The 288,358-nt window shown below is 38.2% G+C and overlaps 4 protein-coding genes across 4 annotated transcripts; 2 read left to right on the top strand and 2 right to left on the bottom strand.

Moving 5' to 3' along the window:
- Positions 1-21,196: 21,196 nt before the first annotated feature.
- Positions 21,197-44,169, top strand: CLUL1 (clusterin like 1). The gene is made up of 7 exons (XM_036752037.1): positions 21,197-21,302; positions 22,650-22,798; positions 26,499-26,666; positions 30,201-30,633; positions 38,725-38,862; positions 41,516-41,730; positions 43,990-44,169. Exons 1-7 carry the CDS (start codon positions 21,197-21,199, stop codon positions 44,167-44,169), a joined length of 1,389 nt encoding a protein of 462 aa, XP_036607932.1.
- Positions 44,170-56,539: 12,370 nt separating this feature from the next.
- TYMS (thymidylate synthetase) lies at positions 56,540-71,822 on the top strand. Its single transcript, XM_036753402.1, has 7 exons — positions 56,540-57,022; positions 60,648-60,721; positions 64,602-64,776; positions 66,077-66,178; positions 67,259-67,434; positions 68,297-68,368; positions 69,195-71,822. The coding sequence occupies exons 1-7, from the start codon at positions 56,770-56,772 to the stop codon at positions 69,330-69,332; spliced, it is 990 nt and encodes a 329-aa protein (XP_036609297.1). The 5' UTR covers positions 56,540-56,769; the 3' UTR covers positions 69,333-71,822.
- A 366-nt stretch (positions 71,823-72,188) lies between these two features.
- On the bottom strand, positions 72,189-127,384 carry ENOSF1 (enolase superfamily member 1). The gene is made up of 16 exons (XM_036753391.1): positions 127,157-127,384; positions 113,980-114,088; positions 101,094-101,209; positions 98,299-98,385; positions 97,817-97,843; positions 96,104-96,176; positions 95,958-95,996; positions 94,724-94,806; positions 93,782-93,816; positions 86,253-86,340; positions 83,583-83,717; positions 79,175-79,216; positions 78,074-78,203; positions 77,442-77,541; positions 74,678-74,759; positions 72,189-72,563 (listed from the first exon to the last, which is right to left on the bottom strand). Exons 1-16 carry the CDS (start codon positions 127,238-127,240, stop codon positions 72,462-72,464), a joined length of 1,332 nt encoding a protein of 443 aa, XP_036609286.1. The 5' UTR covers positions 127,241-127,384; the 3' UTR covers positions 72,189-72,461.
- Positions 127,385-145,552: 18,168 nt separating this feature from the next.
- On the bottom strand, positions 145,553-255,865 carry YES1 (YES proto-oncogene 1, Src family tyrosine kinase). Its single transcript, XM_036758884.1, has 12 exons — positions 255,569-255,865; positions 197,018-197,290; positions 189,984-190,083; positions 187,674-187,772; positions 185,438-185,541; positions 185,186-185,335; positions 182,488-182,643; positions 180,920-181,099; positions 174,963-175,039; positions 172,526-172,679; positions 155,035-155,166; positions 145,553-148,256 (listed from the first exon to the last, which is right to left on the bottom strand). The coding sequence occupies exons 2-12, from the start codon at positions 197,280-197,282 to the stop codon at positions 148,048-148,050; spliced, it is 1,626 nt and encodes a 541-aa protein (XP_036614779.1). The 5' UTR covers positions 197,283-197,290; positions 255,569-255,865; the 3' UTR covers positions 145,553-148,047.
- Positions 255,866-288,358: the final 32,493 nt, after the last annotated feature.

The raw sequence follows: 288,358 nt of genomic DNA, 5'->3' as shown, positions 1-288,358 counted from the left end.
CACTACCTCCATCCAATGCCTTTCTTCCCATACATGTGCTGCTGAACAAAGGTGGAGAAAATCACAAAACTATTCTGACTGGGTACACTATAAATTGATGTTAAATAACCTCAGTTGGCCCTCACTGCTTCCAGGCGATCCTTCAACACATCCCTAATTAATTCACCATACCTTTGACCTCTTCTCAAACATCCCTCGTCTCCCCTTTCCCCATCTGCTAGCTGGTAATTTTGCCTCATTTTATTGAAAAAATTTGAGGACATTTGCTAAGATATCCCTCTTCTCCCTTCCTCCTCATCTCATATTGCCCATAATCTCATCCTTCAACCCTGTCTCACGTGATGAGGTAGCTTTTCTCCTTGCCAAGTCTAACCCTTTCACATGTACAAGTGACCTCATTCCATCCCATCTTCTCCAGCAGATTGCTCTTTCTATCACCTCTACTCTCACTTATCTCCAGTCTCTATTTGCTGCTTCTCCACACTGCCTACAAACACTCCCATGTCACCCCTATCCTCAGAAAACCCTCAATTGAACCTTCCGCTCCTACTAACCACCATCCCTTATATCTTTTCCCTTTTGTGGCTGTACTCCCTGGAAAGGCCATCTACGATCAATGCTTCCACTTCCTTTCCTCTCAGCCTTTTCTTAACTATTTACTGTTTGACTCCCAGCCTTATCATTCAACTGGAACTGCCCCCATCAAATTTATTAAGGATCTCTTAATTGCCAACTGTAATGGCCTTTTCTTGATCCTCATCCTTCTTGACCTCTCTGCAGCCGTTGATGCTATCAATCACTCCTCTGTTCCTTCATAGGAAGGAATCTCTGGGTTCCCATGACATTACTCTCTCCTGGTTCTCTTAAATATATGACTGCCCCTTCTCAGTCTCCCTTTCTGGATCGTCATCCAGGTCATACCCACTAACCATTCATGTCCCGCCAGGGCTCTGTCCTGAGCCCTCTTCTTTTCTTTCTCTATACTATTCCACTTGGTGATCTCATCATCTCCAGTGAACCCAATTATCATCCTGTGCTGATGATTCTCAAATACACTTATCCAAACCTAACCTCCCTGCTGACCTCTAGTCTCATATCTTCAATTGATTATTGAATATCTAGAATTGGATGTTCTGTAGACATCTTAAATTCAACGGGTCCAAAACTGAACTCATTCATTTTCCTTCTAAACCTTCCCTTTTCCTGAACTTCACTGTTATTGTTGAGGGGACAACATCTTCCCAGTCACCCAGGTTCTCAGTCTGGGTGTTGCCCTCAATTCCTCACCGTCCCACCTCACATAGCCAATCTGTTTTTGTTTACCCTTGTAACATCTCTCAGATACTCCCCATTCTCTCCTCTGACACTGCCACCACTCTGGTGCAGGCCTTCATTACCTCAATTGCAATATCTGGATATTTGGTACCCCTTCCAGAAGTATTTCTCCCCCCAATCCATCTTCCACACCAGGATTTGTTCTGTAAAACTTGGACTCAGTCAAAAGGCCACACCCACCGACCTAGAAGGCCACATGTGACCTCAAGACTTCAGGCTCCCCACCCCTGCTCCACACCTACCTGTCAAAGTGATCTTCCTAAAGTGCTATGTCTCCCCAACCCCCTACTTAATAAACTCTAATGGGTCCCCATTTCCACTAGGATCAAATACAAACTCTTCTGTTTGACATTCAAAGCTCTTTATAACTTTGCCAAACCCCCCCCCCCCCATACAACCTTCCCTATCTTTTTAAACCCCACCAACATACTCTCTGATCTGTTGGCAGTGGTCTCCTTGTTGTTCCTTGAACAACAAATTCCCTCCCCTAACTCTGGGTGTGTTCACTGGCCATCTCTTATTCCTATATTCTCTCTTCATTTCTGCCCCTTAGCTTTTCTACAGAAAGTCTTTCCTGAACCCACTTAATTCTAGTGCCTTCCCTTTGTTGAATATTTCCAACTAACCCTGTATATAGCTCATTTGTACATAGTTGTTTGTATTTTGCTTCACATTATACTAGGAGATCCTTGAGAGCAAGGACTGTCTTTGGTCTTTTTTGTATTCCCAGAATTCAGCAAGGTGCCTGGCCCATAGTTGTTGTTTAGTCAGTCACATCTGACTCTTCATGACGCCATTTGGGGTTTTCTTTCTCCAGTTCGTTTTACAGATAAGGAAACTGAGGCAAACAGGGTGAAGCAACTTGCCCAGAGTCACACAACTAGTAAGTGTCTGACGTCAGATTCGAACTCACAAAGTAGGCTCTTAATAAGTGTTTATTGACTACCTCTCTCCCCTCCCATCCCACTCCCACAACTGGGGGGAAAAGGCAGGGGAAGGCAGAGAGAGCCCTTGGAATAGGAATGAATGGTCATAAAAATTATATCTCTTCATTTTAAACAGTAGATGGATGGGATTCCAGCCATGACCAGAGTTAAAAGTGAAAGGGGGAAACAATTTTACTTTCTCTTCAATAACTTGTGTTTATGTAGTGTCTTATAAAGTTCTTCCCTCACAACAACTTTGAGACCAAAGAAATGCAGTTTTTATGCCCATTTTACAGATAAAGAAACTAAGGCTCAGAGGGTATAAGTGGTTTGCCCATAATGCCACAGCAAAGAATTATTAAAGGTATCATGACTTCAGATCTAGCGTGCTTTTCCATATACCACATTTTTTTCTTTCTTTCCCTCTGTTACTCCCCCCATCATCTCAAGCTGTGCATCAAAATAAGTATCTGTGTTTTTCAAACCTTGTGAGTTCTTCCTAGGATATTGAGTCTAACACTCAAAACAACATAATCTGTTTTTTTGTATCTGAGAGGAGTGTTTCTTTATTTCTGGGGTTCATAGGATGAGAAGTTATGTAGTCCTTGGCTGGACATTTATGTCTGTTTCCAGGCTTGCCAAAAGGGCCCATACTGAGTCACACGATTTGATTTTATATTCCTATTCAGGGACCACCGGGATTGTAAAACCTCCTGCTGCCGAGTCCATTTCTTGTAAATGACTCCACATATTTAAGAACACATATTTCAGCTGCTCCCCACCCCCACTCCACCAGAGTTGTTGTCCTCAAACTGAAGAAACATCAAGCATTTGCATGTTTTCTTTCTTCTGAATCAGTTGGGAAATGGGCAGCAATAGATGAAAAATAACTAAAATGAAAAGGGCACTCTCTGATGGGCCAACTCAACTCAGGCCTGGCACCTGGAATTCACCGAAGGCAACTTAAATTTTAAAATACTTGGGAACGTCACCTCTCTCGTGCTTTAGAAGTCAAATGGGAAATCAAACCTGAAAAATCAGTGAGCTGCACAGACCCCAGAGTGAGAATTGGGAAATTCCAGCATCATTTTTTCTCCCCAGCTGTCATGGTTCTCCAGTCTGACTTAAACATAATCTACATAAAAGGCTATGTATCAGCTATTATGAGCATTATTATCATGATTGACAAGAATAATAATACTTATTCCACCCTCCGTACACCGTCTCTCTTTTCAGCTAAATGTGTGTATATATGTCTATATGTATGTATTATATAGATATATATGTATACATACATTGAAATTACTATAAAGGTACTAAAACTGTTCCTCTTCCCAGCTTTCAACCCTAGCCATAACTGGAACTCCATCTATTTACTGTTTGGAATGAAGGGATTGAGGTGTACAAAGGGAATACAAAAAGAAAGGGGCTTTTCCAACCAGTTCAGATACCTGCACAGTATTTAGACAAACATGGCAGGTGCTTAACAAATTTAAAATAACAAAATGTCCATTTCCCAAGACATAACTAAGGCTGGGTAACCAGCTCTGCCCCCAAATTTAGAGACTGTTGACAATACTTCCACCCCCTCGGCTGGTAAAACAGCTGAGCTTAGCACCTAGTTAGCCAGAATGATTAGCTATAATAGGAAGCTAAGACGCCTTCTTCCATGCTTAATTCCTCTCCACACCCCCACCCCAGCTCTCTCTGCAGGAGGGGAAGCAGGCTGCCAACCTCTCTTCCACCCCGCTGTCTCTGGAATAAGCACTCAACCATCTTCTCTCACAGTCACAATTTTCTGCTAAGAAACCTCAGAGTAACGAATGTAAGTCTTGATTGGACACATCTGGACTCTTAAGACAGTTGTTTTGCTTTGAATCCTACCTTGTCCAAATGCAGCTTTGTATAAGGCAGTGTCCATTTTCCCTAACACAACTTATGCTGGCTTATATTGGGGCAAAGAGTAGGAGGTCTATGCTATTAGTGGGGGGGAGGGCCTTCTACAAGTGGCAATCCCTTGGAGATACTTCTCAGTTCCCAGCTGGCGTCCCATAACCCAATTGTCTTCTGCCTCTTACTGCCAAAATTATTTTTTCCATCTTCAATTCCTCTCCAGACATCCTCCCCCCTCCCCGTCTCTCTCTTCTACCCAGCTGTTTCTGGAATAAGCATAAACCCCCCTTTAGGTGTCATAAAGGGTTTTAATGCTAGCAACTATAGAGAAAGCATAGGAGTTTCAAATAGTAAATAATCAATAAGCATTTATTGTGTACCTATTACATACTAGGAACTAGGGATACAAATATAAAAGGGAAAAGATGGCCATAAGAAATCATCGTGGCACGTAGAATTAAGCAGCATAAGTCTTCATTGAAAATATAAATGGAGCTAATCCTTTATCCTTCTTTGCTCCCCTCTACTGACTAATTTATCACAGTTTTATTCTTCTTTACCATTCTTCAGGTTCTTATCTTAGAGTCACCTGGCCCCAATTATATTCAGCTTGGACAATAAATCATGGGATCTTAGATTTAGAATTGGAAAGGACCCATGAAGCCATCTAGTCAAACGCCCTTATTCTATAAATATTAAAACATGGACCCAGGGAGACCAACAGACCTCTCAAGATCACACAGAAATTAAACATAAGAGGTAGCATTTGAACCCAGGTCCTTTGCCTCCAAAGCCTGACCATTTTCCAGTAGAAATTCTTAAGCTCCTAGTCCATGGTAGAATGGTAGTTGATAAGACTGTTGGTCTTCTCAGCCGTTCACTATCCTACTGCCTAGTCTTACCAGAGGTGTGGGGCATCTACCTTAGGAAACCACACCCTGGTTTTACTTTTTCCATTTTCTCTAGGATTATGGTTACCTCCTTTATCCAATCTGGAGATGATACATCTTGTCCTTTGGAAGTCACCTTGCCCTTAGCCTGTTTCTCTCTATTCTCATCAATTTGAAGGAAGTTGAGAGTTAGTGAAACTAAGGGGATCTGGATTCAAATCCCACCTCTGACACTACCTGGGTGACTATGGACCTCGTTCAAAATCTCCCCTCATCTTGATTTCCTCATCTGTAAAATGAAAGGGTTAGACTAAATGACCTCTGATGTCCCTTTCAGCTTTTAATCTATTATTCTTTAAGTTAATTGGCTGGTTGTTAAGGCTGTTTCTACCTTCGTAGCAAAGCTCAATTCCTTTAATTAATATTTTAGGTTGAATTCTCCCTCTAGAGAAGATGTGGAGGTAAACCATTATTCTCTGGAGCCTCTATCCCATGACCTTTCTCTCCATAGATCTGCCGAAGATTTCCTATTATTCCTGTTCCAAAGAAAACCCAGTTCCCTTAAGACCTCCCACCAAGTTCCTAATTCTGATCTTAGAAATGTTTATAATTGTCCTATCTCGAGTTACAAGTTTCATATACTCCCTGAGGTCCCTTTTGAAGGCTCATCATTCTGGTGCCTTCTTCCCCATGTCACACACACCTCTTGCTGACTTTTCTAGGATCTTGTCTCCATAGATTTACTATATTAAAAACGGGTGTCAGCATACTTATGCACACACACACACACACACACACACACACACACACACACACACACAATAAAACATTAAGTAATAATTGAGACAATTTTCACCAGCAACGTCTTGTGACTATCAATGGGAGGTGAACAGGGTTTGTGAATTGTGAAGGACAATGAGTTCATAGGAAGCAAGGAGAAGGGTGTTTGATTTAGAGGAAGGTTGAAGACTTGAGGCAAGTAAGTATATATGTCAGGGGAAAGCGAGGGTAAGAGTATTCAGCCCACATAAACTGCTGCTCTTGCCCATCTGAAACATGAACTAAAGATTGACAACCAAAATTACATCTCACCATCTCCACTCATCCAAAATCAAGGCCTCTGGATGGGAAGAAGTCTGGCAATGCCATTTTTTCCTAGGAGGACATCAAGTTTCATAAAGATTCTTTCATACATTCATGGTCAGATGATCTGTTATTCTGGTTAAGAGAGATGGCTTGCATAGCATAGTCAGATGACACATTTTTAAAGCACTGACATGCAATTATAAACAGTAATCACAAAAAGCCACCTAAACACAACTGAAGCTTTCTTTGGTGATGTAAAAGGTACTTCAGAGATCCCTAATGCCTCCATTTTATCTTTGGGACATTGCACACAGAACGTAGAGTAATAAATAGTCACTGACATGAATTTGTTGAATTATCATTGTGCTATATGTAGGTGTGAAGTGATCTTTTTTGAAATTGTATGTAAAAAATAAACAAAATTTTTAAAAATTGTATGTATTAATTTATTTTTAGATTGCCCAGGCTGGAAGTTCAGTGGCTGCTCATGAGCCCAATCCCACTGCTGATTGGCATGGAAGTTCTGACCCCATTCTTGAGAACTCATCATATTGGTTTCAGACAGTGCAGAAATCCACTTGGCTCTAACCCTCCTGAAACAGAGAATTCTCAAACTAAATTGTTCCACTAGCCTCAACTTCTATAGTACATCGAAGGGGCAAGCCACCACACTCGGCTGGAAGTGATAATTTAATCAAGTGTTTGACAGGATGAATCCATTTTAGCTGTTTGTGGAAATGTTAGGCAATGAACTGGGGCAGAATCTTTGACAATAGTCCCATTCTTTCACTCCATCAAAGGCTTTCGCTTGTCTTGGGGAGTTGCACGAATCTCAGCGCTCAATACCCTTTGATCCAGTGATGCCACTACTAGGTCCATACCCCAAAAAGAGCAAAGAAACTGGAAAAGGACCCATTTGAGCAAAAGTATTTATAGCAGCTCTTTTTTGTAGCAAAGAATTAGAAACTGAGGGGGTGCCCATCAATTGGGGAATGGATGAACAGATTATGGTATATGATTACTATTATGCTATTAGAAATTATGCAGGGAATGGGAAAATCTGCAGACATTTTAAAAACTGGTGCAAAGTGAAGTGAGCAGAACCAGGAGAACAGCTTAAACAATGTCAATATCATAAAGACGAAAAAAGTTAAAAGAACTCTGATCAACACAATGACCAGCCATAATTCCAGAGGTCTCATGACGAAACATGCCACTCACCTCCCGACAGAAGATGGTGAACTCATGGTTCATTCAGATTGAGACAAATTTTTGTTTTGGAAAGGGCCAATGTGGGGATTTGTTTCGCTTGACTATATATCTTTAGAATAGAGGCTTTGTTTTTCTTGCTTTCCCATTAGAGGGGGGAGAGGAAGCAGAGTGACAGAAGACAGATTTTTCTTTGGAAAAGATTTTTAATTTAAAAAACAAACAAACCTCAAATCTTCCTGTAGGCGCTCTTCAAAATCTACCACCTAAGCACAGCCACTGAAGTGTATATTCTACAACATGCCTCGTATGTGGTGAAAATGAAAAATAATGGATTTCAAGATTTAGAAAGGTATTAGGATACATGGTTTATTTGGAATGTCAGAGGAAAAAAAAAGAACTGAACATATGGACTTGAAAACATTCTTTGAATGTGACAACACTGAACATATTCCACAGAAACCCTGGACAGGGAGAAAGTTAAATGTTAAATGTTATATGTGCAAAAGTCGTTGCTCTATTTTTGTAATAAACTTTATAGATATCCAGTTCAATTCAAGCTGTTTTTCTGTCTGTGCAATGTTGAGCTCATGCTATATGGCTTTTAATATTTTTCTTCCTTTTCCTTTCCTTCCCCTCCCTACATCTGTTTCCAAGTGATTAAAACGAATTCAGATTATTCTGACTTTATCATCATACTTGGAAGCGTTGCAGACTATGAAAGCTGAGATACCTTAACAGCGATCTCCATTTTCCTAAATGTTTTTCAGATGCACGATGAAAAGGAATTTTAGATAGAGACTTTTCAAGCCCAATGGATTTGCAGTTTGGGTCTCATTATTATCAATTTAAAAAAAAAACAAAGTTCATCTTACTTAAAAAACAAAAGAAAACAAAAATACACTAGTAAATCACTAACAAAGGAAAGCATTACTACTTAGAGAAAATGTCTCCACCTTGTGTTTTGTTATATCTCTTGCTTGATAAATTTGCAACTTGTGGTATGACTAAAAGAATAGCAAAAGGACAGGTATTTTAACAGACATATAATTTGCATGACCCCTTGAGTTCCGGTCTCTTCTAAATAGTTCCCCCTGGTGGTCTATTACAAAAGTTCTTGAAATGACTGGAGTCCATGGAACATTATATTTCATATGTAGAATCTTAGCAAAAAAAAAAGTGCTCTTTGAAATCAAGTCTATTTGGGGGATTTCTAAGCCAGGTCTGGTGTAGTGTTATATATTGGTTGATATTTTATAGATATAAAGCAGAAGGGAGAAAGAAAGACAGGGCTTAGATTTTCCCAATATCTAATATGGAACAACTAGGTGACAGAGTAGATAGAGTCATCTTCTGAGTTCAAATCTGGTCTCATACACTTAATAGCTGTGTGACCCTGAGCAAGTCACTTAACCCTGTTTGCCTCAGTTTCCTCATGTATAAAATGGCAAAGTACTCCAGTATCTTTGCCAAGAAAACCCCAAATGGGGTCATAAAGAGTCAGACACAACTGAAACAATTCAACAACAGATTTTCCTTTCTGAAGACAAGAGACTTTGCCTAACTCAGACTGGGACCTTTGGGAGTCATATTTTTAAAGCATTAGGATAAAGTGAAAAGGATCAATAGTGAACTAAATGCTTTAAACCTGGCTATGGATCCAGAATCCAGATACCTCTAGAAATGAAATGGCAAACTGGGAAGCACCCCAGGCTGTAAGGGAAGAAAAGCATCAGTATTTTCGTTACTTTCCCTTTCCCAGGTATCTTGCCGTTTGGCACATTGGGGTTGAACAGGAAGGCCACCACCCTATGAAGAGAGGTGAGAAGTGATTTGCTTGGAAAGGGAAAGTCATGGCCCTAAAGTGAGCTGCTAGGAAAATGGAATACATGAAAGGAGACAATGCAAATTATTAGAGCATGTTCAGAGAGGTCTTCTGACTTAGTAGATGATTGACAGCTCAGCCTACCTAGCTCCCTATTGCCATCTCCTGCTTACAGATGTACTCTATCATTGAAATTAAATTTAGCACTATGGGTATGAAATGCTACAGGTGTCAGACTTTTTTGATGTATTGATTATGTAAGGTACACCCCCTTTCAGGTTTGGACAATTTAATTTTTGGAAAAGGGCAGAAATAAAGAACTTAGAGTTTGTATCTCCATCCACGGCCACACTGATTAGATGAAAAACTTTGCTGCTGCGAGCTTATTGTAGGAATAGCATTACCACTGGGAGCTAATTGGAGATAGGAGAGTCTTTCCTTCTTAACAGAACTGGTTGGTGACAAAACAGGCTTGTCTGTCTTGCCTGAATCCAGGCCCTGGGTCCTATACACTGTATCACCTAGCTTTCCCACACTAGCATTACCCTTAGAGCCCTGAGAAAATGAGTTATAGTAGCATGACCATTGCCTCTAGGAACCAGCCAGGGGTTTGCTGGAGCCAGCTTGAATCAACCCACAAGAGACGACAGTTAAATTTTCAGTGTTAGCATTTACACTTCAGAAATTAGCAAAGTGCTACACATCTCGCCACCCCCAGCAGAAATCAAAATCTCTCTGGGAGAAGTGTGGGTAGAAAAGATTCTAGAGATATCTACTATCTGCCACATCTAGGCAGACCCATGTGGTCACACATAACATACTCCTAAGAAAGGATCCCACCGTGGGTTCATCACTGTTCTGAATCATCAAAGACAGAAGTCCCCTTTCCCACTGCTACAAACAAGATGCCTCCCTGGTATTAACTGTCTCATTTATTGATACAACCAAAAAGAAGATAAAGGCAGGGAGGAAGCCAGGTAACCTTTGAGCCGGAGGCAACACAATCTAACGTAGACTCTAGAGAGTCTGTCCAAGGCAAGACACCCAGTAGAGAAAGTGTCAGCCCTGTTCATTCAAAAGGAAGATATCTCAACATGCTTTTTGAGGTCTTCTTGATTCCAAGTCCAACATTCTATCTATTATGCCACCCGTCTGCCTCATACCACCTAGCTGCCCCACAAGGGATTGGAGATGAAGACTATGAAGTATAAGGAGTTCTTCAAGAGAAACCTTTCATGAGGTCTAAAGTTGTGAGGAGCTATTTACAAAACAAGGCTTACAATTATAAGAGGAGTGTTTTTGAGCTGTGTAAACACTTATAGGCTTTCATCATCTAGAACAGTTCTAGATCATAGGATTATTGATCTAGTTCTTAGAAGGTACCTCAGAGGTCATAAGGTCCAGTCCCTTAATTTTACAGATGAGGAAACTGAGGCCCAGGAAAGTTGAGCGATTTACCCAACATCACATATTAAGTACCAAAGGTGAAATTTAAACATGGTCCTCTGACTTGACTTAGAACAGTACAAGTTCCCTTGTACTGATATACGCTGCCTCCCAATAGCTGTGAGTTGGCTAGTGCTCTGGGAAGTAACAAGTATTCTATGCTGGGGGCTAAGAAGAAGGGTATTATTTCAACCAATCTACTAAACCCAACATAAAAATATAATGATAGCCCCTTTAATTTCATTTGCTGTTTATGCTTCTGAGCAGAACATTAGTTAACTGGCACTAATGGAATAAAGATGCTGTATAGAGTATTTATAGGACGAGATTAGACTGATTAGTCTGACTTAGCCTACTTTTTTCTAAGTAGTATAAAGCTGAAGATCTTGCAGAAGAAGAAGACTCATGATCAAACATGTACCTGGAGTCAGAGCACAGACAGATGTAGTCTTTCTGGTCAGCGCAGTGCTATATTTAATTTCTTTTGCTTGACTACAACATGCTTGTAATAGGGGGTTTGGTTTTCTTTCTTTCTTAATGTGGAAGGGAGGAGGTAAAAGGTGGATAGAGAGAAAATAGATTTTCATTGAAAAAGATTTTACTAAAAAATCTTATGGGAGAAAATGACAATTCTGCCCATGTTCATTTCTCTTTACCTGGGACGTCACTTTGGTGTCTGTGAATGAAAAACCTAGTCTGAGTTTTTAGAACTATGTTTAAAGTTTCATTCAAATGAAAAATAAATTTCTAGCTGCCTTCCCAGAACTGTTGATGTCCTCTAGTTAGTGACAGTAACAAGCTAAAAATGACCTTCCAGAAATATGAGGTAGTACAAATTACAGGGAGGCAATTATATGTTGTTACCTAATAAAAATGCAATAAATATAGTGAGTGATGAAATTACACAGGAAATGATTTGATAGAAAAGTCCAAGTTGGAATGTGGGATAATAAAAATCACTTAAACTTTGAATGACCTTTAAGAACTTAGGGGATATGGCATTGGAGTGTTTTTCTAGGCCCCTCAAAAAAGCATGCTGAGATATCTTCCTATCTAGTGAACACAGCTGACACTTTCTCTACTGTGTGTCTTGCCTTGAACGGACTCTCCATACATTAGACTGTGTTGCCTCCTGCGCAAAGGTTACCTGGCTCCTCCCCCCAACACACACCAACTCTTATCTTCCTTTTGGTTGTATCAGTAAATGAGACAATTAATACCAAGGAGTCATCTTTTTATAGCAGTGGGGAATGGGGGCTTCTGTCTTTGATGATTCAGAACAGTGGTGAGCCCAGGGTGGGCTCACCCTGGGGTTATGTGTCTTAACCTAAAAAAGTGACTGTGGTACTGAGTTCCTATACAATTCTCTACAGATGTTCTCAATTTTCTATGGATTCACCTTTAAATTAAAAGAATCTCTGCACTCCAAAGTATTTGAAAACAAAGACATGTGCATGAATTTAAGCTCCATTCATCTGCCCTAACAAGAAATGAGTTACATTGGGTTTTTTGGCTTTAAAAATGGTTTTCATTTTGAAATACCATATATGTAAAATTATTCCCAATTGGTTTTCTAAATGTATTTTCATTGTTTTGTTTGGCTCAATCAATAAGTATATACGAATTTTTTAGAAATATATTGGTTAATTAACAAAATTAGCAATTAAGTCATAAATGAATGTAGTTTATTATATTAAAAACACCCCAGAGATGTCTGCTCACCTACAATGTTCTCCAGCATCATATAAAGACTCTCTGCATAGTCCAAACAAAAGAAGATCCCCCATTGATGGTAAATTTCTCCAGGTGATCCTTTTTACAGATGGCGTTGCATTAATTGCATTGAATTCTGTACTACCACAAAGTCTCTTCAATGAAATCTGTAGAAATATGAAAAGAACTGATCTACACTAAAGAAAAAACAAGTTGCTGAAAAATCTATATTGATCAGATTAAGGCAGCTAAGTGAGTGGAGTGTTGGAGTTGACTTCAGGAAGACCTAAGTTTGAATCCTGATTCAGACCCTATTAACTGTGTGACCCTAAGCAAGTCACTTACCCACTGTCTATCGTTTCTCAACTGTAAAATGACAGCAGTGATTGCGCCTACATCCTAGGATTGTTGTCAGGATCAAATGAGATATTTGTAAAGTGCTTAGCATATAGCAGACACTTAATAAATGCTTGTTTCTTTCCTATCTTAGTTTTTTCATATGTAAAATAGTGATAACAATATAGTATCTATACCTCAGGATTGTTGGTAGAATCCAGTAACAATTCTATATCTGTAAAATGTTTTTCAAACTTTAAAGTTTTATATAGATATTAGTTATTATTGTATATAGAATATATTAATAAAATATGTTTTGTTATATTGTATACATTTATTGTTATATATTATATATTTTATTATATCATATAAATGTATTTTTAAATATATTATATATTTATATATTAGATGATGATGATGACAATGATAACATAAAATTAGAAGGAAAGCTCGTTGCATTAACCCATTGACAAGATTGTGAAGAAAAACAATGAGCTAGATACAGTATCGAGCAGGAGAGACAATTTGGGCCAGATCATACTTAGTGCTTTTAACATTATTAGGTTCTATTGTATTTTTATTTTGTTAAAGTTTTTCAATTACATTTTAATCTGGTTTCGGTTCTAGGGGAGTTTTGCAGGCAGCAAAAGTCTAGGGTGGGGGCAGGGGGCACTGTGTGTCTGATGCCTCTGTTGTAGATCACAGAAACATAGGTCTAAAGCTGGAAGGGACCTTTGAGGTCATCCAGTCCAACCACCTTACTTGAAAGTTAAAGATACTAAAACCTAGAACGGTCAAGTGATTTTTCCAAGGTTATATAGTAAGCAACAAAGCTGGGATTTGAACCCAGTTCCTCTGAATCCAAATCCAATATTCTTTCTACTGCGCACAGTGCCTGGGAACAGCGAGGAGGCAAATTTCAGTGGTATGTAAAATGCTCGAGGGGCAATAACATGTAATTGTCTTGGAACAATAAGTCAGAGCCAGACTATGGAGAGTTTCAATGCCAAGCTAAGCAGTTTGTATTTTATCCTAGAAGCAATACAGAACTACGGAATCTTTCTGAGAAGAGAGTGGCCTGATCATATTTATGCTTTAGGAAAAATCAATTTAGTATCGGGGTGAGGAAGAGGTTGGAGAGGAAAGAATGATGCAGGGAGACCACATAAGAAACCAGTGCTGCATTTCAGTCTAGAAATGATGTGTTCAGTATAGCAAAACATTGGTTATGGTAAGTGATAAGAAGGAACAAGTGTAGGTGCAAGGGATGTTGTGAGATAGAATTGACAAGACGAGCAACTCATTGGAAATGGGAAATGAATGAGAGTGAAAGTAAAGGGTAAGAGAGGTGAAGGACCAAGAGGAGTGGAGGGATGGTGACTTAGTTAGACTAAGGTTACTTAGTTCTAGTTTGGCTATATTATCTTTGAGATGCCTATGGGTCATCAGGGTGGAAATATCCAGCAGACCGTTGGAGATAGAAGATTAGAGTTCAGGAGAGAGATGAGGACTGGATATGTAAACTTGGAGGTCATCTGCAAAGAGATGATAGTTGAACCTATGAGAAATGATGAGGTCAACAAGAATAAAGAGAGAGATGAAAAGAGGGTCTAAGACAGAGCCTTGGGTCCACCTACCCATAGAGGTGGGAAGTGGATGATCCTGCAAAGGAGACTGAGAAGGATCAGTAAGACAGGTAGGAAGAGAACTAGGAGAGGATCATGTCAGAAAATCCAGGAAAGAGAGTACATGGGCAGTGGGGAGGGGGAGACAGTGGGGGTCAAATTCTGTAGAGAGATCAAGAAGGCTAAGTACAAGGAAAAAGTCATTGCTTTAATAAAATCTTCTGCTTATTGCTTAGAGAAAACAGCCTTGAGTGGTGAGATCAGAAGCCAAATTGCCAGGGGTTGAGAAGCAAGAGGTGAGAAAGTGGAGGTGAAAATTTAGATAGTTATTTGCAGGAGTTTGGCTATAGAATTATTAAATTCTTACCTATCTTGTAAAGCCTAATTCAAAAGCTATCTCTACCTGGACTCTTTTCCTGGTCTCTCATAGTCCCCCCGATTGTTAATGAGCCTTCCACTTAAGGACTTTTTGCTTTTCTTTGATCACCAGCACTTAATAAAGTGTCTGACACATAGCGGGTGCTTAATAAATGCTTATTGACTTATTGCAACATTTTATTTTTCCCAATGCCTTGCATGGTGCTATGTACCCAGTAGGAAATTGATATGTGGTGAATAAATGAATGGATGGCTGAACAACAAAATTATTCATTGCTTCCTACAGAGATTGCCTACATGAAGTTGACAGTTTCATAATAAAACTGTTAAAACATTATAACCAAAACCCTACTTCAATGTTAAGAAACCTGTAATAAGTTTGTAGTTACTCTAGCAATTGGAGACCAATCCAGCTCTTTCCACCCTTTTCTCCACTCTGCTCAGCTCTGTTCTTCACTAGTAGCAGCACCTAAACCTGTAACCTAGAAGTCATGCTAATACTTAAAAAACTGTTCTTATAGGCAGTTAAGTGGTGCAATGAATAGAGTGAGACAGCAATATGTTTAAAGTGCTTTGCAAGCCTTAAAATTCTATGTAAGTGCTAGCTATATAGCAAATAATGTGCTAAGTTTGGGGCAAATACAAAGGGAAAAAATAGACTGTGTCCTTAAGTAGTTTACATTGTAATAGGAAAGACAATACACAAATTGGGAGTGGGGGAAGACAGTGGAACAAGATGGTTATCACAACCAGTAGAGATGGCTATAAGTGAAGCATTTCAGGAAAAGGAATTTCCTGAAATTGTGGGCCGGGAAAAAACAACCATTAAGTAGGACCACACAGTCCCAAGGCAGAAGTTCTGATGATGAAAGAGTTGAAACCTTCAAGCCTTGGTCTCTGGTTCATCTCTCCCAGTGTCATGGATATAGTGGCTATCTTCGATGAATTTAGTTAACAAATACTTGTTAAATAGAAGAAGGCAAACAAAGTCTCAAAGTCTTCAAGAAAAGGAGTGAGATGGGTATGCCAAGTTGGGGGATCCAGCCAAAAGTTGTAGGACATAATTCTTGGGAAATCCAAAGAGGGAAAAATGGTATTCTGATCTAATGAGCCAGGGATAAAGATAGAACTGGCTGGGGGTAGAAAAGGCTCATTTGTGTGGACTCTACTAGTTCAGAGGGAATCTGTCAAAGCAAAGGGATTTTACACCAAAAGACCAAGCTTGGAGAAGGGCACTCTGCAATCCCAGGCACCTGTAGCTTTTCCAAAGTTCCCCACACCTTAACAAGGCAGTCTAAGAGCAACTGATAGGACTTTGCAAATCCTGACTCCCATATATGTTTCTCTGTTGTGCAGGGTGATTTTTTTTTAATTTTGCATGCTGTTGTCATGGAGTAGGGGAAAGACCCTTCTCCTCTTCTGGCAGTGATCCAAGATTTAGAAAAGAAAATTGGAGTCATCAAGGATCCAGACTGGAGTGCCAGTGAGCCATGTTTTCAAGTAGACACACAAAGAGTAATGGGTGGGCTTAAGGCGCCACATGTACTAATTATGACTAAATGAATGATTTCCTTTGCTTTCTTTTTTTTAAGCCTTTGTCTTCTTTCTAATGTGTGTGTGTGTGTACTTCTTTTTGCTGTGCCTTTCCATTGTCCTTCTTAAAAAAGATGTCTTTTCCTCTGGGTCTCTGGAGTGGCTAAACATCTATCCATAATATTTAAAACCTCAACAAAAACACTTATATTTTGGACATAATAATGTGTCATAACATTAGAAGTACCAGGACCTAAGTGAAGTATTGCCTAGTCTTAAGGACAAAAAGACAGCTAGAAAAACAGATGAGGTAATTAAAGAAGGAAACTTGGGGAAGCATCAGAATAATTTACCAGTCATTACTACTAATTTGCAGTCAAATCCTGTTCTCAGAAATTACACTTAAAGAAGGAACATGGACTAAGGAAAAAATATCTACAATGATGTAGGGAGCCAGCTGAACTTCTGAAAGCTGTTTCCATTTTGCAACCAAATGTCAGTTTGGAATTATTGCCTTGTCTAGTACAGTGTAAGCACAAAAGTAGGCACCATTTTGAGGATGAACAAACTGATGCATACAGGCAGGGTCAGATTCCTGGACAGGCAAATTCCCATAATTCCCAGCTGCTAGGTCATCTTTCTGAGAGCAGCAAGCTACAGCTGCCCTTCATTTTTCTGAGAAATGTACCAAAAGTATTGGATATTCCATTGGCTGCTGGGCAAATAGCCAACCACTCTCTAGGGTAATCCAAACCTGTGTGTAGGGAAGGATAGTAACTTCTCAAACCAGATGGTTCCAAGAATGTCTTAGCCAAATATTTGGTTTGACTCAACTTGCTTTGTCATGGAGTTGAAAGATTCTCAGCCAAAACAGTTAATTCATGAATAATAAATACAATAAAATAACTCAACAAAATCAAGAAGAATTTAAGAAACTATTATGTGCCAGACACCACAAAGCATGCAAATACAAAGAAAGGCAAAAAGTAGTCCTTGCTGTCAAGGAGCTCACAGTCTAATGGAAAGCATATTCCAGTAGCATATAAACAGCTATATAAAAATAACATATAGACAGAATAAATTGAGCTAATCTCAAAGAGAAGGAACTAAGACAAAGAAGAACTGGAAAAACCTTCTTGTAGAAGGTAGGACTTCACCTGAGCCTTGAAGAAAGCCAAGAGGTGGAGATGAGAAGGGAAAAATTCCAGGCATGGGGAACAGCCAGTGAAAATGACTGGAGTTAGGAAATGAAACGTCTTATGTAAAAAACAGCAAGGACGCCAGTGTTGCTGAACCTCAGAGGAGGCAGAATGGGAATAGTGTGTAAGATGACTGGAAAAGTAGGAAGGGGCCAAGTGATAAATAGGAGTTGATATTTGCTCCCAGAGGTGCTACACACACACACACATGAACACACACTATCCTATGTTTTTTATTTGTAATCCTATGTATTATTTTATGCATTTAAAAGCGTTATTCTGAAAAGGGTTCTATAGGCTTCAGCAGGCTGCCAAAGAGGTCCACAACATAAAAATAATTAAGAATTCCTGATCTAGAGTTTAAGGCCTTTTAGTAGCAGGATAAGACAACAACACAGATGTCAAAACCACACAATATTACATGAAAAGTTCACTAGAAAGGTACAAAGCAAATTCCTAAGAATTTCTGTGTTTCTCTACTGCTATTCTTCTTCGTATGTTATAGCTACTGTCTACAGCATTTAGGTCAATGAATATGCTTTCCATTGTGTACGGATAAGCTAATCTCTGTCAAATGACCATGGATCTCACTGAAGAAGAGTTGTAGTTTCCTGGGGTTCATAATGTACTCACACTCAAGCATCTAGAGACCCTTTGTACTGCTAGAGAACCAGTCAATCTGATAAATCAGATAATCTGATTAAATGCTTACTGTGTACGTAACAGCTATATTGTAATGATGATCAAGACAATTCCAAAAGACTCTTGATGAAAAAAAATCTACTTCCAGAAAGAAAACATGAACTCTGACTACAGATTGAAGCACACTTTTTTGGTCAGCTGGGAAAGCCTATTCATTCCCCTCACTTGTTTTCATCCAAGATACCCTTGATTTGTATGCATTGACCATCCTCATAAATATATGAGATGAGAAAATGGATATTGGTTTGGACATTGCCAATGTTTTCTTGGTTGCCTTCTGGGGGGTACAATCTTTTCCACTCTCTTTGAATTTTCACCTTTTAGATAGCTCTAGAAATCAATCTTTATTACCTTTAAATTTATATTACTTCTGGCATAGATTTTTTTTCTACTTAGTCACATCTGGCAGCTCTTTCTTGCTTTGGATCCTTAAGGATCCCTACCACTAACTCATAGAACACAAGATAGTAAGATAGAACAGCCCAAATATGATGGTTCCACTGTCCATGTTGATAAAAATAGAGTACCATGAGAGTACCCATACATCTGTCCCATTTAACATCTGTTTTTTTTTTTCTCTCCAAGTTTCATCTATGAGTGTCTCTAGGATGACCTAGTTTGACTAGATCTCATCCCAAAGTCTCTACAGGCACATTATCTTCTCCATGGCTCTTCACTGTTTAGTGAGGTGATACTTCTCCATCTTTCATCCTCCTCTTCCCCCTCCATAATGTTTTTCAAGTCAGCTTGTACTGCAGCCCTTACGTGTTATTTCTTTCACCATTCTTGTGGTGAATGTTTTGCATCACTTCAGAATTAGGGTGATTGAGTCAATATCATTTTGTTAAGTTCTAGATTTTTCGTAGTTAACAGTGTGTTCACACAGGTAGGGTTGAAACTGCTATAAACCACAAATATCTATCATCTTTAATCTTCTAAATTAGCATTGGTTTTGCTTTATCCAATCAATTATCTGTCCATAGTCAGAAGTGACCAGTTATTTCCTACTCATTCAGATGCGCAATGTTCATGCAAATAATTAATAACCATTATTTTCTATTTGCATTAGCAATGGTGAGAGACAAGTAGACAGCACGCATATTCCATTAGTATCCATGTTATTACAAAAGAACATAAGAAAGGCCCCCCAGCACATTGGTGGACTCCATTATGGTGAGTTTACAGGAAAGCATGGACAAGAATCACACAAGACAAGTAGACACTAGTGGTTTGCATTCGTATCGTTGAACAGAGCATCCTCATCGATGATATCATAAATCCATTGGGATATTGGAGTCAACTTAATGTTTCGCAATGTCATTTGTTTACCCAACCTAGTATCTTTATTCTCTTCATGAAAAAAAAAGAATTATATACAAACATAAAATGTCTGAAGATTCTACAAACCATTTACCTTTTTAACTCTGATCCTGAGCTATATATTCCAAAAACATTTTTGTCTTCCTCCCTTGTGTCTGCCTTCTCATGTAAGTTATGAAGTATGAGTATATAAGGAGCTAATTTTTTTTAGATTCCTCATAAAATTTCTTTTAACTGTGGGCCACATGCCAGAGATTTTTTAAAAATACACAAACCTTTAAGACCTTAAATTAATCTTATCAACATGTATTTTCTCAAAATATAGAATTGGCTCAAAATGGTTTATAGAAAAAAGAAATATGTCTGAAGTGTGAAATGACAAATGTCTTTGGTCCCAACAGTTTGCACAACACTCCCCCTAGTGTTTACTTTTAAGACCAGGAAGGTTTTTAGTACATAGACCAACAGCAAGCCTTCCTTCTATCTAAGAGCAAAACATTTCATTAATGAGATTAGGGACCTTGTCATCAGATAAAGAGAACAAGGCTAAATCCTTGACACAGATGAAAATTAGATCAGAGCAAAGTGAGGTTCTTTCCTGCCACTGAGAAGCAACTTTACAAGGGAAAAATTTCAAAATTACTGGTAAATATAAGATATAATATCATACAAATATAAGATATAATACATATATGTCTATATTTTAAATTTACTTTAGTAGCTGCTCCTAATTTATTATGAAATTAATTGAATATGTATTCTTAGTGGAAAAATAAGTTACATATTTTACATATATACATATATTACACATAATTATTTGTATGATCTTGTAACCTGATTCAATATTGTTTAAGTATACAATCAAAAAAAAAATCAAGATCTCATAACCTGAGTTTATTCTCTCAAATATAGCTTCAAAGGCTTTGTAGAGGGGCTTATGATATTCCACTTTCCCCCTTGGGATTCTACCTGTAAAGTATTACCTCAAATTCCGTAGAGAAGGATTAAACTTCAGTGGATCTACTTATTAATAATTATGTATAAATGTGTGTATACATGTCTATATTATCAAGCAAGGAATATTGATTCATCTGCATTCATCAGAGTGAGAAAGGAAAGCCTATGCGTTTGCAAAATTCTAAGAACCATATTCTTGCACATATAATATGAAGGAGGCATAGAAACTACAGAGAACAGACATAAGGGAACAGCTTAGGGGTAGTTTAAGCTTTGTTGGCCCTGCTATATATGGTATTATCAACGCTTAAGGTGGTTTGTTGTGGTTACTGTTGTTTTTAAAGATGGAAAATTATAAATAGCTTTTTCTGCTTTCATAACAAGTAAATTAGAGAAATTTCTGTATAAAACCAATTTGAAAAACTCATATTTTGGAAAAGCATTTTTATGGCTGCGTTTCCACTTTTCTTAGGGATCATTGCATTTAATAAAGTTAGTTTAAAAATAAGGTTTTGAATCTATGAGGTTATGAGGCCTTATATTGGCTGGTGATTCTTGGGATAGTGTCCTCCTATAGCCATCAGCATGAATACAAATACAATCATTTTTACCTTTTCGTATTAATTTTAGGCTTTTCAATACCCCCAAATAGAAGCATTAAAATAAGTATATGTGGTCTCAGCTCATAAAGTGAAAGTGGTTGACTTTCAACAGAAACATGTTTTAGAGTAACATATGTTTCCATTTGATACTGAATTGAAAATAACAACCTAACGGCTAGCACTTAATTTAGGTTTATTTTTCTTTTTCAGTAATGGGGAACATGAAGCCTCCAATCCTGATGTTTACTATGCATCTGTTATGGTTGAAAGGCTGTCAGTGTGCACCTACTTGGAAAGACACAACTGATCTCGGTGAAAACCTAAAGAGTAGGTTTGCTTTCTTTATCTCCCTTGTCCTGTCTCTATGCACTGCTGGCATTTACGAGGGCTCACAGTTAAGAGATAACAGCTTTCATTACAGCCCTCCAGTTTCATGTTGTTGTAAAACTTTCTCTAGGGCTGATTGATATTAAACATAGAGGCTGTGGAGACTTGATGCCAAACATCTGGACAAAAATGGAAAAATTTAGCAAATTATCTGAATACTTCTCCATAGCCAGCTGGTTGGTATTGTAGAGATAAAACTGACCATTTCTTGACAGGATTTCCAGTATCATCCAGATGTTTGGTGTCACATACATACAGAGTAATGAACAATGAAATGATATTCCAGCTTTTAGAAAAAAATAAGCAATGAAGATAATCTTTGCGGTTATCTTTTTACTGTGGAAGATTAAATTACAAATATATTGCATCTACCCGTTCTGTGATCATTAATTGAGTTCTCATTTTATGAATTAAATGTGGCCTTTCCTTGATAATGGGTATTTCACATATATTGACAATTAAATTTGCTGAAATGGAACAAGTTAGAAATAGCTTTGAAAGTTTATAATTACTCTTTAAAAATCAGATTTACTCTTGTAAAGAAGAGGGAATACCAAACAATGAATTCTAGTCCTATTAAATCAATTCATCATAAATGAGGAAACAGTGTATTCAAAGAAAAAGATTAAAGAATCTCATTACGGGGGAAAGATCATGCCAATGAATCAATTATGTTTGTTCAGAACTGTAAATAAAGTGGAGTGACTGGGGCTTTGCTTTAGGCTACTAAATTTAAAGGATGTTTGGGAAAGCACTGACAATACTCTACCCCATGGTGGTGTACTAGAGTACTACACCCCAGATGAATTTACTTCTCTCCTTCCAAACCACCCAACTTGGCCCAGGTGCAGAAATTTCCAGGCATAGCTCTTTGTTTGATGGTTCCATGGAGGTTATTTAAACAAAGGTGGAGCTACAGATTGTCTTTAGCTTCCTGGTTGTATACAATCGATTTATGCTTTTTTATTTTTTTTAAATGGCAAAACTTTGACTCTCAAACTAAAGAATATATTAAATAAATAAAAATAGGTCACTGATGAAAGTGACAAGAATGAGGTCCAATTAACTACAGCACACTGAGACTCTCACAACACATGAACAGAAGGTATTGTCGGGGTGGCAGCTTACTGCTGATTCATTATGAAAGGCTTCCAGAGTCAGATGCTATAAAAGAGCAATTAGGCCTCTATTTAAGGGAATGAAGAATTGGTGAACTGGTTTTGCAATGTAGTTGTGTAATCAAAGCAAAAACAAAAAAACCAAAAACAGATCCTGTGATTTTCTTAGGCTTGTCTGTGGTTGGAGAGCAATACGTAGATGAAGAGGTGAAGAAAGCTTTGATTGGGATTAAGCGGATGAAAATCATGATGGAAAGAAATGAAGTAAAACATAAAGAGCTAATGAAAACCCTGAAGAAAAGCAGTAAAGAAAAACAGGTGATTGAAAACGGTCTTGGTCCCTAAACATGCCAAGAAAATAGACTGTGATGGTTCGCCCAATTGGGCAATCGTTTCTTCTAGGTTCACAAGATGACAATCATTTTGGTTACATCAAGAATCAGCTTCCCAAATAGGCTTTTATTGTATTTGTTATGCAGAGATGACATCACCCTACCAGGAGGAAGGATTCCAAATGCATTTTTTTTCTCCAAATCCGTTCTTCCTGGGACAATGCTGTTTTTTCAATAGCCACACCATATCTGACCAAAGCAGCAACCTAACAAATTCTCTCTTCTCTGAAACCTTATTTTCACGTTAGGTGTGGGACGGTGGGTGTGAATTATCACCCCCATGTTCTCTACTAAATAGGAGAAAACCTCGTCTCTTCCTCCCAAGCACTCCCCACAAGAAATCAATTGAACATTTATCCAAAACTTCCAGACATGTTCATCTCAAAGATGAATAAATATCTTAGTGGATCTCCAAAGTAGATGCTGACCCCATACTTCCCTCCCTTACTACAGGTTCCTGAAGATTTCTAGACGGGATCCATCTCCTCACCCTGACAGTGATAAAATTTGGGTAAATCATGCAGTAGGGAATCAGGTACTAGAGATGGATTCAGGCAGACCTAGTTTTAAAATTCACCTCCAACCTTTACTATGCATATGTCTTATGACCAGGGGCAAGTCATTCTCCAAATCTCAGTTTCTTTATCTTTAAAATGGGCGTTAACCTCGTGGAGTTGATGTGAGGCTCAAATGAATTAATTTGTATAAACATTCAAGTGATATATAAATATCCAAATATCCACGATTATTCTCTAGTGGTCTTCTTAGTCTGTAATCTGGTAATAACGTAGCTAATAAATGCCCTGAACCTAAACACTAGAATTAATGCTATGCAAAGACAACCAAAAGAATAGAGAGAACTTTGTCTCTATGACTCAGTGGTTCTACGAAATTTTTGCTTTGAGAAAAAAAAAGAAAGAAAAGAGTTTCTCAAACTTTAGGTTGACTTTGATCCCTGGCAATACTCTGGGACACATTTTTAATGGATTTTGTGCCAGCTTACAGAAAGGGAAGCAGTGATGTAGCACGGGTTCATTAAGAACAAGACATGTCAGACTATGACTCATTTCCTTTTATAACAACTAGCATTTATAGAACACGTTAAGGTTCGCAGAGGGCTATATATGGTATCTCATTTGATCCTTACAGCCACCCTAGGAAGCAAATGCTATGGTTTCCCCCATTTTACAGATGAGGAAACTGAGGCCAAGAAAGGTTAAGGGACTTGCCCAGGGTCACACAACTAATAAGTGTCTGAGGCCAGATTTGAATTCAGGAAGATGAGTCTTCCCCACTCCAGGCCTGGGGCTCTCCACTGTACCACCTAGCTGCCCCAAAATACAGATTTCTGAAGCCAAATTTGAACTCAGACTTTCCTGCCTCTAAGTCCAGTGCTCTTACCCACTGTGTCACCTAGATGTCCCTTTTTTGACTGGTTTACAACATCGTTCCAGGGATGTGTTGGAGCCAGCTGGCTCCAAACAAGCCACTTGTCAAATGGCACCCCCTCCCCCATCTGAGAGAGTAAGAACCAAGCAGGAAAAACATTTGAGAAGGATCCTGAGGTCTAAGCAGCAGGAGGAGAGGAGCCTTTATTACAATAGCTGCCATGCTTTAGGGGAAGCCCTGATGAAACTTAAACAACCACTAGAGGATTTTTCCAAGTGCAAGCCCCAAGGACGCTTCTATACTCAGGTTAGCAATATTGGACTCCTTCCAAATAAAAATAAGAAACAAAAATGAATAATTTCATAAAAAGAAATACTTAATAAACATAAAATAAAAAAGAATAATTATCATTGACATTTTTATGTTAGTCAATCAATTAGCATTTATTAAGTGCCTACTATGTGCCAGGCACTGTACTAAATGTTCTATGTAGAACTACACATACATATTTTAGCACATTTGATCCTCCTAATAGCCCAGTGAGGTAAGTGCAGTTATTGTCTTCATTTTACAAATGAGGAAACTGAGGCTGAGAAACATTAAGTACCCCAACCAGAGACAGGTTTGGAGCTGACTAATAAACGCCTGAGTCAGGATTTGAACTCAGGTTTATCCTGACTGTAAGTTTGGAATTCTAGCCAATATTCGACCTAGTTGCCCCAAAGAAAATGATAGAAAACAAATTAGGTGACTCTGAAACCAAGACAATGGGCAAATTGGATTTATAAAAATTTAATTTACTTAGCAGAACACATTTTGTGTTATTAATCAGGGGAGGAATTGGGATGTATTCTGCAAAGGCTTATGACTCACATTTTTCCCATCCTGGGATCCTGCATTTCAGGATTCTGTACGTTATTTCAGAGTTGTAAAAGTTACAAAATTCTTTATTAAGAATAATAATGCTCTTTAATCTTTACCTAGGGCTTCTTGCTGAGTATTCTAGAGGGCTTTACCTGGTGTCTCTTATAATCATCTTCTGTTAGCATAAGGAAAAGCTGAGGCACAGGAGGGGGAGAGGGCCACACAAAGTTAGAAACAGATCATTCATTCCCTGAGTTACTAGCACAGATTGTAGACCAGGGAAGCTCAGTTGGTGAATTGCTCCACGCTGTCTCTGCTTTCCATACTGTAAGAGGGATGGGAAGATAGGAGGGGAGTTCTTCTTATCACCACCAAAAGGTGCCCACTAGAGGGTGCTCTTTCCCTTTCTATACCACGCCTGTGGCCATCTGTCCCAGCTCTACTCCCGGACAGCCCCTACATCCCTGCCTTTTGATAGACAGTAGTACCCACAGGCATGTGGGTGTCCAGACACCCCTAATGTGGAGGAGTCATCTGACCCCAAACATGTTGCTTAACATGCAGTTGTTAATATATTCATACATTCAGTGCAACTGAATCTCACGGTTTTATAGACCATAAAAGTTATAATTTACATCTTCACCTTGAAGTGGACTTCTAGGAAGTACAATGGATATGAGGGATTTGGAGTCAGAAAGACCTGAGTTTGAATCCTGCCTCAGACACTTACTAGCTGTGTGATTCTGGGCAAATTAACTTCTATCTGCCTAAGTTTCCTTATCTGTAAAATGGAGGTAGTAATGGAACCTACTTCGCAGTATTGTTTGTAGAATTAAAGGAGTTAATATATGCAAAACACTTTGTAAACCTTAAAGAACTATATAAATGTAATTTATTGTTTTAGATTTTTAGAACCTCTAGGTTTTTATTTTTCCTATAATAACAGTTAACATTTCTATATCACTTTAAGGCTTGCAATGTACTTTATAAATATTATTTAATTTGATCCTCACAACAACCTTGGGAAATAGATGCAATTATTATCCCCAATTTACAGATAAGGAAACTGAGGTTGAGAGGAATCAAATGACTTGTCCAGAGTCACACAGATGATGACTGAAGCAGAAATTGATCAGTGGTCTTCCTAAATCCACTGTGCCCACTTAGTCACCCTTATATTGTCTACAGAGAATTGCTTGACCAGTCACTACTACTGTCTTATCCAAATAGATGACAGGAGCTTCTCTGTCAGCTGCTGAGAGGTGAGAGGAAAATGGTTTGGAAAAAATAGCTTAGAAACACTCATTTTAAAAACAGCAAGTACTGAGGCACTTAACATTGAAATGGCATGTTATTTTCTCCCCCTCAATTAGGAGGCCCTCCAACTTATGAATGAAGTCAAAGAAAGACTGGAGGTGGAGGAAAGACGATGCCAGGTGTCTTTGACAGGTTTATGGGATGAATGCAAGTCTTGTCTGGAAAGTAGCTGCATGAGATTTTATACAACCTGCCAACCAGGTTGGTCCACTGTGATAAACAAGGTAAGGGGGAAAAATAGGTCTCAAGATTTCAAAATTCATAGAATTCAACTAAGTTCCCTTCCAAATTGAGGGGGGTGGAGAGGGTGGAAGGGAGCAGGGAGGAGAAGACAAAGGGAAGAGTTAACAAAAGGGGATATAGAAGGGAAATAGGATGATTTCCACAAAAGAGGGGGTACAGAAAGTGATAGGTGGGCTAGCCATATGTGAAGGTGGAGGAGACAAGATAGACTACCCAAGGTTTGCTGTGATATCAACACAACATTAAAAGAGCCAGATGGAGACCCCCAGCATGTTGCCTAAATCCCCACTAGAAGATTGAGAGAATGACCTGACAGGCAAGAATCACACTGGGTAAGAGTACATGAATGCCTTGTACCAGTGGAGACACTACCTATGCCACGGAGATCCAAATCCATTGAATTATCTTAGAACAGAGGACAGAGGTGCCCAATTTGATGTCACCATTCGGGAATCTGTAACTGAGCAAGCATGTTGTCAATTTTTTTTGTGCTAGTGGTTCAATGTATTTATTTTTAAAATAGTTTACAATTCTTCATAATCTATATATGTTAGTTATATAATGCTATAATACTATTGCTAGTATAATTACTATTAATAGTGTTACTATTAATTAATATATATTACATATATATATTACAATATATATTATATATATTACAATGCCAAGGGGAGTCAGAACAGCTTCTTGCTTGTCAATGCCATACCCAATTAAATAGAAAGCAATCCCTGGGATAAATAAGAAGCGAAGTTTACTTGACTCTCCCCTTAAATGGATCTGTTGGACTTTTGTGATTGCCTCCAATCTCTAATCCATCCATAGTGTGCTGTGAAGAGATCTTTCTGTTACTAAACAGCAGTGTGAGCCAGGGCAAATCACTTAAACTCTCAACTTGAGTTTCCCCTCTGCAAAATGTGTGGGTTGGATGAGATGATTCCTTCAGTCACTTCCAAATCCAACATTCTTTGATTCTATAAAACACTATAAGAGTTTATCAACATAATTAAAGATAGTCCAGTTAAGTGTTGGTGCAAATCATTATATTATTATATATTATATAATATTATATATCATAATATTATTGGTGCAAAAGATTATAAGACAAAGTATAGGGTTTTTCTTTTCATTTTAAATAACTGCTCTCAGCATACAGACAAAAATATTTTTACATGCAAAGTTGTAATTTGTTGAGTCTGACAAATGATCAATGGTAATTGTGTTTACTCGTTTCTTCCTAAGACTAATTTTATTTGTTACTTGGTATTTTATTATTCCTAGACTCTTCCTTTGTTATTCCAAGAACCGTTTTTTGCCAAAGCTTTTAATAATTAAAATATAATATAATAACATAAATAAAACAAATATTATAATGAAGAAATATTGTATAAATTTTCATTATGATAAAATAAATACTATGAATAAAAATAATATAAGAATTAAAAGGACATAAAACATAACTTCCTTATGACAGGAACTGAAGGAAGATCCCTGCAGACAGTCTGAGCTCCCCAATATTTGACAGTTTGCTCTGCCCTGCCCTCAATCTTTTTTATAATTCAAACCTTTAATGAAAAGAACAACCATCTCTTTAATAAACCTATCTATGCCTACTCTAGTGGAATAGCAACATGGGCATGGTCTTCTTATCTGCTGAAAGGACATTAGCCAGTGGACTCATTTTAACATGGAATTCCTAGAATTCATTCCCTCCACAACTCTGCTTCTTAGAAACCCTAGCTTTCTTCAAAGATGAACTCAAGGGCCACCTCATATTGTGAAGTCTCTCTTGATTATCCCTCCCCGCCCAGCCCTCTCCCCCCCCCCCCCATCCCCCCCCCCCCCCCCGCTGCTAATTCCTGCCTCCAAAATTCTTTTATATCTACCTTACATATATTCTTACATTTACTTATATGTGTACATGTTGTTTCCCCCCACTAGAATGTAAGCTTCTTGAGGACAGGAACTTTATTTCATTTTGGTCATTTTATCCCTAACCCCTAGCACAGTGCCTTATATGTAGCAGACTTTTAAAAAATGCTGGTTAAAGGGAAATGAATAATTTGAATATTTGCTTAAATTCCCTATTTTGCTTTGCTGTTGGCAATACCTAACCAAGAATGAAGGTAACCATGGTTTTCTATTTTTAGACAATTACTTCTTGGAAAACAAAGATTAGGATAAAATATATCCTTCAGGCCAAAGTCGGTTTTCAGTATAAATTATTCTTCTTTGGTGTAGAGGTCTAGCATAAATTTATTTTTATTGCTTGTTCCTTGGTTTCTTGTTGTTGTTGTTGTTTTTAAATAAACTCATAGAGTTTCTCTATAGATAAGGTGGGAACTAGAATGTGAAGAGGCAGATGAAAGGTTGGCAGATATGATAGAGAGGTGTTGCAATGCAACGGAAAGGTTAGTGGGTGGCCAAGGCAGACTCTGTTGCATAGTCCCAATTCAGCCAATGTTCTGGCTTGGGTATAGGGATGTCTATATATGGAGGCAAAATAGGCAGGTGTGTGTGTGGTCCACTTGCAGAGGCACCCAGGAAGACCCCTTTGCCTCCTAAAATACCTCCCTTGCTAACTTGTTGATATCTAAAATCCAGCAATTAGAGTTTGGCTTAAACTAAACATTGGCTTTGATTTTTGAAAAATGTAAATACTCTTGGTAGAAGCAACATACTAAGCCCTCCATATTATATACATCTCAGAGTGAATACTTTACCTGATCCTTTCCCAAAGGCTCATTTTTATAGGTTAAGGCAGAGGAGAAAGTATTCAGAAAGGGCTGAGGGCTGAGAGCATTCTACTAAGAGAAGAAGCTAAAGAAAAAGACTTTAGACAATCTTGGGCTTATTCATATTTTTTTCTGTAAATCTTCTCCGGATACTACCTTATATGTCTTCTAGTATCCTTTGTGTTCCAAATTGCATTCCTCAGATTGTGGTTCCTTAGTAATGTCATTAAACTTGAGCCAATTTTGCATCACCAAGACTCTCCGGTCAGAATTTTATAGGAATTTAATTCAACTTTTGTTGAATTTTTGTTATTGTTTAGTCATTTTTAGTTGTAGTTAACTCTTTGTGACAGACACCTTTTGGAGTTTTCTCTGCAAAGATACTGGAGTAGTTTGCCATTTCCTTTTCCAGGTCATTTTACAGATGAGGAAACTGAGGCAAACAGGATTAGGGTCACATGGCTAGTAAGTGTCTGAGGCTGGATTTGAACTCAGGTCTTCCTGGCTTTAGGTCCGGCCCTCTATCCACTATGCCACCTAGCTGCTTCGGTAAGCACTTAATAGAACTGAAATGAACAATCAGTATATTACCTAAAAATTCACTGTTTATTCCTAAGGCACCCAAGAATTCAACTCAGCCATCATTTATTAAGTGCCTCCTATATGGCAGCAAGTTGGGAATTAGTTTGAACTCTACCTTGTTAATGTAGGATTTTTAAATTTGCTAATAGAAAGGACCTAAATGCCAGGTAAGAACTTGACTCCATTTCTGTTCCCCTACAGATTGAAAGCTTTTTCAAGAAAATGCCTCAGTTATTTTTTCCTTTTCGTGAGGATGAAGCAAAAGCTCTTCCTGTCACTGAAAAGCCAAATGAGGAGGATGCTCAGCTATCCCAAATGGAGGGCACATTCAGCCAACTTGCCATGGATGTGAACACACTATTTGACAGGAGCACCGATGTCTTCAAACAGATACAGAGAGAATTTGACCAGGCTTTCCAAACGTATTTCACCTCAGACGCAGACTTAACAGAGCCCTACTTCCTTCCGGCCTTATCAGACACAACCCCCCAAAACACAAGTCTTCTGAAAAGCTGGGAGATACCCAATTTCTTTCAGCTGTTTTTTGATTTCAGCAAATCAATTTTGATAGGTATTGGTGAGATGATTACTGAAATGATACAAGGAATGAAGAATTTACCAGAACAAGTGAAAGGCAAGTATTATCAAAATCAATTTGATGCCACCTATCTAATCTTGGGTAGAATAGTAAATGTTAGAGTTTTGAGTAGTTCATGAGATGATAGGATCATAGATTTAGAGCTTAATTGGTCCTTAGAGGTCACTAGTCTAACACCCTAATTTTATTGCTGAAGGAAATGAAGTGATTGTTCCAGGTCACTACTGCCTTACTACAAGGTTACTACAAGGATGTAAGTGGCAGAGCCAGGATTCAAACCCAGATCCTTTGATTCCAAATGTAGCACTATTTCTATTACCTCACTGCCTCCTTATTTATCGTTCCTAAAGTGTCTTTCTGTGGCTAAGCAATGGTTCCGGGATTTTCACATGGAATAATTTTTCCCCCAGTTTATTCATCTGGGTCCACCTTCTGAGTGAAGTGGGTAAATCATAAGTACCCATTCCTTTAGGACAAGACACTTCACCCTGATAGGAAGTGAGCTGAAGGCCTGTGCCCTTGCTTACAGACTGATAAATTCTTCGTGCCATTTGGCGAACAGGTTGTTAGAAATATACTCAGCTGAGAATGAACATGCTGATGAAAGAATGAACTCACACCTTCTATATAAGTTAATTTAATCCACTCTAACCCATTCATTTCACAAACTTCCTGATGACTTCCTTGCCATGGCACGCAGTTTGTCTTCCTTACACATCAACCACCAACCAGTTCTTTGAAATTAAATACCAGTCTAACTCCTCACTTAGAAGAAAATCATCAATGTGGGTAAGAGGGGATGGAAAGAGTTTAGATGGAAGATGGGAGAGATTTTATATTTTTATTTTTATTTATATATATATTTATATTTTATATATATGTGTTTATATTCATATTTATATATTTATTTATATTTTTGTTGTTGTTCAGTCATTTCAGTAGTGTCCAACTCTTCATGACTCCATTTGGGGTTTTCTTGGCAAAGATACTAGAGTGCTTTGCCGTTCCTTCTCCAGTTCATTTTATTGATGAGGAAACTGAGGGAGACAGGGTTAAGTGACTTGACCAAGGTCACACATCTAGTAAGCATCTAATATAGAATCTGAACTCAGGTCTTCCTGATTCTAGGCCATGGCACTCTATCCACTGTGTCATCTAGCTGCCCCAACTAAGGGGGTAATCCAAAGCTAAACTCTGCTATCCTTGTTCATCCTTGGGAAGGTCCCAGAAAGGAATAGCTTAGTAAAGCTTGTAAACTGCTTCAATCCCAGCACTTTACACTAAATTTTTAACTCAGTGTTATTCATGATAATATCAATATAATAGTCCATACTAACCTGAATTACAATATACCTCCACAAATAGAGTCCTTTCTCAGTACTGGTATCTGGTGACTAATCGTGTCCTAATGACTAATGGGTCTTTGTGCATTCAGCATCTCATCTCTTCAATCTATCCTCCACACAGCTGCCCAACCTGATCATCCTAAAATGTCTTCCTGACTCCAGGCTCCAGACTCTATCCATTGTGCCACCTAGCTTCCCACTCTTTGTATTTATATAACCCGTATTTAGTTTCCTGAACCAAAGAACTACATGGAGTCCCTCAGTTCTATTCTTCTGTTTAAAATTATGTCCTTTTTTTGCATCTTATTCGTCTCAGAATATGTCCCTCCCATCCCCATCTCTCACTTGGTGAACCTTTCCTTGTAACAAAGATTGAAAAAGAAAAAAAAATGAATCAAAGATAACCACAATTCCCCACCCCTCCAATTAAGGGAGGGATGTGCATTTCTTCTTCTCTGGAGCCAGGCTTAATAATAATGACCACACTGCATTCAGTTTTGCTTTGTTGTTCTTATCATTTTAATCACTGGGGCCATTGTTAATGGTTCTCCTTTTTCTCCATACTTCACTCACACAATTCTACTCTTTGTGACATTTTCTAGATACTTTTTGGGACTCAGTGCCAAGTTCGAGAAACATTAATCTAGCTTTATATGCAGGTCGATCTCGATGCCCTACCCTATTTTCTCTGAGTCATAATGCAGGAAGGACAGTAAGTCATAGAAGAAAAAGGACTGGATTTGGATCCATAAGTTGAGTTTAAATCCATGCTCTATCATTCACTACCCATGGGACTCTGGGAAAAGAGCATCATCTCTTTAGGTCTCTGTTTTTTCATCTTTAAAATGAAAAGTTTCGTACTCACTGAAATTTAACAAAATGTCAATCCCTGGGACATTGTCAGTGATCTTTGAAAGGTCATTGAGGATGTGAGAAATGTAGAAGGTCTGGGGAAATGGAAGATATCTAAATTTCAAAAAAGGAAAAAATAGAGTCTAAAAGCTATAAGCTTTCATTCCTGGCAAAATTCTAAAATGTATTATCAAAGGGATGGTTAGTGAGCATCTAGAAAAAGAAACAGCGATCACAAAGTGCCATTGTGGGCTAAAACAAGGACAACTCATCTTGGACAAACAGGGTTACTAGACTTCCAGATCAGGGGGATGTTATTCATGGAGTTTCTCAGTGTTTTAGTGAAGTAGTTGACAAAGTTTTCATGTTTTTCTTGTGGACAAGATGGAGAGAAGTAGGTTAGGCAATACTACATTAAGGCAGATTTGGGTCTGGTTGAATGGCTCAAACCAAAGAGTAATGGTAAATGTTTTGAGGTCTGTTTAAAAGGATATCTTTAGTGAAGTGCACCGAGATTTGTCAGTTAACAAGCCATTTACTAATCAATAACTCCTTGCTATGGTCACAAAGAGTCAGACAGAACTAAAACGACTGAACTACAACAACTATGTGCCACATACTGAGCTAAGCACTATTTTAATCAATGATTTGGATCAGGGTATAAATGGCATGCTTATCAAATTTTCAGATGACAAAATGCTAAGAAGACAGAGTTAACAAATTGGATATGTTGCTAATAGAAAGGGCCTAGAATACAAGAGTGAAAATCCAAAAAATGTTTTAACAGGATGAAACCTAATAAAACAAAATTTAATAGCCACAAATAAAGTCTTGCACTTGGATTTTAAAAAGTCAACTTCCCAAATGCAGTATAGGAGAGGTAGGATTAAATATCAGGTTATGTGAAAAAGTTCTATAGGTATTATAGTACCCCATGATGAAAATCAAAAGCTAAAATGAGTGAAGTAATCGTCAAAAAAAGTCTCAATATTAGGCTGACTTAAGAAAGTCATAGTCAGTCTGCAGGACAAGAGAGGTCATCTTTGCTCTGAACTCTATCTCATGAACACCCTATTTGGAATGTTATGTTTAGTCCTGGGCACCATATTTCAGGGAGGAGATTAATAAACTGGAGAACATCTGAAGAGGGCAACCAGAATGGTGAATGGACTTGCAAGTATGCTATGGAAGGAACAGTTGAAGAAACTAAGGCTGTTTAGTCTGGAGAAGAGATTTAGGGGGAACTTGATAGCTGTCTTCAAGTTTTGGAAAGGTTGAAGACTGTCATGTGAAAGATAAATTAGACTTGTTCTTCTTGGTCCTAGAGGACAAAACTAGATGGAATAGTTTGAAGTTGCAGAAAGATAGATTTAAGCTCAATACAAGGAAAAACTCTCCCAAAATTAGAGCTACCTCAAAGTAGAATGGGCTGCCCAAAGAAGTCATGGGGTTCTCTCATCAGAAATCTTCAAGCAAAAGCTGGATGACTCCTTACCACGTAAATTGTAGAAGGGTTCTTATTACAGGTACATGTTGGTCTACACAGGCAGGGGCAGGGAACCTGTGGCCTCTAGGCCACATGTGGCCTTCTAGGACCCCAAGTGCAACCCTTTGACTGAATCCAAACTTCACAGAACAAATCCCCTTAATAAAAGGATTTGTTCTGTAAAACTTGGACTCAGTCAAAAGGCCGCACCCGAGGACCTAGAAGGCCACATAAGGCCTTGAGGCAGCAGGTTCCCCACCCCTGGAGAGGGATGGTTTCTGAGGTCTCTTACAGATCTGAGCCCATTTGACCAAGTGACTGTATGTTCTCTGAGCTCCCTTCTCATTCTAAAATGCTACAATTTTATAATTCTTTAAGCCACGAAAGCTCATGCAAAGAATTGTGGGATAAGATTGTTGTATATGTGTCCCAAATCAAACAGGTCAGAAAAGGGAAAAAGTATTGTTTCCTCAGATAACAGTTACTGCCCCATATTAAAAAACCCCAAAACTTATTTCTTTAAGTCAGGAGATAAGAATTTATTTCAGTTTTATTTTGCACAATTCAGCTTGAAAGAGAGAGAGAAAAACACTTCCTCAGAATTTCTCTGTGGTATTTAGATAGCAAAAAATTTCAGAAACAGGTAACATGGGCAACACCTGGGGTAAGCACCTGTGCGTTCTTGACCTTGTTCCTTGCTGGACTCTTTCCCGGAAGAAAAATGAGAGGAGTGACTTTTTTACTGACTGACGACTAACTGAGACAGTTGTAGCTGCCAAAATGTAAAGGAAGTTCTTGCAGTAGCTAGCTAGGGCTTTGTATGACTGGCATCTCCCTGGGAGTGACTTATTTCATGTAAGAGAAACTTTGTGCTGGATTTCTCTCCTGTACCTTTGCTGTATAGGCAGAAATAAGTTGGCTAGACAAAAATACATACCTGGAAGAGTAGTTAGATTAAATAACCAATGGTTTTTTCTAGTAGGATGGGTCTTTAATCTGGCAATCATTTCTGAACATTCTCCAAATATTCAATAGGAAAGACAGGATCCTAGACAAAATAATTCACTGCCAGTGCTGCCCTGGGATGGGGGTGGGGATGGGGGGAGGGAGAAACTTATTCCAATAATTATACTGGACATCGTTACTTTGATATGTAGATGAATTTAAATGTTTCAAAACATACATCATCCTTGCAATTATGTAATAAGTCGTACTTATAAAGTGCTTTACTATTAGAAAGTAATTTATATATTATATAATTGAGATATATTACTGTATATTTATGTATTTTGGGATTTACATGTATTAATTAATATAATGCATATAAAATAACAAGAGAGAAAAGGTGGCATGGTAGATGGATAGACATCCTCAGAGTCAGGGGAGAGAGAGGGAGAGGGAGAGGGAGAGTGAGAGAAAGAGAGAGAGAGAGAGAGAGAGAGAGAGAGAGAGAGAGAGAGAGAGAGAGAGAGAGAGAGAAAGAAACTGAGGCTCCCCGATGCTAAGGGGGTAGGGAATTAAATCCAGGTGATGGGATCATAAATTTAGGGACAGAAGGGAATGTCAGAGATCCTCTAATCCAGCCCCTTCACTTTACAGAAAAGAAAGGTGAGGCCCACACGTAGGTGGATTTCTAGATACAAGCTAGTATTCTTTCCCGGTTTACATCACCATTTCTCCTAGTGCAAGACAACTTTGTATATTCCAATCCTCTGAAATGAGGAAAAATTTTAATATCTACCCTCTCAGCTTTCCATGGCTCTCTTCCAATTCACCACATTCATTGAAGATCCTACCCTCCATTTTTTCCTTGCCCCAGATGGGCTGGAACTTCAATGTTCAGGGTAAATTCAAGGGGAAAAACTCCCATCAGCCTAAGCTCCTCTCAACCTTTTGACATGCAGGTGGCCCTAGCCAGCAAGCATGTAGATCACTAAATGGCATCCTCATTTCTCACCATAAATCTTATTCTCCCAAGGGAAGTAAAGTGAAGTAGAGCTATTTGGAAGGTTGCTGCAAACCAGATGCCAAGAGTTCTAAGGCTGTCTCAGAGAGCAAACAGGCATTTGTATATGGGTTTGGGATTTGCTGGCACTTTTCCAATGGGGAAAGGGAGCAAGCCATATTGGTCTACTGCCCTTGGGAAATCTACCTAAATAGCCTGGTATTATGAGACTTTGCTAGCCTTTATTTGTAATGGCAATCCAGCTGTAGTGTCTGATGGCTGATAAGGTTTCACTGGGACAAGGAGAGAAGAGAGGCTAGAAAAGATTACTAAAGATACCATCTTTGTTATCAATCAGTCAATAGGTATTTATTAGGTGCCTACCTATGCCAGCTCCTGTGTTAGGTACTGGGGATAAGAATATAATGAATGAAACAATCCTTACTGATGAGGAGCTTAGAGTCCAATGGAGGAGATGACAAGTACTTATATAAGTATATACAGGATATATAAAAAAGAACACAAATAAATACAAAATGGTTCAATGCAAGTAGTTTGGAAGAGAGGATACTGGTAATTAAGAAATCAAGAAATGCTTCATAGGAAAGATGTCACTTGAGCTACATCTTGAAGAAAGAAAGGGACTGAGGCAGAGGTGAGGAGAGTGTGTTCCAAGTATGGAGAAGGATGATGATGATGGTGGTGATGGTGATGATGATGACAATGATAATTATGACAACGATTGGATAATAGTTATTAGAGAGGCAGCTTTGGGACCAGGACAACCTGAATTAAAGTCCCATTTATGACACATTGGTACCGTGACCCTGGCCAAGTCACTTCACCTCTGTTTGCCTGTTTCCTCATTTATACCTCATTTATACTTCCCAAGGTTGTCATAAGGATCTAATCAGATAATATATGCAAATTGCTTAGCACAGTGTCTGACACATAGTAGGCACTATGTAAATGTTAGCTATTATTATGGCTATTGTTATTATTATTTTCAGAGAAGGTATCAACCAGTATCAGTAGAATGAGTTCCCTCAACTCAGAGTTCCCTATGCAAATAAAATCACAAGTCTAATTCCTAACCCTAATATTAGTGTAGGGCATATGTTGCCTATGTGGGTTATGTGTACGCCCATATGGGTAGTCTAAATGCAGATCATGGTGAAGTATGGATATATATCTCTGAAATCACCCACCTTCTCCAAAGGAATTTTATTTTTTCCTGGAGGGGAATAGGAGAAGGGACCATGAAGTTGGAGGGGGTACTGAACTAGAATTATGTCCAGCTCTCCCCCTAAATATTGCTTATCTAAGGGAATTTTTTTTAGTTTCAGGTCATTTGTTTGGGCACCTTCCCTTAAAGAGGAAGAGGTAACCCTCGGCTTATACCCATAGGCCTGTAAATGCTAGTTATACAAAAGACCATCACAAATACTGACTTGTAAGCAAAATCATTTATTCAAGCAGATAGCACACAGAAATCAGAAAAGTTAGATAGATTAGAATATACCAGAAAATACACAGGAAAGGAGCCAGTTGATTATGGGAGCCAGCTGAGATCTCATTTAACCAAGAAAGAGAAAAGCTTCTCCCCCATCCCATTTCATCTGAGGGGAATTTCCCAAAATTCTCTAGGGAGACAAGCAGAGATTTAGAGACATATTGAGGTTCTGGCTCCTTTCTTTGTCTGCTGCTTCCCAAAGTCTTTTATCTCTCTCCACATGTTTTTCTCCAAAGAGTGTCTGGAAGCATACCTCTCTTCCTTGAAACTGGAATAAAAAACGTCTCTTTCCTTTCCAACATTCCCCTACCAACTCCACCTCTCACACAGGCCAACATCAAGAAACCATTCCCTCCACCAATCAAGAATTATGCATAAGCAGCAGCATGTGAAACAGTTAAAATAATTAATAAGCACCTTGTGGACATGACTTTGTACTGGTGTATACATGAAAGATTCTAGGAAAACTATGTCCCTGACCTATGTCCAAATTTGTAATGTGCCAAAATACTCTAATATGTTGTAGGGCTTGACTTATGTAGTTTATTGTTCACATATTTATTTGATCTCCCTTTTGAATGAAAGACAGCTGACACAGCTTTAAATTTCTTTCTCTCTCTCATATATATATACACACACATATCATCACATATATACACAAATATGTGTACGTATATATGCACATGTGTACATATACATATATGCATGCTTATTACATCGTATGAGGAGGTATTGTCTATATTTTTGTGTGTGTTGCATATATATGAGCATGTAATATTAATATATTGTATGCATGTGTATATATTGCATATGTGTACACGTGTGTATATGCTTTATGTCCTCTCTCAGTCTTTGTCTTCTACTCATGTCCTTTGAATAAAATACTTTTTTTCCTTAGAGTGTTAGTTTTAAAAAATCACATCTGCATTCACTGCAACTAAAACAGAAGTGAAATGATCATATCAATAATTTCTCTTTCCCCCAGAGCCAGACAAAGGAGGCATGTTTTCAGAGATTTTTCCTGGACACCACAGAGTACCATGTAAAGAGTTTAGCCAGAATTTGTCTGGATGTTCTGAATTTCATGAAAGATGCCAAAAATGTCAAGAAAATCTCTTGCAGGGTAAGTTAGTGTTTTCTTATTTGTTTCAATGAACATTGATTTAATAAACAGGTTTTTGGGGCTTAGGTTTTGCTGTTGTTCTTAAAGCATATTCAGTGTACAAGGCCCCAGGCTAGCCTGGGTGGGAGAGATATACAAATGAGTAAGAGATAGTCTTTCCCCTCCACTGGCTTCTAATCTTGGAAGGGAGATAAAATTTATATATAGACTATTCTGATGCAAAATACAGTATGGTAAGTATCTAAGAAATGTGCTCTTTTCGGAGGTCCAAAGACTTGCTTTACAAGTCCTTTTAATTCACAAATTGTTTTTCTTCCTATATATTCCCACATTTGACCATTTGAGATACGCTTAATCTACATTTCAAAGCCTGTTACCACCAATTATTTCGGTTTGATTTTCCATTGTCTTCAATTTCTCATATTTCATGATGAAAGACTAAATACAGGCTAGTGTCCCCAATAGAAAACAACACTAATTATGTCTGCTAATTAGGGTAAGTTATTACTGCTTACTAAGAAAAAAGAAATAATGCATCAAAAGCATTGTTTAATAATAAATAAAATTATAATGCAATTGAAAAATAAATAAAGCATTTCTTTCCAATGGATAAATTGTCCAAGTGAAATAAGGCATTGCTGGGGGTGGTGCTATAATTCTTTCAGTCTGGTTGAAATACTATGTTACTGTGGCCTTCAAGAATTCTCTTAGCTTCCAGATATACCCACTTATGCATTGGGAAAATTTGGTTTGGGGGATCATGTGAAGACAGAACTGCACTTTTTAGTTCATTTAATGTAATGATAATGTTTACTTAGCCATTTAATTTTAAAGTAATTGCACTGTTGGTTCAAGTGGCTTTGAAGGGAGCTGAGTGGCTCATTGGAGCAATCCTTCTTGTGTGGAATGGGAAGGGGCCCACTGCACGTGTGTGCTGAGCAGGGATGGGTTTTTCCTTGATCAAATGGCTTGTTCCATGTATCAATGGATTTGGGAGGTATGGAAGAGGAGAGGATACCAGACACATATAGCATCAGCCTAGGTCAGCGACCATACTGCCAGCTTCTCAGAGGTATAAAAAGACCGAGATGGGCAGGGACTGTGGCTGAACAACCAGAAAAGTTTGGGAACCTGCCCACCAAAAGTGATGACTTTGCAGAATAGGATTTGGAGTACCCAGTGCCATGGTAGCAACAGAGGGAAAAAAGCAAGGAGATGCTGCTCCTTCACTGAGTCCACAAGCTCACTGTGACAAAATGCTAAACTGAGCTCTTTGCAGGGAAGTCTAGAAACTTGTGGATAAGAGAGATCTTTCATCTGGGAGCTCTTTCTATTGTTTTTTTTTCCTTTGTTATCCCTGTCTATAATAAGCCTGTCTTTTGTTAAACATTTTGTTGGCTCAAGTGCTTGCAGGAGAGTATGGTATCAAGGAGACATGACTCACAACGTGTGAATTTGGAGTAAGCCAGACTGCAGTGGGTTTAGGAGAGAATGAAAGGAAAGGAAGTAGATGCACTAATTAGAGATGGCTTTCTGAGTTTAGCCACAAAAAGGGAAGATATAGGACAATAGCTATTGGTGACGGTAGGGTCAAGTGAAGAGTTTCAAAACTTTTCAATGTGGGAGAGACATAGATACATTTGTAGGCAGCAGAGAAGCAAGAAAGCAAAAAGGGAAAGACTGAAGGTTAGTGAGTAAGTAGTGATGATAGAAGGCAATCTCCTGGAAAGGACAGAATGAAATGGGATTAAAAGTGCCTGTAGAAGATTTGCCTTGGCCAGGAGACTGGATCAGTTCATATAAATCTATCCATCTTTCTCTGAATGTTTCATATTTGTTGTATCTCACAGGGAAGTAACACTCCATTAATGTATCCCAATTTGTGAAGCTATTTCCCAATCAATGTATACCTACCTTGTTCCCCCTTCTTTGCTACTACAAAAGTACTGCTATGAATATTGTAGTAAACATGAGACTTTTCCTTCTGTCTTTGACATCTTTGGGGTCTGATATCAGATCTCTGGGCCAAAGGGAATATAGAAGTGAAACCTCTTTGATACATGCTAGGTATGCGATAGTGGGAATCGTTTCATGTATGGTTTGGATTAGGTAGAGACTGAGGTCCATTCCAAATCTAAAGTTTGTTGTTGGGTTTTGTTTTGTTTTGTTTTGTTTTTTTCACTATGTAAAGCACTTTTCATTCATCTTGGTATTTCTACCAATGTCTAGAACAGTACTTTTGATGATCCTTCTTGTTTAATTTATGGTTATTGAGTTGATTTATTCTGTCTGGATTATGCCTAAAAATAACTGAAGATTGAAGAGGATAGTTTGATTGAGAATAGGTTCACCTATATTTCAGACAGTTAATGAAAAATAAGTCTTCTTAGGTGACAGACTATCAGATGGGAGTTGGTATTTCATACAGTAATGTCCCTCATAAAATAAAGAGATTCTTTGACTAGTTGTGGTCTTTACCCAGTAATATGGAATTGGGCGGGGGGGGGAGGGGGAGTGCAATGCAGCCTCAGACTCCAGGGCCCTCTGCAACTGGATCAACTATAGACATCTATGGAATCCCTGAATGCTCAAGAAAAGGGAGAATTTGACTATACGGGAATATTTTCCAGCCAAGTTTTTTCTTCTTCCTCAGACTGCCCTGATGTCCCCGAGTTGCACATGAAGTTTGATGAAGCCTTTAAACTGTTTAACATTTCTGAGCAGCAATACACTCAGATTTTCCAGATGACTCAGCATCACATGGAAGACATGATAGCCATGATGGGGAAGATGAGGGAGAAGTTTGGATGGGTGACTGAACTCTCTCACTGGACCAGAGGATCAGAAAATATCTTCAATATTATAAAGGTGATGCCTCGACCTACAAAAAGAATTCATTCCCCTCCCAAGAAATGACAAGTAGATTATATGCATATATTGCCACTGTGCTTGCACCCAGTAAGAGACATTTGATTTGGTGCAATGTGAGGTTTTAAAAAAACAGAAACTTAAAAAAATTAAATAATATCTGTGAAAAATGTTTCCAAAAGGCTATCCGTTTGAATGCAAATCAAAGCATACTATTTTTTACTTTATTTTTTCATAGTTTTTTCTTTTGTTTTCTTTCACAACATGAGTAATATGGAAACATGTTTTACTGATTGCATATATATAACCTATATCAAATTGCTTACCATCTTGGGGCAGGGGAGGGGAAAGAAGGAGGGAGAAAAATTTAGAATTCAAAATCTTATAAAAAATATTAAAAATTATGTTTACATATAATTGGAAAAAATAAAATATTGTTTTAAAAAAAAGAAAAATGCTTGCAAAACTGAGAGATGCTATGCCCATATGAAATATAATTGTCAGGTTTTTTTTTTAATTGATGCAGTACATTATATATTTCACTGATAGGATCAAGCCATTCTTACCTATATCCTTTTAGGATAATAGATAAGTTATTGTCAGCCTTGTCAAAGCCTGGTACAATGGACATAAATAGGTAAAATACCCTTCTTCTCCCTTGTTTTAAGAATTAGGCAAATTCATATATTTATCTTTACATGAAAGATACAGAATGAAATAGTGAATAAAGTACTGGACTTAGAGTTAGGAAGAACAGTGTTCAGATCCTGCCTCAGGCATTTAAGCAGCTGTGTGGGCAAATGACATAACCTCCCTCAGCCTCAATCACCATCTATAAACTGGCAATGATGATAGCGCCTATCAATAGGATTGCTTTTAGAGTCCAATGAGATTGTGTATCTTTGCTTTGGAAAGTCTTAAAGTATATAAATGTTAGGTCTCATTAAAGGTTGTGGGTTTGGTTTTTATATTGGGGTGCGGCGTTGTTAGTATGTTTGTTTTTGGTTCTTCCTTGATCGTTTTATTTAAAAAAAAAAGCTGTAATTTCATTACATACATTTATAGCTCCATACTTGCAGGTACCAACTCAATAGACTTTATCTGGAAAGACATACAAATACCAATAGGTAAAATAAGCAACGCTAACCACACTTTCGTAAATGCAGTTAGCAGAATACTGAGATTTTCATCTAGTCTAGTCTTTTGCTTGACAAATATAAATTTTTATCTGGGAATTTACTGAATAAAGATTCTTTAAAATATTTTCCAAAGTTCAAGTCAAATTATGCATTGGTGCAGTTTATATTTTACTCAAATCAAAATATGTATATATATATATACATATATATGTGTGTATACATATACATATGCAGAGAGAGAAGTAGATAGATAGATAGATAGATAGATAGATAGATAGATAGATAGATAGAAGATAGATAGATAGATAGAAGATAGGTGGTGCAGTAGATAGAGCACTGGGCTTAGAATCAGGAAGACATCTTTCAGTTCAAATCTGATCTCATACCCTTAATAGCTGTGTGAGCCTGGGCAAGTCACTTAACCCTGTTTGCCTCAGTTTCCTCATCTGTAAAATAAGCTGGAGAAGGAAATAGTAAATCACTCCAGTACCTTTACTGAGAAAACCCCAAACGGGGCTGTGAAAAGTCAGACACAACAGACACAACAACAAAATAACATATATACACACACACACATATATATGTATATATGTATGTGTATATATATATATATATATAACATATGTTATAGCATATAATCTATATATGTATGTGTGTGTTGGTGAATTCATTAAGAATCACTGCTCTGCTTTATTAATAGTTGTACTTCCTGAATAAAAATACCACAGAACAAAAACAAATCACCAAAGAATATAGGCTCCTTGAGGTGAGGGATGGTTTCACTTTTGTCTTTGTATCCCCAGTACTTAGCAGTGCATGGCATATGAATATCTCCTTAACCAAAAGGTCTAGAAGTTAAAAAAACCTAGAAGGTGGACACAGTGCTCTTTTTTCAGCCACAAAGCGAAGAAAGTAGAGAGAGCAGAATGGAATTTTTTATTTCAATAATATTTTGCATCAATTGATTTTTCTAGTCAATAATTAATGCTTGATTAATTGAAATACTTATCTTCTCTAGCAAAAATGACTTTTAAAATTGAGACACAAAATTTTTAATTCAACTAAGCCTTAAATATGTACAAAACTCTAGTAATCTTTATTGTTAATACATTTTCTCCAGGTAGCTCCAAGAACTGGTGAAGAAAAGTCTGCCAATCCGAATGACACTCTGCTTGAAGTGAGCATCCTGACTTCCCCTTCTTTCACCATCAAAGTCCCCCAGGATGTCAACATGGATGACTCCAACTTCATTGAATATGTGGTTGGGAAAGCTTTACAGTATTACAAGCAACATTTTTGAGCCTGGTAAGCAAGGCAGCCTCATTGAGTGTACTTTCTTGAAATGTGTTTATCTCTATAGAGAAGTAAGCGAGATAGACCACACCAGTATGCACTGTAGTCTGCATTTTACAATTTAAGCATAAATAGTCCCATCTAGGTAAAGGATTCACATCGTCTCAGTTCCCACAAATTAAAACTAAATACTATACCATCTAAAGGTGATTTCATCAACTTAAGTGACTGGACTGCATTTCTTGCTGTTAGATACAAAATCCTCTTTCAAATAAATTTATGTCTCAATTAGACTTAGATGTCACAGTTCTCTGTTTGGTAATACAATGAATCTTTAGGTAAATGTAAGCATATTTCATTTTTAAGTTTTTTTTAATAAATTAAATTAAATGTGATTGATTTGTGACCAGTCTGGTGTAAGTGAATCCCGTCTGGGAGAACATAGGATTCACCTGTTAATCCTTGCTTTCTATCCAATCTTCCTCAGCAAAAGTGTGGTTACCAGTAGGATATGTCCTTGACCAACACCTGGTTTATGTTTAAAGGAAGACCTGTGGGCCAGCTAGGGATGTTGGGGAAAACAACTCCTTAATGAGTTTTGATGCTAAGAATAACATGAGAAACAATGGGAGTCAGTCCCATGCACAGCTTTATTGGCAGTAATGGGAAAGAGATGGAAGGAGAAAGGTTGAAGGGGACTCAATATACAACTCAGTCACATGCACTAATCTCAGACCCTGAAAATAAATGACCAAAGAGCTACAGAGGTTACATACCAACTGTTCAATTCCGAAAAATAAAATAAAATAAAACCAAAAAGCTCATGGAAGTTATAGGCAAAAAAGCCTATATTTATTCCATTGGAGGTAGGAAACTAGACACAGGTGCCGGGGTCTGCTCTAGGACTATGCAGACCCAAAGCAGCAAGACTAAGCCTTGATACATATATATAGTCATGGCTAGACAAGAGGCAGGCAGTGAGGTGTAGCGATTGCAGTGAGGGAATGACAGCAACAATGAGACAAGTTTGCCTAGTGGAAAAATTCTATTCATAGCAGGGCTTCATGACCAGAATGTGGTTCCTGCAGGCACTTGACCAAGCTCAGGGACTACCTGGGACTGGCTTCAACCAATTCTATGATTTAGCTGCAGCAGAGTTCATTCAGAGGATGAGTGCAAAGGATTGTTGTTATGCCAAGCTCAGGGCACAGCTTGCTTGCTGGGCTTTATCTCTGGAGAACAGGGTGTCTACCAATAGTAAGAAAAGAGAAGAATAAAAAGAGGAGTGGTCTTGGGGTGGAAATCCTGATACTAACATGGAGGAATAACTCACATAAGGACAGTGCTGTGTTGGGGAGCACAGAGACATGGTTCCATTCAGCTGGAAAGGTATGCTCCAAGGTGCCATTCTAAAAGGGATACTTAAACCCTGATTTTGGTAGCCACCTGGAGCTGGCCATTTTTTAGGGTTTGTGGCATATAGGGGTTTGGGGAAGTATATAGCTATAGGGAGAAAACCAAGCTAACTGTAGGAAAAATATTACTTTGGGATACACAGCCAGGTTAACTTTAAAAAATATTATTGCCAGTATTTTTCCATGACAGATTCTATAAACTATAGCCTCCTTTAAGGGGATACTATCATGGAGGTCTCTAGACCACCAGGCCTATTTTATAATAGTGATCACCAGAGTCTAAACGTTGTTTTTTGTGATTGTTAAAAGGGAACTTCAGTAACTTCCATCTTAAACTTCCATCTTTATGATTTATCTTCTTACTGAGGCACCATATTTAAAGGGCTATCTTCAACACATAATTAAACTACACATGCCATCTTTGGATAGTCTCTACCTATGTTTTTCAGTGTATTTTGTCATTTTAGTGACATTGAGAAACTTTTGTTGGGCCTTGTTTGCAATTTAATACAAATGAGAACTATTTGTTAAACTGTCCTATACAACGTAGGCCAGGGAAAGTCTCCCAGAACATGCCACAGCCAGTGACTTCCTAATTACTCAGCACCTACCCTATCATCCAGAGGGAAGCAAGCCTAATAAGGTTGAGTTCCCACTGCGAAGGCCAACTTAACCACAGAAACCACACTTTCTGCATCCTTTAAGTGCCAGGGTCAGACCTGGCTAGCAAAGGGCTGTAACACTGCGACTTCTTGAAGCAGACTCTCTAGCTTCTAGACCCAGACATCCTCCCCTCCAAGCCAAAACTCCTCATGGTTGTATGTGGTTTCCTGGCTTGGCTTACTGAGTCCCTCAGTAAAGGCTACTTACCGTACCTTCCTCAGTCTAATGATCTCACTCACATCCTGATACCTGCCAAAGACATAGTGAAGTCTTCCTATTCCCCCATGGCTCAAAAGCATTTAGGGATTGAGCCATTTCCATTCAACAAACATTGATTCAAGACTTCCTAGGTGCTAGATCCCAGAGATACAAAGTCAAGAACAAATAATATCAGTCCCTCAGAAACTTTCAGAAGTCAAAAAGCCATAGTTAAGGCCTCCTTTTGACAATAGCTATGTGACTAGAGGCAAGTAGCTTAACCTCTCAGAGTCAGGCAATTCCCCTAAAATTGAGGCTGTGATCTATCTCAGGGTAAGGAGTTTCTGAAGCATTAAATAACTGGTTATTAACAAGTATAATAGATTCAACCAATCAATAAGCATTTATTAAGAGCCTGTCTATGCCAATTGGGAAAGTTCTAAACCTTGAGAATACAAAGGGAAAGCAAAAGCAAGTCTTGCCCTCGAAGAGTTTACAAACTAATGGTGAGAAACCTGTAAGATTATGTCCTGGAAGGTAGCCACCCTAAATATCAAGGCACTAGATTCTGGGAGGACCAGGAAAGGCCTCCTTCAGAAGGTGGCTTTGGAGATGAGTCTTGAAGGAACACAAAGGCTCCAAGAGACAGAACTGAGGAGAGAGAGCATCTCCATGCATGGAGGACAGCCAATGCAATGGTGTTGAGACAGGACTTAGGACATCATGTTTGAGGACTAGCAAGTAGACCAGTATGACCACATCATAGGATGAATGGAAAGGACAAATGTTACAAGACTGGAAAGGAAGGGGAAAAAAAACCAGAGCAAAGCCCTATGAATCCTATGTAAGCTCCTCTAGGCAGGAACAGCTTTACTTCATCTTTGTATTCCCAGTACTTAGCAGGGCAGCATGGCACAGAAGTAGCCCCTTACCATTAGAAGGACTAGAATTTAGTCTGGTTGTGAAGAATTTTAAATGCTAAACAAAGGAATGTATATTTGATTCTATGAGGCTTCCCTGTAGGGAAATGCTGGGGATTATTGAATAGGAGAATGGAACATGGTCAGATCTGTGCTCATTTTGGCAGTTTTGTGGCAGATGGATTGGAATGGAGACATGGAGCAACACCTAGCAAAGCTTCTGGTGCATAGTAGATCTGGCACATAGTAGGTTCATAGAAGGCTATGTGATAAGGGCCCAAACTAGGGCAGTGGTTATGTGAGTGGAGAGAAAGGGATGTGATGGGAGATGTTACGGAGGTAGAAACAAGATTTGCTTGGACATATAGGGGGAGGGAAAGTGAGTAGTCAAAGGAAAATGATAGGTCATATACTTGGATGTCTGGGAGAGTGACGTTACTCTCAACAATACTAGGGAAGTTTGGAAGAGGAATAGTAGGGTTTTTTTTCGTTTGTTTGTTTTTTGGAGGTGAGGAAGTCCAGGCAATTGGGGTTAAGTGACTTGCCCAAGGTCACACAGCTAGTAAGTGTGTCAAGTGTCTGAGGTTGAATTTGAACTCAGGTGTGACTGACTCCAGGGCCAGTGCTCTACTCACTGCACCACCTAGCTGCCCCTAGCATAGTAGGTTTTGAGGGAAAAGATAATGAGTTCTGTTTAAAAGAGACGACATGATGAATTTGAAACGCCTGCGTAACATCCAGTTCAAGATGTCCTTTAAAGTCAGTTGATAACATGTGACTGGTACTCAGGAAGAATAGGTATATAGATCTGGGAATCATATATGGAGATGATTGTGAAATCATGGGAGTTGATATGATCACCAAGTGAGGTAGACAAAAAAAAAAAAGGAAGAGGGTCCAAGACAGAGCCTTGGAGGAAACCCCCCACAGGTGCCTACTATGTATTGGGCACCGTGCTAAGGGCTTTACCAAATGCCAACAAAATAATAGGTGCTTAATAAATGCTTCTTTCCCCTTCCCTATTGCCTTGTTTAAAGGAGGGAGGTGTGGCTACCAGGGACTGGATCCTACTAGCAAGGCTTCACAGAATGCCTTCCTGTCTTTCAGTTGTAAAGAGGAAACTGTTCTACAACAATAGTGGGAAATCATGTCAATCTGAGAGCTGTTTCCTACCTAAAATTTCCCAGGTAGTCCAAGTCAAAGTGCCAGCCAGCAACGTAGAATCTAGCACTGGGCCTCTTTGGGAGGTCACTGATTGCTTGTGGCTAGATCTAACTATGTTTGATATTCCCTCTTCGCTGTTCGTAAACATCAAATTGGAATAGATTGTCTCAGTGAGTTTTCTGCAACCGATTGTAAAGCCATTAAGCGGGGTGGGAGGATTTGATTAATCAACTCAGTCACACAGACGAAGATGCACACTGACACACAGACACACATACTCCTTACATGTTGGAAATGTTATCATGGGCTCTAAGTACTATAAAAATGTCTGACTCCCTTATTTTATGGAGAAGGAAACTGAAAACCAGAAACATTGTGTCTTACTCAAGGTCACACAAATGGTCACAGGTCACAAGACCAGGTTCCCCAGACTCCAGATTAATTTTTCTTTCTACTACATCATATTACCTCCCTCTTAGGTGCTGTAAACTACGAGGTGAGCAGTTTGTTCCAAATGAACTTTAATTTTCATAAGGAACAAGAGGCCATTTTGCATTTCCATCCCATCTCACCATCCCTTCTTCACGGAAAAAAAGTGCTTGATTTACTGGGAGAATTGTTCGCTGTAGTGTTCAGTATCTCTTTTATTAGAATGTAAGCTTCTTGAGAGTAAGGACCATCTTGTTTTCTGGATATTGTATACCTAGCACAGGGCCTGGCCCCTACTAAGCACTTAAGAAATATTTATTTGTCTATCTCTCATCCATGTGCTACTTCATGGATAGGGAACTTAGGAATCAGAAAGACCTGTGTTCAAATCCGGTCTCACACATTTAGTAGCTGTGTGATCCTGGGAAAGTCCCAGAACCTCTCTGGGCCTCAGTTCCCTTGTCTGTACAGTGTTTAGATTGGAATCAATGGCTTCTGATGCCCCTTCCCTCTCTAAATCTATGCTTCTATGATATTATCATTTATAATACCTAGAACATTAAGTGCTATTAAGTACCTATCTATTACATGCTAGTTTAATAGATATGTATCCATCATTACCATAAATAATAAATGTTTATTGTTCATCAATTGTGAGCAGGGAAAGCACCAAAAAGCTATTTGGCTTTCCCTCTAGAGAGAAAGGTTCATCTACGATCCAGGAAAACCTCAGGGAGCAGTGAGCATCTAATCAAATAGGAATAAATAGAATTTTACGTGTTCATTTGCTGTTTATTTAATGGCTAATAATATTTAATTGTTTATTTTTCAAGAACTAAAGATACTTATGCTATTTTCTTATACCCTAGGCTGTAATGATAAAAACTATCACCAGAAGCCTCTGTTCTCATATTGCTATCATGACTATTTCTCATACTTTCCCCAAAGGGGCAAAATCTCACCTGAGCCAAATGATGCTAAACACCAGAGGAGTATTTGTAACTTGACAAGGACACTTATCCTTTCTACTAAGTAAAGCAGATAATAAACATACACTGTTTTGATTTTTGATGTGTTCTGCAGCAATGAATATTATTGTCTTTTTTTAAAAGATGAGATGATCCAATACATCTAACTTCTAAGATCTAGACATACCCCTTCATCTGAGGTCTCAGAATTGTGAAATAGACAAGAACAAAGGGATGAAGGCACCAAATATGTAGTTTTATGAAGGTAAAATATTGGTTTTGAATGTCACGAAGCAATGAAAATTGAATAATTTTCCATTGTAATTTAAGAGCTGTTCAAAGCATGCTTTAAGCTTTTTTTAAGGTAAAGCAATTATATAGATGCTCTATATTTTGTGGTTTTTGTTTAAATACTAAACAAATGAAGATCTAGTCCCTGAAATGTCTGTTATACTCATACATTGTTTTCTGAATGAGAAAGGGGGCTTTCTTTCTATTCAGTTTTACATTTATAACATGCATTGACTTTAAAAATTGTAATTGACACTGTAGCATTTTCTTTTAACACAGCAATAAATATTTTAATGAAAAACACATGCTGCTTTTGGTTGACATTTAGTCATTCTTCTTGGACTACCTTTGCAACATCTCATGAATGTAAACACAAGCTCTTTGTTGGTGAAATCTGCAAAAAGAATCCTAGAACCTTAGCGATGGACAGGGAAGGCTTTAGAGCTTATCCAGTCTATAATCTTATAGATCATAAACTCGAAGCACATGAGATAAAGCAACTAGCCCAAGGTCGAAGCAGTATTTCAAAGAAAAAAGTTGATTCTGAGCACTATGAAGGATTTTTTTCAGTTTATAGAATAATTCATTTAAGGAGTTCCTTTTCTAAATAACTCTTTGATGAATATTAGTTTACTCTCCTTGACCAGAGACACAGAGCAGGGAAATTTCAATTGTTTGGGGTCACTGCAAATTGAAGATAATTATTCTTAATGGAAGATAAAAGTCTTTTAAAAATTATAATGGAAGCAAATGGCTAAGTCAGATTCTCTTGATTTTCTAAGTATATATACCCTTTGCATAAAGAATGGAGCTCTCATTCTTCTATGTTGCATCTCAAATGTATAGGGCTAATTCAGCCAGATTTTTCTAGCGTTAAATTACTCCATGGGAGGTACTTGAGTACTTTCATGATGGATCTAATATTTGATATGAAATGGAAAGATTACTGGAAACTGAATGCTTTAATATAGGCCTGGCTCGGCCACTTAGCAACTGAGGGTAAGTCAATTCAATTTAATGGAGAAAACATTTGTTACAGATCTAATGTGAATTAAATTCAGCAAATATTTCTCGTACATACATTCTGAAGAAGATATAAAGGTTAGATGAGACTCAGTCTTTTTTTCTAGGCACTTAGGGCCTGATAAATTAGAAGAGGCCACTGGGAAGTGCTATTTCAAAACCTCATCTAATAACCTTGACATCATGAAAACTTGAGTCTCTGGCTTCCCCTCCCTAGATCATCCATTTCCTCTTTTATGAAATGGTGGATTCCAGGAAATGACCTTTAAGACTGATTCTAGCTCTAAAATTCTATGATCTTTACCACATCCCCTGTCTATGTTTTTTAGGACAAGGTGGAAATAAGTCAAGATGGAAATCTGATCACTTAGATCTAGAAACTTCCTCTGATTGGAACTGGAAGAAGAATTCTTTTGAAATAAAGCTGGAAACAAGTGGGGACAAAAGGCCATATAAAACTTATTTGTGCGTAGCTTTTGCCCTCACCTGCTTATCAAAATATTGAGTTTTGACCTGTGCTTAGCAATGCATTTACCTCTTTCAGGCAACTAGTTCTGAGGTAATCTTAATGTCCATGTCTAAAACTGCCTGTGTAATTGAACACATTTATTTCTTGGCTGTTTACACACACATATACACACACTCCCTCTGATTTAAGAATTCCTTTTCTCCCAATCAGGGTATGCTGGTAAATGTTTTACAAGTGGCTTTCTGGAGGAAAAAAATGTGTGCATGACACACTTTTGAGTTTAATCTGCATTATTTGTGTTTGTTTTTTTGGAGGCAATCGTGGTATGCCCAGGGTCATACAGCTAGTAAGTGTCTGAGGTCGAATTTGAACTCAGGTCCTCCTGACTCCAATAGTATTTAATCTGTATTATTAACATTTATATTATATATTTATATTTTTATTCATATTGTAACATTTTCTCCATCACTTTCTTAAGTTTAGAGAATCAGCAAAATGATGAATCAAGCTCTGATTAGTAGTGCAGTGATTTCTAAGGTATAAGGGGGAGGGAAAAGAAATAAGCATTTATGTATAATATGTAATTATATATAATAATAAATGTGTATAATTGTGCACTCATCAATTTAGAGCTGGAAGGACATCAAGTCCAACTCCTGCATTTTACAGATGAAAAAACTGATTTCTGAGAGTGACTTGTTCAGGGTCACTGCCAATAAGAATCTGAGGCAGGATTTGAATGCAGGTCTTTCAGCCTTTAGGTCCACCTCAGGTCACGTGGTGCCGCCTTCTTGATGGAGACTGTAAGAAAGATGGCAAGAAAAAGAAAGGGGGAGGGGAAGAGGTCATGTAAAAGAAAAAAGGGAAAAGAGTATTTATACTAATTCTCTGCACATACTGGGCATCTCAGAAATGCTAATGAAGGATTGTAAAGGAAAACTGACGTTTTCCTCTCACTGCAACCCTTTTCTCAGCCACCCTCTGAGCCCCTACCTTGCCCATTTTCATCTGGCTTCTGTTCATTGAAGGTGGGTCACAAGATGGGTCTCTTGATGCTAATGAATGTATCCATCCCTGTATGCAGGGCACACAAAATGAATAAAAATGGTGCATCTTTTACAATGTACACAAAACATCCTGAAAATTCTGTAATTAGGAAGCTTTTACAGGAGCATGTGCTCTGTTATTGCAATAAATTATGATCAAGTGGCATTGAATTACCTGTGCTGAGAAAGATGTTATCCAATCTGCTCCAAGATATATTTATTTAAGCATCTATTGGGTGCAAGGTGCTATGACAAGTTCTGAGAAAAAAGAAAGACAAAAGGAAGAAAAATTCCCCATCCCCAAGGAGGATGCATTAACTCAGATCAGTAAATACAAGATGATGGGTTGGAGAGAGCACCACTGGGGTGGGGTAGGGGATGGGAATCAGGAAAAGCTTCCCATAAGTAAATATAAGGTAATGGGGATGGAGAGAGCACCAAGAGATTGTGGGGAGCAGCTGTGGGGGATGGGGAGAATCAGGAAAGGCTTCTCGTACTTGGGCTTTGAAGGAAGCTAGGAATTATGAGAGGTAAAAGCGAGAAGAGAGTGGATTTCAGTGAGATGGAGGGGAAATCAGCATATGTGCCGTTGTTTGGGCACCGGTCAGGAACACTAAGTTTGCGGAGCTAGGGTGTAGAGGGGTTGAAAAATCCAAAGTTAGCCTTATTAAAAGTGAACCTTCAATAACCCTGCCTAGTAGAGACATCACAATCTGAGATGGCAGATGATCCACAAAATCATTTGAATTTAATGTTTAAAATAACAACTCATTTATACAATGCTATAAGGTTTCCAGTGTACTTTCTTCACAACATTCCTGTATGGCAGGTTGTACACATTTTCTATCCATATTGAAAAGGAGGAAATTTACTATGACAAATTAAATAAGTCAGGCCTTCAAAACTTGGGCTTTTGTGGGATGGTCTGACCGAAGGGATCAGGACGTAGTGAAACAACTTCAAGTTCTTTTCTAGGCCTGTATTAAAATTTTATGCCAAAATCTATGAAGATTTCCCATGCACTTGGGGAACTTTTGACTTAACATCAAATATACAACCTGAAAAAGAATGAGTGACCTCAACTAAAGGCCTTTAGCGATGCTCACAGAACTGCTTCTCTGCCTAGTCTTTTAATTTCTTTCTTCTGTTCTGTCAGATCACTGTTCAGTAAGTGTCTTTTAGAAAGTGGTTTATTTGGGAAAAGACTTCCTGCTGGACAAAAGAATATTTTTCTGGTTTTTGCTAATCGAGTTAGGTAGTGCAGCCAGGGCCTGACAGGGGAAAGTGTTTCCAAATTTCTAGAGGATGATCTCCCAGAAGTCAAGAAAACTTCTATCAACAGCAAAAACGTAAGAGTCTGGGAAATTTATGAGAGAGTTCGGAATTTTGCAAATGGAAGAAATTTGGGATTCCTGGACAAAGACATGTATGGTATGCAAAATGGCAGAGCACACTAAAGCTTCTACAGGATACTGACACTTAAAGTGTTATTGCTAAATTGGGAAGTTATGGTTAACTATGAGTTCCTTTGGCCACAGATGTTTACTGAACTACAAAGATCTCATAAATCCTTTAGACGAACTAATTGTTATTCATCCAACTCCTGTTTTAAGGCTATCCCCCTGTTCCTTATTGGAGGCTTGGAGTCAGGAAGACCTGATTTCAAATCCATCCTAATACTGTGTGACCCTGGGCAAGTCACTTAACCCTATTTGCCTCAGTTCCTCATCTGCAAAATAGACTGGAGAAGGAAATGACAAACCACTCCAAGAAAACCCCAAATAAGGTCAGAAATAGTCCGTCATGACTGAAATGACTGACGGACAACAAGAGTAGTTGCAGAGGGGATTCAGGAGTGGTGGGAGATCGAGGCTGGTTAACCTTGAAAGTTCCCTTTCAACTCTATGATCCTACCCCTTCCAGACAATTTAGGAGGTAGAATACCGGGAATTTAGAGCAGTCAGTGGGATCACTTGATAATGTATTCTGATAAGTTTATTTGAGGGGTGTTTCAATAAGTAGTGTGGAACGTTTTATACCATTTTATATCATTTTTAATTTCAACTAGGCCCAGAGCCTGAATTAATGAGTAACTGGATAAAGATCCAGGACCTGGGCTTCTTTGTTCTCTAGAGTTTGCTGAGGAAATACCCTTACCTCGGTCAACAGGGCCGGATTAGACTGACCTAGGGACATTCTTACCCCTGTTAGCCATTAAAGGATGAGACCCTAACCCCAAGAGAGACTACCTTGCTTAATATTAACTGACCTTTGTCAACATTCTTTACAAATAAAATCCTCTTCTTGTATCATGGTTAAACATACATGGGGGTCATAAACGTGAGGTAATACAGGCTTGCTAGGTCTGCTAAAATAACGTATATAAGTTTTCTCATTGCTTTGTTCAGACAGCCAGAGTTTATGCTCGGACTCCTTGTACGTACAAGTAAGCTAGCTTAGCTATGCTTTAAGGGAAAAATAATAAACAATATGGATTTTTCTATCATCTAGCTCTGTTGTTTCCTTCAACCAAATTTTCAGGTTTAACAGTAGCCAAAAAAGCCAGACTTCAGAAATACAGGCATGATTCTCATCTGTAATTATGACCACATTAAAAGTGGATATCTATTGGGAGTAGGTGGGGAATTCCAAATGAGTTCTGGATATATTCATATAGGGACAGGGACCAGACCTGTGATTTCACTGGTATATGAGAAACTGAGCAAACTTCTATGAATGTAGGTTAAACCTTCCGGGCAACATACCAGCTTATGGAGAATTGGCCTAGAGCACTAAGTGAAGTGACACAACCAGTATGTGTCAGGGATTTGTAATTGGGTCTCCCTGGCTTCATGAGCTCTGTATTACTATGACATGCTTCTCAAATGTTTATAACCCAAGCAATATACTGAATCGAAATCCTAAGGCCACAGGCCTGAGAAGCAGACGTCTCCCGAGGAAGAAAAGTTACCAGCATCTCTCTTTCAAGTTGCTTAAATTCAACAAGCATTTTTCTAGTGCCTATGCAAGTCAATTATCCCCCTGCCTTCAAGGAGCTTACTTTATACTGGGGCGAGGACAGTTATTTATGATTTATTAATCAGTCAATTAATGAATATTTATTAAACACCTGTTAGGTGCCTGGCACAAAGCGCTGAGAATTCAGGGACAAAAGTTATAGTCTGAGCTCTCGAGAAGCTTACAATCTACTGGGGTGAGGTTTGTCAGTCAACCAATTAATGCACATTTTTAAAGTACTTACAAAGTGTCAGGCACAGTGCTAAGCGCCGGGGATACAAAAAGAAGCAGAAGGCGTCCCTGCCTTCAGGGTGTTTACAATCTAATGGAGGAAACCAAGCAAAAGAATATATGCAAATCGAGCTATACACAAGATAAATAGGAAATTATCGGTGGAGGGAGGGCACTAGAATTAAGGAGGGCTGGGGAAAGCTTCCAGTAAAAGATGGTAATTTATTCGGGACTTTAAGGAAGCCAGGAGCTCTCAGAGGTCACAGTGAAGGAGAGTATTCCAGGCACGGGGGACCGCTAGAAGGAATGCCCTAAAGCAAGAGTTGGGATATATAGTGAGTGGAAGAGCCGGGAGGCCAGTGTCAGTGGATCCAGGAGGAAGGGTCAGGCAGGAAGGCGTGAAAAGCCAGGAAAGGTGGGAGGGCGCTCAGTGATGAAGGGTATTAAGCAGACAGCTTTGCACACTCTAACAAGGCACACAGAAGTCAATCATCAAGCTGAGCCACCTCCATCAGCCACACGCCAGGACTGCGCAGTGGGAAGCCCTGGGAGAACAGAGGGGGAAGGCTGCGAGTAAATCCTCCCTGTGCGCACCCCCAACACACGCCCCGGCCAGGGCATCCTACTCAGGGTCTCTTGGGAGCGGAAATTCCGCTTCTTTTTTGCCGCAGGAAGAGGAGTTGCCTAAATTAAAATAAAAAAGGCGCCAAGAAGGGGGCTGGGCTAGGCTGCACCGCTCCCCTGCCCGGGTCTGTTTCCCCGCGCTGCAGCCATGCCCGCCGCAGGATCCGAGCTGCAGAGCCATCTGGCCCCGGAGCCGAGAGCCGAGTCCCAGGATGCTGCCGCAGCCGCCGCCGCCAGCCCGGGCTCGGACCCCGGCTCCAGCCAGCAGCCCCGGCAGCACGGGGAGAAGCAGTATCTGGGCCAGATCGAGCACATCCTCCAGCACGGCTGCAAGAAGGAGGACCGCACCGGCACCGGCACCTTGTCGGTGTTCGGCTTGCAAGCCCGCTACAACCTCCGAGGTGGGGGAGAGGGGGAGGCCGGTCGGGACGGGGAGGGGGAGGGGACGGGCGGTGCGGCCTAGAAAGCTGCACGCGATCCGGGGCTGGGCGCCCGGCGCCCACGTGGGCCAGCCCCTCCTCCCCCGTCCCTATCCAGCTGACTTTTATTGAGCGGGATGATGGGGGAGGGGAATCAGCTCCAACTTTGGAGCCTCACTCTTCTGTAGCTTGAGATACCCTCCCCACCCCGGCGTAACCCCGATTACTGGGTGGCGGTGTGAGCAAAGCCCTTTGCAAGCTGTAAAATGCCGTGGGAATTAATGAACGTTAACTTTGAGGTCACTTGGGCTTTTTAAAATGCATTTTTTATTGAAATCTTGTGTTTTCAATCACCTGCCATGACTTAAATCACCCATCCTTGCGCCATCTCTTCCGAGAGACCCATTTCTCAGAATAAAGAAGGAAAACATGTAACCAACGTTGCAAAGGTCTGATAACGCGCGCCCATGGCGAGCGCCTCTGCGGCAGAGGCAGTGGAGGCGACCTCTTCTCTCACTGGAGGCCAAGCTTGGTCGGTGCAATTTCACCACGTTTCGTTTTTATTCCGATCGCCCTCGTTTTTGCAGAAACCGAAGTCTGCAGCGCCTGCGTGACCTGCTCAGTCGTTGTTTAGTGGATTATTCGTTTCTAATTCTTCGTGACTCCATTTGGGGTTTTCTTGGCCAAGGCACTGGAGCGTTTTACCATTTTCTTCAGTAGATAAAGGCAAACAGAGGTTAAGTGACTTGTCAGGGTCACACAGCTAGTAAGTGTCTGAGGCTGGATTTGAACCGAGGTCCGCCTGACTCCGGGGAGGGTGCTCTATCTACTTCCCCACCTAGCTATTTGCTCAATAGGAGCTAAAACTTTGCGGCATTGCAAAACTAACCATTTTAAAACTAAAGCTTTGCAGCATTGCAAAACTAACCATTTTAAAACTAAAGCTTTGCAGCATTGCAAAACTAAACATTTTAAAACTAAAGCTTTGCAGCATTGCAAAACTAAACATTTTAAAACTAAAACTTTGCAGCATTGGGATTCGAACCCCTATCTTAAGGACACCAAATCCAGGACTGTCCAGTGTACTAAAGCCAGCACATAGAGACTGGGGAAAGAACTGAGACTGGGGGAAGAACTGACAGACACCATCACTTTGCACTTGGGACCCAATTATAGGATCCTAGATTTAGAGCAGGAAATAATCTTAGATGTCATCCAGTCCAACACCTTCATTTTATAGATGCGAACCTTAGGCACAGAGAGATGACTGCGTGATTTCCTCAGTGTCATAGTTAATAGTATCTGAGGCAGAATTTGAACTCAGCTCTTCCTGCCTCTGGATCTAGCTCCATCCACTCACTATGCCATCTAGAGATGATGCTTACTTACCTCTGCTGTTTATTACTTGTGTGATCTTGGGCAAGTCGTTTTTAATAATAGCTAGCATTTAGATAGCTTTTTAAGGTTTGCAAAGCTCTTAACAATATTTTCTCATTGGATCCTCACAGTGACCCTGGGAGGTAGGTGCTATTATTATCCCCATTTCACAGATGGGGTAAACTGAATCAGGCAAAGGTTAAGTGACTTGCCCAGGGTCACACAGCTAGTAAGTGTCTGAAGCTAGATTTGAATTTAGCTTTACCTGACTCCATGTCTAGTGTTCGATCCACTGCGCCATCAGGCTGCCTTTAAATTACCTCGGTTTCTTCCTCTCTAAAATGAGAGGGTTGGACCAGATGGTCTTTAAAAGCTCTTCTAGTTCTAGTTCTAAGATTCTCTATGATCCTTTGGTTCCTTCTTTCCTAATGTGTAGCAGGGTCTCTCTGGTAACACATTCATAAGACTTACTCCCACTCCAGCCTCTTTTCTCAACGAGGAGACTGTGAATCTCTAATTATCAAGAAACATTTTTAAGCACCTACTATGTGTTAGGCACTGGAAACAAAAAAATGAAACAGTCCCTGAGATCATAATAATAGCTAGCATTTATATAGGGGCTTAAGGATTACAAAGTTCTGAATATATTATTGATTAATGTGTGTAAAATTCTTTAAGAAAGGACTCCCCCTCCCCTGGTCATAGTTTTGGGATTTGGTGGCCAAAGTAACAGATGCAATAGGAGTATATACCATGTGAGTAAGAAATGTAAAAATTGGAGCTGGAAATTTCATGCAGTACTTAAAGTAGAAGTAGAGAGAAGGCAATAACCAGGAGTATGCGTTTGTCAGGTCCTTTTCCTTTCCACCCGCTGCCCCTCGGTTTCCCAGACTAGTCATCCCTGCCAGTTTCACTCTTACCTATCACTGACACAAAGAGAATGAGAGACCCTCCAAGTGCCCTTTTCATCTCTATTCCACAAAGATACTTCAGTTCCATGAAAAGTCAGCGGTTCAGTCAGTCCCTCCACAATTACTTTGAGGTTATTGTTAACCAGGGAGATGTGTAGCTGTTGATAGAACAAGTTTAAACCCTGCCCTGCTCTGCACCTTTGGAGTCTGACTAACTGAGGCCTGTACCCCAGCACAAGGAAGGCAAGACATCACCCATGATTCCCAAAGGTGCCTAGAAGTCCCAGAGAAAAGTCTTTTGGAATACATGTTCCCCTTAGAAATCTGCTGAGACAAGTAGGAAGGACTGGATTTGGAGTTCAGGACTGCTGCTTAGGACCCTGTGATTTGGGGGAAGTCCGCTGAACTCTGGGCCTTCAATTCCTTATCTTTAAAATAAGGGGACTGAGGGGCAGCTAGGTGGCACAGTGGATAGAGCACAGGTCCCTGAGTCAGGAGGACCTGAGTTTAAATCCAGCCTCAGATACTTAACCCTTACTAGTGTGTGACCCTGAGCAAGTCACTTAACCCCAATCACCTCACAAAAAAAAATAATAAAATTGATAAAATAAGGGGATTGGACTAGATATAGCCTCTAAAGTTCTTTCCAACTATGCTGAGAACATTGACTTAAATAAAAATTATCTAACCCTTGCCAAATGCAAATGATGCTCATCCTCCAGAGATTGTAAAAAGTAGAGCAGACATTTCACGTGCATGGTATAGTTTAGGTTCTGTTCTGTCTAAGCAAATGATCTGAAGACATTTGGTACCCGTGAGCAGAGTTATTTAGATTTTTAATTTTTAATACTTTCGTTTGCCTTTAACCTAATTTCTTTCCAGCCCAGCTGGGCTCAGATTGAGCAAATTATCATTTGCGGGATAAATGGACTATGGAGTAGTGGCCCAGCCCTGAGTCTTTTCTGGTATCCACCATGATTCAGGGGACTTTGTCCTGGAGGGTGTTTTCATGGTGATCCACAATCATTTGAGCTAAAGAGGCAGCTTGTATGACACACCAGAACATGTTTTTGTTTCTGTGCTGGCATCCTAACCTTTCTTAGCAGAACACCCCCTATTGTGTGTGGCAGGTGGTAACAGGCTAGTTGCACTGAATCCACAGTTTCTTAGTTTGGATTTTGACTAATGTAGGTTGCATCAATGCTATGTGTTCCTGGAGGCCAGTGATTCTCTCGCCACACATTTTTGTAGCAGCACAGAATAGCCCTTTCAGGGTGGCCTCACTTTCTAATGTGATTTTTTGTGGATTTTTTTTTTAGATGAGTTTCCTTTGCTGACAACCAAGCGTGTGTTCTGGAAGGGTGTGCTGGAGGAACTGCTGTGGTTTATTAAGGTAAGTTATTTCTAGCTGGATGCCTGAAGTTCTCAGCTAATTTCTCTAAAGAACACAATGTTATTACCACTTTTGTTTTCCCTGATGTTAAACTCTATCTCACCTCAGGTATAGGCAGGAAGCCAGCGTAGTTATCTGCCCAGAAAATAGAAGCCCCAGAGGTGAGGGACTATGGGTGTGGAACATTACATATACTAGAAGACTGATGTGTTAGATTAGTTTTTCTGAGCTGTTTTTTTTTTTTCACAAGAGCTGGCTCCCCAGATAAAGGAGAGGAGAGACATATTTGGAAAAGGAGGCATAAGAAAGATATCAATAACTATTTTTAAGATAAAAAAGAAGAAAAATCTTAATGAGAAAGTATCACTATTCACAAGAACAGAATTAAAAATGGAGAAGATAGTCAGGTATAACTGGTCATGTGCCAAAACCTCTCTGACCTCTGCCTTCATCCTCCTCTTCCTCTCTGTGCTTGTCATATTCTGGCCCCTACCCACAAGCTGGGCAATTCTCACTCCTGGAGGCCATGGATGCTCTATGGAAGATCTAATGTATCTTCTCAGGTGTTGAGCTATTAAACTAACCCTAAAGCCCATTATCAAAAAGATTCAATTTCCTTATCTTTGACTCTAGAACGAAGACTCTAGCACTTGACTCAATAGCACTAAGCCAAAAATCTAGGGCAGCTAGGTGGAGCAGTGGATAGAATGCCAGGCCTGGAGTTGGGAAGACCCGAGATCATACATGGCCTCAGATACTTAACTAGTGTGTGACCCTGGCCAAGTCACTTAACCCTGTTTGCCTTAGTTTCCTAAGGAAATGGCAAACCACTCCAGTATCTTTGCCAAGAAAACCTCAGACAGGGTCACGAAGAGTCAGACATGACTGAACAACCCCTTGATGAGGAAGCTGAGGGAGGGAAAATTGATACTGCTGCCCTGCATCTCCTCCTGTGTCTCTTCCTCCTTAACTGTGGATGTCCTTGGTTCTCTGTTCTCAAGAGTCTTTCTCTGCCTTGGCAATTTTATCTGTTACGATGACTCTAGTTATCTCCTTCATGCAAATGGTCCTCCAGTGTCCTTATAATCTCTCTCCAGGCGCCATTCCTATATTTCCATTTGCCTGCTGGTATAACGCTTGGATATTGTGTAAACATCTCAAAGTCATCTGCTCTGAAACAGAACTCCTCATTCCCTCTCTGTCCCCAATCTGCTTTTCTTCCTATGTTTTTTTTTATGAAATACTCATTTTCTCTTCTTTTTAAAAAATTTTTCTTTCTTTTATTTTTAATTTATGGAATAAAACAAGCATTTCTATAACATAAAAAAAGATTGCATGAGAAACTGCAAATCTATTATGTACAGCTTGCTTTTCCTTTAAAATATATAATAATACTATCATGTAAATTTTTTTTCTTCCTTCCCTCCCATGGCTACCATTAGACACAAATGTGTGTGTGTGCATGGTATGTATGTAAAACTATTCTATACATACTTCTGTTTATCAGTTCTTTCTGTGGATGCAGTTAGCATCTTCCTTATGTCCTTTGCAGTTAGTTAATTTGGGTATTTACAGTAGTCAAAATGCCTTGGTTGCTCAAAGTTGTTGTTAAAACAATATTGCTGTTACTGTATACTACGTTCTCTCGGTTCTGCTCATTCCCTCTACATTATTTTGTGCCAGTCTATCCATTATAATCTATTATATCTTGCAAGTCTTTTTTTAAGATCATCAAGCTTATCATTTTTTATAGCACAGTAGCATTCCATCACAATCATGTACCACAGCTTGTTCAGCCATTCCTCATTTGATGGGCATCCCTGCAATTTCCAGTTCTTTGCCTCCACAAGGAGAGCTGCTATAAATATTTTAGAACATACAGGTTCTTTTCCTTTTTCGCTAATCATCTTTGGAAACAGACCTAGTGGTGATGTCGCTGAGTCAAGGGGTATAGGCAGTTTAATAACTCTCTGGGCATAATTCCAGATGGCTCTCCAAAATGATTTCAAGGCTTGTCCAGCGATGCCAGCCTCCTTGCTGTTTTCATATAGGACATTCTGTGTCTTGATTCTGGGTGTTTTCTCTGGCTATCTCCCATGCTTGGAATTCTTTCCCTCATCTCCCCTCTCCTGGCTTCCTTGATTTCCTTCAATTCCCAGCCAAAACCTTCTTTAAGAATCCTTTTGTGGTCCCCCTTAATCTCAGTGCTTCCTTCTGTTGATTGTCTCTAATTTGTCCTGTACCTGCCCCATTTTCACATAGTTATTTGCATGTTATCTCCCTCATTAGGCTGTGAGTTACTTGAGAGCTAGGACTGTCTTTTGCCTTTCTTTGTATCCCCAGTGAGTGCTCAGCACAGTGCGTAGCACATAGTAGGTGCTTAATGCATATTTAAAGACTAGACTGATTTGAAACCTGACTCTTCCCTCATCCTCCCCATTCCCAGTCCTGTTGATTCTGCATTGGGACTATCTGTCACATTTAGCTCTTTCCATCTCCTTCCCCTCCCCTCCCCCACTAGCACACTAATTTAAGCCCTTATTAACTCTCTTGTTTGCACTATTAAAACAGCCTCCTGACTGGTCTCCCTTTTTCTCCAGTCTCTCCATCACATTGCTGCTAAAAGTTTGTTCATTTTTTCACTCAGAAATCTTCAGTGGCTCCCCACTGCACACCAAACCAAATGCAGACCTCTTTTCGTGGCCTGTAAGGCCCTCCAGAAGGTGGCTCAACCTAGTTTTCAGGCTTAATGGGTACTACTCCTCTGAACACAAGCTACATTCCAGCCAAATTGTTAATGCTTATTCATTCCGTCATTTCATTCTATTCTCCTGTCTCTCTGTAATTTGCACATGTTGTTCCTCGGGCCTGGAAGCCACAGCTGGTGAAATTCTTTTCAAGGTCCACCGCCTTCAGAAAGCCTCTCCTTCCCTCAGCTGGAAGTGATCCCTCCCTCAGAAAGCCTCCCCTCTCCTCAGCTGGAAGTTCTCTCTCTCCTTTAATCTCCTTTTCCACTCTCATCTCTGATATGCATTTAATTATATTCTGATTGTGTAACCTCTTTGATAGCAGGGACCACAATCTTTCGTCACTGTATTTCCAGGGCCTCACAGTACTGGTAACACAGTAGGTGCTTAATAAAACTTGGATAGCTTGAAAGAAAAGATTAGAGAAATGGGAACTTTCAAAACAGGAAACTTTTATGAGAAAAGGATGGAGAATAGACTATTCTGAAGTTACTTGGAAGGTAGAAAAACTGTTGAAAGTGACAGTACTTAGAAGAACTGATGTGAGTCCAGTTTAGAAAAGGTGAGAGGTAAAGTAAGAATTGACTTTAAGAGAGAAGGTAATCTTTAAGCTGAAGGTATGAGTGAGGAGGGGCAAGAAATAGGAACTTGCTGTTGGGGGGAGGGGATATGTGGATATTTATTTCTTCCTTCTCTTTAGTTTACAGTTACGTGGCCCTTTTCACTCAGATAGCATTATCTCCTCTGGAAAATAGGAATAATACTATCTTCTTGACCTACCTCGCAAGGTGGTCTTATACTCTCTAAATATGCGAGTCATTATTTCATTTGATCCTTGTAACAGTCTTGTGGGGGTAGGTACAGTGCAATGCAGGTTTCATCCATATTATCCCCATTTTACAGATAAAGAAGCTTTGGATCAAAGAAATTAAGTGACTTGTCCAAAGTGATGCAGCAAGTGAACCTGCATGTAGCCCACGTCTTGTGTCTCCTAAGTGTGGTCCCACTGCACCATCCTGCCTCTCTCGGGAGCTTGAGAGATAGAGATGCATCTCTTCCCAAAGATGGGTGATGCCATCTTGCCAGGCCCTAGAGTGTTCTGACAGGTGTGTAAAATGACCTGCTTCTCCTAGGGTTCCACAAATGCTAAGGAGCTCTCTGCCAAAGGAGTGAAAATCTGGGATGCCAATGGATCTCGAGACTTTTTGGACAAGCAAGGGTTCACTACCAGGGAGGAAGGAGATTTGGGACCAGTGTATGGCTTCCAGTGGAGACATTTTGGGGCAGAATACAAAGAGATGAACACAGGTGAGGAGATGTGAACAATGAGTCAGATTTTCACATGTGTTGCCAAGGGTGTAGGCGTATTCTTTTATTTCAGACAAAAGTGTGGGGAAATAAGAAATGTATACTGGGGGATCAAAACAAATACTCTCAGTCTGTACCCACATGAGGTCTCCTGGAGAAATGCCTGTTCTAGGTTGTGTGAAGAAATGCCAGGGAAGCAGGGAGTAGCTTCTAAAGCTGAACCCCAAAGCATCTTCCCCAGGGGGTTTCTTTAAGGAGGGTCATAGATTATAGAGTTGGAAGGGGCCTCAGAGGTAATCTAGTCCAACCACCTCATTTTACAGATGAGGAAACTGAGGCCTGAGGTTAAATGAATTGCCTAAGATCACACTGAGCATCAAGGGGCATTTGAACCCAAGACACTGGGCTAACAGGCTCATTCCACAGACTCCTTTTTAAGCTCTGGGACCTTTTTTATTCATGGTTCTTGCCTTTTTCTGTTTCAAAGCTTTGCACACATCCCCACTCCATGAATCTCCCACCAAGTCCTATTTCCCAACAAACACTTTGCAGAGCTGAAACTACTGACCTTCCCTTGGTCCACCTTTCCCATCTTTGCTAGTCCATCTGGGAGCTCTCTCCATTTGCCTGTGTTTATCTCTTTACAGATTTATAATAATCTAAGTGTTTGACACATATAGAAATAATATAGAATTTGTTTTGCATGATTACGTCTAGTTGTAATATTGAGTTTTGTTTTTCTTGCCTTCTCAGTGGGTTGGGGAGGGGGATGGAGGGAATTTGGAACTGAAAATAAAATTGAATTTAAAAATATAAAATAACAATTTCTGTCCACAATAAAGCACTTGTCATCACAGGCTCTCATAAATTCCTGAGACTTGACCTGTCTGATCCTAGCCACTGCTACCAACTGTTCTACTTGGCATCCCTTTGAGGACATATTTTCCTTAATTTATCTCTAACTCTGGTGTCTTAAAAAAAAACCTCATAATCTTTTTTTGAAAAAAGTTTTTACAAATTCAGAGCCAATTAACAGCTGTTGGGTTACAGGGTAACAGGCAGGCATCATGTAGTGGGTAGAATAATACACTTAGAGTCAAGAAGACCTCAGCTTGAATCTTTAGCTCAGTCTAAGAAAGAACCTTCTAGCACTAGAGGAGGCTATTTCACGATTTCAGCAATTTTAAGTGGGAGGTTAAGGTCTGTTCCTTGCAGCTGTAAAATTCTACAGTCTTCTGTGTTCTCTTTTCTGCTGTTGTGCTATTGTTTATAAATATTTCTGGGACTTTCTTTCCTTCAGATTATTCCGGACAGGGAGTGGATCAGCTACAAAAAGTCATTGACACAATCAAAACCAACCCTGATGACAGAAGGATCATTATGTGTGCTTGGAATCCCAAAGGTAGCTACTCCCTAAAATAAGTCATAATCATACACCTGCCACCAGTGCTTGCTGGTTTTTTAAAAACATCAGAATTCATTTGGATTTAAACATTTAGGAAGTATCTAAAAATTAAATGTTGGTATATAGGGGGAGGGCTTTCTTTGAACCTCTGGCCGACCAGTCACCTATACAAAAGCATTTCTTAATAGTTCTGTTCTGGGAAGGCATCTTAACAGAGGGGAAAAAAAATTCAGAAATATTTAGAAACAGTAGGGTGAGAGCGCAAAGAGAATACTTAAGATTGTAGAATTTTAGAGCTGTAGGGAATGAACCTTAATTGTTGTTGCTGGATAGCTGATGTATAGCACACTGGCCTTGGAATCAGGAGGACTCGAGTTCAAATTAGGCCTCAGATACTAACCATGTGACCCTGGGCAAGTCATTTAACCCTGTTTGCCTGAGTTTCCTCATCTGTAAAATGAGCTGGAGAAGGAAATGGCAAACCACTCTAGTATCTTTGCCAAGAAAACCCCAAATGGGGTCAGGAAGAATCAGACTAAAAAATGACTCTACAACAAATTATGCACCAGGTACCAGGGGTACCAAGAGAAAAATAAAAGTCCCTGGTCATAAAGAGTTTATAATCTAGCAGGGTTAATATAGTAACTAGTTATCTTCCTCTTACTGCCACTGCAGCATCTAGGGGGCTCAGTGAATAGAGTTCCAGACTTGGAGTCAGGAAAACCAGAGTTCAAATCCAGCCTCTGACACTTAGCTGTGTGACCTTGGGCAAGCCACTTAATCTCTGCCTGACTCAGTTTCCTCTTTGTAAAATGGGGATAGTAATAGCATCTACCTTTCAGGGTTGCTGCGAGGATTAAATGAAATAATGTTTGCAGAGCACTTTGCAAACCTTAAAATGCTATATAAGTGCCAGCGATTATTATTGTCATGATTATCATCATCATGATAGGTAATTTTGAGACCAGGTTAGATAAGCAGTACAACACGCAGCTGGTGTGTCTTTTAATCCATCCTATCACATTTCATATTTTTAAGAGCTGTGCTGATATACTCTGACCATCTCCCTTTCCTCAGATCTTCCTCTGATGGCACTGCCGCCGTGCCACGCTCTCTGCCAGTTCTATGTCCTGAACGGTGAGCTTTCCTGTCAGCTATACCAGCGATCTGGAGACATGGGCCTCGGGGTGCCATTCAACATTGCCAGTTACTCCCTGCTCACCTACATGATTGCTCACGTCACAGGCCTGAAGGTAGAGAACTCTTCTCTCCTTAAGCACCAAACGAACCGCTGTGTTCTTCAGTGCTACGATAATCATGTATCACGTTTTGGGATCAAGTGGAGAATTTTACAATTTCTTTTAAAACAAAAGAACGAGAATTGTTTCATTCTTTACCTTCCAGTAAAATTGGGGACTAAATCTTTAATTTCCTTGTTGCTGTGTATTACAAGGAAAGACTTTGATGAGAGGCAATATAGTGGAGTGGACAGAATCCTAGATTGGAGTCAGGAAGATCTAGCTTCAAATCCTATCTCAGAGACACTAACCATGTCACTTAACTTTTGTCTGCCTCAGTTTCCTCCTCTTTAAAATGAGGATATTAATTGCACATGGATAACCTATACCTGATTGCTTATTGTCCCAGGGAGTGGGTAGAGGTGGGGGATAGATTTTGAAACACAAAACTTTAAATAAAAAATGTTTGTAAAAACCGGTTACTTCTAAAACTTTCAGAAAAAAAGAAAAATGAACTCAATCTTAAAAGGTTGTCATAAGGTAATATAGAAAATTAGGAGTCAAATATGCTTCTTGACTTGCTTAGTAAATATTAATTGATAAAAAAATAAAATGAGGATGTTGGACTTGACCTCTGAAGGATCTTCTAGTCCAAATCTATGATTCTATGACATTTTAATAGGAAGAACAAGTCTAAAACAAGCATGGTAAGTTCAAGACTTATTAAAGTGCCTGGAATGACTTGTATTTTTTCAAACTGAGTTGTTTAGGACCCTTTGTTTTGGAAAAAGTGGATTTTGTACTCTGTAATGCGTTTTCTTTGTTCTGAGTTTAAATTAACATCATTACTGCTTTGTTTCTTCTCTCTGTATTTTAGCCAGGTGATTTTGTGCACACTCTGGGAGATGCTCATATATACTTGAATCATGTTGAGCCACTGAAAATTCAGGTGAGACAATTTTTCTGAGTGTGTGCATGCATGGGTATATGTATACCTTGTATACGTATATATATATATATGCCAGTAATATTTTTTTTGCGCCAGTCTTGTATACTGTGACCTACTAATGCCCTCTGTGAGTTTTTCTTTCACTCTCTGGGTTACTTGTTATTCCCATTCTTCCAAATATGTAGTTTCTATGATTTGCATCACTAGGGGAATACCATAGTGAAGACATCAGTCCTTGCAATAATGAACAGTTTGGCATCATGGAAAGCTCTACCTTTTCCATTCACTATTACTAGCATCACAATTGTCCAATAATTCTATAATTTATTTCTAAAATACAGACCCTGAAATCAATTTGTGTTTTGGAAATAGGGAATAAAGTTTATAAAAAATGCTCTTAGCCCATCTATGCAGGAAAGCCAGTGGATAGGTACCTACAACAGGTCCTTGCTTATGTAAGAAGGAAAAGAAGTATTTATCAAACACTTAATATGTAGTAGACACTGTGCTAAGTAGGAGCTATCACTGTTCCCATCTTGTAGTTGAGGAAACTGAGGCCGACAAGTAAAGTGACTTGTCCAGGTCATGCAGCTAGTAATTATCTGAGGCTGGATTTAATTAAGCTCAGGTCTTCCTGACTCCAAGCCACTTAGCACTTCTGCCGTGTAGAGACTTAGTTTTTACTATATGTGCTGTATTGCTACCCTGGATGAAATATGGAATCTATGTGATGGTTTCCCTTACTGAGCCACTGAAAATTCAGGTGAGTCATTTTCTGCTGGTATGTAGTGGTAATCTGACTTCTACTTTTTGACTTTACTTTTAGCTTCAGCGAGAGCCAAGACCTTTCCCTAAGCTCAAAATTCTTCGAAAAGTTGAAACCATTGATGATTTCAAGGCTGAGGACTTCCTGATTGAAGACTACAACCCTCACCCAGCTATTAAAATGGAGATGGCCATCTAAAGTAGCCTGATGCCCAGCTGAAAATGTGTTCCATCTTTTCCAGGATACTATGCAGACTGTACATTGTTGCAAAGCCTCTTTGTTTTGGCAAACAGGATGTAATTTATATCACAGAGAAGACATGAAAAAGGGTTAGGAGCGGAGAAAATCTAATTCACACTGTGACATAAACACAGGTCCTCAGAGATCAATTATCTTATACACACACACACACACACACACACACACATATATACACACACATATATATATATATATATACACATATATGTATATGTATATAAAATGATGCGATCTGAAATAAGTCCACAAACTACCTGACAACTTTAGCAGAAGTGAATGCCATCATTCCAAATGTATGGAATGGTTATAAACAAAGCAACAGTTTTTGTCTTATGTAATTATTAAAATAAAGCGGTTCTCGCATTCCGGAGTAGGTTTTCTTATTCTCTAATGCAGTACAGCTGTCTCACTACACACGAATTCTCTAGTCCCTAGGAGATCTCAAACTATCTATCTCCATCAACAGATGCTTTATGGAGCATTTACTAAGTGCAAAGCACTGAAGCAGGCAAGGTACAAGACAACTAAAAAGTCAGTACTTGACTTTTTTTCCCATTTAAAAATTTATTAGCATGTAAAATTTTTGTCACCAAGAAAGATGGGAAATACACACGTTGCTACACAATGAATGCATATAGACGACAAAGCAAATAATCTGTGGAAGTCACTCGTAACATACTTTACGTATAGAATTGTACTTCCTGAAATGTGTCTATGTCACTTTTTACAGATGAGTTTCACTATTGGTTAGCTTTGCTTGTTATAGAGTCTGAACTGAATGAACCATGTGGCCATCAAATTCTACTGGCTTTAGGAAAATATTCCCTTCTATAATAATCCTTTCTGGATTTCAGAAGTTTCCTTTTTTTCCCTAGGGAATGGATGGCATATAGGAAATAAGAGTTTCAGCCAGGTGGAGTCATGAAAGCTGCTGGTTCCAGCAATGTCTTTGGGCCTGGCCTTGCCACACAGAGGCCTGTTCTTATGGTGTATGTACCTAAGGCAGGGCCCAGAAGAGCAGAGTTTTGATGGGAACTTTCTTGGATGGGGGAGAGGGGGACAAGGGAGGGATTTCACATGGCCTAGCCTTGTCCCCACAAACATCCTGCTTTATTTGAACCGTATTTATCTTTTCAAAACAATAATGGGTCACAACGGTACCTGTGTTCTAGAGTGACACAGCCTTGACTCCAGTGGTCTAGTGCTTGGGTATGCTCGAAGCTACTTTATTCTGGGGAAGAGAAGGCCAATAAGGAGCTTTTGGGCATAAGGATGCTGGTGCCCTTTTGGAACATGCTCATTTTCTTTGGTCTCGAATTGCCTGCACAGGAGAATCCCTGCCATCAAAGAGACTCCAAATGCCACTCCTACAAGAAGTCTGCCCTCACCTCCAGACTCGTTATTTGTGCTCACCCCTTTGAAAGTAAATGTTTTGTGCTGACTTCTCTGTGTTTGTGTTGTTTCCTCTCAAAGTATATAAGCACCTGGAGGGCAAGGTTAGGTTTTTGTCTTTGTAGTCTCTCAGCATCCACGGCACACCCAGGGCCTGGCCCAGGACTCAGGCCTGGCAGTACCGTTCTCTCTTCAGGGCCTAGCCTTCCCCACTTCTATTCTTTCTCATCTACTACTGTGGCTGTGTATACTGTGCGGGACAGCAAGTCAGGGCCCGTTCTCATTCTGCCTCCTCCCATCTAGTTCTTTGACTTGGGGCCAGTCACTTCCTACTCTGCCTAGATTTCTTCATCTGTAAAATGAGGGCATTAGCTTGGACCTAGAAGACCTCTACCTCTAAAATTCTCTAATTCTGTATCATTTCATTACCCTTAACCCTACCCCACCCCCCATTATTTGGGGTTACTTGTAGAGTTAGTGTATATTTATGGACTACTGAATAAATGTCATAAGATATACTTGACCTTTATCTGCACAATAAATTTTTAAAATGTTAGCATTTTTCTTAGTATAAAATTCAAGCAAGCAATATTGCAATATGGAACAAAACTATGGAAATTTCCCATAACTTCCCAAGCTCCCTTGCTATGATTTAATTAGGGAATTGTAATGAATCTTTCCATCTAGACCTGCCTGATTTACCCATTCAAATACAGGGTGTTTCCTGAAGTCTGGACACAGCAAAAACGCATATTTTCAAGAAATGAATGAAATTTTCAACAACATTTTATTTAATTGGAATATTAACAAATAACATCTTCAATATGATTTCCATCATTTGTGATGCAAAGGTTGATGCGCTTTGCAAGATTCACATGAACTCGATGCAATAACTCCACATTGCCGTCAGTTTTAGCACATTAACTCTTTCTGTGTTCAGTCAAGTGTGCTGCATCTGTGATTTTCACTGAGTACGCCTGCTCCTTTAGCATACCCCAGAAAAAGAAGTCAAGGGGCTAAGGTCTGTTAACATTCCAAATATTTCAAAATATGTATTTTTGCCTATGTGTCCAGACTTTAGGGACACCCTGTAGAGTTGCCACTTAGGAGATAGTATGACTTTCTTTTAAGTCCCATGACACATTCAATTCTTGGAAGATAAATGTTAAAAGAATGAAAGGGGACCAGCTTTCCTCATTTGCTTTTCCTAATAAACAGTAGATATTTTAAAACAGATTTTCTAATAAACAGAGACCGGGGGCAGCCGCCCCAGAACTCCTTTGCTATCTCTGTGTTCTCATCTTGCTCGTGTTCTATATCAAACACCATACTGGAATTTCAGGGCTCATCTTTTTTTTGTTGTCACACTTGTAGGAACAGCAAAGAATAACAAACATGCCATAACATTTCTTAAAACATAGTTTAACATTTGAGTGCAATACTACATGAAAGCATTTGCATATATGATAGTCTGCTTTTTCTTTAAGAAAATAATCAAAGAATATGGCTCAGATCATTAGGATGATACCTAAGACATTTAACTGAATGGTTAAATCTTGATGGTGATTAGAATAACAGTTATTTTGATATGTCAAATCAGACAAGCTTCCCTCCCCTCTCCCTCATTAAAAATTCATCTGTATGAAGAGAAAAAGCCATAGTAAGGCTGAGAACTTAATTTTGCTGAGCAGCCATGAGTTTCTGCCAAACTTCACCCTCTGGAAACTGGTGCTTCTTTACAGACTCTTCCTTCATTTCCGTGGAATAGCCGGCATCCTTAATAAAAAAAAAATACATAGTTTAATTAAGAAGTGACGTCTCAAGGGAACAGAAATGTCAGCCTTCTTTGCCCAGTGTGATACTGCTACTCTCAGAAACAGAGTTGCTTTGACCTCTTTTTAATGAAAACCCAACTGTAAGGCAATTCAGCTGTTTTAATTATCAGACCCCTGATGCTTTAAATTGAATTTGTCAACTTCCAAGATTTTAAATAAGACTGTATATCATCAAACTGAACTGAGAACAATAAACTTGGAAAAACTTCCTACTTTTCTTGGCCCTTATAGTTATGCCTACAAAGGCATAATTTAATTGAATGATAACAATAGCTAACGCTTATAGTTACAAATATCTTATTTGATCCACACAACAACCCTGGGAGGTAGCTGTTATAATTATCTCCATTTTATAGAAGGGGGAAACAGGTATAGGTTGTGACTTGCCGAGGCTTACACTATAGTGACTAAGGGAGCATTTCAACTGAGGTCTTCCTGATTCCAAGCCTAGCTTCTATATCCTCTGCATCATCTAGTAGCCTATTGGAAACATAAGCACAGGAGAAACCTTATAAAAGAGCACCTGACTTCTATATTCTGGCCCTCAGAAATTATGTTTTTGATACATTTATGAATAAGGAACAATTCAGTCTCTTGGTTATAGAGGTTGAAGATACTTCCGGGGATGGAGTCATGATGCTTTAGTTTTACTATTTTTTTTAACGTATTGAGCAAACCAGAAAAAATAATAAAGCTGAGTACATGCCTGGAAATTGTGTCAAGTGTGACTATCTAAAATTTCACCTGTCACCCGAGCGATGAAATGAAAAGTCCTTAATCCAATTTGAATTATCTAGCTAGCTATCTGTTGGGAGATGATCAGGCATCATCCAAGTCTCTAAAAATCTCCCAACTGGCTCTTTTTCAGTTTTAACTCAGGTAACAAGCAACTTAATTCAGGTAATTCCACACAGGAAAGGAAGCATGGCATAACAGACAAAAGAGCTTATCCCTGATACAGGAAAATCTGAATTCAAGTGCTGCCTCTGATACATTCTGGCTATGACCTGGAGCCAGTCGCTTAACTTCTTAGTATCTGCAGGCAATTCTATAAAAAGACAACTTACAGAACAGTTATGGTTCTGCATTAGTAAAGAGATTCCCTGTATCAAGGAAATCATAGGTTGCCCATCCCCCACTCTCCCAACTTCAAACAACTATACATACAGTGGGGTTTTAGTATATGCCAAGGTCACCTATGCGAGAGATGTCAGGAACTTGCTTTTGAGAGAGGATATTCTGCTCTCCCCTACCAAATGGGTGGGAACAGACTCTTCTGGTTGCATCTTTCAAACTACCAGACTCAGACAGTTTCTTTCTAGCAGCATCCAAGGGGCTGAAGGTCCTGTTCACCCACAGCACAAGCTCCATGAACTGAGCTGGGTGGGATGAAGGGCTATCTTCTCCCCCCTCTCCCTTTTAGGCCCCGTGGCCCAAAGAATCAGGCTTAGAGTTCTGTTGTTTGTCATCTTTTAGGCACAAGTGGTGAAGTCTCCTCTGGTGGCCAGAGAGCTTGCGCCATGGTGACCTTGGAGGCAGAATTCCAGGCCAAATGTTGCTTCTGGCTTATCATGGAAGCTTAGGTACTGGGAATCAAGCCCAAGTCAGGTTTTGGACTTTGAACTTGGTGAGATTGTGCTATATAGGAACTGAGTTAAATCCCATCCCCAGAGACTGAGGTGGTATAGTGGGGAATTATGCTACTCCCCCCATCACCAGGTTTGCAGGGGGGATATTTGTATATTTGTCTTTATTATACCTACGAAGTAAATATTCTTCAGTTAAAACTAATCTAAGTGATTAAATGGAACTGAGATACAGTAGACCCCCAAAAGTTGAGGGAATACAAACAGTGAGGGCTTGAGCTAGACGCCCTCAAGCCCCCTTTAAGGGTACCAGATAACCCTGGGGTACAGGAGAAATATAACACACTTAGTCTTCAGGTGATGGGGGCCAGAGTTGGCACTGTTAAATACATAAGAGAGAGCTAAGAATATCCATTTAGACCACTTGCTACATCTTAGATACACTTTATGGAAACCGTCCTCAGCCTACCTTAGGAGGCATGTAAGAAGCCTTTTTGATTACTACAGGATACTTGAAGTGTTCGTGTAGATGAGCTACATATTCACACATCCTAGGAGAAAAAAGTAAATTGAGATATTAGTGCATAAATTAGGTAAAGCCAATTCTGTTAATTTCCTAAGAGGACAGAACAGCATGCCACACTGCTCAGCATGACGTTGGATGTTCTTTGAACGTGCTTTTAGATGTTTTTCAAAGTATCATCTAACAGGGAGCACTTGAGCACTGTGTGTGTTTCCCAGGAGGCAAAGGACCTGCATCAGAATTTCCAGAGGACCACTGGAGGTTCCTTTCTGGTCCACGGGTTCAGTTTTATCTGGGGCTTGAAAAAGATAGCCATTAGGTTGCTTTAGGGATGGGGGAAGTCTTTCTATACTGGCTCAAAATAGCCCCCTCAAGCAGCAGGATGTCAATATGTATGGGAGCTTATCCCTTCCCCACCTTCAATTCCTGGAAGGAGTTACAGTGAGAGGGATTGAAGCCTAGTGGAAGAGAAATAATTTAGGAAATGTAATGATATTAATGTTTCAGTCAGTGTTTCAAATAGTGGTCTTGTTTCAAACCCACTTAATCAACTCTTAATTGCCCTAACCACCAAGAGCAGCGCTTCAGGTCTCCACTATTAATGGGTGACCAGCTTGAGCATAGCAAGAGAAGGGGTCTAGATTTCTCAGATCTCTAGATCACAATGAGTCCCTTTGAAAAGCAAACTGTTTACGAGAAGTAGTTTGTTAGAATGGAAAGAGCTCGAATTTGAAATCCTGGCTCTGCCACTTAGTTCCTTTTAGGTAGACTCCTTAATTTCTCTGGGCCTTAGTTTGTACATCTGTGAAGTGAGGGTTTTCCAAGGCCCCTTAGAGCTCTTAGTTCTATGATTCAATAAGCATTAATAATAATAACTAGCACTTAATAGAGCACTTTAAGGCTCACAAAGTACTTTTATATATATTATCTCATTTCATCCTCGCAATAACCACATGAAGTAGGGGCTACTATTAACCTGATGAGGAAACTGAGGCTTAAAGTTTCAATGATTTGCCCAGGGTCAGTGTCTAAAGTAGGATTTGAACTCGTTTAACTAACTTGAGTCTGACACTCTAGGTACTAACTATAACACCTCACTACCTTGCTCTCCCCTTTACTCCTGTGCAACCCTGAATAACTTATTTAACCTCTTTACTTCCTCACCTGTAAAATGAAGGGTTTGGCCTATAGGCATATGATCAATGAAGTTACAAACCTACAACATAAACTGGGAGAGATCTCCCCTCACTGATGAAAACCTGGCTGAGCAGAGGCCTGCCTCTGGGGAAGAATTAGATTTATTCAGTTTGGCCCTAAGGGAGCCAAGAGGTAGAAGTTACAGGAGGTTAATTTTGGTTCAATATAAAACAAGAACTTGCTATACGTTATCACTGTACAAAAAGCCAAGCTTGTGCAGCAGCTGGCGATGACAAGGTCTGTCAGAGTTAGCAGTGCTGGGTGCACTTCAACCTGTTTCAGGTACACGGCTTCTGAATGTCTGGCCTGGCTGGGAAGTATGAGCTCTCCATCATTTGTAGGCCTTTAAGAGGATACTTAACCAACCTTTTGCTGGGGATGTTTTAGAAAAGATTCATGCTGCACAAAGGTTTAGTTCTCAAGCCCTTTAACTCTGAGATTCAATAATTTAGAGAGTTGACAAGGTATAGCAGAAAGAGCATTGGTCTTGGGAATTGGGAGACCATGCTCAAATCTTGGTTCTGGTGCTTATTTGTGATCTGACCATGGGCAAGTTCATTTACTATGTCTAATCTTGTTTCCTCATCTATAAAATGAAGATAATGTTTGCACTACCTACCTCACAGTGCTGTGAGGAAAGCACTTTGTTAACCTTAAAAAATATGACACTGTTGTTACTGATTTTGTGAGGAATCAGAGCCAATAGAGCCTTTAACTTAAGACCTACAACCATGGATAGGCAGTTTTGGTCTAAGAGCCTCAGGACTAGCAACAGTCCCCAGACCACAAGTAATAATTTCAGCACAGTCCCTGAAGCCATTATCTAAGGCAGGGCTATCCAACTTTAGGTTTTTATTGAAACAACAGACAATATATTTTGATTTGCCGTTTTGGTGAGAGCTCTCCTTTACTAAAGCATTTATGTAAATTTATACGCTTGTAGGAGGGCTGCATAAATCACACTGTGGGCCATATGCAGCCTGCGGGCCGCATTTTGGACAGTCCTGATCTAAGGGAACAACTGTTGGATGACCAATGAAGACCCAGAAAAAGAAAATTCTCCAAACCAAAGTCCTTCCACTGTTAAATGGTTTGACATTGGAAATGGATATGATTTTATCAATGGAAAGGGATTATCATCTGCTTTGCCAGTGCATCCAGTGGATCACTGAGCTCTTCCACCGGACTTGTAGCAGAAATATATGTGTGTGATCTCTCCTTGTTAGAATATGAGCTCCTATGCAGTAGCTACTGTCTTGCTTTTCTCTCTGTATTCCCAGTGCTTTGCACACGATAAACACTAAATTCTTTTTTCTTTGTTCTTTCATTCATTCATAACTAGACATGGATTAAAAGTTAGCACGGTCACTACAGCTGAATCTAAAAAATCTGGAGAAGAAAATGTGACCTGGTTGGAGATGACACTATGTAAGCAGAAATCAGTCTTAACTGAGATTATTTAAGGTACCTCCCAGAATTAAACTTCTATAATTCTTAGGAGTACATTACTGACCTGTTTTCAAGGCTTCCAGATACTGAAATATAGTCAAATATTATTAAATGCTGTACCAACTCACAAAGGCCAACTCCTCCAGCATGGGGGCAAACAGGAACTGAAAGCAAATCAAATAAATCCAATTTAAGGTTTAGAGTATTAAGTCAGATAAAGTGAAAGGGGTAAACAGTGATAAAATGCTAAAAGTATGGAAATTAGAAGATGGACTTGTAAGTTTTTGAATGGCTGTGGATGTTAGTATTCATTCATTAATATTCATCAGTATTTAGGAAAATGAAACCCCGGGACTAATGAGTCAAATACTTCAGATTAAAGGCTGTGTGGCACCAAAAATCAAAACAGAAAAATACACTCACTTCCATCCTTTTTACTGAGTGGTCCTTTCCCCACTGCAGATGACAACCCCCCTATAATTTAACAGATGGACTTCCAAAGCTGCTGCAGCCAATAAATTCATTACCTATGGCCAAATTAGTCTTCAAACAGCAGATATGTAATCCATTGTAGGGCCAACACTCACATATGAATTAAAAATAAGCATAGTGGAAAGGAATCACAGGGTTATCTACTAACCTTTTCTACTTAGGGAAAAATGATTGGTTGATTTTTAACTTCTCCCAAGCCCTTACTTTGAAATTTTTTGGCCATCAGCAACACAGAGAGATTTTCATTGACACTTCCCAGTCTGCAGCTGTCAATCTGGAGAAACTGTAGGGCGTCAGCCTGTAGGAGCTGTTTAAATATCACTCTATTGTGGCACTGGAGATAGAATTAAAAATAAAAGCCAACAAAAAGTCAGCCTTTGCCTTAACCTTCAAAATCTTTGTAAATGGCAGCAAGGTAATTCAGAGTCAAAAGATAATTATTCCAGAGGCCCCGGGTCCTTTGTGAGACCAGGACTCTATTTTTCTTTTGCGATCACTTGGCTGAAGGTGCTAGTAGGGGCTGTGCTCCCCCTTACACAAATTTTCTCAGCCTGTAAACTGGCCTTCACTGTCAGAGAGAGAAAACCAATCCTCCTTCCATTAATAAATACCTATGTATCATGGCTATTGGCAGGTCAGAGATAAAGTGAAACATCACAATGAGTTATGATGAAGGAAAGCCCTGAGCTACAGACAGCAAAGGATCTGCAAATGACCTGGACAAGGCATTGAGTGTTCTTTTGTGAGGGAGGACTGTGAATCTGCTCCCTTGGTCAAGATCCATCTTCCTGGCCCTGGCCCTGCTCTGAGCTTCCATGACTTCCTTCTTAGTCGGCTCTTCAGGATGACTAGAGCAGATTTTGGCAGGCAGATGTATTTAATTTATAAGCACAGGAAAAGAACATAAATTTACAATATGGATTCAGTTCAGAAGTTGGCTTCCTTAATATGACAAAATGCAAATTTATCAGCTTGCAGCAAGAGGTTAAAGTTGTTGGGTTTGGTTTTTTTTTTTGGTAGTGATTAGATGTGTAGGAGAGGAAAAATATACACTTAGTCATCTGAATTGTGGTGATGCTCACATTTCTGACATTTTACTTCAGTCAATAAACATGTATTCATCACTAGCTCTATGCCAGGTGCTAAATCAGCCTCCACAATGGTTCTGAAATGGTTCCATTTCTAAATGTTATAGAAATTTCTAAAAATTTCTAAAACATGACAACCCTTGAGAGGATATTACAGCAGGATGCCATCGGCAGATGGTCAAGAACCGTTGGCAGAGCTGCAGTGCTGAACACTTACCTGTTCTCCTGTTGCAACACCAATTCCTAATGGGGCTAAGGCCTAAAAAAAAGACACACATAAAATGAGGTGTAATTTTCATAAGTTTCTAAACTGTAATTTTGAATGTTTAAAAATATTTATAGCTGAAGGGAACATTTTTGTTCGCATACTGTAAACTGAATGCAATTAGAGAGTGTTAAGGGAAATACTAATCCATCAAAAAACACTTAAATGCCTACTATGTGCCAGGCACTGTGCTAAGCACTAGTGATGCAAAGAGGCAAAAGACCGCCCTTTGTCCTCAAGAAACTTATAATCTGAAAGGGGGAGGGGAAAGGGGCAAACAAATATACACAAAGGAAGCTATGCTTGTGCATGTGAACATGAAGCAAAAATGTATCCAGACACAGGCACATGCATAGCTGTTGTTAACAACATTAACAACAGTCCTCATGCCCTACTGTAGTTTACCCATCGCTATACTGGACTCTAACCTGGGCTGGCCTGGCTCCCAGTGGCTCAGACCCTGCCTGTCCTGCCAGTCTCACAAATTAGTTCATTCCCTCCTTAATTCTCTCTTCCTGCTCCTGGGTCACAGGGTACGACCAGAGGAAAACAATACAATCAGGGCAGCTCTGCCTCTTTACTGAATACCTCACTTCAGGCTGGCCTTTGTTGCTACCTGTCAATCTTTTTGTTCATCTCTCATTGTCTCCTTAATAGAAAATAATGTTTACTCAAAACTTTCTTCCCTTAAAACCTTAAATCCTTCCCCCATCTACACTCTCAGTGGATGATAATTTCCTGCTTTATGAACAAAAGGGAGGTTACCAGAACTTTTCTCAGGTACTTGATCTTCACATCTTCTCGTCCCAACATCTTTCTTCCCTTTCGAGGCTTTAACCTATACTCTGGACTCCATCCCTTCTCACCTCCTTGGAGACCTTGTCCCCACAATCTTTGGACTCTTCAGTATTACCCTATCTTCACTTTGGCCTTCAAACATACCTATTTTCCCTACCGTTAAAAAAATCTCACAGTTATGTTACCCTTTCTGCTGTTCAGTTGCGTCTGATTCTTCGTGACCCCATTTGGAGTTTTCTTGGCAGAGACACTGGAGTGGTTTACTATTTCCTTTCCCAGAGTGAGGAAATGGAGGCAAACAGGATTAAGTGACTTACCTAGGGTGACACAGCTAATAAGTATCTGAGGCTGGATTTGAACTCTGGCCTTTGACTCCAGGCTGGGCACTCTATCCACTGCGCCACCTAGCTGCCCATTACCTCCTCCTGACAATTCTCCAACTTCTCTTTTTGCTTTTACTCATCAGAGCTCATGAGTTCAATTATTATCTCTCTGTAGATGATTGATTCACAGATATTTTTTTCTAGCCCTAGTCCCTCTCCTCAGTCATAGAGTCCTGCATTACCAGCCGCCATTTTGGACATTTCCAACTAGATGTCTCACAGACACCTCAAACTCAACATGTCCAAAGCAGGTATCATTACCCATCCCTAAAATCCACCCCTCTCTACTAAACTTTCCTATTTCTGTCGAAGGCACCACCTCTTCCAGTCTTCCTGGTTTGTAACTTTGGAGCTACTCTCCACTTTCCCTCTACCCAACATATTTGACTGATTGCCATTTCTACTTCTACACATCTCTTGTATCCAATCCTTTCTCTCTACTGACAGAGAATCACCGCTGTAATTCAGGTCCTCACTTCCTCTTGCCTGTACTATTGCTTTGGCATCTTAATTGGCTTCTTTGGCTCAAGTCATTCCCCACTCCAATCCACCTTCCACACTTCCAGAAAATTACCTCCTTTACATACAGATCTGACTATGTCATATTCCCCTCAAATATAACTACCTCAGTATTTAAAGTACTGGCCCCAACCTAGCCTCATTATACATTACTCTTCTTTCTACACTCCACCATCTAGCTAAACTAGCTGCTTCTCTGTGTCTCACACCTGGCATCCCAACTACTGACTTTACCTTTGTACTGGCCATCCAAAATGCCTAGCATATTCTTGTTTTTCATTTGTGCCTCACAGAATCCTTCTGTCATAGAATCTCTTTAAGACTCAATTCTACATAAATCTTTTTTCTGATCCACTCAACTCTTAGTGCCCATTCTCCCCAACTATCTTGTATTTATTTAGTATTTAACCTGTATGTAATGCTAGCTTCAATAGCCTCTCCTGCATAGATGATAGGTACTATTACTATATATTTTTTAATGTAAAACATTTCCTTATTAGTCATTTTGTATAAGACTTGAACAAAAGAAAAAAATGAAAGAAGGTGAAGAATAACATGCTTTGGTCTGTATTTAAACAATGTCAGTTCTTTTTTGGAGGTAGATAGTATGCTTCATCATTAGTCCTTTGGGATTTTCTTGGATCACTGTATTGATAAGAACAGCTAAGTCATTCACAATTCTTCATCAAACAATATTATTGTTACTGTGTACAACGTTCTCCTGGTTCTGTTCACTTCACTATGCATCAGCTCACATAAGTCTTCCAGGTTTTTCTGAAATCATTCTGTTTGTCATTTCTTATAGCATAATAATATTCTATTATAACCATATACCACAGCTTGTTTAGTCATTCCCCAGTTGATGGGCATCCCTTCAATTTCCAATTGTTAACCACCATAAAAAGAGTGGCTATATATCTTTTTGTAAAAGGAGTAGAATCTTGAAAGATTGGGAGTTTAACTGTCATTCTGGAGAGAATTTTAACTGTGATGGCTGCAAAGACATTTTGAATGGACAAAGAAGAAAAAAAATTAAAAACTCTCCTGAAAGAGTTAGTTTTAAGTCTTATGTTGCAGAAAAATTACAAAAAGAATTAGTGAAGAAAAGACCAACTGACAGTCTAAGGGCACAGAATAGTGGGCCTTTGTTTTCAGAAGTGAAAAGTCAGTAGTTATTAGTGATGACTAAAGATGACCCTGGCTATGATCTTTTTTGTAGCTGATATATTAGAAATAATTATGTGTTTTCTTTTGTGTTACACTGTTAGCAAATTATGTAACCAAAAACCTTGACCTTTATTTAAGCCTAAGTGCTATAGAGAGAGGAACAAAAGCTTATGAGAAAAGAGGTTTCTCCAATTTATTTAATAAATTATGTTTAATAAACTATGTTGGGGGCTCAGAGTTAATTGATTAATTGAGAGAGATGTTGCAGTTTCAGCAATTAATTAACAATTATCTGGACATATCCCCTTGATTACCTTACAACTCTGGGATAAGAGAATGAACAAAGAGGATGAATAAATAGCACTTACATAGTGGGGTGGCCACTCTACCTAATCTACACTTGGGGTAGTCAACCTGGAAATCTTGTCACATACATTTATATCTGTAGAAATTATCTCCTCCAAGAGAATGAAAGCTCATTGAGATCAGAGATTGTTTCATCTCTTGTCTTTGAGTCCATAGCACCCAACATAATAGCTGAGACAAAGCGGATGCTTAATAAATTCTTGCTTGCTTTTCTTGATTGTCTAGAATTCCATGCATGCAAGTTTTGCTACACCAGCTAGATCATGAGCTTTCTGAGAGTTGTTATCATCTCTGGGACTTCCTTTATAAACATAGCTCAGTGCTGGGCACTCAATCATACTTGACTAACTTATAGAATAGAAAGATATTTCTAGATTGTTCAGTCTTCTCAGTTGTGTCTGACTCTTTGTGGCCCCATTTGGAGTTTTCTTGGTAAAGATACTAGAGTGGTTTGCCATTTCCTTCTCCAGCTCATTTTACAAATTAAGAAACTGAAGCAAACAGGGTTAAATGACTTGCCCAGGGTCACACAGTAAGTACCTAAGACTAGAATTGAACTCAGAAAGAGAAGTCTTCCTGACTCCAGGCCCAGGACTCTATCCACTGTGCCACCAGCTGCCCCCATTCCTAGATTGGGGTATCTCAAATACTTCCCAGGCCCATTATGATATTCCACATTTTCTTATGTCTGGGTGAATAAGATAAATCACAATCAGTATTTCCATAATTATACAAGATTTGTTGTAGTTAATCTCTGGAAAAATTTTAGCTATTTCTTAAAAAATAAATCATAGTATCCTGAGTTTTAGAGCTAGAAAGGGCCTTAGAGGTCCTTGAATACAATCCCTTGATCTCATATATAAGGAAATTCAGTCTAGAGAGGTTGAGTGCCTGGCCCAGAATTACAAAGCTACTAAGAATCTGAGGGGAGGAGGTGAACTCAAAGAAAGTTAAGAAACATAGGCTTAAGAGAATAAAGGATGTGAAATCTTCAAACCTAGTCATTGCCACAAGTTACTTTTTTTAATTCTTCATCAGACAATGTAAAAAAAAAACAAACAAAAAACAAATAAAAGAATTTCGGTATCTTTAATGACCACCTCCTGAAGAAGAGACAACTCTCCTACCTTAGAGATGGTGGCATGTCCAAGAATATCATCAGGGGAGGTCGGCTCCTCAATCCACAGTGGCTTAAATTCAGCCAACTTTAACATCCAGTCCACTGCTTCTGGCACATCCCATCGCTGGTTGGCATCCACCATCTAAAGGGGATGAGAAATCCCATTCATCATTCTACATTTGTCCAGGTGTTTAGATTCTGAACTTTAAAACACACACAGCTGCATGCTAACTGCATTCCTAAGCTAAGGCACAAAAGGAAAGGAGTATTGACAATTCAGAACCTGCTGAACAGGAGGTTCAGCCTAAGATGAGTCTCCACATGAATGATGGGCAACACTGCCTACCTATGAAGCACAACATGCAGGCACAATCTAGTGAGCCAAAGAGAAGCTAAGAGACTGAGAGTTTTCACAGCCAGGTTTTGCATTAGAAACTGTCTTTTGGAAGAGATGCAAACTGGATATCTAAATGATGTATGATCTTAGGAAGAGCTCAAGACACTTCCCATGAGGGCTTTAGCCAGACCTGGTATTCTAGCCAATTTCTTTTCTTTTTTGTTTTTGGTAAGGCAATTGGGGTTAAGTGAATTGCCCAGGGTCACAAAGCTAGTGTCAAGTATCTGAGGCCACAGTTGAACTCAGGTCCACCTTATTCCAGGGCCGATGCTCTACCCACTTAGCCACCTACCTGCCCTTCTGGTCACTTTCTAATTTGAACATTTCTTTTAAAAGTCCCTATTCCATTTGCAGTTAACATGCTATAGACACCATCTTCTGCTGTACTGAACTCTTCTATAGTGCCAATATTTAGCAGTTTATGGAATTTTAGTGTTTATAATTCTCAGAATAACATGTAAAAAAATTATTTGGGATCCTGCATGATAATGAGCCCAGAAAGGCATATATAGGGCATCCCAAAAGTCTTAATGCAGTTTTAAGCTTTACTGATTATTAAATATGCTATAAATCACTGGATATTGTACACTGTATTATATGTTGTACAATATATTGTAAATTTAATATAAGGTGATAAAAAGGGTAATAGTATTATCTCATGCTCTTACTGATAGAATGACACAATGGATACAAGGCTGGCCTTAAAATCAAGAGGAACTGGGTTCAAATCTTGCCTTGGACACTTACTCATATTTCTTATTGTGGGCAAGTCATTTAATTTTCTCAATATCTCTGGCAGCTCTCTAAAACTGTATATTACAGATGAGTTACTGACCTAGATTGGTGGAGGAAATTTCCATCCTGAGAGTTCTCCACACCAATAAAATCACATGTATGGACCCCAAATATATATGTATATGTTTCAACAATCCAGCTAGCAGTTGTTGCAGGGGTAAAAAACCAACACAAGCCCAACAACAAGAACGCTGCCAGCATAGGTTCTTTTGATCTGCTTTACTAAGGGGTTAACAAGCTTACTTTAATTCAGCATACAAATATCACTCACTTAGTTCAGGGGAAAAAGCCAGCACCCTGAACTTCAGAGCAAATACAAACAAATTACAAACAGACCAAATACAATTCATAGTTACCAAGAAAACCAAGTCTGGACATCCGGGAAAGCTGGAGGGCTCTTAACTACAACTGCCCGGAGTCTCCACATCAGCGCGCCACCAACAGTGAGAGCCGCTTGTTAGCCCCTTAACATTGCTTTCCTTAGTAACGCAGATCAAAAGAACCTGTGCTTTTGCAGAATGCTGGTAGTGTGCTTGTTGTTGGGCTTGTATTGGTCTTTCACCCCCACCCGGATTGTTGAAACTGTGTAAGTATGTATATGCGTGTGTGTGTGTATACATATGTATGTGTATATACATATACACACATACATGCATACATGCACATACACACATACATACACACATACATATGTGTGTATATAATATGGACATATTATATATGTATATGTATGTATATATGTATATGTGTGTATATGTATATGTGTATATACATATATATACATGTATATGTATATATATGTATATATATGTGTATATATGTGTGTGTGTGTGTGTATATATATATATATATATATATACACACACACACACACTAGTACCAAACAGCCAATCTGAACAATGTAGCAGGCCTTAAGCTACAGTGGGAAAAACATCTCAGTCACTTCATTCACTTTCTAAAAAATATTCTATACATGTTATATGATCAAAACATGCAGGGGGAAAAACCTTTGTAAATATCAGCCAGTGTTCTTTAATATTCTTTGCTTGAAATTGGGCTCACTGTTACACACCAACCAAGGACACTGGTAGTTTCAAATGTTAGGAATGTGGAATAATTATTCCTCTTTGGGTAAATGAACTGATATGCTGAAAGGAGAAGTTTTTGCTCAAAGATACGTAAATGCTAGCTAGGATTAAGATGCAGTGAGACAAACAATTAGAGGCTTTAGTATTATATTTTACTTGCATCCTTATAGACTATATAAGCCTATATATTCTCTATACAGATTCCATAGATTCTCCATATAGATTTATATATTCTATATAGATCTATATTTATCTATCTACCACCAGTCTCATACCTCCAATTTCTTATCTACCTTACCTTAAACCCCCAATTCTTGATACTGGTTGTTCCTCAGGTAAGTGAACTTATATGTTTCTTCGAAGTTTAAAATATATGTATATTTGAGAAGCTATTTACCAAAATCTTTTCGGGCCCAATCATGTCTCTTATAAGTCTGCATCTACGAATATCATCTTCAAGATCAGCACCAACTTTTACTTTAAACCTAAAAAATAAATTTGGTTTTGAAATTTAGATCTGTCCACAAAACATGACAAAATCAGGAGAATTTTCTACAGAAATGATCCCATCTGCCTATAATTCACAGATATCAATTTCTCAACGATCTCCAGTTCTTTTCCAACACAACTCAAATGAATCACTTAGTGTTGACAAGCAGTAGCTACAAATTACTGGCTGGCCTAAGGAAATACTAGATAAATAGGATCTTTAGTACTGTCATCATTTATTTACTGCATCGACAAAGGAAATAAAATTGTTGGTAACTTGTAGACTAGCCAGACTGGAAGGGATGTTATTGCAGCCATATGATTTAAACTATAACATAAACTAACAAGTCGTATTGATACAATACTTAAGTACTCTACCTGACTTTTAGAGGCTTACAAATAAGTTGAGTCTATAAGTTCTGTAATCAAGAGCCCAAGGTAAACAAAAATGTGCATTCCAAAGTCTAACAACCTTTCTGTAATCAACCTACCAACAAACATTTATTAAAAGCTTACTCTGGGCCAGGCATTGTTGCTAAACAGTAGGGATACAGAGCCTGGAGGGGGGAAAGGAGGAAGGGAGGAAGACCAAATAGGAAGTATTGCATAGTAGAGATGAGAGGGCTTGAATTAAGCTGGTAGCTCTGAGAGTAGAGAAGAGCAGATATGAATGAGAGATGGTGTAGAGAGAGGAAATTTAAAAACTGATTGGATATATGGGATAAGAAAGAATGCAGCATTGGGGGTGACAATGAGGTTTCAAACCTGGGTAACGGGAAGTATGGTGGTGCCTTCAACAGTAACTGCGGAATTCAGAAGAGGAGTGGATTTTAGGGGAAATATGATTATTTCTGTTTTGGACATGTCAAGTTTGAGATGTCTATGGGACATCCATTTAAAAATATCCAATAAATTGTTGCTGATGTGAGACTAGAGCTTAGGACAGTGGCAAGAGCTAGACACATAGATCTAGGAATTCTTGGTATAGAGAGAGTAATTGAACTCATAGAAGCTGACAAGGTCACCAAGTGAGAGACTGTAGAGAAGAAAGAGAAAAGGAGCCAGAATAGAGCCTTACGATACACCCACATTTGGTGGGCATAATTTGGATGTTGAATGAGAAAGGGGAGTGAGAAAGAGTGATCAGGCAGGGAGGAAGAGAACCTGATTAGAGCAAGGTCACAAAAGCCTGTAAGGGAGAGATCGTCAAGGAGAAATGGGTAGTCAATGGTGTCACTGCATCAGAGATCAGAAAGAATGAGGGCAGAGGATGTTAGATTTGGCAATTGAGAAATCATTGGGACTTTGACGGCTTCAGCTGATTAATGGTGTAGGGAACCAATTGCAGGGAGTCAAGAAATGAAAGGAGAACAAGCGGAGCCACCAATTGAAGGGTCTCCCAATGTCTCAGATCTCAGCATTTCTTTCTGTTGTTTTCTAGGGAGAATCTTATTTTCATCCCTTGTGTCTGAGCCCCACATTTGTATATGACACTCAAAACTGTATTTTCTATCACTGACCTTTTCCATGACATGATCAGAGCAAAGACTGCTTTTTGGCCAACAGTAGCAGCTGTGCTATTTACAGAGGTTGATATTGTCTCCTCACGTGCCCTGGGCTCCAAGGGGGTCACCTTTCAGACTTAACTATCTCCAATCTTATCTTTCTGTGACTGTGATTTCCCCTGTGGTTCATAGGTCTGCTGTGTCCTCTATCAGTAAACAGAGAGCAGCTATTTAACAATCTTGGGATGTAATCTGCTAGATACTTGAAGATCATTCCTAACTCTCTTCTCAAACTTCTCTAGATTAACTAGTTACAATTCCCCCAAGTTTTCCTATTAAGTTCTTACTGATGCTTTAATTAAGGAGATAAGTAAATTGATAGCAACCTGTATACTCATACACATACAAAGAAAAAGCATTTGAGAATTTTAGATGATCACGAGGCCAATGTCAGTCAGGATTGTAGAGGTCATGTCATCCAACCTCCACTTTTAACAGAAAAGGGCCCAGAGGAAATGAGTGACATGTGAGATTCAAGAGAGAGAAAGGTGATCGCCGACAGGTCTTCCTGGCCATGGCTTTGGTGTAAAGCTTTAAATCATGAGTAGAAGTTCAACAAGGAAAAGAAAAGAAAGTCGAGGGCTTAGGGAAAGACATGGACTTAGAAAACTGGGGATGAGAGATGTTTGGGGATATGACAAACAGATCACTTTAGCTGCTGGGTCATAGGAGTTGAGGGGAGTAAACTGAGATAAGACTAGAGAAGTAGTTTCACCAGATTGGGATAGGCCTTACATGTTAATAATAATAATTAAGTAGACAAACAGGAAGTCATTATGACAAGCTTCTGTCTCTTGTACCTATAGGATGGTGCTCTGCATATTGAAGGCACTTGATAAATATGTGAGGAATGAATAAAAAACTGATTGGATCATGAGCCATAGGTCAAAGACGAGTCAAAAGTAACCCCAAAATTTCAAACATAGTTTGTGAGTTCTTAGGATGGGAATCAGTGATCACTATGAGCTAACACAGCTTCAGCAACATTAGGTTATGTCAACCAACTCTGAGCAACACAATGACCAACCACAATTTGAGAGAATTCAGAATGAAACATGTTGCCCACCTCCTGACAGAGAGGTGATAGACTCTGATTGAAATATTTGTTTTGGACATGGCCAATGTGGGAATTTGTGTTGCTCAACTATATGTGGTTTTGTTTTTCTTTCTTTTTCGATTTGAATGGGGAAGGGTGGGAGAGAACGAAGTCAGGTTTTTACTGTTTGAAAAAAATATAATTTAATTTAAAAAAATTTTTTTAAATAGGCTCTGTCAGACTAACTTCATTTCTTTTCTCTGATAGTTACAAGGGAAGGCCTGATTATTGTAGGTCAGAGAAATACTATACACATAGTAAAACTAAGATTTCAGCCAAGTAGTGACAAAGTCACTTACTCTAGCATTAAAGACAAAAGGGACAGATACGGGCAGATATGATGGGAGAGTTAGGTAGAACCAGGACTGGTGGAATAGCTGGACCCAAGGAGTAGTCATTCATAGGTCAACATTCATTTTGAAGGAGGGTTCTATCAGTGACTTTTCTGTCAGTCTCTTGGATGAAAGTATAGATGACACGCTTATCAAGTTGCAGGTGACCTGAACCTGGAAGGGAAAGCTAAAAGAATGCGATGACAATTGGAATCCAAAAAAAAATTCTGACAGGCTAAAATGATGGGCCAAGTCTAATTAAAATGAAATAGTAAAAAGTGTCAATTCCTACACTTGTGTTAAAAAAAAAGACCAACTGGACAAGTGCTGGATGGTAAGGAGTATGGTGGACAATGATTTCTACTGTACAAAAGATTTGATGGTTTCAGTGGACTGCAAGCTCAAAATAAGACAACAGTGTGATGAGGCAGCCAAAAAAGCTGATGCTATTTTAAACCATATTGAGAGCACAGTGTTTAGTTCTGGGCAGCCAACTCTCGATGAAGATATGAGCAGGGTACATAGAGGTTTGTTTTTTTTCCCTTTTGGTTAGCATCATGTGGTCTTTGTTAATTCACTTCTTCTCAGTTTGCTCCAAAGTCCAGGACATGGCATGACCTTTTAGGAAATAAGCAGGTGACCAATGGGGTCAGAAGGTATTAATTAGCAAGCCAGGAAGCATTATAGTTTTGGGCAAGAGGACTTATGTTACTCAGTTACTAACTGAATAGCTCACAAAGCTACTTTGAAATTCACTGTCCCTTCCTTTGCCTTGATTTAAAAAAAAAATTCCCAAGTTACATAAAATTAAGTACAAGGGACTGCCATAGTCTATACAATCACTTTCTTTCAGCATTTCAACAGATGAATTGATTTTAGAACAAAGGATATTCAGGTTATAGAGACCAGTTTCTTCAGTCTCAATCTCCACCTTTGAGAAAGGAAAATTACAGCCATCTCTTCATAAGAGAAGACTTTGCACACCCTGGGGAATCCACTTTAAAATCATGTATAACAGAGGCTTTGTTCTGTGCATTCCCAGATCACCCAGAATGGAGGCATTCCTATGGGAGATGCCAAGGACCTGCTTCTGAAAGAAGACAATTGGTGGGGGCTGGAGGTGATGGGGCAGAAAGACCGGACACCTTCCAGACCCAATAAAAGGTTACCAAAAAACCCTGGTGGAGGGGCAAAACGAAATATGCCCAACCCTGCAGGCAGTAGGGGCCAGGATAGTCACTGTTACCCATGAAATGACCTCTCTGTTTGAATGATTTTCGTCAGCCCTTAAATAAAACAGATTCACTTCTCAACAGTAAATGACTGAATACTTTTGAGCACTTATACAAAGAACAGGTATGGATGTTATGAGTAGATTCATAAGTGTTTATGCCTCCAGGCTCATGGCCCACTGGATACCATGATACTCATCAGAAATCCCATTCCAAATGCTATTGGCTTGTCTGGCAATATCCAGAGCTTGGCCACAGTTGTTCCTTCCCATTACAGAAATCATTTCAGGGCTGGCCTTGCCTAGTTATTCAAGTGCCTGAGCTGTGGGCAGACATGTAGGTCCAGGCTGATCTCTGTGAGTATACCCAACAGTTTCTTCTTGATGAGCTAGTTTCCAGCCAAGAGTACCCCAAACTACTTCCTATATGGGGTGCATTGCTGAGTTGTACGGAGATGGAATCCTACAGCACCCAGCGGCCCCACCCCTATGCAATGATACGTTCAGACATCCAAATGGTCCAGTAAGGCCAGAAATAAGGGGCAGCATGTTCTGTTTAGGTATTTCCACAATGACCATGAGGACCATGCCTGTGACCAAGGCTCACAGTGCAAACTTGCCCTCAATCTGAGAAGCTGACATGCCACACATCCTTGCATCTAACAGAAGTTCCTTACCCACCTATCTTCACACACAGCCCTGATCACAAACAAGTCAGCAACAGTGCATTGATGATCCAGGTATTGGAGCCATTCAGAGCGTAGGTCTTGCTGGCTCTCAGGTCAAAAGACTGTAGGCCAAAGATGAGGTCCTAGCACAGCCATATCCTTTAATGATGGGGCCTAGCATGGCCACTCCCCCAATCTCTGAAATGATCTCTGCTTCATTCTGCTCACCTAGGAGGACCCAGGCATCACCTTTTTCAGGAAATAGGCTTGTAAAGTATCTCAGGTTAGAATCTCATCTGGTATCAGTTGTGGTTCCAGCAACAGTGGGTCCTGCCAACTGAAGGTGAGAGAGGAAACTCAGGTTGTGGCCCAGGAAGCTCAGCCTCTCACCAAATCCAGGACTGGGCTATAGCCTTGGCAAAGGAACCAGGTGGAGAAATTCTTCAGTGCCATGAGAACAGCTGGCTGCCTTGGCTGCTCAGACCCCAGGATCCTGAGCAGAATTCTAGAGGCTTATGCAAATAATATTCCACAGTAGATTACATCATCACAGTCAATCAACTGGAAGGTATAGAAAATAGATCACCTTGTATACTATTTTTAACTTTAAAAAAAAAACATTTCACTTGATAAAGCAAAAGTACCTTATTAAAAGCCTCTTCTTTAATGAGGAATCTCTCATGCCTATGTCAAAATCCTAGAAGATCCTTTAAAAGATGTAACAATAGAAATAATTTTGTTCAAACAGGAAACACGCTAGTCACATGTGTTCATCACTATTCTGGAGGTCACAGTATCCATGAGAAGAAGATTTCCTGCAGATGGTGAAGTCTTCCAGATATTCCCTTTGGTAGGTGACACAACTTTCAAGCGTCTCAACTGTGTCAAGCTCTGGGACGCAACAGTGCCTTCAACATTAGTGACAGTCATTCAAAAATTCAACCTAGTTATCCACCCAGGAAAAACCAAGGGAACAAAAGTGCCTATTATCCATACTATAACATGTAGTTGGACAGGCAAACCCTAGAGTTGGCTCATTAGCACGTACATCTTGCAGTCAGTGCAGATGGGCAATGAAGTAGGTCCAGAACTGAATAGAAGGAGAGTTATTTGGATTACTCTGGAGTAAATTTGCAGAAGTTTTAAGGACCCCCAAGTTTCTCTCTGAAATATAACGCTATCTTTTTAACAGCAAAAGGTTTTCCAATGATAGTGTGCAGTGATAAATGATGGAATACCATTAACAAAATAATTACAGGGGCTGGTTACCCAAGAGTACTCAGTGCACAGGATGAGAAGCTACCACTGGAGGGAGTACCCTTAAACCACAACATCACAAATAAAATGAAGCGGCTGCAATACTGCTGATGCAAACTGAAGGAAGAAAAGCCAGAGGAATAGGTTATAGTATCATATCAAGATTATTGAATGAATAATTTTGAAGGCTGATAAGTGATAAATAAAATGAACAGAACGAGAAGTTTACACAATAACAACACTGTAAAGAAAGTTGTAAAAATTAAGATCAACAACAACCATCTGTGAATCCAGAGGACTAGTGCTGATGAAATATGCTCCCTATCCATCTCCTGACAGAGGAACAACGGATTTAGGGTGCAGAACAAGATATCACACACACACACACACACACACACACACACACACACACGCACACACGCACACACGCACACGCACACACATGCACACACACGCGCGCACACACACACACACATGTTGTTGTTCAGTTGTTTCAGTTGCATCTGGCTCTTCAGGACCCCATTTGGAGTTTTCTTGGTAAAGATCCTAAAGGGGTTTACCATTTCCTTCTCCAGCTCATTTTACAGACGAGGAAGCTGGGACAAATAGGGTTAAGTGACTCACCCAGGGTGACACAACTTTTAAGCGTCTGAGGCCAGATTTGAATTCAGGTTTTCCTGATTTCAGGCCTGGCACTGTATCCACTGTACCACTTAGCTGCATGCATGTTTGTGCAACACACATGTAGATAGTCTATGAGGGAATTTGTTTTGCTTCATTATGTATCTTTTTACCAAGAATTTGTTTTTCTTTTTTTTTTCCAGTAGATTAAGGAAATGGGAGGAGTAGTAAACAGATATTTGTTAATTAAAAAGAGAGTTTGGAGATGCTACAGGTATGGAATGTTGCATGTACTTTCAGAGTAGGCCACTGTATTGTTAGTTTTGCTTAATCGATTTATTCTGTTACAAGAGAGCTCTCACAGGGTGTGACACAATCTGGAAATGTTTGCAGTGTGAAAACAAAACATCAATAAAACTTACAAAAGAGACTGATTCTAACCACCTTTCCACTGACTGAAATTAGGAAGCTCTTATTTGGTGTTACTCAAATCCTTGTTGGAGACAATCCTCCTGAGAGTTATCTCACACTCACGGAATTCCAAAACAGTAGGAGTGTTTTGAGGAATGTGCTTGGTTTTTAACTATCAGTACTCAGGCTTCTGACAGACTTCTTTTGCTCCTTACTAGTGAAGAGTTAAGTCCACTATTACTCTGAAACAACATACCTTGTCCAGCCCTCCTTGAGCGCTTCACTGCATAACTGAGGAGAAAAGAGACATATTTCTGGTGTTATACATTGACTGTGGTGTTACATATTGACCAATGAAATACTCTACAGCTAGGAAATATTTATTCATGTGGCTGTCCTGGCTCTAATAAATATCTAAGTCATTTCTTTTCTGGATATAACATACTTTGTGCTTGTGGCTTACGGCAGAGGAGTATAGTACATTTTGTTTAAACTCTGGTTGCTTGGCTAAATAAAGTAATTTTTCATGTTTATGGATTCCCCTTTGATCCTAATCTCTTCATAGGTAGCATTCTATTAGTCATTGAAACATTCTTAGAAGGGAAAAAAAATTCATTAATACCTCTCTTTTATAGAAGGGGATTCTATATCATACATAGCCCTGTTAAATATATGATATATAAAAATGAAATCCCAAATGCTTAAGTCTTTTGGGATCTACCTGCATTAAACATATCCTTGACAGGATAGAGATGGCATGATCTGAAAGCTAAACTTTTTTAATAGTGGGGAGTACACTGCTGTCCAGCTTCACATAAGAATCCATGTATAAAATACAACTTGAGAGGCCTCCGTGTGTGTATTATTTTTCCAAGAGTAGATGTACTCTTTGAAATGATTATCAAGTTCCAAAATGATTATGAAAAGTAGACAACCCAGTAGCCCACATCTAGACAGCAGAAGGTACACTGGTTCTGGCTTCAGAGGATTTGGGTTCAAATCTCACCTCTGATGCTTGCTACCTATGACATCTTAGGCAAATCCCTTAGCCTCCCTGGGCTTTAATTTCTTCTTTTGTAAAAACAGGGGGTTGGACTAGATATCCTGAGAACTTTTCTGGCTCTAGATCTATGATCATATGATCTGCCAGGCAGCTAGCTTTAGTGATTCTTCCTCATGAAATATCCAAAGTACAAACCTGCTTTAACTGCTGGTCAGAGTAACCCAGCCAGGCACAGGAAGTAGTATACGCAGGGTAGCCACCCTCCAACATCTGTTTTTCTGTAAAGACACAATTCTTCAAGTGGGCATCTGTCATTGCCTAGGGGGCAATTCTGCTAGAAATACTTACAGCCTACTTTCCATAATTCATGTAAATCCCAAACACTTGCTAAAGGACACACGTTTTCCTTATTAATACTTTTCCCTAAACGTACCACAGCTTCTACCTACCTAGCAATAAGAGACTGCCATTTTGGCTGATATGACCCCCATGTCACAAGTAGAATTCATAATCTCTTCAGTTCAAACCAACAGCAAACATTTAGTAAGTACCTACTATGTGGTAGGCATTGTACTCAGCACAAGGGATATAAAAAAAAATTAGTTCTTGCCCTCAAGGAGCTTACTTTCTAAAGTGTAAATAGGGTGGTACCAGAAAGGACCAAGTCTCTTTTTCAATGTTTCAACTCCCTGGAATCTTCTAGAGCTGGGGTTCTTAACCAAGGATTCATTTCAGGGGATCTATGAACTTGCATGGGCAAGAAAAAAAAGATACCTTTATCTTTACTAATGCTGAATTAAAATTTAGCATTTCCCTCAGTTGTATAGTTTATTTTGTGCATTTAAAGACACTATTCTGAGAAGGGGTCCATAGCCTTCACCAGACTGCCAAAAGAACCCAGGACACAAACACAGGTGAAAAAGCCCAGCTCTTGTCTTCTAGGTTGTTTTCTAGATGTCCACTGCCTCAGGGAGGGCAGTCCTATCTCATTTTGCTTCATCCCAAAGCTGGCCATAATTCAACAATTACTGAAGTGAATATGGATCTAAATAGATACAAGTACACATATACATATATACATGAAATATTGAGAGGCACAGTGGGTACAAAGCTGGCCTTGGAGTACTCTAAGCAGCTCTCTAAGACTCTAAGTCACAAAGAAAGTGGCTATCTGCATTAGTAGAGGAAATTTCTTCATCTGGGAATTTCCCATACCAGTGAAACCACAGGCCCAAACCCAACCCCTGTGCCTAAAATACATTCTTTATTCCTTTCATGTAGGCTTCTGCCTAAAGGCTTCATTGCGAAGTGACGGAGCTATTCAGTGTGATAAAATATACCCCAAGGCAGGTAACATTCTTCTTTGGAATAGAAAGTTTACCCTAACAACTAACATTAGAAAAACAAAGCAAAATTTCTCTCAACGTACCTCTTTCCTTTTTGCCAACGCTTCCCTTCTGCAGTATTTCTGAAAATATAACATCACTGATTACCCATCCTTTCAGACAACATGGAGTTGTTCTACTCTGTTTACACAACAAAAATGCTGCCAAATGCATCTTCTAAATGACTTACCATAGGCTTCCTCTTCAGTTAAGGCATCTGTGATGTACCTGAAATCTATGCAGGATAACAGCTGCTTGGGGTCCTGGTAGTACAAAGGTAAAGTGGGAAAAAGCAAATAGGAAAAGGAAAATGTGCACCCTGATTAAATACAAATGCCAATAATGTTTGTTAGACTGTGTTGACACAAAAATGTGGCTGGGCCTGCTCCTCTAAATGAAGGTACCTTCGGAGGTGATGTTGACTTGATTAGACTGCTAAGATTTTATTTCATCAGCTACTGGCCTAATCCCATGTCCCTTCTCATGACTCCTCTCTGCTTCTGCCGTTGCCCCCAAAAGGTTATTCTGAGACAAAACTGTGAAGCACAACTTAGTACAGCCAGACTTTATTTCCTCAGACATAGCTCCATACTCTGGTCCTCTTTCACCCTCCCTTCTCCCTTTCTCACTGTCACTGAAATCTGCTTCCAGCTATCTGTTGTTTGGGAAAGCATAAAATAAATCCATTCACACTGAGGTATAAATGGCTGATGTTTCAGTGTATTATCCCTCTTGAGGGTGTTTATATTTTAGGAGGGGACTTCCATTTTCATACTTTTATTAAGTCTCCATCTGTACTTGCCACTAAAAAAAAATATACCATCTTGCTATATAAAATGCTGCTATTCTCTTTCAGATTGTTAGAAAAAAAATTTTTAAAGACCTCTTTCTCCTCAAAACTTGGTTTATTATATTATTCAACTCAAATAAAACCCCATATTGTCAAGCCAATAGATGATGCTACTAAGGGAGAAATTCACAGAACTGATAAAACTGATAAAAACCAGGAGCCCTTCCCCAATTTGCATCCCTGCAAATTCCAGTCCTTTACAACCACAAAGAGAGCTGCTATAAACATTTTAGAACATATAGGTTATTTTTCTTTTCCCCCAATCATCTCTGGAAATAGACCTAAGCAGTGGTATTGCCATTCCTACGGGCTGGGCAGAGGTGAAGCTCATAGCAGATGTTCCACTATTTTGCCTACACCCCATCAATTATAGGCATGCACAGAGACCACTGAAAAAACATCCAAGAATCCTTTAGGACAGACCAACATTGTTCTTATCTTTCATTTTGTCCACATTCTTCCTCCTCAGCAGTCAAGTGGCCCACAGAAGGAAAAGGGCTAAGACACAATCTTCCCAGTCAGGCATCACAGTGATCTCCAAATCCTGTTCTAGGCCATTTATCCTTGGAATCAATGTGAATGGTTGAGCACAGATGTTCATACTTTTAATACCAGCATACCAGAAGAAGCTTAGGTTTTAAATAGACTTTTTGCTTCGTGATTGTAGGGACATTGAGCCAGTTACTCTACTTATTATAAGACACAGCAACTGTGCCAACTCTGCTGATGCCCTGTTCCAATATGCCATGGTGCATGAAGACAGCCTCAGGTTTTGAAGGCTTATACAAGCTTCAGCAGCTCCTACCCAGCTGGAAAGGCTTCTAGTAGAGGACCAGAGACATGCGTTGCTGCAGATCAACCTCGCTAAGCTGAGAGAGGCTCATCACCAGGGTGAGTTGTTCAGTTACAGAAAATCTCCAAGGCCATCTCTGAAGCTGTCTGGTTGGGAGAGGGAGTATGCCTACGCTGACAAAATTACGACTCCCGCGAGCACTGAAGAAAGCAACTGAGCCGCAATGATACAATGAGTATAATTTAAAAGCATTTTCTTACCATGTCAACAAGTAATTTCCAAAGGGGCTGTTAAAAAAAAAAAGACATTTATTAAACTTACGTGCAAAAGTAGCCCAACAAACACCCACACCACTTTTTTTTTCTGATAGAAAATGTGTCAGCCCCAAACTGATTCCATGTGACAAATATCTATACTATCCCTAGGGCCTTCTGTTTTCTCCTACACCTTTCCTATCTCCTCCTCTACTTGGTCCTTTTCTTTCTGTATTCCTTTCATTTCCCCATCCTTCCTCACACCTTTGAGGGAAACAAACCAATTCTCAGTGTCTCTGAATCACAGAAAACCTATCCCTACCCACCCTTCTTCCTCACCAAAAAACAGTTTTAGGAAAGTACTATCAACCTTTTCTCATACATTATTCATATTCAAAAGCAAAATACCAATGCCCAGTAAATGCTAATCATAATAATGAAAGAGATAATCCAACTAAGCTTAATTTTAAGAAAATTCTACCACTTACCTTTCCCTCCTGCTTGGCCCATAAGTCCCACAAGGCGTTCAAAACAGCTGCTGTAGCCAAATGCACAACGCCTTTCTCTGGACCAATCTATTGGGAGACAAAACACAGCACAAATATTTGGAGATTATGAAGACGGGTGTCCCAAAAGTCTTAGTGAAGTATTGAACTATTAAAGCTTAAAATTGCACTAAGACTTTTGGGACACCCTGTATTTCCAGGTTCCCTGAGAGTCACAAAGTTAAAAAACTAAATAAACATCCATAAGGGACTTGATGACGAGTCTGTTCTTTCTTAGCTTGCAGTTAAAAATGGAAATTCCACACTGAGGAGTAAACTGAGGGACATTTTCTATCATCATGCTGCTACTAAGTGTCCAAAGTAGGATTAAAGAGCAAGTCTTTTCTGTTTCGAGTCCAGACCTCTTCCTATAACACCATGCTGAGAGCTTCACAGTCTCATGGCTAGTTTACAGTAGAACTATGACACACTGTCTTTCACAGTCCTAGCCCACGGCTCTTTCCCCTATAGCCTATTTCTTGTTTTGGGTATATTGCAGAAGTTGGTCTCCCTACCAAAAGTCTCTCGCCACTGCAGTCCATTCTAAAGTGATCTTCCTAAAGAACAGGTCTGATCACACCCTCCCCCTATCCCCACTCAAGGAACTTCAGTGGCTCCCTATCACTTCTAGAAACAAACACTGTAAAAAAATCTTATTTAACATTCAAAGTTCTTCATGACTTTCCCTCACTCCCACACCTTTCCAGTCTTCTTACATGTTACATCCCGACCCATGTACTCTTTGATCCAGCGACACAAGCCTGACATTCTAATAGAAGAGACAACATGCAAACAAATATGTACAAACAAGCTATATACAGGATAAAATAAGAAACAATAGAGGGGAAGTACTGGAATTAAGAGAGGTTGGGAAAGCTTCCTATGGGAGGTGGGATTTTAGTTGGGGCTTAAAGGAAGCCAGGGAGGTCGGTAGCTAGAATGGAGGGAAGACGAAGACAACCTAAGTGAACTGCTGGGAATTTGCAAGACAGCACGGGTCTATTTATACAACAGTTGGCTTGTTTCAAGCAGGCATATCTACAGTGAAAGTAATGGAGAATCCTGTTCATCATCACCATTAGCAATCAGCAGCAACATTTATATAGCGCTTTACGGCTAAAATATCTTTTTCAAAAAGAAGGGTCTTATGAAAGTCACATTTCTGGCACGCTGTTTCTGGGTGCAATACCAAACTCCTCCCAAAGCCTTCCTTTATATAGGGGGCAGAAATTGGACTTTTAGCCTCACTCCATTCTGCATCTGCTGCTCCGTCTGGTTTCAACTCCATAGAACAAGATGCCTCCTGCACCAGGTACCCCTGGTGTCACATCTCCTTCCGCTATCGCCCCCACCCCTACTTTCTGGACTCCTTTTGTGCATTGTCTCCTGTTAAACTGTGAGCTCCTTGAGAGCAGGTGCTGTCTTTCTTTTTATTAATTGTATCCCAGCACTTAGCACAGTGCCTGGCACATAGTAAGCGCTCTAAAAATGTTTACTGGATTGGATTAATAAACCCATGGACCTGGAGTCAGAAAGACTCATCTTTCTGAGTTCAAATCTGGCCTCAGACACTTATTAGATATGTGAGCAATTCACTTAACCCTTTTTGCCTCAGTTTCCTCACCTGTAAAATAAGTTGGAGAAGGAAATGGCAAACTGCTCTAGTATCTTTGCTAAGAAAACCCCAAATGGGGTCACACAGAGTAAGACATGGCTGAAATGATTGAATAATAACAATAAACCCATAACTGGATAGTGGGCTTTTTTTCAAATAAGGCATACGGAAGAAATAATAAAAATAGCTGGCATTTACATAGCACTTTAAGTGTGGCAAAGGGCTTCTTACAAATATCTCATTTTATCCTCACAACAACCCCAAGAGGTAAGTGCTATCTATTATGCTCTCTATTTTATAGATAAGGCAACTAAGGCAGAAGTTAAGTGACCCTGCCCAGGGTTAGACCTTCAGCTGAATTTGAACTCAGTCATTCCTCAGGTCCAAAGCTCTAGCATCTGTTCCTTCTAGCTGCCTCTAACAAAGTTATTACATAAGTTCGGATTTAATGTGAAGGCATAACTATATACAGTGCCACCCCACCCCCCATTTCCAAACACCACTCCTAAAAAGTTGCTCCACTGCCTTGTTTGTGTCTTTTAGCAGCACCAGGCACTAGAAGGAGCCTGGGACTCAGCTCTGATCCTTCCTAACCTGTGTGGCTTTAGTCACATAACCTCTCTAGGACTGGACCTTGTTCTGTTTTCATCTGTAAAAATGAAAGGCTTGTACTAGACAGCATCTCTTTCTGTGATAAAGTCTATGATACATATTTTCCTTTTAGTGGCTTTTGGGTTTTGTTTCCAACCTGGCTATGACATCCACATGCTCAAAGAATCCCCTGGTTCTAGTTTGGACTAATTTCCCTAAAACACTGGGATTAGATAAGCATGGGATGATGGAATGTCCTCTTCCAGGATCGCCCTGAGCTCCCAGTGTGGGTCAGGTCAATCAATATTGCTTATTCAGGGAACAGAATCCTATCAGCTATCTTCAAAAATACCTTGTTTAAACCCCTAAAATCCTAATTTGTCTCCATCATAGATGTTTTCCTCTGTAGAAGTTTTTCCACTGTGAGGCATGCTTGATATTTTTATGATAGTTGCTTATGTTCATTGCATACCTCAGATTTTCTTTGCTAAACCATGAGTCATATTGACATTCTATAAAATAAGCATCTTACCCATCTGAGCTGTCCATCACTAGTGAGCTGCCTGTAGAATCCTCTGAAGTCTCTGACAATATCTCCAAGGTCTTTATTAAGCACATGATGGGAAAGTGCATTTACAGCACAGACAACTGTAAAACACAAGCATTTGGTTTTTGGTTTTGCTTTTTCTTCATAGTAAGCCAATCTATTGAGAAAAAAATTTCAACAATTCGACAACTTAAAACCAATCTGCGTATTATGTAAAATATTTTGAACTTTAAAAAGAATCCCCAAATAGATATTTTCCAATTATAATAAATTAATAACTCACAAATATTATGCCCTTTAATATGTGTGATGTTGTAGGTAATTTCTGGTAGAGAAAATGAAAGTCCTGATTGGACTTAAAGCAGGAAATAAGGCCCTGAAAGTTTAAATTGTGATGCTTTTATTTTCCTTTTTATATTTGTTGTTGATCAGTCATGTCCAACTCTCTGTGAGCCTACTTGGAGTTTTCTTGGCAGAGATACTGCAGTGGTTTGCCATTTCCTTCTCTAGCTTATTTTACAGAAAAGGAAACTGAGGCAAATAGGGTTAAATGACTTGCCCTGGGTTGCACAGCTAATAAATGTCTGAGGCCAGATTTGAACTCTGGTCTTCTGGATGCCAGGCCTGCTATTCTATCCACTGAGCCATCTAGCTGTCCTTTTGTATTTGACCAAAGATCAGATCTAGAGTTAAATGTCACCTGTTCAGAGTAACTGGGGGAAAGGGGGGTTTGAATGACAGAAAATTGTTTTAACATTCAACCTTCCTTTTGAGTACACGAATACTTGCTATCAAAGTGTTTCTATATCTAGAATCAGAACCACTTTTTACTGATGAAAAAAGATTACTTTATTGCTATGTCAAGTAATAATAATAATATAGTTATTATATTTGTAAAGTACTTTCCTCACAGAAATCCAGCGGCATAGATAGTCCAGGTTGCTTAAGGTTCCCTGGACTTGGAGTTGAGAAGACCAGTGTTCAAACCCACCCTGTCTCATACTTAATGAGAAAGGTGAGCCTGGGGTCATTATCAGAGCCTTTCTAAGAATCACTTAATCTTTCTAACCTTCAGTTTTCTGATCTATAAAATGGGTATAACCATACCTCACTGGACACTGCGAGGATCAAATGAGGTAACGTATGTAAAGTGTTTGGCAAACTTTGAAGCACTATGCAAAGGCTAGTTATTACTATTATTGGTATTATCAGTGACTCGGGGAGGTTCAGTCATTTGTATATCATCATAAATCAGTGTGGTACAGTGGAAGGAATGCCGAGAACAGTGAGAAGGAAACGTAGTGTTTGTTCCTCAATGGTTAATAACTAATTATGGCATTCTCTTCAAAAGGAATTTACGTCCTTGTATATAAAAGGAATTTAAAGACAATAGCTGTAAGTTATGGTATGTTACACTGTAATCTACATTAAACTTTGGGGTCCTTGATTTGGCTCGATACTATGCATCATTGACCATACGTTGATCAGCAGGTCACGTGGTAATGAGAAAACACAAGAGTACCCTCACAATATCCTGGATGCTGCGATATACATTGACTACATAACTGCATTTTTCTACTGTATTCTGCAATTAGACCAATGAAGGACATGGATTTTAATTACTGAAATTGTGATGCTTGGACCCAAAAAACCACAGCAATTTGATGTTTGGGGACTATAGCAACGATATACTATAATACATATGGGGGTATGGAATGGGAACCACGATCATTTCACAACATCTTGATGGCCTAAAAATGTGAAAATCCTCCAGTCATCTGGTGGCCTAATAGTGGAAAGTAAGGAGTGGAATGGTCTCGTCCACTGTTGTCCTGGGACAAGAGACACATGTAGTCTTGTTTAAACAGTGACCTCAAGTTTTAAACAGTGTTTAAAACAGTGACCTGATGTTTTGTCTAAAAGGATCTCTTTCACAAATGTAAAACTTGCCGTGTCTCCCACCCTTGAACAGGGAATATTTTCTTATTCTGATAAACCCTACTAGATGCATGACAAATGTCCTCCCGAAAGCTCCCCTCTTCTCCCTTGAATGGGTCCTGCTTTCTCTCCTTATCACTCTCCTGTAGAAGGTGTTATTTGTCTATCCCATGATGCTGCAGAATGCTGCTGACTGGCTATGTACTCTAAGCAGAACTGAAAAGTGATAAAGACTAAATCTGTGCTTGTAGGAAGTCAAAGCTGCTGTCAGTGGCATGCTCATCAATCTCTTTGCTTTCATTTTGGCCTCCTATTTTTGACCCACACTCACCAGTATGCCATCGATGGGTATGCTGTTCCTAAGAGGTTGAGAAAATTCCCTGACAAGATATAGCTAGGTCCCAGTTAGTTAGAATAATGAATCCCATGAAGTGGTCCTATAATTCAAATTCACATTGTGAATTTTTATAATGGGATGGAACCAATGACCAATTTACCAATTTACACAATTATACAACTTTGAATAGTGAAAATCTGACTACATGGATTCGTTATTTTCACTAATCAGGACCTAGCTGTATTCTACTAAAGTCCTACTCCAAATGCTTCATCATGATATGGAGAACCCTGGGTTCTTGAAGATTATCCTAGCAGAGTGCTGGCCCTGGCAGGTCCAACCAACCTAGAGAGGCTTGGAATATGGGCCCTGGGACATATGGTTAAAAAATATTGTTTAAGGATCAGGCTGGATAAGTTTGGGGAGGCTCAGCAAAAAGTTGGTCTCAGGATGATGGATTTTTTGGTCACATTAACTCTCCAAGGCCGTCGTAGAGGGAGTACTCACAAAAATGAAAGTACAGATCCTTAAAGTATTAAAGTATACTTTGTATGCATATGATGTACAGACACACGTATGTTAACCCATGAATGGCTGGGAACATTGTTCTAACACTCCTGTGGTATCTCCACTGAGCATGTGGAGCTGCTCCCTGCTGTTCCCAGCCTCAGCTGAGTGCTGCTCTGGTAGCTAGTGGGGGAAAAAATCTGTCTTTTTACATATCCATATTTTAAAAAGTTCTAATTGAACTAGGGAAAAGTACAACATTTTCCCCTCTTTTCTGAATCATGTGGTTATAGAAATACTAAGTAAGCTGAGTGAAGTAACTTTAAATATTCAAAAAAACCCAATGGTCATGTTTTACCTCGAATGTATATGAAGTCTCATCAGTATAACACATTTAATGAGACCACTATGAGTCACTTGACCTGCGTGGTGCTATTCAAATGTGTTCTGGCACGTTGTGGCCTTAGGAAGGCAGAAACACTGGCTTTACTATGAAACAATGCATTTATTTAAAAAGGGCTATGAAGAAAAAAAAATCTGATTTTGCCCCTCTTGGCCCAGAAGGCAAGTAGGAAAATTGGGGGTAGAGGTTGGGAGGTGTTCTTCAAGGACTCAAACTTAGGAGCTAGAGGCATGTGACCCAAGTTGGGGTTCTATCTTAAAACCTTAAGCTAATGGGCAACATTAGGTGAAGGCTAACCTGTCTGGCCATGTTCAGAGAGAGGTCTCGGTTAAATCCCCAAACAAGTTTTTAGCCTCCTCTCACAAAGAATGAAGGGAAATCAGCAAAGTATCTGAACTGAGTAGTCCAAAGCCTTGGTTATCTACCTCACAGGTAATGGTTCCAAAGGCCAGACACGAAGCTACGAAATTGTCACCATCTTTCGTGAGCTCAGTCTTAATCTTTGTGGACTTGTCTGTATTTTTCTCAACACCGGCTATAACAAAAAGGCTTTGTAGTTGTTAAAGAGGCTCAACTTACATCAGAGGACAGGTCTAGGAACATGTGGAAGCTAGTTCATTTTAAGACATATCTTATCAGGGTTGTTTTGATGAAAATCTCTTGTAAACAGCCAAGAGTCATACAAACATAATTAGCAGTGTGATCAGCAGTCTTGTTTCTCACTCCTAGTGCCTATGCCTAATGAATAAATGGCGTAACTTCAAGGGCAGAGCCATAGGTCAAAGGGCTTAGTGATAGAAGGTGCCTTAGAGAACATGTTATCCACACTGAGGCTCCTAGAGATAAGGTGATTTGTTTGGGATCACACAGGTAACAAGCATCAGAGCTGGCATTTGAACTTTGCTCCTCCTGACTTCAAATCCAATGTTCCTTTTACCATACCATGCTGCCTAAGTCCCTATGACCTCTGCCTGCCCCAAACCTTGTCATCTTTGACTTTAAGAGTCCACCCTGTATTTGAATAGATAAACCCTTCACAACATATCCAACAAACACATGGTCAGCTACCCTTTGTCTGAAGGAGCCTACTGCCTCCTGAGGCAGCCTATTCCATTCTGGGAAACTTCTGATCATTAGGAGATCCTTCCCGATGTCAAGCTGAAATTGGACTCTGTGGCTTACACCCATTATCACTCTTATTTCTGCCTTCTGGGGTCAAACGTAACATGTGCAATCCCTCTTTTACAAGATAGCCATTCAAATACTTGAAGACAGCTATCATATCTCTTCCCCTCCTTTCCTTCTCAGCACCTAGCTATCATCAGCTAATCCTTGTACGGAAGATTCTCTAGGCAGCTAGGCAGAGTGCTAGGGCCTGGAGTCAGCAAGACCTGAGTTCAAATCTGGCTTCAGATACTTACTAGCTATGTGACCCTGGGCAAGCCACTTAAGCCTGTTTGGCTCAGTTTCCTCATCTGTAAAATGAGCTGGAAAAGGAAATGGCAAAGCATTACAGTATCTTTACCAAGAAAACCCCAAACAGAGTTGGACACAATTTAAAAAAATGATTGAACAACAATCCTCTGGATGCACTCCAGCTTATTGACATCTTTCCTAGCATGTGATGCTCAGAAATGAACATAATACTCTATATGTGGTCTGACCAGGGTAAATACAAAGCAGAACCATTACCTCCCTACTGCTGGACACCACATCTCTCTGAGCTTTTTTGGCTATCATCCATGTCATTCACAGTAAGTTTACAATCCCCTAAAACCCTAAGAGCTACTTCAGATGAACTACTGATTAGACACAGTTTGCTTTCTCTCATTTTTGTGAAACTGATTTTTTTGAATGCAAGTATATTCAATTTCATCTTGGTAGATTCAGCCAACTCTAGCTTGGTGAAACTTTTTCTGGATCCCATCATTCAATGTGTTAGCTTTCCCCCATATCTAATTTAATAAATATGCCATTTATGCTTCATCTACCAGGGGTGGGGAACCTGCAGCCAGGAGGCCGCACCCCTGAACCATTGCTAAAAAATATGAAATACAACAAAGTCTCAAGAATAGATCCTTGTAGAGATCTCCTTTCAAGCTGACGTTGAATGCTTAAGGACGGCTTCCTGAGTCCAACTATTCCACTAGTTCCCAATCTCCTACCCTGCAAGTCAAGACATCACCCTCCTGATGTCACCGATCCTCTTTGAAAGCAATCTCCATCCATACTCCTGTCTAGCACACATTTCTCCATCTTAGGCCCAAAAATAGAATGAGTATGGCATTGTGGATGGAGAGCTGGATTTGAAATCAGGCTGACGTGGGTTTGAATCAGCACTTACTAGCTGTATGGCTACGGCCAAATCACTTAACTTCCCTGATCCTCAGCTTCTTCATCTGTTAAAAAAAAAAGATAAAAATATCTATGGTACCCCCTTCACAGGGGTTTTTTTAAGGCTTAAAAGAGATAATATATGTAAAAGTACTTTGCCAGCATTAAATAGTTACATAAACGTCAGTTATTATTATTATTACTGTTGTTGTCAAATGCTTCACTAAATTCTAGACAATCTTTGTATAATGTTCCCCTGGCCACAAGATCATAGATTTAGAGCAGGACGGGGCTAGAGAGGCCATCCGGTGCAATCTGTTATTTTATAATCAGGAAACTGAGACCCAGAAGGAACAATCCACTTGACCATGGTCATACAGTTAGTGGACAGCTAACTGAATAATGGCTCAGAAAGATCTATATAGTAGATAGAATGTATGAGCTCTTTCTTGTTGAATGATCGGAGATCACATGACCCTATAGGACCTAGGTTTGAAATTAACCACAGAGTTAATCTAGAGCAACCCCCTAATTTTGCAGATGGGGAAACTATGGCCCACTAGGATGAAGTGACTTGCCTTAAGTGGCACTGGTAGTAAAAAAAAAAAAATTGGGATTCCAGTCCAGGTTATCTGTCACTTTTACCATGTTGTTTACTCCTATAGTATTCAAATAGGTAGCAGGTTCAATCCTGACGTTGCATTGCATAGCATCATTCAAAATGGCTGCCATGAATTTTAGGATCAGAAATCTGTAAATTATTAAAATTAGCCGCATAAGCTAGGGCAAGTGGCATTGAGAAGCTTAGTTAAAGTGTTTACATCTAAAGTCCAAACCATTTAACTAAGGATTCAAAACACCAAGCTCCAAAAAGAAACCAAGCATTTAGTTAGTATTTTCAATATGTCAAGTTGAAACAAATTATTCTCTTAAATTCAACCATTCCACTAATTACAAAAACATATGAAGGGCCAATGCCTAAGGCATTTCAAAAAGATCCTAGAAGCGAATACTAGCTTTACTAGTATTAAATGATTTCCAGGAGGAAATCATTAATGTTGAGAGATGGAATTATAAAAGCCAGATATTCTACCACTTTCAACTAAAAGGCAGAGCTTGAAGACATATTTGTTTATGAACACCATCTTCCAACATTAGCAAAGAAATAAAGCCAAACCCCACTTAAAACAAACAGTCCTAAGGAGATTCAGAAATGGAATCAACATGAAATAAATAAATTAAAATTATATCAAATTATCTGAGCAAAATGGCATAGAGGATAAAGTGCTAGACTTGGATTCAAGATGATCTGGGTTCAAATTCTGCCTTATGACATTTTCTAGCTGTGTGACCTTGGGCAAGTTGCTTAACCTCACTGGGCCTCAGTTTCCTCATCTGTAAAATGAAATAATCAGATAGCCTTTGAAGTCCCTCCTATCACTACTGTCCTATGATCTGAGTCTCAGTTTCTTCATATATAAAATAGGGGAAATATTTATATTACATACCTCACAAGGTCATAACAATGCTCAATGAGATAATAAATGCAAAGCACTCTTTGTAGACTTTAAAGCACTTCATAAAGTCATTTATTATGTGACATATGTAGCACATCCACAGTGAATATAAGAAAAGACTTGCCCTATAGTTAGGAGGACCTGAGTTAAAATCTGGATTCAGATACTTATTAGCTTTGTGACCTTGGGCAAGTCACTTAATGCCAACTGCCTTCAAAAAAAAAAAGACTCCTATATGACACAAGGTATCCTTGTTCCTAGCACAAACATAAGCATTAAACCAAGGGTCCTAACCTGAGGTCCATGAATTTATTTATTTATTTATTTTTAAAGAAGTTAATTCACTTCCATGAGTTTTAAATTTTCTTCCCTTCCCTTTCCTCTCCCTCCCCAAGATGGCATGCAATCTGATAGAGACTCTACATATAAATTCCTATGAAACATACTTTCACATTAGTCATGTTGTATAGAAGAATTAGACCAAATGGGAGTAACCATGAGGAAGAAAAACATAAAACGAAACAAAAAAAAGAAAATAGTCTGTTTCGATCTGTATTCAGATGCCATATTTCTTTTCCTGGATGTGTATGGCATTTTCCATCATGAATCTTTTGGAATAGTTTTAGGTCCTTGCATTGCTGAGAAGAGCTAAGTCTATCAAATTCAGTCATCACACACTGTGGCTGTTACTGTGTACAACGTTCTCCTGGTTCTGCTCATTTCACTCAGCATCAGTTCATATAAGTCTTTCCAGGTTTTTCTGGAACATTCATCATTCATGAATTTATTTTTAAAAAATATTTTGATAACTGTATTTTAATATAATCAGTTCCCTATATAACTCTTATTTTATGCTCTATGCTTTACCAGACAATCAGTGGGATCCAGGAAACGAAAAAGGTTAATCTAACCCTGTACAATATATTTGATAGAACTGAATAAAGATAACCTTAGATTTGCAATTGAGCTGAATTGGCCTTTTTGTGGTCTCAAAGGGCACTCCCTTACTTCTGACTCATACAATTTAATCTCTCTCCCTCTGAGATGCAATGCAGGTACCATCTTCTGCCCAAAGATTTTCCTGAGCCCTACAAAGGTTATCACACCTTCCTCCCCAAACTCCCTTGTATGCTTACACTTGTATTTATTCACTTCTTATTTATACTCTCTATATTGACATATGTAGTTGTTATCTTCCCCATTAGAAGGTAAGCTCCCTTCATACAGGGATGTTTCATTCTTTTTTTGTATCATCAGGTTCTGTCAGTAGTCTCTGGCATACAGTAGACACTCAATACATGCTGCTGATTGATTGAAAGACAAGGTCTAGTCTCTCATGCAGTTATTCGGCCATCCTTTCAGTTCAAAAACTCTCTGGTGTCATATACTTTCCTGAAAGTAGATTTTAATGGGGAAAAAAGGACTAGAGAATTAGATATTAAGGAGGAAAAGGACACAGAAAGCATTCAGCTACTTTAGAATTTTGTCTGAGGTTAACCTCCTTCATTGCTCTGTGGTTTCAAGTCAGGCCACTTTGGAAACTGCATTTACAATTTCAGGCCGTTAACAGACATACCAGATACTGCGGTAAATTGCTCATTCCTTCCTAACAACTTAGTCTGTACAGAAAGAGCCCTGGAGTGTAACTGAGAAGACCCAGGGTTCTGTCTAGCTCCACTATTCAATAACCACTCCGTGACTCAGTTTGCTCATTTGTAAAATGAAGGGTTTGGGAGGATCCAAGGATCCTTTCCAGTCTAAGCATTCTTTTTTTTTTTAATTTAATTTAATTTTTTTTAAATTTAAAATTATTTATTTAACATATTTGGTTTTCAACATTGATTTTCACAACAGTTTGGATTACAAATTTTCTCCCCATTTCTACCCTCCACCCCACTCCAAGATGGCATATATTCTGGTTGCCCTGTTCCCCAGTCAGCCCTCCCCTCTATCACCCCCCTCCCCTCTCACCCCCTTTTCCCTTCCTTTCTTGTAGGGCAAGATAAATTTCCACGCCCCATTGCCTGTGTATCTTATTTTTAGTTGCGTGCAAAAACTTTTTTTTTTGAACATCTATTTTTAAAACTTTGAGTTCCAAATTCTCTCCCCTCTTCCCTTCCCACCCACGCTCCTTAAGAAGTCGAGCAATTCAACCTAGGCCACACGTGTATCATTATGTATAACCCTTCCACAATACTCATGTTGTGAAAGGCTAACTACATTTTGCTCCTTCCCAACCCATCCCGCTTTATTGAATTTTCTCCCTTGACGCTGTCCCCTTTCCAAAGTGTTTGTTTTGATTACCTCCACCCCCATCTGCCCTCCTCTCCATCATCCCCCCCCTTTTATTTTTTTTTATCTTCCTCCCTCTTCTTTCCTGTGGGGTAAGATACCCAACTGAGTATGTATGGTATTCCCTCTTCAGGCCAAATCTGATGAGAGCAAGGTTCACTCATTCCCCCCCTCACCTGCCCTCTCCCCTCCTCCCACAGAGCTGCTTCCTCTTGCCACCTTTATGCGGGATAATCCACCCCATTCTATTTTTCCCTATCTCCCTCTCTCAGTATGTTGCTCTCTCATCCCTTAATTTCATTTTATTTCTTTTAGATATCTTCCCTTCATCTTCAACTCATCCTGTGTCTACTCTCTCTCTTTTACATATATATATATATATATATATACACACACATATATATATATATATACATACATACACATACATACATATACACATAGATATATACATACATACACATTCACTTATATATATACATAAACATATATATACATATATATGCATATTCCCTTCAACTACCCTAATACTGAGGTCTCATGAATCATACACATCATCTTTCCATGTAGGAATGTAAACAAAACAGTTCAACTTTAGTAAGTCCCTTGCAATTTCTGTTTCTTGATTACCTTTTCATGCTTCTCTTGATTCTTGTGTTTGAAAGTCAAATTTTCTATTCAGTTCTGGTCTTTTCACTGAGAAAGCTTGAAAGTCCTCTATTTTATTGAAAGTCCATATTTTGCCTTGGAACATGATACTCAGTTTTGCTGGGTAGGTGATTCTTGGTTTTAATCCTAGCTCCATTGACCTCCGGAATATCGCATTCCAAGCCCTTCAATCTCTTAATGTAGAAGCTGCCAGATCTTGGGTTATTCTGATTATGTTTCCACAGTACTCAAATTGTTTCTTTCTGGCTGCTTGCAGTATTTTCTCCTTGATCTGGGAGCTCTGGAATTTGGCAACAATATTCCTAGGAGATTTCTTTTTGGGATCTATTTGAGGAGGCGATCGATGGATTCTTTCAATTTCTATTTTGCCCTGTGGCTCTAGAATATCAGGGCAATTCTCCTTGATAATTTCTTGAAAGATGGTATCTAGGCTCTTTTTTTGATCATGGCTTTCAGGTAGTCCAATAATTTTTAAATTATCTCTCCTGGATCTATTTTCCAGGTCAGTGGTTTTTCCAATGAGATATTTCACATTGTCTTCCATTTTTTCATTCCTTTGGTTCTGTTTTATAATATCCTGATTTCTCATAAAGTCACTAGCTTCCACTTGCTCCAGTCTAATTTTTAAAGTAGTATTTTCTTCAGTGGTCTTTTGGACCTCCTTTTCCATTTGGCTAATTCTGCCTTTCAAGGCATTCTTCTCCTCACTGGCTTTTTGGAGCTCTTTTGCCATTTGAGTTAGTCTGTTTTTTAAGGTGTTGTTTTCTTCAGTGTATTTTTCAGTATTTTTTTGGGTCTCCTTTAGCAAGTCATTGACTTGTTTTTCATGGTTTTCTCGCATCCTTCTCATTTCTCTTCCCAATTTTTCCTCTACTTCTCTAACTTGCTTTTCCAAATCCTTTTTGAGCTCTTCCATGGCCTGGGACCAGTTCATGTTTTCTTGGAGGCTTTTGGTGTAGGCTCTTGCACTTTATTGACTTCTTTAGGCTGTATGTTTTGGTCTTCTTTGTCAGCAAAGAAAGAATGCAAAGTCTGAGACTGAATCTCGGTGCGTTTTTGCTGCCTGGACATATTCCCAGCCAACTAACTTGACCTTTGAGTTTTTCAGTGGGGTATGACTGCTTGTAGACTACAGAGTTCTATGTTCCACGTTTGGGGGGGAGGTGCCAGCTCTGCCACACCAGCACTGCTCCTTCCCCAACCCCCAACCCGAACTGGGCTTAGATCTTCGGCAGGCTGTGCACCCCTGCTCTGATCCGCCACTTTATTCCTCCCACCAGGTGGGCCTGGAGCCGGAAGTAACAACAGCTGTAGCCGCCCCACCTCCGCTGCCCCCGGGGCTGGAAGCCGAACCTCGAACTCCTTCTATTCCCGCAGCTTTTCCCACTAACCTTCTCCGCAGTCTTTGGTGTTTGTGGGTCGAGGGGTCTGGTAACTGCCGCAGCTCACATATTCAGGGCGCTAGGGCCCCCTCCGCCCGGCTTCTGGTCTGGATGTTCCACGCCGCTCAGGCTGGGCTCTGCTCCACTCCGTTCCCAGCTCCCAGCTCCGTGTGGAATAGACCTCACCCAGAGACCATCCAGGCTGTCCTGGGCTGGAGCCCTGCTTCCCTCTGCTGTTCTGTGGGTTCTGCCATTCTAGAATTGGTTCAGAGCCATTTTTTATAGGTTTTTGGAGGGGCTCGGTACAGAGCTCACTCCAGTCCCTGCTTACCAGCTGCCATCCAGTCTAAGCATTCTATGATTCTACAATGATACTGTTCTACTTTGATGAACTAATATGCACCATAGATGTAATAAACAGAAGCTTAAGTAGAGAGAAATGAGACAGGACACAATCTACTTTACTTTCTTGAAGGAACCGTACTCATCTCTTAGAGTTCAGGAATATTGATGAGAAAGACATTTTAGTCCAACCTCTTTAATTTAATGATGAGGAAATTGGATGTTCCTTCCAGATCTTAAAATTCTGAGAATTAAGTCCTAGTATCAATAGACTTGAGCATTCTGGTATGAAATAATTTTAAAACAAAGTAAATATCCCTATAACAATGGCTAACATTTATAGAATGCTTTAAGGTTCCTAAAGCACCTTACAAATATTATCTCATTTGATCCTCACAACAATAATGTAAGGTAGGTGTTATTATTATCTCTACTTTACAGCTGAGGAAACTGAGGCTGACAAGAGTTAAGTGACTTGCCCAGGGTTACACAGCTGGCATGAGGCAGGATTTGAACTCAGGAATTCCTGACTCCAAGTCCACTCTGTCCATTAGGCCACTTATATCAAAATGACAAACTTTATTGCTTAAGCTGAATTTCAAACCAAGCAACTAGTTAATATTATTGAAGTCAACCTCATTGGAAGCAATAGGAAAATGGGTGGTTGAGGAGGGGAAGGGCCAATTTTCCTTAAAAATCATCCCACTTGATCCAAGACAATCCCAAAGGACTATACTATAGGCCTCCAGAGAAAGAACTGATATTGATTGACTACACAGACTGAAGTATGTTATTTTTCACTTTCTTTCATTTTTTTTCCTTTTATTCGAGTCTTCTTGTACAAAATGACTAATATAGAAATGTTTTACATAATTGCACACATATAATCTATATCTGATTGCTTAACGTCTTAGGGAGTGGGGAGGAAAAGGAGGGAGAAATGGAATTTGGAATTTAAAACTTCAAATAAAAATGTTAAAAAATTGAAAAAAAAATCACCCCACTTATATTAAAAACAAACAAGGCCCAAATGGTATCTCTTTACTTTCTTTTATTTCAACCTCTAAGAATATCAAAAGATAGTTAAACAAGAACAAAATTGAAAGATGCCTAAACACTAACTTCTATAATCGAAGAAAAGTCAACTTACCAACTTCAGTCCCTTTCCCCAAAGTAAAGGTGATTCCATACCCCTTGAGTCCATCCTTTGCATCTGTCTCTATTATGACATAGGCTGCAGAATAGTCCGGGTCAGTGTGCTGCATGGAAAGAGTCCAATACCCGCCCCCAGGCCCCAAATAAAAACGTTGGTAATCATAAGTAAATAGAAGTCATAAGCAATATAAGTAAGAGCTAGCACAATAATAGATTAATTTGAGGAAACTGTTGGTGATGAACAGACAGCAATAAAGACGTTACGAATGAAATTCCCCATCAGGGCCTTCCATGAAGTCTCTCCAATTCCAGATGAACCTGGAATCAGAGCTTGTGCCAGTGGAATGCTGCCTCTGTTGGGTCTTACACAGTGACCAAGGCTTTGAGCAAGCATCCAACCAGGAAGTATATTATCTGAGGACCAGCCCAATTCAATTAAGAGAAGCTCATCACACAAGGAGCCTGACCACCAAGTGATGAAGTCTGTTGGGTTTTTTTTTTTGACAATATTTTTGGTGACAGCAACTCATGAAAACATTTTAATAAGTATGGTAGGGGGATAAGCTTCTTCCGAGGAGACAGTAGCCACACTAATAAAATCAAGTGAGGGAATTTATTTCATATTGATCAATTCAGTTGTCAAATTACAAACACGATGCCATTCCAGTAGATTTTATATCAATGAATGTTCGTTCATGTCAGACTGATGGGTATCTATTTCCTTCTTCAACTCTTTGAGCACACTATCCCATGCAAACAATTTCACATTGTACAAATCAAGTCTTCTGGAAACCCTGAAGGAAAATGGAAGCTGCTGTTACCCAGAACCAAAGTTTATACAGGGGGTAGAAGTACCAGCCGCCAAGTGAGATTAGGAAGGGAAATATGTAGAGAGCTGAAGCTTTAATGCAATTCAACTCCCCAAGGAGTGGTCCTTTGTTGTTTAGTCGTTTTCAGTCATACCTGACTCTTTGTGACCCCATTTGGAGTTTTCTTGGCAAAGATACTGGAGTGCTTTGCCATTTCCTTCTCCAGGTCATTTTATAGATGAGGAAACTGAGGAAAACAGGGTTAAGTGACTTGCCCAGAGTCACACAGCTAGTATTTTGAACTCAGGAAGATGAGTCTTCCTGACTCCAGGTACAGCATTCTATCCACTGCACTACTTAAGCTGCCCCACAGACTGGTGCATTGATTATCAATGAGTAAAACCAACATGCATAGATTGGGTAATAAAGTATGCTTAACACTATCCAAGGAAAATGGGAAGAGTTGAGGGTGGTGGTGGTAGAGGAGTCCTGCATAATATATATATAGTCACTGGCTTTAAGCAGGGGTTCTGAACTTTGAACTTGTTTTGTAAAAATTTTGATACCTATTTCAATATAACTGGCTTCCTTTTTAATCCTATATATTTTATTTTATGCATTTAAGTTAAAAACACTCTGGGATAGGGTCAATAGACCTCACCAGAGCACTAAAGGGGCCTGTAACATACAAAAAGCTTAAGAACTACTGCCTTAAAAAGATAACCATCCACAGAGGGAGTAAAGATTAACATCCAAAATGCTAAAAATCATACACAGCATATGAATGATGTAAGCACCACAGTATATCAGCACAAATATATATAACATATATATATGCATATATATGTATATATATATGCATATATATGTATATGTGTATATATATATATATATCCATTTTCCCCCCCAAGATCTAATTTGTGTAAAACTGATGTATCCTATAATCAGTGTCATTCTTCTGTAAGTGTATGTTTATTTTCTTTTCAAAAAAGATATCCTAGTTGGGTGTGTCTCAACTGGCAGCCTCTCCAAATGCTACATTTTGCATATGACATTGTATAAATTATATATCAAGCTCTAAAATGCTATCAAGTATTCTCAATGAAATTCTCAATAAATGCAAATGTCTGTTCTTCTGCAGTTGAAAAAAGAAGTGAATGAAAAATGCAAGTGGCCCAGGCTGTAACAGTCTGTCAAATTAGTGCACTGATAACGTGACCATGTACCAGTGCTGCAGATAAGCAATAGGCTGACCCCAAACAGAGTAGTGGAAGAAATGAAGCTGAATGGACCTTGGGAAGTGGTGGTCAACCTATGCTTCCAATTATCTCAAATAGTTCGACGCTATAAAACCCTGTCTCTTTAAGAGCCAAAATTCTCCTGCTAATGCCATCTATATAATTGCAGATCTTAGAACCCCATAATCCTGGAAGAAACAAAATAATAAGTAACTCAAGGAACATGAAAGGCTTAATTAGGTTGCATTGTGCTTGCAAGAAGTGTAAGAGACCTTATTGAAAAAGAAGTTCAAATCAAAACAACTCTGAGCTTTAACGTTAAACCCAGTACAATTTACTTTTTGTCCTGTGAGGTTTTCATTTTTGATTTCTTAAAATATAGCTATGAAAAGACAGGCTTTTAGAAGCCTACTATGTTTTAGATGGAACTACCTGAGTCCACTAGAAAACCCAAATGACTAGGGCTTTCACAGAATGGCCAATAACAGCCCCAACCCACACCTCCTTAGCTCGTTGTTTAGATTTTGACATGATGGGAGGAAACCCTGAATGCTTTGAAATTATAACATCCAAGACCAGCCCTGAGAAAGCATCTCCCTTCCTCCTATGCAGAGGTGGAGGTGATGGGGTATAGGCTCTGGGAACCCTTTGAACCTTCCTTGAATCTCCCCACTAGATCTGGCCTTAATTATCAGAAGGCCCAAATCTCGCTTACCCTTAACCTAGCCTAGCCCTCCATTGTCTGTTATCTCCAGGTAGTCTTCAGCTGCTTCCCACCCAAAATCCCATTCTCTCCATCCCTGGTGCCTGACCTCTAGGCATCGCAGCCTACTGGCCACTCCCAACAAGATCTTCCCTGGACCTCTCCCCTCCCATCATCCCAACTACCGGGCCACCCTTAGACCCCTCCCACAAGATTCATCTTGCCTCCATGAAGGTGCTCAGATTCAATTTGGCTCAGATTCAATTTGGCCCACTTGTCAATACAAGCGGCACAAAGGCTCAGATTCCTTAAGAGTCTGCCCAATATGGTGAATCTTGAATAAACTTTGTTTTTCTTTGGCTGAAGGAAGGCTTGGGTCAAACTCATTTGGGCAGGACCCAGTGTGTTGCTGTTTTGGGGTCCCAGCACCCCTAAACCTCAGCAGAGGTACTGTGGGTCTAGAATAATATAATGTCAGATTTTTCCAATGTTGGTAAATTGTGCTGAATCTTTTTCCTCTTTTTCTACTTTGTTACAAAGGTCAGTTTTCTGAGAAGGAGTAGGAGAGATATATTGGGAAATGTAGGTGATGTAAAAACAAAAGAGATAAATAAAATTTTATTTTAAAGAATTTATTGAGGATATTTGTAAGAGGAAAATTTTCCCTAAATGACATGTGTTAGGGAAAAAGAGAGCCAATGTATAGTCATAGCCCATTGTTGCTGTGTTTGTCCTTCGTTCTTGAAGAGCACCATGACATCAGGAAGATGATGACGTGACTGGTGGGTGACTTTGATTTGAGTGAAGGAGGGCTGTGCAAAGTCACCAGGCTCACTTTCTCTTCCAGAGCCATCTGGATCTAGTAACCAGATATTCACCAGGATGACTGGAGATGGCCCAGGATGCAATGGGAGACCCTGGCCAATAACTTCCAAGACATAAAAAGAATAAGAGGAAGGCAGGAAGGTAGAGAGAAGCCACCAGCAAGTACCCCAGGCAGAACCTTTGTGGAGGATCTATGGGAAAATGTCTCTAAGAGTCACAAAGAATGAGAAAGCATAAAAAGGTTGTGATCTACAATGGCAGAAGAAGTGCCCAGATAGGTGAAATCATGCTAAAGTATATGAATAAAATTTTAAATTATATAAATAAAGGTAGTGCTTGGAGTGGGGGTGGGGTGGGAGGATGGTTGGGAAAAAATGAGAAAGATTGAGAGAGAGAGAAGTAGCTCTCGAGGAGGTAGATGTGAGCCACACCTTAAAGTAGGTTGTGGACAGGCAGAAGAAAGAGATGGGACAGTCCCATCTCCAGGCAAGAAGAACACGGTAGGACAAAAAGATTATTAACTGACAAGAACAGTGTATGGAACAAAAAATAAGTTTGGATAGATAAGAGGGGAAATCCAGGCATAAGAAATTAGATTTGACATGGAAGGAAACTGGGAGCCATTGAAGCCTTTTAAGCAGAGGAGGGACACAAAAGTGGTGTCTGTATGAAAAACCTAAGAAACAGAAACTGGTTTGCAACATATCAGGTATGCTGTAGTCTAGACCAGTGGTGTCAAATTAAAATAGATATGATGGCCATTTAGTGCTTTTATGATTTGCAAAGTACTTTCCTTATGTTATTTCATTAGAGTCACACAACAACCTTGTGAGGAAGGTGCCGTTATTATCTCTGTTTTACAGAAGTGGAAACTAAGTCTGATAGAGATTAAGGGACTTGACCAGGGTCATACAGTGTGTGAATGAAGATTTTTACTCATGACTTCCTGACTCCAAATCCAACACTCTACTCACTCTACCACCAGGTCCGTTACTGAAATTCCGAGAAGCTTACACCCAGAGACAAATACTAAATTTCAAATTATATTATTCCAAACTCTGATTGCTCATAAAATACCTGCATGGTAGAGTATGGAAAAAAAAAAGCTAGCCATGGAATCAAGAGATTTGGCTTAGAATCCCAGATCTAACAACTGTATGACCTTGGCTAAGTTAACTTAACCTCTGAGTGTCTGGTTCCTCACTTGTGAAAAGAGAATAAGCTGCATCTTTTGGGGACGTTATAGGAAAAAGAAAAAGGCCAACTGGGACTACACCCCAAAAGTGATCAAATTGTAAAGCACTATAATGATACAGACTTGTTATCTCTCAGTAACAGGGCTATATCTCTCAGGATCTTACATAGGCCAGGGCCCAGCAATGTGAAGCACACTGCTATTAAACAGTCAGTCACTTTCAATTGTGTCTGACTCTTTGTGACCCTATTTGGGGTTTCCTTGGCAAAAGATAGTGGAGAGGTTTGCCATTTCCTTCTCCAGTTCAGTTTACTGACAAGGAACTGAGGCAAACGAGATTAGGTGACTTGCCCAGGTCACACAGCTGTTAAGTGTCTGAGGCTAGATTTGAACTCAAGAATGAATCTTCCTGACTCTAGGCCCAGCAATCTATCCACTGGGTCACCTAACTCTCCAATTAAAGGATACAATGAATCTCAAAATTCGAAGAACAGGAAAATTCACAACACAATTTAATAAAAAAAAAAATAGATTTGATTTCAGGTAGTGTGGTTATTCCCTCCAATGATGTAATGGTGATCCCTCTTTTCCTCAGTATACCTGATTAAAAAATGAGCATCACCTTAGCCTATTCAAATTGGTTTTTGGAAGATAACCATAGGCCCCCCTCAAAGCATCTGCAATGGTGGATCCTGCTAGGACTTGTTCGTGGTTCAAACAGCCTTGGATAATCCATGGTCCCTTCTGTACCAGGGTGAGGCATGAGTGTAGGACTTTGAAATCAGATTAAATGAACAACGGGACAGCACTAATAGGGCAAAGGAGTCATAAAAAGGCAACCTAGAGCCCAAGAGCATATTGGGAAGTGGAGATACCTCACTACCTTAACAGGGTTTTTATTCTTGCTGTTTCCCTTTCCCTTTCATTCATGTAATAGACCAAAGGATCCTGGGGGATTAAGAAAAAAATATTTGGAGATTAAGACCCATCCACTGGTGGTTAGTTAAGGAAAATTCCTACAATTTCTTCAACGGAGTGAAGGTTGGCAATGAGGAAATTTTGAAGATTAAAGGGGAATTTCTAGTCCTAAATCCTCATAGAGGCATAGAGGCTTGGGACAGAAGTATTGCTCTTGATGAACAGGAGGAAGTATATTTAAAGGAAGATTACGTGCTTGCAGGTTCTGCTTAGCTGGCTGCATCTTCTAAAAGCTCATGCACCCTGGAGGGAATATTCTCCTAGATAAAAAGCTATACATAGCTAAGACTTTGGGATGCTCCTTATCGAGAGAAAGCTGCTAAAGATTTTCCCTAATTTGATAGCATAGCAATGTCTATTAGTGACCATATGCCTGACAAAATAACTACATGCAGTGGAGGGAGGGCAGGCCAATTATGACCGATGTGAAAACATCACCTGATGATAGCAGCAGCTGCACAGCACTGTGGTCATGAGGTGCCCCTCCACGAATGTGCTCCAGCCCAATGTATTCTTTCTGTGTTTGCCTTGTATGTTCCTTAGGCATGGTCATTTGTGGGAGAGTATGCTTCAGGTTTATGTTGGAATACTTTACTGCTACTTAGTTTACTATGCTTTTTTATTTAATGCTTTTGATTTGAGCTTATTGGGTACTCTGAGTAAGAAAAGTAAATACTCTGATAGGGATGTATGCATCAAGAGTACCTGGGTTCAAATCCTGCTTGATGCAAGTCTGACCTTGGTCATTCCCCTGCTGAATATAATTCAGTGGTTTCCTAGGATTAAATTATACACTGTTCTGTTGGCATTTAAAACCCTTTGGGAGGTAGCACGGCATATTAAATAGAGTCAGAAAGACCAGGGGTCAAATGCCACCTCCTACACTGGCTCTGTGACAATAGGCAAGTCAGTTAATCTCTCTAACTCAGGTGGACAAATGGTCTTTAAGGTCCCTTCTAGCTATAGATCTAAGATCCTATAATGCCTTCACCACCTGGCCCCATTCTGCCTTTGCAGCCTTATTACACATTACTACCCTTTACGGATTCTACAATCTAGTCAAACTAGCCTTCTTACTATTCCTCATACACAGCAGTCTGTCTCCCATTTCTGTGCTTACACATTGGTTGTTGGTCATGTCTTGCAGGTATTCCTTCCTCCTCTTAACCTCTTAGAATTCTGCATCTCCTATTCAGATCAAATAGCATCTTCTTCAAGGCTTTCCTAATGCTTACCCTCTCCTCCAGCACCCAGGCTCCTGGTAGTCTCCTCCAGCCACTCATTCACCTTGTATCTAATTCATACATACCTATATATGTGTATTTTGTCTCTTGATAGTCCTTGAGAGCAAGGGATATTTGATTTTTGCTTTTGTATCCCTAGTACCTGAGTGTCTGGCATAATAGCCACTTAATAAATGCTTGTTGATTACTACTTTTTTGACCCTGGGCAAATAAATCACTTTTCATCTATAAAATTAAGGGGTTGAATTTAATAGCCTCTAAAGTCCCTTCTGAAGTAGGAAGAGCTGAAATTGTTGAGCTACTCTTATTATGAGAAGTGAGGATCTTCTATCAATTGCTCAATCTTTATTAAGTATCTACAGTGGGCAAGGCACTGTGCTAGGCACTTGGGATAGAAGTACAAAGAAGGAAGCAGACTTTACTTCCAAGTAGTTTACAAGATCGAGAAGCAATCAAAAATAATGCCAGTGTGTTCAATAAACTCAAAGACCCCAAATGCTAGGGTAAGGACTTCAACAAAAATTTCAAGGAAAACTGGAAAGCGGTGAGGTAGAAATTGGGTTTAGATCAATATCTCACACTATATACCACAATAAGCTCCAAATTGATACATGGCTTAGATTAAAAGGGTGATGTCATAAACAAATTAAAGGAGTAGGAAAGGAGATCTCTTTTGTAACTCTAGGTAGAGGAAGAATTTTTGACCAAATAAAGGATACAGAGGATTATATGAAAGAAAATACATAACGCTGATTACATAAAATTGAAAAAAGTTTTGCAGATGCTTTCAATTACTTTAAAATTAAAAGGGATTTAGTTTTGCACCAAACTTTTCTGACAATGGGATCCTGTAAGATATATTGATACTGATTCAGATATGTAAGAGCAAGAGCCATTCACTAAGAGATAAATGACTAAAGGATTTGAACAGGTTGTTCAGCATGTGGAAAGGCAAACTATAACAAGTATATGAAAAAATGCTTCAAAATGCCAGCAGTAAGATAGATAAATAAAAGTAAATGAAATCAACTCTGAGGCAGGGTGGAGCCAAGATGGCAGCTGGAAAGCATGGACTTGCGTGAGCTCCCCCCCAGGTCCCTCCAAAAACCTAAAAAAATGGCTCTGAACAAATTCTAGAACTTCAGAACCCACAGAATAGCAGAGGGAAGCAGGGCTCCAGCCCAGGACAGCCTGGATGGTCGCTGGGTAAGGTCTATTTATCGTGCACGGAGCTGGGAGCGGAGGGGAGCAGAGCCCAGCGTGAGCCACACTTGGACCAACCAGACCAGGAGCCTGGTGGAACAGGCCCTAGTGGCCTGAATCAGTGAGCTGTGGCAGTTACCAGACTTCTCAACTCACAAACACCAAAGACAACAGAGAAGGTTAATGGGAAAAGCTACAGGGGACAGACTGAAAGGAGTTCGAGGTTTAGCCACAGCCCCGGGGGCAGTGGGGAGGGGGTGGGGAGAGTGGTGCTGGGGGGGTGGGGGTGGTACAGCTACAGAACTACAGCTGCAGTTGCTTCTGGCCCCAGGCCCACCTTGTGGGAGGAATTAAGTGGCGGATCAGAGCAGGAGTGCAGAGCCTGCTTAAGATCTGAGTCACCATCCCATTTGGCGGTTCTTGGGGGAGGAGGAGCACTGCTGTGGCAGAGCTGGCTGTATAGAAACAACAGCGCATTCCTGCAAGCTTGGAACAAAGTACTCTCTACTCTACAAGCAGTCATACCCTGACAAAAAGCTCAAGGACCAAGTAGTTGACTGGGAACATGGCCAGGCAGAGAAAACGGAATCAGATTCAGACTCAGACTTTGGAATCTTTCTTTGATGACAAAGAAGATCAAAATGTACAGCTAGAAGAAGTCAACAAAGTCAAAGAGCCTACATCAAAAGCCTCCAAGAAAAACATGAACTGGTCTCAGGCCATGGAAGGGCCCAAAAAGGGTTTGGAAAAGCAAGTAAGAGGAGTAGAGGAAAAATTGGGAAGAGAAATGAGAGTGATGCGAGAAAACCATGAAAAACAAGTCAATGACTTGCTAAAGGAGACTCAAAAAAATACTGAAGAAAACAACACCTTAAAAAATAGACTAACTCAAATGGCAAAAGAGCTCCAAAAAGCCAATGAGGAGAAGAATGCCTTGAAAGGCAGAATTAGCCAAATGGAAAAGGAGGTCCAAAAGACCACTGAAGAAAATACTACCTTAAAAATTAGATTGGAGCAAGTGGAAGCTAGTGACTTGATGAGAAATCAGGATATTATAAAACAGAACCAAAGGAATGAAAAAATGGAAGACAAAGTGAAATATCTCATTGGAAAAACAAGTGATCTAGAGAATAGATCCAGGAGAGACAATTTAAAAATTATTGGACTACCTAAAAGCCATGATCAAAGAAAGAGCCTAGATATCATCTTTCAAGAAATTATCAAGGAGAACTGCCCTGATATTCTAGAGCCACAGGGCAAAATAGAAATTGAAAGAATCCACCGATTGCCTCCTGAAAAAGATCCCAAAAAGAAAACTCCTAGAAATATTGTTGCCAAATTCCAGAGCTCCCAGATCAAGGAGAAAATACTGCAAGCAGCCAGAAAGAAACAATTTAAGTATTGTGGAAACACAATCAGAATAATCCAAGATCTGGCAGCTTCTACATTAAGAGATCAAAGGGCTTGGAATATGATATTTCAGAGGTCAATGGAACTAGGATTAAAACCAAGAATCACCTACCCAGCAAAACTGAGTATCATGCTCCAAGGCAAAAACATGGATTTTCAATAAAATAGAGGACTTTCAAGCTTTCTCAGTGAAAAGACCAGAGCTGAATAGAAAATCTGACTTTCAAATGCAAGAATCAAGAGAAGCATGAAAAGGTAAACAAGAAAGAGAAATCATAAGGGACTTACTAAATTTGAACTGTTTTGTTTACATTCCTACATGGAAAGATGATGTGTATGATTCATGAGACTTCAGTATTAGGGTAGCTGAAGGGAATATACGTGTGTGTGTGTGTATGTATGTATATATATATATATACATATGTATGTGTATGTGTATATATATATATATATACACACACATATATATCGACAGAGGGCACAGAGTGAGTTGAATATGAAGGGATGATATCTAAAAAAAAAATCAAATTAAGCGATGAGAGAGGAATATATTGAGAGAGGGAGAAAGGGAGAGATAGAACAGGGTAAATTATCTTGCATAAAAGTGGCAAGAAAAAGCAGTTCTGTAGGAAGGGAAGAGGGGGCAGGTGAGGGGGAATGAGTGAATCTTGCTATCATCAGATTTGACCTGAGGAGGGAATAACACATACACTCAATTGGGTATCTTACCCCTGAGGAAAGAAGGAGGAAGGAGATAAAAAAGGGGGGATGATAGAAGGGAGGGCAGGTAGGGGGAGGAGGTAATCAAAAAGAAACACTTTTGAAAAGGGACAGGGTCAAGGGAGAAAATTCAATAAAGGGGGATAGGTTAGGAAGGAGCAAAATATAGTTAGTCTTTCACAACATGAGTATTGTGGAAGGGTTTTACCTAATGATACGCATGAGGCCTATGTTGAATTGCTTGCCTTCTTAGGGAGCGTGGGTGGGGAGGGAAGAGGGGAGAGAATTTGAAACTCAAAGTTTTAAAAACTGATGTTCAAAAAAAATAAGTTTTTGCATGCAACTAGGAAATAATACACAGGCAATTTTGGCATAGAAATTTATCTTGCTCTACAAGAAAGTAAGGGAAAAGGGGATGGAAGGGGAGTGGGGTAACAGAAGGCAGGGCCGACTGGGGAATGGGGCAACCAGAATATATGCCATTTGGGAGTGGGGGGGAGGATAGAAATGGGGAGAAAATTTGTAATTTAAACTCTTGTGAAAATCAATGCTGAAAACTAAATATATTAAATAAATTAAATAAAAATTTTTTTAAAAAAGAAATCATTCTACCTCATACACATCAGATTGGCAAAGATGACAAAAAAAAAAGTAAAGTGATAATTATCAGAGGTGGGAAGACACCAAGGATGTTGGTATGGAGGTAAATAGTTCTATCCATACTGAAAAGCAAACTAGGACCTATACCCTAAAAGTCACTAAACTGTATATTCCCTTTTATCTATCGATACCATGACTAGGCATATGCCCTGTAGAGATTTTAAAAATGAGGAAGGTATTCATGTATGCAAAACCTTTTTGTTTTCACAAGAACTGGAATTAAAAAAGTACCCATGACTGGAGAATAGCTGAATTTAGTGGGTGGGAAGTATGTGGGCAAAGAAACTTCCTTCAAGTGATGGGATTACCGAATGTTAAGAGTCAAAAGGCCAAGTAGACCAACTCCCCCATTTTATGGATAAAGAAACTGAGGCCACACCCAAGGCCATACAAGTTTGCTGCAAATCTGACCCTAGAATCTGGACTTTCTCACCTTGGATCCAGTACTGTTTACACTATGCCCTGTAAAGTCTATTAATTAATGTTTAAATTTAAAATGTCAGCGTTTTAGTCGTTAAGAATTTGTAAGAATTACAAGAGAAAAATTATCTTTTAGCAACATTCTACCCATTCTAAAGAAAAAAGATATGAAAACTTGGGATTTTAAAGTCAGTTTTAAAAAAAAATGGGGGTAGGGGGACAAGCGAGTGGGAAGGTTTAATGCTTTTTACCCTCTGGAGTAGGAGTAAGAAAACTTAGGTTCTTGCTCCTATTCGACTTATTAATAACAATAAGCCATCCTAACCTCCTTTGCTTTAGTCACCTGAGAATAAGGTGCCCATTTCCTTGCCAATGCCAACCTCATTTCTTGTACCCTCGATGCCACCCCCCCATCTGCTTAGGGGGCTTGTCTCATCAATAACATGCCTTCTCCATCTTCAAGGTCATTCTCCACACCCTATAAATATTCTTGGGTCTACATCGTCCTTAAAAAAAACACCACCACCTTTGCCTCTATATCTTATAATCCTGTGTGACCTTGGGCAAGTCCTGTAAATTTCTCAGGCTTTTCTCATCAGAAATAGAGGGGTTTGGACTAGACTTTAGCGTCACTGAATGTCAGAATTGGAAAGAATCCTATTATCCATATAGTCCGGATTCTATAGTATCTCTAAGCCTTAAGAACTATCTGAACCAACTACTTAGGGGAAAAAAAAAGGGCCCAAATCTTTTACTGCTCTTAAAAAGCCCCCCAAAACAAACATCGAAAATCTCGTGTATGTTTGAGGAAATATCGAAGACTAGGTGTGAGATTTTGGACAAGTTATCTATCTTTGGGATTCAGTTTCCTCATCTTTAAAATGTAACAACTAAACTAAACTAAACTAAACTAAAACTAAAAACTAAAACGCTACATTAACCTTCTTAGAGGCAGCCCTTCACACTTCTTTTTCTACTTTTTAAAAAATCAATTTTCTAGTGAAGGCCCTCCCCCCGCCTTTTTATTCACATTTTAAATAGGGACCCTGTGGCCATGAAGGTACAGAGTTGTCCGCAGAGTAAGGGACTCAAGTCCCTCTCGGACACATCGTGGTAGCAATGTGAAACCAAGGCAAGGCTTTTTGCACCCAGGCAACTCTAAAAGCTGTTGCTGAATTGCACTGGTAGAAGGTTCTATTGGGAGTTCCCTATATCACTAAAATTAGAGATATATTAAAATATGGTAATTCATTTTCCTAAGGAAGCTGAGGCACATATTTTGGCTCAATATGAGGAAGGACTTGCTGACAGTCGTCTCAAGTGAAATGGCCCGCGCATTATGCAGGCAGATACTTAAGGAGAGGTTTGCCCACCAGCAGACCACTTGGGCAAGGCAAGTAAAGGAGAGATTTAGGGCCCGGGGAGGGATTTAGACTAGGCCTGAAAAAAAAATAGCACCCAGAAGTTCCCTTAAGTTGGGCAACTGCAGCAGAGAAACTTCATCGTAAAGATGGTAAAGTGCTTAGGGAACGTAGCGGGGGTCTGGCTGTAGGGGCTGCGCTGCGCCCCAGCCCTGCATTCCGTTCCCGCAACTCCATCCAGGGTCAAAGTCTCCGCGTTTCCAACTCTGCTTCGAGATCCTCCTCCCCGGGATACCGACGGCCCTAGGCTCTATCTCGTTAATGACTCGTGCTGGAAGCGCCCGGGGTCAGGGCCGGGGGACGTGGGCGCAAGACTTTGGAACTCGGTCCCAGCTTCCGCTCTTACCATGGCATCGGACCCGTGGCCTCCAAGAGAGGTTGGGAAACGCACATCGTGGACCGACAGCTTGGTGATACGGCCCCCAACCATCTCGCTTCGGTCCCTCTCGGTGCGCGCTGGAGAAGTTGGACAAGTCCCGGGGCGGAGAGCAAACTTGTTCAGGAAGTGTCCAGTTTATAAGCCCGGAGAAAAGGAGGCTTCACCGGGAATGATTGGCTGGAGCATTGTACATCTTCGTCCCGCCCACGTTGTTCTGTCCCCTTCCTCTTCCTCCGTTGTGTATAGTATAGTACAGAATAGGTTATTATGAAATATCCAGAAGCATTATGGGAGCCTGTCGGCTCATAAGCATATGGGAAATGTAGTTCTGTTACACACGGAGCTGGCGTCGTCCACCTGCTACTTTGCTGTGATCGGAAAGCTTCAATTTCCTACTCCTCTCTAGTCCCGATGCCCTGCGATGCTTGAAGTTGCAAAGATCGTCATCCTTGGCTCAATAAGTTTTGTCTCCCATTAAAATGCATTTCCTACTCCTGAAGAGGTAATACATTGAGTTTTTTTCAGTCACTCCTACCTGATTTTGCGGGAACTTTTCTAATTATTTTCATCCATCGACTAAACACTTATTAAATAGGTGTAAGACACTCTGCTACTAGGCACTGGGGATTCAAAGACAAAACGGAAAACCAGCCCCTGCCCTTAGGGAGCTTAAGTTGTAGGGAGGGAAGACAGTCCCTAAAGAGAAAGGTGTACACAATTATTTGAGGATGGATGGGGAGCCCACTACAGGAAACAGGATTCTCATTTCTCACCTGGCTTCACTACTTAAGAACTTTTTGGACCTCTCTTCAATGCCCCAGAAAGCTCATTATTGTATTGGGATAACCTCGTCAGCTCGAAAAATCTGATCAGCCTCAGGGTTGAACGCTGGACCTTTTCATTATCCCTGACTGTAGGGTGGGTCCGTGAACTTCAAACCTCCATTTAACGAGAGAATTCAGCTCACATATCCCGTCATTTCTCACTTTGCAGCACTACTTTGGGACTTTCTGCTCTCCACCACGCCCCTACTTTGGGTACCTTTCCTCTGCCTTCCCTCAGCGTGTGTGTGTGTGTGTGTGTGTGTGTGTGTGTGTCTGTGTGTGTGTCTGTGTGTGTGTCTGTGTGTGTCTGTGTGTGGTCTCCCCACCTCATTAGGTTTTTAAGTTCTGAACAGGGACTGTCTTGTAGCCCCAGCGCTTGGCATAGTGCCTTGAACATAGTCGGAGCTTAATAAATGTTTATTGACTCTCAGTAAGTGCTTCTATGAGAGGCAGTGTCTGAGTTGAACCTTAAAGAAAGCTAAAGATTTTAAGATAGAATATGGAGGGAGTGGATTCCAAGCATAGAGGACAGCTTAGGCAAAAGTACAGATATAATGATGACTGTGTAAAACAGCAAACAGGCCAGTTCAGATGACACAAGAATGCAGGAAGGAGAGAAATGTCAAAATAAGTCTGGAAAGATAAGCTGAAGCCAAACTATGGAGGGCTTTAAGGAGTTTTATTTTGTCCTAAAGGCAACAAGAAGCCACTGAAGATTTATGAGCAGGTTAGTGACACAGTAAAACTTTTTTTTTAATGGAAGATTATTGTGGCAGCTTGTATGAAGGATGAATCCAAAAGAAGAATTTGGAGACGAGGCCAAATAAGAGGCTAATGTAATATACCGAGGGAAGGCCAATCCAGAGGTAGGAGGGTAGTCATGTGAGTGGAGAAAAGGGGATAGATATAAGAGATGTTATAGCAGTAGAATGTATAAAATTTGAAAGTCCTCTATTTCATGGAAGATCCGATTTATTCCCCCCCCAAGATTTTTACTTTTGGTCGTAAGTCTACGCCTTTTGGAATATGGTATTCCAGGAGCTTTCAAGTCTTATCTGATTTTGACTGCAGTTTTTTTGGAGCTTAAACTACTTTAAGTTAGATACAGGTATAGGAGGCAGAATGAAGAATGATTCAAGGATGATTTCAGGCCTGTAAATTTATTTAACTAAAAGGATGATGGTACTCATAGGGAAATAGGGAACTTGGGAAGAGAGGGAGGAAATATGAGTTTCATTTTAAATATATTGAGTTCAAAATACCTATGGGGCATTCAAGTAGAGGAGAAAGTGGGAAATTACAGCTAGCTTTATAGATGTGAGCAAACTCTCTAAGACCATGAATTGCAGAGGTGCCAACCTGCACTGGAAGAGGGAATTTCTTCATCTAAAACATAGGTTCCCAAAGTGGGCAATATTGCCCCCTGGGGGTGCTGGAATGATGGGGGGGCAGTAGTAGCCTCAGGTGCAATTGTGGGGGGGGGGTTGAATAAAAATAAGGTGTCAGTAGAAGCATAAGGAAAGAAAAAAATTTTGAAAAACTATTTGTATATGTTTTATCTATTGTGTAACAGAGTTAAAGTCGTAGTGATTACATTATTTTCCAAATAAACACACAAAATGCAAGTTATAACCAATCAATAAACAAGTGTAGGCAAGCGAGCATGTTGCTCATTGTCGGGAAGTCCAGCATGCATGGGCAGGAATGTGTGCATGTGATGACTTGTTTACAATATAATACTACACAGTTACATGATGCAATAGTGTCATCAAAATTTCAATGCAGGAAAGAAACCACAAATTTATAATAAATTATTAAATTTAAGATGTGTCATTTAAAAATTATTGTGTATATTTTTTGAAATGATGCAAATTAAAAAAAAAACCATTAAAGGGCTAAAGAAAGCAGATTTCCGGGGGGGGTGGGGGTGGGGTTGCTGAGTAATTTTTTTCTTGAAAAGGTGATGGTAGGCCAAATAAGTTGGGAACCTCTGATCTAGAAGTTCCCCTTACCAATGAAACCACAGATCCACAGATTTGGGAGTCTTCAGCATAAATATGATAACTAAACTCCTGGGAGTTGATGAGATTGGTGAGGTCAGAATCTTGGGATGGAAGAAACAGGTGAAAAGAAAAGTCAGAAACAGCAGTGTCACAAAAACTCAGGGAAATTCAGGTGAAGGGGGTGGTCAGTGGTGTCAGATATTTCAGAGAGGCTAAGAAGGATAAGGACTGGGCGGAAAAGCCAATACATTTAGGAATTAATTGGTGGATTTCCAGCCAAGATGGCTCTCTGAACAGAGGCAGACTGCACAACTCCCACTGACCTATTCCATCAAAACCTTGAATTCACACTAAACCAAATAATGAGCAAGAAATCCAATGAGATACTATAGTAAGTGACTTCTTCTACCCCAGAACTGCACCAAGAGTCAATCAGAAGTCCATGGGCAATAGGAAAGAGGACTGAGAGCAAAACCAGAGCTCATGCAGGCAACCATGGCCTTAGTTTCATAATGTAACAAAATCTATAAAAGCCAGCAAGCCTCTGTGTCAGGAGGCAGGAGGGTAGAGAACTACTATGAGAAAGCCCTGTGGTGGGAAACGGAATTTTGGAAGCTATAGGGGATCAACAGTGACCAGTGTGAAGATGCAGTGCTTAGACCGGGACAACTGAGGCACACAGGAACTCTTGTGACCCCTAGCACTCTGCCCAAAGACACCACAGGAGGCCCTAGAAGATCCAGCACTCTGAATTTCAAAGATTATGGGAAGCTAATCCTTGGGAAGCAGAAATCAACTCAGAAACTCAGGGGATCCAGAGCAAGGCCAAACAGTGCTAACTAACCACACCACCCAAAAGCAAAGCCTAGTGTGGAATTTGGCCCTGGATAAAACCCCAATTCAGGAACTAAAGGGAATAAATAGCTTAGAAAGTAGTCAACTTACTAATGGAGTTCCTATAAACTGAAATATACCAAATAGAAATCAGTGACTCCATGAGACAGCAAGAAATGCTAGAGCAAAATCAAAGGATTGATAAATAGAAGAAAATGTAAGATATCTAAGATTTAAAAAAAAAACTTATCTGGAAAACGTGTCAAGGGTAGATAATTTAAGAATCACTAAACTCCCTGAAAGCCATTAGAAAAAAAAAAAAGCCTGCACACTGTCTTTCAATAGATTGCAAATGAAAACAACACATACCTGTTAGAACCAGAAGGCAAAGTGAAGAGGGAAACCACTGATCTCTTGGTGAAAGAAACCCCAAGGTAAAGAATTAAAAGTCTAGGGGATGCCCATCAATTGGGAAACAAGTTGTGGTATGTGATTATGATGGAATACTATTGTGCTATAAGAAATGATAAGCAGGATGCTCTCAGAAAAACCTGGGAAGACTTGCATGAGCTGATGCAAAGTTAAATGTACAGTGTACAAAGTAACAATAATATTCTAAGATGATCAGCTATGAATGACTTAGCTATTCTCAGCAATACAATGATACAAGACAACTCTGAAGGATTTATAATGAAAAACGCTACCCATCTCCAGAGAAAGAACTGATGGTGTCTGAATACAGATTGAAGCATACATGTATTTTTTTGATTTCTTTATTTTTCCTGAGTTCTTTTTTTTTATATTTTCTTTCACAACATAACTAATATGGATATGGATATGTAAAACATGTATAACCTATATCAAATTGCTTGCCTTCTCAATGGGGTAGGGAAGGGAGGAAGGGAGAGAATTTGGAACTCAAAGTTTTAAAAATGAATGTTAAAAATTGTTTTTACATGTAACTGGGGGAAAATAAAATACTAAATAAAAGTTTCAAAAAAAGAGAAAGAAACCCCAAAAGGAAAAGTCTCAGGAATGTCATAGCCAAAATCCAGAGCTCCAATGTTAGAGAAAAAATACCACAAGCATACAGAGAGAAGCAGTTTAAGTACCAAAAATCTATAGTGAAGATTACATAAGACTTGGAGGCTTCTATTATATTTGAGAGATCTTGGAATATCATATTCCAAAAGGTAAAAGATGTAGGTTTACAACCAAAAGAAATCTGCAGGAGAAAAAAAAAACTGCATCTTTAACGGAATAGAGAACTTTCAACCATTTCAGAGGAAAATCCCAGACTTAACTAGGAACATTAAAATGCAAACACAAGAGTTCAGAAAAACCTAGAAAGGTAAGCTTATTTGAGCAAAGGGTTATATGATAATGTAGTGCTAATTCCAAAAAGGGATAAAGAAAGTTAAGAAAGACTGAGGTCCTGGGGATAGATTGATTCTGTTCTGAGGGTTTTAAGAGGGTAAAGAGGAGTGTAAAAGCAATATACAAGTGCTGAAAGGGGGAAGAAGGGGGCATAACTTGCTATTTCTCAAAACTGGAGTGCATAGGAAATAGCATCAGATGAACCTCACTCTCATACGAAATAGCAAGAGGGTTAAATTTGTTGTTCAGTCATGTCTGACTCTTTGTGACCCTGTGGACCACAGTATGCCAATAGTGTTCATGGAGTTTTCCTTTCAAGTACACAGGAATGCTTTGCCATTTCCTTCTTCAATGGATTAAGGCAAACAGAGGTTAAGTGACTTGCCCAGGGTCACACAGCTAGTAAGTGAGGCCAAATTTGAACTCAGGCCTTTCTGACTCCAGGGCCCGTGTTCTCTCCACTGAGCTACCTAGTTGCCTCTAGAATTGAAGGCTTGTACTTATTTAAATTGTAGTTTTATTTGCATTACATATAATACTGGCTTTTGGTTTTACAAAGATACTGTTTACCATGTGAAGGAAACATCATTAAGTCCTGTGTTTTCTTGTGGTTTTTTTTTTAAACAGAAACAGGGTTGTATTTTATTAAAAAGCTTTTCTCTTTTATCTGATATTTTTTGTTGCCCTTAACATAATAAATTATGTTTATAGTTTTCCTAATTTTGAACCAGCCCTGCATTCCTGATATAAATCCAATCTGATCATATTATCTTTTTGATCATATAATCTCTTAGACATATTACTGTATTTAGATATATTATTGTATCTTCTTTGCTAGTATTTGATTTCAAGCTGCTGTGTCAATGTTCATTTAGGGACATTGGTCTTTATTTGTTTTTGTTTTGTTTTTTCTGTTTTGACTCTCACTGGTTTTGGTAGCAAGACCATATTTGTATCATAGGAAGAATTTGGTAGAATTCCTCCTCTCTCACTCCCCCACCACCCCATCATTTTTACTTACGGTTTGTGACACTGGAAAATTATTCTTCGAATATTTGATAGAATGATTTATCTAGTTTATTAAAAATAAAGGCCTACCTCCTAGTTTTAAATCTTTTCTTTGTCTTTTGAATTTTGTTAATCTTTTTTAACTTTTAGAATTTGTTATTTTCTAGTTTTTCAGTTATACACCCAGTTCAATGATCTGTTCTTTCTCTTATTGATATGATTGTTTAGATATAAATTTTCCCCTAGGACAAGATTTGTAACATTTTGGTGTCCTGGGCTCCTTCTCAGAATGTTTTTAAATATGTAAAACAAAATACATAGGATTCCAATTATACTGAAATAGACATGTATTTTTCCCTCATCCAAGTTAATCAGACTCCTTAAAATGTATCCATGGGGCCCATGGACTCAAGGTTAAAAACTCCTGCCTTAAAGACTGATATTCCAAAAATCTTATCTTTCCTCATTGTTGTCATTATCTTTCATGTTAATAATAGCAAAAATATTATATAGCACTTTAAGGCTTGCAAATTATATTACCTATGACTTCTATAATTTGTTCTTTGATCATATCAATTCTTTAGGATTAAGTTATTTAGTCTTACAATTAATTTTTAATTATTTCTTCACTAGCCTGTTAATATAATTTTATTGCATTGTGATCAGTAAAGTGTGTGTTTAATATTTATGCTTTTCTGCATTTGCTTATGAGGTTTTTAAATTACTCATATTTTCATGCTTAAGTCATCCTTGACTCTATTCTCCCCTACATGCCATATGTGATATATTGCCTTGTCATCAAACCTATCTTCTTAGTATCTCTTTTTTAATTCACAATAAATTCATTTTATCTCTTAAATCCATCCCTTTCTCATTTATACATGGTCAATTTTTATAATTCATATAATTTGTTTAGTTTTCCCCTAAGTATTTAGATGTTATGCCATTCAGTGCAGACATGTTAAATATTGATATTAATTCACTGACTATGGTATCTTTCAACTGTTTTTTCCCCATTTAATCAAATCTATTTTTGCTGTTGCCTTGTTTAAATTGCTTGAGTTTGGCTAAAACAACAGATTTTACTCTAGCACCTTGGGTTTGGCTAAAACAAAAGCTTTTGCTCTTAGTTATCCACGTAGATCCTGGGTGGATCTTCTCTTAAACACTCTATATATTCATGTATGAAAAGTTTGCTATAGAAATTTATCTACTTGATCACTGCCAAACTTCTGGCTGTTTTCCATCTTTTTTTTTTCCAAATTAATTCATCAAGCAACCATTTATCAAACATCCCCTATGTGCCAATCATTGTTCTAGGTACTAGGGATAACAAAAAATAAAATTAAACAATCTCTGCCTTCAAAGAACTTATGTTCTATTGGAATATGTACATAGGTGGGTAAATGCAAGGTAATTTAAGGAGCTAGAGAGCAATAACCATTACTGCCAGTGGCTGTGGCACGGAATGGCCGGAGATGGCTGAATGCCACGGAGAGCAAAGAGAAGACACGGGCCAGGTGGGAGAGTATAGCACAGCTCCCTTTATTAAGCTGAGGGAAAGGGCTTATATACTTTTTAGGCAAGCAAATCAGCAAGTTCTCGTCTGAAACATTTGTTACATTGAGTGACTTCCTCGTGCTTTGTTCCCTTTTTCCGTAACAACATTGTGTTAACAGCCCACAGGTGGTGTTTAGCACGTGTGCCGAGGAAGTTTGGAGAGCCCGCATCCTGAGTCATCAGCCCAAGGGCAAGAACAGGCTTCAGTAAACCTGGCCTGTATCTTATCCCAGAATGAACTTTCTCAGAGCTGGCCCTCAACAAACAACCACAGGGAATCAGAAAAGGCTTCATATGGAAGGTAGCTGAAGATTCAAAGGGACAGAGGTAAGGGAGTGCATTCTAAGTCTGTAGGATGGCGTAGCTTTTTCAAAGGTAAGGAGGTGGGTGACAGAATGCTCAGTATGGGCCAGTTTAGTGGGAATGGAAAGAGTGTGAAAATAAAAAAAATGTTAAATCTTAAAAAAGTTTTGCTGGAGCTACATTGTAAAGGGCTTTGAATGCCAAGCTGAGGATTTTGTATCTTATCCTAGAAAATATAAGAAGCCACTGCAAATTCTCGATTAGGAGAGTGGCATGGTTAGATCTGGGCATTAATAAGATTATATTCATAGTGGTGTGGATGATATATTGGGGTGGGGGGTGGGGTGAGTTGAAGCAAGGACACCACTCAGAAGGCTATTGTAATGTCTAGATGAGAGATAATGGCTTAAAACTAGGGTGGTGGCCATGAGGAGAAGGGGATAGAGTCAAGAGGTAAAAGAAATTTCTTGTGAATTGAAAAAAAAGAGATACTGAGAAGATAGATTGATGAGAAGGCAATATATTACATATGGCATGTGAGGGAGAATGGAATCAAGGATGGCTCTAAGGATGGGTAACTTAAAAAAGATCATAATGTGCTAAATAGAAATAGAGAAGCTTGGAGGATTAATGTGGGGGGCAGATGGATTAAATGCATTGAATTTAAGATGTCTATGAGAAATATGGGAGGAGATAACCATGTTGGTATAGGACTTAAGCTCAAGAGAGGGATTGGAGCTAGTTATACGATTCAGGAGTCATGTGCATAGAAATGATATTTGAACTTATGAAAACTGATGAGACCATGAAGGGAGGGTTAATGGGGAGAAAAGAGCCAAGGACAAAGCCTTGGGAGACTAAGACTCATAGTTTGTAACCAGAAAAGATGCGTAAGGGACAAAAGTGGTCAGTCAGGTAGCAGAGAACCAGGAGAGAGGATTGTCACAAAAGTTGAGCCAGGAGAGAATATTCAGGAGGAAAATGTGGTCAACAAAGAACTCGGGATGAAGACTGAAAAAAGATCATCAGCTATAACAATTAAGAGATCATTATTTTGAAGAGTGAATGAGAGATGAGAAAGTGGAGGTAAGAAGGTTGGCAGTGAAAAGAAGAGGTAGAAATGGTTGGAGCATTTGTATTATAGCGGTAGTGAAGCAGGGATAGCAGGAGTGAAACGGTGTTCTAAGAATGTGACTTGAACTTGTTCGATGGCAGAAGGGAAGGAACTAGTAGAAAGATTGTAAATTAGAGATGACAGAGGAGGTGAACTCCTCAAGAAGAGACGGGGGAGCTTAAAGGTCCAATTAAAGCGGTTGGCCTTGGCAAGAAGTGCCACATCTGCACTCCAGATTGAAGAACGGTATAGGGTTGGTTGATACAAGGGTTTTGAGGTGTAGAACAGAGATGAGGGAGCTCATAGCTCATGGCTTCAGACTTAACCCCTGCCAAAACAGAATTGATTTGTCAACATGGTATGTCAAATGCCAATTATGTACCTAGCATTTTATTAGGCAGTTGTACAATAGAAAAACGAGATGACTTGGGAGCATTGAATTGATGGATGAAGGTGATAATGCAGGTGGCTTTTGAGAAGAAAATTTGATGTCAGTTTATTCTGAGCTATTAAAAAGATGTAATTCCATTCCTAGGGCTCTAAAGATTAGTTTCTTTATGAAATCATAGGAAAAACAGAAATAACTTAATATAGTATAAACATACTTATACTAAGGCAATTTGTTATGTGAAAAATCTTATCACCCTCAGAGCACATTCCAATAGGGGAAACTGTATGTACAAGATATATACAGAATGGATGAGGGTAATCTGGAAGAGGAAGGAATTTCCTGTTGGGGATTGGTGGGGTGGGACTGGAAAAGGGCTACTATGGAGGTGGGATTTAAGCCACTTCTTGAAGGAAACTATTCCAAACTATTCCAAAAACATTTTGTACTGGGTGTGAGAAATTGTAGTAGGCTCTGCGTAAAGAAAGGTAAAAAGTAAGTCACTGGCCTCAAATGACTTACAAAAAGAGAATAGCCTTGTTATTTGAAGGCAACAGGTTAGAGAGATGACACAAAAGGTGATCCAGGAAGATTCCATTCATACTTATGACTTCTGATGGGAAAAAAAAATGGTAGGATGAAATTGAGAGGAAGTAAAAAGCTTCTAACCTAGTTAAGTGTTGACTTTAAGCATGTAAACAAAATGATTTTAGTAACAGCAAGCGTCTTTCTTCTAGCCTAGGCAGTTTTTTTTTGAATTGCAATAAATTTTTCCTTTTTTTGAAGATTAATTTATTTTTAGTTTTCAGCATTCATTTTCACAAGATTTCGAGTTACAAATTTTCTCCCTATCTCTCCCCTCCCCCACCCCAAGATGGCATGTATTCTGATTGCCCCTTTCCTCAGTCTGCCCTCCCTTCTATCACTCCACTCCTCCCCCTGCCCCCCCCTCCCCCATCACCTTTCCCCTTACTTTCTTGTAGGGCAAGATAGATTTCTATACCCCATTGCCTCTGTATCTTATTCCCCAGTTGCCTGTAAAAACAGTAGTGTTTGTTTTTAGAACTCTGAGTTCCAAATTCTCTCCCTTCTTCCCTCCCCACCCACCCTCCTTGAGAAGGCAAGCAACTCAATATAGGTTATACATGTATCATTATGCAAAACACTTCCATAATAGTCATGTTATCAAAGACTAACTGTATTTCCCTCCATCCTATCCCATCGCACATTTATTCAATTTTCTCCTTTGACCTGTCCCTTTTCAAGTGTTTGCTTTTGACTACCCCTCCTCTAATCTGTCCTCCCTTCTATCATCCCCCCGCCCCCATTTCCTTCCCCCTTACTTTTCTGTAGGGTAAGATACCCAATTGAGTGTGTATGTTATTCTCTCCTTAAGCCAAATCAGAGTAAGGTTCACTCATTTCCTTTCACTTTCCCCCCCTCTTCCCTTCTATTGTTAATAGCTTTCTCTTGCCTCTTTTATAAGTGAGATGATTTACCCCATTCTATCTCTCCCTTTCTCCTTCTACCAATATATTCCTCTCTCATTCCTTAATTTTATTTTTTAGATATCATCACTTCATATTCAACTCACCCTGTGCCCTCTCTCTATATACTTCCTTCAACTACCCTAATATTGAGAAAGGTCTCATGAATTATAAATATCATCTTTCCATGTAGGAATGTAAACAGTTCAACTTTAATAAGTCCTTTATGATTTATTTCTCTTTCCTGTTTACCTTTTCATGCTTCTCTTGATTCTTGTATTTGAAAGTCAAATTTTCTATTCAGCTCTGGTCTTTTCATCGAGAATGCTTGAAAGTCCTCTATTTTATTGAAAATCCATTCTTTTCTCCTGAAGTATTATACTCAGTTTTGCTGGGTAGGTGATACCTTGTTATAATCCTAGCTCTTTTTCCCTCCAGAATATCATATTCCAAGTCCTTCAGTTCCTTAATGTAGAAGCTGCTAGATCTTGTCTTATCCTGATTGTGTTTCCACAATACTCAAATTTTTCTTTCTGGCTGCTTGAAATATTTTTTTCCTTGACCTGGGAACTCTGGAGTTTGGCTATAATATTCCTAGGAGTTTTCCTTTTGGGATCTTTTTCAAGAGGCCATCAATGGATTCTTTCAATTTCTATTTTATCCTCTGGTTCTAGAATATCAGGGCAGTTTTCCTTGATAGTTTCTTGAAAGATGATGTCTAGGCTCTTTTTTTTTTGATCATGGCTTTCAGGTAGTCCAATAATTTTTAAATTATCTCTCCTGGATCTATTCTCCAGGTCAGTGGTCTTTCCAATGAGATATTTCACATTGTCTTCTATTTTTTCGTTCTTTTGTTTCTGTTTTATAATTTCTTGATTTCTCATCAAGTCATTAGCTTCCATTTGCTCCATTTTAATTTTTAAGGAATTATTTTCTTCAGTGAGCTTTTGGACCTCCTTTTCCATTCGGTCAATTCTGTTTTTTAAGGCATTCTTCCACTCATTGGCTTTTTGGTACTAGCTTGCCGTTTGGGTTAGTCTATTTTTTAAGGTGTTTTTTTTTTTGTATTTTTTGGGGTCTCCTTTACAAGCTGTTCACTCATTTTTCATGATGTTCTGGCATCCCTCTCGTTTCTTTTCTAAATTTTTCCTCTACTTCTCTTACTTGATTTTCAAAATCCTTTTTGAGCTCTTCCATGGCCTGAGACTAATTCATATTTTTCTTGGAGGCTTTTGATATAGGCTCTTTGACTTTGTTGATTTCTTCTGGACGTATGTTTTGATCTTCTTTGTCACCAAGGTCAGATTCTATAGTCTGAGTCTTTTCCCACTGTCTGCTCATTTTCCCAGCCAATTACTCGACTTTTGAGCTCTTTGTCAAGGTATGACTTTGCTTCCAGAGTGGAGTGCTCTATCCTAAGCTTCAGAGGTTTTGCGCTGCTGTTTTCTGAGCTACTTGTACGTACCTGTAAATTTTCAGTTCTTCTGAGGTGGTATGATCCAAGGAGAGGTGTTTACTCCTCTCCTGGCCTGTGCTCTGGTCTATGAGTAACCTTAAGCACTCTTTTCTGCCTTGGAACTGCTAGGACAGGTCCCTCTCCACCGTCACCTCAAGCTCTGCCACACCTCCTCCTCACCCCAGGATCACCAACCAGAGCGGTGACCCAGATCCAAGCAGGCAAAGCAAGAGAATCCTGCCTTAGCATCAGCAAAGAGATCCCTGCACTCCCGCTCTGGTCAGATGCTTGATTCCCTCCAATGTCTGTGAGCCCAGAGCTCCGGAAGCAGCCACTGCTGCTGCCACCTCTGCTGCCCCAGGGCTGGGGCCAGACTGCACCCTTCTCTCACCCAGGTCCAACAGAGTTTTCCCACTGACCTGCTTAGTTGTCTTTGGTGTTTGTGGGTTGAGAAGTCTGGAAACTGCCCAAGCTCAGTAATTCAGTGCCCTGAGGCCTGCTCTGCCAGGTCTGCTCTGGCTTGGTCTGTGCTGGCGCAGCCTAACTTGGGCTGTGCTCTGCTCCCAGCACGGTGCAATAGACATTTCCCAGCAACCATCCAGGCCATCTTGGGCTGGAGACTTGTTTCACTCTGTCATTTCGTGGGTTCTGTAGCTCTAGAACTTGTTTAGAGTCATTTTTTACAGGTGTTCAGAGGGATTTGGGGGAGAGCTCAAGCAAGTCCCTGCTTTTACTCTGCCACCTTGGCTCCACCTCCCCTTTTTAAGGTAATACATGTACAATCATGTTAAACATATTTCCACATTAATCATGTTATGGAAGAAGAATCAGAACAAAAGGGAAAAACCATGAGAAAGAAAAAGCAAAAAAACAAAAAGACATGAAAATAGTGTGGTTCAATCTACATTGAGACTCCACAGTTCTTTCTCTGGCTGTGGATAGCATTTTTCTATGATGAATCTTTTGGAATCATCTTAGATCGCTGTATTGCTGAGAAGAGCCAAGTCTATCATAGTTGATCATTGCACAATGTGTTGCTGTTACTGTCTACAATATTCTCTTGGTTCCTAAGCAGTTATTTCTTGTTGTATTTTGGCATATTTTAACATAATTTGATAATAAAGCAAGATGTCTTTCAACTCTGAAATTCTACAAGATGGGAAGAAAGCAGAGCATACTGAGTGCTGGATATGGAGGCTGAGGATGTTGGTTCAAACTCATTTTGCTTTCTATTTGGGCAAATCACTTACATTTCCCTGGGCCCCAGATTCCTTATCTGTAAAATGGAGGGAGTAGACTAATGATAGCTCAGGTCCCTTCCAGCTCAAGATCTTAAATCCTATGAATTCCAAGGTTTTTCTCTATTTTACTGATACCACTTGTAAAGATGTCATTTATACAATGTAACTCTATTAAATGGAATGTTGAATAATTACATCACATTACTTGACCCACTCTATATAAGTTGATTGCCCTTTTACTAATACAGCTACTACTGTAATGTTATTTATTACAAATAGTGGCTACATTAGTTGTGTTGATGAAAGTAGTGAGAAGGGAGGGAAAATGTAGAGTTGACAGTCTCTGAAATTATCTGTCTCAGTTCCAGTCTGAATGAAAATTGTACTTAGATTACTATAGGAGATTGGTTCATTGGGGTCATTATTGATATTAATACTTAAAAGCTGATATTACTGGATTAGAATGAGCTATTCTTCATTAATTTAGGATTAAATTGGTATGAATATATTTTGGTCTTCATGTAGACTTTGGTTATATAAAGGAAGCATGCTGGATAATTCAAAGAGCGCTAGTCTTGGAATATGAACAGTATGGTTCTGGAGAAGTCACATTAACCTCTCTGAACCTTAGTTTTTTCGACTATATAAAACATGAAAAACAAGGCTCAGCTTAGGGCTCTACTTCCTTTGCAAAACTTTCCTTGACCATCACTTTTTCCAGTTCATCTGAAAATGTTCTTCTTCCTCAAATTAACTTGTATTTTAACTTATGTGTACATGCTGTATTCCTTTCCAGTACAAAATAAGGGCAAGGTCCTAGAGGATGGAGCCTGTTTCATTTTTGTCTTTGTGTAGCAAGAACCTTACAGTGTTTAATACTTGGTAGGCCCTTAACAATGTTTGGTGACATGAATTTCTTTGATTGTAAAGGGTAACTGATAAAAAAAAATTATGAACAAGCCAGGAAGCAACAGTAAGAATTTTTTGTATGTTTTTGAAAATATTTATCTTTGCCACTTTTTAGTTGGATTTTATATTGTTCAATGTTTTCTTCAGTATTTTCAAAGCATAAGTAGATAAAAATTTAAGTGTAATGTGTATCATTACTGTCCTGACAAAAGACTTCTTCCTGAGGACCAGTCCAGCTAAGTGTGGATAAATTCCTCACCAATAGGCTGGACACTTATAGCAACTCTTTTGAGGCCTAGATGGAAATAACCCCAGGATTCAGCCTAGGAACCCCAAGAATAGCAGCACCGCACAGACCACATGCTCTGCTTCCAGCCCAGCTCCAACAACCATCATCCTGGGTATCAACCCTGATTAAAGATGTGACCTGGCAACTGCTTCAGCATTCACAATTACTGGAGACCTAGAAAAGAAAGCTTTTTACACTGAAGTTCTTGGCACTGTCAAATGGTTCAGCATCAGAAATGGACACAGCTTTATTAGTAGAAATGACATGAAAGAAGTTGGATTGCTATCTGTCTTGCTGCTGCACCCTAAAGACCACTGGGCTTTTCCATCTGACTCTTGATTGAAAGCTCTAAGGGGTGTTTCTCCCTAATGGAATGTGAGCTCCTTGAGAGCAGGTGACTGTCTTGCTTTTCTATTTGTAACCCCAGGGGTTAAGCACATAATGCAAGCAATGTGTCATTCATTTGTTAAGCAAAGAATACAAAATAATCAAAAGGAAGGCAAGGAATGCTAAGAATAACACAATTTTAGACTGTTAGATGTTGGTAACCTAGATGTGAGATTCTTGTCTACCGAATGAATGGAAATATAACTGACCTTTTATCAGTCTTGACTTTCCTATAATATAGAATTGTATCAGTCTTAACATTCTTACACTTAAAAACAAAACGAGAAGGCAGAAGAACATTGCACTTTAAATGGAAGGATAGCTTCTAAGTTCTCAATGGAGAAGCAAATAAAGGAGTTGGTTTTATCATGTTTCCAAAGGCAACAAGAAAAATCATTTCATAGGACATCCGATTAACTCAAATTACAGTGCTCATGAGGAACTATTTGCAAAAAGAGAACCAGTGAAAATAACTACAGGTTTTTTGTTTCAAAAACTGATGCAGAGGAAGAAGAGGTGAAGAAATTATATGAATAAATAAGACTCTAAATTAAACCAACATAAATACTTTTAATAGTTGGTGACTCTGATACAAAGCTGAAACTAGGGAAAGTCAGAGAAATATGCTGGATAATACGGTTCAAGAATAAGGAACGAGAAAGACCAAAGACTTGTATCATATACCAAAAGCCTTGTGTGGGTAATAGCATGAAATATTTCCTTTAAAATAATTGAAAAAACATTGTATTTGTCAACCATCGAAATGCTGGTCTAGATTATGATATATAGTTATATGGACAATGTATTAAGCTCATCTATCAGCATATATGTACATATAGCACATTTACTATTGACAGAAAGCATCCATTCATTCATTCATTTTAGATAGAAACTGAAAACGGCCAAAGAATTGGGCCTGGAAAGGAAGAGTATGGGCTGAATTGCCATCAGAAAGTTGCCATTTCTTTTTATGATCCCAAGCTCTTCCTTAAAACAAGGGTTCATTTTTAAAAATATGCTTATTCTCTTCCAATGTTTATGTGAGTCATGGAAAACGGAAATGTCTGAAGAATTGAAATTGAGGATTCCTTGAAGGACTATTGAGAGGTGCAATGTGGGAATGAGCAGGTTTGCAATACAACACAAATTGAGGAATTACAAAGGAAAAGTGATGCTTACCAGGGTAAAGGATGTTATAAAAAATGTATGAAGGGAGGGAAGAGAAAAAAGATGGGCTGGCTACATGGCACGAGTAAGAAAAAACCACCATATAGTGCACTCCATTAATATTCCTACAATGTCAAGAGAATGTAAAACAGCCCCCTATATGCTGGGTGGATATCCTGTGGTGAAATTTATGCAATGATATTTTTAAGAGTTGCAAACCACATCACTGGAGGGAATATTCAAATCAATGAAATCAGAGATCTATCTGTATGACTATCAACAAACTTGTTAAAATTGAAAAAAAAAAGAAAAGAAAAAAATAGTAAGAAACAGGAAGTAGGTAATTCTAATAAGATGACATTTACTAAATCCAAATGGATAAAGCATTTCTTAACAGTGATTACATCTTTAAAGTTACTTTTGTGGACACACTGAAAGGCTTCAAAACTCTGGTCAATGCAGCATCTAATCATGACTTGTGAGGCCAGATGAAGAAATATGTTGGCCAAAAGGTGATAAATTAAAGCTTTAAAATGAAACATACGTTGCCAATGTGTTGATTTCTTTTTCTTAATTCTATTTATTTGTTTTAAATAGAAGTTCTAATGGAGCAGAGGGGAAGATAGTCATTAGGAACAGGAATGTTAAAAAAGAAAAATGCACTGATAAACATTTAAAAAACCTATTCTTTTTCTTAAATTATTCAGTAGTAAATGGCTTTATATGTATATGGTACAATAATAAGATATCTTTATCTATTTTTATATATTTAAAAATAATAAATAATTGTAATTGGTCACCTAAAACATAATACTAAAATAACTTCATGTATTTTTATCATTCCTATTATTTAAGCAATTCTAACAAACACACACACACACACACACAGACACAAGTTTTTTAACTTTCAGTATATACTATTAAGTTCCTCATGGACAGAAAGTAGTTATTGTATATCATATCCTGCACTAATTTTTTTTAAATTAATCAGCTTCGCATTTTTTAAAATTCTGAATATTCAGCTTAAAATTCAATTTAACAAAAGCACCTCAAGTATAATTAAGTAGATTTTTTTCCCCTTTATTGTTTGAGCTGTGTTTCTCTAAATATTGGCTTATTTTTCCCTTAGCTACGGCCTACCCCATACCATTTTCATGACTTCTGGCTTATCTTCTCTAGCTTACTGGAAGTGTCTTTTGAAAGGCAGACTATCACTGTGTCTGACTGCAGCTATGCCTAATTCACTCAAGGGTGCTTCCTTTTATTTTTTTTAATTAAGATTTTTTATTTTTAGTTTACAACACTTGGTTCTACATGTTTTTGAGTTCCAGATTTTCTTCTCTCCCTCCCCTCCCCTATTGATGGTATGGAATCTGATATATCTTCTACATATACTCTCGCATTAAGCTTATTTACATAATAGTCAAGTTGTAAGGAAGAATTATGACCAATGGAATAAATCATGAGAAAGAAGAAACAAAACCAAAGAAAAGAGAAAAAAAAAGAGAGCAAATACTTCGCCTCAATCTGCATTCAGACTCCATAGTTCTTTCTCTGGATGTACATAGCTCTTTCCATCATGAGTCCTTTGAGGTTGTCTTTGAACCTTGTATTGCTGAAAAGAGCCAAGTCTATCCAAGTTAAGTCATTACAGAATCAATATATCTGTGGTTGCGTAATCCTGCACTAATTTCAACCCCCTATATGTATCTTTGTCTTCATTTAAAGATGTTTTATTTTTCTCACTTTTTCCTACATAATAAAATATGCACACACACACACAAGTTTGTGGAAAAATAATCATGAAAAATTAACTATGTGACTAGACATCTGCGAGAGAAATAGCAAGTTGTTTAAAGTGTTCCAGATTAAATCAGAAAATAACTAACAAGTCCTTCAGTTCTAAGTAATGCAAAATGTTTTAAATAAAATAAATTCAAAATAACTTTTATTTAAAAAAAATCTTTTATGCTCACATAAAATTTTTGTTAGAAAGAGAACTCAAAGAGCAACAGATGCATTCAAGGAGAACTTTTATTTTCAAGTGTATCCACAAAACAAGTCAATATTACAATATTTTATAAAAATATTAAGTTTTAGGCTACCATTATTCAGTTTTAAAAAGTGTTTGTGCTAGAGTTTTTTTTCTGCCAACTTTCATTTTTGGTTAGGGTAAATTCCACATTAAGATTTTAGAGATGAAAAGTTGTTGGAAAAAAAATCTTTAATGTATAAAGTTGATTTTCTCAACAAGTTTAAAAATACATAACCATTTAAAATGAATACATATTAAGTTAGTGTTTAATTCTTTACTATACAAATGTTATTACAAGGAACTGTTCCATTCAGTTAAAACCTAATGAACACCAGCATCATTTTCTGGCTTTTTTTTCTTTAACAACATTAGTACATAAACATATAATTGTGTTACCCTTTTTAAATGCTTAGAAAAATTACAATTTCATAGTTTACATAAAGCCCTTTAAAAATCTGATATCACAGGTTTATATAAGATAAGGGAAAATAATATGATGGCACTGTTCTTAGAAAGATCCATTTGGTAGAGGGATTCAATACTAAATAGGTAATGTAAACATGAAAAATCATAATTTTTAGTACCAGAATTCTATTGCCCACTTGCATTAAGGTTTTCATCACATTTTTTTTAAAAAATGGCTTGAATTTAAGCAGATACCAAGCATAAATTAATATTTTCATGATTTATTCAGGTAACAAAGTTATAAACTTCATCCCCAAACTGTAGACATGATGTTATTGCTTAATACATGGTACGACTGCATAAAGAGAAGCTATTTTTTTAAAAATGTAAATGATGTCCTTCAAAGAAAGTCTCCTTTGAAAACTACATTTATTGCAAGGGGAATTCCTCTTATGGAATTACCTTCAACACCAGCTTGTAAGCCACACAAGAAAACTACCTTCATTAACTTACAGTCAAATCTCTCTCTCCCTCTCTCTCTTTTAAACCTAACTAAGAGTTAGATTTGAAGAGTTATCATCCTACTTGATCATCTACCATATTCACCATACTTAATTCTGAACTTCGGGCTATTTCCAAAAAGCAAATCAATCTAACAAATGACTAGGATCTGTCACCACCAGAAACACATTCAAAAGAAAAGAAGTTTTAAAGGCAATTCCAAACAAAGCATTCCAAAAATGTTTTGGGCAATTACGGTATTGTTGGAATAAAGGGTATATAGCCTTCCATGTCAACTACTTTGAAGGGGACAACAAAGAGTTGGATTTATATTTTAAAGAATAAAGCCAGAGTCTCATTACCTTCATCACATAACCTATCTCTGAAATCACAGAAAATAGTTACAGTGTGGGATGTTTTGAATGCCAGAAAAGCCATGTTGTCACTATATTAGGTCAACATTAAACACTCTGTCCCTCTACCTATAAATTTTTCAAATCCTCTTTTCCCATTTTTCTCTTAGATACATCTTTCTCTGTCTGTTAAACGTTATATTCAAGAAAAACAAAAGTGCAATCATTCAAATCCCTGAACTAGTGACATTTTACATTTGTGGCACCCATCACCATGAGTACATAGTGACATCTCACAGTACCAAATTCATTTTTAAAAAATGCACTGTCTAAAGCTTGGCCTTTTTTTCCTTCTTACGAATTAAAGATCAATAACTCTCCCCTCAGATTGTAGGGTATGGTTTCAAGTCACAAATTGTCAACTTCTATTATCATAAACCTTATAAAATATTAGCACATTTCCTATAGATACCTTATTATTCTAATTTGAACTAATCAAAACATAATTAAAAAGAAAAATCTCTCATGCTATTTTCCAGTTACATTAAAATAGTATTAACAGTGCATTATGCTTTCCAATTCCATTGCCTGACACCTAACATTTAATCAAGTTATATGCTGTTTAAATTTTCTTCTCTCCAAAATCTGGATTTTCTCAAACAAAAGAAAAGTTAAATCAATGTTGTGGGTTCATATATCAAAAATTATAAATTTTCTTAAAATTATGAATGGATGAAATTTTATAGAACTGGAATGGAAGTATTTGGTCCCATACCAAAAAGTTCCTTGGTTCAAAATTATACTGTAGTGTCATTCTGCATTAGTGTTTATCTTCCAGGTTTATACATAATTGCTAAAAACAGTTTTCCCCTAATGTCGAAATTTTTGAGTTTGGAGGAAATAAAGAAAGGAAGGGATTTACAAATAGTAGCCTTGTTGCTATTCATTATCATGCTGACACTCATACTGTCATTAGTATCTTAGTTAAACTTCCTTTGGACCCTGAAATAAATTGGAAAATTGCATCATTGGTTCCTTAGAGTTTAACACTTGCAAAGTGGTTTTGTGCAACCATATCTGGAATTCCAGTTTGCCATGAAAAGCATGCAGAGTGGAGAAGATTTTCTTCTTTAGATTCCTCCTTTACATAAGTGAGGAACTCTACACAAGTTCTTTACATTTTGGCAAATTTGTGCATATAGTGTAGGCTTGTGACTTTATAAATTGTCACCTGGCTGGTACTGTGGTTCTGTAGCAGTAAAGTAGTCTTCTAAGAAGGACTGAATATATTCAAATGTTGGTCTTTCATCAGGGTCCTTCTTCCAACAAAGGTTCATCAGCTCATGGAGAGATTCTGGACAGCCTTGAGGACAAGGCATTCTATATCCCCGTTCTACCTGTTCTAGGACTTCACGATTTACCATCCCTAGTACAAAACAAAAATTTAAAGCAGTAAGTAGTAGGATTAGGGTGGGGGTGGTGGTGGGATGGAGTGGGTTGTCAAGTGTATTTGTTTGGGGGAAAGACTAATTTTAAAAATCCAACAAAGTGAAACATGGGAAATTAACATCTCTTAAATAAGCAAATCTCAGTGTACCACAAAGCAAAAAATGAATTTTATTAACATGTTAACCTGTGCCATGAGCTTTTAGTTTCTGATACTACTAAAAGTTGTCATGAATTTAATATGAGCAATTTCAAAGATCTATGGCTATAAGTAATAATTTAGTTTGTATTTTGAGGATGCCAATATTTTTCAGTTAAGTCATAAATCTAACACTTACTGACACCCCAAACTTGAGACAGTGGAGTAGAGATGGTGTGGTATAACAAAAAGATCATTAGGTAGAAACCATAAAGACAGTTTATATTTCTGGTTCTGCTACTTCTGAACTTTGTGATTTTGGGTAAGTCAATTAAGCTCAGTCTTAATTTCCTGATCAGCAAAATGATTAAAAAAGCCAAACCAAACTATCCTGTCTACTTTACAGGATAATTATCATGAAGATAAAAAGAAACAGTAATGTATATGAAAATAATCTGAAAACTACCACTGATATCTAAAATATTGCTTATTAATAGAAAATGAACAATGCAATAGGAAATTGTTTTTACCAAGAGCTTGGTTATTATTCTGAGGAAAATAATTACTTTAAGATCTTATGTGTTCTTGATATAGTCATGATGTAAAAATGAGGAATTTTAGTTCTAGGTTCCTACAAGTAAATAAGGGGTAGCTGGGTGTCACAGTGCATAGAGTGCCAGTCCTAGAGTCAGGAAGACTCTTCCTGAGTTCAAATCTGATCTCAGATATCTACTAGCTGTGTGACCCTGGACAAGTCACTTAACCCTGTTTGCCTCAGTTCCTCATCTGTAAAATGAGCTGGAGAAGGAAATGGCAAACCACTCCAGTATCTCTGCCAAGAAAATTCCAAAAGGGGTGACAAAGAGTCAGACACAACTGAAATGACTGAACAACAAAAATACTAGTACATAAACACGAAGATTACATATAATTAATGAAATTCTGTAGCATCTCTTAATGATCCAAGTACAAGAAATGATGACTAATATCCTAATTTTTGTGCTAATTTAAATTTAAGGCACCATATAGTAGAACTGAGGCAGATGGAATGTTCCTAAGTATCAATTTTTCTAGGAAGCCAATATCTTAAAGGTTCATACTAGGGCACTTCACTGAATTTCTTCAAGTACTATTTTGATCCTTCAAACCTCACAAAATATACCTTGGGTCTTGAGGGATAGATTTTTCTTTTCTCTTCTCTACTTATTTATTCTATCACTTTTAAAAAACTGGGAAAACTAACTCTTTTGTCCCATGTAATTTTCATTTCTGATTTCAGGAAATAGACCTCTGGAAAACCAGGCTTTGTAAAACCCACTGGGATTCAAATGGAGCTACTTAACCATGCCTTAAACTCACAGACTGGCCAAATAACAGGTCCCAGCCCAAGCCTCACTTGGTCACTGTTTGGGTTTTGATGGCTCAGAGTGAGTATAAATAGCAACTGTTTCTGTTCTGGTCAGAAACCCTGAAGGTCTTCCCCTCCCAGTTTAATTTTTTTTTTTGAGTAGGCAAACTAGGCCATCTTTTGCTTCCTTTCTTATCTAGCCTTAAATCACTGAATGTGAGTTGCCTCAGACAAACTGAGATCTGGCAAAGACCTTAGCTTAAAAAGGCAAAGGTCTCCCACTGCATCTGGGGTCATCTCCAGTTGTCCTGACATATGTCTTGCTGTGGGACTCAGATGACCCTGGAGAACTGATTGAGGCTGATGACTTTGCACAGCCCTGCCTCACTTAAATCCAATTCACTTGCAAGTCAAGACATCACCCTCAGGATGTCTACTAGTCCTCTTCCAGAATGAAGGACAAACAACAAACAATTCTATCAAATGAGATAATATATGTAAAACACTTAGCACAGTACCTAGCTGCAGCAGGTGCTTAATAAATGCTTGTTTTTGTCCTTCCCTCCATCTCAGAGATCCTCCAATCCAAACTCCATCAGAAGCATGAATCATCCATGACCATCCCTGAGATGATAGTCTATGACAGGAAACCCATTATTCTGCAAAGGCAGCCCCCCTTTTTTTTCAATTGTGATTGTTTAAAACATAACACTAAGGATCCCAAGGGCTATGAGTTTGATTAAAGTTGTCTTGTCCCATTAACTCTGATTTTCATGTCCCACTGTTTATAAAAGATGCCTATCACCTCCACCAGAAAACTAACCTTTGAGTGACTTAAATCTCTAAATTTAGCTAGGTTGGTCCTTCGACAAAAGAATAAGTCATCTCACCTATACACTGATTTGGTAGGACCCTCTAGACTTTATATTTCTCACTGGCAACTGGCATGTTGTTGTTTAGTCATTTCAGTCAAATCTGACTTTTCATGACCCCATGTGGGGTTTCCTTGGCAAAGATACTAGAGTGGTTTGCCATTTCCTTCTCTAGCTCATTTTACAGATGAGGAAACTGAGGCAAACAGAGTTAAGTGACTTGCCCAGAGTCACACAGCTAGTAAGTGTCAGAGGACAGATTTGAGCTTAGGAAGATGAGTCTTCCTGACTCCAGGCCCAGCACTCCATTCACTGTTTATCAATGTTATTTATCAACAGCTGTTCTATTCTTAGCATTTAAGAATTCAGGGTCACCTCTATGCCATGACAAAGCACCAGAGTAGGATTTTAGAGGAACAGAATTTATGTAGCTGAAATAAAATTGTTTAAAATGACCAAATGTTTAGTGTTTTAAAATATGAAGCAGTATTACTTTCTATTTTTAAATTAATTTTTTCTTTCAGTTAACAAGCATTTATTTGTTCTCCTGCCCACCTCTCCCATTGAAAAAGAAAATTCCATTGCAAATATGCACAGTCAAGCAAAACAAATTTCTGTTGGTCAAGTCCAAAATTCTGTATATTGAGTCTATCACCTTTTTTTTTTTTAAGTTTATCATTTCTTATTTCCCATTTCTCTCAAGTCATTTTTCAAACTTCCAGGTTTGAAAATAATTATCTTCTAAAAAGTATAGTTATCTAACTAGGAAAAACATGAATAAGATTGGCTGCCTTGGGGACAGTGAGTTCCTTTTTAGGGGATGTCTTTAAACAAAGGTGGAATGAACAATTTTGTGGAATGCTATAGGCCTTATTGACTTTAAAATAAGATCCCATTATCCTCTTTTCTGAATAGAAATCAACTTGTTTTCTTTTAGTTACAAACAAGAAAGCTATATGATGCAATATCTGTACTTAAAATCTCACAGCAAAATTTTAAAATAATTTAACAAGTTCTTGCAATCTTTACCTATTTATATTATCTAAAATCATGATTTCCTTTAAGTATTAGGCTCAAAAGGCATATGAACCTTTACTTTGAAACAGTTCTATGCATATTATGTTAATGGATCTATTTTACATATTTAAAGGACTTCTAGGATGTTAAATATCAAAGATAAAAATATTCATTAAAGTTTTGTTACTAAAGATAATTTCTTACAGTCTAATTCCTTAAAAACTGGTCACCCATGAAGTAGACATATATAGTAACTTTATCAACTACATTATCTGATTTAGGGCAAATGTCCCAATGTTAAACCATGCCAGACATTATATAGTTTATTGGTATGTGTGTGATTATTTAAAGTGTGTAACAGGATACTTCAAGAATCTGCAATTTTGTTGATGTGGATATTCCCTCTACAGAAAAAGATCCCACCCCTTAGTAACTCAGAAGATAACTTTTAAGATGTGTTGCAGTTAAAATTTATTATTCTGTGACCAACAGGCCCCGATTCAAATAGGACACATACTGTAGAAGAAGACTTTGCAGTATAATTGGACCTGCCAAAGCTTTTGCTCCATTAGCACATCTTTGAGAAACTAGATCATCTCCTAACCATGATAAGACAACAGACTAGGATGTTAGTGGAGATTTAAAAATTAATCCAGTTAATTCATGAGACTATTGAGTTTTAATTAGCAAAGGAGTATAGAAGTTTTCTAGTTACTTCCTAGAAATGTCTGATATAGAGACTATCTTTTTGTAACTTCACATAAATACTTAGATAAAACAAACCTAGCTTTGGGGATTTTCTGTAAGTAAATATGCCATTGATAGGACTATGCATTTTGTTAGTGGCATTTTCTAATTCAATGTTGAAATTAAAGCAATAAGAATCAATCTCTAAGTTGGAAAACAAGGCACCTAATGAGACCTGAGACCACATATGGGGCTCTGTTTTGAAAAATGACAAATGTCACTTAGAATGTTGGTAAAATTTTATAGCATTTTTCATTTTGTGGAAGGGGGTGGTAGAATATTAAATAGGTAAATTATATGTAAATTCAATGAGAGTACTGGAACTAGAGTCAAGAAGGCCTAACTTTAAATCTGATTTCAGACATTTACTAGCTGTGAGACAATGGGCAAGTCACTCAACCTCTGTTTGCCTCAGTTTCTACTACTATAAAACAGGGATAATAATAGCACCTGCCTCTCAGGGTTGTTGTGAGGGTCAAATAACATAACACTTGTAAAAGTGTTTAGCATAGTGCTTGGCACATAGTTGGTGCTATGTAAATATATAAAGAGACATAAATAAATGCTTATGCCTTTCTCCCTTTTCCTCCTTTCCCCCTTGTCTCTTGTTAGATGGAGAACAGAAAGGATATATTAGGTTCAAAACATACAAATAAAAGAGATGGTAAAGGAGTTGATTAGATGCTGAAAGAGGTAAGAGACATGATAGAAAAGATGTGGAAGCAGAAAAATTATGTTTCTATAGGGAGGTAAAACAGGAAGACAAAGGAGAAAAGATATATGTAATAGAGGTAAGGAAACATTTATCAGGTACCAGGAGTTTAGGTAAGGGATGAAGAGGAAGTAGGGGTGTTAGTCACTCTGAAGCATTCCTTTTAGGATTTAGTTCTTTCAGTTCTTTTGGAGTATAGAGTTTCACCTACTGCCTTTGTTCAGAGGGGAAAAGACTTGTTTTTTTTTTCATCAGTCACTATCAAGTTTTTGAAAATACAGCATGTCAATGAAGTTTTCCAAGAGAAAAGAAACTCAAACAATCAAATGAACAAGCATTTATTAAACACCTACTATGTATTAGGCACTGTGCTAGGTGCTGGGAATATAAAAATAACCAGCCCTTGCCTTCTTGAAGCTTGCAATCTATTGGAGAAGGATAACATGTAGTATACATATAAGTCTACAAAAAATATATAAAAATATAAAATTTACAAAACATGTAAAACAAAATAAAATGAAATAAAGGCAATTTGGGGCTGGGAGGCATAGCTAGGGTAATTAGTAAAAGTTCTGGTTTTGTGTTTGACGAGCTCTGAAGGGAATGTGTGGGATACAAGATTGTGAAAGCTTCCCATGAATAAATCAGGCAAGGTAATACTCAAATAGTACAAATTTAGTTAGGATGTAGACCTCACTAGGCCTAAGTTTCGTTTTCCTGTAAATCATATGATTTCGGGGAAATCAGGTGGTCTCCCCCTCTCCCTCTCCCCTACTCCCATGCCGTCATCTTAACATTGAAATTTCCCTATAAGGTAATTCTGTAGTTTCTATGCTAGTACTGGGTAAACTTATTCTGGGATGGATTGTGAGGCCACCTGTCCCAGCAAATAGGGACAGGGGTCCAGCCTCTGGGGGTGGGATTTCTTAGAATTGTTTGTACAAGGTTATATATCCCCTTGCCTGCCTTCTCCGCCTTGCCTCTCTTCACTACCATCTCCGCCCTGGTAGTGGGAGATGCCCAATTCTCGCGAGACTTGATCAAATAAAGCTTCTGTTTTGTTTCTACCTTGAGAAAACCGAGACACCTCTGTTTTTTTTATTTTGAGCCTATGGTTTGTCCCACACAGGAACCAACAAGAGGAGAGGAATCAATGAAAAAGGACTGCATTCTAGATACACAAAATAGCCTGTGCAAAGGCATGGACATGGGAGAAGAAATATGTGTGAACAACAAGGAGGCCAATTTGAGTGGATCATAGAGTATGAGAAGTTGAGTAATGTATAAGGATGAAAAGGTAGGATAAGGCCAGGTTGTAAAGGGTCTATCAAGCCCATGAATAGGTCCCTGCCCAACCTCCACTTAATGGCTTGTATTTTGGGCCCTCCCGGCTTAGAGTGAAGGTCTAACTGGTAACTGTTTCTCTTTGGAACAGCAACCCTGAAGTTCTTCCCCTCCCAGTTGATTTCCCCCCCTTTTTTTTAATTAAAGGGGCCATCCCTTGACTCATTTCTTAAAGAGGCCTATTTACTGAATGGGTGTTACTTCATTCTAAGTGAGTACATGAAAAGGCCTTAGCCTAAAAGGGCCAGGGTCTCCCACTGCATCCTGGGTCATCTCTAGTCATCCTGATGAATATCTGGTCACTGGACCCAGATGGCTCTGGAGGAGAAAGTGAGGCTGGTGACCTTGCACAGCCCTCCCTCACTTATATGTCAAACAAAGGACTTAAAGACTGATTTTGTTTAGTCCTAGGATTTTACTGGTGTGGGGAAATTACTGGTATGGAAATTCCCTAAAGGGATACAGTATATGATAAAAATATAAGCAATATCTAAATTTAGTTTCTGTTAACTTTAACTATATGTATATGCACAACAATAATAATTCATGGAACAACCAAGACTTTAAAAGCATGCTTACCTGGATATGGCACTCTACCCTTTGTTACAAGCTCTGTCTGCAGAATTCCAAATGACCAAACATCAGATTTAATTGTAAAACGGCCATATAATGCAGCCTCAGGAGCTGTCCACTTGATTGGAAATTTGGCACCTAAAATGAATAAAACCTTACTTAAAAATCAATAAGCAATTTTTTGTATGTTTGTATAAAAAGTAGAAATCAATTCAACAAACACTTATTAACTACTGTTATGTGTAACACAATGTATTATATACTCAAAAGGATACAAAGACAGAATCCTTGCCTTCAAGGAACTGATAATCTAGCCTGGAAAATAAGAAATGTACACAAATAACTATCACATAAAGTAATGTGATCAATTCCCCTAGGGTGCTATAAACACTTCAATAATTCGAAAGAGAATTATTTCTAATTGATGTGACCAGCAAAGACTTCAGAAAGGAATTAACAACTAAGTTGAACTCAGAAAGACAGGCCCGGGGTTTGGGGGAGGTGGGGGGGGTGGAGGGTTGGTTAGGCAAATAAAGTGGTTAATTGCATAAATAAATGTCCAGAGATGGGAAGGGCCTGTTTTGGGAATGGCGAGTGCTTCAATTTTGCTAATGAACAGGGTACATTTATGGGAACAGGAGGAGATTAAGCTCAGAAAAGTCTTTTGGGAGCATGTGGAGAAGCCCCAAATGTCAAGCTAAGGAGTTTGCACTTTTTAAAAAAGTGGTTATGTACATAACAGACAGTACCCTCAAGGAGCTTACATTCTAATGAGGAAGATAACACATACAAGGAAGCTGAAGAGACAGGAGGAGGGGAAATGATGGAGAGGTCCAGATGAATGCAGCCTGGTGGGAAATGAAGAAATGACTGACTGGCTATGTGCCCTCTTTAAATGAAACTTCTGGAAAGCAATTTGAAACTAAGCCCAGAAAGTTATCAAATGTGCATATTCTTTGACCCAGCAATAATACTTCTAGGCTATACCTCGGAGATTAAAGACAGAGGAAATGGACCTCTATCCACAAAAATATCTATTACAGTTCTCTTTGTGGTAGCAATGCGGTTAAATTCTGGTACATGAATGTAATATACTATTACTGAACCATAAGAAATTACGAAGGGGACATTTTCAGAGAAACTTGGGAACGGGTACAAACTGATGTAAACTAAAGTTAGCAAAAGAGGAAGAACATTTTATACAATAACAATGTAAACAAAAACTCTGAAAGACTAAGAACTAACATAATTAACATCAATCTTGATTCCAGTGGGTTCAGGATGAGTGGTGATAAGATACAAGAAGTAGATTGAGACAAATATATTTTGTGAGATACACATACGTAGACATGATTATTGAAGGAATTGTTTTCCTTGACTATGCATATTTATTACAAAAGGGAAGAGGTGGGAGACAAAATAGGTTTCGGTTAATTGAAAAAAAATAGAATTAAATTGAAAAATATTTTTAAAAAAGTTTTGATTATGCAGGGATTGAGGGGAGAGAGAAGATAATCAACACTATTCCCCTGTTTTCTGAATCAAGTCTGAGTCCCACTTCTGTTAATTATGTGCTTGCAATAAATAAAGCCTTATTAAAAAAAAGTCCTTCACTAACTCTATATTGTTAACTGAAAAAAGTTAAAGACCCTTACTTGGACATTTAAGGACATCTATAATTTATAATTGGTCACCATTCTACCTTTTCAGCTTTACTTCAAATTAATCTTTTCTATATGCACTAAATTAGGCCATAGCTGAAATAGGTCATTTTCCACTCCCAATATATATCCTATGCCATCCTACCTCCAATACCTTTACTCATGTTGCTTTCTAATTGTGGAATGCCTGTCCCCAAAATTACCTGTGGAAATCCCATCCACCCATAAAGAGTCGGCTCCAATGCCATCTCCACTGTGTGTTCTTCCTTAATTATCCCAGTTAGCAACAATTCCCTATCTTCCTGAGTCCAGTAGCATTTGTTATCAACTTTCCTCTTATACTTAAAAATGCATATAAATGTATATGTATCACAAGCTCCTATGAGATACAAGCTACATGAGGATAACTCCTCCAGCAACTAACACTGTGCACTGCACATGGTAACTTGATAATTAGAATATTTACATAGAGCTTTAAGGATTGAAAAGCACTTCACATTTACTATTTCATTTGATGCTCATAATAAGCCTGTGAACAGGTACTATCATTAGCCCCATTTTGTAAATGGGGAAACAGAGGTTAAGATTTGCTCAGGATAACTTCTGTTAGTGACAGAAGTAGTATTCAAACTAGGGTCTGCCACTCGATCCATTACACCACCTAACTTTCTCTAAGACATACATGAATAAAACTTAATAAATATTGTTAAAGTTAAAAGCCCTGTACATGCACAAGTAATTCCATTCCATTCCATCTTCTCCAACAGACTGCCCCCTCTATCATCACCACTTTCTCACTTATCTTCAGTCTTCTACTGTCTACTGGTTTTTCTCTGTGGCCTATAAATATGTTCATATATCCTTCACCATCAAAAATCTTTCACTTGATGCATCCATCTCATTATCATTCTATCTCTCTCCTCCCTTTTGTGGTTAAACTCCTTGAGAAGGCCACCAAGAATCAATGCTTCTACTTTCCTTCTCGCTTCGTTTTGTCTGGCTTCTGAATTCATGACTCAACCAAAACTGCTCTCTCCAAAGTTATTAAATGACCTCTTACTTACCACATCCAACGGCCTTTTCCTAATCCTCAGTCTTCCTGACCTCTTAGCAGCCTCTTTTATATCAATTATCCTCTTGTCCTTGATACTCTCTTAAGTTTTCATGACACTACGCTCTCTTGGTTCTCCTCCTAACAACACTGACTCTTGTCTTTGCTGGATCTTTATCTAGGCCACATTTGCTAACGATGGGTGTCCCATAGGACTCTGATCTCTTTTCTCTTCTTTTATACTAGGTGTCAGTAAACTATGGATTCAGAGCCAAATCTGGCAAGGTCTGGCTGGCAAGCCAATAATGAATTCTGCATTGAATTAAATACAATAAAACTTTATTTAAAATTACAAAAACCATTCCAAGCTCTATGAAGAATAAAAACCGGTGGGCCAATGGCCCCTAGGCTGTAATCTGCCCCTTCTTGTTCCATATTATTTCATTTGGTGATCTCATCAGTTCAGACGTATTCCGTTATCAACTAAACACTGATCTCCAGATTTGCACTTCTAAATACCTTTCAGATATTTTTGAACAGGATTTCCAGCAGACATCTTAAATTCAGCATGTCCAAAATGGAATTCATTAGTTTTCCTTCCAAACCTTTCCCTTTTCTGAACTTCCCTACTGTTGTGAAAGGTACTACCATTTCCCTAGTCACTCAGGCTTGAAACCTAGTGTCAACTTTGACTCTTCACTTTCTCTCACCTTCTCTCTCAATCTAATACCAAAGCCTGCTGATTTTAGCTTCATAACATCTTTCACATGTGGCCCCTCCTCTCCTGACACTGCCATCATTACAGTGCAAGCCTTTATTACTTCATGCTTCGACTATTGCAATAGCAGGCTTGTTAGTCTAGCTGCTGTAAGTCTCTCACCGCTCCAGTCTATCCTTCACTCAGATGTTAGTTATCTGCTCCTCCTAAATAAAAGACATAATGAATACCCATACACCCATCCAGCCACACACCCCAGTGGCCCCCTATTACCTCCAGAATCAAATATAAATTCCTCCATTTGGTATTCAAAATCCTTTATAACTAACTGCTTTCCTGCCTCCCCCAAACCCCCTTACACTGACCTCCTTGCTTTTCTTGAACAACCCATCTCCGAACTCCCAACATCTTCACTAGTTGTTCTGCCTGCCTCCAATGTTCTCCCTCCTCATCTCTGCCTCCTGGCTTTCATGGCTTCCTTCAAGTCCCACCTAAAATCCTGTATTTTACATGAAGCCTTTCCTAATCCTCTTTAACGCTAGTGCCTTCCCTATGTTAATTATTTCCAATTTATCCTGTATGAAGTTTGTATGTACATAACTGTTTGACTGTTGTCTGTGACCCCTTTGAGAGGAGACTGTGAAATCCTTGAGAGCAGAGAATGTCTTTTTTTGTATTTCCAGTGCTTAGCACAGTGCTTGGAACATACTAGGTCCTTGATAAATGTTGATGGATTGACTGAAGAACATATTGAAACTGACTATTGTTACTAACAAAACATCAGACACATAAATAAAAATCACCTTTGTCAGATGCCATGGGATACCCAGTGTTTTAACTGAAAGGATCCTTTGTTAAAAAAAATACATTACGGAAAACTACATCACCAACGTATTGTCCCATTTTTAAAAAAGGAGCTGCCTTAGAAGTTTTCTGGATGGCAAGCTAAGGAAAAAGGAGCTGTATCTTGCAAAACACTCCTTTCCTCCTCCTGAGTCAGGAGCTTTTTGTTTTTGTTTTTTCATGGTTTTGGTTAGGTTAGGTCAGATCTTTAAAAGGGAAAAGCGTAAGGGTCCAAATGTGTGTTACTTTTCAACAGACAAAAGAAACACAAAGAGCTCTAGTCTTACATCACCTTTATTGAGAGCACACAATCACATTCTTTCTATAAGAACTAATAAATAAACCAGGGCCAAAGGAAACATTTGTGGGGGAGGATTATTTGTTGTATAGAATTTCAACATTATTTCTATGACAGCTAGATAGGTGGCTGGTGGCAGTGGATACAGCACTGGGTCTGGAGTTGGGAAGAACTGAGTTCAAAATCTGGCCTCAGACATTTACTAGTTGTGTGACCCTGGGCAAGTCACTTCACCTAACTTGTATGCCTTAGTTTCCCCATCTGTAAAATGGGAATATTAGCATCTACCTTTCAGGGTTTTTATGAGGATCAAATGAAACAATATTTGTAAAGCACTTTAGCACACTGCCTGGCACCAGTAGGCTATAGAAATACTTATATTCTCCCTCTATGGATCACATCAGCCTTGGTACTGTACTTCATCACCATCCTCTGCCTCTCTGATTGGAGGGCGGAGCCATGAATTCAACTCAGAACATCTCATTTCTTGCCTGGCTGTACTACTTTGTGATTTCTCTGACTTTTCTATCATACCTCTCCTCTAGCCCCACCACTTTTCAGCTTCTTTTTGTGTGTTGCCTTGCTCCATTCTTTGTAAGCTTCCTGAGGGCAAGAACTTTCTTTTTTCATATGTGTATTCCCAGCACTTGGCACAGTGGCTGACACATAGTAGTTGCTTAATGAATGTTCACTGACTGACTTCTTAGGAGGCATTCAGTTCAACAAACATTAGTTATCTGCAAATATGAATTACCAACAAACATTAATTACCTACAGCAAGTCTTATGTTACAAAAATGAAATGACAGAGTTCCTCAAAGAATTTACAATATTGCAAGGATTTTTCAACATGGGGTCAGTAACCTGCTCTTTTTTATTTTGATAACTCTACTTCCATAATTGGTTTCCTTTGTAATCTTGTATACTGTATTTTATGCATTTAAAAACATTATTCTAAGAAAAGGTCCATAGGCTTTGTCAGACCTCCAAAGTGTCTCCATGACAAATATCAGGTTAAGAACTCCTCAATTTGTGGCTGGTAAAGGAAGGAGGGGGAAGGGATGTTTGTTTACAGATAATTATAATATAAATTATTGAATTCTAAGGGCAGGAAAGCGAACCAAAATGGTACATAACGCTCAAGGAAGGATCATTTCTTCCTAGAGGAAGCGTAAAAGATTTCATAGGAAGCACCATGTATGCATAAAAGGAAAAGAAGGATCTCAATAGAGACAAAGAAAAAGACCATTCTAGGCATGAGAAAGCATGTACAAAGGCAGAGAGCTGGTAGAGGTCAAGATAAGAATCAGAGAACGGAGAAAAATCTAGTTTAAGTAGAATATGGAATTTAAAAGAAGTAAGGATAAAAAGGTAGGTTGGAACTGGATTATGGAGACCTACAGATGCCAGATTAAGAAGCCATCATGGTATAATGAACAGAACCCTGAGATGAAGAGTTAGCAAGCTGTGGATTCAAATCATGCCTCAAACATGATAGCTATGTTTCCTCAGGCAAGTCACCAAACTTCTCTCGGTCTGTTTCCCTCATCTTTAAAATAAAAGAACCAACTGGGGGTTGTCATGAGGGTGCAATGGGATAATATATGTAAAGTCTCTAGAAACATTTAATAACCACACAAATGATGGCTACTATTAGCTAGTATTATCTGTTTATCAAGCAATGGGAAGTCAGTGAAGACTTCTGAGTATGAGAATTAAATATCACAGGTATACATTAGTAACATTAGCAATGGTGGGAAGACAGTATTAGAGAAGAGAGGCTGGAAGCAGGGAAACCAGGAATAATACTGATACCAGACCTCAACTAAATGAGGAAAAGGAATGCAGGTGACATTGTGCAGGTAGTATAGACAGGATTGGACATGTGATTTGAATAACAACAGTTAAAATTACTTCAAGGTTTTAGATCTGGATGATGGAGAAAATCCAAAAAAATAGGTTATTTTTATCTTCCTCTGGTTTATGTATTAAGACTATATTTTTCTCATAAAAGGAGATGGGTATGATGCTTTCTTCTTAAATTTTTAATAATCTGTGTAGCATTAGTACTAATTGCTGTTTAAATGTTTCATAAAATTGTCCTATGAATCCATCAGAAACAGGAATCTCATTCTTTGGTAATTTTTTTACAGTTAGTTCTATTTCTTTTTAAAGTCGAGATTGGATAATATAAGGATTTCTATTTGGTCTTCTGAAAGTTTGGTTATTTTATATTTTTGAAGGCATTCCTCTATTTCTTTTGCGTTCTCAGTTTTGGCAGTATATAACTGCATAAACAAATTCTGATAATTCTTTTTATTTCCTTTATTTTTGTTATGATTTCATTTTGGTGTTTTGGATTTATTAGTCATTTAGAGAACTAGCTTTTAGTTTCAATCAATGTTAATCACTCAACATTTATTAAGTGCCTACTATGTGCAGGCAGAGTGTTAAGTGCTAGGGATACAAAAAGAGGCAAAACACAACCCCTGCCTGTAAAATCTAATGGGGGAGGCGACATGAAAAAAAAATGTATGCAGAAAAAGCTATACACAGGTTTAAAAGGAAATCATTAAAAGAGGGAAAACACTGGAATTAAGAGGGGGTAGGGAGGCTTCCTGTAGAAGGGAGTATTTTAGTTGGGCCTTAAAGGAAGCCAAGGAGGTCAGTAGTTAGAGCAGAGGAGGGAGAGCATTTCAGATGAGCTACAGAAAATGCCAAGAGATGGAGTATCTTTTTCCTGCAACAGCCAGGAGACCAGTCTTACTGGATTGAAGAGTTCATGTTAGGGAGTAAGTTATAAGAAGGGGAGTGAGTTATAAGAAGACTAGAAAGGACCAAGAGAAATATAGGGTACATACCAAAGACTGATTATAACGGATTCATAAGGACAGACTGTTTACTTTTTATATATGTAAAATGTATGTCGAGGAGTCTTATTAATAATTGGGTAGCTCATAAGATTGGGGTAAACCTGTGTATGACATGAATTTAAAAAGTAAAACCATTTAGGACAGCTAAAAAGAGTAATTATTTTATACAAATTAGGTGCAAGGGAAGAATCGATACAGAATAATTAGATGGGGGAGGAGGGCTGGTAGTTCTGGTAACCTAGTTCATCAGGAATAGGTTTGAGAAGGAACCATATATATATATATTTAGAAGAATAAAAAAGCTTTCTAAATTCAGAAGAAATAAAACAGTAGGGGTGTAGGCAAGGACCTTTAGAGGGGAGAGTGAGGGAACAGGTAAAAGGGGGATATAGAAGGGTGCTTAGATTTGGAAATTGGAGGACAGGGGAGAGATCCTTGGAGGGGGGTAGGCATGTAATAGGAGGCCAAGGTAGCAGGCAGAAGTAAAATAGAGGAGGCAGGAGGGATAGTAAACAAGAGATATGTACAAATATAAAAACAAAGATTAGGAGTAGAATTTGTTTGGGAAAGTATATGTATATGTATATGTATATGTATATGTATATGTATATGTATATGTATATGTATATGTATATGTATATATATCTATAGCTATAGAGAAACACATCCAAACTTAATTGTAGCCTTCCGGTGGGGAGGGGGCAGAACAAAGTAAAAAAGTACACAGCAGAGAACAAAAGAAAACTTACAAGGGAGCGAAGAAAAGATGGACAGTTCTCAACATAATGTGTATTACTTATCATACAGGCTTTTCTGAAATGAAAATTTATTGTTACACATTTTGAATCCTCTTATGTTTTGTTATGCACATGAAATCTTTTTTTCTTTCTCACTCTGTATTTAAGTTCCAATATTTAAGTTTATGATACACTTTTGTTTCTTTTCTCTATTCTGGAATGTGTTCTGGCCTTTGAGTATAAAATAAAATTTAAAAAAAGATTAGAAAGGTAGGAGGGGGCTAGGTTATGAAAGGTTTTGAATGCCAAAGAGAAAACTTTGTATTTAATCCTAGAGGTAACAAGAAGCCACTGGAGTTCAGAGTAGGAGGGGTGAAATGACCAGACCTATATTTCTGGAAAATCACTTTAATGGCTGAATGGAGGGAGGATGGATTGGAGTGGGGAGAGACTTGAGCCAGACAGACCCACCAGCAGGCTATTACAACAATCGAGGTGTGAAATAATGAGTGCCCAAACCAGAGTATGGGCAGTGTCAGAAGAGAGAAGGGAATATATTCGAGAGATGTTGCCAGGTGAAATTGGCAGGCATTGGCTACAACTTGGATAAGGGGTGGGAGAGTAGGGGACACTGGGCAGGGGGGGAGAGACGGGGAGGAATGAGAGGCAGTGAAGAATCCAGGATGGCTCCTAGGTTGTGAAGTACTTGGAGGCTGATGTTGCCTTCTACAGTAATAAGAAAAGCGGGGGTGGGGCAGGTAGGTGCTAGAGGTTTAGGTAGAAAGATGATGAGTTAGTTCTATTTTGGACATAGAGAGTTTATCATTTCTACTTTTTTATTTTTAAATTTCTGGTTTATCTATTTCTCCTTGAATTTTTACTATGTCCTCTTTTGTACTGGTTTTCTAATTTAAAAAAAAAATGTGCATTCACTTGACCGATCCTCTACTTTTGTATTTTGTGTTTTTAGGAGTATAAATTTTCCCCAGAGGATTGCTTTAGCTGTATCCCAGAAATTTTGCTAACTTTTTTCACCATTATCATTTTTATTCACATAATTATTGTTTCTGTTTGTTCTTTGACTCACCCATTACTTAGGTTTTCATTGCTAAGTCTCCATTTGGTTCTTTGTCTTTTGTTTGTTTAATTGTTTTTCAGTCATGTCCAACTCTTCATGGGTAGCCATGTGGTGCAGTGGATAGAGTGTGGGGCCTGGAGTCAGGAAGACTTATCTTCCTGAGTTCAAATCTGGCCTCAGACACTTACCAGCTGTGTGACCCTGGTCAAGTCACTTAACTCTGTTTGCCCTCGGTTTCCTCTTCTGTAAAATGAGCTGGAGAAGGAAATGGCAAACCACTCCAATATCTCTTAAACGGGGTCACCAAGAGTCAGATACAACTGAAAAATGACTGAACTTTTTTTGTGGTCCCTGAACTGATTACTATTTTTATTGCCTTAAGGTCTATAAAAAAGTATTTATTATTTTTAATTTGTTTGCAATATCTCTGTGTCTCATTACATGGCTGATTTTTGAAAAAGTTCTATGACAAATATGTATATCCTTTAGCAGTGCACATATAGAAAAACACGACAATTTTTTTAGCTCTAGTTTCTCCTGCAATTTGCTGACTTCTTTATCTTTGTTATGTGTCCAAAACTAAGAGGAACAAAATATCCTGCCAAGATTGTATTACTACCTATGTAGTCTTATAATACAGGTGATTTTTCCTTTGTAAATTTAGATTAGATGCTAAGGTATTTGGAGTATTTAAGTTTAATAACGAACACCCATGATTCCTTTCATGGATAAACGTAGTTTCCTTATCTCTTTTTATGTTGTGAATTTTTATTTTTGCTTCCTCAGAAAGCATTATGGCAACACCTGCTTTTTTCAGATTCACCAGAAGCATAGACCAATACCACTAATGAATATTGATGACAAACATTTTAAATAAAATCATGTCAAACTATTGCAATCCATTCAAGAAATCATTCGTTATTACCAAGTTGAATTTATAACATGGATGCAAGGATGTTTCAACATTAGGGGAACAAACAACATAATTTTATTAAAAACAAAAACTTCTAAGACCAGACAATTACCTCAGGTGGAGAAAAAGCAATTGACAAAGTATAACACTTATTTGTGCTAAAAAAAAAAACAAACCAAACCCAAAAAACCCCACCAAAACATTAAACCAAAAAAAAAAAACAACAAAAAAACCTGATAAAGCATAAGCACACAAAAACTTTTTTAATATCATAAAAAGTATCTGATCTAAAAACCAAAGAAACATCATATGCAATGCTAATACACAAGAACCTTTGTCAATAAATATAGGAATAAAAGCAAGAATGCCAACTCTCCTTACTATTATGTGAAACAGTTCTTGAAATGCTACCAATAGCAATAAGACAAAAGAAAGAAATTAAAAGCACAGAGATAGGTGAAAAGGAGATAAAGCTATCTTTGTCTATTGATGATATAATGGTTTGCTTAAAAAAAACCTAAAGAGAAAAACCTATAAGAAATATCTCTGAACCAATTCTAGAATTGCAGAACCCACAAAAGAGCAGAGGGAAGCTGGGCTCCAGCCCAGGACAGCCTGGTCTCTGGGTGAAGTCTATCCTGTACAAGCTGGGAGCGGAGCGGAGCGGAGCAGAGCCCAGCGTGGGCGGCATGGACCAACCAGACCAGGAGCCGGGCAGAGCGTGCCCTAGCGCCCTGAATCAGTGAGCTGCAGCAGCTACCAGACTTCTCAACCCACAAACACCAAAGACAACAAAGAAGGTTAGTGGGAAAAGCTGCGGGAGTGGAAGGAGTTCGAGGTTCAACTACCGCCCCAGGGGCAGCTACAGAACTATAGCTGCAGTTGCTTCTGGCCACAGGCGGGAGGAATTAAGTGGCAGATCAGAGCAGAAGTGCAAAGCCTGCTGAAGATCTAAGTCCAGTCCGGGTTGGGGGTTCTTGGGGAAGGAGGAGTGCTGGTGTGGCAGAGCTGGCACATCCCCTAAGCTTGGAACATAGAACTCTTTAGTCTACAAGCAGTCATACCCTGCTGAAAAACTCAAGGGTCAAGTTAGTTGGTTGGGAATATGGCCAGGCAGCAAAAACGCACCCAGATTCAGTCTCAGACTTTGGAATCTTTCTTTGGTGACAAAGAAGACCAAAACATACAGACAGAAGAAGTCAACAAAGTCAAAGAGCCTACAACAAAAGCCTCCAAGGAAAACATGAACTGGTCCCAGGCCATGGAAGAGCTCAAAAAGGATTTGGAAAAGCAAGTTAGAGAAGTAGAGGAAAAATTGGGAAGAGAAATGAGAAGGATGCAAGAAAACCATGAAAAAGAAGTCAATGACTTGCTAAAGGAGACCCAAAAAATACTGAAAAATATACCAAAGAAAACAACACCTTAAAAAATAGACTAACTCAAATGACAAAAGAGCTCCAAAAAGCCAACGAGGAGAAGAATGCCTTGAAAGGCAGAATTAGCCAAATGGAAAAGGAGGTCCAAAAGACCACTGAAGAAAATACTACTTTAAAAATTAGATTGGAGCAAGTGGAAGCTAGTGACTTGATGAGAAATCAAGATATTATAAAATAGAACCAAAGGAATGAAAAAATGGAAGACAATGTGAAATATCTCCTTGGAAAAACCACTGACCTGGAAAATAGATCCAGGAGAGAGAATTTAAAAATTATTGGACTACCTGAAAGCCATGATCAAAAAAAGAGCCTAAATATCATCTTTCAAGAAATTATCAAGGAGAACTGCCCTGATATTCTAGAGCCACAGGGCAAAAGAGAAATTGAAAGAATCCATCGATCGCCTCCTCAAATAGATCCCAAAAAAGAAATCTCCTAGTAATATTGTCGCCAAATTCCAGAGCTCCCAGATCAAGGAGAAAATACTGCAAGCAGCCAGAAAGAAACAATTTAAGTATTGTGGAAACACAATCAGAATAACCCAAGATCTGGCAGTTTCTACATTAAGAGATCGAAGGGCTTAGAACACGATAGTCCGGAGGTCAATGGAGCTAGGATTAAAACCAAGAATCACCTACCCAGCAAAACTGAGTATCATGCTCCAAGGCAAAATATAGACTTTCAATAAAATAGAGGACTTTCAAGCTTTCTCAGTGAAAAGACCAGAGCTGAATAGAAAATTTGACTTTCAAACACAAGAATCAAGAGAAGCAAGAAAAGGTAATCAAGAAAAAGAAATTGCAAGGGACTTACTAAAGTTGAACTGTTTTGTTTACATTCCTACATGGAAAGATGATGTGTACGATTCATAAGACCTCAGTATTAGGGTAGCTGAAGGGAATATTCATATATATGTATATGTATATATGTTTATGTATATATATGTGAGTATGTATGTATGCATATATATATATATATGGAGGGAGGGAGGGAGGGAGGGAGAGAGAGAGAGAGAGAGAGAGAGAGAGAGAGAGAGAGAGAGAGGGAGGGCACAGGGTGAGTTGAAGGGAAGATATCTAAAAGAAATAAAATAAAATTAAGGGATGAGAGAGGAATATATTGAGAGAGGGAGATAGGGAGAGATAGAATGGGGTAAATTATCTTGCATAAAAGTGGGAAGAAAAAGCAGTTCTGTGGGAAGGGAAGAGAAGTTAGGTGAGGGGGAATGAGTGAATCTTGCTGTCATCAGATTTGACCTGAGGAGGGAATACCATACATACTCAATTGGGTATCTTACCCCATAGGAAAGAAGAGAGAAGAAGATAAAAAAAAAGGGGAGATGATGGAGGGGAGGGCAGATGGGGGTGGAGGTAATCAAAAACAAACACTTTGGAAAGGGGACAGGGTCAAGGGAGAAAATTCAGTAAATGGGATGGGTTGGGAAGGAGCAAAATATAGTTAGTCTTTCACAACATGAGTATTGTGGAAGGGTTATACATAATGATACACATGTGACCTATGTTGAATTGCTTGACTTCTTAGGGAGGGTGGGTGGGAAGGGAAGAGGGGAGAGAATTTGGAACTCAAAGTTTTAAAATCAGATGTTCAAAAACAAAAAAAAATTTTTTTTGCATGCAACTAGAAAATAAGATACACAGGCAACGGGGTGTAGAAATTTATCTTGCCCTACAAGAAAGAAAGGGAAAAGGGGATGGGAGGGGAGTGGGGTGACAGAAGGGAGGGCTGACTGGGGAACAGGGCAACCTGAATATGCCCCATCTTGGAGTGGGGGAGGTAGTGGGGAGAAAATTTGTAATTCAAACTCTTGTGAAAATCAATGCTGAAAACTAAATATTAAATAAAAATTAAAGAAAAAACTAAAGAATCAAGAAAGCTAATAATTGAGACAAGAGCTTCAGCAAAGTGACAAGCTACTACATAAACTCAAAACTCAATAGCATTTCTATATAATACCAACAAAATCTGAAAGGCAATAATAAAACAGGAAATTCCATTCCAAGTAACTATAAAATACACTATTTGGAGAATCTATCAAAGCATACAAAATACTTGTAGAAATTCAATTATAAAACACTCTTTTAAAAAAATAAAAAGCCACTTAAAGAGAGAACTATTCAGTGATCATGGTTGGGCCACGCCAATATAAAAATGACACCAAAGTTAATTTACAATTTTAATGCTTTACCAATCAATAAAAAGTATACTTTATAAAACTTTAATAAAATAATAATGAAAATCATTTGGAAAAACAAAAGGTATGTATCAAGGAAAATAGTGAAAAAAGGTAGGTATGAAAGGGAGAAGAGAAGAAATAGTATTTCCAGGTCTCAAACTATGTTATATAACTTCAACTGTGAGTTGAGACCCCACATGGAGTCCTGTAAGTGTGTGTGTGTGGGGGTGGGGGTAGGGGGAGGGAGGTCCTTGAAAAATTTGGCAACAGTAAAAGTTTTCTGAACATGCAACGACCAAAAATTAATTTAAAATCAAACACACAATGAATCCGAGGTGTTTCTGGCACTACTTGCCTGTGTTGTATGACACAACTTCACTGCAGCCTTGGTTCTGAACACACGCAACATGTGTACTTTGCAGCGTGCCTGCCATCATGCCATGCAACACCAACAAATGCTGCCAGAAATACCTCAGCTCGGATTTGAGACTACTGTATGTTATGAATTATAGAGTTTTTACTGTACAGACATATAAATGCATTTTGGCTTGAGATTAGAATAATTTCTAAACTGGTCTTAAACATATTTCCACCATTTTGTAGTACATATTTATGGCATTCTCAGAACTGAGAATTATAAAATCAAAATATCAATCAACTCTGAAAAACGTTGAAGATGTTCTATGTCCTGCAGTATCAAATATTCTGCCAAGACTTAATTCTTGATGTGAAAATAAATAAGCATCTCCATCTCAGTATGCAAATTTGCTTTCGTCTTTATTAAATGGTAAAATTAGATGTATACCAAAGAATTGTTTTAAAATAATTTTTTAATGATTTATTATAAGTAAATGTTTGATCTATATGTCTATTTATATATATATACTCAGAGTCGCACGAAAATTTCTTGGGCAAAAAGGAGTCTTGAGTGGAAAAAGTTTAAGAAGCCCTGTTATAGAACAGCAATCATTAAAACCATCTTGAACCGGTTTAAAAGAAAAAAAGAGGAAAGAGAGAGTAGTAGATCAATGGAACAGATGAGACAAGGGAGAATAAGAAACAATAGAATTTAATAAACCAGTGTTTGATAAATATAAATTACTGAAATAAATTACTAGAAAACATAAATTACTTAGGAAAAATTGCTGGGAAAACTAGAATGCAGTCTGGCAGAAATAAGGCTTGGAGCATGACCCTACATCATATTACTCGATATATACTAAATGAACATATGACCTAAAAATTAAATGTTATAACATGAAAAAAAATTAGAAAAGAAGCAGACCATATACCTTTCATAGTCATAGGCAGCAGATTCATTCTTAACTAAACAATGGATAGAGGAAATTACAAAAGAAAAAAAAAATAGGTAACTGATTCCATGAAACTAAAAAGCTTCTGTACAAATAAAATTAAGGCACTGAGGAAAAGAAAGAAAACTTCTTTTGGAAAATGAATGAAAAAAAACCTTGTATCAAATTTCTCTGATAAGGGTTTAGACTCTAAGATATATAAATGATTAACACATAAACATATATGTGGATATATGTATGCGTATGTATGTGTGTGTCTGTGTGCCAGAAGCCATTTCCCAAAATACAGTCAAAGGATGTGAATAGTTTCAAAAGAAGAAATGCAAACACTTAACAACCATAGGAAAGAACCATTTAAATCACTCTAATAAAAGAAATGAAATGACAACAGCTCTTGAGGTTTTACCTTATACTCTACAAATTGGCAAAGATGACCAATGATGAAAAGTTCAATGGTGTGGAGGGATTGTGGGAAGACAGGCACACTGATGCCTTGTTGGTGGAGTTGTGAATCCATGCAACCATTTTGGAAAGGAATTTTGAATTATGCAAATAAAGTATATAAAATGTCCCTAATTCTGTGACTCAGAGATTCCACTACTAGGTTTATACCTTAAGAAGAGCACTGATAAGAAAGTCTCCATAGAAACAAAAATATTTGTAACAGCACTTTTTGTAAAGGCAAAGAACTGAAAACAAAGTATTGCCACTGAATGGCTAAACAAACTGTGACACTTGAATGCAATGGAATATTATGGTATTGTGAGGAATGATGAATGCAGAAAAATATCGATATCAAATGATGCAGACCGAAATATGCAGAGCCAAGAAAATAACATATACAATGACAATAAATTAAATATTAAGAACAAATTAAAAAATCAAAAGTGGATGTTACAAAATCAGAAGCAATCATGGAACTAAAAAAGAGATACAGGATGACATTCCCACCCTCTAGAGGCTTGTGCTGTAACTTCTGAAATTTATCAATTTTGCTGATTTTTTTCCCTCATCTTATTTTTTTTTTGGTCTTTAAAAATACCATTTTCTAAAAAAGGGATGGATTTTCTGGGAAAAGGAAGGTGAAGGAATACTAAGGGAAATATTGGTGATATAAAAAAAATAAGATAAGGAAAGACTTGCTAAAAATAGAAAGAAAATTAGTGTTGCAAGGTTACAAAGAATAACATAGCCCCCCAAAAAAGATATGAGAAGATACCTCCTCTTGATTCCTTTTCAGGGAGGAGAGATCTACAGGTATGGGACCTTGCAGATATGTTTTTTTCAGATTTTTTTATGTATTAGTTTTGCATTCTTTTTTCTCTTCCTCCCCCTTTAAAAAAATTCTTTATGCTTTCTGGTAGAGGAATATAGAAATATAGGAATATAGACGGATATAGAAATTTAAGCAATGTAATAAAAAGATATCTTTAAATTTATTTTTGAAAAAACAACAAAAAAGATGAATGACGAATACAGAAAATAAAAGTTACAAAATTAGAAAGAACATAATTAGGCCCCAAAAAGATATACATAAAAATACAATTCCCACTTTTCTGCAGAAGTGAAGGAGGAGGAGGGTAGTAGAAGTGGTCATTTCATGGGTGTGGAACACAAATGTCAGCCTTTTTGGATTTAATTAGGTTTTGTCAATTTTTTTTCTCTTCCTCTTATTCATGAAAAGTAATTCTCACTTTACATTTATATACATATTTGTGTCTAATGGTAGCCATCTCTAGGGCAGTAGACAGGGAGAAGGGGAAAAGTTACATGATAATTTTATTCTATATTTAAAAGGAAAAGCAAGTTGTACATTAATAGATTTGCAATTTCATGTGCAATCTTTTTTCCCCCTATTCTACTTTGTTATAGAATGCTTGTTTTATTTCTTAAATTCAGAAAAAAAGGTAATTCTTTGTTATAAAAGATGGTTCTCTGGGAGAAAAGAAATAGAAAGAGAAATCAATAAATAAATTGTAAGAGAGGTCACTGCTGACTTCAGAGATGACTATCCCATGGAAATAGCTTTGCTATGCAAATCATTTCTTTCTACTTGTATTTTGCTTGCATATTCAATATAAATTCATTCTAAAATAAGGTATCAAACATTTATTAAATACCAGTTTTATCTTGAGGTGGCTAGATGATTCAGTGGATGAGTGCTGGGCCTAGAGTCAGGAAGACCTGAATTCAAATCTGGCCTCAGACATTTACTAGCTGTGTGACCCTGGGCAAGTCACTTAACCCTGTTTGCCTCAGTTCCTCATCTGTAAAATGAGATAGAGAAAGAAATGGCAAACCACTCCAGGATCTTTGTCAAGACAACTCCATATGGGGTCATGAAGAGTCTGACAGGACTGAAGAACAACAAAAACAGCTTTACCTTGCCTTGCAGTATATTCATTGTCTTCAATTAGCCTTGCTAATCCAAAATCTGCTATTTTACAAACAAGATTATCTCCTACAAGGATGTTAGCTGCTCGAAGATCTCGGTGGATGTAGTTCATTCTTTCAATATATGCCATACCATCAGCAATCTCGAGAAGAAACCCAAACAGAACAATTTAGAAACTACTTTAAATACAAGTTAGATAACTGTCAAAATGACATACTTCACAAAGTTAGAAATGAAAAATGCTGTCAATATTTGTTTCTAACAGATAATGGGAGAAATATCATTTCGATGATAATGAAATCAGGTTAAAATTGAGATAAAAAAATGAGGGTTGGATTCAGAGTAGTGATTTTTTGCTCACTTCTCAACTTAATTTTAAAGAATATTGGTATGTATGACTATCAGTCCATTCCAGGCCAAGACTTTTAGGTAAACTAATCTATCTAGTTATCACACATATTCGTAAGCACTGCCAATGAAGATAAACTATCACCACCACCACCACAAAGAACTGCAGATTTCACACAGCCCAACATGAATCCATGGAAGGGGCATACCAAGCACATGCTCTAATCTGCACTGGGAATATGTGTATGAAACAAGGTACTTCATGCATCTTCCAACTAGCAAGGATTACAGGAGTGCTGGAATGAGAAAGGATTGCCTAAAGGCTTGGTTATGTGTCAGAAAGCTAACACACCAACCAATGAATATCAAAGTCCTTGAGTTACATTGCTATATCCCCTAATGAGGGATACTGGGCTCATAAAATAATTTTGTCCATATAAATTCAAAGATCAGGAACTAAATGCATATTGGCTATGTTAATTCAATCATCTTCAACTCAAAATTTATTACTATGGTTCTACAGAATAAACCTTCCAAACAGAAAGTCTTTTCTGTTAAGACAAAAACAAGCAAATGAAAATATATACATATGCTAAATTGCATAATAATTCTCCGTAAAAGTTGTGTTCTATTGTATCATTATGAAGTGATTGTCCATGGGTTTTTGAAGGATTTGCCAACAGAGTGCAAGCTCTGAGGGGCCCTTTACCAAACTGGACTTTGAATATGGGCCCCATAACATACTGTATGTCTGTTACTCAAGGATAAGCCTGGCTAGGTTTAGAAGGGCTCATCACCAGGTTGGTCACAGGGTGATGAAATTTTTTGGCTACAAGAATTCTCAGAGACCACCTCAGTCTATTTTTGTATCCCTAGAGCCAACCACAGTGCTTGGCATATATAGTCGGTGCTTAATAATTGCTTGCTAATTGACTGACTGGAGGAATTCTCATTTGTAGCAGTAAAGGGAAAGTCCATATTTACACTGACAAAAATAATCACAGATCAGTAAAGTACATATGTGGTAGAATCTTCAGCTTGTTATATTGCTTTACAGATGAAAATGCTTTGTAAGCAGCAAAAGAGGCCTAAATTGTTATTGTAATTTCCTTTCATGTACCTAATCTCATTTGATCGTCACAGAAACCTTCAACAGCAGGCATTATCATCTCCATTCTAAATAAGAATTCTAGGCTCAGAGAGATTAGGTGACTTGTTCAAAGTTACAAAGTTATTAAGTTGCAAAACTTGGCTTTGCACTCAAGTCTTTCAACTTCAAAACTAGTTTTCATTTCCACTACATTACATTGCCCTCTTTAATGACCTATTAAGTTACAGTTTTGGACTATTTTATTACAGTCAAGGTCCAATATAATTTATATGTTTTGTATGATAAATAAGGCAACCATTGATTTGTTATTTCTTGCAATTTATGTCCATGGGATGTATTAAAATTTAATGAATAAGCAAGGAAAGTAGAGGAAAAATATATATGACTACCAAAATGTAAATAAATTCAGTATGGAGATATAATCAATCTGATCAAATAACAATGTTAGGACCACAATGCCAAAGCTAAGGGGCACATCTTTCCTTTCTTTCAACAAATGATCAAACTGTCTTCTCTGGGAATGAATTTTATAAATTCATTTTGGGTATCTGCTAGGAAGTATCTTTAGTATCGAAACAAAATGCATCAAAAAATTTATGAATTTTTCTTTACAAGTACAGCAGTTCCACAAATATAGTTCTAAAACTTTCCTTTGTTATTTGGAGTTTTTTTTAAGTAGACAATGGTGTAGTAGAAAGCATAAATGATTAGGAAAGAGAAAACCTGGGTTCCTGGTCCTAGTTCCGATACCAGTCAGCTATGAGACCTTAGACAAATCACTTAACCTCTGTAGGCCTTAGTTTTCTATCTACAAGGTGAAGGAGTTGGACGAGGTAATATCTATGGTTTCCCTGCTCAATTCTATGATTAAAAAAACCCCACTACATTTTCTAGGATTTTTCTTAATTTTTCAAGTCATATACATACATACATATATGCATACACACATACATAAATATAAACTACCTGTGCAGCCATATCAACCAGCTGTGGTAGCTTCAAATACTTCCCATCTCCTTCCTTAAGGAAATCTAATAAGCTTCCTGTAATAGAAACATTTTTTTTTAAAAAGAGAAGCAAAACAAAAAGGATAAATTACAAAACAAATAACATTTTTGAGCTTTAACATCCTTAATACCATTTCAGTCTCAATTTCTTTTTTATATTATCTTGAGATGTTTCAGAGAAGGTTCCTGAAACATTCAAGATAATATTATTTTCCCCCACCTTCTTCCCTGGTTACTTCCATCTTGACACCCCCTCCTCATCCCCAATGCTTAAAGTAAGGGATGGAAAGGGGAAGGAAGAAAAACAAATATCACTTATCAGACTTCCAACTAAAGTCAGTATTTCCCAGCTTTCTTGTAATAATGTCCTAGAGTTATTACAGCACTATCCTACCTTAACCCCTTCTAAAAGTTCTATATGACATTTTAGACCTTTTTTAAAAAAAGCAATTTTTATTGACATCTTTTGATTTTATATCATCTTCATGTCTCAATAAATTTATCTTTCCCCCTACACCCAAAGAACAATGTCTTATAACAAAGAAGAGAAGGAAAGAAGTTCAGCAAAACTAACTAACACATCAACTGGTCTGAGTATATGAAACATTCCACACTTCTGCAAAGAAGGAAAGGTCATGGCATGAAATTAAAATGAATCAAAATTTACTCTTTTGACAGTCCTTGGGATAACTAGAAATGTCATAGGGCAAAGCTGTAACCAGGAATTTTGACACTAGGACCAAAGACAGGAAAGGCATCTTCGGTTGAGACAGAAAAACAGACACTGTAGGATGGAAAGGAAAGGGCTAGAAGTAGACAAGTTCCAACATTTTATTTCATAGTTTCCAATTCAATTTAGTAAGTATTTATTAAGTTACTACTTTGTGTAAGGCATGGCATCTACAAAGACAAAACTAAAAACAATCCACATATAACATGCAAACAGTTAAGTGGCCATGATCACGTGAAGAAGGAAAGAACTCTGACAATTATAGAGAGATCAGGAAAGGCTGGGGAATTTAAATTAGATTTATACAATTTGTAAATCCACAGGGATATGTCATAGAAAAGGACATTTAAAAAGCATGCACCATCCTAGGAAACAGAGAAGGGGAAAGGTTTAGGATGAAATTGCCCAACTGAAGTAAGGACGTCTTTGAGACTGAGAAAATGAGGGAGAACAAATTATTCAAGCTTGGGAGACAGAATCTCATTTCTTGAAAGACATATAGGAACCCAAAGAAGGGACATGTACTTTCAGTATTTCAATCAATCAATAAACATTTATTAAGCACCTAAGTGCCATGCACTGTGTTAAGCACTGGGAATAAAAAAAGAGGAAAAAAGACAGTTCTTGACCTTTAGGAGCTTACAACTTAATGGGAGTAACAATATGCAAACAAATATATGTAGGGCAAGTTACAGACAGATTAAGTGGGAAATAATTAACAGAGATAAGGTATAGATTCCTTTTTCTTCAGTACATTACTGGTTAAATGAGAGTTAAGTGGAAAGAACAAGCATTTATATAGCATCTACTATGTACCAGGCACTGTGCTAAGCAATTTAACAAATACTACCTCACTTGATCCTCACGACAACCCTGCAGGCTAGGTACTATTAAGATCCCCACTTTATAGCTGAGGAAACTAAGACACACAGAGTTCAGAGACTTGCCCAGGGTCACACAGCTGGTAAGTGTCTGAGATAAAATTTGAACTCAAGTCTTTCTAACTCTAGTCTAGACCATGTACTCTATCCACTGTGCCACCAGCTGCCTAACAAGCCCTTTCTTGTTTCTAATAGAGGAAACATCTTTGCTCACAGAATTAGGCTATATTCAGCATATAAAATATAAAGCAAATAGAGCAAATTTTTAGGTGTAAGAAAAAAACTCTTTTTCTGCTACACAAAGACGAGGTCAAACTCAGATCCTGGGATATGCTGCCTCTCTAAAAACTAAGATCACCAAGAAAGAACATGCAGAGGTAAGATGGCTTATGACATAGACTGAGGTAACAAGGATCAGGGATGGGATATGGATAATGAGGCAACAAAAGAATGTGAGAAGTGGTTAGCCAGGTAGGAAATCAGGATAAAGCAGCATCTCAAAAGCTGAGGATGGCATAGAACTTAAAACTCCTTGAAGGCAGAGACTATTTTCATTTTTATCTTTATAATCTAACACTTACCATAGCACTTGATATACAATAGGTACAGTTATTCTATCCACTAGGGGTGTAGTACCCCCTCGATCTGGAAAATCCAAGTAAAATTTTTTGGCCTTCCTTTTGTGCCAGAGACAAGTCTGAATTTTTTCATTTTCTTTTGTGGGGTGTTCACACTACTTCATTGTAAAATTTGGGTTAGGTGTTTGTTCAAAGTATCTGTATCATCTGTGACTTCTGCAAAACTCACCCCCACCTCCCCCTGCCAATTCCCATTTAATTTCTTATGCTGGCATGCAGTATATTGAAACCGCGATGGGGAAAGTCACAATGTGGAAGCGATAATTGTACTTACTAAATTCTTGAAGAATTAAACTGAATTTAGAAAATACCTACAAATAGATAATTAACAGTATGAATCATTTCATCTAGAAAATGGCTATCAAATTTTGCCACTGTTTGCTTTAACTGTACTTAATTATTCTTATCAAAGGTTTAACTAGGTTCTAAAGAGTTATATTCAGCAGATGAGCAGCTAGGTGTCACAGTGGACAGAGCACCAGGTTTTATCCTTCCTGACCAGGAGTCAGGAAGACTCCTCTTTGTGAGTTCAAATCCAGCCTCAAACACTTGCTAGCTGTGTGACTCTGGGCAAGTCACTTAATCCTCTTTGCCTCAGTTTCCTCATCTGTTAAATGAGTGAAGAAGGAAATGGCAAACCACTATAGTATCTCTGCCAAGAAAATCCTAAATGGGGTCACAAAGAGTTGAATAGGACTGAAAATACCTAAACATCCAACAGATGAAGAACTCCCTGAAATATTCGGGCAATGATCAGATAGAGAAAGAAAAAATACTTGATTAAATTCAGTTAATACAAGTATCTCTAGAGTTCATGTTTGACCAGGTGGAAAGGAGAATCCTGGGAGAGAATAAGCCGAGAGATTGAATGGTCTTAGCAAAGATGATTCTTCAGAGTGTGCGGACATTTAAAGTGATTGAAGCTCTATTGGATGAAGCAAAACATTAACTGAACTTCCACGGGAATTTTACAACTATGTTTTATCTTATGATCTGGAATCAAAATCCAGGTCACTGGGATAATATTGGCTGAATCCTAGCTCTAGGACATCTCTCCTACCTTCAATGACCTTTCAGAAATCACTGACAATAAGTTAAGTACTTACCTGGGAGTAAGAGGCAGCTAAGTGCTTTCTCATCATCTTGGGTCTGCTTATATTGGCAGCTAGGTAGTTCAGTGCTGAACCTAGAACTAGGAAGACTGGTATTCAAACCTGACTTCAGATACCACCGAGCTGTGTAACCCTGGGTAAGTCATTTAACCTCTGTCTGTTTTAGTTTCCTCATCTATAAAATGGGGAGTTAAGATAGCACCACTTACTGAACCAATAGATAAACAGCCAAAAGATATGCACAGGCAGTTAAAAAAAATCCAAACTATCAACAAGCATATGAAAAGATACTCTAAATCACTAATAATCAGAAAAACGCAAGCTAAAGTAACTTCTGAGGTTCTACCTCATATCTACGAAACTGCGAAAGACAACAAAAGAAAATGATAAATGTTGAAATGTCTGTGGGAAAATAAATGGGTCCAGCTACTCTGGAAAACAATTTGCAACTATGCCCAGAAAGTTATAAACTATGCATACTCTTTCACCCAATTATACTCCTACTAAGCCTATATCCCAAAGAAATCAAAGAAAGAGGAAAAGGATCTATATGTTCAAAAATATTTATAGCAGCTCTTTTCATCTTTTCATTGCAAAATACCCTTTGTTCAGCTGGCAAAGTGATTTTCTTAAGGCACAGTTCTGATCCTGTCATCTTACTACCCAATAAACTTCACTGGCTCCCTATTGACTCCAAGATCAAATACAAAATGCTTGCTCCCCTTTCTTCCTTCCAGTTTTCTTATACCTCACTCTGTACCCACATACTCTTCGATCCAGTGACACACTGGCCTCCTGGCTGATCCATTACCAAGACACTCCATCTCTCAGCTGCAGACTGCCTGGAATGTTCTTCCTCCTCAAAATTCCAACTTCTGACCTCCCTGGCTTCTTTTAGGTCCCAACCAAAATTCCACCTCTTACATGAAACCTTAACAAACCTCTCTTAATTCCAGTGCCTTCCTTCTGTTAATTATTTATCCTGTACATAGCTTATTTGTATATAGTTGTTTGTATGTTGTCTCCATTAGACTGAAAGCTCCTTCAAGGCAGGTGCTAATTTTTGCCTCAATATTATCCCCAGAGCATAGCACAGGTCTGTCACATAGTAGGTTCTTATAAGGATTGACTGATTGATTCATAGTCAGATATTGAAGATTAAGGAGGGGAAGGTCCTCCTGTTGGGGAAAGGCTAAACAAACTGTGGTAAATGAATATAATAAAATAATATAGTGCCATGAGAAATGATGAAGTGGATAATTTCAGGGGAAATTGAAAAGAACATTATGAACCAATATAGAGTGAAGTGAGAAATACCAGAACAATTTATTAAATTATAAGAACATTATAGCAAAAAAGAATTTTGAGAGGCTTTACAACTCTAATCAATGCAATGATAAACCATGAGCTCAAAAGAGTGAAAAAAACATGCCATATATCTGACAGAGGGATGACGAATTTAAAATGCAAAAAGATAAACATATTTTTGCACATGAATTTGTTTTGCCAGACTATGTAGTTGCATATTGAATTATCTGGTTTTTGTTTTAATTTGCATGGGGGGAGAGGATAGAAGGTAGGGAACAGGTAGTAGGTGGGCAGATTCATTTAAAAACACCTATGTGAAAAATAAAAATAAACAATTTAAAAAACTATCAACAACGAAAACAGGTTCTGCTTCTCAGTTTTTGTTGACTCATCTCCGCTTCTATCTCTACCAGCCCTCTTCCTCTCCCCTCCTTCCCCAAAAGCCTTAGTCTGGACATCTCACTCACAGAAATCTAGGGCGGAGTCATTCTGGGGAGACGTAAGATGAATTCCTTGGGGGATTAATGGAGTTCTTCTGGGTAGAAGGAGAGAGAAGGTGGGTAGCAACCCTAGGAATTTACTCAGTTTTTACCTATCACTACCTGTTCTTATTATTAGTGACATTTCTCTAGATCCACATTAGGAGGTAAAGTGAGAAGCAGGGTCTGAGTTAGATATAGGTAGGAGGGGGTGTAGCATAAAACGATAAGTAGGGTTCCAACTATCATGTGGATGAGGCATACATTTGTATACTGGGTTCCTTGCAAGTTGGATTTACTTAAATCAAGGACCTCCTGCACATTTCACTGAAGTTAATAACTTGGTTTGTTTGAGACTCAATGTGATTTGTCACAGGCTCTAAAACACATGAATATTTTTCTCTTGCTGCTTTAATTTTTTTCTTATAGTACCATTACTCTAATTATCTTTCTTTTTATCACCTTACTTTTCTATTCATTCCATTCCTATAGTCATACATTGCCCCTTCAAAACTTTCACTTTTCTTCCATACTTTTCCAAATGACCAGTAAAAATCTCTCACACTTTTTCATTAGAAAGAAAAACCACCAAATTTCACATGCCTAAATAAAAAAAAAAATCTGCTTTGTTGAAAACAACTTTTTAGAAACACAACAGGATAAAAAAATCTTACACATATGAATAACATTATCCCAAAACAGTCTTTTAAAAACATTTTTAATGACATGAATACCTTTATTTCTACTCATCTGTTCATGAACACATACCTTTTGACATAAATTCAGTGACGATATAAATTGGTTCCTCAGAAACAACAGCATATAGTGGAACAAGTTTATCATGTCTTAGTTTCTTCATGATCTGAGCTTCTTGAAGAAAAGCTTCCGGCATCATTGTACCAGGCTTTAGTGTTTTGATTGCTACTTTTGTGGTTCCATTCCATGTTCCTAGGGAAACAATAACTTCTGTTATTTTAGTTAGTTTTGGAGGATTTTCAACTGGAGCCATTTGTGCCAAATTTCAAGTTTAATGGTGAAAACAATAGCAAAAGTCAAATTGAGTAGCAGATGAAACAAGTAATAGCTACAAATTTTATAGAACATGAATCTTATTGATATGTTTGAAATTTGGAAGAAAAAAAAAGTATGGGCATGTTATTAATTATATAAAAGAGCAGCTATCACATAACAGAGCAACTATCCCAACTTACAAGGCTGCTGAAATGGAACGAATACCCCTAAGATGCGTTATTAAAAACTGTACTCCTCCACTCAAATCCTACCCCAATGCCTCATCTTGGGTGTTCTCAGAAACACCCTGGGTTTTCAAAGACCATGATAGCAGAGCACAAGCTCTGGCAGGATCTACAAAAATGAAAAATGCTAAAGACCAGGCCCACTAAGGGATGCTTGTTATCTGAGGACACTAAGTCCTCAGAAAATCCTATCATCTAGTTGGCTTTTATGTAATAAATCTTGGTCTCAGGAATCTTTAAAGAACATCTATTAAGTTACAAAGGGATAGTGATCTGTATCAATGGAAGAGATACACTGATAAAATTATAGCTCCCTGACAAACTGATTCATTCCAAATATCTGGATTCTTCATAGGATTCTGAACTCCAAGATGTTGATTCTATGCTACAATACACTTCTACTCCCACAATGTATTCTTATTTTCTTCTTCAGCAAATATTTCATACCATAGGCACCTGGTGGAACAGTGGACAAAAGCACTGGCCCTGGAGTCAGGAAGACCTGAGTTCAAATCTAAGCTCAGATATTGCTAGCTGCATGACCCTGAACAAGTCACTTAACCACTGCTTGCTTTGTTTCCTCATCTGTAAAAGGGGGATGATAATATACCAGGGTTCTTGTGAAGATTAAATGGAATAATTACTGTAAGTACCACAGTGCCTGGTACAAAGTAAGTGCTATATAAATGTTAGCTATAACCAGACAATTTCATACCTTTCTCTCTCCTACTGCTGAAAGAACATTTTCCTCCTAATATAGGCGGCTCTGACATTAAGCTAAAGCTTTTAATTCATCGATATGCCAAATCACTATGAATCATTATCTTTAGTCCACTTAGAATCTTGCTATATTATACGCTACATATTGTTAATACGTTAGCCAGTAGGGTCAGTTTTCAATATTAATGTTAAAATTATCTTTCAATTGTAACATTTTAGTTAATATCTAGATATCTCAAATAAAATAATATAATTGGGTGATTTAGTATCAGTGGCAAGAGGTTCCATTTGGAGGAATCACTTTATCGAGGAAATCATAGGCTTGGAGCAAAACATTTTTTAGATATCATTGCTTCTTACCCATCCATACTTCACCAAAACATCCTTGGCCCAGTTTAACTTCTAGACGTAAAGATTCTCGAGGAATTTCCCAAGCATCTTTTGCCAAACCTTGTGTCTGAGGTTTCACAGTTGGACACACAGTTGTTAACTTATGGCATAGGCCATCAGCATGTTCTGGAAAATTAAATATAAGTGCACTGGAAATTTCACTACTTAGAAAAATTAAGTTGTATCCAATAAATTTTCTTTATCAGATGAGGTAATATTTATAAAAGCAACGAATACAGAGGCCGGAACACAGTAAGCACTAAAAAAAAATACTTATTTCCTCTTTTAATAAAAATTTTAAATAACAAAATTCATATAAACATACAAACAACACAATGCTAAACTTAGTCAGAAATGTCTATAAAAAAAGGTGGATCAATTGATCAGCAAGTATTTATTAAGTATATGCATACTATGTGCTAGGCACTGAGCATATGAGTGAAAAGAATGAAACAATACCTACTCACAAGGAGCCTGTATTCTAATGGGTGGGACAAGTATATAAGAAAACATACACAGCATAAGTATAAATTGAATAAAAATAAATACATAAAAGTAGTCAAATACTTAAGAGGAAACAAGGGCACTAGCGGATGGGGACATGAGGAAAAGTTTCATGCATATGGTTCATGAGCTGTGTCTTAAAAGAAGAGAGAGAATCTGAGACTGAAAGTAAAATTCCAACATGGGAGATAGCCAGTAGTAGTTATAGGCAGATGTGGTTATATGTGATGTACAGAAAGATGGCCAATGTGGCTGGATCTCAAAGTGTAGGAGGAGAATACTGATGTCCAATGAGCCTCAAAAGATGCTGGGGCCAGGTTATGTAGCTTTCAAAAGCTAAACAGAGGAGTTTATTTTATTTTTTTTAATAAAGGAGGGATTCTTAACCTTTTTTGTGTTATGGACACTTTCAGCAGTTTGGTGAAACCAATGGATCATTTCTCAGAATATTGTTTTTAAATGCATAAAGCACATAGGATTACTAAGGTAAAAAATTATACTGAAATATAGTTAGCATAAAAAACATATAGCGTGCAAAGTGCTAAAAAATCCAAAATCCAAGTCCATAGATCCTAGGGTAACAGTCCCTGTCCTAGAGACAAATGAAGGCCACTGAAGTTGAATGAGTAGGAGAGTCACATGATCAGATCCATGCTAAAGGAAAATTACTCTGGCAGCAGTGTACAGGAGGGACACTAGTGTTGAGAGCCTTGAGGAAGGGAGACTAATTAAAACCTGACTTAAAGTAGTACCTGTGTGTATATGAACAGGAGTCAGATGCAAGAGGTGGAGTAAGGAGTCCAGGAAAATGCCAAGATCAAAAACCTGGAAGACTGGAAGGATACTGGTGTCTTCAACAGAAACGGAGAAGTTTAGAAGAGTGAAAGCTTTGGAGGGAAAGATGAGTTCAGTTTTAGAACTTGAGTGTCAGATGCAATTAGTGGGACCTAAATGTAGGGGGCAGACTAGGAGTATATATGTAGATCTGGGATTCATTTGTAAAGACATGATAAATTAAGAGCTGATGAGGTCATCATGAGAGAAGAGGTCCTAAGATAGAATTCTAGGGAACATCCACAGTTAAGAGCTATGATGTAGATGATGAGGTAGCAAAGGAAAATGAGAAGAAAGAGTCAGACAAGTAAGGAAATGAACCAGAAGAAAGTAATGAGAGGAGACAATGTATAAGAACATAGTACAATTGGTGTCAAATGTAGCAGATTGGTCAAGAAAGATAAAGACTGAGAAAAGACCATTAGATTTGGCAATGAAGACATCATTAGTAGTTTTGAAGAAAGCACTTAGTTGGCAAATAGGAAGAGAGACTACAAAGAGTGGAAAAATGAGCGAGAAAAGAGGAAGTAGATGCAGCAAAGACATAATTCTTTCAAGGAATGTGGCTGAGAAAGGGAAGAAAGCTACTTAGGGTGAGGGGATGGTAGGGCCTAGTGAAGGTTTTTTGAAAATGGAGAGGATTTAGGCCTGTTTGAAGGCAGTAAGGAAGGAACCAGTTGATAAGGAGAAGCTGAAGATCTGAAAGGGGGTATGACTAAGTATACAATCTGCTGGAGGAGATGCAAAGGATCAAGCGTAAGTGTAGAGGAGCTGGTCTTGACAAGGAGAAGGGCTAGCTTTTTGTCAGACACCAGCAGAAAGGAGGAGAGAATGGGAGATTATGAGATAAAGAGAATGGTAGCTAACATCAAGCGGCCTCAATTTTTTCCGTGATGTAAAAGGGAAGGTGCTGATGGGGTGAGAGAAAGGAGGAGATGGGGCAGCTAGGTGGCGCAGTGAGTAGAGCACCAGCCCTGGAGTCAGGAGGACCTGAGTTCAAATCTGACCTCAGACACTTGATACATTTACTAGCTGTATGACCTTGGGCAAGTCACTTAACCCCAATTGCCCTTCCTTCCCCCCTGCAAAAAAAAAAAAAAAGAAAAGAGAGAAAGGAGGAGATGTGGAAGCCTTACAGAGGGAAGAGAAGGTCTGGAAGAGCTTCTGTGGAGAACGAGGTAAATAATCAATTAGGGACTAATAAGAGGACTGCCTTGCTTCAGTGAGGACCCAGTTGAGGAAGCATATTGAAGGCACATTACTAATCTTATATTATAAAATTTATTATTATTAAGTAGCTATACTTAATAACTTTAAAGTATTCACCTACCTGTGTAGTGTTTGACTAGTTTCTGCAAAGTGTCAAATTGTGCTCTGGTTGTGATATAGTATCCACCATTGTCAAGTTTCCTAATTTTGTAGTGTTTCACATTGTCACCCCTTATTTCATCCCAATCACGAATAGAAAGGGAAAAAGCACCTAGAAAAATGAATTCTATTATTGTGTCTTTCTTAAAACACCATTTAAAAAAGCACTTACTATTTTAGCTATAGAAATAGATCAATTTATCAAGGACCATACCTTTGGTGGTTTCACTTTCTCTTACTAAGAAGATACCTCGCTGGTTCCCAGGATTTAGAAGTAGTCTCTCAGCATCTTTTCTGCCCATTTTGCCAAAATACCATCTGCAGGAAAAATGATGTATTAGGATGTAAAGATGGAATCAAGGATAGGAAAATTACAAAGACACAACAGGAAAAAAAATCGATGATAGTAAGGTATCTGGGTTGGAAAAAAGAATTTGGGTGGCTGGAAATATCATAAAAGGCTAAACAATTAAATACAGAAAATAATTTAAAATTTCTTCATGTAAATTATTTAGCACAGGTGAAAATATTTCAAAATTATTTTATAGCCAACTCTATGGATTTTTTGCTGTTGTTTAGTTGTTTCAATCATGTCTTACTCTTTGTGACCCCATTTGGAGTTTCTTGGCAAAGATACTGCCATTTGTTTCTCCAGCTCACTTTATAGATGAGGAAACTGAGGCAAACACAGTTAAGTGACTTGCCCAAAGTCAAACTGCTACTAAGTATCTGAGGTCAGATTTGGACTTAAGGAGATGAGTCTTCCTGACACCAGGCCTGGCACTCCATCTACTGTCTTATTTAGCTGCCCTCAACTATACGGATAGTGCTATTCAAAGGGTGTGTTGAGGAGTGTTTAGCAAGGTGTGCTGCAAACTCTATGGAACCTACACTTGCAAATGCATGTGCAAATCTGACTCCCATAGTGTACTGTAACTCATCACAGCAAAGAATACTGTACCATGAAGAAAAAAAAATCTTTGAGACTAATGTCACATATAAATCTTTAAGTAAACAGGAACATTATAAATAGAAATTCAATTTATAAAAATATCCATAGTTCACCAATGAATAGTTAGGGTAGAGAATGAATAACTTTGGCTCATCTGTGTTAATAGCAACATCAAGTAAAAACAGTGGAAACGTGGCAGGAGATATTACAGTGGAATCCATGGCAGTAGCATCCATACTATGTGTCCTGGATATGTATCTATATATCTAACATGCAATCAGAATCACTAATATCATGTCCAAATTACTGGGAATTTTTCATTAGGAAGGATTTCAATTACTGAAGTTTTATTCCATTCTATGTACAGACATATACATTAATAAACTAACACAATAAATTAACAATAACTATGCTATATGAATAGCAAAATTATAGAGTAATTTATTCCTGTGAATTTTTGTAATAAAGTAAACTGATCACTTTTGACAGATATAAAGAGCAAAATTTATGTTATCCTTTCTATATCTCTGGAAGAAATATAACTAAAACTAAAGGAATCTGTGTTCTATATTTGGAACACAGAATATTTATTTAATGGCTAAAATGAAAAGCATGTCTAATAGTACAAATATAGTTGAAAATTATACTGCATATCAAAGTTTACAAAGCATTTTATATGCTTGATCTCATTTGCTTTTTACAACAACCCTGTGTGGAAGGTATTTTAGTACATTATTACTCCCATTTTACAAAAAAGGAAACTCAGGTTCAGGGAGATTATGTGACTAGCCTGTATTCTCATGGCTAATAAAGTGTCTACTGCAGGGTCAGAATCAAAGTCTAGCACTTTATCCACTATACTGTAACGCCTTCCCTAAAATGTACACATTATTTATAACTGCCAAAGGAAAGATATGTATATTCTAGAGAATCAGAAACTTAGAGCTAACATAAAAAATGTAGAGCTGGAAAGAATCTTTGAGCCAATGCAATCCAATCCTTCTTATTGTACAGAGAAGAAAAATGAGATGTTGAGAAATTAAGTGACTTGATTTTTTTCCCTATTATTTTACAAGGAAGAAATTACAAGAAAGACACACAGTTTAATGTTTACACGATAAGCTCATTTTAAGTTAGTACTGCCAATGACTACCCTGGGATAAAGGGCAAACTTCTTTTTAAATGAATAAAACTGTAGAACTTGAAAATGGCTTCTAGGCTAAATACAGGGGAAGAAGGATGTTCCAGTACTGGACTGTCAGACGATCCAGGACTTCTTGAAACTTTTAAAATCATTCTGTATTGAATACTCACTTTTTATGATCCTACTCTAAGTGTTTATCATTGAATCATTGAGTTTCACATAACATCTTCTATTAATAGAATACATTAGTAGTATTAATATTGGCATAAAATTTTGTGGTCATTACATCATTGCAGAATGCCTGTTGAAATACATTTGAAAAAAGCATAAATAAAATATGAAGTAGTGCCTTACTCTTCTGCCTGAATGGAGTCGGCAGGAGCTACATAATTGCTAGGGATATATCCAGTCTTTCCTGTAGCTATAGATCTTGCTTCCCACCAGTCTCCTTCCCTGTAACAAATACAATAGCAATTACTACAAGGTAGATATGTTAATAACAAGACATAATATATGCAATGTTATTTTCCATTTAAGTTTTAGCAAGAGGTATACTTCAATTTTTGTTGTTCTTGTTATTTTTGTTAACCTGATTAATATTTGGATTGTGACACACTAAAATAACTTACACAAATCAAGAGAATCCTGATTATGTAATGAATCTTTATGTTCTCCTATTCCAAACTGGAATTACTATTTTTTAGTTCAGTTATAAAAACAGCAAGTGAGAATTTGTGTTTGAGAAGTGGTGTTACAAAATAATCAAGGCTCAGCTCGGGAGCCAGCTTCTCTGATTTTCTTACTTGTTAGTGCACACTTTCTCCTCAAATTACCTTGTATTTCTTTCTTTGCACATTCTATTGCTTCAGTAGAATGTAAACTCCATCAGGTAAAGAAATGACTTACTAATTTGACTGCTACTATGTTGCCCTGAACATAACAGTTGATTGATAAAGGTTTAATGAAGTGATTTGACCTACATGATTGGAAAAATAAGGTGAGCCACTCAACTATGTAAAAGAGTGAGAGATAACAACTGGATATGTTGCACTGGTAACCTGAAAATATTAAAAGAAGATAATGGAGAAAGGCCTCCTGACACATCTATAGAAGTGATTTATGGGATGACATAGAGAAGAAATGCATAATGCTTGAAGGGGTAGGGTAGTGGTAGTTTTGATCTACACTTGTGAAGGAAGTACCAAGGCAACAGATCACAGATCCATCAAACTATCAGAAAAATAGAAGAACATAAAGTAAAAGGCTCTCTCTTGTCTAATTCTTTCAAAAGCAAAAACAACAACAAAATCCTTAAAATTAAGCAATCTGAGGAGCAATAAGCTTTTACTAATTGCCCAGTTTTGCTTATGATTCACTTTTTAACATTACATGAAAAACTTCACAGCTCCTTTTATTCATTTTAGAAAAAGATTAAGATACTTAGCACTCTAATAAGCAAGATGTTAACACTGAACAATTATAATAGGTAATCCATTTAATATTACCTAAAGTATTCTTAGGATTTCCCAAATAAAAGCAAAAATACAATGACTAAATGCATTTCTGACTAGCCTTGCAATTATGAACACAAGTTAAAAAAGATTCCACTAATTATACCTGGCATTTTAGAAATGAAAAATATTTTTAAAGCAAATCATATATTAGAGGAGCTTGTTTTCTAAAACATATGATAACTCCTATGGAAATACAAGTAGTTATAGCCTAATTTATTTGTTTTGTAATTCAAAATGGTGTATTCTTTTCTCAAAGCAGGGCAAACACAAAATGAGGGAAAACACACCTCATATTAGTAATAAAATTAAATGTGTAGATTAAAATATTTTTAAAAATCAAAATTGTTTGGTTCTCTTGCATAACACACTGTGCATCATCAGATATTTGCACAGTGAAAATATTTTAAGATATAAAACTTTTCAATGAGGGGGAGGGAAGAAAGGGAGCAAATTTGGAACTCAAAATTTAAAAAAAAAAGAATCTTAAAAATTGCTTTTACATGTAATTGGAAAAAAAAAATATTTTTCAAAAAAAAGATATGAAACTTCTCAGTGAAAAATAGAGAAGACAATAAATATACCCTTTCCTGAAGTTGTAATTAGCTTGTTATGCTTGAATCATACTTATGAATTACAACATTCACTATGAAGAACTTTTATAACTTAAAAAAAAAAAGCAGGCCAGGTAAGCCGAAAGGAGAAGAGGGAACAATTAAGGGGCTGTATTCAGTAAAACCATTTAATTTAAGAGACTCGAGTTTTTGTTTTTTGAGAAAAATAAAAACATAAAAAGTTTGAATTAATATGGTTTAAAAATTAATAAGGAAAATAAAACTATCTTTCTTAAAAAAGTATTCTAAAATATGCTTCAAATTTATATTGTGGCTTAATAGTAAGTAAGAAAAAAGGAATCAGGGATTGAGAGGGATGACAAGAAGAAAAAATAACAAACCTATGTTTAAAATTTACATGATGAATTTTGTTTAACCTTGTTAACTAATGTTAATGGCTTTATAATATTATTTTATTCTTAAATATTCTGAGTGGCTACAAGTCCTTTACCCCTAGTTTCCAGACTATTACTACAATTGATACTGATTATCACAAGCTGTCTTAACAGTATTTCTCAATAAAACATTGTAATACTCACGTATTATTAATTATTTGAAATCTTTCACCCTTCTTAAAAGAAAGATCTTCTGTAGTTCTAGCTTCATAATCATATAAGGCCACAAATATAGTAACACCACCTAACAGATTAAAAAAAATGACAAGTGGGCAAATTGTATGTAAGGACAGCAGAAAAAATTCTCATCAAAAAAAGTTGAAAGTTTGATTCCACTTTTTGAAGACCCTAAGTTTATTTTTGGTTGATTAAGAAAATGAACAAAAACATTTGATCAGGTATGGCAAAATATAGGCTTGCCATCACCAAGATGTCTTCTAGGAGTATTTTAACATCATACAAAATTCTGTGATCTTAGTCACAGAGATAGCTTTATTCAATGACTATTTGATAGTCAACCTTAAATGTGCAAAACCAGGTAAATGTTCTTAGACCTAGAAGCGTCTTTAGAACAATGCTTAGCCCAATCTCCTCATTTAACAGATGAGAAAATTAAGACCAAGAGAAGTTCAGTGACCAACTTAAAGGAACACAGGTAATCCAGGTTTCTTTGTCTAAATCCAATTTTCTTTAAACAAGACCAAACTGCCTCATGTCCTATAACAGAGTGTAAACAGAAAAGAGATTCTTTATACATTTTGAAGTCTTCTATATGTTTCTATTTGTTAAGCTTCTCAATTACGGTAGGGAGTATTTCATTCTTTGTATTTGTATATCCCCAGTACCTAGCATACCACACCCTCCATTCCAGTTAGATTGATTGTGTACAATATACAACATTTTATTTTCCACTTCTGGAAATGATTCCCCCCTGTTTGGAAAGAACTCTTGGAACCTTTGACTTCAAGATTGAGCTCAAAGCTCCCTCCAAGTAAAAGCTGGAGGCAGTGCATGTTGAAGTTTGAGTGAGGGGGAATTGAATTTGAATCTAACTGCATATTTACTAGATATGTGGGTGTATCTTGAACTCTCTCAGTCTTACTATTCTTATTTTTAAAATGAGGCAGTTGGACTCAGTGGTTTCTGAGACCCCTTCCAGCTCTAAATCTATGATCTTGTGACTTTCCTGAAACCATTATTTGTTAATGCCCCTGCCCCAAATTGCTTTGTATTTATTTTATATATTTTTAATTTTTACTTAATCACATATATAGTGTATCCCCACCAATAGAACTCTTTAAGTTTTTCAGGAGTCGGGAATGTTTTGCTTTTGTCTTTTTTTCGACAGTACCTAGTGCAGTGCCTAGTCAAGAATAAGTCCTTAACAAATGCTTGTTGAAGTAAACTGTTGACCAAGGATTTGAAGAATGTATATTGTCCAGATTATAAATTGCGGTTTCATTAGTATGTATATTTTGGACTCATGGGCCCAGAATTGAATAGGTGAAGTGCACAGCCTATAATATATGTGGGAAACTGCATAGTACTTTCAATGATCCCAGGCTGCTCCCATTTAAAAATGTTGATGCTATATGGCTGTCTACCACTGTAAATACCATGATCTCCAAAAGAATAAAAATTGTAGGGAGCTCAAAAGGCAATGGAGAGATGCATAATGAAGGTAAATAATCATTCTTCAGTATATTATCAAGTGATGACTAAGAACTGACTACATATAAAAGATATCATTCAGGAAATGGTTGGTTAGAAAAGGATGTGGAGCAGTCATGTAAAAGGGAGGGCCCAGGAGAAAAGTTAGAAAGCCTGAGTGTTGCAATAATACCCAAGCAACATTAATAGACCTTCATAACTTCCATTATGTTGGAGAGATCCTACAGAACAAAGATCAGTCTCACCAGGATAAGAATGCTGAGGGTTGTGGTGTGGAAAAAGGCAGGGAGTACAGACACTGGTTGATCAGATTCAACAAAGCTAGCGTTATAGGGTAGCAAAAGAGGTATTCTGTGAAACTATAGGAACTAAATCCTATGGAACCAGGGAACTGAATTCAAAACTACTGATGGATGTTTTTTAGTCAGTAATAGCAAAATTTCTATCCTGAGAAGGGTGCAAATTTTTCTCAAAATACTCTGGGCATGAAAACCTAATCAGGAACTTTATACAGTAGTGTTACCTTATCTTCCTATTTTTATAGTCATGATAGCTTAAAATTTTGGTGCCAAATAATCCTAATTTTAGCAACACAGCTAAGAAATTAATAAGTTTATTTAAAGCATACCACTTACTTATAATTACTTATGATGCTTAAAAAAGAAAATGAGTTCATTTTAATATAGAGGTTAGCAATTTATGACTGTAAAATAAAATGACATTTCAGAATTCAGTACTTAAGAGTAATAGAACATATTTATGCAACAAATACACTACTTCAATGTGGTGTACTAACTGAAGATAGGAATTCTGGGACTTCCAGACAAAGCTGCTTGATTGAGAGGAAGACCTCCTAGCTCCCATGTATCTACTCTAGCAAAATCTTGAAGTTTGAAATAGATAAAGAAATCTAATGAGAAACTACAGAAATACATGCACAGGAGTCCAAAGAAACCTAAAACAGCAAATTTACTTGAGCAACTGGAAGGAGCCAAAAGAAGACATAGTACCCAACATTATAATAGAGGGAGAAGAAAGTGTATCCCTTCAGAATCTTAATGTTGTCAAAGGGTATAAAATGAGTTAACTCAGAAAAAAACAGGAACTGGGGGTATCCTGGTTCTGTTCTGTAGGTCTGAAGAAGGGAAAGAGAATGAAGCATAAAAGTAATATATTAATGTAGAAAGTAGGAAGGAGGGCTAGAGTTTATTATTTTTTCTAACTGCAGTACATGACAGAGTACACAATCATGACGAAGGGGGAGGGAGCGAACATCAGATGAGAACAAATCAATTATTCTTATTTAAAATGGACAAAGGAGGGTTGAACACACACATGCAGAGTATGGTATAGAAATAACATCAGCCCCTACATGGAAAAAAACAGGGAAAGGGAGGAGAGGGTAATTGAAAGGAAAGATAATACTGTGGAGAGAAGTCACAAGCAAAACAAAACTTCCAATCATGAAGTGAGGTTTAAAAGGTCAAATGAAAAAGGGGAGATATAGCCAGACAAAGAGGACAGAAAGAAGAACCAGAATCTAAGGGATTACTCACCAAATGGGGGAATGGTTGAACAAATTAAGGTATGTGAATGTAATGGAATATTAATGCACCATAAGAAATGATGAAAAAATTAATTTCACAGAATCCAAGGGACTACGACCTGATGCAAAATGAAGTACAACCAGGACAATTTATACAAAGACAGCACACTACAAAAAAAAACAAACTTTGAAAGACTTAAGAATTCTGATTAACCCAATGATCAACCATGTCTACAGAAGACTTATGATGAAGCATGTTATCCACCTTCTGTCCCAGAGGTGATGAACTCTAGGTGCAGAAAGACATTCATTTTTGGGCATGGCCCCATGTGGGATTTTTCTTGAATATGCTTATTTCTTACAAAGGTTTTTTTTTTTCCCCTCTTTTCCTTCTCTGGGCTTTTAATTGGGGAAGTGGGGTTGGAAGGAAAGCATGATCAGAAATAGTGATGCCAAGAGAAAAAGGATCACTGAACCATTTTTTTTTAAAGCATAGACAAGAAAAGGAAGCTCACAAGGAAGCACAGACAAGGCAAAAAGGTTTTGAAAGTAATTTCAAATTTATAATATGCTTTTTTAAAAATGCAAGGTAACTTTGAAACTATGCCCAAAGGGATATAAAACCATGCATACCCTTTGACCCAGCAATATCACTACTAGGTCTGAATCCCAAAGAGATTAAAAAAAAAAAGGAAAAGAACCTATATGTACAAAAATATTTTTAGCAGCTCTTTTCTAGTGGCAAAGAATTGGAAATTGAGGGCTTGCATGTCAGCTGGGTAATGGCTAAACAAGTTGTGGTATGATTGCTATACTACTGTGCTGCAAGAAATGACAAGCAGGATGATTTCAGAAAAACCTGGAAAGCCTTACAAGTGATGTGAGCAGAACCAGAACACTATACACAGTAACAGCAATATTATACAATGATCAACTGTGAATGACTTAGTGATTCTCAGCAATACAATGATCCAAGACAATTCTGAGGGATTTACGATGAAAAATGCTACCCATCCTCAGAGAAAGAACTGATGGAGTCTGAATGCAGATTGAAACATACTTTTTCAAACTTTCTTTTTCTTTTTGGTCTGTGTTTTCTTTTACAACATGACTAATATGGAAATGTTTTGCATGAAAGCACATGTATAACCTGTATCAAATTACTTGCCTTTTCAATAAAAGGGGAGGAGTGGGAGGGAGAGAATTTGGACCTCAAAATTTAAAAAAATGTTAAAAATTGTTTTAACATGTAATTAGGGAAAAATAAAAGACTAAATAATTTTTGAAAAAGGCAAGGAATCTGAAATAAGGATGCATGGTTTCATATAGAATCTCTTTGTTATATTATGGAATGCTCTATTTTGAGTGTTTTAAGTTCAAAGAAAAATTTTTAAAAACAAGTATTTTGCTTCAAAATCTGGAATTTTCAATCTGTCAGATATTTACTGTATTTAATATATTTTAATTAGCATGCTAGGTCAGTTTGCTGTTATTCGAGCATATATTTTAAAAATGTAAAAAGCAGTGGTACTAACACAGAAGAAAAAAGAACTATTTTAATAAAAATAGCATAAAGCAGAGAATTAAAAAAAAAACTTATGAAGCAGAATAGGTGAGCTTCCAGAGCACGCTTGTTTTTCTCTTCTATTTGGTTTCTGCTTCTGTTCCCAAAACAGAAATTGTGCAAAGATGGGATAGAAAAATAAATACACAGGAACACATTTATCTGTTACTGTAAGAAAACTGTATGTTGTACATAAAGTGAATTTTCAAGACAGCTAAAGCTGCCTACTTTAAATGCCAAAATATGTTTCTTCTAATCATTTTGGATGGAAATCTTTCTAAAATGTATCACACCATTTCCATACCTTTTTCAACAAAGCACATAGAAGAAAATTTAGCTGTTTCATGATTCTGTCAGTATTGGCTCTTATTCCACTGTTATGTTATACTTTCGAGGCTATTAAAGTGTGTAGCACTCTGGACATACACTAAATGGCTTTAAGTTGTTGGGTTTTTAAAAAAATTTGTCTGTTTTGTAGTAACTTTTTAGGCAGCTAGCTTGGAACAAGGAAAACTCATCTACATGAGTTCAAATCTAGCCTCAGACAATGACTAACTGTATGACCCTAGCCAAGTCACTTAATCCTTGTATGCTTCAGTTCATCATCTGTAAAATGAGCTAGAGAAGGAAATGGCAAACAACTTAAGTTTCTTTGCCAAGAAAAACTCAAAATGGAGTCACAAAGAGTTAGATACAACTGAAATGATTCAACAATCAGTGATTTAAAAAAAAATTTTAAAGGCTCTTCCTGGTTATAAGTTCTTACTATTGCTAGTCTAATATTGGCACTAGAGGTAGTCATTCTCTACAAACAAACATATTCTGGCTACTTCTAATTTGTTTTTCTTTAATGTGCAGTGGACTGGAAAATCTAGTAAGACAGAAAAATAAAAACACTGACAGTCTAACAGGCTGAGAAACCTTTGGGTTAAAGTCACATTTTATCATACAAGAATATCACTCTTCAGACTTGGAGACACTGGAAAGGTATAAGACATCTGTACTCCTTATTTGAGATTTCCAATAATCCTAACTGAAAAAGACCGAAATTACTCCAACTGTCCTATATATCATTCTTGCTCTACTAGATAACACAAGAGGTTCTCGTCATTCTTTTGTTTTCCCAAGTACAGTTAATTTATAATAAATATATGTCAGGAAACAGTTTGTGGGACTATCTAGATATGTGGCTCAAAAATGCCACAAGCCTCTATTTCTAAGTATATTTTCCTTCTGGCTTCTCCAATTTTTAAGTTCAAAGATCTATAAGGACACTGATGACAAATAATGATGTGGTTACAATTTTTTTCAAGATCAAAATTATCGTAAAATATTTATTCATTATCATTAGGGTCCCTAAAATTCTGTGGGTTCAGGTTTTGTGAAAACAATCTAAAGTTATAAAGTGGTCCTCTAGCTAAGACAGAATTCTGAACTATTTCAATACCACTCATAATCCTCATATATGCATATAGACATGAGGACCGACTTACTGAAATGAATAGGTTCATTTCACATTAGCAAAATATACTCAAAAACGCAAACTATCTAGATTCAACAGCATACCTAGTTTCAGGTCTAAAATATTTAGGCCATCAAACTATTTTTAATGATCAAATATATTTGGCACATCAAGTTATGCAAATATTTTACTAAGAGAATTCTGGGATATATCACTCATATAATGCTATAAAATATAGGTCTTAGTTAATACAGAGCATCAATTGGATATATCCATATCCATATACACATACACATACATATGTATAAATACAAAAGATATAAAATCAATTGCCAGGTGTCTAGTACCAAAAAATCCACATTGCTACTTGCTGCTTGTCCTAAATAAACAACAAGACTGATGACAGAAGGATGCCTTGCTACATCCTGCCTCAAAAAGTACTGGGATTTTGTCAAAGGTGGAAATAAGCACAACACTAAATGTATTTCTTCCTCTATGTAAATACACACTGATTAAGCAATAAATATGGTTAACTACACATTATCATATGTAGTTTCACAACGTAGGAGGACACTATAGTAACACAGATTTGATTAGGCAGCTGGAGCTTAGTTTTTTCTTCTTCATTAATGAGAAAAAAGAGAAGAAAGAAGGATGGGCAGAATACTGGTTTTAACTAAAGCACCATTCAACTATTTTCTTAAATTGTCCAGAATATATATATATATATATATATATATATATATATATATATATATATATATATATATATATATATATATATATATAAAAATAATATATACGTTCTAGAAAGTCTAGACTTTACTTATCATCTAAAATAAGAGAAACATTTCCCACTGGGTATTTGAGTATATAATGCTACTCTTTGTTAAAGCCAGGATCCAAAAAGTAAAAAATGTTCACTTAAAACTCACCTGTTAGACCAGTAGAATGTGAACTTGGCATAGATGAAAAGGCAGAAGTAGCACCTCCAAAAGGTGTCATCCCTGCTGAACCTCCAAATGGTGCCATGGAATGACTGGTAAAATTAACAGTTGATCCCTTTACTGAAGATGGCTGGCACACTGGGGTAAGTTCTGATCCAAAATGACTGACATTTATACTAATAGGCTCTGGACTGCTTTCAGTTCCATATTTCATAGTTGGACTTTTGACTTCCTTACTTTTAATGCACCCCATTGTTTATTCTACAAAGATGAAGAAAAAACAAAAGTAAATAGAAATATAACTATCAATGTGATTTTTAGAAGCCATAAAAATTATGTATGAAACAGCATGGTGCAACAGAAAGAATTGGCATCAGGACTACACGGGTTCAAATCCCATCTGAGACAGTTATTAGCTATATGACCTTGGGCAAGTCATTTTACCTGTGTGACCTCAGTTTCCTCATTTGCAATATGAGAAGAATAATAGTACCTACTTTATACAATTATTATGAGGGCCAAATGAGATAATGCATATAATTTTTTCTGTGAACCATAAAATGCTAAATGCAAGTTATGATCACTCCAAAAAGATATTACTGTATAATTCAACTTCAATGAATAATTTGAAGTAAAAAGGAATTGAATTTCTGAAATAAATGGATCTAGGGTTTACTCACTTCTGGCGGAAAAGACAATAAACATGTTCTCTTCATTTGACTTAATTTTTTGGTGTAGTACTATCATATTAAAAAAGTTATTATCTAAGAAGTACAGTGACCTCTACACAACTTATTAAAGACTAAATATTCAGGATTCTTGGCAAATACTATACACCACATAAAAATCTCTCTATTCCCTGCCAGATCTTTCTATCCACTCTGCCACATATATTCAACATAACATTAAAATATTCACTGATGAATTGGCCACATGAATAATTACTCTCTACTCAAACACCTTTCCCTTATTTATTATCAACTTTTACACCAGCCCATTGTATTAATGATCTCTGTTGGCCTCTGTCATAAATTATGATGATGTTTCAATAGAGAATAATTTTAATATCAAAGAATTAAGATCCCTTGGGAAAAAACAGCTAAGTCCTCAAATATTTATAGTTAAGCTGGGAAGATCAAATATGAAGGGAACAATATTATATTGAACTATCAAATGATTTTATTGAAACAATTATATGAAGGTCTAGATAATAGTCATACAGTATTCAACCTACCTCAGGCTTAGACAAAAGTAAGAAAAAAAATAACAGTAAATTATGATGAAAAAAATCAGAAAAATTAGATGTGAGAGAACAGTGACAACTTCGGAAAAACAATCTTAAAGAGTATAACACATATTTTTCAGGACTGCATGGCACATACACAAAAGCTAGGGTATAATCAACTTATAAATAAATGTGCAAAAGTAGAAAGGAACTCATAAATAAATGCAGAAAGGAATAATATATCTTTTAGAGACCACAATCCAATAAAAATGCAAACAAATAACAAAAGCTCCCAACAAAGTGGAGTCAGACTACCCACCTCAAAAATCAGGTGGATTTGGGTTAAATTTTGCCTCTGATGGGGGCGGAGCCAAGATGGCAGCTGGTAATCAGGGAATAGTGTGAGCTCCATACCGAGATCCTCCAAAAACTTATAAAAAATGGCTCTGAACCAATTCTAGAACGGCAGAACCCACATAACAGCAGAGGGAAGCAGGGCTCCAGCCCAGGACAGGCTGGATGGTCTCTGGGTGAGGTCTATCCCACACGGAGCTCGGAGCTGGGAGCTGGGAACGGAGTGGAGCAGAGCCCAGCCTGAGCGGTGTGGACCATACAGACCAGAAGCCTGGCGGAGGGGGTACTAGCGCCCTGAATATGTGAGCTGCGGCAGTTACGAGACTTCTCAACCCACAAACACCAAAGACTGCGGAGAAGGTTAGTGGGAAAAGCTGCTGGAGTGGAAGGAGTTCGTGGTTCGGCTGGCCCGGGGGCAGCGGAGGTGGGGCAGCTACAGCTGTTGTTACTTCCGGCTCCAGGCCCACCTGGTGGGAGGAATTAAGTGGCAGATCAGAGCAGGGGTGCACAGCCTGCCGAAGATCTAAGCCCAGTTCGGGTTGGGGGTTCTTGGGGAAGGAGCAGTGCTGGTGTGGCAGAGCTGGCACCTCCCCCCCAAACGTGGAACATAGAACTCTGTAATCTACAAGCAGTCATACCCCACTGAAAAACTCAAGGGTCGTTAGTTGGCTGGGAATATGGCCAGGCAGCGAAAACGCACCCAGATTCAGTCTCAGACTTTGCATTCTTTCTTTGGTCACAAAGAAGACCAAAACATACAGACAGAAGAAATTAATAAAGTCAAAGAGCCTACAACAGAAACCTCCAAGAAAAACAGGAACTGGTCTCAGGCCATGGAAGAGCTCAAAAAGGAGTTGGAAAAGCAAGTTAGAGAAGTAGAGGAAAAATTGGGAAGAGAAATGAGAAGGATGCGAGAAAACCATGAAAAACAAGTCAATGACTTGCTAAAGGAGACCCAAAAAAATACTGAAAAATACACTGAAGAAAACAACACCTTAAAAAACAGACTAACTCAAATGGCAAAAGAGCTCCAAAAAGCCAGTGAGGAGAAGAATGCCTTGAAAGGCAGAATTAGCCAAATGGAAAAGGAGGTCCAAAAGACCACTGAAGAAAATACTACTTTAAAAATTAGATTGGAGCAAGTGGAAGCTAGTGACTTGATGAGAAATCAGGATATTATATAACTGAACCAAAGGAATGAAAAAATGGAAGACAATGTGAAATATCTCCTTGGAAAAACCACTGACCTGGAAAATAGATCCAGGAGAGAGAATTTAAAAATTATTGGACTACCTGAAAGCCATGATCAAAAAAAGAGCCTAGATACCATCTTTCAGGAAATTATCAAGGAGAACTGCCCTGATATTCTAGAGCCACGGGGCAAAAGAGAAATTGAAAGAATCCATCGATCACCTCCTCAAATAGATCCCAAAAAGAAATCTCCTAGGAATATTGTTGCCAAATTCCAGAGCTCCCAGATCAAGGAGAAAATACTGCAAGCAGCCAGAAAGAAACAATTTGAGTATTGTGGAAACCCAATCAGAATAATCCAAGATCTGGCAGCTTCTACATTAAGAGATCGAAGGGCTTGGAATGCGATATTCCGGAGGTCAATGGAGCTAGGATTAAAACCTAGAATCACCTACCCAGCAAAACTGAGTATCATGTTCCAAGGCAAAATATGGATTTTCAATAAAATAGAGGACTTTCAAGCTTTCTCAGTGAAAAGACCAGAACTGAATAGAAAATTTGACTTTCAAACACAAGAACTAAGAGTAGCATGAAAAGGTAATCAAGAAACGGAAATTGCAAGGGACTTACTAAAGTTGAACTGTTTTGTTTACATTCCTACATGGAAAGATGATGTGTATGATTCATGAGACCTCAGTATTAGGGTAGTTGAAGGGAATATGCATATATGTATATATATATGTTTAGGTATATATATAAGTGAATGTGTATGTATGTATGTATGTATCTATGTGTATATGTATGCATGTGTATGTATGTATATATATGTGTGTGTGTTTTTATATATATATATATGTAAAAGAGAGAGAGCAGACACAGGGTGAGTTGAAGATGAAGGGAAGATATCTAAAAGAAATAAAATGAAATTAAGGGATGAGAGAGCAACATACTGAGAGAGGGAGATAGGGAGAGACAGAATGGGGTGGATTATCTCGCATAAAGGTGGCAAGAGGAAGCAGTTCTGTGGGAGGAGGGGAGAGGGCAGGTGAGGGGGGGAATGAGTGAACCTTGCTGTCATCAGATTTTGCCTGAGGAGGGAATACCATACATACTCAGTTGGGTATCTTACCCCACAGGAAAGAAGAGGGAGGAAGATAAAAAAAAAATAAAAGGGGGAGATGATGGAGGGGAGGGCAGATGGGGGTGGAGGTAATCAAAACAAACACTGTGGAAAGGGGACAGCGTCAAGGGAGAAAATTCAATAAAGCAGGATGGATTGGGAAGGTGCAAAATGTAGTTAGCCTTTCACAACGTGAGTATTGTACTGTCTCCCTCCTCACCTCCCCACCCCTCACTAGAGAAGGTCACTATTTGACATAGATATATAAATATATGTAAAACCATACTATGTGTACTTCTATTTATCAGTTTTCTCTGGAGATGAATAGTATCTTCCTCCACAGGTGCTTTGTAGTTGATTTAAGTATTTATAATACTCAGAATAACTTGGTTATTTACAGTTGTTCTTCAAATAATACTAATGTTACTGTATGCAACGTTCTCTTGGTTCTGCTCATTTCACTCTTCAGTATTTCATTCAAGTCTTTCCATGTTTTTCTAAAATCAATCAGCTCATCATTTCTTACAGCACAGTAGTATTCCATCACAATCATATATCACAACTTATTTAGCCATTCCCTTCAATTTCCATTTCTTTGCCACCACAAAGAGAGCTGCTATAAATATTTTAGAACATATAGAACAAACATTAGGAAAGAGACCTAATAGTGATATTGAAGGGAGCAATCCTCCAGGGAAAAAAATACCTAAACATTAATATAAAAAAATAAGAGAAAGATCAGATTAGCTAAAAACCTCTAGAAAACAAATAAATTAATAATAATCCCCTAATAGCACAGAAATACTGAAAACAAAATTACTATTCAGATAAATAAAAAGCATTAAAACAATAAGCCAATTTGATTTTTTAAAAAAGAAAGGAAAACTGAATTGCCAGTATGAAAAATGGGAAGAAATAAATGGGGAAGAAATAAAATCTGATAAAATTATCAGAAATTATTTTATAGTTTATATGTCAAATTATAATGAAAATCCAAATATCAAATGAAATAAATATTAACAAAAATGGTAAGTACTGAGACTAAATGAACCAGAAATAGAGACTGTACACAGTTTGGTACTAGAAAAAGAAAGCCATAAAAGAATTTCCAGAGAAAAATATCAGGCTTAGACGGGTGAACTGTATCAAAAATTTAAGGAACAATTTGTTCTACAAAAATTGAGAATGGCAGCGCATCAGCAAATTCTTTCTATGCAACAAATGTGTCCTGATATCCAAACCAGGGAGAGAAAAAGAGAGGAAAGGAGAAAGCCAAGAGGGGGAAGAGGGAAGAAGTAAGAAGAGGAAAAAAGGAAGAAGGGAGGGGGAGAGAGAGAAAGAGAAAGAAAGACCAAGAATTATAGACCAACATAACTAATATCACAAAAAATATCTGCAAATAAGCTAGAGTAGCATATATTTTAAAACATTCAACAGGATAGGTTGAATTTATAGCAAAAACATGCAAATGACTTAACACTGGCCAAACTACAAATATAACAAATCATATTATTTTTGTTATTCAGTCATTCAGTCGTGTCTGACTCTTTGTAAATCCTGTGGATCATACTGTCCATGGAATTTTCTTGGCAAACATACTAGATGGTTTGCCATTTCCTTCCTTAAAGGACTAGATGGTTTGCCATTTCCTTCCTTAAAGGAAACAGGGTTTAAGTGACTTGCCCAGGGTTACACAACTAGTAAGTATCTGAGGCCACATATGAACTCAGGTCTTCCTGACTCAAGGTCTGGAGCTCTATCCACTGAACTGTCTAGCTGCCCCTAACAAATTATATTAATAAAGAAAATAGCATGATAATATCAACAGATGCAGGAAGTATGACAAAACACAGCACACATTTATATTAAAAACACTAAAATTATAGGCACAAAAGGGCTTTTCCTTAATGATTAAAATGATCTAAAACCAACAATTAGAATATCTGCAATGGAGAAACACTAGAAACCTTTTCCATTAATATCAGAGGTCAAGCAAAAATGTATATTGTCTTTGGATAGTTCCCCACATAGCTACTTAGAACAACACAAATAAACATAATAGATGTTGTATGGTATTTTGATTTTTTAAACATTTTCCATCTACATTTTAATCTAATTGTGCCTGACTCTGTGTTGCAACAATTTGGCTAGCAGCTGCTGTGGGGATGAAAAACTAACACAAGCCCAACAACAAGAATGCTGCAAGCACAGATTCTTTTGATCTGCTTTACTCAGGAAAGTAGCACTAAGGGGTTAACAATCTTATTTCAATCCAACATACAAATATCATTCACTTAGTTCAGGGGGAAAAGCCAGCACCCTGAACTTCAGAGCAAATACAAACAAACATTTATAAACAGATCAAATACAATTCATAATTACCAACATCTGAGTTCAGCTGGGAGGCCCTTAGAGTGGCTGCCCAGAGTCCCGAGCCTCCAGGAGTGAGAGCCTACCTCTGGGTTTATATATCTTGTTCAGGGTCAAAGGTGAGTCACACATGTGACTCACCCACGTGACCTAAAATCGTCACAAAAATGCAACTTAAACCCACGTGGTCTAAAAGCCTCTGATGTCACAAATATGTCACTCAAACCCATGAAAACTAGGCTTTCCCTTGAGGCAAGGAGGTCATCAAGGACTCCTAATTTAATCAAGGAAACAAAGGCCAAACTCTTCAAGGGCACTTGATTGAATAAGTGCTAAAAGCCCATCTTGATTGCCAATACACTCTGGAGTTTTGCAGTGTTGCTGCCTAAGAATTTGACAACTCTGGTCTACACTATTATGTGATCTAGTGCTAGAAATGTTACCTATAACAATAAGCTAAAAAGAAACTTAATGAAAAATAGATATAACAGGAAAAATGATTTCTACTTAATAATAAAAGCATTTAAATGACACTTTAAGATTTACAAAGTGCTTTACAAATACAATCTCATTTGATCCTTACAGTGACCTCCTAAAGGAGGTGCTGTTATTATTCTCATTTTACAGCTGAGGAAACTGAGGCAGAAAAAGGTTAAATGACTTGCCCAGATCACACAAGGGCTGAGGCTGGATTTGAATGTGAATCTCCCTCACTTCATGTCCTGTGCTCTATTCAATGCACCACCTAGCACAATGAAGGTTAACTTAAGAGAACTTCAGTAGTTCAACAAAAAATCTAAATAATTTCATGTAACAGTTTACAAAAGTCATCAGCTGGAGGTTAAAGTGAGATATGAAATACATAAAATGCTTGAGAGTTAACCTCAGGTTAAGAGACACAGGATTCATAAGAAAACAAATAATTGAAAAGACTGTCATTGTTTATGGCTAGACCACACCAATATAATAAAATTGATAACATTGCCTAAATAAACTTATAGATTTTGTCCTAAAGTGCTGAAGGGCTAGAATAGACAAAAATATTATCAAAATTCATTTGTAGAATCAAAGGGTAGAGAATCTCAAAGGAAATAAAACAGATTTAAACAAGTATATTATTCTGCACCATAATAATCTTGAGATGGATACCTAACCTAACTATTTTAAAAAAATCATTAAAAATTAAGAGGCAAAAGGAGGTACTTTTGGCAAATATGGCTAAGTAATAAAGAAGATAAAAAGTGAAACAACCTTAATTATATAAAACTAAAATATTTTTGCATGAATAAAGTCAATAATTAGAATAAGAGAAGTTGGAAAACTGTAAAATATAACACTCATTTGATGAAAGTGATATTTACAAAATGTATATAGGAAATATACATTATCTACAAATGTTTTATACAAATATACATATACAAAATAGAAAAGTGACATAAATATCCAAGACTGAGAGCCATTTCCCCAATATCAAATGGACAAAAGATAATAACAGTTTTCAAAATTAGAAATCTGAACTATTATGAACCATAAGGAAAAGCACTCCAAATAACTTGAGAAAAAATGTAAAAAAAACCAAACAAGTATGAGGCTTTCCCTCATACCATCCAACTGGTAAAAGTGATGAAAGATGAGAGGGAGAAAAAAGAGAAACAATCATAAAAGTCAACAATAAAAGCAGTCTAAGAAGGCAAAAAAGGTCAAATATATTAAGACTGAGGAAAAGCTCTGGAAAGCAGAGTTATCATTAAGGGACAGAAAAATGAATCACCAACTAAAGTAAAAAGTTAAATTATGAGACATTTGTTCATCCTGGATACATTTTTGCTTCACTTAACTGTTGTCAGCAATGGCCATGACGTCTGTCAACTAATCAAACAGAAGAATACATGTGATTCTTCCATCTTTAAAAGTTAAAGACATCGGGTCAAATACATTTTTTGACCATGCATAAATACTTTAATCTTCACTTATAACTATATTGCTAAGCTCCAATTATCTGTGAAAGCATGAAATTTACTATTTCTACTGTGACAAATCCTTTAAAACTATAAATTTTGTAGATTACACGGGGCTTAAATTATAGCCACAATAACACTAATCAATTCCACTTACCCCCTCCTTTTTTGGGAGGCCTCCATCAGGTCTATTGTCAAAAATCTACCTTTGTATATAGCTAAAAGAAGCAAAGAAAAAAAAGGGAAGGCAATAATGCAAAAACTATCACAAGTTAGTTAAGTAGCCAAAATTCACAGTTCCCTGATTAATACACAAAAGACATCCTCCTATTGTCTGGTTATAGAAAATCTAATACAAGAGGAGGAAGAAACTCTGCTGTGCTCCTTTTTTCATTTCCTGGAGACACTGTGAAGAGCAAGAAGAAGGGTATGAAAAGCAGAAAAGAAAAAAACAACTAAAAGTTTCATAAGAGAGAAAAGTAAAAGTGGGCAAGGTATCTTGTATAGAGTGAGTCTCTCATCCTTTAGTAAGAAGTTATCATATTCAATTGCTATGAATGTTTATAGATGCTGTTCATTAACAAGGTAACATGTCATGACACTCCCAAGGTATTTTGCAAATCAGAAACATAAGATTCATGAAAGCTTCAGTTAAATTAATAGTAACAGTTCCATAATGAATTATTTAAGGAACTCGATTCTTTTCCAGCTGAAAAATAGTATAATTCAGAATATATTCCTCCTCCCTTATTGTTTTACCATTGTGTACCTTTGCAATCTCCTCTATTCCCGAGGTTTCCAATTTACTCTTCTACGAATACTCCCAAATCTTTATTGTTTCCTATTGTCTGTTAATGGCACTGTTATTATCCCTATCACCTTAGACTAGAAACTTCTGAATCATCTTTGACTTACTCTTTGTGTCATTTTCCAAAGTCCAATCTTAGGTGCTGTTGATTCTATCTTTGTTATTTCTCTTGCATCTAGCCTTTCCTCTCCATGACTAGCACTAGTCAGTCAAAAAGCATTTATTAAGTGTTTGCTTTATGTATTGTGCTAAGGCAAAAACAGTCCCTTTTCTCACTACTTCTACTATTACTTCTAAATACTAACTAGCATTTATATAATACTTTAAGTGTTTGTAAAGCATTTTACATGTTATCTAATTTGGTCCTAACAACAACCCTGTGAGTTAGATGCTATTATCACCCCCATTTTGCACATGAGGAAACTGTGGATGAGAGCAGTAGACTGATTTGCCTAGGGTCACATAACTAGGAAGTGTCCAAGACAGAATCTGAACCCAGGTCTTCCAGACACCAAGTCCAGGACTCCAGTTGTGACACCTAAATGATCACGTACGATACACAGAAAGTAAAGGATGGTAACCTCTGAGAGTCCGGTTCTAGCAACTAAGAAGGATTGCAAAGGGTCCTTTATATAAAATGGCTTTTAAGCTAAATCTTAAAGGAAGACAGAGATTCTAAGAGGCAGAAGTGAGAAAAGAGAAGACAACCAGTGCAAAGGTATAATGACAGGATAGTGAGTGTTCTATATGAGGAACAGGAAGTGGGACAGCATAGTTAGACTGCAAAATATGGGGGAAGGGGATTGGAAAGAAATCTAAATGTCGTATAAGACCATATAGTTGATCATGGAGGAAATAGAGACCCAGGGATTCGTGAGTAGAGGGGTAACATGGGTAGACCTACAATTTCGGTAATTGTGTAGAAAATAAGACTGGAGCTGGTAGAGATTTAAAGAAGGGAGTCCAATTACAAAGCAACAATAGTTCAGGTGTGAGGTGATGAAGACCTGAACCAAGGTAGCAGCTACATGAGTGGAGAGAAGACATATACAAAAGATGTTAAGTAGAAATGGCGAGACTTGTCAATAGATTAGATATATGGAGTGAGTGGAAGTGAAAATTTGAGAAAAACACTGAAGGGTAAATGGGCTTTTTCTGTTCTAGCTTGTGAATATAACTATCATTTATAATATTGAAATTCATAAGGCTCTTTCCAATAGAAAAAACCTACATACAGAGAGAATATTGGAATAAAACCCATTCATAATATGGAAAATGCCTGTAGTTAAATGTTAAATTTAAGGAAAACATGCCTTAAAGTGAACTTTCAAGAAAACTTCCTGAAGAAACTGGAAGGAACCAATCTGGTATTGTGACAAACACTTAACTACAGGCTAAAATGAGAAAAAAAAGATGATAGAAATAGTTAAAGCAAGTTATATAACCAGAATATTCTATGTAATCACAATGTAAAGTTTTTTAAAAGAATAATTTCTACCTTAGGTTTAAAAAGTTAAAGATGCTACTGGGTTCTTAAGAAGAGAAAGAAAGCTTATTAAAGGGGGGGTTGGAGCCAAGATGGCAGCTGGAAAGCAGGTACTTGCCTAAAGATCTCCCCCAGGACCCTCCAAACACCTATTAGAAATGGCTCTGAACAAATTTTACAACTGCAGAACCCACAGAATAGCAGAGGGAAGCAGGGCTCCAGCCGAGGACAGCCTGGATGGTCATTGGGTAAGGTCTATCACGCGGGAGCTAGGAGCAGAGTGGAGCACAGCCAAGTGTAGGCCGCACCTGGACCAACCAGACCAGGAGCCAAGCAAAACAGGCTGTAGCACCCTGAATCAGTGAGCTGTGGCAGTTACCAGACTTCTCAACCCACAAACGCCTAAGACAACAGAGAAGGTTAGTGGGAAAAACTGCGGGGAGAGAGTGAAAGGAGTTTGCGGCCACCACCCTGGGTGGCGGTGGAGGTGGTGCAGCTCTGAGGCTGCTTACAGAGCTACAGCTGCAGTTGCTTCTGGCCCCAGGCCCACCTGGTGGGAGGTATTAAGTGGCAGATCAGAGCAGGAGTGAAGAGCCTGCTTAGATCTGAGTCACCATCTGGGTTGGCGGTTCTTGGGGGAGGAAGAGGGCTGGTATGGCAGAGCTTGCTGTGTAGAAATAGCTCTGAAAACAACAGTGCTGCCCCTCAAGCTTGGGACAAAGTACTCTCTACTCTACAAGCAGTCATACCCTGACAAAAAGCACTAGGGTCAAGTAATCGGCTGGGAACATGGCCAGGCAGAGAAAACGGACTCAGATTCAGACTCAGACTTTGGAATCTTTCTTTGGTGAAAAAGAAGACCAAAACATACAGCCAGAAGTCAACAAAGTCAAAGAGCCTACATCAAAAGCATTTAAGAAAAACATGAACTGGTCTCAGGCCATGGAAGAGCCCAAAAAGGATTTGGAAAAGCAAGTAAGAGGAGTAGAGGAAAAATTGGGAAGAGAAATGAGAGTGATGCAAGAAAACCATGAAAAACAAGTCAATGACTTACTAAAGGAGACCCAAAAAAATACCAAAGAAAATAATGCCTTAAAAAATAGACTAACTCAAACGGCAAAAGAGCTCCAAAAAGCCAAATAAGGAGAAGAATGCCCTGAAAGGCAGAATTAGCCAAATGGAAAAGGAAGTCCAAAAGACCGCTGAAGAAAATACTACCTTAAAAATTAGATTGGAGCAAGTGGAAGCTAGTGACTTTATGAGAAATCAAGATATTATAAAACAGAACCAAAGGAATGAAAAAATGGAAGACAATGTGAAATATCTCACTGGAAAAACCACTGACCTAGAAAATAGATCCAGGAGAGATAATTTAAAAATTATTGGACTACCTGTAACCAGAATGGACTTTGTTTTCTTTGAATGATTCAGCTTACCTCATTGAGCTTCCCTGGACACTGGGGCTTGCTCTTCCGGGGCAGGAAGCCCAGCGACCATGCTAGGAATCAGAGAACTTCCTGTGTGATGAGTCATGGGGCTGGCTGAGGGGAGGTGTGTTAACCTGGTCTACGCTAGGGGGAGGGGCCAAGTCAAGAACCAATCAGCCCTGGTCATTCAGGCGGCACTTGATGATGTCAAAAACTCTATAAGAGGGGAGAGGACAGCTTGAAGATCTCCTTTTCCTTTTCCGGTTGGAGCCAGAGACGCCTACAGCCGAAGCTGAGCTGCTGGTAGCAAAGCTGACTGGAGGCCAGTGGGTAATCTTCTTACCGTAGAGGGGAAGCATGTATACAATTTTGCCTTATACTATCTCACTTCTCTGTGGCCTCCTGGTTACCCTTGTGAGGCGGACTTATTGGGCCTGGAAGCTTTTGATGAAAATATCAAAATGGGGACGCTGGTTTGTGGGCTTGTTACTGTGGAGTGTAAATACATGCTTTAGTTCTCCTGCCTTCTGCCTAGAGAATTCCTTATATCCTGCGGTTCCGGACCTTTTAAGTACATATGAGATTCTCTTTGAAATCATAAATTCTGCCTTCCTAATATACTACCTGAAAGCCATGATCAAAAAAAGAGCCTAGATATCAACTTTCAAGAAATTATCAAGGAGAATTGCCCTGATATTCTAGAGCCAGAGGGTAAAATAGAAATTGAAAGAATCCACCAATCACCTCCTGAAAAAGTTCCCAAAAAGAAAACTCCTAGGAATGTGTCGCCAAATTCCAGAGCTCCCAGATCAAGGAGAAAGTACTGGAAGCAGCCAGAAAGAAACAATTTGAGTATTATGGAAATACAATCAAGATAACACAAGACCTAGCAGCTTCTACATTAAAGGATCGAAGGGCTTGGAATATATATTCCAGAGGTCAATAGAGCTAGGATTAAAACCAAAAATCACCTACCCAGGAAAACTCAGTATAATGCTCCAAGGCAAAATATAGACTTTCAATAAAATAGAGGACTTTCAAGCTTTCTCAGTGAAAAGACCAGAACTGAATAGAAAATCTGACTTTCAAACACAAGAATCAAGAGAAGCATGTAAAGGTAAACAAGAAAGAGAAATCATAAGGGACCTACTAAAATTGAACTGTTTTGTTTACATTCCTACATGGAAAGATGATGTGTATAATTCATGAGGCCTCAGTATTGGGGTAAATTATCTCACATAAAGGGGGCAAGAAAAACCAGTTCATTGGAAGGGAAGAGGGGGCAGGTGAGGGGAAATGAGTGAATCGTGCTCTCATTGGATTTGACCTGAGGAGGGAATAACACACACACTCAATTGGGTATCTTACTCCACAGGAAAGAAGGAGGAAGGAGACAAAAAAAAGGGGATGACAGAAGGGAGGGCAGATGGGGAAGGAGGTAATCAAAAGCAAACACTTTCAAAAAAGGGGCAGGGTCAAGGGATAAAACTGAATAAAGGGGGTTAGGATAGGAAGGAGCAAAATATAGTTAGTCTTTGACAACATGAGTATTGTGGAAAGATTTTGCATAATAATACACATGTGGCCTATGTTGAATTGCTTGCCTTCTTAGGGAGGGTGGATGGGGAGGGGAGAGGGGAGAGAATTTGGGACTCAAAAGTTTTAAAAACCAGTATTCAAAAAAAGAGTTTTTGCATGCAAGTAGGAAGTAAGACACACAGGCAATGGGGCATAGAAATCTATCTTGCCTACAAGAAAGTAAGGGAAAAGGGGATGGAGGGGAGTGGGGTAACAGAAGGGAGGGCTGACTGGGGAACAGGACAATCTGAATATATGCCATCTTGGAGTGGGGGGATGACGGTAGAAATGGGGAGAAAATTTGTAATTTAAACTCTTGTGGAAATCAATGCTGAAAATGAAAAATATTAAATAAATAAATAATAATGTAAAGAAAAAGAAAGCTTATTAAAGAGACCACTTAGAAATCCACCTAGAAGGTATTAGGTTATTTTCTTACTAAAAACTTTCTGTTATTCACAACTTGAAAGACATCATTAAATGTGAGCATTTCTACACAAAATTACAGTAAAAGAAGACTGCATAAGGCACTTCATATTTCTATTGTGTACAGCTTGCATTTCTTTTTAAAATTATATAATAAATTCTACCTGTTAGTTTCAAAGATGTTTTATTTGTCTGTGTCTGTTTAATTAATTTCTTAAAAATGTCACAATAATCTTATTTCCTTTTTTAGCATCCTTATGGTCACTACTGTCCCTCCCTCCCCCAAATCCTTAACCCCAGTTAAAAGCAAACAACAACCTTTTGTAACAAATAAACATAGTTAAGCAAAAAATAAAAAAACCCACACATAGGCCATGTGAGAAAATATTATGCCTCAATTTGTACCTCCCCACATTTCTGTCAGGCAGTAGGTAAGGTGATTCTTCATCATTCTCCTACATCATGGCTGGTCATTGCACAGATCAGAGTTGTTAAGGCTTTCAAACTTGCTTTTCTTTAAAATGTGGTAGTTACTGTATAAATTGATCTCCTCATTCTCCTCACTTCACATTAATTCATTTAAGTCTTTCCAGAGTCCTTTGAATCAAACTCTTTCTTGACAAAGTGTTATTCAAACACACATAGTCTCCTAATCCACTAAGGAATCTTTCAAAGAGGAATGTCTATCCACATATAAAGAATGTGAAGTGCCTACGAGGTTTTCCATGACTCTTACATGTATAAATGAAGACCCCAAATCAGATTACAAGATCTTTATTAGCAGCCACAAAATGTTTTCTTTTGTATTTCTTCACATCTAGTGGTTGGCACATAACAGACATTTAAAAATGTTGTTGACTACACATCACAGGGATGATAAATTTTTTCATTTCCAGCACATGTCATTGTTGATAACTTGTTACCTCATTTGGGGTTTTCTTGACAAAGACACTGGAGTGGTTTGCCATTTCCTTCTCCAGCTCATTTTACAGATGAGGAAACTAAGGCAAAACAGTGTTAACGAGGGTCACACAGGTAGTAGGTATAAGAGATCAGATCTGAACTCAGGAAGAGTCTTCTTGACTCTAGGATTGGCACTCTATGCACTCTGACACCTAGTTGTCCCTATTTATGTCTATTACATCTTCTCTATTATCCTTTGAGTCGCTGCAATTTTGACCCTTCAGAGATTGTGATGTTTCAAGAATAAATCATATAGCGCTACAGCTAGAATGATGTTAAAAAGGTAACATTTTGTTTCAGGGAGAAGCTTGGAACTGTTGAAAGTGTTCTACTATTCAGTTTGGGGTCCAGGCCTATGATTACATATAGAGGCTTCCCAAGCTATGAGGTGGCAGATCAATTTAAAGGGCTGTCCATCAAAATGCATATTTTTTCCAGTGTAGATCATTAGCCCAAAATCTTTTAAAAGGATCATGGAACTCACTGAAGAGGCTCTGCAGTATAATGGGGATTAATTCAATTATCAGGAGCATTTGAAAGACTTCATGATATACAGAGAATTCAATTCTCTCAGAAGCTGTGATGGACAGTCTCTTTGACAGCAGCAAATGCCTCTGTCCCACATTTGATACTGATAACAAAACTTCAATTCCAACACACAACCCTGAATAAGAACTTCATTTATTCCCTATGCAGTGTGGCTATGGTATTCAAATATAAAACTATTGAAACTCTCAGATCCTATCAGAAATTCTTTACTTAAAATATGACAGTGGTAAATTCCTAGAAAGTTTATTTCTTGGTTTTAAAACCATATGGAACCCCAGATGGTATCAATTTATAAAATATAGTAATCAGTATGGTTGAAGTCTGTTAACCACCTACAAATAAATTAAACTGCATTCTAAATGCTAGGGGGGATTCACTATTAAAAGAAAATTTGGCAGCCCCAAATTTTTTAAAATGAAGAATCATCTTGTAACATGATAATCATCCTAAGATTTGTTTGTTAAAAACAAGTTTAGGGGGCAGCTAGGTGTCTCAGTGACTAGAGCACTGGCCCTGGAATCAGGAGGACCTGAGTTCAAATCCAGGCTCAGACACCTGACACTAGCTTTGTGACCTTGGGCAAGTCACTTAACCCCAGTTGCTTTGGTTCCCTCCTCCAAAAAAAAATACCAAATAAAAACAAGTTTAGATTTTGTACAATACTATTTCTTAATATAAGGCATATCTGCAGTGGTTACTACAAGTATCACTGAAGTTTCCCAAGTACAGAATGGATGCATATCAAAAAGGTTTGCTGGAAAGTGAAATTCTAAAAAGTGAAGCCATTTCCCCATGATGAACCAAGTGGATGAATTCTCTCCATGTTACCTGTCTATAACTGCCAAAGGGAATAAGGTCAGACTTGATAGGGCACACTTGCTTGAGACCATAACCATGTCTGAGCTACTTGTTTGTACTCTACCAGCCTCACAATCATTTTCACAACTGGGAGAAAGGTATGATGGTACTATAAATGGGAGTAGAAAACGAAGTTGCTAAGGCAAGTAGGTAATAGCTTCCACTTAGAAACAAAGATTTGCAGTCACAAACATAACATAACATAACATAACATAACATAACATAACATAACGTAACGTAACGTAACGTAACGTAACGTAACATAACATAACAGGTATGTCTGACAAAAAAAAAGTTAATCTTAAAAATGGGAAACTCAAAATTCCTTAATAGTCTCTAAAAAGAAAGATGTCTCTTCCTCCTTCTTTCCAAAATTAATCTAATTGTAATCTTAATTTCACTCTTTGCCTGAAGAACCCTTGGTTTCTACAATTATCTCTTATTTCTCCAGCTTTCTCTAGTCTTTCCTTCACTGCTAGATTTGGTCTCTCCTACAGTAAAAAATAACAAAGTGCCCTTTACCTGATCTTTCTGTTTCTCAGGGTTATGATACAATGACTCCTCATGGCTGTAAAATTACTTGAATGAGTCCTTTCCCTTCCATTTCTGCCTCAATCTATTTCATCTTTTTAAAACACAATCTGGCTTCTTCCACAAGACTTTTCTAGAGTCACTAATGACTTTTTTCTTGCCAAATCCAAAAAGATCTTTTTTGTTCTTCCTCAACACTTTCTTCCCTCAGGTTCCATGAACTGTATGCATGTCCTGGTAATCCATTACATACTATTAGCTCCCTTCCTATTCCCTAAATGTGAGCATTCTGCCCTTTCCACCTCTCTATACTTAGAGTTCATTCTCTCATACATGGTTCCAGGCATTACCTTATGCTGACTACTCTCAAATCTACATCAGTTTTATTAACTAAGCTCCAGAATACTTTTACTTGGGAAATCTATTATTACTTCAAATTCAATAAGCCTACATCTGAAATCATCTAGCCACACCTCTGAACTAGGTCCACTTCTCAATTTCACTTTTATTTTTAATTTTTACAATTTATGACAAATGACATTAAATATCAATAAAGCCAACTGAATTTGCTTTGCAATTGCTAATGTAAGGTAAATTAATTTCTACATGTGAAATGTACCCTAACAACTTGTCAGTCATTCTAAGTCTCCATTGGCTTTTCTGCTTGTCCATTTATTCTCACTCACTTAGCATCTTGTATTATCAGTGTGCACTCTGTTCTGCAGGTTCTGCTTCCTCCCACCCCACCCCTCTGCATTATTTAAAAAAGATAATGCGACCATTATCAAAGTTCCCTAGAGTAAAAACCTTGAAATCTTTTGCTTCTTCATGGGGTAACAATACCCATTGGTGGTAGGTCTTCTCCAATGCCTCGTTATTATTTGAAATATGTTCTCCCTTTCATAATCAAACTTGAAAAAGCTATTTATTCTCTTTTCTTCCCTTCTTATTCACTTCTCAACCCCTTGAAATGTGGTTTCTGACTTTATTGTTCAACTGAAGTTGCTCTTTCCAAAGTTACCAACGATCTTTTGATTGCCAAAATAGTTTTCTTCATTCTCATCATTCTTGAGAGCGCCCTGCAACACAACACTGCCAGCCAGCCTATCCTCCAGCCCTGTGCTCTCCCTCCCTACACTTTCTCCTGGTGACCTCATCAACTCCCATGGATTCAATTACCATCACTGTGCAGATGACTCTCAAATTAATATATCCTGCTCAAGTCTCTTTCCTGAGTTCCAGTCCCACTGATGGACAAAACAAACTCATTATTTTTGACCTCACAAGCTCATCTTTCTCCCAAATTTCCTTATTTGTCATGAACATCGATGGCCTTCCGGGCACCCCAGTTTGAAACACTGAGCTAATTCTCAACTATTTATTCTCCTGCACTTCATAAATCTAATCAACTGCCAAGTCTTAATGACTCTCCCTCTTCTACAACATCTCTTGCATCTAGACTTTTCCTCTCCATTCATACTTTTCAGAGGCATTGCAAAAGTTTCCTAATTGGTCTCCTAACGTTAAGGTTCTTCCTTCTTCGGGCCACCATCTATAAAGCTGCAAAAGTCATTTTCCTAAAGAACAGGTCTTACCGCACTACTCCCTCTGATCAAGAAAATGTTTAGTTCCTGATTACTTCTAGAATCAATCACAGATTCCTCTGTTTGGCATTTAAAGTTCTCACGATCTATCTGCAACTCTCCCCATCTAAATACACATCACTCCCTTCCACAAACTCTACAATTCAAACAAATTGACCTTTTTGCTATTTCTCACACATTTCTTCTCCCATCTCCATGCTCTGGCACAGACCGTCTACCACGCCTGGAATTCAGTTACTTTTTATCTCAACCTCTTAGAATTCCTAGTTTCCTGTAAATGCAGATCCTTCAAAAGAGCCTTCCTTATCCTCCCAGCGTTCTCACCCCAAACTACTTTGGACGGTGGGGTGCAAATTACTTGAGACAAAGCATATTTCTTTTTTTGAAAATTATTTTTAGTTTTCAACTTTCACTTTTAAAAGACTGTGTTCTAAAATTTCTCCTCTCCCTCCTCTGCCCTCTCCCCAAGATGGAATACAATCTGATATAGGCTATACATGTACAGTTATATCAAACATATTTCCACACTAGTCATGTTGTGAAAGAATCAGAAAAAAAGGGAAAAACTACAAGAAATAACAAAACAGGGGGTGGAGCCAAGATGGTGGCTGGAAAGCAGGGACTTGCTTAAGCTCTCCCCCAAATCCCTCCAAACACCTGTAAAAAATGGTGCTGAACAAATTCTAGAGCTGCAGAACCCACGAAATAGCAGAGGGAAGCAGGTCTCCAGCCCAGGACAGCCTGGATGGTTGCTGGGAAGGGTTTATCGCATGGTGTTGGGAGCAGAGCAGAGCCCAGGTGGGCTGAACCAGGACCAACCAGACCTGGAGTCCAGCAGAGCAGGCCTCAGGGCCATGAATCATTGAGCTGTGATAGTTACCAGACTTCTCAACCCACAAACGCAAAAGACCATGGCGCAGGTTGGGGGGAAAACTGCTGAATTGGGTTAGAGAGCAGTTTGGCCCCAGCCCTGGGGGTGACATAGGTGATGTGGCAGTGGCTGCCGCAGCAGCAGGAAGTTTCTGCGGCTGCTTCCAGAGTCCCTGGCTCACATGGTCGGAGGAATCAAGTGGCGGATCAGAGCAAGAGTGCAAGGAGCCCTTTGCTGGCACAGAGGCAGGTTCTCTTGCTGGGCCTTGCTTGGATCTGAGTCCAGTACAGGTTGGCGGTTCTTGGGGGAGGAGGAGTGCTGCTGTGACAGAGCTTGTGGTGACTGTGGAGGAGAGAAGTAGCTCTGAAAACAGCAGCGCTTGGCCCCTAAAGCTTGGGACAAAGTAGTCTCTACTCTACAAGCAGTCATACCCTGACAAAAAGCTCAAGGGTCAAGTAATTTGCTGGGAACATGAACAGGCAGCAAAAATGGACTCAGACTCTAGAATCTTTTCTTTGGTGACAAAGAAAATCAAAACATACAGCCAGAAGAAGTCAACAAAGTCAAAGAGCCTACATCAAAAGCCTCCAAGAAAAATATGAACTGGTCTCAGGCCATGGAAGGGCCCAAAAAGGATTTGGAAAAGCAAGCAAGAGAAGTAGAAGAAAAACTGGGAAGAGAAATGAGAGTGATGCAAGAAAACCATGAAAAACAAGTCAATGACTTGCTAAAGGAGACCCAAAAAAATACCAAAGAAAATAATGCCTTAAAAAATAGACTAACTCAAAAGGCAAAAGAGCTCCAAAAAGCCAAATAAGGAGAAGAATGCCTTGAAAAGCAAAATTAGCCAAATGGAAAAGGAGGTCCAAAAGACCGCTGAAGAAAATACTACCTTAAAAATTAGATTGGAGCAAGTGGAAGCTAGTGACTTGATGAGAAATCAAGATATTATAAAACAGAACCAAAGGAATGAAAAAATGGAAGACAATGTGAAATATCTCATTGGAAAAACCACTGACCTGGAAAATAGACCCAGGAGAGATAATTTAAAAATTATTGGACTACCTGAAAGATGTGATCAAAAAAAAAGAGCCTAGATATCATCTTTCAAGAAATTATCAAGGAGAACTGCCCTGATGTTCTAGAGACACAGGGTAAAATAGAAATTGAAAGAATCCACCAATTGCCTCCTCAAAAAGATCCCAAAAAGAAAACTCCTAGGAATATTGTCGCCAAATTCCAGAGCTCCCAGACCAAGGAGAAAATACTGCAAGCAGCCAGAAAAAAAAAAAAAACCACAATTTGAGTATTGTGGAAATACAATCAGGATAACACAAGATCTAGCAGTTTCTACATTAAGGGATCAAAGGCTTAGAATACGATATTCCGGAGGTTAGTGGAGCTTGGATTAAAACCAAGAATCACCTACCCAGGAAAACTCAGTATAATGCTCCAAGGCAAAATACAGACTTTCAATAAAATAGAGGACTTTCAAGCTTTCTCAGTGAAAAGACCAGAGCTGAATAGAAAATCTGACTTTCAAACACAAGAACCAAGAGAAGCATGAAAAGGTAATCAAGAAAGAGAAATCATAAGGGATTTACTAAAGTGGAACTGTTTTGTTTACATTCTTACATGGAAAGATGATGTGTGTAATTCATGAGACCTTTCTCAGTATTAGGGTAGTTGAAGGGAATATACATATATATATAGAAAGAGGGCACAGGGTGAGTTGAATATGAAGGGATGCTATCTAAAAAAATAAAATTAAATTAAGGGGTGAGAGAGGAATATATTGAGAGAGGGAAAAAGGGAGAGATAGAATGCAGTAAATTATCTCACATAAAAGTGGCAAGAAAAAGCAGTTCTGTTGCAAGGGAAGAGGGGGCAGGGGAGGGGGAATGAGTGAATCTTGCTCTCATCCGATTTGACTTGAGGAGGGAATAACACACACACACTCAATTGGGGGTCTTACCCCACAGGAAAGTAGGGGGAAGGGGACAAAAAAGGGGGGATGACAGAAGGGAGGGCAGATGGGGAAGGAGGTAACCAAACCCAAACACTTTTGAAAAGGGACAGCGTCAAGGGAGAAAAGTTAAATAAAGGGGGACAGGATAGGATAGAGGGAAAAATAGTTAGCCTTTCACAACATGAATACTGTGGAAGTGTTTTGTATAATGATACATGTGTGGGCTATTTTGAATTGCTTGCCTTCTTAGGGAGGGTGGGTGGGAAGGGAAGAGGGGAGAGAATTTAGAACTCAAAGTCTTAAAAGCCGATGCTGAAAAAAAACTGTTTTTAATGCAACTGGGAAATAAGATATAAAGGGAATGGGGCATAGCAATCTATCTTGCCCACAAGAAAGTAAGGGGAAAAGGGATGGGGGGGAGGGGAGTGGGGTGACAGAAGGGAGGGCTGACTGGGGAACAGGACAATCAGAATATATGCCATCTTGGAGTGGGGGGGAGGGTAGAAATGGGGAGAAAATTTGTAACTCAAAATCTTGTGGAAATGTTGAAAACTAAGATATTAAATAATAAAGTATAAAAAAAACAGAGAAAGTAGTACTCTTCGATCTGCATTCAGACTCCATAGTTCTTTCTCTGGATATGGATAACATTTTCCATGAGTGACAAAGAATATTTCTGATATGGTTTCATTTGAGACATCAATGCATGTATGATTTTACTTGGCTGATACAGATACCTCATTGTTCTAAACCCTTTGCAATCCTGCTTCCAACCTTATCATCCAAATGAAACTGCCCTCTCCAAAGTTACCAGTGGTCTTTTACCTATCCAAACTAATAAGCCTTTTCTTAGTCCTCAAACTTCTGGACTTTTCTGCTATATCTGACCACCTATTATTTTGTATATTTTCATGACTCTGATCTCTCTTGGTTCTCTCTTGGTACCTGTCTGAGTTCTCCTTCCTTTTATTTCTTCTTCCTTCATCCATGTCCATGCCCACAAACTGTGGAATGTTTCCTCAGGTTTTGTTCTAGCAGGTGGGGAACCTGTAGCCGTGAGGCCACATGTAGCCTTTTAGGTCTTTGGTTGCCTGGCCTTTTGACTGAATCCAAGTTATACAGAACAAATTCTTTTATTAAGGGGATTTGTTCTGTGACTTAAAGTCGGTCTTCTTTTCTCTCTATGATCTCAATAGATTCATATATCATCTCTATGTGGTGATTCACAAATCTGCTTATCCTAGCCTCACCTCTCAGGTGAACTTTAATTGCCAATTAGACATCTCAAACTGAATGTCCAGTAGACATCTTAAACTAAACATGCCTAAAACTGAACTCGTCATCATTCTCCTTAGACCCTCGTCATTTCCTAAGTTCCGCATTACTGTTGAGGTTACCACCATTCTCTTAAGTCACCCAAGACTTGCAACTTAGGTATGAATCTAAACTCCTCACTGTTTCTCACCTTCTATATCCAATCATTTGCCAAAGTCTGTTGATTTTACTTCCGTAACTTCTCTTCACATATGTCCCTTTCTCTCCTCTGATAATGTAACCACTTTGGTACAGGACCTCATCACCACATGCTTGGACTATCACAACAGCCTGCTGGTTGATCTTCCTACAACAAGCCTCTATCTAGCCCATCGTCCTCTCAGTTGTCAAACTGAGCTTCTTAAAGCACAAGTCTGAAGCTATCCACCTGTCCTCTCCCATTCAATTAACTCCAGTGGCTCCCTATTGTCTCAAGGATCAAATATAAAACTCTCTATTTGGCTTTTGAAGTCCTTTATAATCTGGCTTCTGTCTTTTTATTCTTTTTACACCTTATTCCCATCTTCGTACTTTACAATCTAGCAACACTGGCCTGCTTACTGTTTCTGGCCCATGGCACTCTATCTCCTGGGCATTCTTACTGGCTGTCCCCTATGTTGGACCACTCTTCCCTCATCTCTGTCTCTTAGCTTCCCTGGCTTCCTATAATTCCCACCTTCTACAAGAAGACTTTCCCAGTCTTCCTTAATCTTAATGCCTTCCCTCTGTAACCCCAGAGGAAATTAAGGTACTGGCCCCAAGTCACAGAGCTGGCAAGTGTCTGAGTGGCTGGATTTGAATTCAAGTCTTCTTGATTCAAGCCTCAGTATTCTATCTACTGGCAACCTAACTGCCTCAAATTTTCATTACAATCATAGTGTTCAGTTTGGGGTCCCCCCTTCATTTACCTTATAATCCATTGTGTACCTTGTTTTCTGTCTCTTTACTTCATTGTACAATCAGTTTAAGTCTTCCTATGCTTCTCTGAATTCCTTATTTTCATAATTTCTTACAAAATTATAATTTTCATTATATTCATGTACCCTGACTTCTGAAAACTAACCTTAGTAGCTGCCTCATTTTCTGACTTTACTTTCTTGAAAAACTGTTGTTCTCCATTGAGATTTTTTCAACAATTTGGATACTGTAATTTGTTTTTCATTGGTGTTCAATTTGCTTAAGTCAGGATGTTTTGATTCAAAATAGTGAAGAAGATTAGGATGAAGATTGTATTCCTTCAGAATGGCTATTACTTCTTGGTAAACAAGGCACAAAATCTCTCATGTAAGCAAACAGATATCTATTTGTCCACTCTAGATTAAACACTCTCATGTTCCAATTCGATCCATTGCTTTTTATCACCAATTTTACAAAGTCACGCCAAAAACTGTTAGAATCAAAAAAATCTCTACAGCAACTGCTCACATACAAAGAAATACTGAACTGAGTGTCTGACCCTGGAGGGAGCACCAGAAACTCATGTAATTTGGGAGGGTAGCTGAGCAGCAAGGGAGAGGAAGAAACCCTCATGTTGTCCCTCATTGCATAGAGGGCATCAGCTGTGTTGGCGAGCTGGCTGCACTCATCTTGTCCCTGTTCAACACAAGTAACAACCGAAAACACAGCAAAAAGATATCAACTCTTCCTCTTCTCAGACTAGAGCCAGATTAAGGATAGTTGGCTGCCGTGGGTCCTGTGACAATCAGGAGAGAGTTCACAGTGGCAGCCCACCCACCCAGTTACATGACAGGCACAATAGTGACTAGTGGAAGGCAGGTTAAGCAGGGCATAGCCAAAGGACTTGTTGCATCTTTACTTTCTTTTACATCCTCTACAATTTTTGAAGGTCACCTGAAATCCTTTGGCGGGCCATCAGCAGCCCACAGGCCATATGTTGTGCAGGCCTGATTCAGTATCATGTTAATAAGGATGAGGGCAGTGGATGATGACAGTAGTCCAAGAGCAGGTCTTGGGAAGGCAAGTTTAGCAACAGGATAGAGACATCATGGGACTAGACAGAAGAGGTTAGTGGTTTACCAAGGGTTAAAATGGGGAAAGGAAGAGAATATAGTCACTGCAGAGGTGTTAGCTTGGGAAAGAACTAAGCAGGGGTGGGACTGGAGGTCATGGTGACGACAAAGAATGAGATTAGGGACTGTAAGGAAAAGTAGAAAGACCAGAAGATTATGATCAGATAAAGGAAATTCAAAGGTCTGGTACAGATAAGTGGGACACTTATAGGTGATGATAAGATATAGGGCATGACTATCTCAATGTGTAGCTAAAGTAGAGTGGAGGACTAAGTCAAATTAAACTATTAAAGTTGAGGATCTGAGAAGGGTGTTTGAAGGAGTTAACCATATATATACTGAAATCCCCTAGTACAGAAGCAGGAATTAAGAAGGGTACGAATTAAGAAGAAAAAGACTATGAGTCAAGCACTGAACTCATTATCTTAATTGGTTTGACTGAATAAACCTCAAAAGAGAGATTATTGGGTAAGGGGTAGCGGGAGAATTTATAGGTGGTGATGGGGAGCAGGAATATTCCACCCCCCCCATCATGAATTAACCAATCAATGAACATTTGTTAAATACCAACTGTGTGCCAAGCACTGCGCTACCATTACAAGCAAAAATAAAACCAGTGTTCGAAAAGTGGCCAAAAAACCTGCGTCATCAGGAGAGCCAGTTGTGAGTAGAGAATATGTAAAGAATAAGAAAGGATAAGGTTTAAGATCAAAGCAAGTTTGTTACCCATGGATTAAGCATTCCAGAGAACACAGTGGAAGAAGTAAGATCTTGAGGGGAACTGTGCTGAGGGGGATGGGAACACAGGAGAAGTCAGTGGAAGACAATGACAACCAAAGTTCAGAATCACTGTAGTGAGGAGGGGGACTACAGGATGGGAGTGTGCTAATCATTGAGGAATGAAGTCAACTAAGTTACCATCGTTCCAGGAGCCTACTAAAGCAAAAAAGTTAGAGGCCTTTTCAAGATAAGAAATGATGCCAATAGAAAGGCTGGTCCAGGTGATACAGTTACATGAGGTAACTGGAACTCAATGCATTTTTAATGATAATAATGATGATGACAAAATTTATATAAGTACCTACTATCTGCAAGGCACTGTGTTAATCATTAAACATTTACTTATTTGTAATATGGATAAGCTAGAAGCCTTCCTAGTAAGATCAGGTTTTGTGAAATAAGGATGCTTACTGTCACCAATATTATTCAATATTGTATTGGAAATCCTAGCAATAGCAATAAGAGAAGAAAAAGAAATAGAAGGAATCAGAATAGGAAATGGGGTAATAAAACTATCTCTTTCTGCAGATGATATACTTGGAAAATCCCAAAGACACAACTAAAAAGTTAGTTGAAATAATTTTAGAAAAGTAGCAGTATATAAAGTAAATCCACATAAATCATCAGCATTCCTATATATTACAAACAAAACTCTGCAAGAAGAGATGACAGTAAGAGATATCCCATTTAAAATAACTTTAGACAGTATAAAATACCTGGGGGTACACCTGCCAAAACAAACTCAGAAACTACTATGAACAAAATTATAAAAAACTTTTTATATAACTAAAATCAAATTTAAATAATTGGAGAAATATTACATGTTCATGGGTAGGCAGGGCCAATATAATAAAAATGACAATTTTACCTAAACTAATTTATATATTCAATGCCATCCCAATTAAATAACCAAAAAAATTATTTTACTGAGTTAGAAAAAATAAAATTCATCTGGAAAAACAAAAGGTCAAGAATATCAAAAGAAATAATGAAAAAATATAAAGGAATCAGGTTTAGCAGTACCAGATCTTAAACTACATTATACAGCAATAATTATCAAAACTATCTGGTATTGGCTAAGAGAAACAGAGTAGATACAGTTTGCAGCAGCAAATAAACATAATTAACTTTGTATGTGGCAAGCGTCAAAACTTAAAATTTTGGAATAAGGATTCACTATTTGGTAAAAACTGTTAGGAAGGCTGGAAAAAGCCTGGCAGAAACTGGGCAAAGACCAGTATCTTATACCTTTTACCAAGATAAGGTCAAAATGGATACATGACACAGATACTACAAGAAAATTTGAAAAACAAAGAACATTACCTATCAAGACATATGGATAGGCAAACAATTCATGAATAAAAAAGAGACAGCAGCGTGAGGTACAAAATGGACCATTTTGATTACATTAAATTAAAACAGGTTTTGTACAAATAAAAAATGTAGCCAAGATCAGAAAGAAAGCAGAAAATTGGGAAAAAAACTTTTATGGACAGTTTCTTAAAGGTCTCAGATCTCAAATATATACAAAGAACTGAACAACGCCAAGTATAAAAACTGGGTTCTAATTTTCAGTTTGTATTTGAGTTTCTTGGATATATCAACATGACAAATGATTAATCTAAAATTGTAAATTCTCGGGTGTAAAAGGTCCCACATTTGATTTTTTTTGAGCTATCTATGATTTAATTTTTTTATTTTTTTTTATTTTTTTATTTAATATATTTAGTTTTCAGGATTGATTTTCACGAGAGTTTGAATTACAAATTCTCTCCCCAATTCTACCCTTCCCCCCACTCCAAGATTGGGCATATTCAGGCTGCCCTGTTCCCCAGTCAGCCCTCCTTTCTGTCACCCCACTCCCCTCCCATCCCCTTTTCCCTTCCTTTCTTGTAGGGCAAGATAAATTTCTACACCCCGTTGCCTGTGTATCTTATTTTCTAGTTGCATGCAAAAACATTTTTTTTTTGTTTTTGAACATCTGTTTTTAAAACTGAGTTCCAAATTCTCTCCCCTCTTCCCTTCCCACCCACCCTCCCTAAGAAGTCAAGCAATTCAACATAGGTCACATGTGTATCATTATGTATAACCCTTCCACAATACTCATGTTGTGAAAGACTATATTTTGCTCCTTCCCAACCCATCCCATTTACTGAATTTTCTCCCTTGACCCTGTCCCCTTTCCAAAGTGTTTGTTTTTGATTACCTCCACCCCCATCTGCCCTCCCCTCCATCATCTCCCCTTTTTTTTAATCTTCTCTCTTCTTTCCTATGGGGTAAGATACCCAATTGAGTATGTATGGTATTCCCTCCTCAGGCAAAATCTGATGACAGCAAGATTCACTCATTCCCCCCTCATCTGCCCTCTCTCCTCCTCCCACAGAACTGCTTCCTCTTGCCACCTTTATGTGAGATAATCCACCCTATTCTATCTCTCCCTATCTCCCTCTCTCATACCTTAATTTGATTTTATTTCTTTTAGATATCTTCCCTTCATCTTCAACTCACCCTGTGCCTGTTCTCTCTCTCCCTCTCTCTCTCTCATACATACATATATACATACATACACATTCACTTGTGTATATATATATATATATGTATATATATATACATATATATAAAATAAACATATATATATATATGCATATTCCCTTCAGCTACCCTAATACTGAGGTCTCATGAATCATACACATCATCTTTCCATGCAAGAATGTAAACCAAACAGTTCAACTTTACTAAGTCCCTCGAAATTTCTTTTCCTTGTTCTTTTTCTTGATTACCTTTTCATGCTTCTCTTGATTCTTGTGTTTGAAAGTCAAATTTTCTATTCAGTTCTAGTCTTTTCACTGAGAAACCTTGAAAGTCCTCTATTTTATTGAAAGTCCATATTTTGCCTTGGAACATGATACTCAGTTTTGCTGGGTAGGTGATTCTAGGTTTTAATCCTAGCTCCATTGACCTCCGGACTATCGTATTCCAAGCCCTTCGATCTCTTAATGTAGAAACTGCCAGATCTTCGGTTATTCTGATTATGTTTCCACAATACTCAAATTGTTTCTTTCTGGCTGCTTGCAGTATTTTCTCCTTGATCTGGGAGCTCTGGAATTTGGCAACAATATTCCTAGGAGATTTCTTTTTGGGATCTATTTGAGGAGGCGATCAATGGATTCTTTCAATTTCTATTTTGCCCTGTGGCTCTAGAATATCAGAGCAGTTCTCCTTGATAATTTCTTGAAAAATGGTATCTAGGCTCTTTTTTTGATCATGGCTTTCAGGTAGTCCAATAATTTTTAAATTCTCTGTCCTGGATCTATTTTCCAGGTCAGTGGTTTTTCCAATGAGATATTTCACACTGTCTTCCATTTTTTCATTCCTTTGGTTCAGTTATATAATATCTTGATTTCTCATCAAGTCACTAGCTTCCACTTGTTCCAATCTAATTTTTAAGGTAGTATTTTCTTCAGTGGTCTTTTAGACCTCCTTTTCCATTTGGGTAATTCTGCCTTTCAAGGCATTCTTCTCCTCATTGGCTTTTGGAAAGTCTTTTGCCATTTGAGTTAGTCTATTTTTTAAGGTGTTGTTTTCTTTGGTATATTTTTCAGTATTTTTTTGGGTCTCCTTTAGCAAGTCATTGACTTGTTTTTCATGGTTTTCTTGCATCCTTCTCATTTCTCTTCCCAATTTTTCCTCTACTTCTCTAACTTGCTTTTCCAAATCCTTTTTGAGCTCTTTCATGGCCTGGGACCAGTTCATGTTTTCCTTGGAGGCTTTTGTTGTAGGCTCTTTGACTTGTTGACTTCTTCTGTCTGTATGTTTTGGTCTTCTTTGTCACCAAAGAAAGATTCCAAAGTCTGAGACTGAATCTGGGTGCGTTTTCGCTGCCTGGCCATATTCCAGCCAACTAACTTGACCCTTGAGCTTTTCATTGGGGTATGACTGCTCATAGAGTTTAGAGAACTATTTTCCACACCTGGGGGGATGTGCCAGCTCTGCCACACCAGCACTCCTCCTTCCCCAAGAACCCCCAACCCGGACTGGACTTAGATCTTCAGCAGGCTCTTCACTCCTGCTCTGATCTGCCACTTAATTCCTCCCACCAGGTGGGCCTGGCACCGGAAGCAAGGGCAGCTGAACTTCTGTAGCTGCCCCACCTCCGCTGCCCCGGGGGCGGTGGCCGAACTGCAAACTCTTTCCACTCCCGCAGCTTTTCCCACTAACCTTCTCTGCTGTCTTTGGTGTTTGTGGGTTGAGAAGCCTGGTAACTGCTGCAGCTCACTGATTCAGGGCGCCCAGCTCCTGGTCTGGTTGGTCCACGCCGCCCATGTTGGGCTCTGCTCTGCTCCGCTCTGCTCCCAGCTCCGTGCAGGATAGACCTCACTCAGAGACCATCCATGCTGTCCTGGGCTGGAGCCCTCCTTCCCTCTGCTGTTTTGTGGGTTCTGCAGTTCAAGAATTGGTTCAGCCATTTTTTATAGGTTTTTTTTGGGGGGGAGCTCACGCTAGTCCCTGCTTTCCAGCAGCCATCTTGGCTCCGCCTCCATCTTGATTTTCTAATAATAGAGACACAAGGCTTGAGCTAACTTTTGATATTTGACCCGGTTATTGGCAAAGACAATTTAAATGTCTTAAGACCAATTTTGTAGGAAAATTTTAGCAAAGGAGAGGGTCTCTGCAAGTGACCTGAGTCTAAGAAGCCAGTCAGCTGGAAACTACTCTGAAGACCACACTCAAATCTGAGGGCTGCATCAGAGGTTTCCAGAGAAACTTTCAAGTGTATGAGATGAGATTTCTATGAAATGGACAATTTTTTCATTTTTTTATTAATTGCTTTTTCCCTGTGCACCTTTTATTTGTAATGGCTACTTAACAAAGGGGACTGCCCCCTGTGATTCTGTCAATGTAATCCATCTTTTTCCGGTTACACTGTCCCATAGTTAAGAACCCTTGATGAAATATCTGTCATGTCACTCAGTGATTCACTGAATCAAATGGTGGAATGATAGAAATTATTTCTCTCTTGTATTAATAGCTAATTATTGAATTAGGACCAAGGTTTTTCCTCTTTTCTACTTCCTCATCCAGAAATCAACCAGTGTGGAAAATCTTGGGCTTACCCAGGCTTAGATCTAATCAAAGACAGTAAAAGAAATTGTAAATTTAGACAAATGGGTGGATTCCTGATCACTGTGTTTACTCAGACGTGTCCCTTTTGTCAGGCAGGTGACGTGGAAATCCTTAAATTTCTTTGACCAAGACTTGAGTGATCCAAATCACATACTCCCAAGACTCTCATTAGAATGGGCCCACATCTCATTATAATATTTGTTTTCTCATTATTTGTTAACCAGAGTAGATTGCCACCCTTAGGAACACCCACTCTTCCAAAAGTATATAAGTGTTAAGTGGGTTCCATTTGGGGTCTTTGGCATTTGAGAATACCACTGACTTCTTTTACTAATAAAATGCTAGCATTATTAATAAAATGACTAATTATCCAGAAATCTTGTCTCTTGTACTTTTTAAATGTCATAGAACTTTGTCAAATCTATAAGAATATGAATTGTTCCCCAACTGATAAATGGTCAAAGGATATGAAGAGGCAGTTTTCCAATGAAGCAATCAAAATAATTTTTAGATATATGAAAAAATGCTCTAAATCATTATTGACTAGAGAAATACAAATTAAAACAACCCTGAGTTCATTTTATAACTACCAGATGGCTAAAATGATTGAAGAGGAAAGCAACAAATGTTGGAGGGGATGTACAAAAATTAGGACACTAATTCACTGCTGGTGGAATTGTGAACTGATCTAACCATTTTGAAGAGCAACCTAGAATTATGCCTAAAGAATTATTAAATTGCCTATCTACCCTTTGACCTAGCAATATCACTACTAGGTCTATTTCCAAAGGTGATTAGGGACAAAGGAAAAGAGCCTACAGGTTTTGTGGTGGTAAAGAAATTGAAATTGTGGGGATATCTATCAATTGGGGAATGCCTGGACAAATTGTTGTATATGATCATGATGGAATACTACTATGCTATAAGAAATGACAAGCTCAATGTGATTAGAAAAACATGAATAGACCTGCACGAAATAAAGAGTAAAATGAGCAGAACCAATAAAATGTTGTATACAGAAATAGCAATATTGTTCTAAGAACAACTCTGAATGACTAAGCCATTTTGACTGGTATTAAGTACTAAATTAACTACAAAGGACCTCTGATGGAAGACATTATCAGAATCCAGAGAAAGAAATGATAAAATGATAAATAGATGTACAGAATGATTTTATACAAAATTAAGTTCCATTAGAATCTCAATTATTAGCAGATGTAACAATAAACTTAAATAACTAGAGAAACATGAATTGTTCATGAAAGGGTGAAACCAATATAATAAAAATATCAATATTACTAAATTCATTCACTTATTTAGTAACGCACAGTCAAACCCCCCAAAGAATAAATTATAGACCCAGAAAAAGTTAATAAAATAAAAGCTATATAGAAGAACTAAAAGTTAAGAATCTCAAAGGAAATAATGGAGAAAAAGTATAAAGGAAGGGGGGGGGAGGTCTGATCTAAAAGTGCCAGATCTCAAACTGTACTACAGAATAGCAATCCCTAAAATGACTTGATATTGGTCCAAAAAAGGGGGAGGCAGATGAGTGGAACAAATTAGGCACACAAGACAAAGAGGCAAGCACAGTAGTAGTGTTTAATAAAGCCAGAGACCCCAGAACTGCTTGGAAAACTGGACAGGAGTCTGGCAGAAATTAGGTTTAGACCAACTCCTCACACCACACATCAAGATAAGCTCCAAATGAATATAAAATATAATAAATTTACTGTAGTAAAAGTTAGAAGGGAAGCATGATGCTGCTCAAAGTCTTAGCTCTGTCTGCAATATTTCTAGCAGAAGCCACCATGTACAGAGTAGGTATTCAAGAAATAATTATGGAAAAAATATCCCAAAAGGCTGCAAAGCATGTCTGAGCATGCAGATGAGTGGAATTCCTTCCTCCCCACCAATATTAGATTAAAAACAAAATTTCCCTAACCATGAACTTCTGATGGTTTCTTGGAGACAAATAGAAAGATGTTCATGGCTTAGCCAACATTTGTCCAAAGGCTATAAGATAAACAGGTAATTTGGGGTTTTGTTTATGCAGATTTTTTTTAAATGTTTTTAAAGCCTTCAAATTCTCCCCTCTTCCTAATTTCCCTGTTACTGACAGGTTCAAAACTTAGCGATCATCCTAGAAACCTCTCTCACACCTTTCAAATGCGACCCATTGCCAAGGTCTGTTTAATTTACATCTTAACATCTCTCACATATACTCCCCTCCTCTGACACTGCAACCACCATGGTACAGGCATCTACGTATACAGTAAAAGGCAGAATTCAGACTCTAATTCAGGTCTTTTGATTTTAAGACCATTGTTTTATACATCATATCACAATTTAGTTTTCTTATCTTAATAAGCTGAAGCACCCTAAGCGTATTTTTATTTTCATCCCTACTCCCATTTCCAAAAGCAAAAGATAAAGAAAGTGAAATATATTAAAAATAGTTTATAAAAAAAATTTTGAACAAAGTTTTCTTAGCTCTAGTCTTAACCCAAAGCAGTGCCAGTATAATTGCACTGCATGGATAGTGGCTAATATAAAAGAATATACACAATACAACTTGTTAAAGTACTTGTTTTCTCTTCTGAGAAGTCTGTAGAAAAATGCTAATTGCATGGTAGAAAGGCAAAAAAAGCAAGCAATGCTTCATCAATCAATCTGTAAGAGAAGGAAGAAGTTAATGTTTTCAATTAAGAAAAACTTCAATTTATGAAACTGCATAGTTCTAAGCATTACAAAACAAAATAAAATCTAGTAACTTTACATAGCAAAAAAAAATTACAACACTTAAGAACTTATTCTAAAATCAGTTTGTTAGCCTTAGCTGTCTTGCTCCACTGTATCAGTAATGCAAGATTCATGACCATGAACATGCCTGTATGGTTCAGAATTGCAAAGTACGAAAAACTCTCTAGGTAGAAGGCAGAGGAAGTATAACATTTATTTAGACTCCAGAGGATCAAATCCCAAGACCAATAACTCCAATTCAAGATAGCAGTAATTATATTCCAAAACCAGTAAGCCCACCTCAATGTAGCAACAAGGAAATTACAACACAGTATTATAGCAAGAAACCAAGTCATCCTGTAACCTTCCTTCCTGCTGGGGCCTCCCCCAAAACAATCACTCACTAATCCTAACTGTCTGTTTGCCTGTTTTCTCTCCCCACTCAGTTCTCTGGTTTCCACTCCACTCTCCAATCCACACTCTTTCTGTAGCTCTGTCATCTTGGAGCTCTTACTTCTCCTCCTTGTGCTGGATTCTGAATTCTTGCTTCTGACTTCTCAGCTCTCAATATCTACCTTCTGGGAGTATATATTCCTTTTAGGGCCTGAGGGCTTCGAGCCCAATCAGCAAAAGGGTGTGTGGGTCTGAGGCTTAGTGCATAGTAAGTAAAGTGGTTCCTACAAACAAACCTCTGATCAAGCTTCCCTTAATTGGCCCCACCTGAGGTCTACTGAGTAGGTGGGAAAGGTCTTTAATCACTGATTGGCATCACAAAGGTGTGGGCCTGCCTCTAATCAAGCCTTCCTTTGTTGGTCCCACCTAAGGCCTATTGAATGGGTAGGAAAGATCTTTAATCACTGATTGGCATCAAATTTGGCCCACTAAGGTCATCAAGTGCCTTTGAGTCTTGCCTTTGTTTCAATAGAGTCTTTGATTCAATCAGGAGTCTTTGATGACCTGCTTCAGTCAGAGGAAGGCTTAGGTCACATGTGTTTGAGTCACATGGTTGTGATGCCCTCTGACCCTGAAGGTGTGGGGTATGTGTGTGTGTGTGTGTGTATGTATTCCGAGGTTAGCATTTTGCTTGGGGCTTACTCACTGGAAGAGTGTCATGTGACTTGACCAGATGAGACTCTGGGCTGCCATTAAGGGACACCCCCCTCCCCCCCCCCCCCCCCCCCCCCGTTCTGAAAACCCAGATGTTGGTGTTGGTGCTTCTCTCTCCGGTAACTATGTATGTAATGTCTTAGAGAGACAGCCTGAAGCCTGTCTGCTGATTTGTGTTATTTTGCTCTGTTGATATAATTTCTGCTTGTAATTCCTGTTTGTGTTTTCTCTGAAGTTCAGAGTGCTGACTTTTTCCCTTGAACTAGGTGAATGATATATGTATGTTTAAGTAAAGTGAGGCTGTAAACCCCTTAAAGTTGCTTTCCTTAGAAAAGCAGTTCAAAGAACCTGTGCTAGCAGGCCTCCTGTGTGCTGGTTTTATTGGCCTTACATAGCCACAGTAGCGGAAAGTAGCACTGTTGTTACATCCAGTTGCTGCATTTTCCATTTCCCAATACTTTTTATAGGGAACTATGTAATTAGTGTTATTTACATCACATTTAATTTGATAAATGTTGCATATACTTAATAACAACAATCTATAGGTGATACTTATTTTAAGTCCTTTTGTTGTAACCTAATTAAGAAACCATTTCATGTTGGTGACATCATATAGAAATTTTAAAGTTGTCATCATAATATACTGCTTTTTGTATCTTAGGCTTTTTGCAATTATCAATTAGGTTTACCTCAAATTTTGGCAAAGGTTTTCTTTAAGAATCAAGCATTTTAGCTTTCTTTAGGAAAAAGCTTCTTAGTACCTGTACATTCTTTTCAACTGCTGATGAGCAGGAATCCACTAAAGAAAGGGTGGGAATTGATTCTTCCATCTTATTTCCATGTCCATATGAAGTTCATTCAAATGTGAAAAACAATTTTCATTAAGGATGAAGCTAAAGAATAAATACTCATTATTATTTTGTTATTCTAAATGTGTTAGTTCCCCCTGGAGAAACGGAATTTTGACTGTTTAATTTACCCCTCACTTTTAGAAAACAAGAACTTATCTTCTTATAAATCCTTTGATATTAATAATATGGTAACAAAAGAGATTGGTTCTCTTCTTTTTAATGTTATAGTTCTTATCAAGCATTTATCTAAAACGATAACAAAAATATTGTTATTTTCATGAACTAAAATAATTACAGCCAGACACAACCCAACATTCTTCTCCCTTTTAAAGCTAAAATGCTTAAAGGTATATTTTCAAATAGAAACTGATCTATTGTCACAATTCTAATCCAGTTTGCTTTCTACAATTATTTGTTTATCTTGGGAACTGAATGAATAAATGAATGAAAAAAATATTTATAAAGCATTTACTATGTGCCAAGTACTGTGCTAGGTATTTAAAACAAACAGAAAAACCAAGATACTCTCTGCTGTCAAGGAGCTCACAGTACAATTGGGGATAACACATAAAAAGAAGGTCGAGCTTTGAAGTGGATGGAAAGACCCAGCAGTGCAAAGGATACAGTGGTGGGGTGAAAATGTCAGGAGATGGGAGTGTACTTTGTTTCAAAGACAGCAAGGAAGCCAGTTTTACTGAAATGAAGGGAGGGGTGAGGGTGAGTAGGTTATGAAGGGCTTTGAATGCAAGAAGATTTTATATTCCATCCTGAGAAGTGACAGGGAGTCACAGAAATTGATTGAATAGTGTAAGGATATGTTCAGACTTGTGCTCTAGGAAGCTCAATTTGAAAGTTGGGTTGAGGATGGATTGGAATAGGGAGACTTGCTGCAGGGCGATCAACCAGAAGGCTACTGAAATAGTCCAGGAGTGAGATAATGAGGGCCTGCACTGAGTTGGTAGCACTGTCAGAAGAGAGTATATGAGATTATTCTAAGGGGTGGAGCCAAAATGGTGACAGGAAAGTTAGGGACTCGCTTAGGCTTTCCCCAAATCCCTCCAAACACCTGTAGAAAATGACTCTGTACAAATTCTAGAACTACAGAACCCATGAAATAACAGAGGGAAGCAGGTCTTTGGCCCAAGATGGCCTGGATGGTCACTGGGAAGGGTCTATCACACTGTGCTGGCAGCAGAGCACAGTCTAGCATGGGCCATGCCAGGACAGACCAGGGGCTGAGGAGATGGAGCAGAGAAAGCCTTAGGGCCCTGAATCACTGAGCTGTGCTAGCTATCAGACTTCTCAACCCACAAATGCCAAAGACAACCTAGCAGGTCAGTGGGAAAACTGCTGGATTGGGGTGAGAGGAGTGCGCATTCTGGCCCCAGCCCCAGGACGGGGGATGTGGTGCAGCATGGCAGCTGCTTCCAGAGCTCCAGCTGTGGTTGCTTCCGGCCCTAGGCCCACCCTCTGGGAGGAGTCAAGCCTCGGATCAGAGCAGGAATGCAGGGAGCTCTTTGTTGATGCAGAGGCAGGGTTCTCTTGCTTTGCCCTGCTTGGATCTGGGTCAAAGTCCTGGTTGGCAGTTCTTGGGAGAGGAGGAGTGCTGCTGTGGCAGAGCTTGCCCTGTAGAAATAGCTCTGAAAACACCAACACAACACCCCTGAAGCCTGGGACAAAGCACTGGTCATTCTGAAGGCAGTCATACCCTGACAAAAACCTCAAGGGTCAAGTAATTGGCTGGGGACATGGCCAGGCAGTGAAAGACTCAGCCTATTAAATCTTTTCTTTGCTGACAAAGAAGATCAAAACATACAGCCAGGAGTCAACAAAGTCAAAAAAGCCCACATCAAAAGCCTCCAAGAAAAATATCAATTGGTCTCAGGTCATGGAAGAGATCAAAAAGGATTTAGAAAGGCAAGCAAGAGAAGTAAAGGAAAAATTGGGAAGAGAAATGAGAGCGATGCAAGAAAATTATGAAAAACAAGTCAATGACTTGCTAAAGGAGACCCAAAAAAATACTGAAGAAAATATCACCTTAAAAAATAGACTAACTCAAATGGCAAAAGAGCTCCAAAAAGCCAATGAAGAGAAGAATGCCTTAAAAGGCAGAATTAGCCAAATAGAAGAGGAGGTCCAAAAGACCACTGAAGAAAATACCACCTTAAAAATTACAATGGAGCTAGTGGAAACTAGTGACTTTATGAGAAATCAAGATATTATATAACTGAACCAAAGGAATGAAAAAATGGAAGACAATGTGAAATATCTCATTGGAAAAACTACTGACTTGGAAAATAGATCCAGGAGAGATAACTTAAAAATTATTGTACTACCTGAAAGCCATGATCAAAAAAAAAAGCCTAGACAACATCTTTCAAGAAATTATCAAGGAAAATTGTCCTGATATTCTAGAACCACAGGGTAACATAGAAATTAAAAGAATCCACCTAATCGCCCCTTGAAAAAGATCCCAAGAAGAAAACTCCTAGGAATATTATAGCCAAATTCCAAAGGTCCCAGGTCAAGGAGAAAATACTGGAAGCAGCCAGAAAGAAACAATTTGAGTATTGTGGAAATACAATCAGGATAATACAAGACCTAGCAGCTTCTACATTAAGGGATCAAAGGGCTTGGAATATGATATTCCGGAGGTCAATGGAGCTAGGATTAAAACCAAGAATCACCTACCCAGCAAAACTCAGTATAATGCTCCAAGGCAAAATATAGACTTTCAATAAAATAGAGGACTTTTAAGCTTTCTCAGTCAAAACACGAGAGCTGAATAGAAAATCTGACTTTCAAACAGAAGAATCAAGAGATGCATGAAAAGGTAATCAAGAAAAAGAAATTGCAAGGGACTTACTAAAGTTGAACTGTTTTGTTTACATTCCTACATGGAAAGATGATATTTGTAACTCATGAAACCTTTCTAACTATAAGGGTGGTTGAAAGGAATATACACATTGATATAGACCAAAGGCACAGGGTGAGTTGAATATGAAGGAATACCTAAAAATAAATAAACAAACAAACAAACAAACAAATAAATAAATAAATAAATAAATGCAATTAAGGGGTGAGAGAAATATATTGGGAGAAGGAGAAAGGGAGAGATAGAATGGGGTAAATTATCTCATATAAAAGTGGCAAGAAAAAGCAATTCTATTGGAAGGGAAGGGGGGGGCAGGTGAAAGGGAATGAATGAATCTTGCTCTCATCAGACTTGACTTAAGGAGGGAATAACATACACACTCAATTGGGTATCTTACCCTACAGGAAAGTAGAGGAGAAGGTGATAAAAGAGAGGGGATGATAGAATGACAGAAGGGAGGGCAGATAGGGGGAGGAGGTAGTCAAAAGCAAACACTTTTGAAAAGGGCCAAGGTCAAGGGGATAAAATTGAATAAAGGGGGACAAGTTAGGATGGAGGGAAATATAGTTAGTCTTTAACAACATGACTGCTATGGAAGTGTTTTGCATAATGATACATATGTGGCCTATGTTGAATTGCTTGCCTTCTCAAGGAGCGTGGGTGGGGAGGGAAGAAAGGGGAAAATTTGGAACTCAAAGTTCTAAAAATAAATGCTCAAAAAAAGTTGTTTTTTACATGCAACTGGGAAATAAGATATAGAAGCAATGGGGTATAGAAATCTATCTTGCCTTACAAGAAAGCAGGGGAAAGGGGATGGAGGGTGGGTGACAGAAGGGAGGGAAGACTGGGGAAAAGGGCAATCAGAATATATGCCATCTTGGGGTGGGGGTGAGGGGAGAAATGAGGAGAAAATTTGTAACCCCACCTCTCCAAAAACAGGGCTGTATCTGCCAAATTCAGTACCTATTTCTGCAAATGTGCTGGTTACTAAATATGAGATAAATATGGTGACAAATGATAAAATAAAGAACTGTACTACACAAAACTGAAAAACTACTGCACTGTCAAATTAACACTAGGTAAGAATGCAAGCAATTGAATGGGAAAACAAACCAAAACAAACCCTTAGCATCAGTTATCTCTAAAAAGGGCTCATCTCTTAGATATATAAGGAGCTAACATAAATACAATAAGTACAAGTGGTCAGATATGAATAAAGTTTTCAAAACTTCAAACTCTTAATCGTATGAAAGATCACCAGTAATAACAGAAATACATATTAAAAAAAACTGCATTTCATCTCACTCCCAAGAAATTGGAAAAGATGACAAAAGATAAGAATATTGGACGAGCTGTGGAAAGGTAAGCAATGAAATGCCTGTTGGTAGAGCTATAAAATTAGTTCAACCATTCTATAAAGTAGTTTGGAATTAGGCAAAGAAAATGATAAAAATGTCAATACCTTTGGACCCAGAAATTCCACTGCTAGTTACATACACTAAGAATGTCAATAACAATGAGAGACTCCTTATACATAAAAATATTTTAAGCAGTAATTTTTGTAATCACAAAGAACTGGAAACAAAGCAGATGCCCATCTACTGGAGAATAAACATATTGTACTACATTAAGGTGATAGACTATTACTTCACTTTAACAATGACTGTGTAAATAGAAGCAGTTATGGAAAGTCTTATGAACTCATACTAAGAATCAGGAAAATAAGACAGAAAAAGGACACCAAAGTATCTTGAAAGCACATCAACAACACAAAACTGAAACTGAAGGCTATGTAATTATAACGATCAAGCTTGACTTTAAAGGAGACCTATGAATTCACCTCTTCCTTCTTTGCAGAGATAGGGGACTATGGCTGTGGCACACTGCATATATTGTCAGACTTGAATGATGTGATCATTTGCTCAACTATTTTCCCCCCTTTTTACTCTTTGTTATATGGGATGATTTTGGAGGGGTGAGGTAGGGAAGTAAGGGAAAGAGGAGGTATAGATTGGGAAACAAAAGTGATAGGAAAAAAAAAAACAACCAAAAGATGTGTTTTTTTTTTTTTAATTAAGTAAAAGCTATCTGTACCTGGGGAAAAAAGGGTTATGGTTACTAAAAGGCTACAAAGACAATCATGGCATTCAAATTAGAATTACCACACTAATTGGTTTGTTCCTGCTTTTTGTCTAGCCATGAACCAAGGAGAAGAAAATGCAATTCAGATGGACAACAGAAACCTTTTCTTCATTTATAAGTAGGGAGTGAGAAATCCTTTCCTGAGGTTGTTAAAACCTATAGTAGAAAGTCTATAACGGCTTTTGATTACAAGCTGCCCCAAAGCCTCTGAAACCTAGACCCGAAACTTTTCAAACATGCCAGAAATATAATTCTGAGTATAATTCAAGGTGAAGGAAACAATAGTTCTTACTCAACATGCAGAGAGGGACAGACAACATGAAATGAAAACCAAAGACCTGCTGTACATCTCCATTTCCAACTGGCCCCCAAGACGTAGACAGGTTGTAAAAAATATTCTCTAATGATCCTCATTAGGATATACCCATATGCAATACATATATAATGTATGTGTGTATACATAATATGTGTACATATGTATATATATACAGATTCATTAGTATACATTTAGCCTACATGTAGGATATTTTACACACACACACACACACACACACACACACACACACACACACACACAGACACACAGAAGGGTAGATAAACATTAGATTAAAGCAGATCAGTAATAACTGACACTAACAAACTAGGTTGGGCCTGGAATCAAATCTGGCCTCAGACACTTGCTAGTTATGTAATCCTGGTCAAGTCACTTACCCCTACTTGCCTCAGTTTCCTCAACTGTAAAATGAGCTGGAGAAGGAAACGACAACCCACTCCAGTATCTTTGCTAAGAAAACCCCACATAGGTTTATGGTTTAAGGGTACTGGGACTCTGAAAGAGCAACATGTAGGTCCTGCCCAAATGAATTGGACCCAAGCCTTCCTTCAGCCAAAGACAAGATTTATTAGAACACGGATAGAAGGTGGGTGTAATTCTAAAAATCTCCCATACTGGCCAGACTCTTAAGGGATCTGAGCACCTTAACGGAGGCAAGACGGATCTTACTCACAGAAAGACTGTGGTTAAGTATCTAGGAGTGGCCAAGTAGTCTGGGGTGACTGGGAAATAACAGAGAAGGGCTGGGAACCCAGGGACCTGGACCACGTAGCCAAGGGAGAATGGGGTCTAGATAGGATGAAGGGTGGGAAGTACCCAGGGGAGATCTGGAGGTAGCAGACAACGAAGGGCTGGGCTAGGTTAGGAGTAACAGAGAATTGGGAGATTGGGCATAGGCTACAACACAAGGCCGGTTTACTGGGATGGGTTGATGCCTCAGTTGAACACCAGAGATTTGACCATGTGGGAAAGTTCCAGGAAAGTTCGAGGGGGCATTTCCAGAGCCATACCCCATCATCCCCCCACCCCAACAAATGGGACTCAAATTCTTTTGGGGTAAAGGGCAAGGGTCTCAGTATGGGCCTGTACCCCTCAGGTTCACAGAGAGTTGGACACTACTGACTCAAATGAACAACAACAAAGACACCTAGGTCACCTACATCAATCAATCAACAAACATTTATTAAGTGCCTACCATGTGTCTGGCACTGTGTTAAATGCTAGGAATACAAAGACAGTCTCTGCCCTCAATGAATTTGCAATCTAATGAGGGAAACAAAACAAACAAAGCAAGCTACATACAGGATAAATAGGAAGTAATTAACAAGAAGGCACCAGAATTAAGATGTTTTCATTTCTTTAAATTTCACTCCATTTAGGTTTTTCTTTTTATTAAGATTTTTTATTTTTAGTTTACAACACTCAGTTCCACATGAACCTGAGTTCCAGATTTTCTTCCCCCTCTCCTCCCCCCTCCCCAAGACGGCATAGAATCCAATACATCTTCTACATATAACTTCACATTGAACTTATTTACACAATAGTCAAGTTGTAAAGAAGAATTATTACCAATGGAATGGATCACGAGAAAGAAGAAACAAAGCAAAAAAAAAACAAAAACAAAAACAAAAGAGAGGAAAAAAAACAAAAGAAAAAAATAGGAGAGCAAGCAGTTTGCCTCAATCTGCATTCAGTCTCCATAGTTCTTTCTCTGGATGTAGATATCTCTCTCCCTTGTGAGTCCTTTGGAGTTGTCTTTGCACCTTGTGTTGCTGAGCATAGCGAAGTCTTTCAGGGTTAGTCATCACAGAATCCATATATCTGTGGTTGTGTATAATGTTCTCCTGGTTCTGCTCCGCTCACTCAGCATTATATTGTGTAGGTTTTTCCAGGTTATTACGAAGTCCGTATCTTCCCCATTTCTTATAGCACAATAGTATTCCATTACCTTCATATACCACAACTTGTTCAGTCATTCCCCAATTGATGGGCATCCCCTTCATTTCCAATTCTTTGCTACGACAAAAAGAGCCACTATAAATATTTTTGTACATATGGGTCCTTTTCCCACTTGTTGATCTCTTTGGGATACAACCCTAGAAGTAGTATTGCTGGGTCAAGGGGTATGCCATTTTTATAGCCCTTTGGACATAGTTCCAAATTGCTCTCCAGAATGGCTGGATCAGTTCACAACTCCACCAGCAATGTAATGTAACACTGTTCCAATTTTCCCACATCCTCTCCAGCATTTATCATTTTCCTGTTTTGTCATTTTAGCTAATCTGACAGGAGAGATGTGGTACCTAAGAGTTGTTTTGATTTGCATTTCTCTAATCAGTAGTGATTTAGAGCATTTTTTCATATGCCTATCTTTAATTTCTTCCTCTGAAAACTGCCTGTTCATATCCTTTGACCACTTCTAATTAATTATCCATTTTGCATTTTGTAATGCTCTCTATCTCTTGTTGTGTCATAAATTCTTTGCTTTTCCATAAATCTGATAGGTAAACTATTCCTTGCTCTCCCAAACCCCTTATAATATCAGCCTTTATTCCTAAATCATGAACCCATTTTGACCTTATTTTGGTATAAGGTAAATTTCTTTTTCAATATAATAGTCCTTAGTATGTTCATGCTGGCAGCTGGTGGTGCAGTGGAAAGGGCACTGGGCCTGGAATCAGAAAGACCTCAGTTCAAAACCAGCCTCAAACATTAGCAGTGTGACCCTGGGCAATTCACTTAAACTGTTTACCTCAGTTTCCTCAAGTGTAAAATGGGGATGATAATAGCATCTAGCTCCCAGGGTTGTTGTGAGGATCAAATGAAATAATGATTGTAAAGCACCTTAGCACAATGCCTGTCATATAGTAACTGCCATATAAATGTTAGTTATTATTATTGCTTATTTCCCTATTCCTTTCCTTCTTGCTTAGTTATTATGAAAAAGTTTTAATTTTTTAATTTTAACAAAAGGTATGAATGAATAGATATATCCTATAATAGCTACATAGATATATTCAATATGAATTTATGTAAAAGGAAAGCTAAAATGTTAGGATTACAGAAAGCCAATAAATCTGGTAACAGCTTATTGCTAATTGTTGGCAAGGTACATAGAAAGAAATAAAAGTCTCTGGCAAACAAATCCGAACTTACAAATTGATGGCAACAATGTAGTCCAGTGAAAAAAGCACTGCATTTGGAATCTAAGAGCCAATTTTAAAACCTGGCTCTGCTACTTTACCTATACAACACTGGGTAAAGCGCTTAACCTCACCCAGCCTCAACCTCGTTTCTCAAAACATGGGGATTAAACTAGATGGATCTCTGAGTTCTAAATCTATGATCACTATTTGAATCAATAATCAACTCAACAAACCACTATTAAATGTCTACTACCAGAAAACTCTGTGCTAGGTGAAATGAGTTAAAGATAAATAAGAAAAGTTATCTGGTCTTCAAGGAGTTTATAATGTTGTAGAATTTACTTAACAAGCCCATTTCCCTCCAGGGAATACAATTAAAATCCCATCTTGAATCTATCCTAAACTATGTACTAAGAAGGTACACATCAAATATCTTCCAATGAAACTACACTATTAGTTGTTTCCCAAACTCAAAATTTCATCTCTTGCCTTGATGAATTTTCCTAATCAATTCCCTACGTGTGGAATGTGCGTGGAATATGCTCCTTCCTCAAATGGACCTGTCAAAATACTTCTTCTCACTGAAAGTTCAGTTTAAGTTCCACCTCTTCCATGAAGTATTCCCAGTGATTAACTCTAACTAGTCATATTGCACATCAGACTATACTTTATCTCTAGACATGCTCTATGTGTCACCTTACCCATGGAATGTAAGCTCCCCAAGGGCAGGAATTCTTTGTTTTTGTGTGTCTTTAAACAATCAGTACCAAGTGCGCCACCTTTCATAGAGCAGCTGTGTTAACAAATGTTTCATATAATTTCCTTTATGGAAGGCAGGATTTGGACTCCAGCTCACTCCACTTTCCATCTGAAGGATCTGGTTGGTTTCAACTCCATGGAACAAGAAGCCTCTGTGCTGGCTATCTCCTAGTGTCCCTGTCTCTCCCTACCCCTGCCAGTTTCCTTTTGTGTGTTGGTCTTCCCCCATTAGATAGAAAGCTCCTAGTGGGCAGAGACTGTCTTTTTCTTATTTGTATCCCCAGGGCTTAGCACATAGTAAGATGCTTTAAACGTTTATTGAACTGAACCTAAACTTTCTAACTTATCCAGCACACATCTAACAGTGTTTTCTACATAGGAGGTGGCTAGAACTCAAGATTTCTTGAATTAAATTTATTCAAAGTTCATTTAGCAAGCTGAGATACTTCAACCATGGATCTGGCAAAAATAATGAAAACAGATCACTTTATGTGGAACAATGATGTCAAACCTAAAAGAAACCAGGCCACTAAACGGCACATAAGGATCTTTTGTGGGCTGAATATTGACTCAGAAAAAACACATATTAACATTATCTATGTTCTATTGTATTTTTATTTACTGTTAAATATTTCCCAATTATAATCTGGTTCAGGCCTCAGAGTGCTGCAGTCAGTGTTTGATAACTCTTACGTAAAACAATTACAGCTTACAAAGTATTTCTCTCAAAAGTCAATAATAATTTGAGAAAACCAGGCACTGAGCTTAAGCACTAGGGATATAGAAGACAAACACACCCGTCCTAACCCTCAAGGGCTTTACATTTTAATGGGAAAACAAGTAAACAACTAGGTAGATATGAATTACCTAAGAGTAAATAAAAGATACTCTGAAAGTGAAACGCATTAATAACAGGGAAACTGGGAAAGACCTCACAGAGTATCTGGGATCTCAGCTGAGTCTTGAAGGAAGCCTGGGAAACTAAGAGGATGTGGGGGTAGGCAGAGCATCCCAGGCATTGGGGACAGCTGGGAAGCTGGATTACAGGCCAATAATGCTGAAATGTAGAGTGTATGGAGGAGAGGAAAGTTTCAGTCTCTAAAGGTAGGAAGGGGTCAAATTATGAAAAGCTTCAAATGCCAAGTAGAGGATTTTATATTTGATCTTGCAGGCAAGAGGGAACCACTAGAGATCACTGAATAGGGGATGACATAGTCAAACTCAGACTTCAGAAAAATCATCTTGGCAGTTATGTGGAAGATGGAAGGACATGGGGAACTGAGGCAGGGATACCAACTAAAAGATGACAGGTGATGAGTGTCTGAACCAGGGTTGTGGCCGATGTATAAAAGAAATGTTACGAGGGTAGAAAAGACAAGATTTGGCAGGCAATGGATATGTGAGATTAGAGTGAAGAGTAAAGATGGACGCAGATAATGGGCCTGGGTGACTGGGAAAATGGTAACAGGTAAGTTGGGAAAATGGGAAGATTCAGAGGAAAAAGAGAGTGAGTTCTGTTTTGGATATGTGAAGTTTGAGATGCCTGTGAAACATTGAATTTGAGATATCCAAAAGGCAATTGTGAGATGGGAGCTCAGGAGAAAGACTAGGTTGAATAGATTGATTTGGGAAATGGTCTGCTAAGAGATGATACCTGAACCCATGGGAGGTGTTGAGATACTAAGCAAGAGACTACAGAGGAAGAAAAGGCCAAGAACAGAGCCTTCAGAGGTATCCAGGGTTAGAGAGAGTGACACAGATGAATAACCAGGAAAGAAGACTGAAGATGAGTGGTCAGACAGACAAGAATGTGGAGAGAATAAACTCTATAGAGAAGAATCTCACTAAAATCTAGAGAAGAGAGAGTATGCAAGAGAAGGTGATCAACAGTGTCTAATGCTGCTGAGACTGAGAAGAAGCCATTAGAATTGGCAAATGAAGATCATTAGTAGTTTTAGAGAGGGAAGTTTCAGTTAATGACGGGGTCAGAAGCCAGATTACAAACAGTTCATAAGAGGAAAGGAAGTAGACACCCCTAGTGTAAAAAAGAAAGGAAGTAGAGACCCGTAGCGTAGACAGGCTTCTAAAGGCTTACGCAGGAAGGGGAAAAGAGAAAGATGACAGCTAGTGGAAAGAGATAATTGGATCAACTGAGGTATTTTTCAGAACAGGGGATAGGTATGTTTGTAGACAGCAGGGAAGAAGGCAGGAGACTGGGAGATAATAAAGATGAGGACTATCTGCTGGAGATTTTGGGAAAGAATGGGATCAACGATTGCATGAACTGAGGTTGGCTTTGTCAAGGTGAAGGGTCACCTCTTCAACACCAGAATGAAGGTGGCCACGGCAAAAGAAGTCTGAATGATGTGAGATGAAGAAAAGAGAAGCGAGAAATCTAGGCAAATAGCCAAAATTTTTTGGGTTAAGTATGAGGCAAAGGCATACATTGAAAGTATAGAGAGACAGGACCTTATCGAAGAGCTTGCTTTTGTTTTATACACAATTTTAATAAGCTGTTCTAAGACTTTCTAGCTCTCATGAGATTAGAAGTAGAATGTAAAAAAAAATCAGGGAGGAGAAAAATGACTGCCAAAGACAGACACTCAAACAAAAAGCAATAAGTATCAGAATGAAAAACAAATCCAAGAATTAAAAAGGCTTGGGGTCTAGTGACATTTGGTATAGGAACAGCCACAACATCTCCATAGCTCCTGGATTCCTGTGTGGTCTGTAACTTATATTCACAACACTTTTGAAAATTAAACAAGAAAAAGCACATTATGTTCAAAGTACTTTGCTTTAAAATGTTGAACATAATGTTGGCACTTATAGAGTTTACTTGGTTATCTGGAAAATTCACTTTTAAAAATTCACATAAAATGTCTGACATTTGTCAGGGAACATATTTGTCATTCAACAAATATTTACCAAGTGCCTACTATGTGCCAAGCACTGTGGTAGATGTTGAAGATACCAAGAAAGGTAAAAGATGAATCCCTGTTCTCAAGGAGCTTACAATCTAATGGGGGAGACAACTTGCAAACAGCTCTGCACAGACAAGATATACACAAGATAAACTGGAGATAATTAACAGAAGGAAGGTACTAGAATTAAGGAGAATTGACAAAGGCTTCTAGAATGAGGGTGAGTTTGGTTGGGACTTGAAGGAAACTAGGGAAGCCATGGAGAAGAAGAGGGAGAACTTTCCAGGCATGGGGGATAGCCAGTAAAGATGCCCAGAGTCAGGAGGTTAGAGTACTTCATGTGGGGAACAGCAAAGAGACCAATGTATGGCAGAATGACTGGGAAAAGTAGCAAAGGGCCAGGTTGAGAGCTTTATGAGAATTCACTATATTTTTATGTCCCATAGGGCCATATGCATTTTGCAAAAGATGCTACGATAAATACTGCATATTACATAGAAGGCCCGGGGTTTGTTCAGAGAAGTTGGAGAATGTCCAGGGAAACAGACTGAATTCATGACATGTGAAGATTGGTTGGAGGAACTAAAGGTATTAAGCATGAAGATCGGAAGATTCAGGGAGAACATGTTGTCTGTCTTCAAGTATCTGAACGGCTGTAGTAGGGAGGAAGGATCAGAATTGTTCTGTTAGGTCCCAGAGGGTAGAACAAAAAGCATCGAGTGGAAGTTGCAAAGAATTAAATTTAGGCTTTATGGTAGGAGAAATTTCCTAATAATTAGAGCTGTCAAAAATGGAATGGGATATCTAAGGAGGTGATAAGTTTCTACTTCTTGGAGGGTCTTCTACTTCAGGGAGGGTCTGAATGACCCCTTAGGTATAATACAATGGAAATTCACGTATTAGTTGGACTAGAATGCCACTAGGGTACCTTCCAAATCTCAGATTCTATGATTGATGGTTTTGTTTTATACTCTATAGTCCTACTTTGATGCCTCCTCGTAGCATAGAATGGAGGTGATTTAAGTTCACAGAGACCAAGGGAGCATGCTTTGATAGGTACTACTGAAAGGGGTTTCAAATACAGTGCTAACAATGGACTATGTGCCTATAAGAGTACCAGCCTAGCCAAGTTTTGAGAGACTTATAGCCAAAGGCTAGCCACCAGATATCCATTTTTAGGGGGCTGCAAAAACTTATGAAACCATCTAGTAAGGCTTAGAAAAGTCATAATCCGTATTCGTAGTGAAAGTAGCCAACACAAAATTGAAGATCTTTTGAAATATTAAATAAGTATCTGCTGTAGCATCTTTCATTTCTTATTGTATTGCTTCTGTCAACAACCGGTTAAGTTGTAATCATAAAGTTTGATTTCTTTTGGGCATTCGTCCATGCATCTATAGGTACTATAGGATACACAAGTCCTTATACTTTCTGTAACCCTTACAGCAGTTAACACAGTCCCAGGTACATGGTAAGCAGGAAATAAAATATTCATGGATTCCACGACCAATTCCAATTTCTGACCCTAAAGGAGACTTGCTCTCTCAAAGAAATATCTGAGTCCAATGGTATAACATTTTGGGAGATGGAGATTAGATCTGTGATTTCACTGGTATAGAGGGCTCAAGGTTTTGAAACTCTATTGACCTATGCAGGTCAGAATCTTCTCTGCAACTTAAGAGTCTTAGTAGAAATGACTTGCCCCGAATCACACAGTCAGTATGGGACTTAGCCCTGGTCTTTCTGTCTTTGAAGCTGCTGCTATTATTATATTTTTAGTTATTCTTAAATATTTGCCAATATTCATTCCAAGAAAAGATACTGCTCTTGGAAAACCTTGGTCAATTTTTACACATCTTTAGGTTCACCATGCCTACAAATACATAGCTTTTTGCAACATCTGATTATTTAGGGAGGTTGAATGAAAAATCATTAATTATTACTGAAGTGATGGGATTCAAACTTCTGGACAAGAACACAACAGAAAAAAAAACCTACTCATTCTTTCTTCATCATGATCTTCCTAAAATGAAGTTAATGAAGCATTTTCTAGTATCTGTGGGCAATTCTTACATCAAAGGATTTTTGGCCATCTTAGTGGTATTTGAAAATGCACATTCATTTGACAGTATTTGTAAATCTTTGAGTCCTCTGTTCCACCCCCAGCAGAATAATCTGCAGTGTAGAAATGCTCCCATATGCTAAAATTGATTCTCATTTTGCTGAGAGAAAAAAATAGCTTTAATGTTTATAAAAACATTAAACTACAACATATACAAATTTTATAATCTCTCAGAACTGAATGTAAACAAATTTACCCTTTTTTCAAACTTTTGAAATATATCACTACTCTTTTTTATTTTTAGTTTCCATTGTACCTTTACCTCCACTCCCTCTCAGAGAACTATTCCTTACTTAATAAAAAAAAAAGAAATAAAAAGCCAGCTCACCAAAGTTACATATCAAAAAACCCTGACATTATATGTGGTGTTCCATGCCCATCATTCTGTTCTTTTTCAAAGAAACAGGGGAGGTGCCTCCTCAAATTTCTTCTTTGTGACTAAACTTTGTAATAATAATTTCAATGTATAATTTTGTGCTTTTCAATTGCATTTTTTGTAGTCATTGTATATAGTTTCCCTGACAGTATTTACTTCAAACTGTGTTAGTTTATATACATTCTCATGCTTCTCTGTATTTTTCATAATTCATAATTTCTTACAGCACAGTATCCTACTATATTCATGTACCACAATTTGTTTAGTGACTCCACAACTGATAGGCATCTGAATTTGTTTCTTTTTCCTTTACTACTACAAAATGTTTTGGAATATAAGGATAAGGTGTATAAAATATTTTGGTGCTCTTATTGTATCTTTGTAGCAATGGAATCTCTGGGTCAATGGTATGGACATTTTAGTTACTTTCTTTGCCTAATTCTAAATCGCTTTCTAGAACGGTCGAAACCAATTCACAGCTCCACCAATAATCTAGTAATCTTTCCATTATGCTACATAACTAATTAACCTACCAAAATGTTTATTAGCCTACAGAATTTAGACTAGCCCCCATAAAAAACATCATCACAAAGTTCAATGCCAAGTCTCTGGATCAAAGTTCTTAATTACAATTCTGACTCATCTGATACTTAATATTCATATTTGATAGGACCATATTTACTTTCTAGCTTATTTGGACAGAATCTGAAATGTCTGAAGGTCTTCCCTAAACACTTATTAGTGAGGTTTAGGGGGAAAAATATTGACAATTAGAAAGCCATAGAATTTCAAAGCTGGAAGGAATTTTTGAACATTTTCGAAGTGAGGTCAGCCAGCAACAGGGTTACAAAGCTGTATCCAAGTTTACTTCACTTCAAATTGCTTTTTTCCTACTTTTAAGTATTTCTCTTTATGCTACATGATCGTGAAGGAAAGACAATGTTAAAATTTGGGTTCCTCTTCAAAAATACTATGCCTTTCCTGAAAAAGTCATAAATCAATAAGGTTCCTATAGAACATTTATAAGAATCTATTTTCATAGTAAAAGCATCCATCATATTCTTACCTCAAAAAATTTCTAATGCATAAGATGAAAGCAATGCTGAAGTTTTTTCTAAGAACTGGTCTCCATAAAGTAGCTCTAAAACAGCTGACATATTAAGCAAATTGTTATGTATATTGGTAGAAAATTAATCTTATTCTGAGGTTTCCGTCATCAATCCTTTCTCCCAGTACTTCCTGTCTTGTCCTAGTCCCTTCCACTCCCCTTTAATCCTCCCACCAACAGATCCTGTGAATAACACACATTACTTCATCAAGAAAATCAGAAAAGCTTTCCTCTCCCACCTTAAAAATAATTTTTTTTCCTAAAAGGATATAGGCTTGTCATTATTAGTGTACTGACAGACTTTTATATTACCAAATAAAATTCATATTTTAATGCTTTTGCTTTGTACTTTTTACCAGGACAAAAAAGACTGAGGGGAGAAGGGGCAGAAGCAGTCTTGAATAAAGATTTGTTTCACTTGAACCACACTGATTTTTAAGGTTGGATTTCCATACACCAACAAAAAGGCTGTTAGATTCACAACCCCCCAAAAAGTCTGAATATGTTTTGCAAACTCATTCCAGAACATAGAATTTAGCTTTCATACAAAACCTAGGCAACATGCTTCAATTTTGCTTAGTCTATAAAATAATACTTGTCTAGTCTCCTAGAATTTAAATATTATCAGACTTAGCCTGAAAAGATATATGAAAAGAAAGTTTTAAATTATGAATTCCATTATAAAGGGAATGCATAAAATATGTCTGTAGAATCTATATCAATGCACTGTACTGAGGGCAATGTACCGCATTGACAGTGTGATGTTCTCAAATGTTCCCATCCTTCCTTTCAGCTCTAACAGACTAAGCATCGCTCCCTCTCAGTATTGTACCAGCTCTAGCTCCAGTCCTAAGTGGTCACTACACTTAGGCAGATTTAGCCAAAAGGGCTGTAATGGCAAACAGCCTAGACTCTAGACAATCACAGTAGGAAAAAGCTTGAGGAGAAAAACTAAGTCGAACTGATATTAAGGTTGACTTAGGATGTTCATACAGTAAGGATTCTACTCCTATAATATTAATAGCAGTACTGTCTCTGAAGTATCAATTTTCTAATGGAGGTGGCCATATAGCTGGTATCATTCAACAAGGACATGATGACCATTCCCCCCAATCTCCAGTTTAACTAAACAGTATTTATTAAGCTTAAATTATACAAGTTTTTCCTCCTCTGATAATGCTACAAAATGTAATAGAATGTATGTTTTCAAAATTATGAATTTTGGCAAAAGATACTATTACCATCATTTCATTATTTCTAAGAAATTCGTACAAGTCTTTCTTTTTTGCCTCTCCCTAGGACTTTGCATGAGAATAAAGAGAAGGGAAAGCCTATGGACATAGTTTGAACATCTGGATACAGAAAGATTGCCGAGAGTGTAAACCTTTTAGATACAGGAGAGCTGGATAGGGGGAAGCACTATCTCCTGGAGAATTCTACTTCTCAGTTAAAGAGCTGGCTACTAGAGTTCTGACCTCTAAACTTCATGAATTCCACATAACAGCCCTCTAAGTCACTAGGCTCCAAACTTTTTTGTTCATGCACTATAATAATAAAAAATCTGCGAGCACACATCTGATATATGTTCATTTATTTATAAATTATATACATGTATTACTGTAACAATATATCACATACATCATGAAACATACAAAGAAATTAACTAAGGATGGGCTAAAAGTGAAATAGTATTTAAAACATTTTTACTAGTATTTTATGGGTAAATATTTTTGTAAATTTTATAGTGATATATTCTACAGGCATATATATTTTAGTGACAGCAGTATAATTAAATATGGTTATGATCAATGTTTCAAAAAAACACCTCATAAAGATATGCAGCTTCAAATTTAAGAAGTACATCACTGGCTGCACTTATTAAGCCAGGATACTCATTTTTCAATCGTATCCACCAACAATGCAACGGTTTGTATTTCAATTTGGCTGCTGCAGTACCTCACTGCCTGATGTCAATCAGTTGTAGTACTTACAAACTACAATTGGAAGGTGTTATATATTTGTATTTTTAGCAAATGAGTTCAAAAGCTACTTAAACGGTTCACCTGGAAGATTTTTGTACAGATGAGAAAGTTCTTTTTACATTTTTTTAAAGTATATAGATATTTTTTTGGCAGGACCTGTTACTTTGGGAGCTCCTGGGTAATGAATTTACTCTATTAACACAGATAGTATCCTTCTTTGCAACTTAAAGTCTTAGAGAATTGGTTAGTCTTAGAGAATTGGCTGAAGCATTGAGAGGCTGGCTAAATGACTGGTCCAGGGTCACACAGTCAGTCTCTCTGTTAGAGATGGGACTTGCCAATTCAAGACTGAAGATAAGAGTTTTTATTGATGGCATAAAAATTTAGTTTTTAAATATCTTAAACTTTTTTGGCTGATTTCTTGACAGATATGAACAGTTTTATCTCATTATTAGTATTCTCAATCCATGGTTTCTTTGCAGGTATTATTTTTAAGCCATGTATCCATTTTTTCAGCATTAATTACATTAAAACTAAATAATATAATCCATAAATCCCTTTAACTGGGCACACGTAAATTACAATACATCACAGTACTGAAAGAGATTAATAAAGGAGTGGAAGGGTCAGTGTCAATCTGTATATTAAAAATTAGTAAAGTTTAATATAACTTTTAATGACAAAAATAAATAGAAATAAGACATTCTAATATTATTTTCTGTACTTCAATAGATTTTTCTTGTGCACCCCACCCAGCTCCGGAGACCACTGGTCTTCATGAAGGAAACCTAAAAACTGATCATTTCAGTAAGAGAGGAGTGTTCCCAAAAAGGGGAGACAGAATATAAAGAAATTAACAGCTTCAAATCTAGATTGAAGCATACGTCTAACCAGAAAGGAATGAGGGATCTGAGTAGGGGGTGCAGAGTGGGGGGAAAGGGTATTAGGAATGGTCCAGGAGTCATTTAAGTCATTTAACTCCTGGGACTTGGAACTCAATTTACTCGTGCTTCACATGCCTCCTATAAGCATGTATCTCACCCCTGTAATATTATATAGCATGATTTTTTAGGGAACCACATCATCTATACACCCACCCTGAAGCTGGGATATCCTGCAAACAAGTTCATAAATCTTAAAAATGTCTCTGACATAGGGAATTGATACAAACATATAAGAACAAGAGCCATTCCCAAAAAGATAAATAACCAACAAATAAATATTTCTAAAAATAAAGTTACTGCCTCAAATCATTAATAAGCAAATGCAAATAAAAATGATACTGAGGTAGGTTCTACACTTCATACTCATAGGTTAGGCAAAAATAACAAAAGGGCAACAGCTGCAAAGACAGTGGAAGGAGACAGTGGAAAGAGAGCTATAGTGTCTGGGTGAACTGTGAATTGGTCCAACCACTGTGGAAAGTAATTTGGTGTTTATACCAAAAAAGTGACCACGTTGTGGATACAATGATACCACTACAAGGCATATTCCTCAAAAAGTCAAATACATAAGTTTTTTTTGGGGGGAAAATGCACAAAAATGCTGCAGCAGCAGCACTTTTTATTTTAGCAAAGCCCTGCAAACAAAAGTGGATGCCCATCAAGTGGGAAATGGATGAATAAATTACGGTAAATGAATGCAATGGAATATTATGGCTCTTTTTAGGAAAAAAAAAAGATGAATTCAGAGAAACCTGGGAAGATTTGTATGCTAAGTGAACAGAACCAGAAGATCCATTCATACCATGACAACAAATTTAACATACACTTAAAAAACTTCATAGCAAAAATTCAGTTTCGTATGCAAACTCTTCTTTGTTCTTTGCATACTGATATGTTCATGTTTATTAGATTCGTAATGAAAAAGAATTACTTTTCAAAAAAAAAAACTTATCTCCCAAAGCAGCAGCTTTGTAACCAAAGATTTTTTGGCATACAAAACTTAAATCAATACTAGCCCCAACACTGGTTATTTCCTTTTCCTTTCTGCTACTTTTAAAGCTCCTTTGGCTAAATCTCCTTCTGAGCTGCATCAGAAGGTAGATAATGTCAAAGTCACCCAGCAGCTGCAGCTGAACCTAAGGCCCCCAATCCTAGAGCAGCTGAGAGGGGGAAAGGGGTAAATAATATATATTTTGAAACTGATACACACCACAAAAATTACATAAACAAATTAACGGAAAGACAAAGACTTTTCAAAAACAAATTTTCTGAAAAGTAAAAAGATAGGGAAGGGGTGGAAAGCATAGGACTACTTAACTCAGCCCCTCAGATCCAAGTGGATCCATGCACAGATAAAGGCAAACGGAATTCTACAATTCAAACAACTACAATTTATTTAAAGGGCTGAAATTATTATACAATATTTTTCTCCTATTTACACATTCTGTAAACTCGAAATTTCAAAGTCTTCACAAATGAAGGATACTTGTAATGCTGAAAAACAAATATATTAAACATTCTAAGGAAAATGATGCTGTGCACTATACAAATGAAATAAAATATATGTGGTCCCTCCATGCCAAGAGGGGTAAAACGAACACATTACAAATGAGGGGGGAAAGCAGTAGGTATAAAAACAAAATTAATTTGGTTATTTTGAAGATGTTCAAATATGTTCAAATTAAGAATAGGTTACAACTTTCCAGTATGAATTGATATGAAATGAATGAAGTCATTTATGTAAATTTAGTCAAGTGTACTAGATTAAGTAAACCATTTATTCACATTTTCTATTGGGAAAAGTCACTTAAAGCCCCAAACAGCAGCCTCGTTCACATAAAATGATTTTTAAGTTCCCAAGACATGAGAATTTGAAAACCGTAACAGCCATACAGCTTGCATACCCTTGTGAAGACACAAGCACACACACGCATATGCCGCTACCCCAGCCTTTTATGCTGAGAATTAAGAAAGGTATGTCACACGTGAATATAAGTAAAATGAGACAGCTTTCCAGAAGCCAGTTGTATATCAATAGCCAAATGCAATTTTCCCCAAATTTTTTGGAGTTGCAGCATTCTAAATTTTGCACAGACAAAATTCTGATAACCTGCTAGTACTTTCATGACCAGAAAGGAACTAGACTTGGAATCAGAGGACTTGGGATCAAATCCTAACAGTTCCCTCTTACTACTATAGTTTGACTTTGGGCAGTTTCCTCATCTGTAAAATGGCATGTTGAGAAGGTTAAACTAGGTGATGTGAGCATCTTTAAGTCTATAAGGAAGAATTCCACTTTTAAGAAAACTATTAGATTTGAAAGATCTCCAATTTTACTTGCATATTTCACACGTGTGTGTATGTGTGTGTGTGTGTATATATACATATATACGCATACATACATATATACACTTAGATGGTCGTTCTATTGCAGAAAGAGAAATTGACCAACTTTTCTCCTCACCACTAGGAGTACCAACATATGAACAAATCACCCAGATGTCAGTATGAGTTCTAAATTAACTTTTTATATTACATAATAAATTATGTACATTAATCAAATATTACTGCTTCAAAATAACCAAAATTTTTTAAGAGTAAACAAATCTTTTTTTCCATGAGGCATGAATGTTAAAACAGACTGGTGTTAAATTATTTCAGCATAAATCCTTTTAATCTTACAGATAGGAGGAAGACTTAATCAAATTACAGTGTTCATTCTGCTTCATAACTGACAAATTCCTTTCAATCTTAGACCAGTATATATTTCGGCCATAAGACAAATTCCCCCTATCCCAAAAAGAGAAGTCAAAGCTGTAATTCCACTTCAGGAATTGTCTACTGTTGAGCAGAAAGGAGTCAATTTGTGGTTTATGAAGTCAGCAAAAACACTGTGCAAAATTAAAGCTGTGTTATAACATCATGGTAATTGTGGCCAAAGATCCACTTCTGTTATAAGTCCAACTTCTCTTTTCCTGGGGGGAAAAGTGGGCTAAAATTTCACAGGTAGATTCAATCCAAAGAAAACTTTTCCAGACTGTTTTTGGTAAATTCAAACTTGAATCCCTTTGAACAAACATCCAGGGAGGTTTTTCTAATGGTCAGAAATACAAATCCAGTAAACTTCAAAAACATTTCCTTTTCTTTAATCTTTAATATGACAGGTGTCTGAACCTTCTTTACAAATTTGGCTTATTAATAAGAGGATCTTAGCATGTGAATATTATATATGATCCAGGTAACATTCCTAATAAAGAACCAATCCAAAATAATTATTTTTGTTCCACTTTAGTGAATATCCATTTAGAGAGATGCCTGCAAACATAAATGCACACATTTCACACGTTAATAATGACAATTTAACACATTTCGATGCCTACAGAAATATCAGCATTACTGTCACAATGCACATGCGTTTCTATGACTAGTTATACAAGCATTCATTCAGCAAACATTAAACCCCTCTTATAGTCAAAGAACCAGGCTGTAACTAAGTTGAGATAGAAAAATAATAACCGGTCTAGTTCCAGCCCTCATGTTTGAACTCCAATCAAGGCATTCAGCCAAATCAATGTATATAAGGGCTTGGAATTACATTTACGGTTAGAACTCTAACCCCGTTTCCTGAATTCATTTTAATTGAGGTGGGGGTTTTTTTGCATTAATTATTTATAAAGGATCATTCAACCAAGAACCAAGCTGTGTGATGTGATCACTATATAACCAAAGCAGCTAAAACGCAAAAGGGGCAAAACTTAAAAAGAAAAAAGAAAAAGCACACAATCTCCGAATATCCTCCCACTCCCATAAAGCACACCCCGGATACAATGAACAAAAAGAAAACAAACCATGCTAAGTTTTCAACTGCCCCGGGGAACTGAGAATGTAACTGCCAACAGTAAGTGAAGTGGCCACAACACGGTGAAAACTGGTTCCCGAATGACAACCCCCCCAGCCCAAAACAAAGGAAAAGTTTTGCATGTTGCGGTTTTCAATCAACGCCAGTAAAGGGAGAGGCTCGCCCCAAGCCCAGCGCAGTTGTCACTAGGCATCAGCCAACAGACAGGTCCTGGATCGCAGGAAGACATGCAGGACCGCGGCTTTCTTCCCGGCCGGCCCCGACCTCGGCTGGGGACCAGAGTGGGAAGGGGGCGCCTCGTAAGCGCCCTCTCCTCCCCGCCAGGTTGGCAGCACAGGGCACCCACGAGGGCTGAAGGGTTACACCGCTCCGAGGGCAATAACTGCGAGAGACGAGCCTCTCCACCCCGACCCGGCGGGCGCCGGGGAGGGAGGGGGACCCAGTCTACCTGGAAGGAAGCGAGACACACCCGCTGGGGGAGGGGAGAGCGGCGGGGGAGCGGCCAGAGCGCAGCGCGGCCCCTCCCCCCCCAGCCCGGACCCGGGAAGGGGCACTACTGAGAGAGAGAAGTTTCTCCCCAACTTCCAGACGCGAAGCCCGAAGCGAGGAGGGGGGCGCTTACAGGGGTAGGGGGAAGGAGGCGGCCTCCGAGGGCTGCCGGGGCCTAGCGCTCTCGGGGCTTGGGCGACTTCTCTCCCGGGGAGCGGAGGGGGGGCCCTGCCGGGTCCTTACCTGCTCTCGGCCCGCTCACATGAGTGTCGGCTGCGGTGGCAGCAGCTTCGGCTGGAAGGTGGAGGGGAGGGAAAACCGAGGTGGAGGCGAGAGTCGCGGGATCCGGGCGGGCAGCGGGACCTCCCGCTCCCTCCGCCGCCCTCACCGCCTCCTCCACCTCCGTGAGCGCCTGTCGGCGGCAGCAGCAACCAGCCCTAGACTCCTTACTTCACGGAGGAGGGAATTCCCGGGCTCCCCCCACCCTTGGCCCTCACTCTCCACCTCTTCTCTCCTCCCCTCAACCACCCGCCCTCTCCCTCGGCTCCGCCTCTCTTGCTCTCCTCCCGCCCCTCCTCCTCCTCCTCCTCCTTCTCCTCAGCGGTTGCGGCTACCTGCGCGCGCGAGGGAGGGAGCAAGCCCCGAGGACACCGGAACTCGCACCTCCCCACTCTGCTCTCTACCCCCCACCTTCCGGCCCCCTGCAGCGGCGCGGTGACCACCCCCCCTCCCCGTGCCCCCTCGGAGGCCGGGGTCACGCGCTTCTAGCCTCCCTCCCCAAGGGTGGGGGACGTTGGGCAGCCCCTCCCTGCAATCCCCCGGGCTCGGCCTCGGCCAAAACCGTGTCACACATGCCGACCAAACATGGCGGCGGGGTCCAGGATCCTGGGGAAGATGAGTAGTGAGCCCGAGTAAAGGAGGCGCCGCTCCAGCCCCCCCCTCCTTTCCCCGCCCCCTACTCGCGCACCCATAGACGGACCGAGCTACTTAAGCAGCTGGGGGGGGGGGGGAATAAATGGGGCGAACTGATTTAGCCCCTCCCTCGCCCTCGTTGGGCGACTTCGTGGTTCTTTGTGGCTTTACGTCGCGGCGGGATGGGTGGGTGGAGGGAGTTTGTTTATTGAAGTCAACGCATCCAAAACATCCTGCGCTTCGACCCAAAGCTTTTCCATCCTTTGTCCGCGAGACTAAAATTCTCAGCCCAGCCGGATGAGGCAGATGGGCGTTATCGTCCGCCTCCTCGGCCAACGTTTCCCTAGAGCCCGCCCGCCCCCACCCCGCAGCGCGCAGCCCAGTCCAGAGAGATGGCCTGAGCCCGCCCCCTCCCACCCCGGGCACCGACCCAGCCTTCCCCGGGGTCTCGCGCTCGGGCGAGGCTCGCCCGATGGCGTGTCCGCGCGACGCCTGCCCGGGAAGTTCTAAATTCTCCTGGGGCGCTCCCGGGAAGTGCAGGCTCGTGGAGCTGTCCTGAGTCACCCCGAGGTCGTCCAAGGTTAGAGTAGGGATCGCAGGGCTTTGCGCTGGAAGGGGCCGGAGCAGGGGTCTAGCCCCACCGAAGTGCATGGGGTGCAAGGGCTTGAGCCCAAGGTCACTCGATTCTCCCCTTACTTCTTTCGCTGCTAATCGCTTTCGTAGCCCTGAGAAACTTGGGAGTAAGGAGAGCTGAGTTCGAGGGTCGATGTAGGTGTTTACTATAACTGGGACCTTGGTCAAGTCACTGAGACTGTGCCTCAGTTTCCTGCCTTGTCAAGTGAGGGAGATGGAATCCGTTAAACTCTAGGACAGAAACTGGGAGTGGTGGGCTTGTTTTTATATATGTATATAAAATACTGAATATATATTTAGATATACAATTAAATAGAATATATTTAAAATTATTTCAATATAATTAGTTTCCTTTGTGGTCCTATGTATTTCATGCATTCGAAAATATTGAGAAAGGATTCATAGGCTTCTCCAGACTGTCAACGTGGTCTGTGACATACAAAAAAAGGTTAAGAACCTATGCTGGGTCTCTTCCAGCTCCGACCTTCTATGAATATTGTGTCTCATTCTGGTGAAGTTACCTCTGTCCTGTCGAGCTCCCCGATTGACTTCCTCTTTGTATTTCCTCTTGGACAGACTTATCAAGAATCATTGGGATTGCTGGTTTCCTTTGTGTGTGCTGGTTAAAAGTGAAGTTAGGAATGTTCAGTAACTCTGTACTAAATATCCAGTTGTATTCATCACTATATTCTAGGAACTTGGAAAGAAAGCTCAGAGATCGAAAAAGAAATCAGTTACAACTGATTTATGAAATGGATTGGATGTTAGGCGTACACAGAAACAAAGGGAATTAGCAAGACAAGTTTTCCCCTCCAAATACTAAAAATAAAGCACCTGAATTATACATTTATGATTTAAGGTTTCTACTCACACCGCATTTTCCTTTTCTTAGCATGGATTTCTTGTTTTTTGCTTTTCTTTAAAAGATTGTATTTGACCCAAGCTGGACACTATCTTAGAATGTAAATTCCAGAAGAGAGCAGTGGCTTCTTGACTTAACTTCTAAATGAACCAGAGCAGGAATCCCACTGTGCCATCTAGCTGGAGTTGAAACTATAACCCATGATAATAAAAACTTATATTTACATAAGATTTACAGCTTAAAAAACATTTTTTTTGGATCTAGTATCTCATTTGAATCTCACAACAGCCCTATGAGGTGGCAGGGTTTGTGATAAAACACATTTTGCAGATGAGAAAATTGAGGCCCACCAAGAGTAAGTAACTTGACCCACAGTCATGCAGCTAGTAATAATAACTTATGTATATAGGATCACAGAATCATAGATTTAGAGGCATGTATTTCCATACTCTTTTTTTTCAGATAATGAAATTAAGGCCTAGAGAAATTAAATGGCAGGTCAGAGGTCACACAGGTAGTAAGTGGCAAAAGTGGCATGCGATCTCAGGTCTTCTGATAACAAACCCTGTCTCTTTCCACATTGCTTTTCATGGTGCTTTAAAGCTGGTAAAGTACCATATGTATATTATCTCATTTGTGCCTCACAACAAACCTATGTGGTGAATACTATAGGTAGTATTCCCATTTTATGGAAAAGGAAATTGAATCAGAGGTTAAGTAACTTGCCCATGGCTGCTCAGAGTATAAACTCCAACTCACGTCTTGTGATACTCAGTCTAATGCTCTTTCCAGGGTGTGTCAGATAGTAATTTGTTCAGTTCAGTCACTTTTCATGAACCCATTTGGAGTTTTCTTAGCAAAGACACTGGCAAGGTTTGTCATTTCCTTCTCCAGCTCATTTCACAGATAAGGAAACTGAAGCAAACAGGGTTAGTGATACTGACAAAGATTTGAGCTGGTGTTGGTATCAGGAAGACCTGACTGACCATGGACAAGTCACTGTCAATGCCTTTGGCAACTCTGTAAACAGGTCCAAACCTCCCAGCTGCACCCCCCAAAAATTCTTTGGTAGTTCTTACTTGGAAGTGGAGTCTCATTTCTGAAAGGTGATAGTCTTTGTCCAAAAGAAAGACAAGGAGGAAAAAAAACCCTAATGGAAAGAGAAAAAAAAAACAGTCCTCAACCAATTGGTAACTATTGGATATCTTCCCCAGCTCTACAACCCTTAATCCAATTTAACAAATATTAAAATACCTATTATGAGCAATCCCAATCAGCAAGTAATATAATTAAACCATTATTTTAGCCAGATTTTAGTTTCTCTTTCCATTCTTTGCTCACTCATCCCTCCTTTACAGTAAATGAATAATTAACCCTGAATCAGATTCTTGCAGTATGAACCTGAAATATGAATACTGCCTCTGGTTTACAACCGGTGTGACTTTGGACACTCCACTTCCCTGGGATTCACTTTCTTTGTACAGAATAAACAACCACCGTATTTTTCATTTAAATTTAGTTTATTTGAGGTGAAATAGCAGCATCCATTGGCTCTGTGGATAGAGCACAATGTCTGGAGTCAGGAAGACCCGGGTTCAAATTCAGCCTCAGAGACTTACTAGCTGTGCAAGTCACTTAACCTCTGCTTGCCTTAATCCTCTGTAGTAGGAAATATGAAACCATTTCATTATATTTGCCAGGAAAACTCCATGGACAGCAGCATTGTAGGACCCAGTTGAATGACTGAACAATAAGAGATCCTAAAAAAAAGCAACAACTCAGCTATATTTCTTTAATAACTCTTCAATATAACAGATAATACCTTCTTAGAGAATCTTCCAAGATTATAAGACCATAGATTTAGAGCTCTAAGGACACTTAGGGGCCACCCTTTCCACACTTTTTGTTTTATAGATGAGGAAACTGAGGTTCAGACAGACTCAGTGTCAGCTCTTCCTGAGTCCACCTTCAACGTTCTGTTCAATATGCAAGGCTGGTGATGATAGGAACGTTATTCCAATCTTTGAAGTCATTACTTCAGCAAGAGAAATAAAAAAGCAGTAAGGTTTTCAAAGGTCATAACATGATAGTTCACCTGGTGATATTCACACACAAGTAGGGTAGGGGCTTCATAACGTCTTCATAAGCTTGGGCCAGGGAGAAGCAAAGTGATACCTCAAAATTCCAGGGCCTCTGACCCAGAGGAAGATACCAAGATGTGTTTTTTGGAAGGTCCATGAGAGACCAAACATGATAGAGGAGATCACAGGAGAGAACAAACTGTACAACTTTGTTTATATATAAAATTGAAAAGTCTTGCACAAACAAAACCAAAGCAGTTAGAGTTAGGAGGGAAAAAGGTAACTGGGGAAAAATCTTCGTTGCAAATTTCTCTGGCAAAGGTCTCATGTCTAAGATATATATGGAATTAATACAAATATGTGAGAACAAAAGTTATTGCCCAGTACATAAATGATTAAACGATATAAACAGTTCTCAAAAGAAGAAAGGCAAGCTATTAACAATGGTATGAAAAATAATGTCCCATAGCACAGCTAATAAGGGGAATGCAAATTTAAAACACTATGTAGTTAAAGCTCTCCCATCAAATTGGCAAAGATAACAAAAGAGGAAAATGACAATTGTTGGAGGGCAGGTGGGAAGACAGGCACAATAATGGACTGTTGGTGACATTATGCAGTGCTCCAACAATTCTGGAAAGCAATTTGGGATAATACATACAGGTCTCTAAACTGTGCGTGCTTTGTTTGACCCAGCAATACTACTTTGGGCTTATACCTCAGAGAATAAAGAAAAAGGGGGAAAATTCACATGTACAAAAAAATTTGTTGTAAAAAAGAGTTGGGGGAAAGTGGGAAACAAATTATGGTATATAAATTTTATTACATCTTATTGTGGCATATGAATATTATTACATCTTAAGAAATTCAGAGAAACCTGAAATGACCTGGAAAGACTAATCATGACTTTAGAAGACTGATGGTGAATCATAAGTGAGAGAATAAAGGGGGTAGAATGAATCATGTCAGACACAGTCAACATGTGGATTTGTGTGTGTGTGTGTGTGTGTGTATAATTATAAAAGAGCCCTTTTTTGTAAGTGGGGAGGGTTGGGGTTGGCAAGTAGTAGTGAGAGTGAAACAAAAAATGGGATAAAAATAAAAGAATGCCAATGAATTATTAAGAAAAATAGCAGGGAACAGAAAGAAATTTAGAAGGGGACTCAGACAAGGAGGGCAGTGTTGGAACTTTGAATTATATTTAAATTGGATTTGAATTATATTTATATTTATTATATTTAAGTACATTATATATTATATTTAAAAAACAACTTGTACTTAATGGAGATTCATGGTTTTACACATTCTTCATTTTCTGTTTTTCTTTGTATAAGGAAATGTTCATATTTATTGATGATACGTTTGTAATAGTAAAAAGGAATTTTAAAAAAATAGTAGCCAGCATTTACATAACCTTTAGAGTTTACAAAGCACTGTACATTTATTATATCATTTGGTCCTCACAACAATCCTAGGAAATGTATACTATTACTCTCCTTATTTTATAGATTAGGAAACAGGCTGAGGAAAGTTAAGTAATTTGCCCAGGTTCACAAAGCTAGTCAGTGTCTGAGGCAGAATTTGAACTCAAGTCTTGAATTCAAATACAGCACTCTTAACCCCTATGGCACTTAGATCCAGACACTATAGAAGGTGAAGCTCCTTAGAGTACAAAGTCATACACAAGTATCCTAGCTATGCAGTCCCCTGGAGTAGCGACTTTGCAATAACAGCAAACCGAGAAAAGATGCTACTCAGATCACTAGTATGGGAGGAGTCATTAATATTAGTAAACATATTTCTAGACTAAGTGCCTTCTGTAAAGTCATCAATGGGGGTCAAACTGAGATTATGGTTCTAGGTGAATGCCCATCGCTTACTCTTTGTTTTTGTCCTTACTTTCTCAAGCTGTGGTGTCCAGGCTCTGGTGATTATAATAGTTTGAAGGCCCTGGCTCCTGCTAATCTAAATATTTGCTTACTTCCCACCAAGCACCTATATTCTGGAACCCTAACGACATTCTCTGTAAACTTTACAGCTGGCAAATGCCTTGAACATAATATAAACTCTTAATAATATCTGCTTAAGAACTTTCATTTTTTCCTTGTCTTTTTTTCTTTCAGGAAAGTTTAAACCTGTTGCCTATCTTTTTGCTTCCAGGTAGCTGCCACACCTGCTGACAAAGGATAGGGTGTTAAATCTTTCACTTATTTGTTTACAGTTTTAGCTAGAGAGGTGTTAATTGCTCCCTTAACCTCTCCTTAGGGAGTTTCTTACTTGGCTTTTCAACTCCTGTGTGTCCTTTTACACAAAGAGAAAAGTCTATCCTCCTATATAGCTTGGGTTGCCCTCTAACCCTTGAAACTCCACACCTTACTTAGCTTACTCCTTTTCCTCCTAGTTGGTGGCAAACAGTTCACCAAAGCAAAACAAAAAACCAAACAACACTCCCAACTACTGTGATACCTATACAATCAGAAAAAAAATTTCCCTAGCTAGTTAAGAAACCACTGGGCTCCTAAAAGTACCTCTAATAAAGTTCCTTGAAAAATTTTGCATGTAATTGCTTACTTTCATCTGTAAACTTGACTAGCAAGCTTTCAGTTCCCCCCAGCCTCTTATTAAAAAATCCCTGGGTGTGATGACTGGCTTTCCAGAGCTGATGGTTATATTTTTCATGTGAGCATTTACACCTTAGAAACGGGCAAATGCCATAAATCAGGACTTATTGTTTTGTTGATTGTCTGGAGTTAAGAAAGTAGTGGAGAAAATGTTAATAGTGAAGATTAAACTTAAAAGTGTGTGCTGCCTACCAGCCAAGTTGTTTTATCAGTACACCCTAGCGGTAACCATATTTGGATGTAATGAGTGGTGGGTTTTTGTTTGTTTGTTGTGTTTGTTTATTAGTTGTTGTTGTGGTTTATATTTTGGGGGTTAGGTCTTCCCATTTTACCCAGACCACTGATCAATCAACTTGGGAGCTTTGCCCTGCTCCATTTCTGACCTAGGTGGGTTTGCCTCTCCTTAGTCTCATGCTCTGTCCTTCCCCTCCAGAACTTACGTTGTTGGTGTCAGATTTAGTGCAGACATACTCTAAGCCCTCGGCAGCTCAGAACTCACAAGCTCAAGTAGTCTGCAAGCCTCACCCCAAGGAGAAGGATGACAGGTAGACATCTCTACACACACAGCAGAATGTTTTTTAAAACATCCAAAGAACAAGATCCAAGAATATTGGAGCCTGAAAGAATTAGAAATCATGTGGTCAATCAAGCCTCCCCAAATTTCCAAATGAATAAATGTATACTCAGAGGGTAACCTGCCCAAAGTCACATGGCTAATTAGAATCAAGACAGAACCAAGCACTGTTTCTCTTGCCAAGCCGTCTTCCTATTTGCCTCACAATACTGCAGGAGACAGACTGTTGTTGGGGCCACTCCTTCTTCCACTGTCTCTAGTTTAATGTCACCTTTGAGACCTATGCCATTGACTCTTTGGGGACCAAATTGTTTGTTTTTATTATGTGTACTGCATAAGGTATGCAAATATAAAGAATATAGCTGATGGGTCTTAGATTCCTGGTAGTAGCTTTCTCCACTTTTCTGCTTCCTTTTAAAAATGTAGCATAGTATCAAACTTCAAAAAGCATGGTATTGAATTTTCCTTAATTTTAATATATGACACTTAAGAAAACCACTATATATAGCTTTCCTTACTCATCTATACCTCATAATTATGAGTCTTAATCATCCCTTTAGTCTTTTTACCAGCAACCTATAACTCCTCTACCTTCAAAAACATGTTTTCTCTTTTTGAATGGCTACTTTATGTCACTATCATTATTTATGATAAATGCTAATTCTCCTTTCATAAAAAGTGACTGACGTGTGGTCATTTGTCCTATTGGAGGGATAACCACATCAATGAGACCATGTCTCCTTTGAAGTATTGAAAGAAATATTGAAAGTTATTATCGTCATCATCATTTATCACATCATCATTTACTGGAATTGAAATGAGACACTGCATTTGGGACAAAAATTTGAGTATCCTTATCTCTGAATATCACTAGAGAGCTAAACAATTCTTCATGTTACCATGAGTAGATCAAATACCTTGCCTTTATATAGCCTTTCATTGAACACTGGATTGAGAGTTAAGCAACCTTGAGCTGGTAAATGTATAATATTCAGCTCTCTAGGGGGAAAAATGTACACTTTATTAATATTTTCTCCACCACTTTCTTAAGTCTAGACAATCAGCAAAACAATAAATCAAGCCCTGATTGGTTATATTTGCCCATTTCCAAGATGTAAATGTTCTCACTAAAATGTTAACAGGTTCAAGAGAGCCTGTATGAACTGCATTTTAGTGCTCTTTTTTAGTTTCCTTATCTGTAAAATGAAGGATTAGACTAGATGATTTCTAAAATCTCTTATCATTCTAAGGGACTATTCTTCTATTTTCTCACTTAAATCTCCTCAAATGAAAGATGAGAAGAGTGGTGGTGATATTTATTCTAAAGATGGAAATGATCCATAGAGTAAAGTTATTTTTCCTGCTACTTAGGGGCATAAGTTAGTGCTTAAACTTGAAATTCTTTCCACTATGCATGATGAAAGCCCGTTTTCAGGAATCTGTGATTTCATCATTATGGATGCTTCTTCCTTCACTGACAAATATTAGAACTCTCCTATAGCCTAGTAAATGGAGACAGTTAAGTGACTCAGTGGATAGAGTGCTGGACTTGGATTCAGGATACTAGCTGTGTGACCCAGGGCAAGTCACTTAACCTTGTTTGCCTCAGTTCTTTATCTGTAAAATGATCTGGAGAAGCAAATGGCAAACTGCTCCAGTATCTTTGCCAAGAAAACCCCATATCAGGTCATGAAGACCAACAGCAGCATAACCTAGTAATAATAATCATTGTTTTTATATAGCACCTAAAGTCTTGCAAAAAGAAATGGGCTTTTAGAGTTCCTTTCACCAAAAAAAATCAAGTGTCTTTAATTTGTCCTTGTGATAACCTGTTCTTAAGCTAGCTAGGCTGGTCCTCTTACACGATATACAACAGATATATAATCCATTATTGGATCCAGACTCAAAGTTTTACCAACTTGGTTAGCATCTGCTAGAGCTCAATTTCTACTTGTACAACCTTCAAGAATGGAGTGTAATCTCCAGTTATGCTGAGCCATCAGAGAAGAACTTAGTGGACCCTTATTTATATCGGAGGCACACATGGGAGAAAGGAGTGGAAAATCTGAGAGGAAAAGAAAGAGGAAATTAAGAGTGGATAAGAAGAAAAGAAAGGGGAGAAAAAAAGTCACAGTGTGGGTGAATCATACTGTTTATAACAGATTATCTAGTTCTGGCATAAGGTTAAACGTAGTCCCTACTCAAGGAAGCTGAATAAAAAGACACCACCAATTTGAGGAGATAACAAGCAATTCGTTTATTCAGTAGTAAAGAGTATAAATAAGAAATGTTATTTGATTTGATGACAGTAAAGAACTCTATTTCCACAATATTCAATATTAAAGCTTCAGAAAAGAATAATGAAGTATTTTTTGGTCCTTTAGTGAGTAGCGAGTTTCTTTTGTGATGACAATTCAAAACATTTAATGATGCTTGTAGATGAATGTGAAATCAAACAACCGTTTAAGACATTGGATGAGGGGAAAATTCAGGAGGAGAAAAATCAATTGAAGTGCCAAAACCCAGCATTCTTACTTGTTGACAAATCATATGACTTTAAAAAGACAACCATATTTCATTAGATGGAAAATAAATCTTAGAGTTTAAATTTATAAGATTTACTTTGAGTGATACTTCTCTACACAATGCAGAATATTTAATTTTAGAAAGATATGTTGATCAATATTATTCAATTTCTTTTCATAAGTTCATAGTTTTGAACTGAAAGGGAACTTAGAAGCATTTTAATCCAATTTTCTTATTTTATAGATGAGGAAACTGAGGCCAGTTGAGGTTAAATGACTTGCCCAAAGACTGAGAGAAAAGAGCAAAGCCAGAACTTGAATGTAGATCCTCCTCTGACTTCAGATTTAATTCCCTCTCTACTGCAGCACACTGCCTCCCCTTTTCATCTAAAGGAAATGTGTCTAATGTTTTTATGTGATGTTTAGCCTTCTTTATAAAATTAACTTTTTCATATTCAGTCATTTCTTTAAAATCATGTACAACCTAATGACTCCATTTGGGATTTTCTTGGTAAAGATACTGGAGTAGTTTGTCATTTCCTTCTTCATTTCATTTTACAGATAAGGAAACTAAGGCAAGCAGGGTTAAGTGACTTGCCCAGAGTCACACAGCTAGCAGGTGTCTGAACTCAAAAAGATGAGTCTTCCTGACTTCAGACCTGGCACTTTTATCTACTGCACCAATACCCAAAAACTGTATTAGATAAATTTTTAAAAATGAACATTGGTAAGAGTCTTTGATTTTTCTTCTTTAGTTAGCTTTATGGGAGAATGATTCTTGTCACATATTTCAGAGACCTACACACATAGAATATTTTAGAAAAAAAAGTTGATAGAAAAGAAATATTCTTCTCCTTCAAGTCAACTAATACCAGAAAATAATGAATTACTAGCAGATACTTTTTGTTGTATTTCTTAAAGTGCATGTTGTTTCTAGAGAAAAAATGAGATCCTAGGAAATCTATGTTTTTGAAAGTCCTGTTTTAACCTTATTTTTCAGAAAGCCTACTACCTTGCATTTTTAGCTACAAGGGTCATTATTGTTCACATCGTATCACATTCTGTTAAAATTGGAGTTACCAGATTATATAATGTCATGCAAGTCATATTACTGCCCTCTAATCTTCATCACTTTGTATTTAATCAATCTCCTTTGTGTATAAGCTGTCAGTTGATTTTAACTACGATTGACCTTTATTTATTTATTCCAAGGTCAGTAAATATTTTTGGCAAATTCTTGATACTACAACTGTATTCTATGGTAAGATTTGTACTCTGGCCATGTTGATATGATTAAAAAACACTGGGTCAAAAAGTAAGTTTGACATCTTTAGGGTTGTGTTAACTAGTGAATCACAGTTCCAATAATAATTATGGTCACTTGGTTGTTAAAATAGGAGGAAAAAAATGTTGGGGTTTTTTTGCAGTTATTATGTATAAATGTAGCTTATGTTTCTTTCATTCCAGAATAGTTTAAACTGAGGAATAGCCTTTATAAGGAAATTTCATTAAAGTTTTATAAATCAGTAATATGAAATTCTACAGAACTCGTATTCTCCAGGCTCTTCAGGTCAGTCTCATATTCTTAAGAAAGAGTGAAAAACACTTATAGAAAGAAGTGAGATATTGCACCCCTCAAAACAAAACACAAAGGAAAAAACCAGCTAGCTTATATTGAAGCTAACTTACTGGAGATTTCAGTTTCCATCTATCCAGACTCCCATTTATATGCCTTTACATACATTATCTTTATACAAAAGAACCGAGATGTCTGAGAAATTGCCTCACACGCAGCATAAATAATCATCTTACGAAATACAAAACAAACTAGGTTAATTCAATGTTAAGGTTCACATTTTAATCCTCAAAAGCCAGAGAGTTCATAGTTGAGCCTTCCATGGTAACCACAGTTTTTAAAAAGTTCATGATGACAAAACAGGAGCAATATCATATTCTATTTGGAAAAAGGAACAACTCCAAAACAACAAAAACTCCACAACCCCCACAGTTTTTTTTTAAATATTAACATGGAGAAACAGGATTTGTTTTTCACCAGCCTAAGGTTAATGCAAATGTAAACTAGATTTTCAATAGCATTAATGCTTAGGAACAAGCAGCACACACCAAACTTTTGGACTGTTTAGTTTTGCTAAATTTTTTTAAGGAGGAAATTTTAAACTAATTAGATAATGAATCTCACCAAATGTCACACTAAAATGGATTTTTTTCCTTTTAAATTTTTGTGATGCAATTGTCCAAATGATTTAAATTAACTAGATACTTTTCTAAAAAGAGTATGTCACTGTTTTGTTGTTTTGGGAATTTATGAGCATAATTATTTGAATTTCATTTTAAAGCTGGGGTTCTTAACTTGGAACCCGTGGACCCCTTGGATATAGATTTCAAGGAGTCTGTATATTTGGGGTTTTTTTAAATATTTTGAAAACTGTATTTCAATATAATTGGTTCTTTTTGTAATACTGTGTATTTTATTTTATGCCTTAAAAAACCTTATTCTGAGAAAGGTTCCATAGGCTTCACTAACTGTCAAAGGAATCCATGATAAAAAGAAAGTTAAGGACCCTGTTGTAGAGGCTGTGGGACGTGCCACCACTTCAGGTTTATCAGAACAACAAATCTTTTTCATGTATCCAGAAACACATTTTATCCTGGTTTATTGAATAAAGCAGTCAACCTTCACAACTTGGTTCTATACTATCTGTCCAGGCTTTTTATGCCTAACTCACCTTCATACATTCCATGGTCCAGCCTAACTGGTCTTTGTGCTGTTCTTCACACACAACCTTCAATGCCTTGTCCCTGTGCCTATGCACAGGCTGCTCTCACACCTCAAATGCAGTCCCTCTTCATCTTTAAATTTACATCTCTAGCCTCCTCCAAATCTCAGCTCAAGCCTGACTTCTACTTGAGGTCTTTCCTGAGCTCTCCACCTGATAGTGCCTCCCTCCTTCCTACATTTACTACATTTACTTTGTATACATTTTGTTTATAGTTTTATACATACATACATACTTACATATATATATATATACATGTTGTTGATACCCTCCCCTGCAACACACACACACACACACACACACACACACACACACACACACTTCCCAAAGTAAGCCCCTTGAGGTCAGGGGACCATTTCATTTTTGTCTGTGTATTTCTAGTACCCAGCACAGAGCCAGGCACATGGTGACCCTTGATTAATACTTAGCTGAACAAACCCTGCATACAAGGATATATGACTCATTCAGAGCAAATACTATATGGTTTATAGAATCTCCTGTTAGAATTTAGTTGATCCAAGAGGGAACTAACTAATGAAAGTGGAAGAAACCCCAGAGGAAATCAGGTATGGATTTAAAAAACATACATGGACTTACTAAAAAATTATTTTAGTAAGTTGGGAAAAAAAATAATGAAGTTCATTTGGAAGAACAAAAGGTCAGGAATTTCAAAGAAACCAGAGAAAAAAGATGTAAAGGAAATAGATTCAGCAGTATCAGATCTTAAAACTATATTATAAGGTGAGAGCATTGATGAAGTATAAAAAGGATAATTTCAATTGTTTTAAATTAAAAATTTCTTGTATAAATAAAATCTGTGTAGCCAAGAACAGAAGGAATGCAGACAATTTTTTTGGGGGGGGAATTTTCATAGACAATCTCTCAGGATGTGATTGAGTTGGAATATTGCTGTGGTATAGGAAATGATGAGCTGGTTCATTTAGAAAAAACATGGAAAGACTTGGACTTATGAAGGAAGATGCTATTCACCTTCAGAGAAACAGATGATAGGAGGAAATAAACACAGTACGGTCTTACAAATATGTGTATGAGTGTATATGTGTATATATGTGTATGTTTATAGATATCTATGTATATGTATATATATCCACGCTTAATTTTAGGCTTCTTTAAGGTAGAAGTGGGTAGGGAGGGTAAAAATAAAGTAAAAAGTACACAGCAGAGAACAAAAGAAAACCAACAAGGAAACAAAGAAAAGCTGGGCAGCTTTGAAAACAAAATGTACTGTTTATTATATAGGTTTTCTTGAAGTGGAAATTTATTATTTTATGTTGAATCCTCTCTTATGGTCTTCTATATACATGGCAATGTTTTTTTTTTCCTTTTCTCATTTTGTATTTAAGTTTAAAATTAAAAATTAACAAAAATACACAGATTTCAAGATGTGGTTTATATATTTGTATATTTAGTAGCCTAGCACAGTGTCTTACACATAGTAAGTACTTAATATTGATTGATTAATGTTAAAGTTTTTTTTGTTTTTTATAACTCAAGGAGCTATTGTTTGGATACAGATTTTATTTGAAAACTTTGAAGTAGAAAATCCTTTGTTTACTAAGTCTCTACAATAACTAACTTCTTTAAGTTACTCTAAAGACTAACATTCTATTAAATTTTCCTGTACTACTTCCTTTGAAGTGATGTCAGTTAGTGAGTCAAAAAATACTTATTAAGTACTTACTATGTGCCAAGTGCTATGTGCTATTCATCTGAAAAACAAGGCATTCGCTGAGCCTATTTAGTTAAATTGCCTAGCTAGCTCCAGGTACCCGTTTTCAATGTGAACTGTTCTAATTATGAACAATGAGTGATTTGATTAGTCTAGGGACAAAAAAGAGAGCCCCAGGTTTAGCTTAAAGTTCTGCCAGATGGGAGAGTTATCAAATTATTAGTAAACAATTACATAGCTCTTTTGCCCCCAAGTTAGAGAGGGATTCCTTAAAGATTGGCTAGAGACTGGGATCACTGCCTTATTTTTAATTTTGTATAAACTTTAGCTATTTCAGGGAGTGGGGAGGAAATAAGCATTTATATAGTACCTACTCTGTGCCAGGCACTATGCTAATCACTTTACATATATTGTCTCATTTGATTCTCGAAACAAACTTGCAAGGTAGGTGTTGGTATTATACCTATTAATTTGCTCTTTATGTTGCCAATGTACAAAAACACAATACACAACTTTTGTAGTCCATCGTAGATTTTTTTTTTTGTGATGGAAAGCAAAATCAGAATAAAGGAACAACTTAAAACATAGCAAGACAACAAATCATAAATAGATTCCAGATGAGCAGCTAGTCATGGGAATGGAGAAGTTGGAAAAAGAAACTTTTTTTCTGGAGCTTCTTTAATTCTTAAATGCTTGCGGCCAGTGTCTTCATGTTTGGGACTTCCCAGGAAGCATTTATGTTGCCCCAGGTCTGGCCCATTGTGCAGTGGCCTCTCTTTTCCTATTGGGACTTGTCAGGGAGCCCCACATCAGTTAGAGACCTAAGCAGCCCACCTGTCTTCCAAGATGCCCTGTGTTAGGCCCAGATCCAGGCCTCTGGATGGACCTTGAGGAAAGGCCTGAATAGTCTTAATCATCTGCATCTCTCAATGGACTTCTCTTCAGTCACTGATAATCTCCTTGATCTCATTCCTCAATAGTTAGCATACTCTCACTCCATCTCTCTATCTGAGTGACTCAGAATCCCTGGTTATCCTTGTACAAGCCCTATTTCCTGTCCACCTTACTGCCTGTTCCTTTGTTCCTATTCTCCTCAGCCCACCTTTTCCCCCTCCAATGTCCCCCTCCCAGATCTACCCACTCCTTCTGTGTGCTCTCTAGGATGCCTGCTACATAGGTAGCAAACTTGCTTTCATTTTAAAGCTTTTCCTTTCTTACTCCTTCCATCTTCTGGCACTCTCCGAAACCTGGGTCCTTCCTGAGGACATAGCATCCCTGGCCACACTTTACTGTACTGGTTGAACTTTCACTCATAATCTCCCTCCGTTATCTCCTCCTCCCATACCAACTCACTGGTCATGACTGGGGAGTTAGAATACTCCTTGCTCCCCTCTGCCACTTCAGGGATTTCTCTCTCCTACTATCACTTACTAATTTTCCTCTGAGGTGCATTCAGTCCATATTTAGCACCCAATCAAGATTCTAGTAGCTGTAATCTATTTACCATAGGCCATACTCTCCTTCTTCATTGAGTTCAATACCTAGAACATAGTCCTTTTCTCCTTTTCAACTTCTGAACTCATATCAGGAGACTTCAGCATACATATTGACACTCCTTCAAATGCCTGAACATCTCGGTTCCTCAATTTCCTTATTTCTCATGACCTACTCCCCCACTAAGCTACTTACAGACACGGTCATATCCTTGATCTTGCCGTCAACCCAAAAGTGTGCCACTTCCTTGTTCACAAACTCCAAAATTCCTTTATGTGGTCACAATCTTTTATCATTCTATCTTTCCCCCTAATTCTGCTCCTCATTCTGACTATAACCTTCAATCCTTTTACCCTCAGTTCTTTCCCAGGCTATCATGCCTAACATAAAGAGCGCTTCTCCTTGCCAAGGCAAACCGAGCTCTCTCCCCATCCGCTTGCAACCTCCTTTGCTACCTCCCCACAAACAGGCTCATGTATCCCCGCCGTCTCCAAAAAACCCTCGCTCGATCTGTCACTCCCTGCTAGCTATTGCCCTATATCTCTCACCATTTAGTGGCTATACTCCTTGAAAAAGTCACCCACAATTTGTACCTGCACTTCTTTTCCTCTTAATCTGTTCTTAACTCTCTGAAGTCTGGCTTCTGACCTCATCATTCAACCGATGTTGCCCTCTCCAAAGTTCCCCTTGGTTTCTTAATTGCCAAATCCAATTTCCGCAAGCTTCATCCTTCTTGACCTCTCTGCAGATTTTGACACTGTCAATCACTACCTCCTCTTGAATACTCTCTCCTCTAGGTTTTCATGACATTGCTTTCTGTCCTGCTTCCCTTCCTACCAGTCTGACTGGTCCTCTTTAGTTTCCTTTGCCATCACTGTGGGGCCCTATGCTGGGCCCTCTCTTATTCTTCTGTACTATACTATTACTACTTCTACCACATCATTACGACTTCTATACTATACTATATACTGTATTTACTATACTATACTTCTATACTATTTCACTTAGTGATCTTCCCAGCTGTCATGGATTCAATTGCCATCTCTATGTAAATACTTCTCAAATCTATTTATTCAGCAGTAGCATTGCTCGTGACATTCGGTCTCATAAGTCTCCCTGCTTAGTGGACATCTTGAACTGTGTTTCCAGTCAGTGTTTTAAACTCAACATGTTCAAAATGGAACTTGTGGCTTTCCCCTCAATCCTTCCCCTCTTCTGAACTTTCTCATTACTGTGAAGGGCACCACCATCCTCTTAGTCACCTAAGCTTGCAGCCTAGGTATCCTACTCAACTCCGTACTTTCATTCAACCCTCCCCATCCAATCCATTGTCAAAATCTGCCATTTCTATCTTCACAATATCTCTTGCATATGTCCCTTTGTCTCCTTTGTTACTGCTGCCATCCTGGCGCAGGTCCTTATCACTATTGCAGTAATCTCCTGGTTAATCTCCGTCTCAGATATGAAGTCCATCCTCTGCTCAGTTGCCAGTATTATCTTCCTTACATGCAGGTGTGACCACTCTACTCCCTACTCAATGAACTGTAGCAGTTCCACTTTCTGCTCCGTTTTCATACCAGCAACCTTGCCCCAGCGAGGATGACTCTGCCTTCAGGACTGCTTACTATTGGTGAATCCCTGCCTGGATTGCCAAATTTTGAAGAACCATAACCATTGTTGTTGTTTGTCCTTCACTCTTTTTTAAAAATATTTTTTTTTTTGCTTTTTGGCAGGGCAGTTGGGGTTAAGTGACTTGCCCAAGATCACACAGCTAGTACATGTGTCAAGTATCTGAGGCCGGATTTGAACTCAGGTCCTCCTGACTCCAGGGCCGGTGCTCTACTCACTGCGCCACCTAGCTGCCCCCTGTGTTTCATTCTTGAAGAAGACCAATGACATCATGAGGGTAATATCTTGACCTGCTTGTGAATTGGATTTAAGTGAAGCAGAGTTTCTCAAAGTCATCAGCCTCACTCTCTCCTCCAGAGTCATCAAAGTCCAGTGGCAAGACAAAAGTTAAGATGACTGGATAACCACGCTACTTATTTCACTTTCCACCCAATCTGCCATCTTTGGTCTGCCGCAAAAGCTAGAGCCTTGCCTCTGAGATTTCCTCCAGTTTACCTTGCATTTATATTGTATGTACGTGGTGTCTCCCCCCTCACAATGTGAGCTCCTTGAGTGTAGGGACTATTTTTACCTGTGTATTCCCAGTACTTAACACAGAGCTTGGCACATAGTAAGTGCTTAATAAATGATTCCCTCCTTGCCTTGACTTGGAGGCTAGCTCATAATCCAGCTGACCTCTTATGTTCAGTCCACTGTCTTAGAACACATACCACAAACCTTCTGTAGGGACCCAATGTACGTTCCTATGTTTCTTGCTTCTCTTCCTCTTCTCAGTCTCTTCATGTCTCTCTTACCAGCCCAATAAAAAGATTTTTCAATGCCAACAAGTCTACTCCAAATTCTGTGATGTCTCATCTCTCTCCAGGCTAGGAAAAGACCTATTGGAACACTGTACTACGAGTCCTAGGATCCTTAGTTAGCCCTTGAATGCCTCTTCTTTTATCCTACAAAAGAATCAGACCCATTCACTGCTGGGCTTATGCTTAAGTATATTAAACTATGATTTTAGGATTGTCAAGAAAACTCTAGCTATACCATGACATTGGATTTGTTGGTGGTAAATAACAGAAAAGGAGTAAATACCGATATGGTGGAACAAATCATAGAATGTAGTCCTCAACATTCTTCTGGGTCACAAATTATAAACAACACCCTCCTCTCCCCCACTGCTGTATTAGATTGCAAAGATTAGGTGAGGTGCAACTATTTCTCATGTAACCTGGAGCTTAGCAAATAGCAAATAAACTCAATTTTCCAATCTGATAGCACATAAAAATTGGAAAAATTTTACAGTTTAGAGCAGGCCTGAACAACATATGGCCCACAGGCCACTTGCCATATGTTGTGCAGACCTGGGTTAGAGTATACCAGAAGATATACAGAATGAATGAACCATCTCACTAAGAGTGAGAGAGTTGGAGTTCCAGCTCCCATGGAAGGGGAAATTCTCTGCAATCTCTTGTGTGCTAAGCTGGGAATAGGGTCATGATCGAGGTATTGGCTCCTCTACATGTTATCTTCTTCCTGGAATCTTCCTCTCCCTGAAAAGAATCTGGAATCACTTAGGTCCTCCCTCAAAGCCATAAGCTGAAAGAAGTAAGATTTCTCTTCCAAGTTCTCAATAACTCCACTCCTCCAACACATGTAAGGAGCATCAAAGTAGTTGATCTTCACCAATGAGGAGATTCTTATGTGAACAGGCTTGAGTTTGGGTTAAATTTACAACAAAAAAATATAGGAACTCATGTACTAAAGTGTCATCCATCCACCATTTTTTCTTAGTAACATTCATTACTATACTATAAATCATCTTGCTGAACTAAAGGTTATTCTAAGGCAGCATGGCATAGAGGTTAGAATTTGGAAGGAAAGAATATGGGTTTGAGTGTCAGCTCTTTACTAGTATTGCGACTTAGGGCAAATTACTTTGTCTCTCTGCTGCTTGTCTGAAAAATTAGGAAATAGTAGACCTCTAAGTCTCTTTCAGTCCTTAATCTATGAATCCAACTTCAGATGAACTTGAATTTGGCTATAGAAAGCCTAATAGTTTTCATCTAATTTTATCATTTTCTTGAACACATATAAGAATTGTGAAAAGGAATTTGAAATAAGGAATGAACTCAGTGTGATAAAAATAATAACAAAAGTCTCTCTTCTTCTGGTTTGTTCTTTTCCTTCTGATGTTAACTTTGCTCTGTGTAATGCAGTTCTGCACCTTGTAGGTATGGCTTTAGTGTCCTCACAGATAGAATGGAGACTTCATCGCCTACAAGCTTGTACAAAAGGTAGCAGGTGATGAATATGCTCCAGCACCAACTCTATTTAGAGGGAAGCTATTATAACAGGCCAAGTGAGAGGCTGGGTGAATGTTTTGAGAAGGGAATCAGGGACATTCAAACTGGGGACAGAAAGAATGAAAGAAAAGAGAAAATGGCAGCCAAAAGCTAGGAGCCAGACTCGAACAGTAAAAGGAAACCAGGCTTTGGAGTTAGATGACCTGGGTTCAAATTCTACCTCTGATGCTTATGACCTTTGTGATCTTGAACAAGTCAGTTAAGTTTCCTGGGCCTCAGTTTTCAAAACTATGGCTTATACTATGGGGTTGGATTATATAGCCTCTGAGATCCGTTTCAGGTCTATATCGGTTATGTCTGGCATCTTGTATGGATTAGGATGACAGTGGTGAGAAGTAGCAGTCTCAACCTGTGCCTAGGATTTCTGAGATCATCTGGTTGCTGTTGTGCCAAAAAGTCAGTATACTTACGTTGATACTGTTCAGAGAAGCCAACATATCCCAGGTTTTCTAGGTTGATGTTGTGCTGAAGTGACTAAGCAAAGAGATTGCTCCAGAGGCTTATTTTTAACACCCAGCAGTCAGTGTCTTGTTGTATGCAACTCCTGCAGTGTGTGGTGGGAGGAGGTAGTTTTGGGAAATGGGTGGCAAGTGTTTGCTGTTGATTGTAATTTTCTAGTTATTTACCTTGCCTTTCTATTTTAAGTAAATGTCCTTTTGCATTACTCTGAAGTCATGTGGGTAACTCTGGCTGGTCTAGAGTTAGAGAGAAAATGGGGTTCATGAGTAATAGACTATAGATCCAAACGATGTCAGATATCCGTAAGGGTGCTACACACAAAATGAGTGTATCGACCAAAACGATATGTTCCTAACTCTCCATTTTTCAGACCAGTGAAGCTGCAGAACTTGTGCTATTCAGAGCTGGAGCTAAGTATGGAGAGGAGAGGTGGTTGTCCTAGGGCATACTTTTTGTGAGTATGTGTGTATGTGCAATGGTATTACCACAGACACTTTAATATTTCTAAAGTCGGAAAATTCTGTTTTTGATGGTACATTGGCATTTTATTTTGAGATAAGTCAAACAGCTAGTAGCTATGTAGTACTTTAGAATTTGCTTTACATGTTTTTTCATTTGATCTACACCACAACCCTGTGATGTAGGTAGTAGTAGTAGTAGTAGTAATAATAATAATGATGATGATGATGATGATGGTGGTGGTGGTAATAGCTAACTTTATATAGTGCTTTCTCTGTGCCAGGCACTATATAAATATTATCTCATTTGATCTGCACAACAACCTTGGGAGGTAGGTACTGTTATTATCCTCTTTTACAGATGGGGAAACAGAGGCAAACAGACCTTAAGTGACTTGCCCAGGGTTCACAAAGCTAGTATCTAAAGCCAGAATTGAAATCAGGTCTTCCTAAATTCAGATCTAGCACTCTATCCACTGTGTCCTCGCCTCATGAATGTGCTATGTTGAGGATTCAAAGCCCCAAACCCCAAGTACAAAACTGTGAAGGAAAAATAGACTTTATCGAGAATTCTTTTAATCTATGAAATGCTCCCTATAAAGATGGAGTGTCAAATGAATCAACTATTCACCTCCACTTCACTTAAAGACACTAAAAATGCCTTTATCATCTCAACTGATTCACTTCCACTTCTACTTAAAGCGCTTACCTGAATCAAGCGGGTGAGAACACCTCTGTTGAATTAATCAATTAAGGTCTTAGGCTAGGTGCAAGAAGTACTTGATGAACTGATGAAGTAAGGTGATGCTGCACAGTGGGTGCATTGGCATTAGCTGAGGAGACTGGGTCATGCCCCAGGACTCTTCTATAAAATAAGAGGAAAGTTCAGAAACAAGGTATTTGAGTATGTGGCAACTTAGAGAAAAGAACAGTTCCCCTGGGATTCTGTATGTGCTGGTAAGAGTGCATGTCACAAAATTATTGAGGTTTTTTTTGGGAAGGGGGAGAGAACATCATGTACCCACCTTTATTACTATAAAATCTTAGTAAAATATTCCTCCCTAAAAGTTATTTGAATCTTGTTGACTAATTGATAAAAATTGATAATCATTGAAGAGAAGCACATTGGTAGGGGCTTATGATCTATAGTACTAGAAAGACATATCCTAACCTCTCAAGGTCCCTTAAAACCCTAATCAAAGAAGTAGCGACTTCTCCCTGCTCTCTGATCCCCCACCAAATCTGCCACTGCAATGGTGGGTTGGAAGAGTAACTCCCAGACTCTGTGCTGCACACTTAGTTTAACTGAGATTGTATATTTTTTCTAAACTGCACTTTGTTGTGATATTTTTGTGTGTGTAGAGAACTTCAGAGTTAATTGGAATGTAGTGTAAATAGAGTACAAGTCTGCCACTGAATTTACTGTATCACCTTTATTAAAGAGAAAGCATTTTATGATTTTTATCTATCCAAATGTTATCTGTATTTTCTCTCTCCTTTTTTTTGGTGCTGAATGCCTTTGAATATCATATAATAAAGAAGGTAAGCACCATTTTAAATATTCAGTCAATTACCAATTTAGTACTACTAATTATTTACCACCATTACTTTGATAATTTAATGGATCTGTGATCTCACTGATGTGGGTACACCCTACAATAATGCATCCTACAGACAATCCATGCCTTCTCATCCAGTGTGACCAGTCCCTGTACTTCTATAAGTCTTCCACAGGAGATCCACCTAACATACTAAGAGCCTTTCATTAGATTTCTTAGTTTTGTGTAGATACTTGTGGAACACATGGACATTAAACAACTCTTCCCCACTCTTGCTATGTTACTGGCCCACCTTTTTTAAGTGTCAAACATATCTCTGATGATGTTTTTTTACCTTTCTTCCTTCAATTCTTCCTTGGTTATGTGCTGTAGTCTAGTCATTCACAATATATACTACTCCATTGTCCTTTGAGTGAGCCTCAACTTTAATGCTCCAGACACTGACATTCTATGACTTATAGTTAAAATGTATCATCAGAAGAATATTGATATTAAAATAATGAGCCTTTCTCTTTCCCAGAGAAGAACTTGGATATTTTCCCAAAGACAAAATGACTCTCGTTTTCCTGTCCAGTTCTATCTCTCTCTCTCTCTCTCTCTCTCTCTCTCTCTCTCACACACACACACACACACACACACACACACACACACACACACACACACAAATGGACCAAGCCTTTGGGTTGTCCAATAGGCATTTATAGAATCACAGGTTTTATTGCTGCAAGGGGCCTTAGGGCATCATCTAGTCCAATCCTCTCTTTTTATAAAGGAGGAAACTGAGGCCCAGGGAGGTTAAGTGACTTGCCCAAGTTCACACAGGTTATAGTAGAGGCAGAATATGCACTTAAATCCTTTGGCTCCACTACCAGCGTGTACTCCACTGTCCCATCCTTGATCCACTTGCGTGGGCAGTTAGGCTGAATAATTTTGAATGCTTATGGATTACATTTAGGAAGTTTTGCAAAGTTCCTATTCTTGATCCAGGAAGCACAATGTCATTCACAAATAGGACTATCTGGAAGACCTTGCCATCTGGCTTGGACTTGGACTTTGTACTAGATCTCCACCATAACAGCAGCTAATATCTTTGGCAAACACACACCTCTGTTTCAGGCTTTGCTTGATATGCATAGTTAAAGGAACATCAAGCAAAGTTGTTTGTTGTTACATTTTCAAGGGAATCTTGTACGACTTTGACTTATGCTGGGGAGGTATCACATTGGAAGAGAGTCTTCAAGGGAGGGTTTGGTGTATTGAATCAAATTTCTTTATTTTAACAAACAAGTACAGTGGGATCTTATATTCTCTATACCTTTCAATCAACTGTGTGACTATAAAGATGTAGTTTGTGACAGAATTTCTCTCCCCCCTGCAAGACCTGTGATTTTGTTATTGTAAAGAGGATTCCTTGTGTAAAAATACCTCCATCAATGCATATCAGCCACTTGTCTAAGACTATGAATTCATAGTCTTAGAGAATTGCCTAGGGCACCAAAAGGACTTGTCCAGGGTCACTCTTCCAGTGAGTACTAGAAGCCAGATTTGAACCCAGGTCTTTCTGAGTTCTGGGAGAGTCCTCAATCTACTATGCTATCTTGCTTCTCATGCTGTAAAAACTTTCCAATTTGCAAAAACCTTCCAATTCCCTTTTCATACACTCTCTATATTGATTTGGCTTCCTGGTCACCTGAGGGTATAAAAAAGCCAATCATGTGGCATCTGGACCCTTAAGCCTGGGCAGATGTCCCAGGATCAAGTGAGTCACCACACTTTGCTTTGATGACTAGATGCATTTCCATATGGAGATTCGGGGGCAGGTATTTCTCTTCAAACTAATAACCAAAGCTAAGTGCTTACATGTCTTTATTGATTATCCTTTCTGTTTTTTCTAAGCAGATGCCTTTTTGTTAACTGTCAAATGACCCAGGTGTGTCTCATTTCATTCCAACATTGAACTCAAACTAACAGAGTACTATCATGAGTCAGGCCTGCCCAACACACTGTGCACATCCAAAGACTTGCCAGGTGTCATGGATTTTATCTCCAAAACATCTCTGGCATCCATCGCTTTCTCTTCACTAATGGCTACTACCCTAGCATTTCTCACCTGGATTATTGTAATAAATTCTTAATTGCTCTTCCAAATTCCAGTCTCTCACTAATCTGTACTCCATGGAACAGCATAAGTCTGACTCTGTTGAAAAACTTCAGTTGCAGTTATGATAAAGTAGAAACTCTTCAGTCCAACATTTAGAGCCCCCCACAACTTGGCCTTGACCTACCTTTCCTTATTTCATATTACTCGCCTTCATACACTTAACATTCCAATCAAACTGTTACCAGAAGTCAGCATTCCACCTCTTACAGGTTGTTTCCCCAAGCTTGGAATGTATTCACTCTTCGGTTAAATCCTTAGCTTCCTTCAGGACTCATTGCAGGTACTGCCTCCTATGGGAAGTCTTTCCTGATGCCCCCAAATTCTTAGTGCTCTTTCTTTTCTTCAATTATCCTGTATTAATGGGCTATATACAGTTAGACACCAAAGAATAATGATAATAATTATACTTCATATGTACAAGTTTTAAGAATGATTTCACATATGTCATCTAATCTGATTTTCACAATAAATCTGTGAAGTATCATTACCCTCCTTAGCAGATGACAACTGAAAAGGTTAAGAAATTTGCCCCAGGTCATGGGGCTATCTATAAAATGTTATAGTCTAAACCACAAATTCAGTTCTGAATAGAACCTCTTTCACTGTTGATATACAATGCCCTACGTCCATATCTAGACTTTAAATATGTTGTATTTAAAATTGTATTACATTTTTTTTTGGCCAGCCCTGAGTCAATCAACCAGTCAAAAGCATTTATTAAATACCTACCCAAGTGTATCAGGTACTATGCTAAGTGCTGGGAATCTAAAGAAAGGCAAAAGATAGTCTCTGCTCTCAAGGAGCTCACAGCTCAATGGGGAACACAGCATGCAAAAAATAAACAAGATACATACAAGATAAATTGGAGATAATAGAGGGAAGGTACTAGAATTAAGAGGGATCAGGAAAGTTTTCTTGTAGAAGAGAGGATTTTAGCTGAGATTTGAAGAAAGCCAGGAAAGCCAGGATACAGAGATGAGAAGGGAAACTATTCCATAATAATAGTGTAAAATTTGTTTAAAAAAACCTAAATGACATTTATATATCCCCTTATGTTTACAAATCATATTACATACATTATTTTATTTGATCCTTATGGTAACTCTGGGTTATTGTTCAGTCATGTCTGACTCTTTGTGACCCCATTTAGGTTTTCTTGGCAAAGACACTGGAGTGGTTTGCCATTTCCTTCTCCAGCTCATCTTACAGATGAGGAAACTGAAGCAAACAGGGTTAAGTGACCTGGCCAAGGTCACATAGCTAGTAAGTGTTTGAGGCCCAATTTGAACTTTGGTCTTCTTGACTCCAGGGCAGGCACTCTATCTACTCTGCCACCAAGCTGCAAAATAGGTAGTTAGGTGGTTGTTAAAGCACTGGGCTTGGAAGCAGGAAGACTCACCTTCCTGAATTCAAATCTGTCCTCAGACACTTAATAACTGTGTGACCCTGGCCAAGTCACTTAACCCTGTTAACCTCAGTTTCTTCATCAGTAAAATGAGTCTGAGAAGGATATGCTAAACCACTGTAATATCTTTGCCAAGAAGACCCCCAAATGGGGTCAGGAAGAGTCAGACACGACTGAAAGGACTCAACAACTCTGGGAGGGAGGTATTATTCTTTTTCACATCTTACAGACAAGGACACAGGCTTAGAGAAGGTACACAAACGGGCCTTAGTTATACAGCTAGAAATATTTCCAGTCCACTGTGATGTGATCTTTCCCCCACTCTTTTTTAAAGGACTATCTTAGTGTCTGGCTTAATTTTGTAAAGATAAACTTGTCTCTCTTTCCTGTGTTTCTCTTGCCTTTGTAATTGCTGGTGTAGCAGTATTTCCTTTGCGTGCCTTACATGTGCTAACGAATTTCAGAGACAAGAAGTCTCGTGAACCCCCCAAATTGCTTTTGAAAGTTTTAGTTTTGTTTTAAAAGGAATGCGTCAGTTAATGTAAATAAGAAGAGTTTGGTGTCTGTGTTCATTAGTGTTAAAATAGATAGGAAATGGAAATCTTTTAGTAGGTTACAGCCCACGTAAGAGTGAGCAGACAGAATTATAATTATGACTGATCTACCTGAAACTTGGTACCATCATGAGATATTCTAGGTAAAGTACTTTGTAAACCTTAAAGTGATTTATAAATGTCAGCCATTGTTATTATCATGCTATCGTTATTTTGTGTTGTTTTCCATTTTCTCCCTTCTTCTTAAGGATTAACTTTGAATGTTTTCCTATCGAGTTCCTTCAGGACAAGACCATAATTCCTCGAAGGGAATGACTGTTTTTTTAAATTATCTTTGTAAAATTAGTACTCAGTGTAGTGCCTTATATATAGGAGGCTTTTAATAAATGTTTATTTAATTTAATTTTATATTGCTTATGAAGAAGTTGTTTAATGAATGCTTATTGAATGAATGAATAAATGAATAACTTAAAAAAAAACAAGATTGGTTTCAAAGAGACTATGGAATCAGCTTGATTCAGCACAATAGAAAGACTCCCTAGTTAATTAGAATTCGAGGCAAATAGATGCTGAAAGAGTGGAAGTTCAGGACTTGTCGAATCTTGGTAGAACTCATTGAAAAGAAATGGAAAACAAAAGAAAAACAATTGAAGTTGGGGTGGTGGTGGTGGAAAAAGTGTCAATAACTATGGCAATCCCTAAAAATAAGGGCCAATTTTTATTATGAGGCAGAAGGCAAGGGTGGGGGGGAGGGGAGCACGGTATTGAATAGAATGATGTCATCAGCACAACAATAGAGGAAGATGGTTTTGGCACAGCTTTTTGAATAGACTCTGAAGAAAAAAATTAGAGAGAAGGGAAAAAGGAAATGGGAAAGGGAAGCCTGCTCAGGACTCAGCTTGACATTTTGAGTGGGTGGGGAGCTTCCTGTTATAGACTAATCCTTACAACATCTGGTCACCTTTTAGAATGTGAGGCCTTAAAAACCTCAGCTTTCTCTGATGATCAGGATTTAGGTTATGAATCCCTGCAGCTTTATGTTATTTCTGATACTTGGGAACAGCAGTGGAAAGAACACAAATGGAAGTATTTATTAATAATAATAATAATAACAATCAGCATTTATATAGTGCCTACTATTGGCCAGACATTGTACTAAGTGCTTTACAAATATTATATTTGTAAATATAATTAAGAGGGATCAGGAAAGTTTTCTTGTAGAAGAGAGGATTTTAACTGAGATTTGAAGAAAGCCAGGAAAGCCAGGATACAGAGATGAGAAGGGAGACTACTCCATAATAATAATGTAAAATTTATTTTAAAAAACCTAACAACTTTGGGAGGTAGGTGCTATTATTATCCCCATTTTACAGTTCAGGAAACTGAGGGAAGCAAACAGATTAAGTGACTTACCCAAGGTCATATAACTAGTCTGAAACTTGATTTAAACTTAGGTCTTCCTGACTCCAGGTGCAGCACTTTATCCAGTGTACCCCTGAGTTGTTGTAGTACTTAGCTGTACTAAAATAGGAGTATGTTTTAAAAAATCTACTACTGGTAATGCAAATATATATGTATATATATATATATGTATATATATATACAACTTTATATATATATGTGTATATTATATATATGTATATACAGATTTGCACATGTGTGTGCATATCTCCAGATCTGTTATTTCATTGGTGAAGGAAACTCCTGGTTAGGTAAACTCTCTTTATCAACACTTGGAGTTGCCTGTGATAACTTAGAGGTTAAATGGCTTGCCCAGGGTCATATGGCAAATACGTGTCAGAGGGAAGAGCTGACAGACATAAAAGGGAGAATTAGTTAGGATTCAAGGAAATGGATACTAAATGACTGGAAGCCCAGGATGTGGCAAATCTTGGTAGAATTCAGTGAAAAGAAATGGATAATAAAAGAAAAACAAATGTATCTGTGAGTAATATTTGAGTAGGTTTCTCTTAATTTGACAGCTACAATCTTCTTCATAAGGCCTCTTCTGATTTCTCCAACCAGAGGAGATAACCAGAGAAAGCTGAAGCGTTTAAGGTTTCATGTTCTAAAAGGTGACCAGATGTTATATACCTTTCTCTTTCCTAGTGTCTCACGTCTCTTTGATCTCTCCCAGGTGCTTTTCTTATGTGAACTTGTTACACACACACACACACACACACACACACACACACACACACACACACATATACGTATGTATTTCTGTCGCATATACCCCCACTAAATTGTAGTCTTGAAGGCAGAGACTGTCATTTTTCTTTTCTTCCTCTAGTCTTTAATAAATGTTTGCTGATTTAGATTGAGTTGTAAGATACTTAAAGGGTATATTTATGTGTTCTGTGTCCCTCCACCGAACCCTGCTCCCCACCCCAACTTCCAATAGGAGATTGAGGCTGGGAACCATGCCTTTCTTAATCTTGGCATTTCTACCAGCAGCCAGCACAATGTTATGCATGTAATAGGGACGTGGTAAATATTTGTTGAAGTTGTTGAGTTGAAAGCATCATTGTAGAAATTGAAAGATTAATTTGGTAGCAGAGGAACTGGGTTCAAATCTAAGCTTTGTCACTTACTACTCATGTAGTCTTAGGCAAATCAGTTTTCCTCATCTGTAAAGTGAGGGAGTTGGACTAGATTGGTTCTTTCTAGCTCTAAATCTATGGTATCTGTGAAAGGGCTGCGCGGCACCCCCTGCCCCAGCCAAACTTATATTCAGTCATATCAGAGGAAGAAATGTCCATACTAACATTTTGTCAACACATTTTAAAATGAAGTCAATTATTTTAAGGCTAATATTTGTTTCTCTAACTTTTTTTGTGGTGTTGGTTTGATGGTCACATTATCCAACTATTTAATTCATTTAGTCTACAGGTTCCCAAAGTGGGCAATACTGCCCTGTGGGGATGCTGGAATTATCCAGGGGGCAATAGTAGCCTTGGGTACATTGGGAGATGTTGAATAAAAATGGGGAGGGGCATTGGAAGCATAAAGAAAGAAGAGAAGACAATTTTGAAAAACCCCTTGCACAGGTTTCATCTGTTGTGTAACAGAGTTAAAAGCATAGCGATTACATTATTTTCCAAATAAACACACAAAATACAAATCATAACTATGAGTGGTCAAGTCTGCCAACGGGTCTTCACAAGCAAGTGTTGGCAGGTGGGCGTGTTGCATATTGTTGGGATGTCCAGCATGCATTGGCAGGAATATGTGAATGTAATGACTTGTTTATAATATGATACTATAAAGTAACATGATGTAATATTGCATCATAAAAATTTGAAAAAGCCCACAAGTTTGTAATAAATTATTAAATTTAAGATGTGTCATTTAAAAATATTTTACATTTTTTGAAATGATACAAATTTTAAAAAAAGTTTAAAGGGTTAAAGAAAGTAGATTTCCAGGGGGGATGCAGAGTAATTTTTTTTTTTTGGAAAAGGGGGCTGTATGCCAAATAAGTTTGGGAACCTGATTTATGCATTATCTAAAAGGAAAATTTTATAAAATTCAATGGTGCCCTCTAGTGTCTCTTAACATTTAATGTCGAGATACTTTTTTGTTTTGTTTTTTGGGGGAAAAAAGATCTTTATTATCAATAAAAAGGAATGGCCAAAATTTTGCTACGTAGAAAGTTGTACTATATAGCTTCAGCAATAACGACCAAAAAATCAGTATGTTTTGAAAGTGATTATAACAGAAAATGACAAGGCCCATCTCTGCAGCTTTGTCCAGGATGTTCCCTCATTCCTGGAATGTACTTCCTTCCTATCTAAAGGCTCATAGATTAGAGCTGGAAGCAAGGGTGTGCTAGAACTAGCTAATTACTAGTTGGAGAGTCTGTGGTTAAACATTTACCAGAACATCCTGGCTGGAAGGAACTTTGGAGGGCAAAAACCTGACCCTTCTTACAGATGAAGGAACTGAAGCCAAAGTGTCTTGCTCAATGTCAATCAGGTCATCATCAGCAGAACTGGCATTCAAACTTAGGTCCTCTGACTCAAAAAACTAAGGCTTATTCCATTACACCCACCGCACTACTTTTTTAAAAAAAAATTCTAATTTTGTTTTAAATTTATGGAATAAAACAAGCATCTCCATAACATAGTGTAATAAAAAAGATGATTGCTCATGAAAGTGCAAATTTATTATGTACAACTTGCTATTCCTTTTAAATGTATAACAAAATTATCATGTAAATTTTCCCCCTCCTCCTAAGATGGCTACCATGAGACACAAATATGTGTATATATATATATATATATATATGTATATATATATATATATATATACACACACACACACATATATATATATAATCATTCTATACGTACTTCCATTTATCAGTTCTTTCTCTGGATGTAGATAGACTTTTCCTTCATATGTTCTTTGTAGTTAATTTGGGTATTTATAATAGCCATATTATACATATATGCATATATAATAAGATATATAATATAATAATTAGTTTCATACTACTTCTAAAAACACTGCCTCATAGAATCTCTAGTTTATTTCAAAGCTCAAAAAAAATTACACCTTTCCTGGTACCCTAAGTTGTTATTGCTTTCCTTCTCCTGAAATTACTTCATATTTACCTACCAGTGCACATGTTATATCTCCCAGGAGAATGTAAAGTCTTTGATGTTAGGTACTATTTCTTTTTTGTTTCTTTTGACCTGTGATTTTATTGGTGAATAACTCCCTGATGAGGAATCTCTATCTTCCAATGCTTCTGTAACATCTCTACAATTTGTAGTCTTGATGTAAAATTGATTATTGATTGATTAATAGCTAAGAGCTTTAGTTAATCACTGAAACTAATATCTATGGATCAGATTTTAATTAAATAGTGTAAGCCTTAGTAGTAGAGTTTGTAAGAGCTTATGTACCCAAATCTTAAGGTTGAAAGCTGATCCTGTCTCTTGAGGGAGATGAGGAAGATGAGTGGTGGATGAGTCAACCTGGTGAAGAGATGTTTTACCCACCTCTGGGTCTCTGGTGCAAAGTGGTATCTGTTGTGGTACTTTCCAGAGGGCACTACTCAACTCTGTCCTTTCCCTGTTGCTATGGATTCTAAAGACACCTCTTGCCAGCCAGTGTTCTGTATAGACACCCTTTGCCTTTCTTATAGAGTGACCACAATCTTAGCTTAGTTGGCGTCACTAGTGTCTTTGGTCACTGAAAGGCCACTGACCTCTATTATCAGTAACTGCTAGCCTTGTTAATAAATAGATTAGGTTTGGACCTTTGTGCCTCAGATTCTGTTCGTTGCAGACTTTTATCATGACATTAGAGAATTGCTTGGGGTTGTTGTTGTTCAGTTGTGTCCAACTCTCCATGATCCATTTGGGGTTTTCTTGGCAAAGATGCTGGAGTGGTTTGCCATTTCCTTCTCATTTTTCAGTTGAGGAAACTGAGGCAAACAGGGTTAAGTCACTTGCCCAGCGTCACACAGCTAGTAAGTGTCTGAGGACAGATTTGAACTCAGGAAGGGGAGTCTTCCTGACTTCAGGCTCTGTGCTCTATCCATTGTGCCACTTAGCTGCCCCTTGCTTGAATTTACTGAGTGATTAAATGATTCCCACAGTCAGTATCTGTCGGAAACTGGATTTGAAATCAGGTTTTCCTGATTACACCACCAGAGTCTCAGAACATTTCATTTTTGTTTTTGAATTGATAATACCTAGCACGGACCCTTGTACACAGTAAGCACTTAATAAATATTTGTTGAATTGCAGTGTTGAAGGCATATTATGTCTTTGCCTTTACATACCACTGACAATGTTGCAGGGGGATTAGTGTTTCAAGTAAAGGTTAGACAAGATAGTATCTACAGTTCTTTCCACCTCTAGAACTTGATTTTAGAAACATAAAGTACACTTGAAAATAGTTGCTATGCAAGTTTAAAAGTATTTGGGAGCTCGTGGCTTGTTATTTTGCAACATAATAGTTCTTCATCTTCAGTGTTTCTTTTGAGATGTAACATTCTGCAATTCTACAAATTTCTTTAAAGATTTACCATGACAGTACATAATAAGAAAGACATATGATACCAATTTAGTATTGTGTCAATACTAATTTGGCATCTGATGTCTTTATTACGTACTGTTATGATATTATGTACTCTGTCATTGTATTTTAAAAGAACTTCAAGGATAAAATGCTGCTAAAAAAAAAGTTAGTTCACAATGAATACAAAATGTAAAGGGAAACACACTTCCTTATTGATGAGAATCCCTA

This window comes from Trichosurus vulpecula, chromosome 1 (genome assembly GCF_011100635.1).
Source record: "Trichosurus vulpecula isolate mTriVul1 chromosome 1, mTriVul1.pri, whole genome shotgun sequence".
Taxonomy (NCBI): Eukaryota; Metazoa; Chordata; class Mammalia; order Diprotodontia; family Phalangeridae; genus Trichosurus; species Trichosurus vulpecula.
The sequence above is the reverse complement of the archived record's forward strand: the minus strand, read 5'-3'. Positions and strand labels throughout refer to the sequence as shown.

Bases quoted from the DNA above. Each gene is read 5' to 3' on its own strand.
- ENOSF1 (XM_036753391.1), bottom strand. From the start codon at position 127,240: ATGGTTGGGGGCCGTATCACCAAGCTGTCGGTCCACGATGTGCGTTTC. The intron at 101,210-113,979 runs GTAAGTTGACTT...TGTGTTTTACAG, and splicing joins GGGGAAAGGGACTGAAGTTG to TTGTCTGTGCTGTAAATGCA. The intron at 74,760-77,441 runs GTCAGTAATGTA...TTTTTCTCCTAG, and splicing joins TCTGGAAGCCTTGAAAACAG to GATGTGTGAATATGTAGCTC.
- YES1 (XM_036758884.1), bottom strand. From the start codon at position 197,282: ATGGGGTGCATTAAAAGTAAGGAAGTCAAAAGTCCAACTATGAAATAT. The intron at 187,773-189,983 runs GTGAGTATTACA...TATTTGTTACAG, and splicing joins TTTCAAATAATTAATAATAC to GGAAGGAGACTGGTGGGAAG. The intron at 182,644-185,185 runs GTAGGTGAATAC...TTAATTTTCCAG, and splicing joins ACTAGTCAAACACTACACAG to AACATGCTGATGGCCTATGC.
- CLUL1 (XM_036752037.1), top strand. From the start codon at position 21,197: ATGAAGCCTCCAATCCTGATGTTTACTATGCATCTGTTATGGTTGAAA. The intron at 30,634-38,724 runs GCAAGTATTATC...TCTTTCCCCCAG, and splicing joins TTTACCAGAACAAGTGAAAG to AGCCAGACAAAGGAGGCATG. The intron at 41,731-43,989 runs GTGATGCCTCGA...CATTTTCTCCAG, and splicing joins ATATCTTCAATATTATAAAG to GTAGCTCCAAGAACTGGTGA.
- TYMS (XM_036753402.1), top strand. From the start codon at position 56,770: ATGCCCGCCGCAGGATCCGAGCTGCAGAGCCATCTGGCCCCGGAGCCG. The intron at 64,777-66,076 runs GTGAGGAGATGT...TCTTTCCTTCAG, and splicing joins ATACAAAGAGATGAACACAG to ATTATTCCGGACAGGGAGTG. The intron at 66,179-67,258 runs GTAGCTACTCCC...CCCTTTCCTCAG, and splicing joins GTGTGCTTGGAATCCCAAAG to ATCTTCCTCTGATGGCACTG.